Here is a 288,358-nt window from a genome sequence, read left to right as displayed (position 1 = left end):
GGGAAATTACAAAAGACGAGTTCGAACTAGGAAAGAAACGAAAAGCTAGTGAATTAGAAAATCCAAATCCCGAGTTTAATGAGAATGAAGTGGCACCAATTCCACTCAACACTACCACCCCTATTCCCGCTATTCCTATTAGTGCTATCCCCGCATCTAGTTCTTCGGCTCCTCAGCCAAAACGTAGGGAGACAGCTAGGATTCGCGTTGGGGGATTCCCTGGACATAAATGTTTTGGGAAATAGACCAAATGATGCGCTGCCGTATTAAACCATGGAATCACATAATGTTTTGTATAATATTATTAGTGTGGTTTGTTTAAAGTTTGATGTAAGCATATGTAAAATAGCGAAGTATGAAATGCAATAATTTTCCATGGTTAAGTATTATTTAGATTGTAGTAATTGATTCTGTACTAAGCTATTAAGTATGAACATTAACGGGTAGGTACTACCCAAGATATAATTATAAAACGCTAATAAGAAGAAAAGGCTTTTATAATAATACCTGGTTCATATTATTAACAAGCTATAAATGTACTATAAATACACACTACATCTATAATATTCCATGTGAATAATTATTTTCTTTCATTAGGAAATGGCGCGATTGAATCGAATGACGGAATAAGAACTCGAGGAACTCATCAACCAGCGAGTGAACGATAGAATGCTATGGGTTGAGGCTGCAAGAGCTGCTGCAGTTAATCCAAATCCTCGTGTAGGATGTACTTACAAAACTTTCCAAGCTTGCAAACCTTCATCATTCAGTGGAACGGAAGGACCGATCGGTTTAACCCGATGGATAGAAAAGATGGAGACGGTGTTCAAAATCAGTGGTTGTGATGAAAAAGACATGACCAAGTTTGCATCGTGCACTTTACAGGATAGTGCACTCACATGGTGGAAGAATTATGTGAAGGCGGTAGGAGGAGATGTAGCTTATGATACTCCATGGGAAGAATTCAAAGCGATGATAATCACCGAGTATTGTCCAAGGAATGAGGTTATTAAGTTAGAAGATGAGTTACGAAGTTTGAAGGTGGTTGGTACTGAAATCACCAACTACAATCAGCGATTCATGGAATTGGTTTTACTATGTCCTGAATTGGTTCCAACCGAAGCACGGAAGATTGAAATGTACAAAGGTGGTTTGCCCAAAAAGGTCAAGGAAAACGTTACAGCATCGAAACCTAAAACAATTCATGAAGCTATAACCATGGCGAACGAGCTAATGGATCAGGTCATTTTGGACAAGAAAGCATTCAATACTGAGGTGAAGGTATTGGGGAACAAGAAAAAATGGAATGGAGGTTATGATCGAGGTAACCAACAACAACCTTATAAGAAACAAGAAACCACGAAAGGTGCGGGTAGCGGTTCAGGCTTTGGTTACAAAGGACAAAGTCCTTTATGCAACCGTTGTCACAAACATCACTTTGGTTACTGTAGTGTGTTGTGCACCAAATGCAATCGACAGGGACATCTTGCTGAAGATTGTAAGGCTCTCGTTACAAATGCAAATGGTAACAAGACTCCTGCCACCAACGCAAATAGAACTGCTTTGGCTAACATTACTTGTTTTGGGTGTGGAAAACAAGGTCACTATAAGAGCCAGTGCCCGAATCAGAATGGCGGACCTGCACGTGGAAGAGCGTTTGTTATTAATGCTAGAGAGGCACGAGAAGACCCGGAGCTTGTTACGGGTACGTTTACCATTAATAACTTATCAGCATCTATTTTATTTGATACTGGCGCCGATAGAAGTTACGTGTGTATAAATTTTTACACTAAATTGAATTGTTCATCATTACCTCTGGATGCTAAGTACTTGATTGAGTTAGCTAATGGTAAACTAATTAAAGCCGATAAAATTTGTCGTGATTGTGAAATAAATCTAGCCGGAGAAACGTTTAAAATCGACTTAATACCCGTAGAATTAGGAGGTTTTGATGTAATAGTCGGCATGGACTGGATGTCCAAAATAGGAGCGGAAGTTGTTTGTGCCAAGAAGGCAATTCGTATTCCTGGTAAGGATAAAATACCGGTGATGATTTATGGAGAGAAGGGTAATTCAAAGCTAAAACTCATTAGCTGTTTGAAAGCCAAGAAGTGTTTAGAAAAGGGATGTTACGCTATTTTAGCACATGTTAATAAAGTCGAAGAGAAAGAAAAGTGCATCAACGACGTGCCTGTGGCAAGAGATTTTCCTGAAGTTTTTCCGGAAGAATTGCCGGGATTACCTCCATTTAGATCTGTAGAATTTCAAATAGATTTAGTACCAGGAGCTGCACCAGTGGCTCGTGCTCCATATAGACTTGCACCGTCCGAGTTAAAAGAACTTCAAAGTCAGTTAAAAGAATTACTGGACCGTGGATTCATACGACCGAGTACTTCACCGTGGGGAGCTCCAATTTTGTTTGTTAAGAAGAAAGATGGATCTTTTAGGATGTGTATAGACTATCGTGAATTAAATAAGTTAACTATCAAGAATCGATATCCACTACCAAGAATTGATGACTTATTTGATCAATTGCAAGGATCATGTGTTTATTCGAAAATCGACTTAAGATCGGGCTATCATCAACTACGCGTCAAAGAAGAGGATATTCCGAAAACTGCTTTTCGGACACGTTATGGTCATTATGAATTTTTGGTTATGCCGTTTGGATTGACGAATGCGCCAGCTGTATTCATGGACCTCATGAATCGAGTTTGTAGTCCGTATTTAGATAAGTTTGTTATCGTTTTCATTGATGATATTCTTATCTATTCCAAGAGTGAGCAAGAGCATGAAGAGCATTTAAGGTTGATATTGGAGTTGTTAAGAAAAGAACAGCTATATGCTAAATTTTCTAAGTGTGCTTTTTGGTTGAAAGAAGTGCAATTTCTTGGTCACGTTGTTAATAGCGAAGGAATTCAGGTTGATCCAGCAAAAACTGAAGCTATTGAAAAATGGGAGACTCCTAAGACACCAACGCAGATACGCCAATTTTTGGGTTTAGCCGGTTATTATAGAAGGTTTATTCAAGATTTTTCCCGAATAGCTAAGCCGTTGACAGCATTAACGCAAAAAGGGAAGAAATACGAATGGACCTCGGAGCAGGAGAACGCATTTCAATTACTGAAGAAGAAGTTAACTACGGCGCCTATTTTATCGTTACCTGAAGGGAACGATGATTTTGAAATATATTGTGACGCTTCGCGACAAGGTTTTGGTTGTGTTCTTATGCAACGAAAGAAAGTTATTGCATTCGCATCCCGACAATTGAAGATTCACGAGCGAAATTATACGACGCATGATCTAGAATTGGGAGCAGTCGTGTTTGCATTGAAGATGTGGAGACACTACTTGTATGGGGTTAAATTCACTGTGTTTACTGATCATAAAAGCCTTCAACATATTTTTGATCAGAAACAATTGAACATGAGGCAACGTAGGTGGGTCGAGTTAATAAACGACTATGATTGTGAAATTCGTTATCATCCCGGAAAGGCGAACGTGGTGGCCGATGCTTTAAGCAGAAAGGAACGAGAACCAATTCGAGTTCGAGCAATGAATATAAAAATTCGCATGAATCTCAACTCACAAATCAAAGAAGTTCAACGAGAAGCACTTACTAAAGAAAATAAAGGAAATGAAATAATGAAGAAGTATGAGAAGCAACTCGTTATGCGGGAAGATGGAATTCGATATTTTGCAAATCGTATTTGGGTACCGAAGTTGGGTGGATTAAGGAAGTTGATATTGAACGAGGCACATAAGACAAGATATTCGATACATCCTGGAGTTGGAAAGATGTACCAAGATCTTAAGACGCATTATTGGTGGCCTAATTTAAAAACAGACGTTGCAACATATGTTGGGGAGTGTTTAACTTGTTCCAAGGTTAAAGCAGAACACCAGAAGCCGTCAGGGTTACTTCAACAACCAGAAATCCCAGAATGGAAATGGGATGGTATTACCATGGATTTCATCACGAAGTTACCAAAGACTGCCTGGGGATACGACACCATTTGGGTGATTGTTGATCGTCTCACCAAGTCTGCACATTTCTTGCCTATAAAGGAAACGGATAGAATGGAGAAACTATTACGATTGTATATAAAGGAAGTTGTTTCAAGGCATGGGATACCTATTTCCATTATATCCGATCGTGATAGTAGATTTACTTCAAAGTTTTGGCAATCACTACAAGAGGCACTAGGAACTCGTTTGGATATGAGCACCGCATATCATCCGCAAACCGACGGGCAGAGTGAAAGGACAATTCAGACTCTCGAGGACATGCTCAGGGCATGTGTGATTGATTTTGGAAACGGATGGGATAAGTATCTACCGTTAGCAGAATTCTCGTATAATAATAGTTATCATGCGAGCATTGGAGCTGCACCATTCGAAGCATTGTATGGAAGGAAGTGTAGATCTCCTATCTGTTGGAATGAAGTAGGAGATCGACATTTAACTGGTCCCGAGATCATACATGAAACGAATGAGAAGATAGTGCAAATCAAGGAGAGATTAAAAACAGCCCGTAGTCGCCAAAAGAGCTACGCCGATGTCCGAAGGAAACCATTAGAGTTTCAGATCGGTGACATGGTTATGCTAAAGGTGTCACCTTGGAAAGGTGTGATACGTTTCGGCAAAAGGGGTAAACTAAACCCAAGGTACGTAGGTCCGTTCAAGATCATCGAACGCATTGGACCGGTAGCTTATCGACTCGAGTTACCGCAACAACTCGCCGGAGTACATAATACCTTTCACGTCTCAAACCTTAAGAAGTGTCTTGCAAAGGAAGACCTCACCATTCCTCTTGAAGAAATCCATGTCGACAAGAAACTACAATTCGTCGAAGAACCAATTGAAATCATGGACCGTGAAGTTAAACAGCTCAAACAGAGCAATATACCGATTGTTAAGGTTCGTTGGAATGCTAGAAGAGGTCCCGAGTTTACTTGGGAACGAGAGGATCAGATGAAACGAAAGTATCCGCATTTGTTTCTCGATGACGCAAAATAGGTACAATTTTAAAATTTCGGGACGAAATTTATTTAACGGGGAGGTAATGTAACGACCCGCACTTTTTCGATCATACTATACTTATAAGATTAATATTTACATAAATTAAACCTTGCCAACATGATAAGCAATCCAAATTGTCGAGACTTATATTTCCGAAAAGAGTTTTACACAACGTTTGACCGTCTAGTTTGACCGATGATATCACGAACCATACAATATGTGATAATTATACGTTTGTGTATATATATGTATATATACATATTTAACATGATTAAAGAATGTTTTAATACCTCATTTTATATTAATAACAACAAGTTATATGTGTATTTTGAAACTACTAACTTAAGTTTTCAAAACGATAACTATACGTAACGTTATTTGACATAAATACTTAAGACATATAATGTTTATACATATATTGTATAAGTAATGTATTTAATCACTTTTAAAGACTTAAATACATAAAACCATATAAGTGTATTCACAAAAGATAGCTATATTTGAATCCTCATTCCATTTTTCACAAAATTTCTATACGTATACCTAGAGTATTTGTACTCGTATCATACCAAGCTCCTATACGTATTTACTAATAGTAAATACACATCAAAATCACCACCTAACCAGCCATTATTCATGCCATGAGGGCTAGGTAATTGAACTTGGAAGCAATTAGGACTAGATACATAAAATTATCACTTGAAATTTTGTCTTGATACTCCTTGGCCACGTTTTTAAAGGATCATCATGTATCCTCACTTTGATTCATTTTCACTTCAATTCTCTAGCTAAAAACACACACTCTTTCTTCATCTTTGAACTCCATAACAATTCAGTAACTTATCAAGAAGATCTAGCTTCAAAAACCTTACATAAACACCATAAGAAAACCATACAAAAACACTTCAAGAAAACCTTCCAAGAACACCAACTTACTTCCAAACTTTCATCCACTTCTATCACCCTTTTGATTCTAGCTTCTTACTCCTCTTTTACAGCAAACTTATCCAAGGAACTTGAGGTAGAATCTATGTTCATAACCTTATTCGATTCATATATATATAGCTATCTTATTTTGTGGTACAAAAGTTTAACAACAAGAACATAGTTTGAATGTTTTCAAACTTGTTTGCAAACTAAATAGATCCTTCTAACTTAACTTTTAAAATACTTCAAGACATGTAATATAACTTATTTATATGTTAATTTAACAAGGTAAAACTTGGTTTCTCAAAGTATAAGTATTTTTGGAAAAATGGTTATTAAATGATTTTGTTGTAACAAAATGTTTAACTTCATATGTTTCACTAAACTTTCACCCATGCCGTATGATTTTGAATACAAACTAAGGTATTTACAGTTCATAGTCTTAAAGAAGAACTCGATCCAAGAAGATGGCAATTTGAATCAACGAAAACGGACTTGTAACGAAGAAACTATGACCGAAACAAAATTGGCTATCCTAGACATTTTCAACTTCGGGATTCATTGGAAAAATTTACATAAAATCACATACTTCTAAGATAACATGATATTTTATATATATGTACTCATAATTCAATTTCATATGGTTCAGGATCACCCGCAAACAACACGAGAAGATTAATCATAAGATCCCATGATTGTACGCAACATGTCATTTGACAACACCGGTACTTTATGTACGCAACACGTCATTTGACAACACCGGTACCATGGGTCAAGATTAATCTCGACCAATACATACGTTGGGGTTTTATTTATTTCGTTGGGGGTTTTATTTATTGCGGGTATATTAAACATCTAAAAATGAACCATTAAAAATTGAATTGCTAACCTCGGACAGCTAACTTCGGACTAAGGAAATATTCAAAGTATTAAAAGTATAACAAGTATATATATATATGTAACGTTTGTTTAAAATGAAAACATATTGATATATTATATATGGATAGGTCCGTGATATCAACCGGAAGACCGAGTCAAAATATATATATCATCAAGACAAGAGTGAGTATATAGTCCCACTTTTAAACTCTAAATATTTCGGGATGAGAATACATGTATTTTATGTTTTACGATATGGACACAAGTAACTGAAAAATATGTTCTACGTTGAGTTGTACCACTGGCATACTTCCCTGTAGCTTGGTAACTAATATTTACAGCGGTATTGTAAACGCGAATCCTGTTGATAGATCTATCGGGCCTGACAACCCCAACCGGACTGGACGACCAGTATTCAACGGTTGCACAGTACTTCGTTTTGTGACTACACTTGGTACGGTGTAGTAAGATTTCATATTAAAGGGAATATGCGACGTGAAAATGTTAAGTATGGTTACCAAGTGCTCAACCACTTAGAATACTTTTATTAAACTGTTTATATACGAAATCTTGTGGTCTATATATATATTGCTGCCGGCATTAAACCTATATCTCACCAACTTTATGTTGACCTTTTTAAAACATGTCTATTCTCAGGTGATTTCTAAAGCTTCCGCTGCATCATGTTGGATCTAACCAGGATCTTGCGTACGCATGTTTGTGTCAAAAATAAAACTGCATATCCGAGATGTTGTATTGTAAAATATGCTAGAAACCGTGTTGTTGTCATCATTTGTAAAGTTTGTAAGTCGAAGATTATCGCTAAACGTTAATCTTCTTTTTATTGTTTAAAGCTTGTAACAAAAATAATGGTTATGGTTTGTAATGTATAATATATGCAGTTTTCTTTCAAAAATGTCTCATATAGAGGTCAATACCTCGCAATGAAATCATACGTTATCTAACGCGTTCTTATGGTTAAGGACGGGTTATGACACTTTAAAACATGATAAGACAGTCAACTTTGACAATTGTTCAACAAAACAAAACGTGCCTTATATAGAAATTCATTTACTCGATTAGTAATATCCAAAAATCCAATTTATTAATCTTATAAATAAGTTGTTTAAATATTAATTGTAGATTCAAAAGCAATTTCAATTAACGTCAATCATAATTCAGTTGACCATAACTTTTAATTCGTTCATCGAAATCACGCGATTCCTAAATGAAAAGTTATTAATTTTTCGTTAGCTTTTCAATAACATGCATATCATATATCTTATATCAATAGTATATGTATTAAATTTGTGATTCATCATAAAACTATCTAACGACGAAATTAAGAATACAAGCATACATAAACATATATACTCGAGCACTAGACATGGATACACTATTAATATATAAAAGGTAAGATATGAATGCTCACGTATCAATATTGTGATTCAATATTACAGAAAAGTAAGTAGACGCAACATAGATGATAAACACTAGGTTTGACTTGCGAACAATACCCATGAACATTACCCATAACTTCCATAGCTATAACCCATAGTTTCCTTAGCTTCATCCCGCTCAAAAACCAGTTTTGAAATAACTCGCTCATGACCTTGTCATAGTATTTTATGTATAATAATACTAATAATAATACTCCTAACTATAAGATTAATAATAATAATAATAATAATAATAATAATAATAATAATAATAATAATAATAATAATAATAATAATAATAATAATAATAATAATATAGAGAGATCGAGAGATAGAAGGTGGATGGATTCAGCAAAGAAAATTCGGGCTTTTATAGCCATTTCTGATTTTGACTGCTCCGCGATTGTGGAGCTTTTGTGCCTTACAGCTCCGCGATCATGGAGCTCCCTGATCCAGCTCACACGTGATTTGTTTTCTTGTTTGTCGACATATTATTTTATATTTAATATATATAATTTATATTAATTAATTATATATTATATTATATTCTCGTGCATGGTTGTCTTGTAACTTTAACTCCGTTGTTTTGTACGTTGACGCTCGACTTATGTCCCGGTTCCGGTTTCTCGAACGTCCTTTCGTACGCTTAGAAAACTAGCACTTTACGTTTCGCGACGCGTACATTTATCAATAATTAGACTTAATCAATGATAAACTATATTACCTGAAGTATAACTTAATCATTTGAGTGTTTTGGTCATTTGCTTCATTAAATCAACTTCTCGCTATTTATTAATATATATTTAAAATCTAAACGTTTTATAACCAGGTTAATATTATATTTTATCATTTTGTAATATATATGTATATATATATATATATATATATATATATATATATATATATATATATATACATGTGTCCATTAACAAATGGTTGTTTGTGAATTGAAGGTTAAAGTCCAACGAATAAATAAATGTATGAAATTATTTTAATGTGGCACGTCAATTTGCTTATCTTGTCGACATCTATTATCTCAATTATTTACACTCCGCATTTCCACTTGTAGATTACTTTACCAATTATTCTGTATATAGTTAAAAAGGAATGATTTCTCAAATCAACGTGGACCTCACAACAGAGACCTATAACCATATCATAATATTTACGGGATTTATATGTGTTGAAGTATCTACTAAATCAATTATTGGTATTACCTTCTAGTTTCGTAGATAAATATATCAAACATATATTGAGACAAATACATTTATCGTAAAGTATTATACATTTAATACTTTGTTAACATTTTCAAGTTATAATATATATATACATACATACATATTCATATTCATTTATATAATTGTCCGTGAATCATCGAAATTTGGTCGAGGTTAAATGAATACATGAACATAGTTCAAAATTTTGAGATTCAACATTACAGACTTTGCTTATCGTGTCGGAAACATATAAAGATCAAGTTTAAATTTGGTCAGAAATTTCTGGGTTGTCACAGATATATTTAACGTGTTTGATATTGTGTGGTAGATGTCTACCTCTAATACAAATCCCACGGACTCACCTAATAATAATGAAGAGTCGAATATATATTGGGAAGATTCATAAATTTCCGAAGAGGAACCGGAAGAAGAGGAACCGGAAGAAGAGGAACCGAAAGAAGAGGAACCGGAAGAAGAAGAAGAAGTTCCGGAGGAAGAAATATTATAAATACAAAAAAAGGGTTAAATAAAAGAAAATCATTAACAAATGGACCCAAATTAAAAATGGTTTGTGGTGTCTCCGCGGAGGAGGAAAAATATTGGGAAAATTACCAATTTTTCGATGAATCGGATTCCGATGATGTTATAGAAATTACCCCGACCCAATTTGAGAAATCAAAAGAAAATAATAAGGGAAAAGGCATCAAAATAGAGAAACCTGTTTACAACCCCGATGAACTTTATATGTATCGTAAACACCCGTACTTCTTAAATTTTAAGAATAACCCGGAAACCTCTAAGCCACCAGGTTTTTCTAAACCTTATGTGAAAACAACGGCTCATATTAGAGGAACACAATATATTCCTAGAAAATTAGGAAAATGAACCAAGTCCGAAGAAGAAGAAACTAGTGATTCAGATTAGAGGGTTGTAATCATGTTGTGTAATATATGTATTGTAGTATGCTTGTACTTTTATGTTCTATGTAAGAATTGCTTGTATTGTCTGTTAATTAACTTTTACGAATCTAATCCTTATCTATTTTACAGTATAAAAACAAAAAATGGACGTTAAGGATAGACGACCGAATATTTTAGAAGACCTACCAGGGGATATGATTGATGAAATCTTGTCTAGAGTCGGTCAGAATTCATCGACACAACTATTTATGATAAAATTAGTTTGTCAAACATTTGAAAAACGTTCCTGGAATGCCTTAGTTAATAAAAGGCTTTCCTTTGATAGATGGGGTATATCACATTGGGGAGGCCATAAGTTACGCCGTGTTTTCTTTAAAGCATTGAATGCGGGGAACCCATATGCAATTTTACGCTACGGGTTGAGAGCCTATTTTGACTCTACCTATCCCAACATAGGATTTCGTTCTTTAGAAAGAGCTTCTAACATGCAACATAAAGAAGCATGTTAATCTTACGGGTTAGTGAAGTGAGAAAAAGAACATTGGATTACAACTGCTAAATAAAACATTCCCACAAGTGATAGACTCAGTAGTTGGAGTGAGAAACAAGGTTTTTAGATTGTTACGGGGCTGTTGGGCATTACGAAACCCTCGTCCTTTTGACGACATTACAACATGCTGCCTAGCTAACGGTCATAACGGTTATTTTCCACAAGACCAAGGATGGGAAATAGTGAAAGGACCCGTTCATCCCGATTATAAACGATTCATAATAGTTGATTACATCGCGAGGTACTTGACCTCTATATGATATATTTTACAAACATTGCATTCGTTTTTAAAAGACAAACTTTCATTTCATCGAAAGTTGACGATATGCATACCATTTCATAATATATCCAACTATAATTGACTTAATAATAATATTGATAAACTCAACGACTCGAATGCAACGTCTTTTGAAATTTGTCATGAATGACTCCAAGTAATATCTCTAAAATGAGTAAATGCACAGCGGAAGATTTCTTTAATACCTGAGAATAAACATGCTTTAAAGTGTCAACCAAAAGGTTGGTGAGTTCATTAGTTTATCATAAATCATCATTTCATAATTTTAATAGACCACAAGATTTTGTATTCCCATTTCCCATAAACATCATTCATAAAATTCATTCATATGGATTGAACACCTGGTAATCGACCTTAACAAGTTGCATATAGAACATCCCCATCATTCCGGGAAAACTTCGGACATGATAAATTCGCCATCATTCCAGGACAACTTCGGACATGATAAATTAGCCATCATTTCGGGACAACTTCGGACATGATAAATTCGCCATCATTCCGGGACAACTTCGGACATGATAAATTTTCCATCATTCCGGGACAAGTTCGGACATGATAAATTCGCCATCATTCCGGGATAACTTCGGACATGATAAAAAGAGCATATTCGATTTCGATAATTCAACCGTAGAATGTAGTTTCGATTACTTGTGTCTATTTCGTAAAACAGTTATAAAAGTAGCGCATGTATTCTCAGTCCTAAAAATGTAAAGAGTAAAAGGGAATCAAATGAACTCACCCTACAATATTTTGTAGTAAAAATATTCATACGACGATACGGAACAATGCAAGGTTGGCCTCGGATTCACGAACCTTCAAATTCGATTCTCCCAATTCGATCATTTTAGTTATAATTCCAACATGAAAGCTGTTGTAAATCACTTATTGGATACTCGACACCTAAAATCTAAACCTTACACAACCTACAATCTCCCAATTTGATTTAAGAACTTCGGTTTGACTTTTTACTCCAAGGCATTGACTCAGCAATTCGAATTCAATTCATCGAATTAAGACTCGTAAATTTACAGAAAGCTTCACTAGATGATTCCTGATAACTCTACATTAATAGATTTTTGTGATTGATTCGAAATTGGATTATGAATTAAAACAGGCTGCGAACAAGAAATTGGTTTTGTTTATATGAATTTCTTTTTGATTCTGAGAATAGCAGTCGTGGTTTTGCATCTTGCAAGATCGATTTTATGCAGCAACAATTATTTATCAAATTTTGTTTTGTGGTGGAGACTGGATCGACAAGGATCCTCGAGTAGGTAGGAGTATCAGGAAAAAAAAATAGGGATGATGGTGAAATAAATATTAAACGCATTTATATCTTATTTATATGATATATTTAATTTAATATTAATAATTCATAATTACTAATATATAATAATAATACTATTATTATTTATAATAATAATAATAATAATGATAATACTAATATTAATTAATAATAATAATATTAATAATACAGATAATAATAATTATTAATGATAATAATTATTAATTTTATTGTTAATAATTACATTAAATATAATGAATACAATATTACTAGTAATAATAGTAATACTTAATATAACAAATCAATATTAACATACTAATATCTACATAGACTGAAATATTCTAATTTCTTCATATAGTATTTATAAATTATATATATGTATATACTTATAATAATTATGTATAGAATTATGGAAATATGTATAGAAGATAGGTGGTGATGTAATAAAATATAGATATTACCCCGTAAATGGTTTGTGGAAAGCAAGCGAATGTCAACATTAAATAGTAATTCACTCAATTAATTCACAAGATAATTAAGAGGTTGTTATAGGTTGGTTTCGTGTAACAGTAAAAGCAATAAGTGATTGAGATAGATGCATGTTCCATAATGCTTGATTCAAACCAGTAGTATATATATTACAGAGTATTTATAATTATATAATGATCCATTTTGTCTAATGTTTGTTAGAAAAACTATATATATATATATATATATATATATATATATATATATATATATATATATATATATATATATATATATATATATATATATATATATATTAAAATGTGGCTATTTTATTAATCAGTTTAGGTTTAATATAATACTATTATACATATTTAGTTATAACAATTAATCGCATATTATTATTTCAAGTTATTATATATATATATATATATATATATATATATGTATATGTATATATATATATGTATATATGTATATGTATATATATATATGTATATATATATATATATATATATGTATATGTATATATATATATGTATATATATATATATATATGTATATATATATATATATATGTATATATATATATATATATGTATATATATATACATATATATATATATGTATATATATATATGTATATATATATATATATATATATACATATATACATATATGTATATATATATACATATATATATATATATATACATATATATATATATGTATATATATATACATATATATATATATATATACATATATATATATATATATATATATATATATATATATATATATATACACATACATATTTATTTGCAAACAAATTGTTCGTAAATCATCGGGAATGGTTAAAGGTTAACCGAATATATTAGAACAGTTCAAAAATTTAGAAACTCAACATTACAGACTTTGCTATCGTATCGAAATCATATAGAGATTTGGTTTAAATTTGATCGGAAATTTCTGGTCGTCACAGTACCTACCCGTTAAAGAAATTTCGTCCCGAAATTTGATCGAGGTCGTCATGGCTAACAATAAGGATATTTTCCTAATGAATATGAGTTGATAAATAGAGTTTTATTACTATTGAGTAATATGGATAAGAAAATTTGATTACTCGAAGAGTACGAATGAAGCTATTACTAAATAGTGAAATGAGAAAGACAAGTTTCATCATAACTTTTGACTAGTCATGGTTGAATTCCGGAATTCAAGGGATTTCAAAGAAAATCTTCGTTATCTATATAAGATTTGATTCGTCAGTGATTAAGAAAATTAAGATCTCTTTAATTAAATGCGGGCATCTGTCCCGATTTCCCTGTCGAATATTTCACTATAAATCCACCTTCTTTATTTCCTTTATATTTTGGAGTTCCATACTTTTGTTTTCTCTTCTCAACTCTAAATCAAGCGAATAATGGTCCATAATTAGTAGGTATGGAGTTTCGAATGAACATGGCTAATGTTCTAGGAGAGAAATTGTAATAGCACGATCTTGATTGGTTAAATTTGAAGCGACCCGTCCTAATCCATCCGGACAAAGTCCATATCGATTACAAACGATTCACAATAGTTGGTTACATCGCGAGGTACTTGACCTCTATATGATACAATTTTTACAAACATTGCATTCATTTTTTTAAAAGACAAACTTTCATTTCATCGAAAATTGACGGCATGCATAACATTTCATAATATATCCAACTATAATTGACTTAGTAATAATCTTGATGAATTCGACGACTCGAATGCAACGTCTTTTGAAATATTTCATGAATGACTCCAAGTAATATCTCTAAAATGAGCAAATGCACAGCGGAAGATTTCTTTCGTACCTGAGAATAAACATGCTTTAAAGTGTCAACCAAAGGTTGGTGAGTTCATTAGTTTAACATAAATAATCATTTCCATCATTTTAATAGACCACAAGATTTTCATTTTCAGTTCTTATAAATAAACTTCCCATGCATAGAGACAAAAATAGCATTCATATGGATTGAACACCTGGTAATCGACATTAACAAGATGCATATAAGAATATCCCCTATCATTCCGGGAAATCCTTCGGACATGATAAAACAACATCGAAGTACTAAAGCATCCGGTACTTTGGATGGGGTTCGTTAGGCCCAATAGATCTATCTTTAGGATTCGCGTCAATTAGGCGTGCATTAATTCTCAAAATTAGTGATGTTCCCTAATTCTTAGGCTACCAAGCAAAAAGGGGCATATTTGGCTTCGATCATTCAACCATATAATGTAGTTTCGATTACTTGTGTCTATTTCGTAAAATATTTATAAAAATTGCGCATGTATTCTCAGCCCAAAAATATAAAGGGTAAAAAGGCAAATGAAACTCACCATAATGTATTTTGTAGTAAAAATACATATAACGATATTGAACAATGCAGGGTTGGCCTCGGATTCACGAACCTATATCATTTGTATATTCATTAATACATATAATCGTAATCGATTAAATATATATATAATTGTTGATAGAGTTATGTTAAATATATTTTTATATGGGAATTACTTGTTTGTAATTAATAATTATGATAATACTAATATTAGTAATAATATTGATACTTTATAATATTGATAAAAGTGATAATAATAATGTTAATAATGATATTAGTAATAATATTAAATTGTATTAAAGTAACTATAATAATATTTATATCTAAAATTTCCATATTTTTAATCTTAACAATATTATTAGACTTGTATATTCATAGTTATAATAATCATAACTTTCGTGTTTAATTTATAAACTAATGCCTATAGTTTCTTTTAATATTAATTTGTATTCATAATCATAATTTACATGTGTTCATATAATTATAATCAATCTCCTAATCATTATCATAATACTATTTATCATAAATTAACCTATTTAGTGTTCTTGAAATCCCAACGTTATTACTAGCAAAAATAACACAAATAATATTATAAATAATAATATTAGCGATGATAATACTAAATGATGGTACTAATACAGTTAATAAATATAACTAACTTAATAATACTAATGATATAACATGTATTAATGTTACTAATAATAACAATTTACTTATCATAATAAATACATAATAATAATAATAATAATAATAATAATAATAATAATAATAATAATAATAATAATAATTAGTATTAGCAAAAATAATAATAATAATAATAATAATAATAATAATAATAATAATAATAATAATAATAATAATAATAATAATAATAATAATAATAATAATAATAATAATAATAATAATAATAATAATAATGAAAATAAAAGAATTCAACCTTGAAGAAAAACTCAAAAAGAATGTCACCGTCGGGACTCGAACCCATGACCTCCCGCTCCCTGCTAACACTCTTAACCATTGAGCTATTGCCCCTTTATCCAAAATATCCCAGAAACGTTTTATATTTAACCCGTATTACCAGTGTTCATCTTCTTCATTTATATTTCAGGAAAAAAAAAATCGACCAGGGATCAAGATCAGGTAATAATAAATAAAATGTTGTTTTTAAAATATCAAAACGAAACAGAAATCAATTGGTTGTTTTTAGAATTGATTAAAACCGAGAGAAATTAAAAAGAAATATGCTGTAATAATTTTTATGAAGAACACGATGAACAATTAATTCGATTTTAAAATCCAAGTAGTATTGAGTTATGATCTCTACATGAAAATGGTTTATAATCCTTCCTAGAAACTGTTCGAACCATCAATTGATACAAAAACAACATATAACTTACGAATTTGAAAGAAGAAGAATCTGTTTACTTTTAAAACCAAATATTTGACCTCAAAATATGAATTCAATATTAAAAATTGAGTTTTGAAACTTTGCAATAAGTTTAAAAGAAATATATCTAGCATAACTGCATTTCTAGATTTTGAATTTAATTACGAAATCAAACTTTTGGCAAAATAATCAAGAACAGAGGTGTCGTGACCTTTTCTTCAAAGTTTTGATTTAATTCAACTGTTTTTATTCGAAATGTATTAGGATGAGGTTATATAAAGGATATTTGATGTAGTTACAGCTCATTCGACCAAATTGCAGTTTGTTTTATAGCCTAAAGTGATTCGACAGGTTCTATCGGCAGGGAAGAAAAAAAATATAATATATATCAGACAACGACTGTAAATAAACTCTTGTACGATTTATTCGATAATTGAAAGCTAACACTCAGAAAATAACAAAATTTAATTAAAGTTGATGTATATGGGAAACAGATTTGAGTTCCAAATTTCGCGTATGATGCTATATAATTATTATTATTATTAATTAGTAATTATAATTATAATTATATCAATAATAATAAAAATACAAATGATGTCATTAAATAAAAAAATAATAATAATAATAAGACACAATTTTTTAAAAAAAATTAATGAAATTGATAGTAATCATATTCATAGTAATATTAAATAATGATGTTATTAATAATAAAATACTAATACTATTAATAATAATAATAAAATTGTTAATAATAATACTATCAAAATAATACTAGTATTAATTATGATATCAAGATAATAAAGAAAAATAATGATACTGATATGTTAACAATAATGATACTTCTAATATTAATGATAACTGTAACAATACTGATATTAATAATAACTAAAAAAAAAATAACCATTTTAATTACTAAAGATAATAATTTTTGTAGTAGTTCATTAATGATACTTATGTTATTAATAATATTAATAATAATAATAATAACAATAATAATAATAATAACTATAATAATATTAATAAAACTTATAATAATAATAGAAAACTTATTGATAATGATATTATTAATAATCATACTACTTAATATTATTACTTATAATGATATTAATATTAGTAATAACAATAATCATAATAATAATCTTAATTGTAACTAGAGTCATGATAATAATAACTATAATACTAATATTAATAATAATAACAATAATAATCATAACAATAATAATCATAATAATAATAATAATAATAATAATAATAATAATAATAATAATAATAATAATAATAATAATAATAATAATAATAATAATAATAATAATAATAATAATAATAATAATAATAATTAATATTAATAAGTAATAATAATAATAATAATACATCAATATATAAAGACTACCTCAAAATAAGCTCCACAAAAAAATAAGTTGCTGTGCCTAGGTTTGAACCTCGGTCCCCTTACTAACCCGAAACCTACTCAACCATCCAGCTGTGACCATTTTTCGGAATAATAACCCACAGAAATATTTATAACCCATTTTAATTTTTTTTGGTTCCTTCTCCTTCTTTACTAATCAAACCGACCAGGAATATGAATAACTAACTAACGATTTATCAGTTTACTCTAGACTTGGATATTAAAATGATTATTCTGTTATAGATGTTCTTGAATAAATAAATAAAAAAAATGAAACAGAACGAATTTAAACTGCTGTTGCAGTTTCGTGAGAGAAAAAAAATATAAAAATTGATTTTAAAATTTAAGATGTTTTACAACATATTTACAACATGAAAAAGGTTTTTAATTACCTATAGAAACTTTGTGAATCGTCAATTGATCCAAAAACATCATAAAAATCTTGAATTTCTTGATGAACACTTGCTTTGACTTTTTGAGTTTAAAATTTGACTCAACAATTAAGATTCAATATGAAGGATTGGGTCATGAAACTTTGCAGGTAGCTTGAGTAGAAGATTTAAAACACAACAGCATTGATAATTTTTGAAATTCGATTCGAAATTGAGCTGCAAATAAAAGTGATCACGAACAGGGTATATTCAGTGTTCTTCATTTTTTTTAAAATCAATAAATTAAAAACTGTAAATGGGAAATGTAATTGATAAATGATAGTGTAAGTCGACTGGTGTCACATAACACTGAATGTGATCGAATTTTAATAGCATTTAAAGGTCCACAAAAGTCATTCGATCAGGTACAGAGAATAATAAAAAAAAATTTAAAAGATGAATCGATGGCTAACTGAAATTGGATTTATCCATGAGTTTAACTCTGATTTGTACTAGTGTATCAATTTTCTACAGATAGACAACGATGTCAAACAGATTTTGATTCCAAGATCGTACATTTGATTTATATAATTAATATTATTAATTAATAATTATAATTATATTATTAATAATCAAAATACTAATATTAATAATAATAATAATACTAATAATAATAATATTAACAATAATAATAATAAGAGTATTAATAGGTCACAATAAAAATAAAAATAAAATGATAATAATAATATTATTATTGACAATAATAATGATAATACTAATTATATTAGTATTAATAATTATCATAATAATATTAATAATAGTATTTATATATATATATCAAATTTTATATCTTTATATCATATATATATTTAATATAATGATATTAATAATACTAATGTTGATATTAATTTTGAAAATGATAATAATATTACATTAGTAACTATATTTTAATTTATAATTTAATTCAATAACTTAATATTATTTATTATTAATTATCTAATATATTATATAATAACATATACTGAATATTTAATATTTACACGTTTTATATATATATATATTATTATGTAATTGTATTTGCATTTTAGTTACAACATAGATTATTTACATGTAAATATGAACACTTTAATAATGTTTTATATATATCTATTTTTTTATTATGTTGTTTCATAATAAAAATAGATATTACCAATTTCAACACATAATACCTATATCTTTTATATATGTATTACAATATACATAAAAATAATTATACATAGAAATCATATATATATATATATATATATGTATATATATATGTATAGATTCATTTTAAATTTTGTATCATTTAGATTATATTTTATAATTACAAATTGTTATATATATATATATATATATATATATATATATATATATATATATATATATATATATATATATATATATATATATATATATATATATATATATATATATATATATATATATATATATATATATATATACATATTTATTTACAACAATTGTTCGTGAATCGTCAGGAATAGTCAAAGGTCAAATGGTTTTTTTGAAATTCAACATAACAGACTTTGCTTATCGTGTCGGAAACATATAAAGATTAAGTTTAAATTTGGTTGGAAATTTCCGGGTCATCACAAAATTACCAGAATTCAAGAGAAAAGTTAGAACTATCAGGAAGATATGTTCTCGATATGTTTGGAGATTTTATAGAATGTAAAAGTCGTGTAACATGGCACATGACGACGTTAAAATCTGTGAATCATCTCGTTCCATTAGAAACTCAACATGACTTAATGTAATATAATCACGTTGATCAAGTGTCATTATATTTTACTAACTCATGCATCAATTTCCAACACTACTTCAAAATCATTCATAATTCAAACTCAAATTTTAAAGAAATTTAGAAACTAAAGTAGTTTCCTTTATGATGTTATATAGATATCACGAAGAGATAAATAATTTCAGACGAGAATATTTATGAAAATATCTTCAGAAATATCGAAGATATTTATGATGATATTTTTGAATTTCTAAGTTCGATGGTTGATGAAGAAAGATTTTTCCGCAAGATTTTTACATGAGTACGGAGCAAGATATTCGTTGAAGGTTTCATTGGATCCAGAATTACCTGGTTTCTTTGAATATATGGTATGGTCCTTGTATTTGGCCTTGGTCTCCTTCATGGTTTGCTCAATCTGTTTTTCAGTACCAAATTTTCTATCGAGCGTTCCTAACACTCCCTTTTTTATCATCAAACTTTTGGCCGTTTAGACCATTTACAATTTTTCTATTTCCTCTGCATTTAATGCTACGATATCTGAATTCATCGGTTATCAATCCGAGGTAGTTTCAGGAGAATTGTGTTTTTAGATGATTAAACGCTGATGGTAATATGGTGTAATATAAAAGGTTCCCCGGTAACAATAAAAGAGCACGCATATATATCAAGGTTATAATAAGGTTGTTTCGAACGAAAAGTTGAAGTTGATTTGCTGGAGCTGTGACAAAATTGGTTAATTTGAAAAAGGTTTAAAATGTTATTTTCGGTAATAACAACGCCAAAGGAGCTAGCACAGATATGTGTTATACGTTTACTCAGGTTCTGTGGTTTTTAGATACATATCTATATGCATCAATCTTTTCTTCCGTAGATGAAGTGCGGTTGGTTCATCCTCTAGATTGAGGTATTTTCAAGAATCATGAAAGGTTTGAACGCAGATTGTAATCGTCAAGATACAAATGAGGTTTAAGATGAAATCAAGTTGCAAACTTGAAGAAATGTTTAGTTTCATATGTTATAATCAATATTTTAATTCATTTTAATTGTCCAATGTTAGTAGTCAACAGTTCATAGTCCACAATTAGCAGTTCAATAATTCATATATAGTTCAATATATTATATTCGAATTACTTAATACGTGTCGTGACCCGTTATATACATGTCTCAGACTCGATCACAACTCAAAGTATATATATTATTTTGGAATTAACCTCAACCCTGTATAGCTAACTCGATCATTACCGCATATAGAGTGTCTATGGTTATTCCAAATAATATGTATAGATGCGTCGATATGATATGTCAAAACCTTGTATACGTGTCCCAATATTTAAAGTGCGTAAAATAAATAACAGAAATTAAATGACGATAAATAAAATTGCGAGAATTTAATTTGCGATAAATAAATTGCGATAATTAAATTTCGAGAAATAAATTGCTATAAATAAAATGTAATACGGAATTAACAGTTAGCTAGGAACAGTTAGCTAGGAATAGTTAGCGTGGATTCTTAAAAAAATTTCTCATAATTATTTTGTTTGTTTCTAACAAATTTTATTTTGTCCAATGTTTTCTTCATTATGCCATTTGTTGGATTCTGATAGATCAAAATCCAAATATGAAATTGAATGAAAATGGTTATTTTGCAGTGAACGGATACGTATATCGGTGGTTGTAATTAGGATAGTAAATGATTGTTGATTTAGATTTGAAAGAACGTACAGTATAACTTATTAATGTGAAATCTAAATATTTCTCGGGTATTACCTACCCGTTAAAATATTTTCACCATTAACAGTTTGTACAAAAGAATTTTAATTACAACCTTTATGAAAATATATATACGTATATATTTTCTTCAGATGTAATCATAGATTTAATGAGTCAATATAATGTTAAACTCATTTGATTTATCGTTAGAACTAGAATACATAATTTCTAAAACATTAGAGATTACATAATCGTCATGTCGAACGAAGATAAATGATGTAGAACGATTTGTAGAACGATGATTATGCTCGAGGTACATAATGAGATACTGAGGCATGTGGTGTTGAAACTTGGGTTGTTTGTGGTACTGGTGTTGATGTTGGTGGTACTGTCGATGCCGGTGATGTTGCTGAAGCTGGTAAGTTTTGCACCATATTTTCCAAATTGATTACTCGAGCGCGAAGTTCATTGACTTCTTCCATTATTCCGGGATGATTGTCGGTCGGAACGAGTGGATGAATAAGATTTAGAATTGTGGATATAATATAATCGTGTCGAGACTCTAGAAATGAGAGTGAAAATTGTATTACGGATAGGTTCGCCAGTAAGTGTTTTCAGTTCTTCACCAAGAATGCAGGTTGGTGAAAAGGATCGCCTTCTTCGCGTCTCCATTGATTAAGTCGACTACGAACCCATTAGATGAATTGGGGATGGATGATTGGTTGATTTATTCTGGTGACGCTGCTTTCGGAGCTTAGGTGAACATCCATGTCGGAATAACTATCGGGTTCTGAAGAATTTGAACTAGTGACGAGTTCCATTTCGTACGATTGAGTAAAGGATTTTTCGATAGGAAATGATTTCCGGCTATTGGATGGTATTCTAATTACATAGAATATCTATATATATAGAGTAAAAGATTTCGTAGGTTACGGAGGAATTTACGGAATATGCTAGGTAAAGTTTACAGTAACAGGTACGCTAAGATATGAATTAGCAGATACGCTAAGATATGAATTTTTTTGTCTATACACTATTCATGCAATCAATGCAGTAAGATGTGTCTAGACTAAGAGTGATAAGCAAGTGATTCCCCAAGAATGATAAGCAGGTAAATTTTTGACACAAAATGATAAGTAAAACTTTTGACATGCAGACACGGTCGAAGTCCAGACCCACTAATGCATCTAAACAACTATCAGTTAGACACACTAATGCAAGACCTGGTTTGCTAAGACCACTGCTCTGATACCAACTGAAAGGACCCATTCATACCGATTATAAACGATTCACAATAGTTGATTACATCGCGAGGTACTTGACCTCTATATGATAAATTTTACAAACATTGCATTCGTTTTTAAAAGACAAACTTTCATTTCATCAAAAGTTGACGATATGCATACCATTTCATAATATATCCAACTATAATTGACTTAATAATAATCTTGATGAACTCAACGACTCGAATGCAACGTCTTTTGAAATTTGTCATGAATGACTCCAAATAATATCTCTAAAATGAGCAAATGCACAGCGGAAGATTTCTTTAATACCTGAGAATAAACATGCTTTAAAGTGTCAACCAAAAGGTTGGTGAGTTCATTAGTTTATCATAAATCATCATTTCATAATTTTAATAGACCATAAGATTTAGTATTCCCATTTCCCATAAACATCATTCATAAAATTCATTCATATGGATTGAACACCTGGTAATCGACCTTAACAAGTTGCATATAGAACATCCCCATCATTCCGGGACAACTTCGGACATGATAAATTCGCCATCATTCCGGGACAACTTCGGACATGATAAATTCGCCATCATTCCGGGACAACTTCGGACATGATAAATTCGCCATCATTCCGGGACAACTTCGGACATGATAAATTCGCCATCATTCCGGGACAACTTCGGAAATGATAAATTCGCCATCATTCTGGGATAACTTCGGACATGATAAAAAGAGCATATTCGATTTCGATAATTCAACCGTAGAATGTAGTTTCGATTACTTGTGTCTATTTCGTAAAACAGTTATAAAAGTAGCGCATGTATTCTCAGTCCCAAAAATGTAAAGAGTAAAAGGGAATCAAATGAACTCACCCTACAATATTTTGTAGTAAAAATATTCATACGACGATACGGAACAATGCAGGATTGGCCTCGGATTCACGATCCTTCAAATTTGATTCTCCCAATTCGATCGTTTTAGTTATAATTCCAACATGAAAGCTATTGTAAATCACTTATTGGATACTCGACACCCAAAATCTAAACCTTACACAACCTACAATCTCCTAACTTGATTTAAGAACTTCGGTTTGACTTTTTACTCCAAGGCTTTAACTCAGCAATTCGAATTCAATTCATCGAATTAAGACTCGTAAATTTACAGAAAGCTTCACTAGATGATTCCTGATAACTCTACATTAATAGATTTTTGTGATTGATTCAAAATTGGATTATGATTTAAAACAGGCCGCGAACAAGAAATTGGTTTTTTTATATAAATTTCTTTTTGATTCTGAGAATAGCAGCCGTGGTTTTGCATTTTGCAAGATCGATTTTATGTAGCAACAATTATTTATCAAATTTTATTTTGTGGTGGAGACTGGATCGACAAGGATCCTCGAGTAGGTAGGAGTATCAGGAAAAAAAATATGGATGATGGTGAAATAAATATTAAACGCGTTTATATCTGATTTATATGATATATTTAATTTAATATTAATAATTCATAATTACTAATATATAACAATAATACTATTATTATTTATAATAATAATAATAATAATAATAATAATGATAATATTAATATTAATTATTAATAATAATAATATTAATAATACAAATAATAATAATTATTAATGATATTAATTATTAATTTTATTGTTAATAATTACATTAAATATAATGAATACAATATTACTAGTAATAATAGTAATACTTAATATAACAAATCAATATTAACATACTAATATCTACATAGACTGAAATATTCTAATTTCTTCATATAGTATTTATAAATTATATATATGTATATACTTATAATAATTATGTATAGAATTATGTAAATATGTATAGAAGATAGGTGGTGATGTAATAAAATATAGATATTACCCCGTAAATGGTTTGTGGAAAGCAAGCAAATGTCAACATTAAATAGTAATTCACTCAATTAATTCACAAGATAATTAAGAGGTTGTTATAGGTTGGTTTCGTGTAACAGTAAAAGCAATCATTGATTGAGATAGATGCATGTTCCATAATGCTTGATTCAAACCAGTAGTATATATATTACAGAATATTTATAATTATATAATGATCCATTTTGTCTAATGTTTGTTAGAAAAACTATATATATATATATATATATATATATATATATATATATATATATATATATATATATATATATTAAAATGTGGCTATTTTATTAATCTGTTTAGGTTTAATATAATACTATTATACATATTTAGTTATAACAATTAATCGCATATTATTATTTCAAGTTATTATATATATATATATATATATATATATATATATATATATATATATATATATATATATATATATATATATATATATATATATATGTAAATATATATATATATATATACATACATACATACATATTTATTTGCAAATAAATTGTCCGTGAATCGTCGGGAATGGTCAAAGGTTAACCGAATATATTAAAACAGTTCAAAAATTTTGAAACTCAACATTACAGATTTTGCTATCGTATCAAAATCTCATATAGAGATTTGGTTTAAATTTGATCGAAAATTTCCGGGTCGTCACAAATAGTCTTAGTAAAATCAGAATGCATGACTTGTTTCTGGACTTATGAATTACGTGTCTTTATTGCCTTTGCTGAACGACTTGCGTACTAGGTAGAATTTTCTCGTATCAAAGTTATTGTGTGCTATATTTCATGCTATATGTAAAATAACAGTATTGTAAGTTTGTAAAATATTGTATAAAAGTTTGAACATGAAATATTATTATAAACAGTTTTTCATATAGAATTGTAGTAGTTGAATTGTATATTGGCTATTAAGTATGAACTTAACGGGTAGGTACTACCCGAATTAAAACTATAAAACACTAATATGAAGAAAAAGCTTTTATAAATAAGTTCATATTATGCTACGAAATACAATTGACTACTCTTAATATTCTATATGATTAACTTAATTCTGTTGGCTATATTTGAAGGAAATGGCATCGACTACTCGACACACCATGAATATGAGCGATGAAGAATTCCGTACCTTTCTTGCTGCGAACATAGCCGCGGTGCAAGCCGCAATGCAAAATAACAACAATAACTCTGGTTCTAGCAGTGGAACAAATTCCACAAGAACTCGTGTAGGATGCTCCTACAAAGAATTCGGTGCCTGCAAACCTTTGGAATTTGATAGAACCGAGGGACCAATCGGATTGAAACGGTGGACTGAGAAGGTCGAATCGGTGTTTGCCATAAGTAAATGTACCGAAGAAGATAGGGTGAAATACACCACGCATACCTTCACAGGTACTGCATTAACATAGTGGAATACCTATCTCGAGCAGGTGGGACACGATGCTGCTTACGCACTACCGTGATCAGCATTCAAGCACTTGATGAACGAGCAGTACCGTCCCAGAAACGAGGTCAATAAGCTCAAGGTAGAGCTTAGAGGATTACGAACGCAAGGTTTCGACATTACCACGTACAAACGAAGATTCATGGAGTTGTGCCTATTGTGTCCAAAAGTGTTCGAAGATGAAGAAGAGAGGATCGATGCATTTTTGAAAGGGTTACTAGAAAGGATCCAAGAAGATATAAGTTCACACGAGCCCGCCTCCATACAAAAGGCAAGTCGAATGGCTCACAAACTCATAGACCAAATTGAGGAAAGAATTAAAGAGCAGTCGGTCGAAGAGGCCAACATGAAACAAGTTAAGAGAAAGTGGGAAGAAACCAGTGACAAGGGTCACCAATACAATAACAACAACAATCACAACCACAATTGCAACAACTATCATAACAATCACAACAACAATCGCAACAATAACCGCAATCCTAACAATAACTACAACAAATGTCCCAACAACAACAACAACTATAACAACCGTTTCAACAACAATAACAATCCCAATAACAATCTCAATAACAACAATGGCAACAAACACCAAAAACAGCCATGCCAAAGGTGTGAAGAGCATCACCAGGGGTTCTGCACGACATTTTGCACCAGGTGTAAAAGAAATGGTCATAGTGCGACAAAGTGCGAGGTCTACGGACCAATGTATAACAGAACTTGATAATGCTAAAAACGAACATATATTTTATAACATTATTCCTCAAGAAAGACAAGCTTTTAGTTGCAATTGTTCTATTTACAAGTGATATTCGTTTAAATAATAAAAGGTGAAGACAAAAGACAGATTCGACGAATTGAAGATGCAAACGACCAAAAAGCTCAAAAGTACAAAATACAATTAAAGAGGTTCCATTTATTGATAAGAAACGTCTCGAAATTACAAGAGTACAAGATTCAAAATGCAAAGTACAAGATATAAAATAGTACGCAAGGACGTTCGAAAATCCGGAACCGGGACATGAGTCAACTCTCAACGCTCGACGCAACGGACTAAAAATTACAAGTCAACTATGCACATAAATATAATATAATATTTAAATAATTCTTATAATTATTTATATATTATATTTATATTTAAATCCGTCAGCAAGCTAGGAGCCAAGGCTTTGTGAGCTGGATTTGATATCTCCGCGACTCGCGGAGTTTGAGGAACGAGAGGGCCGCGACTCGCGGAGCCACAAAAAATGAAAATGCCTATAAAAGCAAACGCAGTTTGATCGTAAAAAGATGAATATATATCCATCCATCTATCTATACGTAATATTTATATTTATAATTTATATTTTAATTTTAATTTTAATTTTAATTCTAATAATAAGGGTATGTTAGCGAATGTTGTAAGGGTGTAAGTCGAAATTCTGTCCGTGTAACGCTACGCTATTTTTAATCATTGTAAGTTATGTTCAACCATTTTACATTAATGTCTCGTAGCTAAGTTATTATTATGCTTATTTAATCCGAAGTAATCATGATGTTGGGCTAATTACTAAAATTGGGTAATTGGGCTTTGTACCATAATTGAGGTTTGGACAAAAGAACGACACTTGTGGAAATTAGACTATGGGCTATTAATGGGCTTTATATTTGTTTAACTAAATGATAGTTTGTTAATTTTAATATAAAGATTTACAATTGGGCGTCCCTATAAATAACCATATACACTCGATCGGACACGATGGGCGGGGTATTTATATGTACGAATAATCGTTCATTTAACCGGACACGGGAATGAATTAATAGTCTATGGAATTATTAAAATAGGGGTGAAATTATGTACAAGGACACTTGGCATAATTGATAACAAAGTATTAAAACCTTGGGTTACACTCAGTCGAAATCCTGGTGTAATTATTAAACAAAGTATTAAAATCTTGTTAAAGTTTAAGTCCCCAATTAGTTGGAATATTTAACTTCGGGTATAAGGATAATTTGACGAGGATACTCGCACTTTATATTTATGACTGATGGACTGTTATGGACAAAAACCAGACGGACATATTAAATAATCCAGGACAAAGGACAATTAACCCATGGGCATAAAACTAAAATCAACACGTCAAACATCATGATTATGGAAGTTTAAATAAGCATAATTCTTTTATTTCATATTTAATTTCCTTTATTTTGTATTTAATTGCACTTTTAATTATCGTACTTTTTAATTATCGCAAGTTTATTTTATCGCACTTTTATTTATCGCAATTTCATTATCGTTATTTACTTTACGCTTTAAATTAAGTCTGGTATTTATTTTTAATTTTAGTTTTAACTGCGACTAAAGTTTTAAAATCGACAAACCGGTCATTAAACGGTAAAAACCCCCCTTTATAATAATAATATTACATATATATATATTTGTATTTTTATAAAATAAAACTAATATAGCGTTAAGCTTTGTGAAAAAGATTCCCTATGGAACGAACCGGACTTACTAAAAACTACACTACTGTACGATTAGGTACACTGCCTATAAGTGTTGTAGCAAGGTTTAAGTATATCCATTCTATAAATAAATAAATATCTTGTGTAAAATTGTAGCATATTTAATAGTATTTCGTTGTAAAATTTAATAGTATCTTATACCCCTTAGCTTTAACATCAAGTATTTTTGGCGCCGCTGCCGGGGATCGCCGAAGCGAAACGCCACACATAATAAAAAAAATACGTTTTTGTAAAAATACGTTTTAAATATTCTAAAACATAAAAAGAAAACAAAAATATAAATATTTTTAAGAGTTTGTGAAATATTTAAGTTTTATAAAGTCTCTTTATTTTTATTTTATAAAAATATAAGTTTTATTTAAATATTTTGTTTTTATTTAAAACATAAAATCAAAAACAAAAAAAAATTTATATATAAATCTAGTTTTAAGATTTTTATTTATAAAATTGTAACATATTTTTATTTCTATTCTAGTTTTTAAAATATAAGTTTTATTTAAATTATATAAATATTTTAATTAAATTAAAAACAAAAAAATAAAAATTATATATATAAATAAATAAAAAAACCGAAACCTGTCAAACGAAGCTACCTAATCTGAATTTTCGAACCCCGCGACTCGCGGAGTTTTCCAGCTTCGGGCACCGCAACTCACGGAGCCGCCCTGACACACGTGACAAGAAAACCTAATCGCAATTAATACGGGGTAATTATTATTATTATTAACTTTAAACCTAATTAGGTTATTTATATTATATTAATTAGTTTAGTTATTTTATTATTTGTATTATTTAGTTAAATTAGTTTAAATAAAATATAAAATTAATAGTTTTATAAAATAAATAATATAAAAATAATATTTTTATAAAAAATTGTACTTTTTACAACTTTTAGTATATTTTTATATTTTGTCCCTTTTTATTTGTTTTTAGCGTAAGTTTTGTATTTTCCGTTCATATTTAGTTTTAAGACATAGTTTTTGCCATAGTTATTTTTACTTCTAGATTTTTAGGCTTTGCCGTAAAATTCCTTAAGTGCTTTTTCTTTAGACTAAGATTTAGGTGCTTTAGAATTTTGTGACATTTTTTTAAGTTTTAGTACCTTTTTAAGATATTGCCATTTGGGATATAGTTTTACTTGTAAGCTTTAATATATTTAGACGCCTTTTACCTATGTATCAATTATCATTCCAATTAGTAATCTCAATTTGCGATTATAATTTTAAGTTAGTGATAGTAATAAGGTTGGGTTAGTCAAGTATTTTTAAGTTTTATAAGTCACTCTTTTTCTTTCTTATTTTTCGACGCCTTTTATTTTTTCGACCTTTTTCGACGCGCTCTTTTTCTTTCTTATTTCTCGCTATTCTAGTTTTAGGACATAGATTTTTATTCTACTTCTTATCTAAATTTCTTAAAATTACGAAAATTTATTTTAAGTGGTTAAATTGATAGACATCAAAATTTTCTGGTTCGTAGTAATAGTTGGATTTGTACGTGGACCGGGTTATTGGAGCCAAACAGTCCTCAATTATATTGAGACCAAACGAATCCTGCCCCTCTGCTACATCTTTTGGCTATTCGAAACGTGGGCAAAATCAGAAAAGTCTATTAATTGGATAACTTATATAATTTTTCTTTCCTTTTAAAAACTAATAGGATATTCAGTGAATGCACCGAGCAAGATGTTCACCACATTTTGTACGTTCACCACCTGTAACTAGATCAAGACATCTAGCAAATATTACCGCCGTTGATTTTTCTTTAGAATCGTCATCCAGTCGACCAAGTACTCCAATTCAAATTTTCGATAATCCATTTTTTGAAACCGACCTCACAATTGAGAATCCGGAGAATATTCAGGGACGATTCGTAGATCCTGAACCATTAATTTTTCCTCCGGAACCACCAATCATTCAAATAGAGATTGTTGAGGAACGAACCATTAAATCAGAATCCTCTAGTGATTCAGATTCAACAAATTCAATTATGGAGAATCTGGAACCTTTAAGTATGGAAGACCGAATGAGAGCTAAACGCACTGGCCAAGGTCACGCAATTACTCATCCAGACATTAATGCGCCAGATTATGAAATCAAAGGACAAATTCTACATATGGTCACTAATCAATGCCAATTTAGTGGTGCGCCGAAGGAAGATCTAAATGAACATCTTCGTACCTTTAATAGGATCTGCACACTATTTAAAATAAGAGAAGTTGAGGATGAACAGATATATCTCATGTTATTTCCCTGGACTTTAAAGGGAGAAGCCAAAGATTGGTTGGAATCGTTACCTGAAGGGGCGATCGATACATGGGACGTTTTAGTTGAAAAATTTCTTAAATAATTCTTTCCTGCATCTAAAGCCGTAAGACTTCAAGCAAAAATTGTTACGTTCACACAGAAACCAAATGAAACTCTATATGAGGCATGGACAAGATTTGGAAAGTTATTAAGAGGATGTCCACAACATGGTTTAGACACCTGTCAAATAGTACAAATATTCTACCAAGGATGCGACATCACTACAAGGAAAGACATCGATATAGCAGCGGGTGGTTCTATTATGAAGAAAACCGAAACTGATGCTTATAAAATTATTGATAACATTGCTTCCCACTCACATGAGTGGCACCAAGAAAAAGATATCGTTAGATCATCTAAAGCAGCTAGAGCCGATTCTAGCCATGACTTAGATTCCATTTCCGCAAAGATAGATGCTGTCGAGAGACGAATGGAAAAGATGACTAAAGATATACACTCAATACGAATTAGTTTTGAGTAGTGTGGAGGACCACATTTGACAAAAGATTGTCTCAGTATTGAATTAACAATGGAAAAAGAGAGAATGTTTCATATCTAAACCAAAGGCCTGGAAATAATTATCAGAATAATTATCAACCACCAAGACCGATTTACAATCAAAACCAGAATTATAACCGAAATATTCCATACAACAACCAACAAGGTCCTAGTAATCAACAAGTATCCAACAATACTTACAACCAGCAAAGACCTAATTTTCAAAACAAACCACCACAAACTGATGATAAAAAGCCGAATTTAGAAGATATGATGACGAAGCTAGTTGAAACTCAAACGCAGTTTTTCACATCTCAGAAACAAACTAATGAACAAAATGCTCAAGCATTTAGAAATCAACAAGCTTCTATTCAGAACTTGGAACAAGAAGTAAGTAACCTAGCAAGGTTAATAGGTGAAAGAAAACCGGGAAGTTTACCTAGTGATACAAATGTAAACCCCCGGAATGAAACAGCTAAAGCCATTACCACAAGAAGTGGTACAACACTTAAACCACTTGAAATACCTGTAAATTCTGAAGAAGCTATTCCTACTCCACAAGAACCACAACCTGAACAAGATAAGGAAAAAGAACCGGTAGTTGAAAAGATTAATGAAGATAACACAGTTAAGGATAAACCTTATATTAAACCATACCAACCACCACTTCCTTACCCAAGTAAAATGAAAAAAGAGAAACTTGAAGCCGTGCAATCCAAATTCTTGGATATGTTTAAACAAATAAATGTAAATCTTCCTTTCATTGATGTAATTTCAGGAATGCCTAGATATGCTAAATTTCTGAAAGATCTAATCACGAATAGAAAGAAAATGGAAGAACTCTCGGCTGTTACTATGAATGCTAATTGTTCAGCAGTACTGTTGAATAAGATACCAGAAAAATTATCTGATCCAGGAAGTTTCACAATTCCATGTTTTCTGGGTAGTCTTAGTTCAATAGAAGCATTGGCAGACTTAGGTGCTAGTATAAATTTAATGCCGTATTCACTATACGCTAAACTAGACCTTGGAGAATTGAAACCAACAAGAATAAGCATACAACTAGTCGATCGATCAATAAAATATCCTAGAGGGATAATGGAGAACATGCTAGTTAAAGTTGGTACTTTAGTATTTCCAGTAGATTTTGTTGTTCTGGACATGGAAGAAGATTCTCAAGTTCCTCTCATATTAGGAAGACCATTCTTAAACACGACTAAAGCAATGATAGACGTGTTCGGTAAAAAATTGACCCTAAGTATAGAGGACGAGAGTGTTACCTTTTCAGTTGATAGAGCAATGCAACAACCGCAATCTGCAGATGATACATGTTATTATATTCAAACTATAGATTCACATGAAGAATTGTTGGAAGAATTTCCGGAATTACAAGGAACAGGAGAATGTTCTTTAGGAGAAGGTAATGAACCAATTGATGAAGCTGAAATGTTAGCTAAACTTATAGCTAATGGATATGAACCAACAACAGAAGAAATTTAAATGTTAAAAGAAGAAGACAGATATCGATACAAATCATCGATAGAAGAAGCTCCGAAATTAGAGTTAAAGCCACTTCCAAACCATTTAGAATACGCTTATTTACATGGTGAATCTGAATTACCTGTAATAATATCGTCTTCTCTTACTGAAAATGAGAAATCACAACTCATTTCTGTGTTGAAAGCTCATAAACCAGCCATTGCATGGAAGATTCATGATATTAAAGGAATAAGTCCTTCGTATTACACACATAAAATCCTTATGGAAGAAGGTCATAAAACGTATGTGCAATGCCAACGAAGACTAAATACGAATATGCAAGATGTAGTTAAAAAAGAAATTATTAAACTGCTAGATGCAGGTTTAATTTATCCAATTTCTGATAGTCCATGGGTAAGCCCAGTTCAATGCGTGCCTAAGAAGGGTGGCATGACCGTCATCACAAATGAAAAAAATGAGCTTATTCCTACTAGGACTGTAATAGGATGGCGTGTATGTATTGATTATAGAAAATTAAATGACGCCACCAGAAAAGATCACTTTCCCTTACCTTTCATTGATCAAATGTTGGAAAGATTAGCCGGAAATAGTTATTATTGTTTTCTTGATGGATTTTCCGGATATTTTCAAATTCCAATAGCACCCGAAGATCAAGAGAAAACCACGTTCACGTGCCCTTATGGTACTTTTACTTACAAACGCATGCCATTTGGACTTTGCAACGCCCCTTCAACCTTTCAAAGGTGCATGATGGCGATTTTTCACGACATGATAGAAAAATGCATGGAAGTTTTCATGGATGACTTTTCAGTCTTCGGTGATACATTTGAATCATGTTTAGTTAATCTTGAACGAATGCTTATTAGATGCGAACAATCAAATCTAGTACTTAATTGGGAGAAATGCCATTTCATGGTTAAAGAAGGCATCGTTCTTGGTCATAAAATTTCAAAGGAAGGAATTGAAGTGGATAGAGCTAAAGTAGATGTAATTGCTAAACTTCCACATCCCACCAATGTTAGAGGAGTTAGAAGTTTTCTAGGGCATGCCGGTTTTTACCGACGTTTCATAAAATATTTTTCTAAAATTGCCACTCCTATGAATAAACTCCTAGAAAAAGATGCTCCATTCATCTTTTCAGATGAATGCATCAAATCTTTTAATATTCTTAAAGAGAAACTCACTAATGCGCCGATCATGATAACACCGAATTGGAATCTACCATTTGAACTAATGTACGATGCAAGTAATTTTGCAATGGGAGCCGTTTTAGGACAAAGGATTGAAAAACGATTTCAACCTATATATTATGCTGTTAGACGTTACAAGGAGCACAAACGAATTACACAACTACTGAAAAAGAACTCCTTGCTGTTGTCTTTGCTTTTGACAAATTTCGTTCATATCTCGTTCTAGCAAAAACGGTGGTCTATACCGACCATTCTGCTCTTTGATACCTATTTTCGAAACAAGATGCCAAACCAAGATTAATCCGTTGGATCTTACTCTTACAAGAGTTCGATATTGAAATCCGAGATAAAAGAGGAGCAGAAAATCTCGCCGCTGATCATCTTTCTCTTCTTGAAAATCCCGAATTAGAAGTTCTAAATGAATCGGCCATACAAGACAACTTTCCTGATGAATATCTATTGAAGATAGATTATAATGAAATACCATGGTTTGCAGACTATGCAAACTACTTAGTATGTGGATTCCTTGAAAAAGGATTATCGTACCAAAAACGAAAGAAATTCTTTAGTGATATAAAACACTATTTTTGGGAAGATCCACATCTGTTTAAAAGTTGTCCCGATGGAATAATACGCCGATGTGTATTCGAAGATGAAGCTAGTAAAATTTTAAACCATTGTCACACAGGACCAACAGGAGGGCATTATGGGCCTCAACTAACAGCAAGAAAAGTTTATGATGCTGGATTCTATTGGCCTACAATTTACAAAGACGCACACCTTCTTTGCTAATCCTGTGATGCTTGTCAAAGGGCCGGAAAAATAAGTCAACGCGATGAAATGCCACAAAATGTCATTCAAGTATGTGAAGTATTTGACATTTGGGGTATTGACTTTATGGGTCCATTTCCAAAATCTCATAATAATCTCTATATTCTCGTAGCCATTGATTATGTATCTAAATGGGCGGAAGCACAAGCTCTCCCAACTAACGATGCACGAGTTGTAGTCAACTTTTTAAAACGTCTTTTTGCAAGGTTTGGAACACCGAAAGCTTTAATAAGTGATCGGGGAACTCATTTCTGTAATAATCAACTTGAGAAAGTTCTTAAAAGATATGGAGTAACTCATAAAATCTCCACCGCATATCATCCACAAACAAGTGGACAAGTTGAAAATATCAACCGAGCTTTAAAACTTATTCTAGAGAAAACCGTAGGATCAAATCCAAAGGAATGGTCCATAAAATTGGAGGATGCACTTTGGGCTTTTAGAACAGCCTACAAAACTCCAATTGGAACCACACCTTTTAGACTTGTTCATGGAAAAGCATGTCATCTTCCAGTAGAAATTGAACACAAAGCATTTTGGGCTTTGAAGACATGTAATCTTGATTTACATGAAGCTGGACGTCTACGGTTAAGTCAATTAAACGAATTAGAAGAATTAAGACAAGAAACATACAAAAATTCGTTAATCTATAAGGAAAGAACGAAGAAATGGCATGATAAAAGAATCAGAAGTTCAAAAGAATTTAAAGAAAGAGACAGAGTTCTTCTTTTCAATTCACGATTCAAGCTATTTCCTGGAAAATTGAAATCAAGATGGTCTGGACCATTCATAGTCAAAAGAGTTTTCCCATACGGAATAGTAGAATTAATAAATTCAAATGGGATTGAATTTAAAGTTAATGGTCACAGAGTTAAACACTACATAGATAGTCCGATGGAAGTCGATAATGAAGTTAATCACAATTTCGATACCACAGCTAACTAAGTGTGGGGAGAATCAAGTCTTTAAAGGATAATATGTATTTCTGTTAGAGTTAGATTTTCTGTTTTCGTGTAGTTCTCGAAAATGGAACCCGAATGGTCTTTCCCTAGCAGACCCTAAAGAACTAGTCTTCTCCCCCCATTCTGAATTTTTATTTTTTTTTAGGTTTTTATGAAATGAAGACTTCCTGTGAACTAAACCATGGTCTAATGCTACACGCTTTGATCACTAAACGTAATAATGACACACTTCCAAGTGAACTAGTATCAGTAATCAGAGAAAGATTGGACGGAGTAAGAAAATAATCCAAATGCGAAGATAATAAGTTACAATTTGGTAAAGGAAAATCAAAATCCGCAGCGAAAAGAAGAGCACGTCACCTAGAAAGATGTCACAAATGCGGAAAATGGTCACATGGAGGTAAATGTTCAAATAATCAAACCTATTCAAACACCAAATTTGTTACTTTATGCAGAGACGGACCGTTCATATGTTTTGAAGAAAAAACACTGAATGCTCGAGGTTACGCCTATGTAGCTATGGAAAACCAATTAAACCGACTATCTTATGAGTGGGATAGATCATATAACTAAGAATACTATCTCACAAGTAAGTCTGTACAGTTTTTATTTTTTTTATTTTATTTTTATTTTTAACCTTTTGATAATAAACGCTAATTTGTTCGCTATAAAGTATTAAATTGGTATTGAATAAAATTTGGTTTGGCGACCGAAATTATTGATATCATTCAAAAATTTATTACATCACTGCGAAATTTAACGTGTATTCTTAAGGTATAAATATCTTTAATCAATCAAACCAAAATATTTCAAAAATTCGTCATGAGTTAAATTAGGTCATGGAACCGAAATTACTTTACCGAAAAGAGGGGCGCATATTTTTGATAATATTTGATTGATTAAAGTAAGATAAAAGCCAAAAAGATTTTTAATTTTATTTTTACCATGTTTTTAAAATTAATAGATAAATCTTAAATTAATATTGTGAACTCTGTAAAATCAATATATTTAAGTTTGTCAATATTTGAAAAATTAATATTTTTAATATAAGTTTGTATGTATAAAAACAAAAATATAATATAAGTTTGGTGTGAATTTTTAATAATATGATTTTTAATTAAGTTTGGTGTGAATTTTTAATTTTATGCATTTTAAATTTAAGTTTGGTGTGAATTTAAAAACAAAAATTTACTTTATTTTGCTAAGTTAAAAATATGATTTTTAAAAATTCGTCGTAAGTTGAAGACTAGGTCTTTGAACCGAAATTGTTTTACCCGAGGGAGGGACGAGAAGTTTTATTATCATTATTTTTAATCTTATTGAATTAAAGTATGCAAAAACATTAAAAAAAACCCAAAATTCTTAGCTTTTAAAACAATCGCTACAAAAAGACAAATTTTAAAATTTTGTCGAAGGACGGACTAGGACATCGATCCGAAACGACCTCGTCCTAAAACAAAGGAAAACAAAATTTTAAATTTATTTTATATTTGTTTTATAAGTTAAGGTTTATTTAAAAAAAAAAAAAAACACCGCGACTCGCGGTATTTGAAAGAGCCAAATGCCGCGACTCGCGGAGGGTCCAAAATACTGAAAAAAAATAAAAACGCCAGAGCAGATCAGATTGCACACACTCCACAAAATATACTGCGAAAAACACCCGAAAATCACCTCTAAAATCCGAATTTTTTCACCATTAATCATCAAATCTTTCACAAAATTATGTTGCGAAGGATGCTATCAAGGAATTACTCAAGAAAAACGGTAAATTTCTACACCTAAACACCATTTAATCCGAAAATTAGTGTTCTTGAGCAATTTTATAGCCATTTTAATTTTGATGCTTTTTAGTGTAATTATGCTTAAATTGCTTATGTATTATGCTTGTATAACCTAGATTGATGCTATTTAACATGATTAGAAGCCTTAAACTTCAAATTTTGAGTAATCTAGGGTTTGTGTTCTTGAGCAAATTTTGGACTTTTTGATATAAATAGGTTATGGCCGATTTTTGTCATGAATTGTTGCTAAATTAAGTAGTGTAACATGTTTAGGTAGTTAAATGATCCAAACTTTGACCCTAAACATGATTTTGAGAATTAAAGTGGACTTTTTCAAGTCTAAAATTCATGAACTTGATTTTAGAGAGATAATGCCATTTGAAACTTGTTTAATTGCTAGTAATGATTATTTTGACATGTTATTTGAGTTGAATGCTTATGAACTTGGTGATCATTTTCGTATATGCTTATTTGAAAAAGTGTAGATTTGATAAAAAATATGAAAATGAGCATAAGTTTGATATAAATTGGACATGTCATTGTAATTATTTTGATTGATGATTTTGCTGACACTAATGCATATTTGGATGCACAAAAATTGTGTTTGATGTGTTTTGCAGACTGAAAGGAGTGAATCTTCATCCCAAGCTCGCAATGCTCCTGCTGCGAATGCGGAACAACAGGAGGTGGATAACTACTACAAACAAGATATACCTCATCCAGTTATAACATTTTCTGATATGCACTTGGAAGATCTGCACCCGAACTTGAGATTTGACAGACTTTGGATAGATTATCCAAAATACCAAAGGGGCTTGCATACTCTTCATTCTAAAGCTATTGAAGTACCTAGGGTAATAGAATGGGAACCATTAGAAGCCGTAGAATTGGCCGGGCCAATTAGGGAATTACTTACGCAGAGGTATGGCAATTCTACTTTTAACGATTGGGTACATTTATTCAACATGCGTAGACCTGTATATAAAGTATGGTGTGAAGAATTGTTGTGTAGTATAGAAATAAATGATCGGGTAGCTAGTTTAACCGATCGATCTTTTATTAGATTTTTGTTAGGAGGTTCGATGCGCCACATGTCTTTACTAGACATGGCTCAGGCCTTACGTATATATACGCCTGAGGAGTTAGCATCTGCCGATTGTAGAGAGTTGATATTGAACAGTAGGAAAATTGATGAAAATTTTGATACGCATGGTGTATGGAGTCAAATGACTGGCCATCACCGATTTAAAGGGGGAAATTACTCTTATTTGGATATTGATAGAGCTGAATTAAGAGTAATTCATAGGTTTTTAGCCAATTCGATTACACAACGAGGTAAGAATAAGGAAAAGGTAAATGAACATGATTTGTTTTACCACATGTGTATTCGAGACCCACAAAGTGCTGTAAGTATACCGTATTGTGTGGGTTATTATTTATCAGATATGGTTAGGGGGATGAGACCACACAGTATAATAGGAGGTGGTATATTTATTACATTAATTACTGAGTATCTCAATGTGGATATTAGTCGGGGGGGATTATTAGTCGAAGAACCAGAACCCCACGATACAATTGGTTTAAATGTATACCATGGTGCGAAGGTTTTGAAGAGGCGAAATAATGCCGCAGTACAATACCATGGTAGACATCCACAGGTTGAGAGAAACCAACAGCCAGGTAATGTGGGAGGGGGAAATGAAATGACAGAAATGCAAATGTTTATAGCTTCACAAGAGTATGAAAATGCTAGACATCGAGCATTTGAAGATTGGCAAGTTCATCAAAACCAAATCATAGCTCATTGCCAACATGTAGGTAGAAACTATATTCCTACTCCATCGCCCGTATTTCCTCCCTGGTCTATAGAGATCCAACCACCGTATCCTACGTATAACCCAGCCGAAGCATTCTATAACACATACGGTTATGCATGGAACCCCTACTGGTATCAGTATCATCCCTAGTCTACTTAGTTTTATTTATTTTATTATTTGTAATGTTGATACATTTAATACTTATGTTAATATTGTAATAGTTTTTATAATTTTCTAATTTTTTTTTATTAGATTTTAATAATTTTTGAATGTGGGGTAATATACCAAACTTTAAAAATATGTATATATGTTTGCAGTTTATCTTATGTACACAACAGGGTAAAACAACGCATTTTCAAAGACTGACATTAAGTTCAGCAAAAGCAACTAATTTTGACGACAAGATGCAAAATATATGTGAAATAACAACAAGACGGAATGAACAAATGATGTGCACCATTTATCATTCAACACAAACAACAATATGTTTGGAAACTTTGGTAAAATTTAATCATTTCTACGCTAATCACCCTCAATAATTTAAATTGTTACTGATTTCTTGCAAATGAGGGCATTGCAAGATCTTAAGTGTGGGAAGGGGTTAAATTCTTTCGGATTTTTAAAAAGTTTTATCTTAAACACTTGGTTACCATTAAAAATACTAGTAAAACAGTAGTTGTATTAGAATCTAGTGCTCTCTGATAATAAAGAACAGACCTAGTCTTATATACTGACTACCCAAATCTAGTAAAAATTTTCAAAATTTTCAATTAAATGAACTCAAAATCATGTTTATACATATTTATGAATGATAAAACTAGGTTTTAACACCGAAATTATTGTTACCTCGGAAAGGACATAAATTGAGAAACAAACTAAAATGTTAGAATTCATTTAAAATGGAATAGAGGACAATAAAAAGGAAAATAAAAGCCAAGTGTGGGAAAATTTACCAAGTTATTTTAAACATATGTCACATATTTCTGTAACAAATAACTGAAAATACTTTTGCTTTGGACTAAACTAAACTGTTTTACCCGATGAAAGAAAAGAAGAGATGGATCTACACGATGAATCAATTCCATCATTAAAAGGAAGTAAAGTCTTCCAAAAAAGACACGCGCTTCTTGATTTAGGTCATGAAGTTGTCGTCCAGACCAGCTGTATGTTGATGAAAAATCTAGAAGAGTCATCTCTAAAATCAGCAGAAAATCTACGGACCTCAGCATAAAACAGGGTCGCCAAGTGGTCAGATTTATCCTAACCATGAGAAGGATTTATCTCGTACAATGGGGGGGCAATGTGCAAATTAGCTGGATAAGACTAATGAATCAGATCCCCAGAAAGGATAATCTCCTTAAAGATCAAAAATCAGCTTTTAAGACTGATATTACTCAATCCTTGAGATTGACCTTAAAGATTGAGAATTACAAACTCATGGAATTCAATGATATCTAAACTCGAGCTTGAACGAGAAAATATTTTGATCAAAATTACAAACCGATTTGTTTTCTAAAAACCCATTTTAAATGCGTTCATTACCATTGAACGTAAAATCCTAGGAATTCACCTGGAATTCATTAGGTCACCTGAACCAAATCGGGTGTCAACCGTAAGAACGGTGGTTGCATAGCATGGTCAAAGACAGGACCTTGTGCCAGACTGACAAATTATAAGGGTGAGCTTTACTATTGCTCCTACAAAGGATAGTAATTGCGTCCGACACGTTATAGACCATAATCAAAAGCATGTCAGGTGACACTGCCTTAACAGTTGCTTATTCAACGCTTTCCTTTACAACCGGACGGTAGTTTACCGAAAGGTAATATACGGAGCAAGTATACTGGACGTGTTGCTTTCCTAATACAAGGTTAGCAAGTGGGTGACACAAAACCGCAAGTTTTGAGCTAAAATTCTCAAATCTGAAACCCACCAAACCCACAAAAACAATTTGCAAACACCGGTGAAGGGTTATTCCGGAAAACTTATCTAGGGTAAAAGCTAGATTAAATTTTCAAAAAGATCAAATGTTTTCATAAAGATCCAATTTCCTTAATGGATCTAAATTTTATAGTCATGTGGGACTGTAAACCATATCTTTACTACAATGGTTTATACCGCCGTAAAGAAATCACTGATGTACAAAGTGTGAAGAATAAAGAAGTGATTCTAATATTTCAAGACGATATTGCTTGAGGACAAGCAACGCTCAAGTGTGGGAATATTTGATAATGCTAAAAACGAACATATATTTCATAGCATTATTCCTCAAGAAAGACAAGCTTTTAGTTGCAATTGTTCTATTTACAAGTGATATTCGTTTAAATAATAAAAGGTGAAGACAAAAGACAGATTCGACAAATTGAAGACGCAAACGACCAAAAAGCTCAAAAGTACAAAATACAATCAAAGAGGTTCCAATTATTGATAAGAAACGTCTCGAAATTACAAGAGTACAAGATTCAAAACGCAAAGTACAAGATATAAAATAGTACGCAAGGACGTTCGAAAATCCAGAACCGGGACATGAGTCAACTCTCAACGCTCGACGCAACGGACTAAAAATTACAAGTCAACTATGTACATAAATATAATATAATATTTAAATAATTCTTATAATTATTTATATATTATATTTATATTTAAATCCGTCGGCAAGCTAGGAGCCAAGGCTTTGTGAGCTGGATTTGATATCTCCGTGACTCGCGGAGTTTGAGGAACGAGAGGGCCGCGACTCGCGGAGCCCCAAAAAATGAAAATGCCTATAAAAGCAAACGCATTTTGATCGTAAAAAGATGAATATATATCCATTCATCTATCTATACGTAATATTTATATTTATAATTTATATTTTAATTTTAATTTTAATTTTAATTCTAATAATAAGGGTATGTTAGCGAATGTTGTAAGGGTGTAAGTCGAAATTCTGTCCGTGTAACGCTACGCTATTTTTAATCATTGTAAGTTATGTTTAACCTTTTTACATTAATGTCTCGTAGCTAAGTTATTATTATGCTTATCTAATCCGAAGTAATCATGATGTTGGGCTAATTACTAAAATTGGGTAATTGGGCTTTATACCATAATTGGGGTTTGGACAAAAGAACGACACTTGTGGAAATTAGACTATGGGCTATTAATGGGATTTATATTTGTTTAACTAAATGATAGTTTGTTAATTTTAATATAAAGATTTACAATTGGGCTGAAAGGACCCGTTCATATACATTATAAACGATTCACAATAGTTGATTACATCGCGAGGTATTTGACCTCTATATGATACATTTTACAAACATTGCATTCGTTTTTAAAAGACAAACTTTCTTTACAACAAAAGTTGACGGCGTGCACACCATTTCATAATACATCCAACTATAATTGGCTTAATAATGATCTTGATGAACTCAATGACTCGAATGCAACGTCTCTCAAAATATGCCATAAATGACTCCAAGTAATATCCTTAAAATGAGCTAATGCACAGCGGAAGATTTCTTTAATACCTGAGAATAAACATGCTTTAAAGTGTCAACCAAAATGTTGGTGAGTTCATAGGTTTATCATAACAATCATTTCAATATATTAATAGACCACAAGATTTCCGTTTATAAATATATGTACACTCGCAAGTGTATAAAAGTATTCTATAAGTTGTAGGCACCCGGTAACAAGCCTTAACGTTCATATTTTACCCTCTGAAGTACACCAGATCAGGTGTGTTTAATATAACTTCGAAGTACTAAAGCATCCCATAGTCATGATGGGGTTTGTCAGGCCCAATAGATCTATCTTTAGGATTCGCGCCTACCGTACATAGACAAGTAGTTTAATGTTACCAAGCTAAGGGTATATTTCTGGTTTAAACCCACGTAGAATTTGTTTTAGTACTTGTGCCTATTTCGTAAAACATTTATAAAACAGCGCATGTATTCTCAGCCCAAAAATATATATTACAAAAACAATTAAAAAGGGAGCAAATGAAACTCACAAGACTGTATTTCGTAGTAAAAATACATATAACGTCATTTAACAAGTGCAAGGTTGGCCTCGGATTCACGAACGTATCAATATTGAGATTCAATATTGCAGGAAAGTACGTAGACGCAACGGAGATGATAAACACTAGATTTACCTTACGAGCATACCCATGAACCATACCCATCACCTCCATAGCTATAACCCATAATTTCCTTAGCTTCGACTCATTCAAAACAACTATTTTGAAATCACTCGGACAGCACTCCGTCGTAATATTTTATGTATACTAATAATATCTTGAAATAATACAGAGCAAATATATATATATATATATATATATATATATATATATATATATATATATATATATATATATATATATATATGTATAAATCGATTGAGAGAGTTTAGAGAAATATATTTTCAAGTTTCTATGAAATAATGAAACCTATTGAATTCTATTTATAATAGCTTTTTGAATTATTAAAGTGAATTATTAAAGTATGAATTATTAAAGTGAATTATTAAAGTATGAATTATTAAAGTGAATTATTAAAGTATGAATTATTAAAGTGAATTATTAAAGTATGAATTATTAAAGTGAATTATTAAAGTGAATTATTAAAGTATGAATTATTAAAGTGAGTTATTAATGTTAAAGTAAAGTAAAAGTAAAGTAAAGGTAAAGTTAAAGTATAGTAAAAGTATAAAAACTATGTATGTATAATACGCGTATAAATATATATAATATTAATTTAAATCGTTATATATATTTAATGAAATAAAATATAAATATCGTTATATTTATTATACTGGTTAAGTAATGAGTTGTCAAAAGTGATTCTAGATATTTATAAAAGTTATATACGTTTTAATAATAAAGTTCTTTTTAAACTAAAAACGTCTTTGTACGTTTGAAAATTGATTAATAGAATATTATGGAAACCAATTCTCCACTAACTTTTGTCTAACTTTCGTAAATGACACTTTTTGTTTTTATTTATAAATAGCTTTACAAAGTATTCTGAATATCGTTAAGAGGAATAGATTTTCTCAAATCATAGTGGACCTCTCAACAGAGACTTGTAATCATAATTCAATGTTTCTGATAATTCAATCATTTAATATATTTTTTTTAATTTCGTCGAAAATCATATTGAAACAAATACGTTCGTGTAAAGTATTATACGTTTAATACTTTATTAATATTCTCAAGTTATAATATATATATACATATACATATCTATTTATATATAACGGTTCGTGAATCGTCGGAATTTGGTCGAGGTTATAATGAATGTATGAACACAGTTTAAAATTCTTGAGATTTAACTTAACAAACTTTGCTTATCGTGTCGGAATAATATAAAGATTAAAGTTTAAATTTGGTCGGAAATTTCCGGGTCGTCACAGTACCTACCCGTTAAAGAAATTTCGTCCCCGAAATTTGATAGAGGTCGTCATGACTAACAATGAGAATGTTATTATAACGATTATAGAGTTTTATCATGTTCAAGAAGAATGGATAAAATAATTCGATTACTCGAAGCGTGTGAGTGAAGTTATCGTAAATGAATGAAATAAGATAATAGTGATTCGTCGTATCTTTTGACGTCATCACGATTGATCTCCGAAAAGAAAATCTTTGTAATCTATATTGGATTTGATTATTCGGCGATTAAGGAAATTATGATCCTCTTCGAATTAATGCGGTAATCCATTTTGATTTCTCTGTCGGATATTTCACTATAAATCCACCTCATTTGTTTTCTTACAACTCACCCTTTCTCAACTCATATTTTAAAGTATTTGTCAATATGCTTCATCCAGTGCTGATTCTTGATATACTCATCACTTTCATATCTGTCGCTCTTCTTTTTCATCTACCTCCGGAAGAATCTATTTACTTCTACTATACTCTTGGTTTTATAGTGTTTTTAGTTTTCCCGTGTCTTTATATTGCTATATGCATTGATATATACGGTTTGTGATTTTTGGGTTGTTGTTGGGTTTTATATCTTCCCTTATATTTCAAAGTCCTTGCTTCTTCTATAATCATTGTCATCCACAATTAATGCTCTCTTCTATTTGCTATGATTTATACTCCCATTTCTAGTTCGGAGCTTTGTCCTTTCGTTTCTTCTTCTTGCGATTAAGCACCGCTTGTAATGGTCCAGAATTCGCAGATATAAATTTCGGAATGAACATTGTTAATGTTCTAGGAAGAAAATTGTAATGACACGATCTTGACTTCTCAAATTACCAGAATACCTCGGAAAAGGCCGAATCATCAAGAAATATTTTCTTGATATTTAGAGATCAAAGAGAATACAAGAGTCGTGTAACATAGCACATGATGACGTTATGATCTGTGAATCATCATGTTCCATTTAGAAACTCAGCATGAATTACTGTAATATAATCACATTGATCAAGTGTGATTATATTATACTAACTCATGCTTCAGCTCCCAACACTTCTTCAAGAATATTCCTATTTTAAACTCGAATGTTTCAGAATTTAGAAACTAAAATAGTTTCTTTTATGATATAATACAGATAGCGCGAAGAGGTAAATGATTTCAGATAAGAATAATTATAAAAATATCTTCAGAAGTATGGATGATATTTATAATGAAAGATACGATGATATCTTAGAATGTCTAATATCAGAGGACGATGAAGGATATTGTCCGCAGGGGTTTAGAGTCAGGAGCAAGGTATTCGTTAATGACTTCAGCAAGTACTGAATCATTTGGATTCTTTGAAGGCAGGTTCAGCCTTTGTAATTTGTCCACAGCCTCCTCCATACTTTGCTCAATCCGTTTTCCAGTTCCAAAGCTTCTCTTTTTCTGAACTTTGCCAATATACTATCCTTTATCATCCAACTTTTTAATGTTAAGGTCATTTATAGTTTTTGCTGCTTCATCAGCATTTTTCAAAATTTCGAGAACTGGTTCGCAGTTTAGGGTGTTTTTCAGAAATTTCTCATTCAAATAATGTAAGTCTTGGAGGTAGACGTTGTGTGTATATGTAATTGTTGATGTAGACATGCTGTGAGGTTTCAAAATACTGATTGCTGATTCTCAATAATTGGTATGGCAATTCTTGTTATAAGGTACGAATGAGTATATGATAGGGTTTCGATAATTATAATGATTTTTTTTTTTGGAAAGTCAAAGATCAGTGAAGTTGTTGGTAAGTTTATTGCTAATGTGGTGAATATAAACGATTCCCCGGTAACATTGGCGAAAGGGCAATGTATCTATCGAGGTTATAATAAGACTGTTTTGATTGAGAAGTCGAAGTTGACTTGCTGGAGCTGTGACAAAACTATCTATTTTGAAACGGAATTGAAAAGTTATTTTAGCTAGTAAATGCCAAAGGGTCTAACACGGATACGTGTCGAACTATGACTTGGGTTTTGAGAGTTTTTCAGGTGTATAACTGTGGGTAACATGTGGTTGGATCATCATCTCGATTGTTCCTTAGTTGAAGTGTCTTCAGGAATTTCGAAGGGTTTGAGCACATATTGTAATCGTTAATACATATGATGTTCTAACACAGTTTTGAAGTCAAAGTATAGCTTTAAAAGATATAGGAATCTAAGAGTGATGATACTGGTTATATTTCGAATTGAATTATGCGATTTCAAAATCAGAATATGTAATTGAATTTGAATGAGCATGATTGTTTTGATTTATATGAAAGAATGGATATTGTTGTGAAAGTAGGGAGTATAGTTGATGATTGCTGAATCAGTTTCGAAAAATGTAATATATTAATTGTGAATTTATATATCTCTCGGGTATTACCTACCCGTTAAAAAAATTTTCACAATTAATATTTTGTACAAAAGAAGTTTATTACAGTCTTTATGAAAATATATGTGTATATTTTCTTTAGATGTAATATAGATTTAATGAGTTAATATTAAATTAAACTCATTTGTTTTATGGTTGGAACTAGAATTGAGTAATCCCTAAAACTTTATAAATTTCATAAGTATTTCTTCAATAATATTGAAATTATGAATCATTACTTTGTTATTTGTTAGTTTTCGTGAAATTCGTGTGAACTTCGCAAGGTACGAATGATGTTATTTGAAAAAGTTTCGAGTACATCGATGATGAAAGTGTAAAATCAAACATATATTTGAATAATACACTTGATTTATTATGAATTGGAATTTTATTGAATTGAGACAGAGATTGTAATTAACGATGGTTAAGTTGCGGACGAAGGACGTACATCATTGCATATTTGTAATATGAATTAACTGAGTAGTTAAGATTCACACATAATAGCTTAGTACGGGAAGATTTACTACGGTTTAAAAATTTATACATATAAAATATACATATAAATATTTCGATTGGAAATGAGTTAATACTTCATAACTCGTTGATACAATATATTTGTTGTTGATTCGTAATGATGTCCACAATGATTCTTGAACTGACAGAGTTTGTGATGTTAGAGGTGCTGTTAATTCTAACGATACTGACGGCACTGACTGTGTTGATGATGCTATGGTCCTGTTGATGCTGTTGGTAAAACAATTCTAGCTTGTAAATCGTACACCATTTCCGATCAAAGTTTCTACTCTACCATCTCCGTTCACTCATCCGATTTACAGTCAGAATTAAATAATCTCTAAGATTTTGGAGATTACATAACTGCCGCAGAGATATCTCTTCAATGAAGTTTATGAATTAATACTTCATCGTTTGTTGTTGTTGATATTCCTGGATATTTACAGGGCGTATGACGTTGATGTTTGAGATACAGATTGTGATGTTGCGGTGTGGGATGTGGATGTTGCTGTTGGTGGTGGTGATGGTACTGTTGGTGTTACTGATGGTGGTACTGTTTATGCTGCTGGTGTTTGTAACCTTTGCACCATATTCTCCAAAGCCACTACACGAGCGCGAAGCTCATTGACTTCTTCTATTACACCGGGGTGATTGTCGGTTCGGACGAGCGGATAAATAACATCTAGAATTTGGTGTAGTATGTAATCGTGACGAGATACTCTAGAAATAAGAGAGAAAATGGTGTTTCGGATAGGTTCGCCGGTAAGTGCTTCATGTTCTTCGCCAAGAGGGCAATGTGGTGGATGGAAGGGATCACCTTCTTCTTGTCTCCAATGATTAAGGAGGCTATGAACCCATCCCCAATTCATCCAGAATAGATGATGACTAATTGGTTGATCCATTCCGGTCACACTGCTTTCGGAACTTGAGTGGGATTCCATTTCGGAATCCGAGGGACTTGAACTAATGACGAATTCCATTTCGTACGATTGAATAAAGAATTTTTCGATAAGAAATGATTTTCCGGCTATCGGGTGGTATTCTAATTATATAGAGCAAAAGGTTTCTTAGATTACGGAGGAATTTACGGAATATGTCAGGCAAAGTTTACAGTAACAGATACGCTAAGATATGAATTAGTAGATACGCTAAAATATGAATTTTGTCTATACACTATTCATGCAATCAATGCAATAAGATGTGTCTAGACTAAGAATGATAAGCAAGTAATTACCGACAAAAATGATGAGCAAAACTTTTGACATGCAGACACGGTCGAAGCCCAGACTCACTAATGCATCCTAACGACTATCAGTTAGACACACTAATGCAGACCTGGTTCGCTAAGACCATCACTCTGATACCAACTGAAAGGACCCGTTCATATACATTATAAACGATTCACAATAGTTGATTACATCGCGAGGTATTTGACCTCTATATGATACATTTTACAAACATTGCATTCGTTTTTAAAAGAAAAACTTTCTTTACAACAAAAGTTGACGGCGTGCACACCATTTCATAATACATCCAACTATAATTGGCTTAATAATGATCTTCATGAACTCAATGACTAGAATGCAACGTCTTTCAAAATATGCCATGAATGACTCCAAGTAATATCCTTAAAATGAGCTAATGCACAGCGGAAGATTTCTTTAATACCTGAGAATAAACATGCTTTAAAGTGTCAACCAAAAGGTTGGTGAGTTCATAGGTTTATCATAACAATCATTTCAATATATTAATAGACCACAAGATTTCCGTTTATAAATATATGTACACTCGCAAGTGTATAAAAGTATTCTATAAGTTGTAGGCACCTGGTAACAAGCCTTAACGTTCATATTTTACCCTCTGAAGTACACCAGATCAGGTGTGTTTAATATAACTTCGAAGTACTAAAGCATCCCATAGTCAGGATGGGGTTTGTCAGGCCCAATAGATCTATCTTTAGGATTCGCGCCTACCGTACATAGACAAGTAGTTTAATGTTACCAAGCTAAGGGTATATTTCTGGTTTAAACCCACGTAGAATTTGTTTTAGTACTTGTGCCTATTTCGTAAAACATTTATAAAACAGCGCATGTATTCTCAGCCCAAAAATATATATTGCAAAAACAATTAAAAAGAGAGCAAATGAAACTCACAATACTGTATTTCGTAGTAAAAATACATATAACGTCATTTAACAAGTGCAAGGTTGGCCTCGGATTCACGAACGTATCAATATTGAGATTCAATATTGCAGGAAAGTACGTAGACGCAACGGAGATGATAAACACTAGATTGACCTTATGAGCATACCCATGAACCATACCCATCACCTCCATAGCTATAACCCATAATTTCCTTAGATTCGACTCATTCAAAAAAACTATTTTGAAATCACTCGGACAGCACTCCGTCGTAATTTTTATGTATACTAATAATATCTTGAAATAATACAGAGCAAATATATATATGTGTATAAATCGATTGAGAGAGTTTAGAGAAATATATTTTCAAGTTTCTATGAAATAATGAAACCTATTGAATTCTATTTATAATAGCTTTTTGAATTATTAAAGTGAATTATTAAAGTATGAATTATTAAAGTGAATTATTAAAGTATGAATTATTAAAGTAAATTATTAAAGTATGAATTATTAAAGTGAATTATTAAAGTATGAATTATTAAAGTGAATTATTAAAGTATGAATTATTAAAGTGAATTATTAATGTTAAAGTAAAGTAAAAGTAAAGTAAAGGTAAAGTTAAAGTATAGTAAAAGTATAAAAACTATGTATGTATAATACGCGTATAAATATATATAATATTAATTTAAATCGTTATATATATTTAATGAAATAAAATATAAATATCGTTATATTTATTATACTGGTTAAGTAATGAGTTGTCAAAAGTGATTCTAGATATTTATAAAAGTTATATACGTTTTAATAATAAAGTTCTTTTTAAACTAAAAACGTCTTTGTACGTTTGAAAATTTATTAATAGAATATTATGGAAACCAATTCTCCACTAACTTTTGTCTAACTTTCGTAAATGACACTTTTTGTTTTTATTTATAAATAGCTTTACAAATTATTCTGAATATCGTTAAGAGGAATAGATTTTCTCAAATCATAGTGGACCTCTCAACAGAGACTTGTAATCATAATTCAATGTTTCTGATAATTCAATCATTTAATATATTTTTTTTAATTTCGTCGAAAATCATATTGAAACAAATACGTTCGTGTAAAGTATTATACGTTTAATACTTTATTAATATTCTCAAGTTATAATATATATATACATATACATATCTATTTATATATAACGGTTCGTGAATCGTCGGAATTTGGTCGAGGTTATAATGAATGTATGAACACAGTTTAAAATTCTTGAGATTTAACTTAACAAACTTTGCTTATCGTGTCGGAATAATATAAAGATTAAAGTTTAAATTTGGTCGGAAATTTCCGGGTCGTCACATGGGCGTCCCTATAAATAACCATATACACTCGATCGGACACGATGGGCGGGGTATTTATATGTACGAATAATCGTTCATTTAACCGGACACGGGAATGAATTAATAGTCTATGGAATTATTAAAACAGGGATGAAATTATGTACAAGGACACTTGGCATAATTGATAACAAAGTATTAAAACCTTGAGTTACACTCAGTCGACATCCTGGTGTAATTATTAAACAAAGTATTAAAATCTTGTTACAGTTTAAGTCCCCAATTAGTTGGAATATTTAACTTCGGGTATAAGGATAATTTGACGAGGATACTCGCACTTTATATTTATGACTGATGGACTGTTATGGACAAAAACCAGACGGACATATTTAATAATCCAGGACAAAGGACAATTAACCCATGGGCATAAAACTAAAATCAACACGTCAAACATCATGATTACGGAAGTTTAAATAAGCATAATTCTTTTATTTCATATTTAATTTCCTTTATTTTGTATTTAATTGCACTTTTAATTATCGTACCTTTTAATTATCGCAAGTTTATTTTATCGCACTTTTATTTATCGCAATTTCATTATCGTTATTTACTTTACATTTTAAATTAAGTCTTGTATTTATTTTTAATTTTGGTTTTAATTGCGACTAAAGTTTTAAAATCGACAAACCGGTCATTAAACGGTAAAAACCCCCCTTTATAATAATAATATTACTTATATATATATTTGTATTTTTATAAAATAAAACTAATATAGCGTTAAGCTTTGTGAAAAAGATTCCCTGTGGAACGAACCGGACTTACTAAAAACTACACTACTGTACGATTAGGTACACTGCCTATAAGTGTTGTAGCAAGGTTTAAGTATATCCATTCTATAAATAAATAAATATCTTGTGTAAAATTGTAGCATATTTAATAGTATTTTGTTGTAAAATTTAATAGTATTTTATACCCCTTAGCTTTAACATCAGAAATAAAAGAACAAATAATGTCAGAACAAATAACTCCGCCATAGTTTGTTTTGGATGTGGAAAACCAGGCCACTTTAGTAGAAACTGCCCGAATCAGGGGAATACTAATGGGCAGGGCCGCGGAAGAGTTTTCAATATTAATACGGCAGAAGCGCAGGAAGACCCGGAGCTTGTTACGGGTACGTTTCTTATTGACAATAAATTTGCTTATATTTTATTTGATTCGGGTGCGGATAGAAGCTATATGAGTAGAGATTTTTGTGCTAAACTAAGTTGTCCACCGACGCCCTTGGATAATAAATTTTTACTCGAATTAGCAAACGGTAAATTAATTACAGCAGATAATATATGTCAGAATCAAGAAATTAAACTGGTTAACGAAACGTTTAAGATTGATTTGATACCCGTAGAGTTAGGGAGTTTTGATGTGATAATCGGCATGGACTGGTTGAAAAAGGAAAGAGCAGAAATCGTATGTTACAAAAATGCAATTCGCATTGTATGAAAAAAGGAAAACCCTTAATGGTGTACGGAGAAAAGAGCAACGCGAAGCTAAATCTTATTAATAATTTGAAAGCGCAAAAACTAATAAGAAAAGGTTGCTATGCCATTCTAGCACACATCGAGAAGATACAAACTGAAGAAAAGAGCACCAATGATGTTCCCGTCGCAAAAGAATTTCCCGATGTATTTTTGAAAGAATTACCGGGACTACCTCTACACCGATGTGTTGAATTTCAAATAGATCTTGTACCGGGAGCTGCACCAATAGCTCGTGCTCCATACAGACTCGCACCCATCGAAATGAAGGAACTCCAAAGCCAGTTACCTTAACTTTTAGTGCGTAGTTTCATTCGACCAAGCACATCACCATGGGGAGCTCCTGTTTTGTTTGTCAAAAAGAAGGAAGGTACATTCAGGTTGTGTATCGACTACCGAGAGTTGAACAAACTTACCATCAAGAACCGTTATCCACTACCGAGAATTGACGACTTATTTGATCAATTACAAGGCTCGTCGATTTATTCGAAGATCGATTTACGCTCTGGATATCATTAAATGCGGGTGAAGGAGGATGATATTCCGAAAACTGCTTTTAGGACGCATTACGATCATTACGAGTTTATGGTTATGCCATTTGGTTTGACTAACACACCAGCTGTGTTCATGGACCTTATGAACCGAGTGTGTGGACCATATCTTGACAAGTTTGTCATTGTTTTCATCGATGACATACTTATTTACTCAAAGAATGATCAAGAGCACGAAGAACATTTGAGAAAAGTGCTAGAATTATTGAGGAAGGAACAAATGTATGCAAAGTTTTCAAAGTGTGCATTTTGGTTGAAAGAAGTTCAATTCCTCGGACATGTAGTGAACAAAGAAGGCATTCAGGTTGATCCGGCAAAGATTGAAACCGTTGTAAACTGGGAAACCCCGAAAACTCAGAAGCACATACGCTAATTTTTAGGACTGGCTGGTTACTACAGAAGGTTCATCCAAGATTTTTCAAAAATAGCAAAACCCTTGACTGCATTAACGCATAAAGGAAATAAATTTGAATGGAAGGATGAACATGAGGAAGCGTTTCAATTGTTGAAGAAAAAGCTAACTACGGCACCTATACTGTCATTGCCTGAAGGGAATGATGATTTTGTGATTTATTGTGACGCTTCGATGCAAGGTCTTGGTTGTGTATTAATGCAATGAACGTGAAACAACCCAACCCGTATTCCATACGAATTTTTTTTTATATTTAATACACATTTTCGCGCCAATAAAATATGTAAACCATTCCACAAGTTCCATTTAAAACGTACCACAATTTAAATGTTTACAAGGCACGAAGGCCATCAATTAAGTTTAATACAAGTTTGACCCACTACAAATGATAGTTTATAATCCAAACGACACTTCGAGTATGGTTTGGGACTAAACTACCCAAAACGTTAGGCCAACTTCAAAGCTCCAACAAAACATCATCAAGGGACACCTAATGCCCGATAACCCCTTTGCCCTTATCCAAACCTGCATCTAAAAAGATAAACAACGAGAGGGGTAAGCTAATGCTTAGTGAATGCAATAATTATACATGTTCATATATAACCTACTTATTTGCAACCATTTACGCAACACCACATACAAGCTAGCAATACGACGACCATGCAAACATCATGCATAAACTACTATCCACGATTTACAAGAAGCTAGTAACACCAATAGCATATAGTTCAATATTAATTATGCTAATGCCAAATTCACACAACCATGGTTAACCAATAGTAAAAGGAATGGTACTCGAATTTCCCATCGGTGTTCATAACAACCGTTAGTGTACAACACATATATCACCAACCCTTGGACAACACATATCCGTTCATAAGATCGTTAGTGTACAACACATATATCACCAACTTGGACAACACATATTCGTTCATAAAACGTTAGTGTACAACACATATATCACTATCTAGGACAACACATATCCTTACGTACAAATAAACACATCATATACGTACAAGTATACTTATTCCACTCACCTTGACACAAGGATGATGATTATGCACGTCCGAACTTCAAGGCAATGTACCTAATTCATTAAGTACACATTCAATCACACAACTAGTGAAATTAACCACAATACTTACACTTGAGCATTTAATGACCCAATTTGCATTAAATAACTCAACTACACCACAACCGCCCATAAATGGCCAAGACTCATATTAAATCACTAAGGCTAGTGATTTAAAGTCTACTAACATCAACTAACATAACTTAGGGTAATTCATACCCATTTTACCCAATTAGGTCAACTAGTACTCATTTAACCTATTTTAAATACTTAGACTCACAATCGAGTCAAACCTACCCATTAACAATTCTTTAATTTAAAAGTGTATTAATGACTAACAACACCATTTAACACTTACAACCTCAAATCATAAGACCAAACCCTAGGTTATGGCTATTAGGGTTTACTTTCAACAATCTAACCCAAAATCCACCCATTTAACCCTCAAATGGTTTACACAAGTTCCAAATGAACAAACCCTAGCATAAACCAATTAAAACTCAAAACATAGAGTTAAAACTTACCAACACTATCCACTTGTAGCTAAGAATAAGGAGAACAACTTTTATTCTTGCTCCAAAGATCAACTCTCAATCCTTCACTCTCAAATCTCACTTTTAATCCAAATGGGTTTTATGTTTTGGAAGAGAAAATGGAAAGAAAAGAGAAAAGAAAATGAATTAAATGGATAAGTGGTGGAGATTTAATGCTCCCATCAGATCTACACGTCAAATTATCAAATTGCCCCTTAAAATGAGCTAAGTCCGAAATCTGTCCAGCAGGACTGCCGCGGCGCGGCTGTATTTGTCGCAGCGCGACGTATAAAGGGAAATTCGACCCTTCTTAGCAGGCTTCCTGACTTCAGTTTTGCTTGAGATTCCACGGCGCGAGCCCCTTTGCCGCGGCGCGGCGAACAACGTGCACAAGTAATCTATTTAAACCCCTTCCTGACTCTGGTTTGCGTTTATTATCGCGGCGCGACTATGGTCATCGCGGCGCGGCTTAACGCTGCACCTGACCAGCTCAATAACCTTAAACAAATTTCTGATTTAATTAATTTGTACATTCCATTCCCGCTTCCTATATCCACCTAGCCTTCAACAATAGTCTCACAAGACTTAACGCTATCAAAACCCATGTATATACTTGTACATGCACACATTCTCAAATATATATATATATATATATATATATATATATATATATATATATATATATATATATCTACACATACATCTATACATTTACACATAAACTAACGGGTTACAAACGTAGTAATGATTAAGTGTGTACCTTTAGATATGTACGGGAAAAGCGGGATGTTACAACCCTCCCCCACTTGAATCGGAGCGCGTCCTCGCGATCCAAGCCTCATGACATGCCGGAAGATAAACCAAAACAAACTCTTCGAATTCCCACATAAACTCGAAACCCTTTCGATGTCGCCATTGCACTTTGAAAGTTCTAACTTCTTTATTCCGCAACATCTTTACCTTCTCATCAAGGATTGCTATCGGTTCTTCAACATACTATAGCTTGTTGTTCAAGTTAATCTACTCTAACGGCACCCAAGTCGAGTCATCCGCAAGACACTTTACGGAGATGGGAAACATGAAACGTATTATGAATCCCCGCAAGCTCTTCGGGCAACTCTAGTCTATAAGTAACCTCACCAACACGTTCTAAAACCTTGAAAGGACCAATAAATCGAGGAGCTAACTTTCCTCGCTTTCGAAACCGAATAACACCTTTCCATGGAGAAACCTTAAGCATCACCATGTCACCTTCTTGAAATTCAATCGTTCGTCTACCTTTATCGGCATAAGATTTTTGTCTATCTTGTGCCGCCTTAAGTCGAGCCCGAATCATCTCAATTTTACTATTCATCTCTAGGACTAAATCGGTACTCCCGATTTCTCGTTGTCCCACTTCACCCCAAAAAATAGGAGTTCGACACCTACGCCCATAAAGCATCTCATAAGGTGGCATTTCAATACTAGTGTGTTAACTATTATTGTACGAGAATTCCACCAATGGTAAGTGCTCATCCCAACTACCACCAAAATCAATAATACACACCCTTAACATATCCTCCAACATTTGGTTCGTACGCTCGGTTTGACCGTCCGTTTGAGGATGATACGCCGTGCTCATTTTCAATTGAGTACCCATATCTTCATGAAACTTATTCCAAAATCGAGACATGAAACGAGTATCTCGATCTGAAACAATAGATATAGGAACCCTATGTCTCGATATCACCTCCTTGATAAATAACTTAGACAAAATCTCTGATGATATCGTTTCCCGAATGGGAAGAAACAAAGCACTCTTCGTCAATCTATCAACTATCACCCAAAGCGTATCATATTGGGTTCTCGCCGTCTTTGGTAACTTGGTAATGAAGTCCATGGTAATGTGTTCCCATTTCTATTTCGGGACTTCCAATGGTTGTAACTTACCGTACGGCTTTTGGTGTTCGGCTTTAACTTGCAAACACGTGGCGCATTGTTCAACATACTTAACAACATCACGTTTCATGCCCGGCCACCAATACTCCTTCTATAAATCAAGGTACATTTTCGTTACACCCAGATGAATGGAATACTTTGACTTATGTGCTTCATCAAGGAGCACTTGTCGGTAACCACCCATCTTAGGCACCCACACTCTTCCTTGAAAAGATAACAAGCTATGCGGGCCTAACGTAATAGACTCCGTTTGTCCCACAATCCGCTCTTCATGCTTGTTGTGAATGAAAGCTTCAATTTGAATCTCACCAAGCTTTACAAGAAACTCGTTAGTAATAATCAAGCGTAACGATCCTACTAGTATCTCCGGATGTTGACTCTTTCGGCTTAGCGCATCTGCGACCACATTCGCCTTCCCCGGATGATAAAGTATTTCACAATCATAATCCTTTACCACATCCATCTAGCTATGTTGACGATAATTCAAATCTCATTGATTAAAGAGATGTTTCAAACTCTTATGATCCGAATAAATCGTACACTTGACACCATACAAGTAGTGGCGCCAAATTTTCAATGCATGTACCACCGCCGCCAATTCAAGATCATGAGTCGGGTATTTCTTTTCTTGTTCCTTTAATTGTCGAGAGGCGTAAGCGATGACTTTACCCCTTTGCATTCGAACACACCCGAGCCCATTTAAAGAAGCATTACAATAAACCGTCATGTCTTCTACCCCTTTCGGCAACACTAACTCCGGAGCTTGACACAACTTCTCTTTTAATAATTGAAATGCAATTTCTTGCTCGTTTTCCCAATTGAAGCTTACGTTCTTCCTTGTCAACTTCGTCAAAGGAGAAGCAATCTTAGAAAAGTCTTGGATAAACCGACGATAATAACCGGCCAATCCGAGAAAATTTCGGATTTCCGTAGGCATAGTCGGTCGTCCCCAACTCTTCACCGTCTCAATCTTCCCCGGATCTACTTGGATTCCTTCTTTATTCACAATATGGCCAAGGAATTGAACTTCCCTTAACCAAAATTCACATTTGGAGAATTTTGCATGCAACTTCTCCTTCCGTAACGTCTTCAATACTTCGCGCAAATGGTGCTCATGTTCCTTCATACTCTTAGAATAAACAAGTATGTCGTCAATGAACACAATTACCGACTTGTCCAACATAGGTTGGCACACTCGGTTCATAAGATCCATGAATGCCGCCGGTGCATTCGTAAGACCAAAAGGCATAACTACAAACTTAAAATGCCCGTAATGAGTTCGAAAAGCCGTTTTCTCTATGTCTTCTTCACGGACCCGCACTTGATGATAGCCGGACCGTAAGTCAATCTTAGAAAAGTACGTTGCACCTTGGAGTTGGTCAAACAAATCGTCAATCCTAGGTAATGGATAACAATTCTTGATTGTCACTGATGTCGAACGAGGTGTATATAAAATAGCTTATATTTTACGCAGAAAATACTATTAAATACGATACAATTTTACACAAGATATTTATTTATTTATAGAATGGATATACTTAAACCTTGCTACAACACTTATAGGCAGTGTACCTAATCGTACAGTAGTGTAGTTTTTAGTAAGTCCGGTTCGTTCCACAGGGAAATCTTTAAGCAAAGCTCAACGCTATATTAGTTTACTTTTATAAAAATACAAATATATATATAAGTGATATTATTATTATAAAGGGGGGTTTTTACCGTTTAATGACCGGTTTGTCGATTTTAAAACTTTAGTCGCAGTTAAAACCTAATGTAAAATATAAAATAAATACAAGACTTTAAATTAAAGCGTAAAGTAAATAACGATAATGAAATTGCGAATAATAAAAATGCGATAAAAATTAAATTGCGATAATTAAAAAGTACGATAATTAAAAGTGCGATAAAATGAAATAACAATAAATAAAAGTGCGATAATTAGAAGTGCAATTAAATATAAAATAAAGGAAATAAAATATGATATAAAAGAATTATGCTTATTTAAACTTCCGTAATCATGATGTTTGACGTGTTGATTTTAGTTTTATGCCCATGGGTTAATTGTCCTTTGTCCTGGATTATTCAATATGTCCGTCTGGTTTTTGTCCATAACAGTCCATCAGTCATAAATATAAATTGCAAGTGTCCTTGTCAAATTATTATTATACCCGAAGATAAATATTCCAACTAATTGGGGATTCGAATTGTAACAAGGTTTTAATACTTTGTTTAATGAATACACCAGGTTATCAACTGCGTGTAAACCAAGGTTTTACTACTTTGTTAACAATTACACCAATTACCCTTGAATGTAATTTCACCCCTGTTTTAATTATTCTAGTGGCTATTAATCCATTCCCGTGTCCGGTTAAATGAACGATTATTCGTACATATAAATACCCCGCCCATCGTGTCCGATCGAGTGTATATGGTAATTTATAGGGACGCCCAATTGTAAATCTTTATATTAACATTAACAAACTTTCATTTAGTTAAACAAATATAAAGCCCATTAATAGCCCATAGCCTAGTTTCCACAAGTGTCGTTCTTTTGTCCAAACCCCAATTATGGTACAAAGCCCAATTACCCAATTTTAGTAATTAGCCCAACATCATGATTACTTCGTTTTAAACAAGCATAATAATAACTTAGCTACGAGACATTAATATAAAAAGGTAGAACATAACTTACAATGATTAAAAATAGCGTAGCGTTACACGGACAGAATTTCGACTTACACCCTTACAACATTCGCTAACATACCCTTATTATTAGAATTATAATTAAAATTAAAATATAAATTATAAATATAAATATATTACTTCGTATGAAGAGGAGAAAAAAAAGATGTTAAAATTCGATCAGAATTCGGTTGGCTTTATAGCCAGAAATGAATTTTGGGGCTCCGCGACTCGCGGCAAAAAGCCCTTCAAACTCCGCGAGTCGCGGAGAGGTATTTTCATTTCACACCCTTGGAGTTTCTGGCTGCCGACGGTTTTTATTATATATATATAATATATATATAATTAATATAATTAATTATATATTATATTATATTTATATATATAGTTAACTTGTAATTTTTAGTCCGTTGCGTCGAGCGTTAAGAATTGACTCTGGTCCCGGTTCCGGATTTTCGAACGTCCTTGCGTACAATTTAATATCTTGTACTTTGCGTTTTGAATCTTGTACTCTTGTGATTTTGAGACGTTTCTTATCAATAATTGGAACCTTTTTGATTGTCTTTTGTTCTTTTGAGCTTTCTGGTCGTTTGCGTCTTCAATTCGTCGAATCTGTCTTTTGTCTTCACCTTTTATTATTTAAACGAATATCACTTGTAAATGGAACAATTGCAACTAAAAGCTTGTCTTTCTTGAGGAATAATGCTATGAAATATATGTTCGTTTTTAGCATTATCAAATATTCCCACACTTGAGCGTTGCTTGTCCTCAAGCAATATTGTCTTGAAATACTAGAATCACTTCTTTATTCTTCACACTTTGTACATCAGTGAATTCTATACGGCGGTATAAACAATGGTAGTAACGATATGGTTTACAGTCCCACATGACTATAAAAATTTAGATCCATTAAGGAAATTGGATCTTTATGAAAACATTTGATCTTTTGAAAATTAAATCTAGTTTTTACCCTAGATAAATTTTCCGGAATAACCCTTTACCGGTGTTTGCAAAATATTTTTGTGGGTTTGGTGGGTTTCAGAATTGAAAATTTTAGCTCAAAACTTGCGGTTTTGTGTCACCCACTTGCTAACCTTGTATTTGGAAAGCAACACGTCCAGTTTACTTGTTCCGTATATTACCTTTCGGCAAACTACCGTCCGGTTGTAAAGGAAAGCGTTGAACAAGCAACTGTTTAAGGCAATGTCCCGTGACATGCTTTTGATTATGGTCTATAACGTGTCGGATGCTAGAACTATCCTTGGTAGGAGCAATAGTAAAGATCATCCTTTGATTTTTTTTCGGTCTGGCACAAAGTCCTGTCTTTGACCATGTTATGCAACCACCGTTCTTACGGTTGACACCCGATTTAGTTCAGGTGACCTAATGAATTCCAGGTGAATTCCTAGGATTTTACGTTCAATGGTAATGAACGCATTGAAAATAGGGTTTTCAGAAAACAAATCGGTTTATAATTTTGATCAAAATATTTTCTCGTTTAAGCTCGAGTTTAGATATCATTGAATTCCATGAGTTTGTAATTCTCAATCTTTAAGGTCAATCTCTAGGATTGAGTAATATCAGTCTTAAAAGCTGATTTTTAATCTTTAAGGAGATTATCCTTTCTGGGGATCTGATTCATTAGTCTTATCCAGCTAATTTGCACGGTGCCTCCCCATTGTACGAGATAAATCCTTCTCATGGTTAGGATAAATCTGACCACTTGGCGACCCTGTTTTATGCTGAGGTCCGTGGATTTCCTGCTGATTTTAGTGATGACTTTTCTAGATTTTTCGTCAACCTACAGCTGGTCTGGACGACAACTTCATGACATAAATCAAAAAGCGCGTGTCTTTTTCGGAAGACTTTACTTCCTTTTAGTGATGGAATTGATTCATCGTGTAGATCCATCTCTTCTTTTCTTTCATCGGGTAAAACAGTTTAGTTTAGTCCAAAGCAAAAGTATTTTCAGTTATTTGTTACAAATATATGTGACATATGTTTAAAATAACTTGGTAAATTTTCCCACACTTGGCTTTTTATTTTTCTTTTTATCGTCCTCTATTCCATTTTAAATGAATTTTAACATTTTAGTTTGTTTCTCAATTTATGTCCTTTCCGAGGTAACAATAATTTCGGTGTTAAAACCTAGTTTTATCGTTCATAAATATGTATAAACATGATTTTAATTCATTTATTTGAAAATTTCGAAAAATTTTACTAGAATTGGGTAGTCAGTATATAAGACTAGGGCTGTTCTTTTTATCAGAGAGCACTAGATTCTAATACAACTACTGCTTTACTAGTATTTTTAATGGTAACCAAGTGTTTAATATAAAAATTTTAAAATCCGAAAGAATTTAATCCCTTCCCACACTTAAGATCTTGCAATGCCCTCATTTGCAAGAAATCAGTAACAATTTAAATTATTGAGGGTGATTTGTGTGAAAATGATTAAATTTTTACCAAAGTTTCCAAATATATTGGCGTTTGTTTGCTGAATGATAAATGGTGCACGTCATTTGTTCATTCCGTCTTGTTGTTATTTCACATGTATTTTGCATCATTGTCGTCAAAATTACTTTCTTTTGCTGAACTTAATGCCAGTCTTTGAAAATGCGTTGTTTTACCCTGTTGTGTACATAAGATAAACTGCAAACATATATACATATTTTTGAAGTTTGGTTTATTACCCCACATTCAAAAATTATTAAAATCTAAGAATAAAAGTTAGAAATTATAAAAATGATTACAATATTAACAAAAATATTAAATATATCAATAATTACAAATTACAAAATAAAAATAAAAATAAAAAAAAACTAAGGATGATATTGGTACCAATAGGGGTTCCACGCATAACCATAAGTGCTATAGAATGCCTCGGCAGGGTCATACGTAGGATATGGTGGCTGCATCTCTATCGACCAAGGAGGGAAGACGGGTTTCGGTGTAGGAATATAGTTTCTACCTATGTGTTGGCAATGCGCTATGATCTGGTTCTGATGAACTTGCCAATCTTCAAATGCTCTCTGTCTAGCATTTTCGTATTCCTGAGAAGCTATAAACCTATGTATTTCTTGCCCCCCTCCTACATTACCTTGTTCCTGGTTTCTCTCTACCTGTGGATGTCTACCATTGTATCGTACTGCGGCGTTGTTTCGCCGCTTCAAAACTTTCGCACCATGGTACACATTTAAACCTATAGTGTCGCGGGGTTCCGGCTCTTCTACTAATAATCCCCCCCGACTTATATCCACACCGAGATATTCACCAATCAAAGTAATAAAAATACCACCTCCTATTATGCTATGTGGACGCATCCCTCGAACCATAGCTGATAAATAATAACCCACACAATATGGTATACTTACAGCGCTGTGTGGGTCTCGAATACACATATGGTAAAACAAATCTTGTTCATTTACCTTTTCTTTGTTTTTACCCCTTTGTGTAATCGAGTTAGCTAAAAACCTATGTATTACTCTTAATTCGGCTCTATCTATATCCAAATAAGAGTAGTTTCCCCCTTTAAAACGGTGATGGCTTGTCATTTGACTCCACACACCGTGTGTATCAAAATTCTCATCTATTTTCCTACCGTTTAGTATCAATCCTCTACAATCGGCAGACGCTAATTCCTCAGGCGTATATATACGTAAAGCCTGAGCCATGTCTAGTAAAGACATGTGGCGCATCGAACCGCCTAACAAAAATCTAATAAAAGAACGATCGGTTAAACTAGCTACCCGATCATTCAACTCTATACTACATAACAACTCTTCACACCATACTTTATATACAGGTCTGCGTATGGTGAATAAACATATCCAGTCATTAAAAGAAGAATTACCATACCTCTGTACCAGTAATTCCCTAATTGGCCCGGCCAATTCTACAGCTTCCAAGGGTCCCCATTCTATGACCCTTGGTACCTCAACAACCTTGGAATGAAGAGTATGCAAACCCCGTTGATATTTTGGATAATCTATCCAAAGTCTGTCAAATCTCAGGTTCGGGTGCAACTGTTCCAAGTGCATATCTGAAAAGGTCATGACTGGATGAGGTACATCCTGCTTGTAGTAGTTATCTACCTCCTGTTGTTCCAAGTTCTCAGCAGGAGCATGGCGGGCTTGGGATGAAGATTCACCCCTTTCAGTCTGCAAAACACATCAAACACAAATTTTGTGCATCCAAATATGCATTAGTGTCAGCAAAATCATCAATCAAAATAATTACAATGACATTATCAATTTATATCAAACTTAAGCTTATTTTCACATTTTTATCAAATCTACACTTTTTCAAATAAGCATATACGAAAATTTTCGCCAAGTTCATAAGCATTCAACTCAAATAACATGTCAAAATAATCATTACTAGCAAATAAACAAGTCTCAAATGGCATTATCTTTCAAAAATCAAGTTCATGAATTTTGGACTTGAAAAAGTCCACTTTAATTCTCAAAATCATGTTTAGGCTCAAAGTTTGGATCATTTAACTACCTAGACATGTTACACTACTCAATTTAGCAATAATTCATGACAAAAATCGGCCATAACCTGTTTATATCAAAAAGCCCCAAATTGCTCAAGAACACAAACCCTAGATTCTAAAGATTTTGAAGTTTTTGGCTTCAAATCATGTTAACAAGCATCAATCTAGGTTATACATGCATAATATACTAACAATTTAACACTAATTACACTAAAAATTAACAAAATTCAAATTATGAAAATATGCTCAAGAACACACTAAAATTCGGATTTAAAGGTGATTTGGGGTGTAATTGTACCTGTTTTCTTGAGTAGTTCCTAGATATCATCCTTCTCAACATGATTGTAGCAAAAAATTTGGTGATTAACGGTTAAAAATTGAGATTTTTGGAGTGTTTTTGGGTGTATTTTCGGGTTCTTTTTCGCAGTTTGTTCGGGTTGTTTTTGTGTGGGGGAGATAAACTGATCGAGCAGCTGGTTATATTTTTTTTTCTGTAATTTTGTCCCTCCGCGAGTCGCGGAGGTTTTCACTGAAAACTCCGCGAGTCGCGGAGTTATTTTTTTTTTTTTTTTTTTTTTTTTTTTTTTTTTTTTTTTAATCTTTAACTTATAAAACAATTAAGAAATTAATTTTAAAATTTTGTTTCCCTTGTTATTTAGGACGAGGTCGTTTCGGATTGATGTCCTAGTCCGTCCCTCGACAAAATTTTAAAATTTGTCTTTTTGTAGCGATTGTTTTAAAAGCTAAGATTGTTGGGTTTTTTCAATGTTTTTGGCATACTTTAAATCAATAAGATTAAAAATAATGATAATAAAAGTTCTCGTCCCTTCCTCGGGTAAAGCAATTTCGGTTCAAAGACCTAGTCTTCAACTTACGACGAATTTTAAAAATCATATTCTTAACTTAATGAGATAAAGTAAATTTTTGTTTTTAAATTCACACAACATAAATATAAAATTCAGAATTAATATTAAAAATTCAAAATTCACACCAAACTTAAAATTTGAAATGCATAAAATTAAAATTTCATATTTTAAAACTTAAAAATTCACACCAAACTTAATTTAAAAATTCATAAATTCATACCAAACTTATATTAATTTTTCAAATATTTACAATTTTAAAAATATTGTTTTTACAAAGTTTACAATATTAATTTAAGATTTAAATATTAATTTTAAAAACATGGCAAAAATAAAATTAAAAATCTTTTTGTCTTTTTATCCCACTTTAATCAATCAAATATTATCAAAAATATGCGCCCCTCTTTTCGGTAAAGTAATTTCGGTTCCAAGACCTAATTTAACTCATGACGAATTTTTGAAATATTTTGGGTTGATTGATTAAAGATATTTATACCTTAAGAATAAACGTTAAATTTCGCAGTGATGTAATAAATTTTTGAAGGATATCAATAATTTCGGTCGCCAAACCTAATTTTATTTAATACCAATTTAATACTTTTTAGCGAACAAATTAGCGTTTATTATCAAAAGGTTAAAAATAAAAATAAAAACTGTACAGACATACCTGTGAAATAGATTTCTTAGTTATATGATCTATTATATTCATAAGATAGTCGGTTTAATTGGTCTTCCATGGCTGCATAGGCGTAACCTCGAGCATTCATTGTCTTTTCTTCTAAACATATGAACGGTCCGTCTCTGCATAAAGTAACAAATTCGGTATTTGAATAGGTTTGATTATTTGAACATTTACCTCCATGTGACCATTTTCCGCATTTGTGACATTTTTCTAGGTGTCGTGCTCTTCTTTTCGCTGCGGATTTTGATTTTCCTTTACCAAATTGTAACTTATTATCTTCGCATCTGGATCCTTTTCTAACTCCGTCCATTCTTTCTCTGATTACTGATACTAATTCACTCGGTAGTATGTCATTATTACGTTTAGTGATCAAAGCGTGTAGCATTAGACCATGGTTTAGTTCACAGGCAGTCTTCATTTCGTAAAAACCTAAAAAAAATAAAAATTCAGAATGGGGGGAGAAGACTAGTTCTTTAGGGTCTGCTAGGGAAAGACCATACGTGTTCCATTTTCGAGAACTACACGAAAACAGACAATCTAACTCTAACAGAAATACATATTATCCTTTAAAGACTTGATTCTCCCCACACTTAGTTAGCTGTGGTGTCGAAATTGTGATTAACTTCGTTGTCGACTTCCATCGGACCATGTATGTAATGTTTAACTCTGTGACCATTAACTTTAAATTCAATCCCATTTGAATTCATCAATTCTATCGTTCCGTATGGGAAAACTCTTTTGACTATAAATGGTCCAGACCATCTTGATTTCAATTTTCCAGGAAATAGCTTGAATCGTGAATTGAAAAGAAGAACTCTGTCTCCTTCTTTAAATTCTTTTGAACTTCTGATTCTTTTATCATGCCATTTCTTCGTTCTTTCTTTATAGATTAACGAATTTTCGTATGCTTCATGCCTTAATTCTTCTAATTCGTTTAGTTGACTTAATCGTAGACGTCCGGCTTCATGTAAATCAAGATTACATGTCTTCAAAGCCCAAAATGCTTTGTGTTCAATTTCTACTGGAAGATGACATGCTTTTCCATAAACAAGTCTAAAAGGTGTGGTTCCAATTGGAGTTTTGTAGGCTGTTCTAAAAGCCCAGAGTGCATCCTCCAATTTAATGGACCATTCCTTCGGATTTGATCCTACGGTTTTCTCTAGAATACGTTTTAAAGCTCGGTTTGTATTTTCAACTTGTCCACTTGTTTGGGGATGATATGCGGTGGAGATTTTATGAGTTACTCCATATCTTTTAAGAACTTTCTCAAGTTGATTATTACAGAAATGAGTACCCCGATCACTTATTAAAGCTTTCGGTGTTCCAAACCTTGCAAAAAGACGTTTTAAAAAGTTTACTACAACTCGTGCATCGTTAGTTGGGAGAGCTTGTGCTTCCGCCCATTTAGATACATAGTCAATGGCTACGAGTATATATAAATTATTATGAGATTTTGGAAATGGACCCATAAAGTCAATACCCCAAATGTCAAATACTTCGCAAACTTGGATGACATTTTGTGGCATTTCATCACGTTGACTTATTTTTCCGGCCCTTTGACATGCATCACAGGATTTGCAAAGAAGGTGTGCGTCTTTGTAAATTGTAGGCCAATAGAATCCAGCTTCATAAACTTTTCTTGCTGTTAGTTGAGGCCCATAATGCCCTCCTGTTGGTCCTGTGTGACAATGGTTTAAAATTTTACTAGCTTCATTTCCAAATACACATCGGCGTATTATTCCATCGGGACAACTTTTAAACAGATGTGGATCTTCCCAGAAATAGTGTTTTATATCACTGAAGAATTTCTTTCGTCTTTGGTATGATAATCCTTTTTCAAGGAATCCACAAACTAAGTAGTTTGCATAGTCTGCAAACCATGGGATTTCTTTATAATCTATCTTCAATAGATATTCATCAGGAAAGTTGTCTTGTATGGCTGATTCATTCAAAACTTCTAATTCGGGATTTTCAAGACGAGAAAGATGATCAGCGGCGAGATTTTCTGCTCCTTTTTTATCTCGGATTTCAATATCAAACTCTTGTAAGAGTAAGATCCAACGGATTAATCTTGGTTTAGCATCTTGTTTTGAAAATAGGTATTTAAGAGCAGAATGGTCGGTATAGACCACCGTTTTTGCTAGAACGAGATATGATCGAAATTTGTCAAAAGCAAAGACAATAGCAAGGAGTTCTTTTTCAGTAGTTGTATAGTTCGTTTGTGCTCCTTGTAACGTCTTACTAGCATAATATATAGGTTGAAATCGTTTTTCAATCCTTTGTCCTAAAACGGCTCCCATTGCAAAATCACTTGCATCGCACATTAGTTCAAATGGTAGATTCCAATTTGGTGTTATCATGATCGGTGCATTAGTGAGTTTTTCTTTAAGAATATTAAAAGATTTGATACATTCATCTGAAAAGATGAATGGCGCATCCTTTTCTAGGAGTTTATTCATAGGAGTGGCAATTTTAGAAAAATCTTTTATGAAACGTCGGTAAAAACCGGCATGCCCTAGAAAACTCCTAACTCCTCTAACATTGGTGGGATGTGGAAGTTTAGCAATTACATCTACTTTAGCTCTATCCACTTCAATTCCTTCTTTTGAAATTTTATGTCCAAGAACGATGCCTTCTTTAACCATGAAATGGCATTTCTCCCAATTAAGTACTAGATTTGATTTTTCGCATCTAATTAGCATTCGTTCCAGATTAACTAGACATGATTTAAATGTATCACCGAAGACTGAAAAGTCATCCATGAATACTTCCATGCATTCTTCTATCATGTCGTGAAAAATCGCCATCATACACCTTTGAAAGGTTGCAGGGGCGTTGCAAAGTCCAAATGGCATGCGTTTGTAAGCAAAAGTACCATAAGGGCACGTGAATGTGGTTTTCTCTTGGTCTTCGGGTGCTATTGGAATTTGAAAATATCCGGAAAATCCATCTAGAAAACAATAGTAACTATTTCCGGCTAATCTTTCCAACATTTGATCTATGAAAGGTAAGGGAAAGTGATCTTTTCTGGTGGCGTCATTTAATTTTCTATAATCAATACATACACGCCATCCTGTTACAGTCCTAGTAGGAATAAGCTCATTTTTCTCATTTGTAATGACAGTCATGCCACCCTTCTTAGGCACGCATTGAACTGGGCTTACCCATGGACTATCAGAAATTGGATATATCAAACCTGCATCTAGCAGTTTAATAATCTCTTTCTTAACTACATCTTGCATATTAGGATTTAGTCTTCGTTGGCGTTGCACATACGTTTTATGACCTTCTTCCATAAGGATTTTATGTGTGCAATACGAAGGACTTATTCCTTTAATATCATGAATTTTCCATGCAATGGCTGGTTTATGAGCTTTCAACACAGAAATGAGTTGTGATTTCTCATTTTCAGTAAGAGAAGACGATATTATTACAGGTAATTCAGATTCACCATGTAAATAAGCGTATTCCAAATGGTTTGGAAGTGGCTTTAACTCTAATTTCGGAGGTTCTTCTATCGATGATTTATATCGATATCTGTCTTCTTCTTTTAGCATTTGAATTTCTTCTGTTGTTGGTTCATATCCATTAGCTATTAGTGTAGCTAACATTTCAGCTTCATCAATTGGTTCATTTCCTTCTCCTAAGGAACATTCTCCTGTTCCTTGTAATTCTGGAAATTCTTCTAATAATTCTGCATGTGCATCTATAGTTTGAATATAATAACATGTATCATCTGCAGATTGTGGTTGTTGCATGGCTCTATCCACTGAAAAGGTAACACTCTCATCCTCTATACTTAGGGTCAGTTTCTTACCGAACACGTCTATCATTGCTTTAGCCGTGTTTAAGAATGGTCTTCCTAATATGAGAGGAACTTGAGAATCTTCTTCCATGTCCAAAACAACAAAATCTACTGGAAATACTAAAGTACCAACTTTAACTAGCATGTTCTCCATTATCCCTCTAGGATATTTTATTGATCTATCGGCTAGTTGTATGCTTATTCTGGTTGGTTTCAATTCTCCAAGGTCTAGTTTAGCGTATAGTGAATACGGCATTAGATTTATACTAGCACCTAAGTCTGCCAATGCTTCTATTGAACTAAGACTACCCAGAAAACATGGAATTGTGAAACTTCCTGGATCAGATAGTTTTTCTGGTATCTTATTCAACAGCACTGCTGAACAATTTGCATTCATAGTAACAGCCGAGAGTTCTTCCATTTTCTTTCTATTCGTGATTAGATCTTTCAAGAATTTAGCATACCTTGGCATTCCTGAAATCACATCAATGAAAGGAAGATTTACATTTATCTGTTTAAACATATCCAAGAATTTGGATTGCTCGGCTTCAAGTTTTTCCTTCTTCATTTTACTCGGGTAAGGAAGTGGTGGTTGGTATGGTTTAACATAAGGTTTATCCTTAACTGTGTTATCTTCATTAACCTTTTCAACTACCGGTTCTTTTTCCTTATCTTGATCAGGTTGTGGTTCTTGTGTAGTAGGAATAGTTTCATCAGAAGTTACAGGTATTTCAGGTGATTTAATTGTTGTACCACTTCTTGTGGTAATAGCTTTAGCTGTTTCATTCCGGGGGTTAGCATTTGTATCGCTTGGTAGACTTCCCGGTTTTCTTTCACCTATTAACCTTGCTAGGTTACTTACTTCTTGTTCCAGATTTTGAATAGAAGCTTGTTGATTTCTAAATGCTTGAGCATTTTGTTCATTGGTTTGTTTTTGAGATGTGAAAAACTGCGTTTGAGTTTCAACTAGCTTCGTCATCATATCTTCTAAATTCGGCTTTTTATCATCGGTTTGTTGTGGTGGTTTGTTTTGAAAATTCGGTCTTTGCTGATTGTAAGTATTATTGGATACTTGTTGATTGCTAGGACCTTGTTGGTTGTTGTATGGAATATTTCGGTTATAATTCTGGTTTTGGTTGTAAATCGGTCTTGGCGGTTGATAATTATTCTGATAATTATTTCCAGGCCTTTGGTTTATGTATGAAATATTCTCTCTTTGTTCCATTGTTAATTCAATACTGAGACAATCTTTTGTCAAATGTGGTCCTCCACACTGCTCACAACTAATTCGTATTGAGTGAATATCCTTAGTCATCTTTTCCATTCGTCTCTCGAAAGCATCTATCTTTGCTGAAATGGAATCTAAGTCATGGCTAGAATCGGCTCTAGCTGCTTTAGATGATCTAATGATGTCTTTTTCTTGGTGCCACTCATGTGAGTGGGAAGCAGTATTATCAATAATTTTGTAAGCATCAGTTTCGGTTTTCTTCATAATCGAACCACCAGCTGCTATATCTATGTCTTTCCTTGTAGTGATGTCGCATCCTCGGTAGAATATTTGTACTATTTGACAAGTGTCTAAACCATGTTGCGGACATCCTCTTAACAACTTTCCATATCTTGTCCACGCCTCATATAGAGTTTCATTTGGCTTTTGTGTGAACGTAACAATTTCTGCTTGAAGTCTTACGGCTTTAGATGCAGGAAAGAATTGTTTAAGAAATTTGTCAATTAAAACATCCCATGTATCAATCGCCCCTTCAGGTAACGATTCCAACCAATCTTTGGCTTCTCCCTTTAAAGTCCAGGGAAATAACATGAGATATATCTGTTCATCCTCCACTTCTCGTATTTTAAATAGTGTGCAGATCCTATTAAAGGTACGTAAATGTTCATTTGGATCTTCCTTCGGTGCACCACTAAATTGGCATTGATTAGTCACCATGTGTAGAATTTGTCCTTTGATTTCATAGTCTGGCGCATTAATGTCTGGATGGGTAATTGCGTGACCTTGGCCAGTGCGTTTAGCTCTCATTCGGTCTTCCATACTTAAAGGTTCCAGATTCTCCATAATTGAATTTGTTGAATCGGTATCACTAGATGCTTCAGATTTAATGGTTCGTTCCTCAACAATCTCTGTTTGAATGATTGGTGGTTCCGGAGGAAAGTTTAATGGTTCAGGATCTATGAACCGTTCCTGAATATTTTCTGGATTCTCAATTGTGAGGTTTGTTTCAAAAAATGGATTATCGGAAATTTGAACTGAAGTACTTGGTCGACTGGATGACGATTCTAAAGAAAAATCAACGGCGGTTATATTTGTTAAACGATGTCTTGATCGAGTTACAGGTGGTGAACGTACAAAAGGTGGTGAACGTCTTGCTCGGTGCATTCACAGAATATCCTATTAGTTTTTTAAAAAGGAAAGAAAAATTATAATAAGTTATCCAATCAATAGACTTTTCTGATTTTGCCCACGTTTCGAATAGCCAAAAGATGCAGCAGAGGGGCAGGATTCGTTTGGTCTCAATATAATTGAGGACTGTTTGGCTCCAATAACCCGGTCCACGTACAAATCCAACTATTACTACGAACCAGAAAATTTTGATGTCTATTAATTTAACCACTCAAAATAAATTTTCGTAATTTTAAGAAATTTAGATAAGAAGTAGAATAAAATTCTAAGTCCTAAAACTAGAATGGCGAGAAATAAGAAAGAAGAAGATTGCGCGTCGAAAAATGTCGAAAAAGAAAAATAAATGGTTGAAAAATAAAAGGTGACGGAAAAATAAAAGAAACTTATAAAAACTTAAAAATACTTAACTAATTTAACCTTATTACTATAACTAACTTAAAATTATAATCGCAAATTGAAATTACTAATTGGAATGATAATTGATACATAGTAAAAGGTCTAAAAATATTAAAGCTTACAGGAAAAACTAAATCCCAAATGGAAATAACTTAAAAAGAAACTAAAACTTAAAAAGGCGTCGCAAAATTCTAAAGCACCTAAATCTTAGTCTAAAGAAAAAGCACTTAAGGAATTCTACGGCAAAGCCTAAAAATCTAGGAGTAAAAATAACTATAGCAAAAACTAAGTTTAAAATTAATTATGAGCTAAAAATACAAATATTACGCTACAACGATTAAAAAGGTACAAAATATAAAAATATACAAAAAGTTGTAAAAAGTACAATTTTTATAAAAAATATTATTTTTATATTATTTATTTAATAAAAACTACTAATTTTACAATTTAATTAAACTTATTTAAACTAAATACATAAATTAAATAAAAATAAAACTTAAAACTAATAATAATAATAATAATAATAATGTTTAAATAATAATAATAAATAATAACCCGTGATTAATGCGGTTTTAGGGTTTTTGTCCGTGTGTCAGAAGACCTCCGCGAGTTGCGGTGAATAAAGAGAAAAACCCCGCGAGTCGCGGGGTTCAGAAAAACAGTTGACAGGTTTCACTTTTACGCGTTTTTCTTTATTTTTTTTTTTTTATTTTCTTTTTTTTTTTTGTTTTTAGTTTAAATAAACGATTTTTAATAAAATTTATATTTTTATAAACTAAAATAAAAACAAAGAAACTTATAAAACTTAAATATTTAACAAAATCCTAAAAATACTAATATTTTTGTTTTTCTTTTTATATTTTTCAATAATTAAAACGTATTTTTACAAAAACGAATTTTAATAAAATTAAACTAAAAAAAAAAATCTTTTTTTTTTTTATATTAGCGTTGCGCTTCCGGCTTTTAAGATGTTCCCCGGCAGCGGCGCCAAAAATACTTGATGTCGAACGAGGTGTATATAAAATAGCTTATATTTTACGCAGAAAATACTATTAAATACGATACAATTTTACACAAGATATTTATTTATTTATAGAATGGATATACTTAAACCTTGCTACAACACTTATAGGCAGTGTACCTAATCGTACAGTAGTGTAGTTTTTAGTAAGTCCGGTTCGTTCCACAGGGAAATCTTTAAGCAAAGCTCAACGCTATATTAGTTTACTTTTATAAAAATACAAATATATATATAAGTGATATTATTATTATAAAGGGGGGTTTTTACCGTTTAATGACCGGTTTGTCGATTTTAAAACTTTAGTCGCAGTTAAAACCTAATGTAAAATATAAAATAAATACAAGACTTTAAATTAAAGCGTAAAGTAAATAACGATAATGAAATTGCGAATAATAAAAATGCGATAAAAATTAAATTGCGATAATTAAAAAGTACGATAATTAAAAGTGCGATAAAATGAAATAACAATAAATAAAAGTGCGATAATTAGAAGTGCAATTAAATATAAAATAAAGGAAATAAAATATGATATAAAAGAATTATGCTTATTTAAACTTCCGTAATCATGATGTTTGACGTGTTGATTTTAGTTTTATGCCCATGGGTTAATTGTCCTTTGTCCTGGATTATTCAATATGTCCGTCTGGTTTTTGTCCATAACAGTCCATCAGTCATAAATATAAATTGCAAGTGTCCTTGTCAAATTATTATTATACCCGAAGATAAATATTCCAACTAATTGGGGATTCGAATTGTAACAAGGTTTTAATACTTTGTTTAATGAATACACCAGGTTATCAACTGCGTGTAAACCAAGGTTTTACTACTTTGTTAACAATTACACCAATTACCCTTGAATGTAATTTCACCCCTGTTTTAATTATTCTAGTGGCTATTAATCCATTCCCGTGTCCGGTTAAATGAACGATTATTCGTACATATAAATACCCCGCCCATCGTGTCCGATCGAGTGTATATGGTAATTTATAGGGACGCCCAATTGTAAATCTTTATATTAACATTAACAAACTTTCATTTAGTTAAACAAATATAAAGCCCATTAATAGCCCATAGCCTAGTTTCCACAAGTGTCGTTCTTTTGTCCAAACCCCAATTATGGTACAAAGCCCAATTACCCAATTTTAGTAATTAGCCCAACATCATGATTACTTCGTTTTAAACAAGCATAATAATAACTTAGCTACGAGACATTAATATAAAAAGGTAGAACATAACTTACAATGATTAAAAATAGCGTAGCGTTACACGGACAGAATTTCGACTTACACCCTTACAACATTCGCTAACATACCCTTATTATTAGAATTATAATTAAAATTAAAATATAAATTATAAATATAAATATATTACTTCGTATGAAGAGGAGAAAAAAAAGATGTTAAAATTCGATCAGAATTCGGTTGGCTTTATAGCCAGAAATGAATTTTGGGGCTCCGCGACTCGCGGCAAAAAGCCCTTCAAACTCCGCGAGTCGCGGAGAGGTATTTTCATTTCACACCCTTGGAGTTTCTGGCTGCCGACGGTTTTTATTATATATATATAATATATATATAATTAATATAATTAATTATATATTATATTATATTTATATATATAGTTAACTTGTAATTTTTAGTCCGTTGCGTCGAGCGTTAAGAATTGACTCTGGTCCCGGTTCCGGATTTTCGAACGTCCTTGCGTACAATTTAATATCTTGTACTTTGCGTTTTGAATCTTGTACTCTTGTGATTTTGAGACGTTTCTTATCAATAATTGGAACCTTTTTGATTGTCTTTTGTTCTTTTGAGCTTTCTGGTCGTTTGCGTCTTCAATTCGTCGAATCTGTCTTTTGTCTTCACCTTTTATTATTTAAACGAATATCACTTGTAAATGGAACAATTGCAACTAAAAGCTTGTCTTTCTTGAGGAATAATGCTATGAAATATATGTTCGTTTTTAGCATTATCAGTCACTTTGTTCAACTCCCGATAATCGATGCACATCCGCATACTACCGTCTTTCTTCTTCACAAATAAAATCGGAGCACCCCATGGCGAGGAACTCGATCGAATAAAAACCTTCTCCAGCAATTCTTGGGTTTGATTTAACAACTCTTGCATTTCCGTCGGCGCTAAACGATAAGGAGTTTTAGCAATGGGGGTAGCCCCCGGAACCAACTCAATGCGAAATTCAACTTGTCTTTCCGCCGGAACACCCGGTAACTCATCCGGAAAAACGTCTTCAAATTCATTAACCACCGAAATTTTATGAATGGGTGGTGGCTCATCACGAGTATCAAACTACATGGGCGAGAAAAGCCATGCCACCATTAACAAGGAAACGACATGCTCATGCAAAAGTGCATATCGGCACAAGTCTTCTTCGCTTATCGCCATGAATAATCAACTCTCCCCCACTTGAGGCATTTACACGAATGAATTTATCATGGCATGCAATATCTGCTCTATTACGATCGAGCCAATCCATACCAACAACAATATCAAAATCACCCAAAGTCATCGGAATGAGATCGATTTCAAAAGTTTTGGTACCAAACACAACATTACAATTTTTACAAACATCAACCCCTAGCACCGTTTTACCATCTGCTATTTCGACCTCTACCAGATGACTTAACTTAGCTAGCGGTTTATTCAACTTCGGCACAAATCTTGGAGACACAAACGACAAGTTAGCACCGCTATCAAATAATATCTTTGCCGGATTAGAGTTAACCATGAAAGTACCTGAGACAACTTCGTTCGATAGCTTGGCTTCATCATTGGTCATCAAATAATTTCTACCCCTAGCCGTACCCGCAGCCTTCTCTAGCCGCTTAACATTATCATTGCACAACTCGGGACACTCGCGCCTCTTATGCCCTTCTTTGCCACAATTGTAACATGTAACCTTGTTTGGCGCATTTGGACAATCACGAGCCATGTGTCCTTTTTGCCCACAAGTATAGCAAGTGACCACATGACCACCGGAACCACTCTTCTTTACGCTATTAACACCTTCAGAGCCCTTCTTGTTCTTTTTGTTGGAAAAATTCGATTGACTCGAATTCTCGAACTTCCTCTTACCAAAAGTAAAACCACCCTTTCTTAACACGAGTGCCTCAAAACATTTGGCCATATTGAACAACTCATCAAAGCTCTTCACCACATTCACGCTAATCTTCTCTTGATAATTATCATTCAAGATTCGATAGAAATCTTCCTTCAACATCTTATCATTCCCGACATACTCCGGGAAAAAAGGGTCTTGGACAAAAACACGGATTTGAGAGTGTTCAAATCCATCGACCCTTGCCTCAAGGAACGTAACTCGTCCTTAAGCCTAGTAAGATCGGTCGGAGTTCGGTATTCATCGAAAAACTCTTTCTTAAATTCATCCCAAGTGAATTCCATGCATTGTTCTTCTCCATAAAGTCGGATCTTCGCGTCCCACCACAATTTAGCATCGCCCCTCAATATACTACACCCGTACCTTGTCTTCTTATCGAGAGGACATTCACAAGTACGGAAAGCCCCCTCCATATCGAAGATCCATCGGGCACTCTTAAGAGGGTCCCTTTCACCTTCAAAGGTGGGAGGTTGAGAATCCTTGAAGTTCTTATAGAAAAAGTCCCGTCTTCCCACATTATCTTCGTGAAGAACGGCCTTAACTTGATCCTTTACTACATTGACTAGTTGCTCGTCAATCGTATCAAGAAACATTTTCTTAACGTCTTCGAGGAATTCCGCTTTTTGACGTTTAAAGATGGCCTCAACCTTGGCCGTGAACTCGGGGTCCTCGCTCGTGCCCCCATTATCGGTGTCGTGTCCATTTCTCATCTTCATTCTATAAAACGAGAGAGGTTAAACAACGAATGAAAAGACATGACATGCACATATACACATATTCATCATACCGCTCTACCTTGCTCAACAATCATCGTACACCGCTCGTTTGACACGATTTGCACCCGTAACAATGGTAGCTAGTCATTGCTATGCGAGTATCTCGCATTAACTTGTTAGTACAACGTCTATCTCGCTTGATGGATTTCAAATACATCATAAAACAAATAGCGCAAGGTTAGCTCTCATAAACCTATGCACTAACAATTCCCCGATCCGAGCCGAATTCCTATAAGTCCCGCATAAAGCGCATACACAATAAAGTCTAAGTCTAGGCACCTATCTCAAGTCGCCTAAATCCCTTAGACCATGCTCTGATACCACTCGAAACAACCCAACCCGTATTCCATACGAATTTTTTTTATATTTAATACACATTTACGCGCCAATAAAATATGTAAACCATTCCACAAGTTCCATTTAAAACGTACCACAATTTAAATATTTACAAGGCACGAAGGCCATCAATGAAGTTTAATACAAGTTTGACCCACTACAAATGATAGTTTATAATCCAAATGACACTTTGAGTATGGTTTGGGACTAAACTACCCAAAACGTTAGGCCAACTTTAAAGCTCCAATAAAACATCATCAAGGGACACCTAATGCCCGATAACCCCTTTGCCCTTATCCACACCTGCATCTAAAAAGATAAACAACGAGAGGGGTAAGCTAATGCTTAGTGAATGCAATAATTATACATGTTCATATATAACCTACTTATTTGCAACCACTTACGCAACACCGCATATAAGCTAGCAATACGACGACCATGCAAACATCATGCATAAATTACTATCCACGATTTACAAAAAGCTAGCAACACCAATAGCATATAGTTCAATATTAATTATGCTAATGCCAAATTCACACAACCATGGTTAACCAATAGTAAAAGGAATGGTACTCGAATTTCCCATCGGTGTTCATAACAAACGTTAGTGTACAACACATATATCACCAACCCTTGGATAACACATATCCGTTCATAAGATCGTTAGTGTACAACACATATATCACAAACTTGGACAACACATATCCGTTCATAAATCGTTAGTGTACAACACATATATCACTATCTAGGACAACACATATCCTTACGTACAAATAAATACTTCATATACGTACAAGTATACTTATTCCACTCATCTTGACACAAGGATGATGATTATGCACGTCCGAACTTCAAGGCAATGTACCTAATTCATTAAGTACACATTCAATCACACAACTAGTGGAATTAACCACAATACTTACACTTGAGCATTTAATGACCCAATTTGTATTAAATGACTCAACTACACCACAACCGCTCATAAATGGCCAACACTCATATTAAATCACTAAGGCTAGTGATTTAAAGTCTACTAACATCAACTAACATAACTTAGGGTAATTCATACCCATTTTACCTAATTAGGTCAACTAGTACTCATTTGACCCATTTTAAATACTTAGACTCACAATCGAGTCAAACTTACCCATTAACAATTATTTCATCAATTTAAAAGTGTATTAATGACTAACAACACCATTTAACACTTACAACCTCAAATCATAAGACCAAACCCTAGGTTATGGCTATTAGGGTTTACTTTCAACAATATAACCCAAAATCCACCCATTTAACCCTAAAATGGGTTACACAAGTTCCAAATGAACAAACCCTAGCATAAACCAATTAAAACTCAAAACATAGAGTTAAAACTTACCAACACTATCCACTTATAGCTAAGAACAAGGAGAACAACTTTAATTCTTGCTCCAAAGATCAACTCTCAATCCTTCACTCTCAAATCTCACTTTTAATCCAAATGGGTTTTATGTTTTGAAAGAGAAAATGGAAAGAAAAGAGAAAAGAAAATGAATTAAATGGATAAGTGGTGGAGATTTAATGCTCCCATCAGATCTACACGTCAAATTACCAAATTGCCCCTTAAAATCCTTTAAAATGAGCTAAATCCGAAATCTGTCCAGCAGGACTGCCGCGGCGCGGCTCTATTTGTCGCGGCGCGATGTATAAAGGGAAATCCGACCCTTCTTAGCAGGCCTCCTGACTTCAGTTTTGCTTGAGATTGCGCGGCACGAACCCCTTTGCCGTGGTGCGGCGAACAACATGCACAAGTGATCTATTTAAACCCCTTCCTGACTCTGGTTTGCGTTTAATGTCACGGCGCGACTATGGTCATCGCGGCGCGGCTTAAGGCTGCACCTGACCAGCTCGACAACCTTAAACAAATTTCCGATTTAATTAATTTGTACATTCCATTCCCGCTTCCTATATCCACCTAGCCTTCAACAATAGTCTCATAAGACTTAACGCTATCAAAACCCATGTATATACTTGTACATGCACACATTCTCAAATATATATATATATATATATATATATATATATATATATATATATATATATATATATATATATACACATACATCTATACATTTACACATAAACTAACGGGTTACAAACATACTAATGATTAAGTGTGTACCTTTAGATATGTACGGGAAAAACGGGATGTTACAGAACGAAGGTAATTGCTTATGCGTCCAGACAATTGAAGATTCACGAGCAAAATTATACGACTCACGATTTGGAATTGGACGCTGTTGTTTTTGTATTAAAGACTTGGAGGCACTACCTATATGGGGTCAAAAGTATCGTATATACCGACCAAAAAAGTCTCCAACATATATTTGATCAAAAACAACTAAACATGAGGCAGCGTAGGTGGATTGAATTGTTGAATGATTACGACTTTGAGATTCGTTATCACCCGGGGAAGGCGAATGTGGTAGCCGACGCCTTGAGTAGAAAGGACAGAGAACCTATACGTGTAAAAGATATGAATATAATTATTCGTACTAACCTTACTACTCAAATAAAGGAGGCGCAACAAGGAGTTGTAAGAGAAGGACAATTAAAGAATGAAATACCCAAAGGATCAGAGAAACATCTTAATATTCAGGAAGACGGAACCCGGTATAGGGCTGAAAGAATTTGGGTACCAAAGTTTGGAGATGTGAGAGAAAAGGTACTTAAGGAAGCACATAAAACCAGATATTCAATACATCCCGGAGCGGGGAATATGTACAAAGATCTCAAGAAACACTTTTGGTGGCCGGGCATGAAAGCCGACATTGCTACATACGTAGGAGAATGTTTGACGTGTTCTAAGGTCAAAGCTGAACATCAGAAACCATCAGGTCTACTTCAACAACCCGAAATCCCTGAATGGAAATGGGAAAACATTACCATGGATTTCATTACTAAATTGCCAAGGACTGCAAGTGGTTATGATACTATTTGGGTAATAGTCGATCGTCTCACCAAGTCAGCACACTTCCTGCCAATGAGAGAAGATGATAAAAGGAAAAATTGGCGCGTTTATACTTGAAGGAAGTTGTCTCCAGACATGGGATACCAGTCTCTATTATCTCTGATAGGGATGGCAGATTTGTTTCAAGATTCTGGCAGACGTTACAACAAGCATTGGGGACTCGTTTAGACGTGAGTACTGCCTATCATCCACAAACTGATGGGCAGAGTGAAAGGACGATACAGACGCTTGAAGACATGCTACGAGCATGTGTTATTGATTTTGGAAATAGTTGGGATCGACATGTACCATTAGCAGAGTTTTCCTACAACAACAGTTACCACTCGAGTATTGAGATGGCACCGTTTGAGGCACTTTATGGTAGAAAGTGAAGGTCTCTGATTTGTTGGAGTGAAGTGGGGGATAGACAGATTACGGGTCCAGAAATCATCCAAGAAACCACAGAGAAAATCATCCAAATTCAACAACGGTTGAAAACCGCCCAAAGTCGACAAAAGAGCTACGCAGACATTAAAAGAAAAGATATAGAATTTGAAATTGGAGAGATGGTCATGCTTAAGGTTTCACCTTGGAAAGGTGTTGTTCTATTTGGTAAACGGGGGAAACTAAATCCAAGGTACATTGGACCATTCAAGATAATAGATCGTGTCGGACCAGTAGCTTACCGACTTGACTTGCCCCGACAACTCGCCGGGGTACATAATACTTTTCATGTTTCGAATCTAAAGAAATGTTTTGCTAAAGAAGATCTCACTATTCCATTAGATGAAATTCAAATCAATGAAAAACTTCAATTCATTGAAGAACCTGTCGAAATAATGGATCGTGAGGTTAAAAGGCTTAAGCAAAATAGAATACCAATTGTTAAGGTTCGATGGAATGCCTGTAGAGGACCCGAGTTCACTAGGGAGAATGAAGATCAGATGAAGAAGAAATACCCGCACCTATTTCCATAAGATTCGTCAACACCTTCAACAGCTTAAAATTTCGGGACGAAATTTATTTAACGGGTAGGTACTGTAGTGACCCGAACTTTTCCATGTTCATATATATATTAAATGAAATTGATATTTACATGATTAAATGTTTCCAACATGTTAAGCAATCAAACTTGTTAAGACTTGATTAATTAAAATGTGTTTCGTGTAGACAATTGACCACCCAAGTTGATCGGCGATTCACGAACTTTAAAACTTGTAAAAACGACATTAACATGATATTATGATAAGTAAGTATCTCACTAGATAGATTAACAATGAGTTACATACATAAAAATAAGAATATTGAATTAAGAAACTCGAAACGATATATATAACGATTATCGTTATAACAACGTCTTACTAAATACATATGTATCATATTAAGATATTGTTACACTATATTTAACATGATAAAATGATAATAATATATATCATTAAGTATGTTAACAAAGAACTACATATGTAAAGAAAGACTATTAACTTAAGAATTTTGAAACGAGACATATATGTAACGATTATCGTTGTAACGACATTTTAATGTATATATATATATATATATATCATATTAAGATATATTCATACATCATAATATCATGATAATGCAATAATTTAACATCTCATTAGATATAATAAAAAATGGATTAACAACATTAAATATCGTTAACTTAAAGGCTTCAAAACAACACTTACATGTAACGACTAACGATGACTTAACGACTCCGTTAAAATGTATATACATGTAGTGTTTTAATATGTATTCATAAACTTTTGAAAGACTTCAAGACATATATCAAAGTGCTTCTACTTATCAAAAATGCTTACAATTACGTTCTCGTTCAATTCCATCAACAATTCTACTCATATGCACCCGTATTCGTACCCGTACAATACACAGCTTTTAGATGTATTTACTATTGGTATATACACTCTATGATCAGCTCTTAGCAGCCCTTGTGAGTCACCTAACACATGTGGGAACCATCATTTGGTAACTAGCATGAAATTTCTAACAAAACAACAAACTAATGGAACCTTATATGCTAGCTAAACATCACGTTTTTCACCATCATCATAAACACATTCACTTTTCAATTTTTATGCATCAAACTCATCTCTCTCAAGTTCTCTCTTGGTGTTCTAAGTGTTCTTCATAATTTTCTTCATAATCTAACTCAATCTAGCTCAATCTAGTTAACCTAGATCAACATACAAAACAATAACTCAAGAACACATCAAGAACACTTTCAAGTTTACTAGCTTACTTCCAATCTTGCAAATCAATTTCAAGTGATCATCCAATCTTAAGAAATCTTTCTTATTTACAGTAAGATATCTTTCTAATTCAAGGTAATGCTCATACTCAAACTTTGATTCAATTTCTATAACTATAACAATCTTATTTCGAGTGGAAATCTTACATGAACTTGTTTTCGTGTCATGATTCTACTTCAAGAACTTTCAAGCCATCCAAGAATCTTTTGAAGCTAGATCAAATTTTGTCACTTCCAGTAGGTTTAACTACTACACTTGAGGTAGTAATGATGTTCATAACATCATTCGATTCATACATATAAAACTATCTTATTCGAAAATTTAAACTTGTAATCACTAGAACATAGTTTAGTTAATTCTAAACTTGTTCGCAAATAAAGTTAATCCTTCTAACTTGACTTTTAAAATCAACTAAACACATGTTATATATCTATATGATTTTCTAACTTAATGATTTAAAACCTGGAAACACGAAAAATACCGTAAAACCGGACATACGCCGTTGTAGTAACACCACGGGCTGTTTTGGGTTTGATAATTAAAAACTATGATAAACTTTGATTTAAAATTTGTTCTTCTGGAAAAATAATTTTTCTTATGAACATGAAACTATATCCATAAATCATGGTTAAACTCAAAGTGGAAGTATGTTTTTCAAAATGGTCATCAAGATGTCGTTCTTTCGACGGAAATGACTACCTCTTTAAAAAATGACTTGTAACTGATCTTTCTGACTATAAACTTATACTTTTTCTGTTTAGTTTCATAAATTTCAGTTCATTATGAAACCATAGCAACTTGAATCACTCAAAACGGATTTGAAACGAAGAAATGACGGGTAAAACAAAATTGGATAAATTTGCTAGTTTTAGCTACAAAAATTTTGTAACAAATCTAGAATAAACATATCCTAACTAATTTATATTGTATTATACATATCATGTAATCTTGGGATACCATAGACACGTATACAATATTTTGACATATCATATCGACCCATCTATATATATTATTTGGAACAACCATAGACACTCTATATACAGTAATGCTTGAGTTAGCTATACAGGGTTGAGGTTGATTCCAAAATAATATATATACTTTGAGTTGTGATCTAGCCTGAGACTTGTATACATAGGGTCGTGGATTGATTCGAGATAATATTGATTTATTTCTGTATATCTAACAGTGGACAACTAGTTATAGATTACTAACGTTGGACTGCTAACTTAACTGTGACGACCCGAAAATTTCCAACCAAATTTAAACTTAACCTTTATATGTTTCCGACACGATAAGCAGAATTTGTAATGTTGAATCTCAAAAAGTTAGGAACTACATTCATGTAATCAATTACCCTTTGACCGTGTTCGACGATTCACGAACAATTATGAGTATATAGATATGTATATATAATATATAATATTAACTAAAAACATTAATAAAGTATTAGATATATGATACTTTACATGAACGTATTTGTTTCGATATATTTATCGACAGAATTAAGAGATAATATCAAATGATTGAATTATCAGATACATTATGATATGATTACGGGCCTATGTTATGAGGTCCACTGTGATTTAAGAAATCTATTCTTTTTGACAACATTCGAAAAACGGTAAAGTAATTTATAAATAAGAACAAATGTGTCAATTAACGGGAACTAGACAAGGGTTAGTGGAAATTCCTGTTTAATTTCCAAGGCATGTTTTATAATATTTTTCTCGTGACCTTGATAAGATAACTATGTTAACTTTCATTTTATTTAATATAAAAATAAGAACGTGGAGTGTAAATAACTTAGATGTTGGATATCGACAAGTTAAGTAACTCGACATTTTTCATTAAGATGATTTCATACGTTTATTTAACCTTTGGACTTTATCCCATGCTTCACCAATAGACTGTAATTTAAAAACTTGAAACCTATTATGAATATATATAATTCTACTTTTCTAAAATGTTTTATGATATAACGATTTCCATTATTTTAACTTTTTAACAAAATGATTCTTAAATATATTTAGTTTTGGAAAACAAAATTATCATATTTATTTGATTTAGTTTCAAAAGTACAAAAAACGTTTTCAGTTTAAAAAGAACTTTGTTATTAAAGCGTATATATCTTTTATAAATATCGAGAACCACTTTTGACAACTCATTACTTAACAAGTATGATAAAGATAACGATATTTATATTTTATTTTATTAAATATATATAACGATTTAAATTAATATTATATATATTTATACGCGTATTATACGTATATAGTTTTATACTTTTACTATACTTTAACTTTACCTTTACTTTACTTTTACTTTACTTTAACTTTAATAATTCATACTTTAATAATTCACTTTAATAATTCATACTTTAATAAATCACTTTAATAATTCATACTTTAATAATTCATACTTTAATGTTTCACTTTAATAATTCACTTTAATAATTCATACTTTAATAATTCACTTTAATAATTCATACTTTAATAATTCACTTTAATAATTCAAAAATCTATTATAAATAGAATTGAATAGGTTTCATTATTTCATAGAAACTTGAAAATATATTTCTCTAAACTCTCTCAATCGAATTACATATATATATTTTCTTTGTATTATTTCAAGATATTATTAGTATACATAAAATACTACGACGGAGTTATACTCAGACGATTTAAAAATAAGTTTTCAAACGGGATAGAGCTAAGGAAATTATGGGTTATAGCTATGGAGGTTATGGGTATTGATCGAGGGTATTGCTCGTGAGGTCAACCTAACGTTTATCATTTTCGTTGCGTCTACATACTTTCCTGCAATATTGAATCACAATATTGATACGTTCGTGAATCCGAGACAAACCCTGCACTTGTTCAGTGCCGTCATATACATAATCGCTACGAAATACAGTATTGTGAGTTTCATTTGCTCCCTTTTTATATATATTTTTGGGCTGAGAATACATGCGCTGATTTATAAATGTTTTATGAAATAGGCACAAGTACTAAAACTAATTCTATGTGGGTTTAAACCAGAAATATACCCTTAGCTTGGTAACATTAAACTACTTGTCTATGTACGGTAGGCGCGAATCCTAAAGATAGATCTATTGGGTCTGACAAACCCCATCCTGACTATGGGATGCTTTAGTACTTCGAGGTTATTTTAAACACACCTGATCTGGTGTACTTCAGAGGGTAAAACATAAACGTTAAGGCTTGTTACCGGGTACCTACAACTTATAGAATACTTTTAAACACTTGCGAGTGTACGGATATTTATGGAAACTGAAATCTTGTGGTCTATTACTATTACAGAAATGATTGATTATGATAAACTAATGAACTCACCAACCTTTTGGTTGACACTTTAAAGCATGTTTATTCTCAGGTATTAAAGAAATCTTCCGCTGTGTATTAGCTCATTTTAAGGATATTACCTGGAGTCATTCATGACATACTTTGAAAGACGTTGCATTCGAGTCGTTGAGTTCATCAAGATTAATATTAAGTCAATTATAGTTGGATGTAATATGAAATGGTATTCATGCCGTCAAATTTCGTTGTAAAGAAAGTTTGTCTTTTAAAAACGAATGCAATGTTTGTAAAATGTATCATATAGAGGTCAAATACCTCACGATGTAATCAACTATTGTGAATCGTTTATAATGTATATGAATGGGTCCTTTCAGTTGGTATCAGAGCGGTGGTCTTAGCGAACCAGGTCTTGCATTAGTGTGTCTAACTGATAGTTGTTAAGATACATTAGTGAGTCTGGACTTCGACCGTGTCTGCATGTCAAAAGTTTTGTTTATCATTTTTAGTCGGAAATCATCTACTTACCATCCTTAGGAAATTACCTGCTTATCATTCTTAGTCTAGACACGTCATGCTGCATTGATTGCATGAATAGTGTATAGACAAAATTCATATCTTAGCGTATCTGCTAAATCATATCTTATCGTATCTATTACCGTAAACTTTGCCTGACATATTCCGTAAATTCCTCCGTAATCTATGAAATCTTTTGATCTATATATATAGATATTCTATGTAGTTAGAATACCACCCGATAGCCGGAAAATCATTTCTTATCAAAAAATCCTTTATCAAATCGTACGAAATGGAATTCGTCATCAGTTCAAGTTCCTCGGATTCTGAAATGGAATCCCACTCAAGCTCCGAAAGCAGTATGACTGGAATGGATCAACCAATCAGCCATCATCTATTCTGGATGAATTGGGGATGGGTTCGTAGCCTCCTTAATCATTGGAGACAAGAAGAAGGCGATCCTTTCCATCCACCACATTGCCCTCTTGGCAATGAACCTGAAGCACTTACCGGCGAACATGTCCGAAACACCATTTTCTCTCTCATTTCCAGAGTATCTCGTCATGATTATATACTACACCAAATTCTAGATCTTATTTATCCGCTCGTTCGAACCGACAATCACCCCGGTGTAATAGAAGAAGTCAACGAGCTTCACGCTCGGGTAGTGGCTTTGGAGAATATGGTGCAAAGGTTACAAACACCAGCAGCAGCACCAGCAACATAACCAGTACCACCATCAACAACATCAACAGTACCATTACCACCACCAACAACAACCGCATCGCAAACCTCAACTTCACAATCTGTCCCATGAACATCGACGTCATACGCCCTGTAGATACTAAGGAATACCACAACGATGAAGTATTGATTCATAATTTCATTGGGAAAACATTCTACGACGATTATGTAATTTCTAAAGTTTAGAAATTATCTATCCTAGCCTTAACCATAAATCAAGTGAGTTTAATTTAATATTAACTCATTAAATCTATATTACATCTGAAGAAATATACACATATATTTCCATAAAGACTGTAATAAAATTCTTTTGTACAAAATATTAATTGTGACATTTTTTTAACGGGTAGGTAATACCCGAGAGATATATAAATTCACAATTAATATGTTACATTCTTCGAATCTGATTCAGCAAATCATCCATTATACTCCCTACTTTCACAACAATATACATTCTTTTATAGAAATCAAAACAACCATACTCATTCAAAAATCTAATTACATATTCTGATTTTGAAATCGCCGAATTCAATTCAAGTTATAACCGGTATCATCACTCTTAGATTCTTACATCTTTCAAAGCTATACTTTAACTTCAAAACTGTGTTAGAACATCGTATGTATATTAACGATTATAATCTGTGTTCAAGCCCTTCGAAATACCTGAAGACACTTCAAAAAAATGAACAATCGAGATGATGATCCAACAACATGTTATCCACAGTTACGTACCTGAAAAACTCTTGAAACCAAAGTCATAATTTAACATGTATCCATGTTAGACCTTTTGGCATTTACTAGATAAAATAACTTTTCAATCCCTTCTAAAAATAGACAGTTTTGTCACAGCTCCAGCAAACCAACTTCAATTGTTCATTCGAATAAGCCTTATTATAATGATTACCCCTTCATCATTATTACCGGGGAACCTTTCATATCTCGCCACATTAGCAGTAAACTTATTAACAACTTCATTGATCTTTGACTTTCCAAAAAATCTTTATATTTATCAAAACCCCATCATTTACTCATCTGCATCTTGTAACGAGAATTGCCATACGAATCATCAGAAATTAGCAATCAGTATTTTGAAATCTCGCAGCATGTCTACGCCAACAATTATATGTGTATATCTTCTGGACTTATATACTTTGAATGTGAAGTTTCTGAAAAACACCCTAAACTGCGAACTAGTTCTCGAAATACTGATGAAGCAGCAAAAACTATAAACGACCTTAACAGTAAAAAGTTTGATAATAAAGAGTAGTGTGTTGGCAAAGCTCAGAAAAAGAGAAGATTTGGTACTGAAAAATACGGATTGAGCAAACCATGAAGAAGGATGTGGATAAATCACAAGGACGAAATCTACCTTCAAAGAATCCAAATGATTCCGTGTCTGCTGAAGTCATTATCAAATACCTTGCTCCTGACTCTAAACCCTTACGGACAATATTCTTCATCATCCTCTGATATTAGAAATTTTAAGATATCATCGTATCTTTCATTATAAATATTCTCCATATTTCTGAAGATATTTCCATAATTATTCTTATCTGAAATCATTTACCTCTTCGTGCTGTCTGTATTACATCATAAAAGAAACTATTTTAGTTTCTAAATTCTAAAACTTTCGAATTTAAAATAGGAATATTTTTGAAGTAGTGTTGGGAACTGAAGCATGAACTAGTATAATATAATGACACTTGATCAACGTGATTATATTACAGTAAGTCATGCTGAGTTTCTAAATGGAACGTGATAATTCACAGATCATAACGTCATCATGTGCTATGTTACACGACTCTTGTATTCTCTTTAACCTCTAAAATATCAAGAAAATATTTCTTGATGATTCGGCCTTTTCCGAGGTATTCTAGTAATTTGACAAGTCAAGATCGTGCCATTACAATTTTCTTCTTAGAACATTAACAATGTTCATTCCGAAATTCATATATGCGAATTCTGGACCATTTCAAGCGGTGCTTAATCGCAAGAAGAAGAAACGAAAGGACAAAACTCCGAAATAGAAATTGGGGTATAAATCGCAACAAATAAAAGAGAGCATTAATTGCAGATGACAATGATTATAGAAGACAGAAGCAGGGACATCGAAATATAAGGGAAGATATAAAACCCAACAACAACCCAGAAACTATAAACCATATATATCGATGCATATAGCAATATAAAGACATGGGAGAACTAAAAACACTATAAAACCAAGAGTATAGTAGAAGTAAATAGATTCTTCTGGAGGTAGATGAAAAAGAAGAACGACAGATATGAAAGTGAGGAGTATATTGAGAATCAGCACTGGATGAAGCATATTGACGAATAATTTTAAAGTAAGAATTGAGGGAGAAAGAATAGAAGGTGCGAATTAAAAGGAAACGAAGGAGGTGGATTTATAGTGAAATATCCGACAGAAAAATCGAGATGAATCATCGCATTAAATCGAAGAGGATCATAATTTCCTTAATCACCGAATAATCAAATCCTATATAGATTACAAAGATTTTCTTTAATCCGGAGATCAACCGTGATGACGTCAAAAGATAAGATGAATCCCTATTTTCTCATTTCACTCTTTTACGATAGCTTCACTCATACGTTTCGAGTAATCGAATTATTTTATCCATATTTCTCAATCATGATAAAACCCTATGAATCAACTTATATTCGTCATAATAACATTCTTATTGTTATCCATGACGACCTCGATCAAATTTCGGGACAAAATTTCTTTAACGTGTAGGTACTGTGACGACCCAGAAATTTCCAACCAAATTTAAACTTAACCTTTATATGTTTCCGACACGATAAGCAGAATTTGTAATGTTGAATCTCAAAAAGTTAGGAACTACATTCATGTAATCAATTACCCTTTGACCGTGTTCGACGATTCACGAACAATTATGAGTATATAGATATGTATATATATAATATATAATATTAACTGAAAACATTAACAAAGTATTAGATATATGATACTTTACATGAACGTATTTGTTTCGATATATTTATCGACAGAATTAAGAGATAATATCAAATGATTGAATTATCAGATACATTATGATATGATTATGGGCCTATGTTATGAGGTCCACTGTGATTTAAGAAATCTATTCTTTTTGACAACATTCAAAAAATGGTAAAGTGATTTATAAATAAGAACAAATGTGTCAATTAACGGGAACTAAACAAGGGTTAGTGGAAATTCCTGTTTAATTTCCAAGGCATGTTTTATAATATTTTTCTCGTGACCTTGATAAGATAACTATGTTAACTTTCATTTTATTTAATATAAAAATAAGAACGTGGAGTGTAAATAACTTAGATGTTGGATATCGACAAGTTAAGTAACTCGACATTTTTCATTAAGATGATTTCATACGTTTATTTAACCTTTGGACTTTATCACATGCTTCACCAATAGACTGTAATTTAAAAACTTGAAACCTATTATGAATATATATAATTCTACTTTTTTAAAATGTTTTATGATATAACGATTTCCATTATTTTAACTTTTTAACAAAATGATTCTTAAATATATTTAGTTTTGGAAAACAAAATTATCATATTTATTTGATTTAGTTTCAAAAGTACAAAAAACGTTTTCAGTTTAAAAAGAACTTTGTTATTAAAGCGTATATATCTTTTATAAATATCGAGAACCACTTTTGACAACTCATTACTTAACCAGTATGATAAAGATAACGATATTTATATTTTATTTTATTAAATATATATAACGATTTAAATTAATATTATATATATTTATACGCGTATTATACGTATATAGTTTTATACTTTTACTATACTTTAACTTTACCTTTACTTTACTTTTACTTTACTTTAACTTTAATAATTCATACTTTAATAATTCACTTTAATAATTCATACTTTAATAAATCACTTTAATAATTCATACTTTAATAATTCACTTTAATAATTCATACTTTAATAATTCACTTTAATAATTCACTTTAATAATTCATACTTTAATAATTCACTTTAATAATTCATACTTTAATAATTCACTTTAATAATTCAAAAATCTATTATAAATAGAATTGAATAAGTTTCATTATTTCATAAAAACTTGAAAATATATTTCTCTAAACTCTCTCAATCGAATTACATATATATATTTTCTTTGTATTATTTCAAGATATTATTAGTATACATAAAATACTACGACGGAGTTATACTCAGACGATTTCAAAATAAGTTTTCAAACGGGATAGAGCTAAGGAAATTATGGGTTATAGCTATGGAGGTTATGGGTATTGATCGAGGGTATTGCTCGTGAGGTCAACCTAACGTTTATCATTTTCGTTGCGTCTACATACTTTCCTGCAATATTGAATCACAATATTGATACGTTCGTGAATCCGAGACAAACCCTGCACTTGTTCAGTGCCGTCATATACATAATCGCTACGAAATACAGTATTGTGAGTTTCATTTGCTCCCTTTTTATATATATTTTTGGGCTGAGAATACATGCGCTGATTTATAAATGTTTTACGAAATAGGCACAAGTACTAAAACTAATTCTATGTGGGTTTAAACCAGAAATATACCCTTAGCTTGGTAACATTAAACTACTTGTCTATGTACGGTAGGCGCGAATCCTAAAGATAGATCTATTGGGTCTGACAAACCCCATCCTGACTATGGGATGCTTTAGTACTTCGAGGTTATTTTAAACACACCTGATCTGGTGTACTTCAGAGGGTAAAACATGAACGTTAAGGCTTGTTACCGGGTGCCTACAACTTATAGAATACTTTTAAACACTTGCGAGTGTACGGATATTTATGGAAACTGAAATCTTGTGGTCTATTACTATTACAGAAATGATTGATTATGATAAACTAATGAACTCACCAACCTTTTGGTTGACACTTTAAAGCATGTTTATTCTCAGGTATTAAAGAAATCTTCCACTGTGTATTAGCTCATTTTAAGGATATTACTTGGAGTCATTCATGACATACTTTAAAAGACGTTGCATTCGAGTCGTTGAGTTCATCAAGATTAATATTAAGTCAATTATAGTTGGATGTAATATGAAATGGTATGCATGCCGTCAACTTTCGTTGTAAAGAAAGTTTGTCTTTTAAAAACGAATGCAATGTTTATAAAATGTATCATATAGAGGTCAAATACCTCGCGATGTAATCAACTATTGTGAATCGTTTATAATGTATATGAACGGGTCCTTTCATTAACAAACTTAAATCATTAAAACATAATAAAAAATGTTTAGAATATATTTCGATCATAATTTGATATATATGTACATATTTGTTATAGGTTCGTGAATCGACCAGTGGCTAAGTCTTATTTTCCGACGTAGTGAAAATACGTGAAAGTGAGTTATAGTCCCATTTTTAAAATCTAATATTTTTGGGATGAGAATACATGCAGTTTTATAAATGTATTACAAAATAGACACAAGTACGTGAAGCTACTTTCTATGGTTGAATGATCGAAGCCGAATATGCCCCTTTTTGCTTGGTAACTGATCGAGCATGGAATAATCGGGTCGGGTTCGATCCATGCTTGACATCAATAAAGGGGGGATTTGATAATGCTAAAAACGAACATATATTTCATAGCATTATTCCTCAAGAAAGACAAGATTTTAGTTGCAATTGTTCTATTTACAAGTGATATTCGTTTAAATAATAAAAGGTGAAGACAAAAGACAGATTCGAGGAATTGAAGACGCAAACGACCAAAAAGCTCAGAAGTACAAAAGACAATCAAAGAGGTTCCAATTATTGATAAGAAACGTCTCGAAATTACAAGAGTACAAGATTCAAAACGCAAAGTACAAGATATTAAATTGTACGCAAGGACGTTCGAAAATCCGGAACTGGGACATGAGTCAACTCTCAACGCTCGACGCAACGGACTAAAAATTACAAGTCAACTATGCACATAAATATAATATAATATTTAAATAATTCTTATAATTATTTATATATTATATAAATAAATAAAAACCGTCGGAAAGAAAGACTCCAAATTGTGTGAGCTGTATTTACAAACTCCGTGACTCGCGGAGTTTGAAGGCAAAAAATGCCGCGAGTCGCGGAGGCCCAAAGTTTGAAACTCCCTATAAAGCCAACCGAATTCTGATCATTTTTCATCATCCTTTTTCTTCTTCTCTCAAAAACGTATTATATATATATAATTTATATTTTAATTTTAATTTTAATTTTATATTCTAATAATAAGGGTATGTTAGCGAATATTGTAAGGGTGTAAGTCGAAATTCTGTCCGTGTAACGCTACGCTATTTTTAATCATTGTAAGTTATGTTCAACCTTTTTAATTTAATGTCTCGTAGCTAAGTTATTATTATTCTTATTTAATCCGAAGTAATCATGATGTTGGGCTAATTACTAAAATTGGGTAGTTGGGCTTTGTACCATAATTGGGGTTTGGACAAAAGAACGACACTTGTGGAAATTAGACTATGGGCTATTAATGGGCTTTATATTTGTTTAACTAAATGATAGTTTGTTAATGTTAATATAAAGATTTACAATTGGGCGTCCCTATAAATTACCATATACACTCGATCAGACACGATGGGCGGGGTATTTATATGTACGAATAATTGTTCATTTAACCGGACACGGGAATGGATTAATAGCCACTAGAATAATTAAAACAGGGGTGAAATTATGTACAAGGACACTTGGTATAATTGATAACAAAATATTAAAACCTTGGATTACACTCAGTCGACATCCTGGTGTAATTATTAAACAAAGTATTAAAATCTTGTTACAGTTTAAGTCCCCAATTAGTTGGAATATTTAACTTCGGGTATAAGGATAATTTGACGAGGACACTCGCACTTTATATTTATGACTGATGGACTGTTATGGACAAAAACCAGACGGACATATTGAATAATCCAGGACAAAGGACAATTAACCCATGGGCATAAAACTAAAATCAACACATCAAACATCATGATTACGGAAGTTTAAATAAGCATAATTCTTTTATTTCATATTTTATTTCCTTTATTTTATATTTAATTGCACTTCTAATTATCGCATTTTTATTGTTATTGTATTTAATTGCATTTTTAATTATCGTACTTTTTAATTATCGCAAGTTTATTTTATCGCACTTTTATTATTCGCAATTTCATTATCGTTATTTACTTTACGCTTTAAAATAAGTCTTGTATTTATTATTTTACATTTGGTTTTAACTGCGACTAAAGTTTTAAAATCGACAAACCGGTCATTAAACGGTAAAAACCCCCCCTTTATAATAATAATATTACTTATATATATATATATATTTGTATTTTTATAAAAGTAAACTAATATAGCATTAAGCTTTGTTTAAAGATTTTCCCTGTGGAACAAACCGGACTTACTAAAAACTACACTACTGTACGATTAGGTACACTGCCTATAAGTGTTGTAGCAAGGTTTAAGTATATCCATTCTCTAAATAAATAAATATCTTGTGTAAAATTGTATAGTACTTAATAGTATTTTCTTGTAACATTTAATAGTATTTCCTAGTAAATATATAACTATTTTGTACCCCTTTGCTAAAACATCAGGATTTAAGGGTAAATTGAGTTTAACTCTCCGGTCCGTGAGTACCGTGAATAACCCCTTGGGATATAGTTTTTATTGTAAGCTTTAATATTTTTAGACGACTTTTACCTATGTATCAATTATCATTCTAATTAGTAATCTCAATTTGCGATTATAATTTTAAGTTAGTTGTAGTAATAAGGTTAGGTTAATCAAGTGTTTTTAAGTTTTATAAGTTTCTTTTATTTTTCCGTCACCTTTTATCTTTCTTTCTTATTTTTCTTTTTCGATTTTTTTTCGACGAACTCTTTTTCTTTCTTATTTCTCGCTATTCTAGTTTTAGGACATAGATTTTTATTCTACTTCTTATCTAAATTTCTTAAAATTACGAAAATTTATTTTAAGTGGTTAAATTAATAGACATCAAAATTTTCTGGTTCGCAGTAATAGTTGAATTTGTACGTGGACCGGGTTATTGGAGCCAAACAGTCCTCAATTATATTGAGACCAAACGAATCCTGCCCCTCTGCTGCATCTTTTGGCTATTCGAAACGTGGGCAAAATCAGAAAAGTCTATTGATTGGATAACTTATTATAATTTTTCTTTCCTTTTAAAAACTAATAGGATATTCAGTGAATGCACCGAGCAAGACGTTCACCACCTTTTGTACATTCACCACCTGTAACTAGATCAAGACATTTAGCAAATATTACTGCCGTTGATTTTTCTTTAGAATCGTCATCCAGTCGACCAAGTACTCCAGTTCAAATTTCCGATAATCCATTTTTTGAACCCGACCTCACAATTGAGAATCCGGAGAATATTCAGGAACGATTCGTAGATCCTGAACCACTAAACTTTCCTCCGGAATCAGCAATCATTCAAACAGAGATTGTTGAGGAACGAACCATTAAATCAGAATCCTCTAGTGATTCCGATTCAACAAATTCAATTATGGAGAATCTGGAACCTTTAAGTATGGAAGACCGAATGAGAGCTAAACGCACTGGCCAAGGTCACGCAATTACTCATCCAGACATTAATGCGCCAGATTATGAAATCAAAGGACAAATTCTACACATGGTGACTAATCAATGCCAATTTAGTGGTGCGCCGAAGGAAGATCCAAATGAACATCTACGTACCTTTAATAGGATCTGCACACTATTTAAAATCCGAGAAGTGGAGGATGAACAGATATATCTCATGTTATTTCCCTGGACTTTAAAGGGAGAAGCCAAAGATTGGTTGGAATCGTTACCTGAAGGGGCGATTGATACATGGGATGTTTTAGTTGAAAAATTTCTTAAACAATTCTTTCCTGCATCTAAAGCCGTAAGACTTCAAGTAGAAATTGTTACGTTTACACAGAAGCCGAATGAAACTCTATATGAGGCATGGACTAGATATGGAAAGTTATTAAGAGGATGTCCGCAACATGGTTTAGACACCTGTCAAATAGTACAAATATTCTACCAAGGATGCGACATCACTACAAGAAAAGACATAGATATAGCAGCTGGTGGTTCTATTATGAAGAAAACCGAAACTGATGCTTACAAAATTATTGATAACACTGCTTCCCACTCACATGAGTGGCACCAAGAAAAAGATATCGTTAGATCATCTAAAGCAGCTAGAGCCGATTCTAGCCATAACTTAGATTCCATTTCCGCAAAGATAGATGTTGTCGAGAGACGAATGGAAAAGATGACTAAAGATATTCACTCAATACGAATTAGTTGTGAGCAGTGTGGAGGACCACATTTGACAAAAGATTGTCTCAGTATTGAATTAACAATGGAACAAAGAGAGAATATTTCATACATAAACCAAAGGCCTGGAAATAATTATCAGAATAATTATCAACCGCCAAGACCGATTTACAATCAAAACCAGAATTATAACCGAAATATTCCATACAACAACCAACAAGGTCCTAGCAATCAACAAGTATCCAATAATACTTACAATCAGCAAAGACCTAATTTTCAAAACAAACCACCACAACAAACCGATGATAAAAAGCCGAATTTAGAAGATATGATGACGAAGCTAGTTGAAACTCAAACGCAATTTTTCACATCTCAGTAACAAACTAATGAACAAAATGCTCAAGCATTTAGAAATCAACAAGCTTCTATTCAAAATCTGAAACAAGAAGTAAGTAACCTAGCAAGGTTAATAGGTGAACGAAAACCGAGAAGTCTACCTAGTGATACAAATGCTAACCCCCGGAATGAAACAGCTAAAGCCATTACCACAAGAAGTGGTACAACACTTAAACCACCTGAAATACCTGCAACTTCTGATGAAGCTATTCCTACTCCACAAGAACCACAACCTGATCAAGATAAGGAAAAAGAACCGGTAGTTGAAAAGGTTAATGAAGATAACAAAGTTAAGGATAAACCTTATGTTAAACCATACCAACCACCACTTCCTTACCCGAGTAAAATGAAGAAAGAGAAACTTGAAGCCGAGCAATCCAAATTCTTGGATATGTTTAAACAGATAAATGTAAATCTTCCTTTCATTGATGTAAATTCAGGAATGCCTAGATATGCTAAATTCTTGAAAGATCTAATCTCAAATAGAAAGAAAATGGAAGAACTCTCGGCTGTTACTATGAATGCTAATTGTTCAGCAGTGCTGTTGAATAAGATACCAGAAAAACTATCTGATCCAGGAAGTTTCACAATTCCATGTTTTCTGGGTAGTCTTAGTTCAATAGAAGCATTGGCAGACTTAGGTGCTAGTATAAATCTAATGCCGTATTCACTATACGCTAAACTAGACCTTGGTGAATTGAAACCAACCAGAATAAGCATACAACTAGCCGATAGATCAATAAAATATCCTAGAGGGATAATGGAGAACATGCTAGTTAAAGTTGGTACTTTAGCATTTCCAGTAGATTTTGTTGTTCTGGACATGGAAGAAGACTCTCAAGTTCCTCTCATATTAGGAAGACCATTCTTAAACACGGCTAAAGCAATGATAGACGTGTTCGGTAAGAAATTGATCCTAAGTATAGAGGATGAGAGTGTTACCTTTTCAGTTGATAGAGCAATGCAACAACCACAATCTGCAGATGATACATGTTATTATATTCAAACTATAGATGCACATGCAGAATTATTAGAAGAATTTCCAGAATTACAAGGAACAGGAGAATGTTCTTTAGGAGAAGGTAATGAACCAATTGATGAAGCTGAAGTGTTAGCTACACTTATAGCTAATGGATATGAACCAACAACAGAAGAAATTCAAATGCTAAAAGAAGAAGACAGATATCGATACAAATCATCGATAGAAGAACCTCCGAAATTAGAGTTAAAGCCACTTCCAAACCATTTGGAATACGCTTATTTACATGGTGAATCTGAATTACCTGTAATAATATCGTCTTCTCTTACTGAAAATGAGAAATCACAACTCATTTCTGTGTTGAAAGCTCATAAACCAGCCATTGCATGGAAGATTCATGATATTAAATGAATAAGTCCTTCGTATTGCACACATAAAATCCTTATGGAAGAAGGTCATAAAACGTATGTGCAACACCAACGAAGACTAAATCCTAATATGCAAGATGTAGTTAAGAAAGAGATTATTAAACTGCTAGACGCAGGTCTAATTTATCCAATCTCTGATAGTCCATGGGTAAGCCCAGTTCAATGCGTGCCTAAGAAGGGTGGCATGACTGTCATTACAAATGAGAAAAATGAGCTTATTCCTACTAGGACTGTAACAGGATGGCGTATGTGTATTGATTATAGAAAATTAAATGACGCCACCAGAAAAGATCACTTTCCCTTACCTTTCATTGATCAAATGTTGGAAAGATTAGCCGGAAATAGTTACTATTGTTTTCTAGATGGATTTTCCGGATATTTTCAAATTCCAATAGCACCCGAAGACCAAGAGAAAACCACATTCACGTGCCCTTATGGTACTTTTGCTTACAAACGCATGCCATTTGGACTTTGCAACGCCCCTGCAACCTTTCAAAGGTGTATGATGGCAATTTTTCATGACATGATAGAAGAATGCATGGAAGTTTTCATGGATGACTTTTAAGTCTTCGGTGATACATTTGAATCATGTCTAGTTAATCTGGAACGATTGCTTATTAGATGCGAACGATCAAATCTAGTACTTAATTGGGAGAAATGCCATTTCATGGTTAAAGAAGGCATCGTTCTTGGACATAAAATTTCAAAAGAAGGAATTGAAGTGGATAGAGCTAAAGTAGATGTAATTTCTAAACTTCCACATCCCACAAATGTTAGAGGAGTTAGGAGTTTTCTAGGGCATGCCGGTTTTTACCGACGTTTCATAAAAGATTTTTCTAAAATTGCCACTCCTATGAATAAACTCCTAGAAAAGGATGCTCCATTCATCTTTTCAGATGAATGTATCAAATCTTTTAATATTCTTAAAGAAAAACTCACTAATGCGCCGATCATGATAACACCAAATTGGAATCTACCATTTGAACTAATGTGCGATGCAAGTGATTTTGCAATGGGAGCCGTTTTAGGACAAAGGATTGAAAAACGAGTTCAACCTATATATTATGCTAGTAAGATGTTACAAGGAGCACAAACGAACTATACAACTACTGAAAAAGAACTCCTTGCTATTGTCTTTGCTTTTGACAAATTTCGATCATATCTCGTTCTAGCAAAAACGGTGGTCTATACCGACCATTCTGCTCTTAGATACCTATTTTCAAAACAAGATGCTAAACCAAGATTAATCCGTTGGATCTTACTCTTACAAGAGTTTGATATTGAAATCCGAGATAAAAGAGGAGCAGAAAATCTCGCCGCTGATCATCTTTCTCGTCTTGAAAATCCCGAATTAGAAGTTCTAAATGAATCGGCCATACAAGACAACTTTCCTGATGAATATCTATTGAAGATAGATTATAAAGAAATTCCATGGTTTGCAGACTATGCAAACTACTTAGTTTGTGGATTCCTTGAAAAAGGATTATCGTACCAAAGACGAAAGAAATTCTTCAGTGATATAAAACACTATTTTTGGGAAGATCCACATTTGTTTAAAAGTTGTCCCGATGGAATAATACGCCGATGTGTATTTGGAGATGAAGCTAGTAAAATATTAAACCATTGTCACACAGGACCAACAGGAGGGCATTATGGGCCTCAACTAACAGCAAGAAAAGTTTATGATGCTGGATTCTATTGGCCTATAATTTACAAAGACGCACACCTTCTTTGCAAATCCTGTGATGCTTGTCAAAGGGCCGGAAAAATAAGTCAACGTGATGAAATGCCACAAAATGTCATCCAAGTATGTGAAGTATTTGACATTTGGGGTATTGACTTTATGGGTCCATTTCAAAAATCTCATAATAATCTATATATACTCGTAGCCATTGATTATGTATCTAAATGGGCGAAAGCACAAGCTCTCCCAACTAACGATGCACGAGTTGTAGTCAACTTTTTAAAACGTCTTTTTGCAAGGTTTGGAACACCGAAAGCTTTAATAAGTGATCGGGGAACTCATTTCTGTAATAATCAACTTGAGAAAGTTCTTAAAAGATATGGAGTAACTCATAAAATCTCCACCGCATATCATCCACAAACAAGTGGACAAGTTGAAAATACAAACCGAGCTTTAAAACGTATTCTAGAGAAAACCGTAGGATCAAATCCGAAGGAATGGTCCATTAAATTGGAGGATGCACTCTGGGCTTTTAGAACAGCCTACAAAACTCCAATTGGAACCACACCTTTTAGACTTGTTTATGGAAAAGCATGTCGTCTTCCAGTAGAAATTGAACACAAAGCATTTTGGCCTTTGAAGACATGTAATCTTGATATACATGAAGCTGGACGTCTACGATTAAGTCAACTAAACAAATTAGAAGAATTAAGACATGAAGCATACGAAAATTCGTTAATCTATAAAGAAAGAACGAAGAAATGGCATGATAAAAGAATCAGAAGTTCAAAAGAATTTAAGGAAGGAGACAGAGTTCTTCTTTTCAATTCACGATTCAAGCTATTTCCTGGAAAATTGAAATCAAGATGGTCTGGACCATTCATAGTCAAAAGAGTTTTCCCATACGGAACGATAGAATTAATAACTTCAAATGGGATTGAATTTAAAGTTAATGGTCACAGAGTTAAACACTACATACATGGTCCGATGGAAGTTGACAATGAAGTTAATCACAATTTCGATACCACAGCTAACTAAGTGTGGGGAGAATCAAGTCTTTAAAGGATAATATGTATTTCTGTTAGAGTTAGATTGTCTGTTTTCATGTAGTTCTCAAAAATGGAACCCGAATGGTCTTTCCCTAGTAGACCCTAAAGAACTAGTCTTCTCCCCCCATTCTGAATTTTTATTTTTTTTAGGTTTTTACAAAATGAAGACTGCCTGTGAACTAAACCATGGTCTAATGCTACACGCTTTGATCACTAAATGTAATAATGACACCCTACCGAGTGAAATAGTATCAGTAATCAGAGAAAGAATGGACGGAGTTAGAAAAGAATCCAGATGCGAAGATAATAAGTTACAATTTGGTAAAGGAAAATCAAAATCCGCAGCGAAAAGAAGAGCACGACACCTAGAAAGATGTCACAAATGCGGAAAATGGTCACATGGAGGTAAATGTTCAAATAATCAAACCTATTCAAACACCGAATTTGTTACTTTATGCAGAGATGGACCGTTCATATGTTTAGAAGAAAAGACGCTGAATGCTCGAGGTTACGCCTATGTAGCCATGGAAAACCAATTAAACCGACTATCTTATGAATGGGATAGATCGTATAACTAAGAAATCTAATTCACAGGTAAGTCTGTACAGTCTTTATTTTTATTTTTTATTTTTAACCTTTTGATAATAAACGCTAATTTTTTCGCTATAAAGTATTAAATTGGTATTGAATAACATTAGGTTTGGCGACCGAAATTATTGATATCATTCAAAAAACAATTTATTACATCACTGCGAAATTTAACGTTTATTCTTAAGGTATAAATATCTTTAATCAATCAACCCAAAATATTTCAAAAATTCGTCATGAGTTAAATTAGGTCTTGGAACTGAAATTACTTTACCGAAAAGAGGGGCGCATATTTTTGATAATATTTGATTGATTAAAGTGGGATAAAAAGCCAAAAAGATTTTTAATTTTATTTTTACCATGTTTTTAAAATTAATATATAAATCTTAAATTAATATTGTAAACTTTGTAAAATCAATATATTTAAAATTGTAAATATTTGAAAAATTAATATAAGTTTGGTGTGAATTTTTAATATTAATTTTGAATTTTATATTTAAGTTGTGTGAATTTTAAAAAAAACAAAAATTTACTTTATCTCATTAAGTTAAAAATATGATTTTTAAAATTCGTCGTAAGTTGAAGACTAGGTCTTTAAACTGAAATTGCTTTACCCAAGGGAGGAACGAGAACTTTTATTATCATTATTTTTAACCTTATTGAATTAAAGTATGCCAAAAACATTAAAAAAACCCAAAAATCTTAGCTTTTAAAACAATCGCTACAAAAAGACAAATTCTAAAATTTTGTCGAAGGACGGACTAGGACATCGATCCGAAACGACCTCGTCCTAAATAAAAAGGGAAACAAAATTTTAAAATTAATTACTTAATTGTTTTAATTAGTATAAGATATATATAAAAAAAAAAAAAAAAAACCAAACTCCACGACTCGCGAAGTTTGAAGGGTAATTCACCGCGACTCGCGGAGGTTACGAATTACAGAAAAAAAATATAAGAGCTGGAACAGCTCAGTCCCAACCCAAAAACAGAAAAATACTGCAAAAAAAACCTGCGCAAAAACACGAAAAAAACCCCCAAAAACACAATTTTTAACCGTTAATCATCAAATCTTTTACTAAAATCATGTTGAGAAGGATGCTATCAAGGAATTACTCAAGAAAAACGGTAAATTTCTACACCTAAACACCATTTAATTCGAAAATTAGTGTTCTTGAGCAATTTTTTCCCCAATTCGATTTTGATGCTTTTTAGTGTAATTATGCTTAAATTGTTTATGTATTATGCTTGTATAACCTAGATTGATGCTATTTAACATGATTAGAAGCCTTAAACTTCAAATTTTGAGTAATCTAGGGTTTGTGTTCTTGAGCAAATTTGGGGCTTTTTGATATAAACAGGTTATGGCCGATTTTTGTCATGAATTGTTGCTAAATTAAGTAGTGTAACATGTTTAGGTAGTTAAATGATCCAAACTTTGAGCCTAAACATGATTTTGAGAATTAAAGTGGACTTTTTCAAGTCTAAAATTCATGAACTTGATTTTTGAGAGATAATGCCATTTGAAACTTTTTTAATTGCTAGTAATGATTATTTTGACATGTTATTTGAGTTGAATGCTTATGAACTTGGCGAACATTTTCGTATATGCTTATTTGAAAAAGTGTAGATTTGATAAAAATGTGAAAATAAGCTTAAGTTTGATATAAATTGATCATGTCATTGTAATTATTTTGATTGATGATTTTGCTGACACTAATGCATATTTGGATGCACAAAAATTGTGTTTGATGTGTTTTGCAGACTGAAAGGGGTGAATCTTCATCCCAAGCTCGCAATGCTCCTGCTGAGAATGCGGAACAACAGGAGGTGGATAACTACTACAAGCAAGATATACCTCATCCAGTCATGACCTTTTCTGATATGCACTTGGAAGATTTGCACCCGAACCTGAGATTTGACAGACTTTGGATAGATTATCCAAAATACCAAAGGGGTTTGCATACTCTTCATTCTAAGGTTGTTGAGGTACCAAGGGTCATAGAATGGGGACCATTAGAAGCTGTAGAATTGGTCGGGCCAATTAGGGAATTACTTGTACAGAGGTATGGTAATTCTACTTTTAATGACTGGGTACGTTTATTCACCATGCGTAGACCTGTATATAAAGTATGGTGTGAAGAATTGTTGTGTAGTATAGAATTAAATGATCTGGTAGCTAGTTTAACCGATCGATCTTTTATTAGATTTTTGTTAGGAGGTTCGATGCGCCACATGTCTTTACTAGACATGGCTCAGGCTTTACGTATATATACGCCTGAGGAGTTAGCATCTGCCGATTGTAGAGGGTTGATACTAAATGGTAGAAAGATAGATGAAAATTTTGATACACACGGTGTGTGGAGTCAAATGACAAGCCATCACCGATTCAAAGGGGGAAATTACTCTTATTTGGATATAGATAGAGCTGAATTAAGAGTGATTCATAGGTTTTTAGCTAATTCGATTACACAAAGAGGTAAGAACAAGGAAAAGGTAAATGAACAGGATTTGTTTTACCATATGTGTATTCGAGACCCACAAAGCGCTGTAAGTATACCTTATTGTGTGGGTTATTATTTATCAGCTATGGTTAGGGGGATGAGACCGCATAGCATAATAGGAGGTGGTATTTTTATTACTTTGATTGCTGAATATCTCGGTGTGGATATAAGTCGGGGGGGATTATTAGTAGAAGAACCAGAACCCCGCGATACTATAGGTTTAAATGTATACCATGGTGCGAAAGTTTTGAAGAGGCGAAATAACGCCGCAGTACAATACCATGGTAGACATCCACAGGTTGAGAGAAACCAACAGCAAGGTAATGTAGGAGGGGGAAATGAGATGCAAGAAATGCAAAGGTTTATAGCTTCACAGGAGTACGAAAATGCTAGACAGAGAGCATTTGAAGATTGGCAAGTTCATCAGAACCAAATCATAGCTCATTGCCAACATATAGGTAGAAACTATATTCCTACACCAAAACCCATATTCCCTCCCTGGTCTATAGAGATGCAACCACCGTATCCTACGTATAACCCTGCCGAAGCATTTTATAGCACCTATGATTATGCTTGGAACCCCTATTGGTACCAGTATCATCCCTAGTCTACTTAGTTTTATTTATTTTGTAATTTGTAATATTGATACGTTTAATACTTATGTTAATATTGTAATAGTTTTTATAATTTTCTAACTTTTATTCTTAGATTTTAATAATTTTTGAATGTGGGGTAATATACCAAACTTCAAAAATATGTATATATGTTTGCAGTTTATCTTATGTACAAAACAGGGTAAAACAACGCATTTTCAAAGACTGGCATTAAGTTTAGCAAAAGCAACTAATTTTGAAGACAAGATGCAAAATATATGTGAAATAACAACAAGACGGAATGAACAAATGATGTGCACCATTTATCATTCAGCAAACAAACGCCAATATATTTGGAAACTTTGGTAAAAATTTAATCATTTTCACACAAATCACCCTCAATAATTTAAATTGTTACTGATTTCTTGCAAATGAGCGCATTGCAAGATCATCAAGTGTGAGAAGGGGTTAAATTCTTTTGGATTTTAAAATTTTTATCTTAAACACTGGGTTACCATTAAAAATACTAGTAAAGAAGTAGTTGTATTAGAATCTAGTGCTCTCTGATAATAAAGAACAGCCCTAGTCTTATATACTGACTACCCAATTCTAGTAAAATTTTTAAAAATTTTCAATTAAATGAACTCAAAATCATGTTTATACATATTTATGAACGATAAAACTAGGTTTTAACACCGAAATTATTGTAACCTCGGAAAGGACATAAATTGAGAATCAAACCAAAATGTTAAAATTCATTTAAAATGGAATAGAGGACGATAAAAAGGAAAATAAAAGCCAAGTGTGGGAAAATTTACTAAGTTATCTTAAACATATGTCACATATATCTGTAACAAATAACTGAAAATACTTTTGCTTTGGACTAAACTAAACTGTTTTACCCGATGAAAGAAAAGAAGAGATGGATCTACACGATGAATCAATTCCATCATTAAAAGGAAGTAAAGTCTTCCGAAAAAGAAACGCGCTTCTTGATTTAAGTCAGGAAGTTGTCGTCCAGACCAGCTGTAGGTTGACGAAAAATCCAGAAAAGTCATCACTAAAATCAGCAGGAAATCCACGGACCTCAGCATTAAACAGGGTCGCCAAGTGGTCAGATTTATCCTAACCATGAGAAGGATTTATCTCGTAAAATGGGGGGGCACCATGCAAATTAGCTGGATAAGACTAATGAATCAGATCTCCAGAAAGGATAATCTCCTTAAAGATTAAAAATCAGTTTTTAAGCCTGATATTACTCAATCCTTGAGATTGACCTTAAAGATTGAGAATTACAAACTCATGGAATTCAATGATATCTAAACTCGAGCTTGAACGAGAAAATATTTTGATAAAAATTACAAACCGATTTGTTTTCTGAAAACCCTATTTTCAATGCGTTCATTACCATTGAACGTAAAATCCTAGGAATTCACCTGGAATTTATTAGGTCACCTGAACCAAATCGGGTGTCAACCGTAAGAACGGTGGTTGCATAGTGGTCAAAGACAGGACCTTGGCCCAGACCGAAAAATTATAAGGGTGAGCTTTACTATTGCTCCTACAAAGGATAGTAATTGCGTCCGACACGTTATAGACCATAATTAAAAGCATGTCAGGGGACATTGCCTTAACAGTTGCTTGTTCAACGCTTTCCTTTACAACCGGACGGTAGTTTACCGAAAGGTAATATACGGGACAAGTAAACTGGACGTGTTGCTTTCCAAATACAAGGTTAGCAAGTGGGTGACACAAAACCGCAAGTTTTGAGCTAAAATTTTCAAATCTGAAACCCACCAAACCCACAAAAATATTTTGCAAACACCGGTAAAGGGTTATTCCGGAAAACTTATCTAGGGTAAAAACTAGATTTAATTTTCAAAAGATTAAATGTTTTCATAAAGATCCAATTTCCTTAATGGATCTAAATTTTTATAGTCATGTGGGACTGTAAACCATATCGTTACTACCATTGTTTATACCGCCGTATAGAAATCACTGATGTACAAAGTGTGAAGAATAAAGAAGTGATTCTAGTATTTCAAGACGATATTGCTTGAGGACAAGCAACGCTTAAGTGTGAGAATATTTGATAATGCTAAAAACGAACATATATTTCATAGCATTATTCCTCAAGAAAGACAAGCTTTTAGTTGCAATTGTTCTATTTACAAGTGATATTCGTTTAAATAATAAAAGGTGAAGACAAAAGACAGATTCGACGAATTGAAGACGCAAACGACCAAAAAGCTCAAAAGTACAAAAGACAATCAAAGAGGTTCCAATTATTGATAAGAAACGTCTCGAAATTACAAGAGTACAAGATTCAAAACGCAAAGTACAAGATATTAAATTGTACGCAAGGACGTTCGAAAATCCGAAACCGGGACATGAGTCAACTCTCAACGCTCGACGCAACGGACTAAAAATTACAAGTTAACTATGCACATAAATATAATATAATATTTAAATAATTCTTATAATTATTTATATATTATATAAATAAATAAAAACCGTCGGCAAGAAAGACTCCAAATTGTGTGAGCTGTATTTACAAACTCCGCGACTTGCGGAGTTTGAAGGCAAAAAATGCCGCGAGTCGCGGAGGCCCAAAGTTTGAAACTCCCTATAAAGCCAATCGAATTCTGATCATTTTTCATCATCCTTTTTCTTCTTCTCTCAAAAACGTATTATATATATAATTTATATTTTAATTTTAATTTTAATTTTAAATTCTAATAATAAGGGTATGTTAGCGAATATTGTAAGGGTGTAAGTCGAAATTCTGTCCGTGTAACGCTACGCTATTTTTAATCATTGTAAGTTATGTTCAACCTTTTTAATTTAATGTCTCGTAGCTAAGTTATTATTATGCTTATTTAATCCGAAGTAATCATGATGTTGGGCTAATTACTAAAATTGGGTAGTTGGGCTTTGTACCATAATTGGGGTTTGGACAAAAGAACGACACTTGTGGAAATTAGACTATGGGCTATTAATGGGCTTTATATTTGTTTAACTAAATGATAGTTTGTTAATGTTAATATAAAGATTTACAATTGGGCGTCCCTATAAATTACCATATACACTCGATCGGACACGATGGGCGGGGTATTTATATGTACGAATAATCGTTCATTTAACCGGACACGGGAATGGATTAATAGCCACTAGAATAATTAAAACAGGGGTGAAATTATGTACAAGGACACTTGGTATAATTGATAACAAAATATTAAAACCTTGGATTACACTCAGTCGACATCCTGGTGTAATTATTAAACAAAGTATTAAAATCTTGTTACAGTTTAAGTCCCCAATTAGTTGGAATATTTAACTTCGGGTATAAGGATAATTTGACGAGGACACTCGCACTTTATATTTATGACTGATGGACTGTTATGGACAAAAACCAGACGGACATACTAAATAATCCAGGACAAAGGACAATTAACCCATGGGCATAAAACTAAAATCAACACGTCAAACATCATGATTACGGAAGTTTAAATAAGCATAATTCTTTTATTTCATATTTTATTTCCTTTATTTTATATTTAATTGCACTTCTAATTATCGCATTTTTATTGTTATTGTATTTAATTGCATTTTTAATTATCGTACTTTTTAATTATCGCAAGTTTATTTTATCGCACTTTTATTATTCGCAATTTCATTATCGTTATTTACTTTACGCTTTAAAATAAGTCTTGTATTTATTATTTTACATTTGGTTTTAACTGCGACTAAAGTTTTAAAATCGACAAACCGGTTATTAAACGGTAAAAACCCCCCTTTATAATAATAATATTACTTATATATATATATTTGTATTTTTATAAAAGTAAACTAATATAGCGTTAAGCTTTGTTTAAAGATTTTCCCTGTGGAACGAACCGGACTTACTAAAAACTACACTACTGTACGATTAGGTACACTGCCTATAAGTGTTGTAGCAAGGTTTAAGTATATCCATTCTCTAAATAAATAAATATCTTGTGTAAAATTGTATAGTACTTAATAGTATTTTCTTGTAACATTTAATAGTATTTCCTAGTAAATATATAACTATTTTGTACCCCTTTGCTAAAACATCAGGATTTAAGGGTAAATTGAGTTTAACTCTCCGGTCCGGAGTACCGTGAATAACCCCTTGCGAGATGATGATCTCAACAGGGGTGGTTTAACATGAGACCCACCATCAGCGGGTGGTCCGGTCATTGATGGCTCGCACTATGTGGTAGGATTTATGTTCGAGGAACATTACCTATATATCAAGAATGTCTAGTGTAATGCTATCAGTCCGGTAGCGCGGTATATTTGCGCTATTGCGCTGCTGTTCATAAAACGTGTGTGTGAAGGTGGAAAAATCCAGATCCTTCGTTCTGTGGATGAAGTCTTGTATTTATAGGATAACCTTTCTTGTCTTCTATTGTCACGTAATGAGACTAAACAGATCGTGGCCTGCAAATAGTACGTCCTCAGGCGAGCTGGTGCGACAAAAGTAAAAAGTGTTCTTGTCGGCTCTGATTCTTGTCTGCCAGGTGTCCTCTGCCAGAAACAACATCGCCCGTCATGTGGCCGCTACCTATGCGCGCTTATAGGACTAGCGCGATGGTAATAAGTATAGCGCTCCAGGCCTTGGCGCGCTCTAGTAATTCCTAGTGGCGATGCTGTTTGATACGATACACGAGCTGATCGGGTATGCGTATCATTAAGTCCCCCCAGTTCAATGGTATGCGCAGTCGCGACGCATGCCGTTGAACTCAACTTGTAGCTATCGTTCAATGGTGTGCGTACGTGCGGCGCGTGGCGTTGAACTCAACTCGTAACTGTCGTTCAATGGTGCGCGTAGGTGCGGCGCGTGGCGTTGAACTCAACTCGTAACTATCATTCAATGGTGCACGTAGGTGTGGTGTGTGGTGTTGAACTCAACTCGTAACTGTCGTTCAATGGTGCGCGTAGGTGCGGCGCGTGGCATTGAACTCAACTCGTAACTGTCGTTCAATGGTGCGCGTAGGTGCGGCGCGTGGCGTTGAACTCAACTCGTAACTGTCGTTCAACGGTGCGTGTAGGTGCGGCGCGTGGCGTTGAACTCAACTCGTAACTGTCGTTCAATGGTGCATGTAGGTGCAGAGCGTGGCGTTGAACTCAACTCGTAACTGTCGTTCAATGGTGCATGTAGGTGCAGAGCGTGGCGTTGAACTCAACTCGTAACTGTTGTTTAACTACTTTTTACTGCGCGCCGCCATCTTATTCTTTTTTTATATTTAAAAAGTATTTTGTCCTGTTGCATTAAATGCAGGAAAACCGAAGCGAAGGTTTGTCAGATGCTACAGTTGTATTCCCGCCGATTTCGCCGCCTTTTGTTTCCTCGTACTCTTCCCTTTCCATCTTTCGATACGTGGCTCAATCTCCGCCCTTGATATTTTAACCGCCCATTTTCAACTTCCCTTAGGGCCTCTTCCATGTTTTTACTCTCCTATAAATACTTCATAATCATCTCTCTCAATTTTTTACTTCATCTCAGCTCTTCATTCTCGTGCAAATCTTATCGGCTTTCTACTTCGACCTCGTCTATTAGCTTTTTCAGGTTAGCACCCACTTAGTCTCTCTTCTTATGATTCTTTGATTTATTTGTTAATAGATGGCCTCGTCTTCCTCTACTGCTGAGCCTCCGAATTGTGAGGTGATCAAGTCGGTTATGACTCGGCGCAAAGTCGGGCAGTTAGTGGAGTGGTATCCACCTTTGGCTGATTTGAATCCTGTAGCGCCCCTGGCTGGTCAGCGCGCTAGTGATGTTATCGACGGTAAGGTTACCGTATATAGGCAGGTCATGTTGGATGGGAATGTGCGCTATCCTCCCACTTCTTTCTTTATGGAGGTTCTTAGTCACTTCAATGTTGGCATCGGGCAGCTGCACCCTTATAGCGCATGTCACGTTATTCTTTTTGAGATGATTTTCCAGCACTATCAATTTCCTCCATCGCTAAACTTGTTTAAGAACGTCTTTTCATGTCGTAAGAATCAACAGAGCTGGTATTCTTTCAATGACAGGATTTTGTTTGTACAGCGCACGAAAGCTGGGGTGCGCAGGAGGTGGAAGAATTCGTTCTTTTTTATCGACGATTCATTTATCCCGCTTGCATATAGAAATATCTGCGCGTGGCATACTGGTGCTATCAGCGCGGAGTTAAATGTTAGGCCTCCCCTTTCCCCTGATGAGCAGCAGAGACTTGTTCATTTTTATAACCGCGAACTCCTTATCCGTCCATATAGCTCCAATATTTTAAGGGTTGCTAATATGTGTCCCTATCCGCCTGCCATGCCAGTTATCTTAGACGTCGATGATAATGGTGAAATGTCCCATTCATATTGATTATAAACGTTCCATATTAATTGATTTCGTTGCGAGGTTTTGACCTCTATATGAGACGTTTTTCAAAGACTGCATTCATTTTTTAAAATAACCATAACCTTTATTTTATCAATAAAGGTTTCAAAAGCATTACGTAGATTATCAAATAATGATAATCTAAAATATACTGTTTACACACGACCATTACATAATGGTTTACAATAGAAATATATTACATCGACATATGTTTCTTGAATGCAGTTTTTACATAATATCATACAAACATGGACTCCAAATCTTGTCCTTATTTTAGTATGCAACAGCGAAAGCTCTTAATATTCACCTGAGAATAAACATGCTTTAAACGTCAACAAAAATGTTGGTGAGTTATAGGTTTAACCTATATATATCAAATCGTAACAATAGACCACAAGATTTCATATTTCAATATACATCCCATACATAGAGATAAAAATCATTCATATGGTGAATACCTGGTAACCGACATTAACAAGATGCATATATAAGAATATCCCCATCATTCCGGGACACCCTTCGAATATGATATAAATTTCGAAGTACTAAAGCATCCGGTACTTTGGATGGGGTTTGTTAGGCCCAATAGATCTATCTTTAGGATTCGCGTCAATTAGGGTGTCTGTTCCCTAATTCTTAGATTACCAGACTTAATAAAAAGGGGCATATTCGATTTTGATCATTCACCCATATAATGTAGTTTCACGTACTTGTGTCTATTTTGTAAATCATTTATAAAACCTGCATGTATTCTCATCCTAAAAATATTAGATTTTAAAAGTGGGACTATAACTCACTTTCACAGATTTTTACTTCGTCGGGAAGTAAGACTTGGCCACTGGTCGATTCACGAACCTATAACAAATATGTACATATATATCAAAGTATATTCAAAATATATTTACAACACTTTTAATACATTTTGATGTTTTAAGTTTATTAAGTCAGCTGTCCTCGTTAGTAACCTACAACTACTTGTTCAACGTTAGATGTACAGAAAAAATTGATATATATTATCTTGAATCAATCAACGACCCAGTGTATACACGTCTCAGGCTAGATCACAACTCAAAGTATATATATTTTTAGAATCAACCTCAACCCTGTATAGCTAACTCTCACATTACTGCATATAGAGTGTCTATGGTTGTTCCAAATAATATATACACATGGGTAGATATGATATGTCAAAGCATTTGCATACGTGTCTATGGTATCCCAAGATTAAATAATATATTAGAATACATGTATAATACAATATAAGTTAGCTAGGATATGATTAATATAGATTTGTTACCAATTTTCACGTTGCTACAAGAAGAAAAATTATCCAATCTTGTTTTACCCATAACTTCTTCATTTTAAATCGGTTTTAAGTGAATCAAATTGCTATGGTTTCATATTGAACTCAATTTTATGAATCTAAACATAAAAAGTATAGGTTTATATTCGGAAATATAAGTTACAAGTCATTTTTGTAAAGGTAGTCATTTCAGTCGAAAGAACGACGTCTAGATGACCATTTTAGAAAACATACTTCCACTTTGAGTTTAACCATAATTTTTGGATATAGTTTCATGTTCATAAGAAAAATCATTTTCCCAGAAGAACAACTTTTAAATCAAAGTTTATCATAGTTTTTAATTAACTAACCCAAAACAGCTCGCGGTGTTACTACGACGGCGTATGTCCGGTTTTACAGTGTTCTTCGTGTTTCCAGGTTTTAAATCATTAAGTTAGCATATCATATAGATATAGAACATGTGTTTAGTTTATTTTAAAAGTCAAGTTAGAAGGATTAACTTTTGTTTGCGAACAAGTTTAGAATTAACTAAACTATGTTCTAGTGATTACAAGTTTAAACCTTAGAATAAGATAGCTTTATATGTATGAATCAAATGATGTTATGAACATCATCACTACCTCAAGTTTTCTGGATAAAGCTACTAGAAATGAGAAAAATGGATCTAGCTTCAAAGGATCCTTGGATGGCTTGAAAGTTCTTGAAGCAGAATCATGACACGAAAACAAGTTCAAGTAAGATTTCCACTCGAAATAAGATTGTTATAGTTATAGAAATTGAATCAAAGTTTGAATATGAGTATTACCTTGTATTAGAAAGATATATTACTGTAAATAATAAATATTTCTTGAGATTGGATGATCAATCTACAAGATTGGAAGTAAGCTAGCAAAGTTGGAAGTATTCTTGATTTTGATGAAACTAGAACTTGTAGAATTTATGAAGAACACTTAGAACTTGAAGATAGAACTTGAGAGAGATTAATTAGATGAAGAAAATTGAAGAATTAAAGTGTTTGTAGGTGTTTTTGGTCGTTGGTATATGGATTAGATATAAAGGATGTGTAATTTTGTTTACATGTAAATAAGTCATGAATGATTACTCATATTTTTGTAATTTTATGAGATATTTCATGCTAGTTGCCAAATGATGGTTCCCACATGTGTTAGGTGACTCACATGGGCTACTAAGATCTGATCATTGGAGTGTATATACCAATAGTACATACATCTAAAAGCTGTGTATTGTACGAGTACGAATACGGGTGCATACGAGTAGAATTGTTGATGAAACTGAACGAGGATGTAATTGTAAGCATTTTTGTTAAGTAGAAGTATTTTGATAAGTTTCTTGAAGTCTTTCAAAAGTGTATGAATACATATTAAAACACTACATGTATATACATTTTAACTGAGTCGTTAAGTCATCGTTAGTCGTTACATGTAAGTGTTGTTTTGAAACCTTTAGGTTAACGATCTTGTTAAATGTTGTTAACCCATTGTTTATTAAATCAAATGAGATGTTAAATTATTACATTATCATGATATCATGATGTATTAATATATCTTAATATGATATATATACATTAAATGTCATTACAACGATAATCGTTACATATATGTCTCGTTTCAAAATCATTAAGTTAGTAGTCTTGTTTTTACATATGAAGTTCATTGATAATATACTTAATGATATGTTTACTTATCATAATATCATGTTAACTATATATATATATATATCCATATATATGTCATCATATAGTTTTTACAAGTTTTAACGTTCGTGAATCGCCGGTCAACTTGGGTGGTCAATTGTCTATATGAAACCTATTTCAATTAATCAAGTCTTAACAAGTTTGATTGCTTAACATGTTGCAAACATTTAATCATGTAAATATCAATTTCATTTTATATATAAAAACATGGAAAAGTTCGGGTCACTACAGTACCTACCAGTTAAATAAATTTAGTCCCGAAATTTTAAGCTGTTGAAAGTGTTGACGAATCTTCAGGAAATAGATGCGGGTATTTCTTCTTCATCTGATCTTCATGCTCCCAGGTGAACTCGGGTCCTCTACGAGTATTCCATCGAACCTTAACAATCGGTATCTTGTTTTGTTTAAGTCTCTTAACCTCACGATCCATTATTTCGACGGGTTCTTCAATGAATTGAAGTTTTTCATTGATTTGGATTTCGTCCAACGGAATAGTGAGATCTTCTTTAGCAAAACATTTCTTCAAATTCGAGACGTGGAAAGTGTTATGTACATTCACAAGTTGTTGAGGTAACTCAAGTCGGTAAGCTACTGGTCCGACACGATCAATAATCTTGAATGGTCCAATATACCTTGGATTTAATTTCCCCCATTTACCAAATCGAACAACACCTTTCCAAGGTGCAACCTTAAGCATGACCATTTCTCCAATTTCAAATTCTATGTCTTTTCTTTTAATGTCGGCGTAGCTTTTTTGTCGACTTTGGACGGTTTTCAACCGTTGTTGAATTTGGATGATCTTCTCGGTAGTTTCTTGTATTATCTCCGAACTCGTAATCTGTCTATCCCCCACTTTACTCCAACAAATCGGAGACATGCACTTTCTACCATAAAGTGCTTCAAACGGCGCCATCTCAATGCTTGAATGATAGCTGTTGTTGTAGGAAAATTCTGCTAACGGTAGATGTCGATCCCAACTGTTTCTGAAATCAATAACACATGCTCATAGCATGTCTTCAAGCGTTTGTATCGTCCTTTCGCTCTGCCCATCAGTTTGTGGATGATAGGCAGTACTCATGTCTAGACGAGTTCCTAATGCTTGCTGTAATGTCTGCCAGAATCTTGAAATAAATATGCCATCCCTATCAGAGATAATAGAGATTGGTATTCCATGTCTGAAGACGACTTCCTTCAAATACAGTTGTGCTAACTTCTCCATCTTGTCATCTTCTCTTATTAGCATAAAGTGTGCTGACTTGGTGAGACGATCAACTATTACCCAAATAGTATCATAACCACTTGCAGTCCTTGGCAATTTAGTAATGAAATCCATGGTAATGTTTTCCCATTTCCATTTTGGGATTTCAGGTTGTTGTAGTAGACCTGATGGTTTCTGATGTTCAGCTTTGACCTTAGAACACGTTGATATGTCGCGAGGTGTATATAAAATAGCTATTAATTTTAGCAGGAAATACTATTAAATACGATACAATTTTACACAAGATATTTATTTATTTATAGAATGGATATACTTAAACCTTGCTACAACACTTATAGGCAGTGTACCTAATCGTACAGTAGTGTAGTTTTTAGTAAGTCCGGTTCGTTCCACAGGGAAAATCTTTAAACAAAGCTTAACGCTATATTAGTTTACTTTTATAAAAATACAAATATATATATATAAGTAATATTATTATTATAAAGGGGGGTTTTTACCGTTTAATGACCGGTTTGTCGATTTTAAAACTTTAGTCGCAGTTAAAACCAAAAATAATAAATAAAACAAGACTTAATTTAAAGCGTAAAGTAAATAACGATAATGAAATTGCGAATAATAAAAGTTCGATAAAATAAACTTGCGATAATTAAAAAGTACGATAATTAAAAGTGCAATTAAATACAATAACAATAAAAATGCGATAATTAGAAGTGCAATTAAATATAAAATAAAGGAAATTAAATATGAAATAAAAGAATTATGCTTATTTAAACTTCCGTAACCATGATGTTTGACGTGTTGATTTTTAGTTTATTCCCATGGGTTAATTGTCCTTTGTCCTGGATTATTTAATATGTCCGTCTGGTTTTTGTCCATAACAGTCCATCAATCATAAATATAAAGTGCGAGTGTCCTCGTCAAATTATCCTTATACCCGAAGTTAAATATTCCAACTAATTGGGGACTTAAACTGTAACAAGATTTTAATACTTTGTTTAATAATTACACTAGGATATCGACTGAGTGTAACCCAAGGTTTTAATATTTTGTAATCAATTATGCCAAGTGTCCTTTTACATAATTTCACCCCTGTTTTAATTATTCTAGTGGCTATTAATCCATTCCCGTGTCCGGTTAAATGAACGATTATTCGTACATATAAATACCCCGCCCATCGTGTCCGATCGAGTGTATATGGTAATTTATAGGGACCCCCAATTGTAAATCTTTATATAAACATTAACAAACTATCATTTAGTTAAACAAATATAAAGCCCATTAATAGCCCATAGTCTAATTTCCACAAGTGTCGTTCTTTTGTCCAAACCCCAATTATGGTACAAAGCCCAATTAACCAATTTTAGTAATTAGCCCAACATCATGATTACTTCGGATTAAATAAGCATAATAATAACTTAGCTACGAGACATTAAATTAAAAAGGTTGAACATAACTTACAATGATTAAAAATAGCGTAGCGTTACACGGACAGAATTTCGACTTACACCCTTACAACATTTGCTAACATACCCTTATTATTAGGATTAAAATTAAAATTAAAATTAAAATATAAATTATAAATATAAATATTACGATATAGATAGAGAGATGGATATATGATTGATGAAAAATGATCAGAATTCGGTTGGCTTTATAGGGAATTGCAGAATTTGGGGCTCCGCGACTCGAGGCCCTTTTTGCCTTCAAACTCCGCGAGTCGCGGAGTTTGTAAATACAGCTCACACAATTTGGAGTCTTTCTTGCCGACGGTTTTTATTTATTTATATAATATATAAATAATTATAAGAATTATTTAAATATTATATTATATTTATGTGCATAGTTAACTTGTAATTTTTAGTCCGTTGCGTCGAGCGTTGAGAGTTGACTCATGTCCCGGTTCCGGATTTTCGAACGTCCTTGCGTACAATTTAATATCTTGTACTTTTGCGTTTTGAATCTTGTACTCTTGTAATTTCGAGACGTTTCTTATCAATAATTGGAACCTCTTTGATTGTCTTTTGTACTTTTGAGCTTTTTGGTCGTTTGCGTCTTCAATTCGTCGAATCTGTCTTTTGTCTTCACCTTTTATTATTTAAACGAATATCACTTTTAAATAGAACAATTGCAACTAAAAGCTTGTCTTTCTTGAGGAATAATGCTATGAAATATATGTTCGTTTTTAGCATTATCAAATATTCCCACACTTGAGCGTTGCTTGTCCTCAAGCAATATCATCTTGAAATACTAGAATCACTTCTTTATTCTTCACACTTTGTACATCAGTGATTTCTATACGTCGGTATAAACAATGGTAGTAACGATATGGTTTACATTCCCACATGACTATAAAAATTTAGATCCATTAAGGAAATTGGATCTTTATGAAAACATTTGATCTTTTGAAAATTAAATCTAATTTTTACCCTAGATCAATTTTCCGGAATAACCCTTTACCGGTGTTTTCAAAATATTTTTGTAGGTTTCAGATTTGAAAATTTTAGCTCAAAACTTGCGATTTTGTGTCACCCACTTGCTAACCTTGTATTTGGAAAGCAACACGTCCAGTTTACTTGTCCCGTATATTACCTTTCGGTAAACTACCGTCCGGTTGTAAAGGAAAGCGTTGAACAAGCAACTGTTAAGGCAATGTCCCCTGACATGCTTTTAATTATGGTCTATAACATGTCGGACGCAATTACTATCCTTGGTAGGAGCATTAGTAAAGCTCACCCTTATAATTTTTCGGTCTGGCACAAGGTCCTGTCTTTGACTACTATGCAACCACCGTTCTTACGGTTGACACCCGATTTAGTTCAGGTGACCTAATGAATTCCAGGTGAATTCCTAGGATTTTACGTTCAATGGTAATGAACGCATTGAAAATAGGGTTTTCAGAAAACAAATCGGTTTGTAGTTTTGATCAAAATATTTTCTCGTTCAAGCTCGAGTTTAGATATCATTGAATTCCATGAGTTTGTAATTCTCAATCTTTAAGGTCAATCTCAAGGATTGAGTAATATCAGGCTTAAAAGCTGATTTTTGATCTTTTAAGGAGATTATCCTTTCTGGGGATCTGATTCATTAGACTTATCCATCTAATTTGCATGGTGCCCCCCCATTTTACGAGATAAATCCTTCTCATGGTTAGGATAAATCTGACCACTTGGCGACCCTGTTTGATGCTGAGGTCCGTGGATTTCCTGCTGATTTTAGAGATGACTTTTCTAGATTTTTCGTCAACCTACAACTGGTCTGGACGACAACTTCTTGACCTAAATCAAGACGCGCGTTTCTTTTTCGGAAGACTTTACTTTCTTTTAATGATGGAATTGATTCATCGTGTAGATCCATCTTTCTTAAAGTAAATCGGGTAAAACTTTTTAGTTTAGTCCAAAGCAAAAGTATTTTCAGTTATTTGTACAAAAATATGTGATATATGTTTTGAATAACTTGGAGAATTTTCCCACACTTGGCTTTTATTTTCCTTTTTATTGTCCTCTATTCCATTTTAAATGAATTTTAACATTTTGGTTTGTTTCTCAATTTATGTTCTTTCCGAGGTTACAATAATTTCGGTGTTAAAACCTAGTTTTATCGTTCATAAATATGTATAAACATGATTTTGAGTTCATTTAATTGAAAATTTTGAAAATTTTTACTAGAATTGGGTAGTCAGTATATAAGACTAGGGCCGTTCTTTATTATCAGAGAGCACTAGATTCTAATACAACTACTGCTTTACTAGTATTTTTAATGGTAACCTAGTGTTTAAGATAAAAATTTTAAAATCCGAAAGAATTTAACCCCTTCCCACACTTAAGATCTTGCAATGCCCTCATTTGCAAGAAATCAGTAACAATTTAAATTATTAAGGGTGATTTGTGTGAAAATGATTAAATTTTTACTAAAGTTTCCAAATATATTGGCGTTTGTTTGCTGAATGATAAATGGTGCACATCATTTGTTCATTCCGTCTTGTTGTTATTTCACATATATTTTGCATCTTGTCGTCAAAATTAGTTGCTTTTGCTGAACTTAATGCCAGTCTTTGAAAATGCATTGTTTTACCCTGTTGTGTACATAAGATAAACTGCAAACATATATACATATTTTTGAAGTTTGGTATTTTACCCCACATTCAAAAATTATTAAAATCTAAGAATAAAAGTTAGAAAATTATAAAAACTATTACAATATTAACATAAGTATTAAACGTATCAACATTACAAATTACAAAATAAATAAAACTAAGTAGACTAGGGATGATACTGATACCAATAGGGGTTCCAAGCATAACCATAGGTGCTATAGAATGCTTCGGCAGGGTTATACGTAGGATACGGTGGTTGCATCTCTATAGACCAGGGAGGGAATATGGGTTTTGGTGTAGGAATATAGTTTCTACCTATATGTTGGCAATGAGCTATGATTTGGTTTTGATGAACTTGCCAATCTTCAAATGCTCTCTGTCTAGCATTTTCGTACTCCTGTAAAGCTATAAACCTTTGCATTTCTTGCATTTCATTTCCCCCTCCTACATTACCTTGCTGTTGGTTTCTCTCAACCTGTGGATGTCTACCATGGTATTGTACTGCGGCGTTATTTCGCCCCTTCAAAACTTTCGCACCATGGTATACATTTAAACCTATTGTATCGCGGGGTTCTGGTTCTTCGACTAATAATCCCCCCCGACTTATATCCACACCGAGATATTCAGCAATCAAAGTAATAAAAATACCACCTCCTATTATGATATGCGGTCTCATCTCCCTAACCATAGCTGATAAATAATAACCCACACAATAAGGTATACTTACAGCGCTTTGTGGGTCTCGAATACACATATGGTAAAACAAATCCTGTTCATTTACCTTTTCCTTGTTCTTACCTCTTTGTGTAATCGAATTAGCTAAAAACCTATGAATTACTCTTAATTCAGCTCTATCTATATCCAAATAAGAGTAATTTCCCCCTTTAAATCGGTGATGGCTTGTCATTTGACTCCATACACCGTGTGTATCAAAATTTTCATCTATCTTTCTACCATTTAGTATCAACCCTCTATAATCGGCAGATGCTAACTCCTCAGGTGTATATATACGTAAAGCCTGAGCCATGTCTAGTAAAGACATGTGGCGCATCGAACCTCCTAACAAAAATCTAATAAAAGATCGATCGGTTAAACTAGCTACCCGATCATTTAATTCTATACTGCACAACAATTCTTCACACCATACTTTATATACAGGTCTACGCATGGTGAATAAACGTACCCAGTCGTTAAAAGTGGAATTACCATACCTCTGTACAAGTAATTCCCTAATTGGCCCGGCCAATTCTACAGCTTCTAAGGGTCCCCATTCTATGACCCTAGGTACCTCAACAACTTTGGAATGAAGAGTATGCAAACCCCTTTGATATTTTGGATAATCTATCCAAAGTCTGTCAAATCTCAGGTTCGGGTGCAAATCTTCCAAGTGCATATCAGAAAATGTCATGACTGGATGAGGTATATCTTGCTTATAGTAGTTATCCACCTCCTGTTGTTCCGCATTATCAGCAGGAGCATTGCGAGCTTGGGATGAAGATTCACCCCTTTCAGTCTGCAAAACACATCAAACACAATTTTTGTGCATCCAAATATGCATTAGTGTCAGCAAAATCATCAATCAAAATAATTACAATGACATGATCAATTTATATCAAACTTAAGCTCATTTTCACATTTTTTCAAATCTACACTTTTTCAAATAAGCATATACGAAAATGTTCGCCAAGTTCATAAGCATTCAACTCAAATAACATGTCAAAATAATCATTACTAGCAATTAAACAAGTTTCAAATGGCATTATCTCTCAAAAATCAAGTTCATAAATTTTAGACTTGAAAAAGTCCACTTTAATTCTCAAAATCATGTTTAGGCTTAAAGTTTAGATCATTTAACTACCTAGACATGTTACACTACTTAATTTAGCAACAATTCATGACAAAAATCGGCCATAACCTGTTTATATCAAAAAGCCCCAAATTTGCTCAAGAACACAAACCCTAGATTACTCAAAATTTGAAGTTTAAGGCTTCTAATCATGTTAAATAGCATCAATCTAGGTTATACAAGCATAATACATAAACAATTTAAGTATAATTACACTAAAAAGCATCAAAATCAAATTGGGGAAAAAATTGCTCAAGAACACTAATTTTCGGATTAAATGGTGTTTAGGTGTAGAAATTTACCGTTTTTCTTGAGTAATTCCTTGATAGCATCCTTCTTAACATGATTTTAGTAAAAGATTTGATGATTAACGGTTAAAAATTGTGATTTTGGGGGGTTTTTTTTCGTGTATTTTCGGGTTTTTTCGGCTGTTCTTCGCTGTGTTTTCCTTGTGGTGTGTGGACTGAGCTGTTTAGCTCGATTTTAATTTTTCTGTATTTTGGTCCTCCCGCGAGTCGTGGGGTTTAAGCCTTCAAACTCCGCGAGTCGCGGAGTTTAGTTTTTTTTTTTTTTTTTTTTTTTTTTTAACATCTTATACTAATTAAAACAATTAAGTAATTAATTTTAAAATTTTGTTTCCCTTGTTATTTTGGACGAGGTCGTTTCAGATCGATGTCCTAGTCCGTCCTTCGACAAAATTTTAAAATTTGTCTTTTTATAGCGATTGTTTTAAAAGCTAAGATTTTTTTGGGTTTTTTTTTAATGTTTTTGGCATACTTTAATTCAATAAGATTAAAAATAATGATAATAAAAGTTCTCGTCCCTCCCTTGGGTAAAGCAATTTCGGTTCAACGACCTAGTCTTCAACTTACGACGAATTTTAAAAATCATATTTTTAACTTAATGAGATAAAGTAAATTTTTGTTTTTAAATTCACACAATTTAAATATAAAATTCAAAATTAATATTAAAAATTCACACCAAACTTACAATTTAAAATGCATAAAATTAAAATTCATTTTTCAAAAATTAAAAATTCACACCAAACTTAATTTAAAAATTCATATTATAAATTCACACCAAACTTATATTAATTTTTTTAAATATTTACAATTTTAAATATATTGTTTTTACAAAGTTTACAATATTAATTTAAGATTTATATATTAATTTTAAAAACATGGTAAAAATAAAATTAAAATTTTTTTTGGCTTTTTATCCCACTTTAATCAATCAAATATTATCAAAAATATGCGCCCCTCTTTTCGGTAAAGTAATTTCGGTTCCAAGACCTAATTTAACTCATGACGAATTTTTGAAATATTTTGGGTTGATTGATTAAAGATATTTATACCTTAAGAATAAACGTTAAATTTCGCAGTGATGTAATAAATTTTTTTAATGATATCAATAATTTCGGTCGCCAAACCTAATTTTATTCAATACCAATTTAATACTTTATAGCGAACAAATTAGCGTTTATTATCAAAAGGTTAAAAATAAAAATAAAAAAAAATAAAAACTGTACAAACATACCTGTGAGATAGTATTCTTAGTTATATGATCTATCCCATTCATAAGATAGTCGGTTTAATTGGTTTTCCATGGCTACATAGGCGTAACCTCGAGCATTCAGTGTCTTTTCTTCTAAACATATGAACGGTCCGTCTCTGCATAAAGTAACAAATTCGGTATTTGAATAGGTTTGATTATTTGAACATTTACCTCCATGTGACCATTTTCCGCATTTATGACATCTTTCTAGGTGTCGTGCTCTTCTTTTTGCTGCGGATTTTGATTTTCCTTTACCAAATTGTAACTTATTATCTTCGCATCTGGATTCTTTTCTAACTCCGTCCATTCTTTCTCTGATTACTGATACTATTTTACTCGGTAGTGTGTCATTATTACGTTTAGTAATCAAAGCGTATAGCATTAGACCATGGTTTAGTTCACAGGCAGTCTTCATTTTATAAAAACCTAAAAAAAATAAAAATTCAGAATGGGGGGAGAAGACTAGTTCTTTAGGGTCTGCTAGGGAAAGACCATTCAGGTTCCATTTTCGAGAACTACACGAAAACAGACAATCTAACTCTAACAGAAATACATATTATCCTTTAAAGACTTGATTCTCCCCACACTTAGTTAGCTGTGGTGTCGAAATTGTGATTAACTTCGTTGTCGACTTCCATCGGACCATGTATGTAATGTTTAACTCTGTGACCATTAACTTTAAATTCAATCCCATTTGAATTTATTAATTCTATCGTTCCGTATGGGAAAACTCTTTTGACTATGAATGGTCCAGACCATCTTGATTTCAATTTTCCAGGAAATAGCTTGAATCGTGAATTGAAAAGAAGAACTCTGTCTCCTTCCTTAAATTCTTTTGAACTTCTGATTCTTTTATCATGTCATTTCTTCGTTCTTTCTTTATAGATTAACGAATATTCGTATGCTTCATGTCTTAATTCTTCTAATTCGTTTAGTTGACTTAACCGTAGACGTCCGGCTTCATGTAAATCAAGATTACATGTCTTCAAAGCCCAAAATGCTTTGTGTTCAATTTCTACTGGAAGATGACATGCTTTTCCATAAACAAGTCTAAAAGGTGTGGTTCCAATTGGAGTTTTGTAGGCTGTTCTAAAAGCCCAGAGTGCATCCTCCAATTTAATGGACCATTCCTTCGGATTTGATCCTACGGTTTTCTCTAGAATACGTTTTAAAGCTCGGTTGGTATTTTCAACTTGTCCACTTGTTTGTGGATGATATGCGGTGGAGATTTTATGAGTTACTCCATATCTTTTAAAAACTTTCTCAAGTTGATTATTACAGAAATGAGTACCCCGATCACTTATTAAAGCTTTCGGTGTTCCAAACCTTGCAAAAAGACGTTTTAAAAAGTTGACTACAACTCGTGCATCGTTAGTTGGGAGAGCTTGTGCTTCTGCCCATTTAGATACATAATCAATGGCTACGAGTATATATAGATTATTATGAGATTTTGGAAATGGACCCATAAAGTCAATACCCCAAATGTCAAATACTTCACATACTTGGATGACATTTTGTGGCATTTCATCACGTTGACTTATTTTTTCGGCCCTTTGACAAGTATCACAGGATTTGCAAAGAAGGTGTGCGTCTTTGTAAATTGTAGGCCAATAGAATCCAGCATCATAAACTTTTCTTGCCGTTAGTTGAGGCCCATAATGCCCTCCTGTTGGTCTTGTGTGACAATGGTTTAATATTTTACTAGCTTCATCTCCAAATACACATCGGCGTATTATTCCATCGGGACAACTTTTAAACAGATGTGGATCTTCCCAAAAATAGTATTTTATATCACTGAAGAATTTCTTTCGTTTTTGGTACGATAATCCTTTTTCAAGGAATCCACAAACTAAATAGTTTGCATAGTCTGCAAACCATGGAATTTCTTTATAATCTATCTTCAATAGATATCCATCAGGAAAGTTGTCTTGTATGGCCGATTCATTTAGAACTTCTAACTTAGGATTTCCAAGACGAGAAAGATGATCAGCGGCGAGATTTTATGCTCCTCTTTTATCTCGGATTTCAATATCAAACTCTCGTAAGAGTAAGATCCAACGGATTAATCTTGGTTTAGCATCTTGTTTCGAAAATAGGTATCTAAGAGCAGAATGGTCGGTATAGACCACCGTTTTTGCTAGAACGAGATATGATCGAAATTTGTCAAAAGCAAAGACAATAGCAAGGAGTTCTTTTTCAGTAGTTGTATAGTTCGTTTGTGCTCCTTGTAACGTCTTACTAGCATAATATATAGGTTGAAATCGTTTTTCAATCCTTTGTCCTAAAACGGCTCCCATTGCAAAATCACTTGCATCGCACATTAGTTCAAATGGTAGATTCCAATTTGGTGTTATCATGATCGGCGCATTAGTGAGTTTCTCTTTAAGAATATTAAAAGATTTGATACATTCATCTGAAAAGATGAATGGAGCATCCTTTTCTAGGAGTTTATTCATAGGAGTGGCAATTTTAGAAAAATCTTTTATGAAACGTCGGTAAAAACCGGCATGCCCTAGAAAACTCCTAATTCCTCTAACATTTGTGGGATGTGGAAGTTTAGCAATTACATCTACTTTAGCTCTATCCACTTCAATTCCTTCTTTTGAAATTTATGACCAAGAACGATGCCTTCTTTAACCATGAAATGGCATTTCTCCCAATTAAGTACTAGATTTGATTGTTCGCATCTAATAAGCATTCGTTCCAGATTAACTAGACATGATTCAAATGTATCACCAAAGACTGAAAAGTCATCCATGAAAACTTCCATGCATTCTTCTATCATGTCGTGAAAAATCGCCATCATACACCTTTGAAAGGTTGCAGGGGCGTTGCAAAGTCCAAATGGCATGCGTTTGTAAGCAAAAGTACCATAAGGGCACGTGAATGTGGTTTTCTCTTGGTCCTCGGGTGCTATTGGAATTTGAAACTATCCGGAAAATCCATCTAGAAAACAATAGTAACTATTTCCGGCTAATCTTTCCAACATTTGATCTATGAAAGGTAAGGGAAAGTGATCTTTTCTGGTGGCGTCATTTAATTTTCTATAATCAATACATACACGCCATCCTGTTACAGTTCTAGTAGGAATAAGCTCATTTTTCTCATTTGTAATGACAGTCATGCCACCCTTCTTAGGCACGTATTGAACTGGGCTTACCCATGGACTATCAGAAATTGGATAAATTAAACCTGCATCTAGCAGTTTAATAATCTCTTTCTTAACTACATCTTGCATATTAGGATTTAGTCTTCGTTGGCGTTGCACATACGTTTTATGACCTTCTTCCATAAGGATTTTATGTGTGCAATACGAAGGACTTATTCCTTTAATATCATGAATCTTCCATGCAATGGCTGGTTTATGAGCTTTCAACACAGAATTGAGTTGTGATTTCTCATTTTCAGTAAGAGAAGACGATATTATTACAGGTAATTCAGATTCACCATGTAAATAAGCCTATTCCAAATGGTTTGGAAGTGGCTTTAACTCTAATTTTGGAGGTTCTTCTATCGATGATTTGTATCGATATCTGTCTTCTTCTTTTAGCATTTGAATTTCTTCTGTTGTTGGTTCATATCCATTAGCTATAAGTGTAGCTAACATTTCAGCTTCATCAATTGGTTCATTACCTTCTCCTAAAGAACATTCTCCTGTTCCTTGTAATTCTTGAAATTCTTTTAATAATTCTGCATGTGCATCTATAGTTTGAATATAATAACATGTATCATCTGCAGATTGTGGTTGTTGCATTGCTCTATCAACTGAAAAGGTAACACTCTCATCCTCTATACTTAGGGTCAATTTCTTACCGAACACGTCTATCATTGCTTTAGCCGTGTTTAAGAATGGTCTTCCTAATATGAGAGGAACTTGAGAATCTTCTTCCATGTCCAGAACAACAAAATCTACTGGAAATACTAAAGTACCAACTTTAACTAGCATGTTCTCCATTATCCCTCTAGGATATTTTATTGATCTATCGGCTAGTTGTATGCTTATTCTGGTTGGTTTCAATTCTCCAAGGTCTAGTTTAGCGTATAGTGAATACGGCATTAGATTTATACTAGCACCTAAATCTGCTAATGCTTCTATTGAACTAAGACTACCCAGAAAACATGGAATTGTGAAACTTCCTGGATCAGATAGTTTTTCTGGTATCTTATTCAACAGCACTGCTGAACAATTAGCATTCATGGTAACAGCCGAGAGTTCTTCCATTTTCTTTCTATTTGAGATTAGATCTTTCAAGAATTTAGCATATCTAGGCATTCCTGAAATCACATCAATGAAAGGAAGATTTACATTTATCTGTTTAAACATATCCAAGAATTTGGATTGCTCGGCTTCAAGTTTCTCTTTCTTCATTTTACTCGGGTAAGGAAGTGGTGGTTGGTATGGTTTAACATAAGGTTTATCCTTAACTTTGTTATCTTCATTAACCTTTTCAACTACCGGTTCTTTTTCCTTATCTTGATCAGGTTGGGGTTCTTGTGGAGTAGGAATAGCTTCATCAGAAGTTACAGGTATTTCAGGTGGTTTAAGTGTTGTACCACTTCTTGTGGTAATGGCTTTAGCTGTTTCATTCCGGGGGTTAGCATTTGTATCACTAGGTAGACTTCCCATTTTTCTTTCACCTATTAACCTTGCTAGGTTACTTACTTCTTGTTCTAGATTTTGAATAGAAGCTTGTTGATTTCTAAATGCTTGAGCATTTTGTTCATTAGTTTGTTTCTGAGATTTGAAAAACTGCGTTTGAGTTTCAACTAGCTTCGTCATCATATCTTCTAAATTCGGCTTTTTATCATCGGTTTGTTGTGGTGGTTTGTTTTGAAAATTAGGTCTTTGCTGATTGTAATTATTATTATTGGATACTTGTTGATTGCTAGGACCTTGTTGGTTGTTGTATGGAATATTTCGGTTATAGTTCTGGTTTTTATTGTAAATCGGTCTTGGCGGTTGATAATTATTCTGATAATTATTTCCAGGCCTTTGGTTTATGTATGAAATATTCTCTCTTTGTTCCATTGTTAATTCAATACTGAGACAATCTTTTGTCAAATGTGGTCCTCCACACTGCTCACAACTAATTCGTATTGAGTGAATATCTTTAGTCATCTTTTCCATTCGTCTCTCCACAGCATCTATCTTTGCGGAAATGGAATCTAAGTCATAGCTAGAATCGGCTCTAGCTGCTTTAGATGATCTAACGATATCTTTTTCTTGGTGCCACTCATGTGAGTGGGAAGCAGTGTTATCAATAATTTTGTAAGCATCAGTTTCGGTTTTCTTCATAATAGAACCACCAGCTGCTATATCTATGTCTTTCCTTGTAGTGATGTCGCATCCTTGGTAGAATATTTGTACTATTTGACAGGTGTCTAAACCATGTTGCGGACATCCTCTTAACAACTTTCCAAATCTAGTCCACGCCTCATATAGAGTTTCATTTGGCTTCTGTGTAAACGTAACAATTTCTGCTTGAAGTCTTACGGCTTTAGATGCCGGAAAGAATTGTTTAAGAAAATTTTCAACTAAAACATCCCATGTATCAATTGCCCCTTCAGGTAACGATTCCAACCAATCTTTGGCTTCTCCCTTTAAAGTCCAGGGAAATAACATGAGATATATCTGTTCATCCTCTACTTCTCGGATTTTAAATAGTGTGCATATCCTATTAAAGGTACGTAGATGTTCATTTGGATCTTCCTTCGGCGCACCACTAAATTGGCATTGATTAGTCACCATGTGTAGAATTTGTCCTTTGATTTCATAATCTGGCGCATTAATGTCTGGATGAGTAATTGCGTGACCTTGGCCAGTGCGTTTAGCTCTCATTCGGTATTCCATACTTAAAGGTTCCAGATTCTCCATAATTGAATTTGTTGAATCGGAATCACTAGAGAATTCTGATTTAATGGTTCGTTCCTCAACAATCTCTGTTTGAATAATTGGTGGTTCCAGAGGAAAGTTTAGTGGTTCAGGATCTACGAATCGTTCCTGAATATTCTCCGGATTCTCAATTGTGAGGTCGGGTTCAAAAAATGGATTATCGGAAATTTGAACTGGAGTACTTGGTCGACTGGATGACGATTCTAAAGAAAAATCAACGGTGGTAATATTTGCTAAATGTCTTGATCTAGTTACAGGTGGTGAACGTACAAAAGGTGGTGAACGTCTTGCTCGGTGCATTCACTGAATATCCTATTAGTTTTTAAAAGGAAAGAAAAATTATAATAAGTTATCCAATCAATAGACTTTTCTGATTTTGCTCACGTTTCGAATAGCCAAAAGATGCAGTAGAGGGGCAGGATTCGTTTGGTCTCAATATAATTGAGGACTGTTTGGCTCCAATAACCCGGTCCACGTACAAATCCAACTATTACTACAAACCAGAAAATTTTGATGTCTATCAATTTAACCACTTAAAATAAATTTTCGTAATTTTAAGAAAATTAGATAAGAAGTAGAATAAAAATCTATGTCCTAAAACTAGAATAGCGAGAAATAAGAAAGAAAAAGAGTTCGTCGGAAAAAGATCGAAAAAGAAAAATAAGAAAGAAAGATAAAAGGTGACGGAAAAATAAAAGAAATTTATAAAACATAAAAACACTTGACTAACCTAACCTTATTACTATAACTAACTTAAAATTATAATCGCAAATTGAGATTACTAATTGGAATGATAATTGATACATAGGTAAAAGTCGTCTAAAAATATTAAAGCTTACAGGAAAAACTAAATTCCAAATGGAAATAACTTAAAAAGAAACTAAAACTTAAAAAGGCGTCGCAAAATTCTAAAGTACCTAAATCATAGTCTAAAGAAAAAGCACTTAAGGAATTTTACGGCAAAGCCTAAAAATCTAGAAGTAAAAATAACTATGGCAAAAACTATGAGTTAAAAATAAATACGAGCGAAAAATACAAAAATTACGCTAAAACTATTAAAAAGGGACAAAATATAAAAATATACAAAAAGTTGTAAAAAGTACAATTTTTATAAAAATATTATTTTTATATTATTTATTTATTAAAACTATTAATTTTACAATTTAATAAAACTAATTTAACTAAATAAAACAAATTAAATAAAAAGAAACTTTAAAATAAAACTTAATTATAATAATAATAGATAATTAGGGTTTATAATAATAATAATTAATAAATACCCCGTAATTAACGATGTTTAGGGTTTCTGTCGGTGTCAGAGTTACTCCGCGAGTCGCGGTATTCCAAGCAGCAAACCTCCGCGAGTCGCGGGGTTCCAAAAATCAACTCAGGTACGTTTTTTTTTTATTCGACGTTTTTTTTTATTTTTTTTTATTTTCTGTTTTATATTTTTCTGTTTTAAAATCTAAATATTTATATAATAAAAACTTATATTTAAAAACTAAAATAAAAATAGAACAACTTTATAATTTTATAAATATCTTAAAAATAGATTTATATATATTAATTTTTTTTTTATGTTTTATGTATGTTTTAAATAAAAACAAAATACTTAAATAAAACTTATATAAAAGTAAAGAAACTTTATAAAACTTAAATATTTAACAAAATCTTAAAAATACTTATATTTTTGTTTTTCTTTTTATATTTTCGAATATTTAAAACGTATTTTTATAAAAATGAATTTTAATAAAATTAAACTAAAAATCTTTTTTTTTATATATATATTAGCGTTGCGCTTCCGGCTTTTAAGAGATTCCCCGGCAGCGGCGCCAAAAATGACTTGATGTGTCGCGAGGTGTATATAAAATAGCTATTAATTTTAGCAGGAAATACTATTAAATACGATACAATTTTACACAAGATATTTATTTATTTATAGAATGGATATACTTAAACCTTGCTACAACACTTATAGGCAGTGTACCTAATCGTACAGTAGTGTAGTTTTTAGTAAGTCTGGTTCGTTCCACAGGGAAAATCTTTAAACAAAGCTTAACGCTATATTAGTTTACTTTTATAAAAATACAAATATATATATATATATATATATAAGTAATATTATTATTATAAAGGGGGGTTTTTACCGTTTAATGACCGGTTTGTCGATTTTAAAACTTTAGTCGCAGTTAAAACCAAAAATAATAAATAAAAACAAGACTTAATTTAAAGCGTAAAGTAAATAACGATAATGAAATTGCGAATAATAAAAGTTCGATAAAATAAACTTGCGATAATTAAAAAGTACGATAATTAAAAGTGCAATTAAATACAATAACAATAAAAATACGATAATTAGAAGTGCAATTAAATATAAAATAAAGGAAGTTAAATATGAAATAAAAGAATTATGCTTATTTAAACTTCCGTAACCATGATGTTTGACGTGTTGATTTTTAGTTTATTCCCATGGGTTAATTGTCCTTTGTCCTGGATTATTTAATATGTCCGTCTGGTTTTTGTCCATAACAGTCCATCAGTCATAAATATAAAGTGCGAGTGTCCTCGTCAAATTATCCTTATACCCGAAGTTAAATATTCCAACTAATTGGGGACTTAAACTGTAACAAGATTTTAATACTTTGTTTAATAATTACACCAGGATGTCGACTGAGTGTAACCCAAGGTTTTAATATTTTGTAATCAATTATGCCAAGTGTCCTTTTACATAATTTCACCCCTGTTTTAATTATTCTAGTGGCTATTAATCCATTCCCGTATCCGGTTAAATGAACGATTATTCGTACATATAAATACCCCGCCCATCGTGTCCGATCGAGTGTATATGGTAATTTATAGGGACGCCCAATTGTAAATCTTTATATTAACATTAACAAACTATCATTTAGTTAAACAAATATAAAGCCCATTAATAGCCCATAGTCTAATTTCCACAAGTGTCGTTCTTTTGTCCAAACCCCAATTATGGTACAAAGCCCAATTACCCAATTTTAGTAATTAGCCCAACATCATGATTACTTCGGATTAAATAAGCATAATAATAACTTAGCTACGAGACATTAAATTAAAAAGGTTGAACATAACTTACAATGATTAAAAATAGCGTAGCGTTACACGGACAGAATTTCGAGTTACACCCTTACAACATTTGCTAACATACCCTTATTATTAGGATTAAAATTAAAATTAAAATTAAAATATAAATTATAAATATAAATATTACGATATAGATAGAGAGATGGATATATGATTGATGAAAAATGATCAGAATTCGGTTGGCTTTATAGGGAATTGCAGAATTTGGGGCTCCGTGACTCGCGGCCCTTTTTGCCTTCAAACTCCGCGAGTCGCGGAGTTTGTAAATACAGCTCACACAATTTGGAGTCTTTCTTGCCGACGGTTTTTATTTATTTATATAATATATAAATAATTATAAGAATTATTTAAATATTATATTATATTTATGTGCATAGTTGACTTGTAATTTTTAGTCCGTTGCGTCGAGCGTTGAGAGTTGACTCACGTCCCGGTTCCGGATTTTCGAACGTCCTTGCGTACAATTTAATATCTTGTACTTTTGCGTTTTGAATCTTGTACTCTTGTAATTTCGAGACGTTTCTTATCAATAATTGGAACCTCTTTGATTGTCTTTTGTACTTTTGAGCTTTTTGGTCATTTGCGTCTTCAATTCGTCGAATCTGTCTTTTGTCTACACCTTTTATTATTTAAACGAATATCACTTTTAAATAGAACAATTGCAACTAAAAGCTTGTCTTTCTTGAAGAATAATGCTATGAAATATATGTTCATTTTTAGCATTATCACACGTCAAACATTCTCCTACATATTTAGCAATATCGGCTTTCATACTTGGCCACCAAAAATGTTTCTTAAGATCCTTGTACATCTTCCCCTGATAATGCTAAAAACGAACATATATTTCATAGCATTATTCCTCAAGAAAGACAAGCTTTTAGTTGCAATTGTTCTATTTACAAGTAATATTCGTTTAAATAATAAAAGGTGAAGACAAAAGACAGATTCGACGAATTGAAGACGCAAACGACCAAAAAGCTCAAAAGTACAAAAGACAATCAAAAAGGTTCCAATTATTGATAAGAAACGTTTCGAAATTACAAGAGTACAAGATTCAAAACGCAAAGTACAAAATATAAAATTGTACGCAAGGACGTTCGAAAATCCGGAACCGGGACCAGAGTCAACTCTCAACGCTCGACGCAACGGACTAAAAATTACAAGTTAACTATGTATATAAATATAATATAATATATAATTAATTATATTAATTATATATATATTATATATATATATTATAAACCGTTGGCAGAGAAAGACTCCAAGGGTGTGAGCTGTAAATACATTCTCCGCGACTCGCGGAGTTTGAAGAGGATTTTGCCGCGAGTCGCGGAGCCCCAAAAATCAACTCTGCCTATAAAGCAAACCGAATTCTGATCAAAAATTCATATCTTTTTCTTCTCTTATCATACGTAAAATTTATATATATATATAATTTATATTTTAATTTTAATTTTAATTCTAATAATAAGGGTATGTTAGCGAATGTTGTAAGGGTGTAAGTCGAAATTCTGTCCGTGTAACGCTACGCTATTTTTAATCATTGTAAGTTATGTTCAACCTTTTTATATTAATGTCTCGTAGCTAAGTTATTATTATGCTTATTTAAAACGAAGTAATCATGATGTTGGGCTAATTACTAAAATTGGGTAATTGGGCTTTGTACCATAATTGGGGTTTAGACAAAAGAACGACACTTGTGGAAATTATACTATGGGCTATTAATGGGCTTTATATTTGTTTAACTAAATGAAAGTTTGTTAATGTTAATATAAAGATTTACAATTGGGCGTCCCTATAAATTACCATATACACTCGATCGGACACGATGGGCGGGGTATTTATATGTACGAATAATCGTTCATTTAACCGGACACGGGAATGGATTAATAGCCACTAGAATAATTAAAACAGGGGTGAAATTACATTCAAGGGTAATTGGTGTAATTGTTAACAAAGTAGTAAAACCTTAGTTTACACGCAGTCGATAACCTGGTGTATTCATTAAACAAAGTATTAAAACCTTGTTACAATTCGAATCTCCAATTAGTTGGAATATTTAACTTCGGGTATAATAATAATTTGAAGAGGACACTCGCACTTTATATTTATGACTGATGGACTGTTATGGACAAAAACCAGACGGACATATTAAATAATCCAGGACAAAGGACAATTAACCCATGGGCATAAAACTAAAATCAACACGTCGAACATCATGATTACGGAAGTTTAAATAAGCATAATTCTTTTATTTCATATTAAATTTCCTTCATTTTATATTTAATTGCACTTCTAATTATCGCACTTTTATTTATCGCAATTTTATTTTATCGCACTTTTATTATTCGCAATTTCATTATCGTTATTTACTTTACGCTTTAAATTAAGTCTTTTACATTAGGTTTTAACTGCGACTAAAGTTTTAAAATCGACAAACCGGTCATTAAACGGTAAAAAAAAACCCCTTTATAATAATAATATTACTTATATATATATTTGTATTTTTATAAAAGTAAACTAATATAGCGTTGAGCTTTGTTTAAAGATTTCCCTGTGGAACGAACCGGACTTACTAAAAACTACACTACTATACGATTAGGTACACTGCCTATAAGTGTTGTAGCAAGGTTTAAGTATATCCATTCTATAAATAAATAAATATCTTGTGTAAAATTGTATCGTATTTAATAGTTTTTCCTAGTAAAATATAAACTATTTCGTATACACCTCGCATAACATCAAGTATTTTTGGCGCCGCTGCCGGGGACACTCTTAAACGCCGGAAGCGCAACGCTAATATAAAAAAAAAAAAAAATTTAGTTAACTTTTATTAAAATTCATTTTTGTAAAAATACGTTTTAATTATTCAAAAATATAAAAAAAACAAAAATATAAGTATTTTTAAGATTTTGTTAAATATTTAAGTTTTATAAGTTTCTTTATTTTTAGTTTAGTTTATAAAAATATAAGTTTTATTTTAATATCTTTTATTTATTTAAAAACAGAAAACAGAAAATAAAAAAAATAAAAAAAAAATAAATAAAGAAAAAACGCGTCGAATATTTAAACCTGTCAGCTGAATTCTGGAACCCCGCGACTCGCGGGGTTTGATACTTTAATTGCCGCGACTCGCGGAGACTTTCTGACAGGCGACAAAAAAACCCTAATCGAGCATTAATTACGGTAATTATTAATTAATTATTATTAAACCCTAATAATTATTATTATTATTATTAGTTTTATTTTAAGATTTACTTTTTATTTAATTTGTTTTATTTAGTTAAATTAGTTTAATTAAATTGTAAAATTAATAGTTTTATTAAATAAATAATATAAAAATAATATTTTTATAAAAATTGTACTTTTTACAACTTTTTATATATTTTTATATTTTGTCCCTTTTTAATCATTGTAGCGTAATATTTGTATTTTTAGCTCATATTTAATTTTAAACTTAGTTTTTGCTATAGTTATTTTTACTCCTAGATTTTTAGGCTTTGCCGTAGAATTCCTTAAGTGCTTTTTCTTTAGACTAAGAATTAGGTGCTTTAGAATTTTGCTACGCCTTTTTAAGTTTTAGTTTCTTTTTAAGTTATTTCCATTTGGAATTTAGTTTTTCCTGTAAGCTTTAATATTTTTAGACACCTTTTACTATGTATCAATTATCATTCCAATTAGTAATTTCAATTTGCGATTATAATTTTAAGTTAGTTGTAGTAATAAGGTTAGGTTAGTTAAGTATTTTTAAGTTTTGATAAGTTTCTTTTATTTTTTTCGTCACCTTTTATTTTTCAACCATTTTTCTTTTTCTACCTTTTGCGACGAACTCTTTTCCTCTCTTATTTCTCGCCATTCTAGTTTTTAGGACTTAGAATTTTTTCTACTTCTTATCTAAATTTCTTAAAATTACGAAAATTTATTTTAAGTGGTTAAATTAATAGACATCAAAATTTTCAGGTTCGTAGTAATAGTTGGATTTGTACGTGGACCGAGTTATTGGAGCCAAACAGTCCTCAATTATATTGAGACCAAACGAATCCTGCCCCTCTGCTGCATCTTTTGGCTATTCGAAACGTGGGCAAAATCAGAAAAGTCTATTGATTGGATAACTTATTATAATTTTTCTTTCCTTTTAAAAAAAACTAATAGGATATTCAGTGAATGCACCGAGCAAGACGTTCATCACCTTTTGTACGTTCACCACCTGTAACTAGATCAAGACATTTAGCAAATATTACCGCCGTTGATTTTTCTTTAGAATCGTCATCCAGTCGACCAAGTACTTCAGTTCAAATTTCCGATAATCCATTTTTTGAACCCGACCTCACAATTGAGAATCCAGAGAATATTCAGGAACGGTTCGTAGATCCTGAACCATTAAACTTTCCTCCGGAGCCACCAAGTATTCAAACAGAGGTTGTTGAGGAACGAACCATTAAATCAGAATCATCTAGTGATAGCGATTCAACAAATTCAATTATGGAGAATCTGGAACCTTTAAGTATGGAAGACCGAATGAGAGCTAAACGCACTGGCCAAGGTCACGCAATTACTCATCCAGACATTAATGCGCCAGATTATGAGATCAAAGGACAAATTCTACACATGGTGACTAATCAATGCCAATTTAGTGGTGCGCCGAAGGAAGATCCAAATGAACATCTACGTACCTTTAATAGGATCTGCACACTATTTAAAATCCGAGAAGTGGAGGATGAACAGATATATCTCATGTTATTTCCCTGGACTTTAAAGGGAGAAGCCAAAGATTGGTTGGAATCGTTACCTGAAGGGGCGATTGATACATGGGATGTTTTAGTTGACAAATTTCTTAAACAATTCTTTCCTGCATCTAAAGCCGTAAGACTTCAAGCAGAAATTGTTACGTTCACACAGAAACCAAATGAAACTCTATATGAGGCGTGGACAAGATATGGAAAGTTGTTAAGAGGATGTCCGCAACATGGTTTAGACACCTGTCAAATAGTACAAATATTCTACCGAGGATGCGACATCACTACAAGGAAAGACATAGATATAGCAGCTGGTGGTTCTATTATGAAGAAAACCGAAACTGATGCTTACAAAATTATTGATAATACTGCTTCCCACTCACATGAGTGGCACCAAGAAAAAGATATCATTAGATCATCTAAAGCAGCTAGAGCCGATTCTAGCCATGACTTAGATTCCATTTCCGCAAAGATAGATGCTGTGGAGAGACGAATGTAAAAGATGACTAAAGATATTCACTCAATACGAATTAGTTGTGAGCAGTGTGGAGGACCACATTTGACAAAAGATTGTCTCAGTATTGAATTAACAATGGAACAAAGAGAGAATATTTCATATATAAACCAAAGGCCTGGAAATAACTATCAGAATAATTATCAACCGCCAAGACCGATTTACAATCAAAACCAAAATTATAACCGAAATATTCCATACAACAACCAACAAGGTCCTAGCAATCAACAAGTATCCAATAATACTTACAATCAGCAAAGACCTAATTTTCAAAACAAACCACCACAACAAACCGATGATAAAAAGCCGAATTTAGAAGATATGATGACGAAGCTAGTTGAAACTCAAACGCAGTTTTTCACATCTCAAAAACAAACTAATGAACAAAATGCTCAAGCATTTAGAAATCAACAAGCTTCTATTCAAAATCTGGAACAAGAAGTAAGTAACCTAGCAAGATTAATAGGTGAAAGAAAACCGGGAAGTTTACCAAGCGATACAAATGCTAACCCCCGGAATGAAACAGCTAAAGCTATTACCACAAGAAGTGGTACAACACTTAAACCACCTGAAATACCTGTAACTTCTGATGAAACTATTCCTACTCCACAAGAACCACAACCTGATCAAGATAAGGAAAAAGAACCGGTAGTTGAAAAAGTTAATGAAGATAACACAGTTAAGGATAAACCTTATGTTAAACCATACCAACCACCACTTCCTTACCCGAGTAAAATGAAGAAAGAAAAACTTGAAGCCGAGCAATCCAAATTCTTGGATATGTTTAAACTGATAAATGTAAATCTTCCTTTCATTGATGTGATTTCAGGAATGCCAAGAAATGCTAAATTCTTGAAAGATCTAATCTCAAATAGAAAGAAAATGGAAGAACTGTCGGCTGTTACTATGAATGCTAATTGTTCAGCAGTGCTGTTGAATAAGATACCAGAAAAACTATCTGATCCAGGAAGTTTCACAATTCCATGTTTTCTGGGTAGTCTTAGTTCAATAGAAGCATTGGCAGACTTAGGTGCTAGTATAAATCTAATGCCGTATTCACTATACACTAAACTAGACCTTGGAGAATTGAAACCAACCAGAATAAGCATACAACTAGCCGATAGATCAATAAAATATCCTAGAGGGATAATGGAGAACATGCTAGTTAAAGTTGGTACTTTAGTATTTCCAGTAGATTTTGTTGTTTTGGACATGGAAGAAGATTCTCAAGTTCCTCTCATATTAGGAAGACCATTCTTAAACACGGCTAAAGCAATGATAGACGTGTTCGGTAAGAAACTGACCCTAAGTATAGAGGATGAGAGTGTTACCTTTTCAGTTGATAGAGCAATGCAACAACCACAATCTGCAGATGATACATGTTATTATATTCAAACTATAGATGCACATGCAGAATTTTTAGAAGAATTTCCAGAATTACAAGGAACAGGAGAATGTTCTTTAGGAGAAGGTAATGAACCAATTGATGAAGCTGAAGTGTTAGCTACACTTATAGCTAATGGATATGAACCAACAACAGAAGAAATTCAAATGCTAAAAGAAGAAGACAGATATCGATATAAATCATCGATAGAAGAACCTCCGAAATTAGAGTTAAAGCCACTTCCAAACTATTTGGAATACGCTTATTTACATGGTGAATCTGAATTACCTGTAATAATATCGTCTTCTCTTACTAAAAATGAGAAATCACAACTCATTTCTGTGTTGAAAGCTCATAAACCAGCCATTGCATGGAAGATTCATGATATTAAAGGAATAAGTCCTTCGTATTGCACACATAAAATCCTTATGGAAGAAGGTCATAAAACGTATGTGCAACGCCAACGAAGACTAAATCCTAATATGCAAGATGTAGTTAAGAAAGAGATTATTAAACTGCTAGATGCAGGTTTGATATATCCAATTTCTGATAGTCCATGGGTAAGCCCAGTTCAATGCGTACCTAAGAAGGGTGGCATGACTGTCATTACAAATGAGAAAAATGAGCTTATTCCTACTAGGACTGTAACAGGATGGCGTGTATGTATTGATTATAGAAAATTAAATGACGCCACCAGAAAAGATCACTTTCCCTTACCTTTCATAGATCAAATGTTGGAAAGATTAGCCGGAAATAGTTACTATTGTTTTCTAGATGGATTTCCGGATATTTTCAAATTCCAATAACACCCGAAGATCAAGAGAAAACCACATTCACGTGCCCTTATGGTACTTTTGCTTACAAACGCATGCCATTTGGACTTTGCAACGCCCCTGCAACCTTTCAAAGGTGTATGATGGCGATTTTTCACGACATGATAGAAGAATGCATGGAAGTATTCATGGATGACTTTTCAGTCTTCGGTGATACATTTAAATCATGTCTAGTTAATCTGGAACGAATGCTAATTAGATGCGAAAAATCAAATCTAGTACTTAATTGGGAGAAATGCCATTTCATGGTTAAAGAAGGCATCGTTCTTGGACATAAAATTTCAAAAGAAGGAATTGAAGTGGATAGAGCTAAAGTAGATGTAATTGCTAAACTTCCACATCCCACCAATGTTAGAGGAGTTAGGAGTTTTCTAGGGCATGCCGGTTTTTACCGACGTTTCATAAAAGATTTTTCAAAAATTGTCACTCCTATGAATAAACTCCTAGAAAAGGATGCGCCATTCATCTTTTTAGATGAGTGTATCAAATCTTTTAATATTCTTAAAGAGAAACTCACTAATGCACCGATCATGATAACACCAAATTGGAATCTACCATTTGAACTAATGTGCGATGCAAGTGATTTTGCAATGGGAGCCGTTTTAGGACAAAGGATTGAAAAACGATTTCAACCTATATATTATGCTAGTAAGACGTTACAAGGAGCACAAACAAACTATACAACTACTGAAAAAGAACTCCTTGCTATTGTCTTTGCTTTTGACAAATTTCGATCATATCTCGTTCTAGCAAAAACGGTGGTCTATACCGACCATTCTGCTCTTAGATACTTATTTTCAAAACAAGATGCTAAACCAAGATTAATCCGTTGGATCTTACTCTTACAAGAGTTTGATATTGAAATCCGAGCTAAAAGAGGAGCAGAAAATCTCACCGCTGATCATCTTTCTCGTCTTGAAAATCCCGAATTAGAAGTTCTGAATGAATCAGCCATACAAGACAACTTTCCTGATGAATATCTATTGAAGATAGATTATAAAGAAATCCCATGGTTTGCAGACTATGCAAACTACTTAGTTTGTGGATTCCTTGAAAAAGGATTATCGTACCAAAGACGAAAGAAATTCTTCAGTGATATAAAACACTATTTCTGGGAAGATCCACATCTGTTTAAAAGTTGTCCCGATGGAATAATACGCCGATGTGTATTTGGAGATGAAGCTAGTAAAATATTAAACCATTGTCACACAGGACCAACAGGAGGGAATTATGGGCCTCAACTAACAGCAAGAAAAGTTTATGAAGCTGGATTCTATTGGCCTACAATTTACAAAGACGCACACCTTCTTTGCAAATCCTGTGATGCATGTCAAAGGGCCGGAAAAATAAGTCAACGTGATGAAATGCCACAAAATGTCATCCAAGTATGTGAAGTATTTGACATTTGGGGTATTGACTTTATGGGTCCATTTCCAAAATCTAATAATAATCTATATATACTCGTAGCCATTGATTATGTATCTAAATGGGCGGAAGCACAAGCTCTCCTAACTAACGATGCACGAGTTGTAGTCAACTTTTTAAAACGTCTTTTTGCAAGGTTTGGAACACCGAAAGCTTTAATAAGTGATCGGGGTACTCATTTCTGTAATAATCAACTTGAGAAAGTTCTTAAAAGATATGGAGTAACTCATAAAATCTCCACCGCATATCATCCACAAACAAGTGGACAAGTTGAAAATACCAACCGAGCTTTAAAACGTATTCTAGAGAAAACCGTAGGATCAAATCCGAAGGAATGGTCCATTAAATTGGAGGATGCACTCTGGGCTTTTAGAACAGCCTACAAAACTCCAATTGGAACCACACCTTTTAGACTTGTTTATGGAAAAGCATGTCATCTTCCAGTAGAAATTGAACACAAAGCATTTTGGGCTTTGAAAACATGTAATCTTGATTTACATGAAGCTGGACGTCTACGATTAAGTCAACTAAACGAATTAGAAGAATTAAGACATGAAGCATACGAAAATTCGTTAATCTATAAAGAAAGAACGAAGAAATGGCATGATAAAAGAATCAGAAGTTTAAAAGAATTTAAAGAAGGAGACAGAGTTCTTCTTTTCAATTCACGATTCAAGCTATTTCCTGGAAAATTGAAATCAAGATGGTCTGGACCATTCATAGTCAAAAGAGTTTTCCCATACGGAACGATAGAATTGATAAATTCAAATGGGATTGAATTTAAAGTTAATGGTCACAGAGTTAAACATTACATACATGGTCCGATGGAAGTCGACAACGAAGTTAATCACAATTTCGACACCACAGCTAACTAAGTGTGGGGAGAACCAAGTCTTTAAAGGATAATATGTATTTCTGTTAGAGTTAGATTGTCTGTTTTCGTGTAGTTCTCGAAAATGGAACCCGAATGGTCTTTCCCTAGCAGACCCTAAAGAACTAGTCTTCTCCCCCCATTCTGAATTTTTATTTTTTTAGGTTTTTACAAAATGAAGACTGCCTGTGAACTAAACCATGGTCTAATGCTACACGCTTTGATCACTAAAAGAAATAATGACATACTACCGAGTGAATTAGTATCAGTAATCAGAGAAAGAATGGACGGAGTTAGAAAAGAATCCAGATGCGAAGATAATAAGTTACAATTTGGTAAAGGAAAATCAAAATCCGCAGCGAAAAGAAGAGCACGACACCTAGAAAGATGTCACAAATGCGGAAAATGGTCACATGGAGGTAAATGTTCAAATAATCAAACCTATTCAAATACCGAATTTGTTACTTTATGCAGAAACGGACCGTTCATATGTTTAGAAGAAAAGACACTGAATGCTCGAGGTTACGCCTATGTAGCCATGGAAAATCAATTAAACCGACTATCTTATGAATGGGATAGATCATATAACTAAGAAATCTATTTCACAGGTATGTCTGTACAGTTTTTATTTTTATTTTTTTTTATTTTTAAACTTTTGATAATAAACGCTAATTTGTTCGCTAAAAAGTATTAAATTGGTATTAAATAAAATTAGGTTTGGCGACCGAAATTATTGATATCATTCAAAAATTTATTACATCACTGCGAAATTTAACGTTTATTCTTAAGGTATAAATATCTTTAAACAATCAACCCAAAATATTTCAAAAATTCGTCATGAGTTAAATTAGGTCTTGGAACCGAAATTACTTTACCGAAAAGAGGGGCGCATATTTTTGATAATATTTGATTGATTAAAGTGGGATAAAAAGACAAAAAGATTTTTAAATTTATTTTTTTACCATGTTTTTAAAATTAATATTTAAATCTTAAATTAATATTGTAAATTTTGTAAAAACAATATATTTAAAATTGTAAATATTTGAAAAATTAATATAAGTTTGATATTTATAATATGAATTTTTAAATTAAGTTTGGTGTGAATTTTTAATTTTTAAAATATAAATTTTTAATTTTATGCATTTCAAATTTTAAGCTTGGTGTGAATTTTTAATATTAATTTTGAATTTCATATTTAAGTTGTGTGAATTTAAAAACAAAAATTTACTTTATCTCATTAAGTTAAGAATATGATTTTTAAAATTCGTCGTAAGTTGAAGACTAGGTCTTTGAACCGAAATTGCTTTACCCGAGGGAGGGACGAGAACTTTTATTATCATTATTTTTAATCTTATTGATTTAAAGTATGCCAAAAATATTAAAAAACCCAAAAATCTTAGCTTTTAAAACAATCGCTACAAAAAGACAAATTTTAAAATTTTGTCGAAGGACGGACTAGGACATCGATCCGAAACGACCTCATCCTAAATAACAAGGGAAACAAAATTTTAAAATTAATTACTTAATTGTTTTAATAAGTTAATGATTATAAAAAAAATATATATATATACCAAACTCCGCGAGTCGCGGAGTTTGGAGGGTAAATCCCCGCGACTCGCGGGAGGACCGGATTACAGAAAAAAAATAAGAGCTGCAACAGCTCAGTTTCACACTCCACACCCAAAAATACTGCGAACATAACCCCGAAAATACACGAAAAACACCCCCAAAAATCCCAATTTTTAACCGTTAATCACCAAATTTTTTGCTAAAATCATGTTGAGAAGGATGCTATCTAAGAATTACTCAAGAAAAACGGTAAATTTCTACACCTAAACACCATTTAATCCGAATTTTGGTGTTCTTGAGCTATTTTTTCCCCAATTTGATTTTGATGCTTTTTAGTGTAATTAGGCTTAAATTGTTTATGTATTATGCTTGTATAACCTAGATTGATGCTGTTTAACATGATTAGAAGCCTTAAACTTCAAATTTTGAATAATCTAGGGTTTGTGTTCTTGAGTAAATTTGGGGCTTTTTGATATAAACAGGTTATGGCCGATTTTTGTCATGAATTGTTGCTAAATTGAGTAGTGTAACATGTCTAGGTAGTTAAATGATCCAAACTTTGAGCCTAAACATGATTTTGAGAATTAAAGTGGATTTTTTCAAGTCTAAAATTCATGAACTTGATTTTTGAAAGATAATGCCATTTGAGACTTGTTTGATTGCTAGTAATGATTATTTTGACATGTTATTTGAGTTGAATGCTTATGAACTTGGCGAAAATTTTCGTATATGCTTATTTGAAAAAGTGTAGATTTGATAAAAATGTGAAAATGAGCTTAAGTTTGATATAAATTGATAATGTCATTGTAATTATTTTGATTAATGATTTTGCTGACACTAATGCATATTTGGAAACTTTGGTAAAATTTAATCATTTTCACACAAATCACCCTCAATAATTTAAATTGTTACTGATTTCTTGCAAATGAGGGCATTGCAAGATCTTAAGTGTGGGAAGGGGTTAAATTCTTTCGGATTTTAAAATTTTTATCTTAAACACTTGGTTACCATTAAAAATACTAGTAAAGCAGTAGTTGTATTAGAATCTAGTGCTCTCTGATAATAAAGAACAGCCCTAGTCTTATATACTGACTACCCAATTCTAGTAAAATTTTTCAATTAAATGAATTCAAATCATGTTTATACATATTTATGAACGATAAAACTAGGTTTTAACACCGAAATTATTGTTACCTCGGAAAGGACATAAATTGAGAAACAAACTAAAATGTCAAAATTCATTTAAAATGGAATAGAGGACGATAAAAAGAAAAATAAAAAAGCCAAGTGTGGGAAAATTTACCAAGTTATTTTAAACATATGTCACATATATCTGTAACAAATAACTGAAAATACTTTTGCTTTGGACTAAACTAAACTGTTTTACCCGATGAAAGAAAAGAAGAGATGGATCTACACGATGAATCAATTCCATCATTAAAAGGAAGTAAAGTCTTCCGAAAAAGAAACGCGCTTCTTGATTTAGGTCATGAAGTTGTCGTCCAGACCAGCTGTAGGTTGACGAAAAATCTAGAAAAGTCATCACTAAAATCAGCAGGAAATCTACGGACCTCAGCATTAAACAGGGTCGTCAAGTGGTCAGATTTATCCTAACCATGAGAAGGATTTATCTCGTACAAAGGGGGGGCACCGTGCAAATTAGCTTGATAAGACTAATGAATCAGATCCCCAGAAAGGATAATCTCCTTAAAGATTAAAAATCAGCTTTTAAGACTGATATTACTCAATCCTAGAGATTGACCTTAAAGATTGAGAATTACAAACTCATGGAATTCAATGATATCTAAACTCGAGCTTAAACGAGAAAATATTTTGATCAAAATTATAAACCGATTTGTTTTCTGAAAACCCTATTTTCAATGCGTTCATTACCATTGAACGTAAAATCCTAGGAATTCACCTGGAATTCATTAGGTCACCTGAACTAAATCGGGTGTCAACCGTAAGAACGGTGGTTGCATAGTGGTCAAAGACAGGACCTTGTGCCAGACCAAAAAAATTATAAGGGTGAGCTTTACTATTGCTCCTACCAAGGATAGTAATTGCGTCCGACACGTTATAGACCATAATTAAAAGCATGTCAGGGGACATTGCCTTAACAGTTGCTTGTTCAACGCTTTCCTTTACAACCGGACGGTAGTTTACCAAAAGGTAATATACGGGACAAGTAAACTGGACGTGTTGCTTTCCTAATACAAGGTTAGCAAGTGGGTGACACAAAACCATAAGTTTTGAGCTAAAATTTTCAAATCTGAAACCCACCAAACCCACAAAAATATTTTGCAAACACCGGTAAAGGGTTATCCCGGAAAACTTATCTAGGGTAAAAACTAGATTTAATTTTCAAAAGATCAAATGTTTTCATAAAGATCCAATTTCCTTAATGGATCTAAATTTTTATAGTCATGTGGGACTGTAAACCATATCGTTACTACCATTGTTTATACCGCCGTATAGAAATCACTGATGTACAAAGTGTGAAGAATAAAGAAGTGATTCTAGTATTTCAAGACGATATTGCTTGAGGACAAGCAACGCTCAAGTGTGGGAATATTTGATAATGCTAAAAACGAACATATATTTCATAACATTATTCCTCAAGAAAGACAAGCTTTTAGTTGCAATTGTTCTATTTACAAGTGATATTCGTTTAAATAATAAAAGGTGAAGACAACAGACAGATTCGACGAATTGAAGACGCAAACGACCAAAAAGCTCAAAAGTACAAAAGACAATAAAAAAGGTTCCAATTATTGATAAGAAACGTTTCGAAATTACAAGAGTACAAGATTCAAAACGCAAAGTACAAAATATAAAATTGTACGCAAGGACGTTCGAAAATCCGGAACCGGGACCAGAGTCAACTCTCAACGCTCGACGCAACGGACTAAAAATTACAAGTTAACTATGTATATAAATATAATATAATATATAATTAATTATATTAATTATATATATATTATATATATATATATTATAAACCGTCGGCAGAGAAAGACTTCAAGGGTGTGAGCTGTAAATACATTCTTCGCGACTCGCGGAGTTTGAAGAGGATTTTGCCGCGAGTCGCGGAGCCCCAAAAATCAACTCTGCCTATAAAGCAAACAGAATTCTGATCAAAAATTCATATCTTTTTCTTCTCTTATCATACGTAGAATTTATATATATATATAATTTATATTTTAATTTTAATTTTAATTCTAATAATAAGGGTATGTTAGCGAATGTTGTAAGGGTGTAAGTCGAAATTCTGTCCGTGTAACGCTACGCTATTTTTAATCATTGTAAGTTATGTTCAACCTTTTTATATTAATGTCTCGTAGCTAAGTTATTATTATGCTTATTTAAAATGAAGTAATCATGATGTTGGGCTAATTACTAAAATTGGGTAATTGGGCTTTGTACCATAATTGGGGTTTGGACAAAAGAACGACACTTGTGGAAATTAGACTATGGGCTATTAATGGGCTTTATATTTGTTTAACTAAATGAAAGTTTGTTAATGTTAATATAAAGATTTACAATTGGGCGTCCCTATAAATTACCATATACACTCGATCGGACACGATGGGCGGGGTATTTATATGTACGAATAATCGTTCATTTAACCGGACACGGGAATGGATTAATAGCCACTAGAATAATTAAAACAGGGGTGAAATTACATTCAAGGGTAATTGGTGTAATTGTTAACAAAGTAGTAAAATCTTGGTTTACACGCAGTCGATAACCTGGTGTATTCATTAAACAAAGTATTAAAACCTTGTTACAATTCGAATCCCCAATTAGTTGGAATATTTAACTTCGGGTATAATAATAATTTGACGAGGACACTCGCACTTTATATTTATGACTGATGGACTATTATGGACAAAAACCAGACGGACATATTAAATAATCCAGGACAAAGGACAATTAACCCATGGGCATAAAACTAAAATCAACACGTCGAACATCATGATTACGGAAGTTTAAATAAGCATAATTCTTTTATTTCATATTTAATTTCCTTCATTTTATATTTAATTTCACTTCTAATTATCGCACTTTTATTTATCGCAATTTTATTTTATCGCACTTTTATTATTCGCAATTTCATTATCGTTATTTACTTTACGCTTTAAATTAAGTCTTTTACATTAGGTTTTAACTGCGACTAAAGTTTTAAAATCGACAAACCGGTCATTAAACGGTAAAAAAAACCCCTTTATAATAATAATATTACTTATATATATATTTGTATTTTTATAAAAGTAAACTAATATAGCGTTGAGCTTTGTTTAAAGATTTCCATGTGGAACGAACCGGACTTACTAAAAACTACACTACTATACGATTAGGTACACTGCCTATAAGTGTTGTAGCAAGGTTTAAGTATATCCATTCTATAAATAAATAAATATCTTGTGTAAAATTGTATCGTTTTTAATAGTTTTTCCTAGTAAAATATAAACTATTTCGTATACACCTCGCATAACATCATCCCCGTTCCAGGATGTATTGAGTATCTGGTTTTATGAGCTTCTCTAAGTACCATTTCTCTCATATCTCCAAATTTTGGTACCCAAATTCTTTCAGCCCTATACCGGGTTCCGTCTTCTCGAATATTAAGATGCTTCTCCGATCCTTTGGGTATTTCATCCTTTAAATTTCTCACTTTTAAAACTCCTTGTTGCGCCTCCTTTATTTGAGTAGTAAGGTTAGTGTGAATCATTATATTCATAGATTTTACTCGATTGGGTTCTCTGTCCTTTCTGCTCAAGGCGTCGGCTACCACATTTTCCTTCCCCGGGTGGTAACGAATCTCAAAGTCGTAATCATTCAACAATTCAATCCACCTACGCTGCCTCATATTCAGTTGTTTCTGATTAAATATATGTTGAAGACTTTTGTGGTCGGTATATATAATACTTTTGACCCCATATAAGTAGTGCCTCCAAGTCTTTAATGCAAAAACAACCTCGCCTAATTCCAAATCATGCGTCGTATAATTTTGCTCGTGAATCTTCAATTGTCTAGACGCATAAGCAATCATCTTCGTTCGTTGCATTAATACACAACCGAGACCTTGCTTTGATGCATCACAATAAATCACAAAATCATCATTCCCTTCAGGCAATGACAATATAGGTGCCGTAGTTAGCTTTTTCTTCAATAATTGAAACGCCTTCTCTTGTTCATCCTTCCATTCAAATTTCTTCCCTTTATGCGTTAATGCAGTCAAGGGTTTTGCTATTTTGGAGAAATCTTGGATGAATCTTCTGTAGTAACCAGCCAATCCTAAAAATTGATGTATATGATTCGGAGTTTTTGGGGTTTCCCACTTTTCAACGGTTTCGATCTTTGCCGGGTCCACCTGGATACCTTCTTCATTCACTATGTGACCGAGGAATTGAACTTCTTCCAACCAAAATGCACTCTTTGAAAATTTAGCGTACAGTTTTTCTTTCCTCAATACTTCTAGCACTTTTCTCAAATGTTCTTCGTGCTCTTGATCATTCTTTGAGTAAATAAGTATGTCATCGATGAAAACAATGACAAACTTGTCAAGATATGGCCCACACACTCGGTTCATAAGGTCCATGAACACAGCTGGTGCGTTAGTTAATCCAAATGGCATAATCATAAACTCGTAATGACCATAACGCATCCTAAAAGCAGTTTTTGGAATATCATCCTCCTTTACTCGAATTTGATGATATCCAGAATGTAAATCGATCTTCGAATAAACCGACGAGCCTTGTAGTTGATCAAATAAGTCGTCAATTATAGGCAGTGGATAACGGTTTTTGATGGTAAGTTTGTTCAACTCTCTGTGGTCAATACACAACCTAAATGTACCATCCTTCTTCTTGACAAACAAAACAGGAGCTCCCCATGGTGATGTGCTTGGTCGAATGAAACCACGTTCTAATAGTTCTTGCAGTTGGCTTTGCAGTTCTTTCATCTCGCTGGGTGCGAGTCTATAAGGAGCACGAGCTATTGGTGCAGCTCCTGGTACAAGATCTATTTGAAATTCAACAGATCGATGTGGAGGTAGTCCCGGTAATTCTTTCGGAAATACATCGGGAAATTCTTTTGCGATGGGAACATCATTGATGCTCTTTTCTCCAGTTTGTACTTTCTCGACGTGTGCTAGAACATCATAGCAACCTTTTCTTATTAGTTTTTGTGCCTTCAAATTACTAATAAGATGTAGCTTTGTGTTGCCCTTTTCTCCGTACACCATTAAGGGTTCTCCTTCTTCTCGTACAATGCGAATTACATTTTTATAACATACGATCTCTGCTTTCACCTTCTTCAGCCAGTCCATGCCAACTATTACATCAAAACTCCCTAACTCTACGGGTATCAAATCAATATTAAATATTTCGCTACCCAGTTTAATTTCTCGATTCCGGCATATATAATCTGGTGAAATTGATTTACCGTTTGCTAATTCGAGTAAAAATTTACTATCCAACGGCGTCAATGGACAACTTAATTTAGCACAAAAATCTCTACTCATATAGCTTCTATCCGCACCCGAATCAAATAAAACGTAAGCAGATTTATTGTCAATAAGAAACGTACCCGTAATAAGCTCCGGGTCTTCCTGTGCCTCTGCCGCATTAATATTGAAAACTCTTCCACGGCCTTGTCCATTCGTGTTCTCCTGGTTCGGGCAATTTCTAATAATGTGGCCCGGTTTTCCACATTTATAACAAACTACATTGTCATAACTTGCTCCGACACTACTTGCTCCGCCATTACTCGTTCCGACACCATTTGTTCCTTTCGTTCTGTTAACCCCTGGTCCGTAGACCTCACACTTCACCGCGCTATGACCATTTCTTTTACACTTGTTGCAAAATTTGGTGCAGAACCCCGAGTGATACTTTTCACACCTTTGGCATAGCTGCTTCTGATTGTTGTTGTTGTTGTTGTTGTTGTTGTTGCGGTTGCTATTGTTGTTGGGATGATTGTTGTAGTTGCTGTTGTTGTTGTTGTTGTTGTTGTTGTTGTTGGGCCGTTTGTTGTAGTTGCGATTGATGTTGCGATTGTTGGGATAGTTGTTGCGATTATTGTTGTAATTGCTGTTGTTGTTGTATTGGTGATTCTTATCACCGTTTTCCTCTCACTTTCTTTTGACTTGCTTCACATTGGCCTCTTCAGCCGCCTGTTCTTTAATTCTTTCCTCAATCTGGTTCACTAGTTTGTGAGCCATTCTACATGCCTGTTGTATGGAGGCGGGCTCGTGTGAACTTATATCTTCTTGGATTCTTTTCGGCAATCCTTTCACAAACGAGTCGACCTTCTCTTCCTCATCCTCGAACGCTCTCGGACATAATAGGCACAATTCTGTGAATCGTCTTTCGTACGTGGTAATATCAAATCCTTGGGTTCATAACCCTCTAAGTTCTGTCTTGAGCTTATTGACCTCGGTTCTGGGACGGTACTTCTCGTTCATCAAGTGCTTGAATGCTGACCACGGTAGTGCGTAAGCATCATCTTGTCCCACTTGCTCTAGATAGGTATTCCACCATGTTAAAGCAGTACCTGTGAAGGTATGCGTAGCGTACTTCACTTTGTCCTCTTCAGTACACTTACTTATGGCAAACACTGATTCGACCTTCTCGGTCCACCGTTTCAATCCGATCGGTCCTTCGGTTCCATCAAATTCCAAAGGTTTGCAGGCAGTGAATTCTTTGTAGGTGCATCCTACACGATTTCTTGTGCCGTTAGCTGCATTGCTGGATTCGGAGTTATTATTGGTATGTAGCGCAGCCTGTACTGCGGCTATGTTTGAAGCAAGAAAGGCACGAAATTCCTCTTCGCTCATATTCAAGGTGTGTCGAGTAGTCGGTGCCATTTCCTTCAAAATAGTCAAATGAAACGAGTTAATCATATAGAATATCAAGAGTAGTCAATAGTATTTCGTAGCGTAATATGAACTTATTTATAAAAGCTCTTTCTTCATATTAGCGTTTTATACTCTTTAATTCGGGTAGTACCTACCCGTTAAGTTCATACTTAGTAGCTAACATACCATTTCAACTACTACAATTCTATATGAAAAACTAATCTGATGTGGTAGCGTTGGGGTACGTGATAGTACTATATTTTACTACGAAATACGTTACAAATTACACAAGTTTTAATTATTAAATTACAAATGGGATATACCTAAACCTTGCTACAACACTATAGGAAGTATACCTAATCGTAGAGTAGTATAGTTTTTAGTAAGTCCGGTTCGTTCCACAGGAAGCGGGCTTATTGCACACTATATTTTTAAACAACTATATTTGTACAAAATATATATAATTATATATAATAATATATAAAAGGGGGTTTACCGTTTAATGGCCGGTTTGTCGATTTATATTTTAAGCGAAGCGTATAGTAAATGACGATATTTAAATAACAATATAAAATAAATAACAATAATTAAAATGACAATAAATAAAAGTACGAGGAAATATGAAATAAAATATATTATGCTTATTTAAACTTCCGTAACCATGATGTTTGACGTTTTGATTTTAATCTATTGTCCTGGGTTAATTGTCCTTTGTCCTGGATGTATTTGAAACCTATCTAGTTTTTGTCCATAATAGTTCATCTGTCATAATTATAAACTGCTCGGCAAATTTAACCTTATACCCGAAGTCAAATATTCCAACTAACTGGGGATTTGAACTGTAACAAGGTCTTAATACTTTGCTTAATGAATACACCAGATTATCGACTATGTGTAAACCAAGATTTTAATACTTTGTTAACAATTACACCAATTACCCTTGAATGTAATCCACCCCTGTTTTAATGAGTCCATTGACTATTAATCCATCCCCGTGTCCGGTCAAATGAACAATAATTCGTACTTATAAATATCCCGCCCATCGTGTCCGATTAAGCGTATGTGGTTATATATAGATACGTCAAATCATAACCTTTATATTAAATTAACGAGGTATCGTTAATTTAATATAAAGCCCATTAATAGCCCATAGTCTAATTTCCACAAGTGTCGTTCTTTTGTCCAAACCCCAATTATGGTACAAAACCCAATTACCCCGTCTTTAATATTTAGTTCAACATCAAGATTACTTCGGCTCAAATAAGCATAATAATAACTTAAGTACGAGACATTAATTTAAAAAGGAGAACATAGCTTACATTGATTATTTATCGCGTAGTAGTACACGGACAGAGCTCCGACTTTAAAACCCGTAAAAATAACTTTTACATAACCCAAACTAATCTAATATAATACTAATCTATATATATATATATATATATATATATATATATATATATATATATATATATATATATATATATATATATATATATATATATATATATATATATATATATATATATATATATATATATATATTATATTTATTTATATTATACTACAGAGTATTATTATTATTATATTTTATATTTTTACTCGCAGAATTCGTGACCTTTTATAGGCATTTTGGAATTTGGCAGCTCCGCGAGTCGTGGAGTTTGAAAATCCAGCTCAGGATCCTTTGTCTCATAGCTTGTCGACATGATTATATATATATTTATAATATATAAATAATTTATATAATTATTTATAAATTATATTTTATTCTTGTGCATAGTTGACTCATAATTTTTGGTCCATTGCGTCGGGCGTTGATAGTTGGCTCAGGTCCCGGTTCTAGATTTTCGAACGTCCTTGCGTACAATTTAATATCTTGTACTTTGCGTTTTGTAACTTGTACTCTTGTCATTTTTAGACGTTTTTCATCATAAATTGAACCTTTTGAATTGTATCTTGTACATTTGAGCTTTTTGGACGTTTGTGTCTTCAAATCTTCGTTTTCACCTTTTGTTTTCGCACTTATTTATTTAAACAATTACAATGAAAATATAATACAATTACATATGAAAACCTATTATTTAGGAGGGATATTGCTATGAAATATATGTTCCTTTTTAGGCTTATCAAATATCCCCACACTTGAGCGTTGCTTGTCCTCAAGCAATACAGAACTTGAAATAAAAACATACATGAATCACTTTTTTATTCATCACACTTTGTACATCAGTGATTTTGATATGGTGGTATAAACAATGATAGTAATGATAGAACCATGGTTAAAGGTGGGTGTGTCATCCACAGTTGCCTCGGGTTTAGGTCAACGACACTTGCAATCAAATAGCCGATTTACTTTCGGTTTCTAAAGCAAAATGCACATTTGAAAGGCGGTTTATAGTCCCACATGACTATGAAAATGTAGATCCTTAAGGAAATTGGATCTTTATGAAAATATTTGATCTTTGAAAATTCAATCTAGCTTTTACCCTAGATAAGTTTTCCGGAATAACCCTTCACCGGTGTTGCAAAATATTTTTGTGGGTTTTGTGGGTTTCAGATTTGAAAATTTTGGCTCAAAACTTATGGTTTTGTGTCACTCACTTGCTAACCTTGTATTAGGAAAGCAACACGTCCAGTATACTTGCTCCGTATATTACCTTTTGGTAAACTACCATCCGGTTGTAAAGGAAAGCGTTGAACAAGCAACTGTTAAGGCAATGTCCCCTGACATGCTTTTAATTATGGTCTATAACGTGTCGGACCCAATTACTATCCTTTGTAGGAGCAATAGTAAAGCTCACCCTTATAATTTTTCGGTCTGGCACAAGGTCTTGTCTTCGACCATGCTATGCAACCACCGTTCTTACGGTTGACACCCGATTTGGTTCAGGTGACCTAATGAATTCCAGGTGAATTCCTAGGATTTTACGTTCAATGGTAATGAACGCATTGAAAATAGGTTTTCAAAAAACAAATCGGTTTGTAATTTTGATCAAAATATTTTCTCGTTCAAGCTCGAGTTTAGATATCATCGAATTCCATGAGTTTGTAATTCTCAATCTTTAAGGTCGATCTCAAGGATTGAGTAATATCAGGCTTAAAAGCTGATTTTTGATCTTTTAAGGAGATTATCCTTTCTGGAGATCTGATTTATTAGTATTATCAAGGTAATTTGCACGGTGCCCTCCCCATTTTACGAGATAAATCCTTCTCATGGTTAGGATAAATCTGACCACCTGGCGACCCTGTTTGATGCTGAGGTCCGTGGATTTCCTGCTGATTTTAGAGATGACTTTTCTAGATTTTTCGTCAACCTACAGCTGATCTGGACGACAACTTCTTGACCTAAATCAAGAAGCGCGTGTCTTTTTCGGAAGACTTTACTTCCTTTTAATGATGGAATTGATTCATCGTGTAGATCCATCTCTCTTTACAGTAAATCGGGTAAGACAGTTAATTTAGTCCAAAAAGCACCTGCAATAACTTTACAGAAACATGTGATAGATAATTTTTTATTGAATAACTTGGTACATTCTCCCCACACTTGACTTTTTTTTCCATGCGTCTTTTTATATCTTAATAAATAAATTCAATCGTTTTAGTTGTTTCTCAATTTATGTCCTTTCCGAGGTAACGATAATTTCGGTATTAACACCTAGTTTTTATCGTTCATAAATATATATAAACATGATTTTAAATTCATTTAGTTGAAAATTTTTCAAATTTTCATAAAATTTGGCAAATAAACCAAGTATAAACCCGAGAGAATTTATAACCCTTCCCCACACTTGAGATCATGCAATGCCCTCATTTGCATGAAATCAGACTCTAATTATAAATTCATGAGGGTGATTAGTGTAGAAAAGTGATTGAAAATACCCAGTTTGTAATTACAAAGCTCGTTGAATGATAGATGGCGCGCCTCATCGTTCATTCCTTCTTGTTTTATCACACATATTTTTCTTCAAAAACGGTTGCTTTTCTGAACTGTTTGCTAATCTTTAAAAATGCGTCTTTTACCCTAATTTATTATGCATGTTTATTAACGAGTTATGCACTAACCCGAACCCCTAATTTAACGTTAAGTGGGGTTAAACTTCCCCACACTTAGCTGACGACATGTGAAGTCGGTAGAATAAGTTCCACGAATTAAAATAGTGAGCCAGTTATTTACATCTCGGGTGGTATAAAATATATAAATGGGTTTAAAGTTTAGAACCACCCGATCGTCACTACTTAATTCTTTTTTAAGTGTAGCTTTTAGTAAATGGATATGTCTCTTTTCTGATTCTTGGTCAAATGGATCGATATAAACCGACATATATATTATAGGATGGACAATTCCTAACATTTCCTTCCTTTTATTCTCGGGATTAAAGGTTTCACCTCTATTACCCAATTGGGTAAAATCCGAGGTGTCATTATCTATTACAGCTCGTAGTTCATCTATGGTAGATGACTCGTCTATTGAGAATATTGGGTTGGCAAGTTGTGGAATAGTGAATTTCGGGATCGAAGTAGATTCTTCTTCATTAACGGTACTTATCGGTCCCACTATTTTGGTCTCGGGGGTAAAATTTTCAACGTTATCATTTTTCCAAGAGTACCAATTTGTCACCCTTACTTTTTCTTCATTCATTGATTGGTCGATGATTTCGTCGGTAGAGGCTAATGTGTCGATATGTTGTGAAATTGGTAAAGCTGAATAAAAAGTATCATCGGGATAGTTGGTGATTTCGGAGCTCTCGAATTCATCAAAATTCGATGATATGAGATTTTCTTGCACACGACTCCTCAGATCAACAGGTGTGTAATCTGATAGAGTTTCAGCTTGCCGATTTACAAACTCTCTCATTTGTTCATTTTGAGCATCAAGTTCTTCGAGTTTGATTTTCATATAATCTAAAGAATTTTCAGGCACATAATTTTCCTCGTCTACTTGTTGTTGAGTTTGGAAATATTCTTGGGAGTAATCCCAATTTGAATTATATTCTTCATAATCATTCCATTCAGGTTCCGTGGGTGCGTAATTTTCCATAGGAACGTAATAATAACATTCCCATGTTGAGTGATAATCTCCACAGATTTCACAACCAGTTATTGATTCGTCATTCGTGATCCAAGATTGACCGAACGAATTGTCATCAACACCCGTTTGAGAGTATTGATTTAATTGATTTTGGATATCAAAAAGAGTTTCCATAGCCTTGTTTTCAAAATTTTCCATTTTATTGCGATGGCCAAATTTTAGCTACAATGTGGTGCATTTACTAATTATCCTATTATTTATAAAAATAGAAAAACTTATATAAGTTGTCCAATTAATAGACTTTTCTGCTTTTGCTCACGTTTCGAATAGCCAAAAGATGCAGCAGGGAGCCAGAACCCTTTAAATCGGAAGCTCACAACTCAGCCACTAACAAATCCAACTATTACTGCGAAGCAGAAAATTGTCAACGTCTATTAATTTAACCACTTAAATAATTTTTCTTTCCGTTTAAGATATTAGATAAGAAATAGAGAAAATTTCTAAGTCCTAAAAACTAAAGCGTCGAGAAATAAGAAAGAAAAAGAATGCGCGTCGAAAAACGTCGAAAAATAAAAATAAGAAAGTAGCGAGTCGTGACTTAAAAGGCACTAAAATTTTAAAATCGTCGCAAAATTCTAAAGCACCTAAATCTTAGTCTAAAGAAATAGCACTTAAGGGATTTAACGGCAAAGCCTAAAAATCTAAAAATAAAAATAAGCTATGGCAAAAACTATGTCTTAAAACTAAATACGAGCGAAAAATACAAATATTACGCTAAAAACAAATATAAATAAAAATGAACTTAAAGTTGTAAAAAGTACAATTTTTATAAAAATATTATTTTTATATTATTTATTTTATAAAACTATTAATTTTACAATTTAAATAAAACTAATTAAAATTAATTATTACAAATTAATTAAAACTTAAACTAAATAATAAATTAATTAACCCTAAATACTAAATAATTAATAATAATAATTAAAACTCCGTAATAAATGCATATTGAGGGTTTTTGCAGGCGCGTCAGGGTAGCTCCGCGAGTCGTGGAGTTTTAAGCCTGCAAACTCTGCGAGTCGTGGAGTTTGAAAAACGTGTTTTTTTAATTTTATATTGTTTTTCTAAAAATATATATAAATATATTTATACAAAAATAAATTAAAAATATAGCGTTTCGCCGAGTCCCCGGCAGCGGCGCCAAAAACTTGATGTGGTAGCGTGAGGGTACGTGATAGTACTATATTTTACTACGAAATACGTTACAAATTACACAAGTTTTAATTATTAATTTACAAATGGGATATACCTAAACCTTGCTACAACACTATAGGCAGTGTACCTAATCGTAGAGTAGTATAGTTTTTAGTAAGTCCGGTTCGTTCCACAGGGAGCGGGCTTATTGCACACTATATTTTTAAACAACTATATTTGTACAAAATATATATAATTATATATAATAATATATAAAAGGGGGTTTACCGTTTAATAATCGGTTTGTCGATTTATATTTTAAGCGAAACGTATAGTAAATGACGATATTTAAATAACAATATAAAATAAATAACAATAATTAAAATGACAATAAATAAAAGTACGAGGAAATATGAAATAAAATATATTATGCTTATTTAAACTTCCGTAACCATGATGTTTGACGTTTTGATTTTAATCTATTGTCCTGGGTTAATTGTCCTTTGTCCTGGATGTATTTGAAACCTATCTGGTTTTTGTCCATAATAGTTCATCGGTCATAATTATAAACTGCTTGGCAAATTTAACCTTATACCCGAAGTCAAATATTCCAACTAACTGGGGATTCGAACTGTAACAAGGTCTTAATACTTTGCTTAATGAATACACCAGGTTATCGACTGTGTGTAAACCAAGGTTTTAATACTTTGTTAACAATTACACCAATTACCCTTGAATGTAATCCACCCCTGTTTTAATGAGTCCATTGACTATTAATCCATCCCCGTGTCCGGTCAAATGAACAATAATTCGTACTTATAAATATCCCGCCCATCGTGTCCGATTAAGCGTATGTGGTTATATATAGATACGTCAAATCATAACCTTTATATTAAATTAACGAGGTATCGTTAATTTAATATAAAGCCCATTAATAGCCCATAGTCTAATTTCCACAAGTGTCGTTCTTTTGTCCAAACCCCAATTATGGTACAAAACCCAATTACCCCGTCTTTAATATTTAGCTCAACATCATGATTACTTCGGCTCAAATAAGCATAATAATAACTTAAGTACGAGACATTAATTTAAAAAGGAGAACATAGCTTACATTGATTATTTATCGCGTAGTAGTACACGGACAGAGCTCCGACTTTAAAACCCGTAAAAATAACTTTTACATAACCCAAACTAATCTAATATAACAATAATATATATATATATATATATATATATATATATATATATTTATATTATACTACGGAATATTATTATTATTATATTTTATATTTTTACTCGCAGAATTCGTGACCTTTTATAGGCATTTTGGAATATGGCAGCTCCGCGAGTCGTGGAGTTTTTGGCCTTCAAACTCCGCGAGTCGTGGAGTTTGAAAATCCAGCTCAGGATCCTTTGTCTCATAGCTTGTCGACATGATTATATATATATTTATAATATATAAATAATTTATATAATTATTTATATATTATATTTTATTCTTGTGCATAGTTGACTCATAATTTTTGGTCCATTGCGTCGGGCGTTGATAGTTGGCTCAGGTCCCGGTTCCGGAGTTTCGAACGTCCTTGCGTACAATTTAATATCTTGTACTTTGCGTTTTGTAACTTGTACTCTTGTCATTTTTAGACGTTTTTCATAAATAAATTGAACCTTTTGAATTGTATCTTGTACATTTGAGCTTCTTGGACGTTTGTGTCTTCAAATCTTTGTTTTCGCCTTTTCTCTTCGCACTTATTTATTTAAACAATTACAATGAAAATATAATACAATTACATATGAAAACCTATTATTTAGGAGGGATATTGCTATGAAATATATGTTCCTTTTGAGGCTTATCATAATCACAAAAAAAAAATATATATCATATTCAAACCTTTATACAATAACTTGCAAACTTACAATACCGCCTTTTTTTACATATAGCATGAAATATAGCGCATAAAACTTTGATACAAAGTAGTTGCGAAGATAATTCTAGTTAATAAATAAGGCGTTCAGCAAAGGCAATAAAGACACGTAATTCATACGTCCAGAAACAAGTCATGCATTCTGGTTTTACTAATACCACTTCCCATCCTTGGTTTTGTGGAACATAACTATTGTGACCGATAGTAAGACAACGTGTTGTAACGTCGTCAAAAGGATGAAGGTTACGTAATGACCAACAGTCTCGTAATAACCTAAAAACCTCATTTCTTACCGCAATTACCGACTCCGTCACTTGTGGGAACGTTTTGTTTAATAGTTGTAGCCCGATGTTCTTGTTCTCACTTTGGTGAGAAGCGAACATTACTAACCCGTAAGCATAACATGCTTCTTTATGTTGCATGTTAGCCGCTTTTTCTAAATCATGAAGTCCTATATTCGGATATATTGAGTCAAAATAATTTCTTATCCCGTTGCATAAAATAGCATTTGGGTTCCCCGCAATATATGCGTCAAAGTAAACACATCGTAACTTATGGATTTCCCAATGTGATATCCCCCATCTTTCGAACGAAAGCCTTTTATAAATCAAGGCATTCTTGGAACGTTCTTCGAATGTCTTACAAACTGATCTCGCCTTAAATAGTTGTGCCGAGGAATTCTGACCGACTCTAGACAAGATTTCATCAATCATGTCTCCGGGTAGGTCTCTTAAAATATTGGGTTGTCTATCCATTTTGTGTTTTTATACTGTAAAATAGACAAGAGTTAGATTCATAAAAAAATACTTATTAATACAAGCAATTTTTACATATATCATAAAGCATAAGCACACTATATTACATATATTACGCCACACGAATACAACTATCTTATTCCGACTCGCTCATTTCTTCTTCTTCGGTTTTGGTTCGTTTTTTCAAGTTTCTAGGGATATATGATGTTCCCCTAATACGAGCCGTCGTTTTCCACATTGGTTTAGAAAAACCTGGTGGTTTAGAGGTTCCCGGGTTATTGTCACAACTTAAGAAATACGGGTGTTGACGATACATATAAAGTTCATCGTGTTTGGAATCAAATTTCTCTATTTTTATGCCCTTTCCCTTATTGTTCTCTTTTGCCTTATTAAATTGTGTTGGGGTAATTTCTATAACATCATCGGAATCCTTGTCGGGATCCGATTCATCGGAGAATTGGTAATCCTCCCAATACTTTGCTTCCTTGGCGGAAACACCATTAACCATAATTAACTTTGATCGGTTGGTTGAGGATTTTCTTCTACTTAACCGTTTTATTATTTTCCCCACTGGTTCTATTTCCTCTTCCGATTCCAATTCTTCTTCCGGTTCCGATTCTTCTTCCGGTTCTGACTCTTCTTCCGGTTCCTCTTCGGGAACTTGTGAATCAGTCCACGAATCATTCCAATTTACATTTGACTCTTCATTATTATTAGGTGAGTCAATGGGACTTGTTCTAGAGGTAGACATCTATCACATAATATCAAACACGTTAAGAGATTAATATATCACATAATATTCACATGTTAAAAATATATAGTTTCCAACAAAAATGTTAAGCAATCATTTTTAAAGAAAACACGGTCGAAGTCCAGACTCACTAATGCATCCTAACAAACTCGATAAGACACACTAATGCAAATTTTCTGGTTCTCTAAGACCAACGCTCGGATATCAACTGAAATGTCCCGTTCATATTGATTATAAACGTTCCATATTAATTGATTTCGTTGCGAGGTTTTGACCTCTGTATAAGACGTTTTTTAAAGACTGCATTCATTTTTTAAAACAACGATAACCTTTATTTTATCAATAAAGGTTTCAAAAGCATTACGTAGATTATCAAATAATGATAATCTAAAATATACTGTTTACACACGACCATTACATAATGGTTTACAATAGAAATATATTACATCGACATATGTTTTTTGAATGCAATTTTTACATAATATCATACAAACATGGACTCCAAATCTTGTCCTTATTTTAGTATGCAACAGCGGAAGCTCTTAATATTCACCTGAGAATAAACATGCTTTAAACGTCAACAAAAATGTTGGTGAGTTATAGGTTTAACCTATATATATCAAATCGTAACAATATACCACAAGATTTCATATTTCAATATACATCCCATACATAGAGATAAAAATCATTCATATGGTGAACACCTGGTAACCGACATTAACAAGATGCATATATAAGAATATCCCCATCATTCCGGGACACCCTTCGGATATGATATAAATTTCGAAGTACTAAAGCATCTGGTACTTTGGATAGGGTTTGTTAGGCCCAATAGATCTATCTTTAGGATTCGCGTCAATTAGGGTGTCCGTTCCCTAATTCTTAGATTACCAGACTTAATAAAAAGGGGCATATTCGATTTCGATCATTCACCCATATAATGTAGTTTCACGTACTTGTGTCTATTTTGTAAATCATTTTTAAAACCTGCATGTATTCTCATCCCAAAAATATTAGATTTTAAAAGTGGGACTATAACTCACTTTCACAGATTTTTACTTCATCGGGAAGTAAGACTTGGCCGCTGGTCGATTCACGAACCTATAACAAATATGTACATATATATCAACATATATTCAAAATATATTTACAACACTTTTAATACATTTTGATGTTTTAAGTTTATTAAGTCAGCTGTCCTCGTTAGTAACCTACAACTAGTTGTCCAACGTTAGATGTACAAAAAAAAATTGATATATATTATCTTGAATCAATCCACGGCCCAGTGTATACACGTCTCAGGCTAGATCACAACTCAAAGTATATATATTTTTGGAATCAACCTCAACCCTGTATAGCTAACTCCCACATTACTGCATATAGAGTATCTATGGTTGTTCCAAATAATATATACACATGGGTCGATATGATATGTCAAAACATTTGCATACGTGTCTATGGTATCCCAAGATTACATAATATATTAGAATACATGTATAATACAATATAAGTTAGCTAGGATATGATTAATATAGATTTGTTACCAATTTTCACGTTGCTACAACAAGAAAAATTATCCAATCTTGTTTTACCCATAACTTCTTCATTTTAAATCCGTTTTGAGTGAATCAAATTTCTATGGTTTCATATTGAACTCTATTTTATGAATCTAAATAGAAAAAGTATAGGTTTATAGTCAGAAATATAAGTTACAAGTCATTTTTGTAAAGGTGGTCATTTCAGTCGAAAAAACGACGTCTAGATGACCATTTTTGAAAACATACTTCCACTTTGAGTTTAACCATGATTTTTGGATATAGTTTCATGTTCATAAGAAAAATCATTTTCCCAGAAGAACAACTTTTAAATCAAAGTTTATCATAGTTTTTAATTAACTAACCCAAAACAGCCCACGGTGTTACTACGACGGCGTATGTCCGGTTTTACAGTGTTCTTCGTGTTTCCAGGTTTTAAATCATTAAATTAGCATATCATATAGATATAGAACATGTGTTTAGTTGATTTTAAAAGTCAAGTTAGAAGGATTAACTTTTGTTTGCGAACAAGTTTAGAATTAACTAAACTATGTTCTAGTGATTACAAGTTTAAACCTTCGAATAAGATAGCTTTATATGTATGAATCAAATGATGTTATGAAGATCATCACTACCTCATGTTTTCTCGATAAAGCTATTAGAAATGAGAAAAATGGATCTAGCTTCAAAGGATCCTTGGATGGCTTGAAAGTTCTTGAAGCAGAATCATGACACGAAAACAAGTTCAAGTAAGATTTCTAATCGAAATAAGATTGTTATAGTTATAGAAATTGAATCAAAGTTTGAATATGAGTATTACCTTGTATTAGAAAGATATACTACTGTAAATAATAAAGATTTCTTGAGGTTGGATGATCACTCTACAAGATTGGAAGTAAGCTAGCAAACTTGGAAGTATTCTTGATTTTATGAAACTAGAACTTGTAGAATTTATGAAGAACACTTAGAACTTGAAGATAGAACTTGAGATAGATTAATTAGATGAAGAAAATTGAAGAATGAAAGTGTTTTTAGGTTTTTTTGGTCGTTGGTATATGGATTAGATATAAAGGATGTGTAATTTTGTTTACATGTAAATAAGTCATGAATGATTACTCATATTTTTGTAATTTTATGAAATATTTCATGCTAGTTTCCAAATGATGGTTCCCACATATGTTAGGTGACTCACATGGGCTACTAAGATCTGATCATTGGAGTGTATATACAAATAGTACATACATCTAAAAGCTGTGTATTGTACGAGTACGAATACGGGTGCATACGAGTAGAATTGTTGATGAAACTGAACGAGGATGTAATTGTAAGTATTTTTTGTTAAGTAGAAGTATTTTGATAAGTGTTTTGAAGTCTTTCAAAAGTGTATGAATACATATTAAAACACTACATGTATATACATTTTAACTGAGTCGTTAAGTCATCGTTAGTCGTTACATGTAAGTGTTGTTAACCCATTGTTTATTAAATCAAATGAGATGTTAAATTATTACATTATCATGATATCATGATGTATTAATATATCTTAATATGATATATATACATTAAATGTCGTTACAACGATAATCGTTACATATATGTCTCGTTTCAAAATCATTAAGTTAGTAGTCTTGTTTTTACATATGTAGTTCATTGTTAATATACTTAATGATATGTTTACTTATCATAATATCATGTTAACTATATATATATATATATATATATATATATATATATATATATATATATATATATATATATATATATATATATATATATATATCCATATATATTTCATCATATAGTTTTTACAAGTTTTAACGTTCGTGAATCGCTGGTCAACTTGGGTGGTCAATTGTCTATATGAAACCTATTTCAATTAATCAAGTCTTAACAAGTTTGATTGCTTAACATGTTAGAAACATTTAATCATGTAAATATCAATTTCATTTAATATATAAAAACATGGAAAAGTTCGGGTCACTACAAATGGTAGGCGGAAGATGGGCGTTATTTTTGCACTTGTTTTCTCTTTATCACTTGTGTCTAACTTAGCATGTTTTATTTGCAGAGATGCATCTAGACAGGCTTCTGGCTTCATGCGGCATTGAGGGCATTCATACTGGACACCCGATGTGTAGAATCAGGGTGACCAGGACATGGACATCAATGGTCAAGCCCAAGGTGATGCCGCTATTGGTTCCAGTGGGTCTGGTAGCGCCAACCAGCGCGAGAGTCATGTAGACGAGGACTCTCGTCAGGCGGATGTTGAAGGGGGCAAGGCTAGTGAGCCCTCAACTAAGGGTGGGAGTAAGCGCAAGCGCACTAAAAAGGGAAAAGGTAATAACCAGTTGTGTTCAAGTGCCGGGGCATTGCGCTACCTTTTTTGTTACTAACCAGTTGTCTTCTTATTTATAGAAGCTCTCCTGCAGTTCTATGGCATGAACAATCAGTTGTCTATTCCGGAGGCTATGGCGGCTTATCAGTTCGACTATTTGGAAGACATCAAGCTTCCCAACTACTTTACGCATCTCTCGCCCGTGGCAGCATGGCGTTTTGACGTTCAGTTGGCCATGCTGAACTTGATGCATGCTAAAAGCTGTCTTAAGGAGGCGAAGGCGCGCCTAGACGGTGCCGACTCTTCCATGCCGGGTGCGCTGACTACTGAGCAGATGCATGACCGTATCGTGCATCTAACTTCTGATCTCGAGCATTCAGAGAAGGCTCGTAATGAGGTGGTCAGCTCCTCATTGGTCCTAGCAGAGGAGAAGGCGTCCTTGGCGTCTAAGGTTGAGGAGTTGGCTAAAAAGGTCAAGTCCCTTGAATCTGAGAAGAGCGCTTGGGAAAAAGAGCGCGAGGACTTGACTGATCGCTTAGCTTCTTGTCAGGTCGATCGCGACACGGCCAAGTGCCAATTTGAGACATTGAAGAGGGGTCTCCCCGAGCTCCTCAGTCTTGCCATTGACTCAAAATATGTAAGCGATCTTTTTGTCGACGCTGTTATTGCTTTCAAGGCGGAGGAGAGACTAGTTTTTTGGAGAAAGATTCAGCCTCTCGTCTAACCCTCTGAGGCCTTGGATGCTGTTATTTCCAAGGATGTGGATCCTCTTTCCGCGCAGAAGAGCAGGGCTATGGAGCCGACGCTGACAAACGTCAAGGTCCCTTCATTGGTGGCCTTATCCGAAGACCCCACTGCTGATGCTAATCATTTATTAAAATACCTGTTGTAAACTTGTAATTATCTTTTAACAATGTAATTACTCTTTTGATGATAATGAAAGTTTATCTTGTTTACTTTTCTATGTTGCGCGTAATTTCCATGTTGTAACGCATTAATAGGTTACACGTGCACTAGCAATTTATAACTGTTTAAATCAGTGTGGCCAAATATATGGGCTATGTTCACGATTTTCGTATGATCATGCACGTTAGATCGTTCGTTAAAATGTTTGGCTAAGTGTTTCTCGATTTTCATCGTAATTATACTCGAGGCATGTCAACACTTAACCTATCACATATATTTTTGTGCACACAATATATGCTTAAGTTAAGCATCTGTATGTGCGCATCGGGATTCTTCTAAGTACGCCAACACTTAGGATTGAGGTCAGATGCGACCACCGCCATTGTTTATAGTCATGACTTGCAGATCTCGAGTTCTGCGCGAGTTGGTTAGGTCAATCCAATGACGCTTAACCGTCCGGTTATAATAGACTAGCTTGTTGCCAAACAAGCTTCTGTCGCACGGGTGCCGGAGAAAGCAACCCTTCAAAGCCAGGAGTGCGCTGCCTAAGAGATTGTGAGCACCATTTTCAAATTACAGAGCTACTTTACATATAATGGTACAAAGATTATGGCAGACGATAACTTGGAGACAATTAATTAAACATGCATAGATAGTGCGCATAACGCGCTTAAGGATTGTCATCATTACAAATTTAAAATGCGCTAAATAGGGTGCGCTTAAAAACTTCCAAACTTCTTAACTCCAGTAATAGCTATTGCCACATGCTCTGTCCTCTCTCAATTTTTCATCCTTGTATTCTTCGAACTCGTAGCCCACGCCGGCAATTACGTCTCCCTCGTCATTTCCAGCTCCAGAAGAACTGGCCCCATCTTTCGTCGCCTTTCCCGCGGCTTGAATACTTCAGATCTGTGGAAACCAGTCAAATAGTGTTACAAATCAACGAAAGAGCAAGTATGTGTGCAGGTGCACTCTAATATGCGTCTTATGCTTCAGATTATGTAAGATTGTGGTCATTTTAATGCGGTAAGCGCGCATACTGGTTGCGCGTTTATTGCATTCTATCCAGCGAAGTATACAAGCGCTAACTTTGCTGTTAGCTACCATGTGCAACCTGAGCGTAGCTTCTCCGAGCGGGGTAGGCAGCGTGATGATCCCTCGGTAGATACATGCGCTGATGGCGAAATGTGAGAGCGCCGGTTGCCCAAAGATAGCATCGTATTCCGATTCGGCGCGTATCACTCTGAAGTCCACCACCATCGTATGCGCTCTGTCCTTGTGCTCATCGTCGCGCAAGGTTAGTGCCTCCCCTAGTATCCCTTTAGACCATGTGGGGTCCCCACTTATCCCCCTAAACTGCTGTTTCACCTTCCTCAAGTTGCGCTTCACGGTGTAGTTTAGGTTCTCAAAGCAATGATGGAACAAAACATTAACACAGCTGCCAGTATCGATAAGAATTTTGCCAATGTGCTGCGTGCATTCAGGCATATAACCTTCAACCACTAGAGGAGCGCATTTTCTTTCGAAAATGGGCTCGCGTGGGAGATGCACTTTTAAGTTCTCGTATGGCAGCAGTGGCTCCTTCTCAACCTCCTTCTTTTCCCATAAAAGGACGTAAATGACCTTATCCTTCTCCACTCCTTCGGCCTCCTTCTTGTACCCTCCTGACTCGTCTTTACCCGGCTTCAAATGCTTCAGTTCTCCACACTTGAGGCATGCAACCACCTTGTCAACCAATGCTTTGTAGCGATTGGTTTCGTGCCCGAAGTCATCGTGAAAGTCATAGAACTTTGACTTTTCCCGTCGCGCATACTCAGACATGTGCGCAGGCTTCTCAAACGTCTTGGAGATTGGCTCAGTCACGTAAATCTCTTTCAGGCTTTTAGTGAGGCTCCTGATCAAAGCTTGTTTGTTATCCCTGGTGTCATTGTCTCTGTTCCGATGGTGTTGTTTGTTGTTGTTGTTCCCTTGGTGATTCCGCTGGTATTTCCTATCATTGTGGTGATTGTTGCTGTGGTGGCGGTAGGGGCTAGAATCGTGTTGGCTTTTCCCGAAACCACCTGACAGGCGTCCACCCTTGGGCAAATCATAGCCGTCGCGCCGACCGTTGCCTGAGCCCCTGTAACTCAAGTATCTTGTGGTGTCTTCCTCGGCGCGCATGTGTTCGTGTGCTTCCCTTAACGCTTCCGCCAATGTTTCTGGAGGGCGCTTCCTCAACCTTTACCAAAATGTTAGGTGACGTTCCCGACAGATCCCATGTATGAAACCGGACACCTTTAGTGATTCTGCACAGTTGGGAATTCTAGATACCTCTTGACAATACCTGTCGATAAACTGCCCTAAAGACTCCCCTCTCTCATGCTTGATGTCATGACATTCAACATGCGTCCTTCGAGTCGCGCGCATGTTGTGAAAGTTAAGCAAGAAACACGTTCGCAGATCATCATAACAGCTTATAACTGGCGCTGGTAGGTTGTTGAACCATTGTCGAGCCACGCCCTCTAGTAACGGCGGGAACTCCATGCATTTGGTCTCGTCAGCCTAGCGCTGATTTCGCGCTATACCTTCATACTTTTGCAAGAAGTCATCAGGGTCTGAGAATCCATCATAGTATCCCAAGGTTAGCGGTATCACAGGCAGCACTGTAGAAACATAGTTTAGTATGTGCGCCAAGAATTTTTCTCCAGTAGGCGCTGTTTCAAATGATGGTTTAACAGGCACTCCCTTCATCCCCGCGTATAGGTTTCTAATCATGAGCTCAGCCTTTCCCGGATGCTCAAACTCATGCGCCATATCATCCGGTGCAGCATTCATCAAAGCATGAATCAAATTGGCTTGGCTTTAGGCACGTTGCTCGCGAGTCCTGGCCGATGATTCTGCGGGTATCCCCCTTCCTACAGACAAAGTACCCTACGCGAAGGTGGCTATGCTAGACCCGGGTGTAGTCGAGGAGGCATCCCTTCTAGGTGACAGTGATGGTCGCGAGCCCTGTGAGCCAGCAGGGCTGTTGGTATGGCTAGGGCTGTTTCGCGCAGATTCGGTAGTTGGATAGATGGGCACAAATCCCTTGCTCGCAGTGTTTGAGGCCCATGTTATCGGCCGAATTGCTTCTGGAGTTTTGAAGGATGACGCCGGTGCGCCAGGGGGAGACATCTGTGCACCCCTTGGCGGCGCGTTGTCAGAAGTTCCTACCGACCCCTTGGTGGCGGGTTTAGGTCCTGTTGGTGATGTAGCTCGTGCTTGAGCGGGCTTTGGTACTTCCTGCTTGCTGGCCATCTCAATACCTGTCACTGTATATCAAAGGGAAACAAGCGGGTTGTTAGTGGACATACAGAAAAAAGATCAAATCAAAATCTTTTAACTTGATTGTCCCACGAATTGCGCCAAATGATTAAGCATGGAATAATCGGGTCGGGTTCGGTCCATGCTTGACATCAATAAGGGGGTATTTAAGGGTCAATTGAGTTTAACTCTCCGGTCTGGAGTACCGTGAATAACCCCTTGCGAGATGATGATCTCAACAGGGGTGGTTAAACATTAGACCCACCATCAGCGGGTGGTCCGGTCATTGATGGCTCGCGCTATGTGGTACGATTTATGTTCGAGGAACGTTACCTATATATCAAGAATGTCTAGTGTAATGCTATGAGTCCGGTAGCGCGGGTATATTTGCGCTATGTGCTGCTAGTCTTAGAACGTGTGTGTGAAGGTGAAAAAATCCAGATCCTTCGTTCTGTGGACGAAGTCTTGTATTTATAGGATAAGCTTTCTTGTCTTCTATTGCCACGTAATTGTGACAACCCGGAAATTTCCAACCAAATTTAAACTTTATCTTTATATTATTCTGACACGATAAGCAAAGTTTATTAAGTTAAATCTCAAGAATTTTAAACTGTCTTCATACATTCATTATAACCTCGACCAAATTCTGACGATTCACGAACCATTATATATAAATAGATATGTATATATATGTATATATATATATTATAACTTGAGAATATTAATAAAGTATTAAACGTATAATAATTTACACGAACGTATTTGTTTCAATATGTTTATCGATGGAATTAGAAGATAATATCAAATGATTGATTTATCAGATACATTGTGATATGATTACAGGTCCACTGTGATTTAAGAAATCTATTCTTTTTGACAACATTCGGAAAATGGTAAAGTGATTTATAAATAAGAAGGTGGATTGTAAATAACTTAGATGTGGATATCGACAAGTTAAATAACTCGACATTTTTTATTAAGATGATTTCATATATTTATTTAACCTTTGGACTTTATCTCATGCTTCACCAACGGACTGTAATTTAAAAACTTGAAACCTATTATGAATATATATGATTCTACTTTTCTAAAATGTTTTATGATATAACGATTTCCATTATTTTAACCTTTAAACAAAATGATTCTTAAATATATTTCGTTTTGGAAAACAAAATTATCATATTTATTTGATTTAGTTTCAAACGTACACAAACGTTTTCAGTTTAAAAAAAACTTTATTATTAAAACGTATATAACTTTTATAAATATCTAGAACCACTTTTGATAACTCATTACTTAACCAGTGTGATAAAGATAACGATATTTATATTTTATTTTATTAAATATATATAACGATTAAAATTAATATATATATATATATACATATATATATATACGCGTATTATACGTACATAGTTTTATACTTTTACTATACTTAAACTTTACCTTAACTTTATTTTTACTTTACTTTAACTTTAATAATTTACTTTAATAATTCATACTTTAATAATTCACTTTAATAATTCATACTTTAATAATTCACTTTAATAATTCACTTTTAATAATTCACACTTTAATAATTCACTTTAATAATTCATACTTTAATAATTCACTTTAATAATTCACTTTAATAATTCATACTTTAATAATTCAAAAATCTATTATAAATAGAATTCAATAGATTTCATTATTTCATAGAAACTTGATAAGATATTATTTTAAGATATTATTTTAAGATATTATTAGTATACATAAAATATTACGACGGATTGCTATCCGAGTGATTTCGAAATTGTTTTTTGAGCGGGATAGTGCTAAGGAAATTATGGGTTATAGCTATGGAGGTTATGGATATGGTTCGGGAGTATTGCTCGTGAGTCAAACTAGTGTTTATCATCCCCGTCGCGTCTACGTACTTTTCCTGCAATATTGAATCTCAATATTGATACGTGAGCCCTCATAACTTAACTTTTATATATTATTAGTGTATCCCTGACTAGTGCTCGAGTATATAGGATTACGCATGCTTATACGTTCGTTATTGTCGTTAGATAGGTTATGTTGAATCTTAAATTAAATACATATGCTATTAAGATAAGGTATATGATATGAATGTCGTTGGAAAGCTAACAAAAAATTGAGAACTTTTCATTTAGATATCGAATGGTTTTGATGAACGGTTTAGAAGGTATAGTCAATTGAATTTTTGTAAAAATGATTATTATTATTGTTGTTATTATCGTCGTTATAATCTAATTATTATTATTATTATTATTATTATTATTATTATTATTATTATTATTATTATTATTATTATTATTATTATTATTATTATTATTATTATTATTATTATCATCATCATCATTGGCGTTATTAATAAAAGATATTATTATTATTTTTATTATTTTTATTATCATTAAGATTATTATTATTATCATTCAAATAGTTATTAGTATTATCATTAATATTATTATTATTAGTATTATTATTATAATTACAACTGATATTAGTAACATCTAATTATTATGATTACTATTATTATTATTAAGATGAACGCGATATAAAAGACGACTAAAATATATTAAACGAAGCGATTAGGAAATAATGAGTATGAGTATCATGATGAAATTAAGATATTGTAAGATATCGATTTAAAGGAAAAATATCGTTTTCATTATTTTACTATTATTATTTTTAAAAGTATTATTAATATTAAAACTATCATTTTTACTAAAATTATTATTTCTAATAAAAATATCATTGTTAATATGAAACATCATTATTATTATCATTTTAATACTATTATTAATAAAAATTATCATTTTATCATTTTTAGAAAATATAATTATTGTTATTTTTATTAGTAGAATAATAATAATTAGTACAAAATAATATAACTTTTACTTATTATTATTATTATCAATATTATTTTATCAAATAAATATGTGATACAAAGATATTTTACTACGTATAATATAATTACATGAATAATACCTATCATATTATTTTTATGATATTAAATGAACTTTATAAATTTTATTACTTAAGATATATAAAAGTATATTTTTATTATATAAATTTTAATATAAAATTTTATTTATTAATAAAAGAACTATATTATTTACTTTAATAAAATCTGTTAAAATATTTAAATATATAAAATGACTATATTTAAACTATATAATAATCATGTATAAATTTTGGAAGGCATTTTGGTCAATATGACTTTTGTTGACTTTTGCATATTTAGTCTCGAGCATTAGGATTATGATACACTACGACTTGACCTAAATTGTTAGACAGATATTGATTAAACATATAAATATATATAATTAATATAGGTTCGTGAATCCAAGGCCAACCTTGCACTTGTTCAATGACGTCATATGTATTTTTGATAATGCTAAAAACGAACATATATTTCATAGCATTATTCCTCAAGAAAGACAAGCTTTTAGTTGCAATTGTTCTATTTACAAGTGATATTCGTTTAAATAATAAAAGGTGAAGACAAAAGACAGATTCGACGAATTGAAGACGCAAACGACCAAAAAGCTCAAAAGTACAAAAGACAATCAAAGAGGTTCCAATTATTGATAAGAAACGTCTCGAAATTACAAGAGTACAAAATTCAAAAAGCAAAGTACAAGATATTAAATTGTACGCAAGGACGTTCGAAAATCCGGAACCGGGACCAGAGTCAACTCTCAACGCTCGACGCAACGGACTAAAAATTACAAGTTAACTATGTATATAAATATAATATAATATATAATTAATTATATAAATTATATATATATTATATTTATATAATAAACCGTCGGTAAACAAAGAGCCAAAATGGAGTGAGCTGTAATTACAAACTCCGCGACTCGCGGAGTTTGAAGAAGGAATGGGCCGCGAGTCGCGGATCCCCAAAAACTGAAACTCCCTATAAAGCCCAATGAATTCTGATCATTTTTTCATCCATAATTAAATATCTCTCTATATATGTATACGTAAATATATTTATATTTATATTTATATTTATATTTTAATTTTAATTTTAATCCTAATAATAAGAGTATGTTAGCGAATGTTGTAAGGGTGTAAGTCGAAATTCTGTCCATGTAACGCTACGCTATTTTTAATCATTGTAAGTTATGTTCAACCTTTGTAATTTAATGTCTCGTAGCTAAGTTATTATTATGCTTATTTAATCTGAAGTAATCATGATGTTGGGCTAATTACTAAAATTGGGTAATTGGGCTTTGTACCATAATTGGGGTTTGGATAAAAGAAAGACACTTGTGGAAATTAGACTATGGGCTATTAATGGGTTTTATATTAACTAAACAATACCTTGTTAATTTAATATACAAACTTATAATTCGACGTATTTATATATAACCACATACGCTTGACTGGGTACGGTGGGCGGGATATCTATAAATACTAATAATTATTCATTTTACCGGACACGGAACTGGATTAATAGTTAATAGACTTGTTGAAACAGGGGTGAATTACATTTAAGGGTAATTGGTGTAATTGTTAACAAAGTAGTAAAACCTTGGTTTACACGCAGTCGATAACCTGGTGTATTCATTAAACAAAGTATTAAAACCTTGTTACAATTCGAATCCCCAATTAGTTGGAATATTTGACTTCGGGAATAAGAATAATTTGACGAAGGCTTTCGCTCTTTATATTTATGACTGATGGACTATTATGGACAAATCCGTATGGACATATTAAATAATCCAGGACAAAGGACAATTAACCCATGGGCATAAAACTAAAATCAACACGTCAAACATCATGATTACGGAAGTTTAAATAAGCATAATTATTTTATTTCATATTTTATTTCCTTTATTTTATATTTAATTGCACTTCTAATTATCGCATTTTATTTATTGTTATTGTATTTAATTGCACTTTAATTTTCGTACTTTTTAATTATCGCAAGTTTATTTTATCGCACTTTTATTTATCGCAATTTCATTATCGTTATTTACTTTACGCTTTAATTTAAGTCTTGTATTTATTTTTAATATTTTACATTTGGTTTTAACTGCGACTAAAGTTTTAAAATCGACAAACCGGTCATTAAACGGTAAAAACCCCCCCTTTATAATAATAATATTACTTATATATACATTTGTATTTTTATAAAAGTAAACTAATATAGCGTTAAGCTTTGTTTAAAGATTTTTCCTGTGGAACGAACCGGACTTACTAAAACTACACTACTGTACGATTAGGTACACTGCCTACAAGTGTTGTAGCAAGGTTTAAGTATATCCATTCTATAAATAAATAAATATCTTGTGTAAAATTGTATCGTATTTAATAGTATTTTCTGCTAAAATTTAATAGTATTTTATACCCCTTAGCTTTAACATCAAGTATTTTTGGCGCCGCTGCCGGGGAACAATCTAGCTTAAAAGCCGGAAGCGCAACGCTACATAAAAAAAAAGATTTTTTTAGTTTACTTTTATTAAAATTCACTTTTGTAAAAATACGTTTTTAATTATTCGAAAATATAAAAAGAAAAACAAAAATTTATATATTTTTAAGATTTTATTAAATATTTAAGTTTTATAAAGTTTCTTTATTTTTATTTTATAAAAATATAAGTTTTTATTATATAAATATTTTAGATTTTAAAACAGAAAACAGAAAAAAATATAAAAAAAAAACGCGTCAAATTTTAAACTGTAGCTGAGTTGAAAATTGGAACCCCGCGACTCGCGGAGTTTGCTGCTTGGGATACCGCAACTCGCGGAGTTCTCTCTGACGCGCCTGACAGAACCCTAATCAGCATTTATTACGGAGTAATTATTATTATTAATTTTTAATTAAAACCCTAATTAGGTTTATAGTTTTTAATTAGTTTTTAGTTTTTATTATTATTTTGTATATTTAGTTAATTAAATTGTAAAATTAATAGTTTTATAAAATAAATAATATAAAAATAATATTTTTATAAAATTTGTACTTTTTACAACTTTTGGTATATTTTTATATTTTGTCCCTTTTTAATCGTTTTAGCGTAATATTTGTATTTTTAGCTCATATTTAGTTTTAAACTTAGTTTTTGCCATAGTTATTTTTATTTCTAGATTTTTAGGCTTTGCCGTAAAATCCCTTAAGTGCCTTTTCTTTAGACTAAGATTTAGGTACTTTAGAATTTTGCGACGCCTTTTTAAGTTTTAGTTTCTTTTTAAGTTATTTCCATTTGGGATATAGTTTTTCTTGTAAGCTTTAATATTTTTAGACGACTTTTACCTATGTATCAATTATCATTCCAATTAGTAATCTCAATTTGCGATTATAATTTTAAGTTAGTTGTAGTAATAAGGTTAGGTTAATCAAGGGTTTTTAAGTGTTATAAGTTTCTTTTATTTTTCCGTCACCTTTTATTTTTCAACCATTTTTCTTTTTCGACCTTTTTCGACGAACTCTTTTTCTTTCTTATTTCTCGCTATTCTAGTTTTAGGACATAGATTTTTATTCTACTTCTTATCTAAATTTCTTAAAATTACGAAAATTTATTTTAAGTGGTTAAATTGATAGACATCAAAATTTTCTGGTTCGTAGTAATAGTTGGATTTGTATGTGGACCGGGTTATTGGAGCCAAACAGTCCTCAATTATATTGAGACCAAACGAATCCTGCCCCTCTGCTGCATCTTTTGGCTATTCGAAACGTGGGCAAAATCAGAAAAGTCTATTGATTGGATAACTTATTATAATTTTTCTTTCCTTTTAAAAACTAATAGGATATTCAGTGAATGCACCGAGCAAGACGTTCACCACCTTTTGTACGTTCACCATCTGTAACTAGATCAAGACATTTAGCAAATATTACCGCCGTTGATTTTTCTTTAGAATCGTCATCCAGTCGACCAAGTATTCCAGTTCAAATTTCCGATAATCCATTTTTTGAACCCGACCTCACAATTGAGAATCCGGAGAATATTCAGGGACGATTCATAGATCCTGAACCATTAAATTTTCATCCGGAACCACCAATTATTCAAACAGAGATTGTTGAGGAACGAACCATTAAATCAGAATCCTCTAGTGATTCCGATTCAACAAATTCAATTATGGAGAATCTGGAACCTTTAAGTATGGAAGACCGAATGAGAGCTAAACGCACTGGCCAAGGTCACGCAATTACTCATCCAGACATTAATGCACCAGATTATAAAATCAAAGGACAAATTCTACACTTGGTGACTAATCAATGCCAATTTAGTGGTGCGCCGAAGGAAGATCCAAATGAACATCTTCGTACCTTTAATAGGATCTGCACTCTATTTAAAATAAGAGAAGTTGAGGATGAACAGATATATCTCATGTTATTTCCCTGGACTTTAAAGGGAGAAGCCAAAGATTGGTTGGAATCGTTACCTGAAGGGGCGATTGATACATGGGATGTTTTAGTTGAAAAATTTCTTAAACAATTCTTTCCTGCATCTAAAGCCGTAAGACTTCAAGCAGAAATTGTTACATTTACACAGAAACCTAATGAAACTCTATATGAGGCGTGGACAAGATTTGGAAAGTTATTAAGAGGATGTCCGCAACATGGTTTAGACACCTGTCAAATAGTACAAATATTCTACCAAGGATGCGACATCACTACAAGAAAAGACATAGATATAGCAGCAGGAGGTTCCATTATGAAGAAAACCAAAACTGATGCTTACAAAATTTTTGATAACACTGCTTCCCACTCACATGAGTGGCACCAAGAAAAAGATATCGTTAGATTATCTAAAGCAGCTAGAGCCGATTCTAGCCATGACTTAGATTCCATTTCCGCAAAGATAGATGTTGTCGAGAGACGAATGGAAAAAATGACTAAGGATATTCACTCAATACGAATTAGTTGTGAGCAGTGTGGAGGACCACATTTGACAAAAGATTGTCTCAGTATTGAATTAACAATGGAACAAAGAGAGAATATTTCATACATAAACCAAAGGCCTGGAAATAATTATCAAAATAATTATCAACCGCCAAGATCGATTTACAATCAAAACCAGAATTATAACCGAAATATTCCATACAACAACCAACAAGGTCCTAGCAATCAACAAGTATCTAACAATACTTACAATCAGCAAAGACCTAATTTTCAAAACAAACCACCACAACAAACCGATGATAAAAAGCCGAATTTAGAAGATATGATGACGAAGCTAGTTGAAACTCAAACGCAGTTTTTCACATCTCAAAAACAAACTAATGAACAAAATGCTCAAGCATTTAGAAATCAACAAGCTTCTATTCAAAATCTGAAACAAGAAGTAAGTAACCTAGCAAGGTTAATAGGTGAAAGAAAACTGGGAAGTCTACCTAGTGATACAAATGCTAACCCCCGGAATGAAACAGCTAAAGCCATTACTGTAGTGACCCGAACTTTTCCATGTTTATATATATATTAATTGAGATTGATATTTACATGATTAAATGTTTCCAACATGTTAAGCAATCAAACTTGTTAAGACTTGATTAATTGAAATATGTTTCATATAGACAATTGACCACCCAAGTTGACCGGTGATTCACGAACGTTAAAACTTGTAAAAACTATATGATGACATATATATGGATATATATATAGTTAACATGATACTATGATAAGTAAACATATCATTAAGTATATTAACAATGAACTACATATGTAAAAACAAGACTACTAACTTAATGATTTTTAAACGAGACATATATGTAACGATTATCGTTGTAAAGACATTTAATGTATATATATCATATTAAGAGATATTCATACATGATAATATCATGATAATATAATAATTTAAAATCTCATTTGATATTATAAACATTGGGTTAACAACATTTAACAAGATCGTTAACCTAAAAGTTTCAAAACAACACTTACATGTAACGACTAACGATGACTTAACGACTCAGTTAAAATGTATATACATGTAGTGTTTTAATATGTATTTATACACTTTTGAAAGACTTCAATACACTTATCAAAATACTTCTACTTAACAAAAATGCTTACAATTACATCCTCGTTCAGTTTCATCAACAATTCTACTCGTATGCACCCGTATTCGTACTCGTACAATATACAGCTTTTAGATATATGTACTATTGGTATATACACTCCAATGATCAGCTCTTAGCAGCCCATGTGAGTCACCTAACACATGTGGGAACCATCATTTGGCAACTAGCATGAAATATCTCATAAAATTACAAAAATATGAGTAATCATTCATGACTTATTTACATGAAAACAAAATAACATATCCTTTATATCTAATCCATACACCAACGACCAAAAACACCTACAAACACTTTCATTCTTCAATTTTCTTCATCTAATTGATCTCTCTCAAGTTCTATCTTCAAGTTCTAAGTGTTCTTCATAAATTCCAAAAGTTCTAGTTTCATAAAATCAAGAATACTTTCAAGTTTGCTAGCTCACTTCCAATCTTGTAAGGTGATCATCCATCCTCAAGAAATCTTTGTTTCTTACAGTAGGTTATCATTCTAATATAAGGTAATAATCATATTCAAACTTTGGTTCAATTTCTATAACTATAACAATCTTATTTTAAGTGATGATCTTACTTGAACTTGTTTTCGTGTCATGATTCTGCTTCAAGAACTTCGAGCCATCCAAGGATCCATTGAAGCTAGATCCATTTTTCTCTTTTCCAGTAGGTTTATCCAAGGAACTTAAGGTAGTAATGATGTTCATAACATCATTCAATTCATACATATAAAGCTATCTTATTCGAAGGTTTAAACTTGTAATCACTAGAACATAGTTTAGTTAATTCTAAACTTGTTCGCAAACAAAAGTTAATCCTTCTAACTTGACTTTTAAAATCAACTAAACACATGTTCTATATCTATATGATATGCTAACTTAATGATTTAAAACCTGGAAACACGAAAAACACCGTAAAACCGGATTGACGCCGTCGTAGTAACACCGCGGGCTGTTTTGGGTTAGTTAATTAAAAACTATGATAAACTTTGATTTAAAAGTTGTTATTCTGAGAAAATTATTTTTATTATGAACATGAAGCTATATCCAAAAATTATGGTTAAACTCAAAGTGGAAGTATGTTTTCTAAAATGGTCATCTAGACGTCGTTCTTTCGACTGAAATGACTACCTTTACAAAAACGACTTGTAACTTATTTTTCCGACTATAAACCTATACTTTTTCTGTTTAGATTCATAAAATAGAGTTCAATATGAAACCATAGCAATTTGATTCACTCAAAACGAATTTAAAATGAAGAAGTTATGGGTAAAACAAGATTGGATAATTTTTCTCATTTTAGCTACGTGAAAATTGGTAACAAATATATTCCAACCATAACTTAATCAACTTGTATTGTATATTATGTAATCTTGAGATACCATAGACACGTATACAATGTTTCGACCTATCATGTCGACACATCTATATATATTTCGGAACAACCATAGACACTCTATATGTGAATGTTGGAGTTAGCTATACAGGGTTGAGGTTGATTCCAAAATATGTATAGTTTGAGTTGTGATCAATACTGAGATACATATACACTGGGTCGTGGATTGATTCAAGATAATATTTATCGATTTATTTCTGTACATCTAACTGTGGACAACTAGTTGTAGGTTACTAACGAGGACAGCTGACTTAATAAACTTAAAACATCAAAATATATTAAAAGTGTTGTAAATATATTTTGAACATACTTTGATATATATGTATATATTGTTATAGGTTCGTGAATCAACCAGTGGCCAAGTCTTACTTCCCGACGAAGTAAAAATCTGTGAAAGTGAGTTATAGTCCCACTTTTAAAATCTAATATTTTTGGGATGAGAATACATGCAGGTTTTATAAATGATTTACAAAATAGACACAAGTACGTGAAACTACATTCTATGGTTGAATTATCGAAATCGAATATGCCCCTTTTTATTAAGTCTGGTAATCTAAGAATTAGGGAACAGACACCCTAATTGACGCGAATCCTAAAGATAGATCTATTGGGCCTAACAAACCCCATCCAAAGTACCGGATGCTTTAGTACTTCGAAATTTATATCATATCCGAAGGGTGTCCCGGAATGATGGGGATATTCTTATATATGCATCTTGTTAATGTCGGTTACCAGGTGTTCACCATATGAATGATTTTTATCTCTATGTATGGGATGTGTATTGAAATATGAAATCTTGTGGTCTATTATTATGATTTGATATATATAGGTTAAACCTATAACTCACCAACATTTTTGTTGACGTTTTAAGCATGTTTATTCTCAGGTGATTATTAAGAGCTTCCGCTGTCGCATACTTAAATAAGGACAAGATTTGGAGTCCATGCTTGTATGATATTGTGTAAAAACTGCATTCAAGAAACTTATTTTGTTGTAACATATTTGTATTGTAAACCATTATGTAATGGTCGTGTGTAAACAGGATATTTTAGATTATCATTATTTGATAATCTACGTAAAGCTTTTTAAACCTTTATTGATGAAATAAAGGTTATGGTTTGTTTAAAAATGAATGCAGTCTTTGAAAAACGTCTCATATAGAGGTCAAAACCTCGCAACGAAATCAATTAATATGGAACGTTTTTAATCAATAAGAACGGGACATTTCAGTTGGTATCAGAGCGATGGTCTTAGAGAACCAGAATTTTGCATTAGTGTGTCTTATCTAGTTTGTTAGGATGCATTAGTGAGTCTGGACTTCGACCGTGTTTACTTGAAAAATGATTGCTTAACAAATTTTGTTGGAAACTATATATTTTTAACATGTGAATATTATGTGATATATTAATCTCTTAACGCGTTTGATATTATGTGATAGATGTCTACCTCTAGAACAAGTCCCATTGACTCACCTAATAATAATGAAGAGTCAAATGTAAATTGGAATGATTCGTGGACTGATTCAAAAGTTCCCGAAGAGGAACCGGAAGAAGAGTCGGAACCGGAAGAAGAATCGGAACCGGAAGAAGAATCGGAACCGGATGAAGAAATAGAACCGGTGGGGGAAATAATAAAACGGTTAAGTAAAAGAAAATCCTCAACCAACCGACCAAGGTTAATTATGGTCAATGGTGTTTCCGCCAAGGAAGCAAAATATTGGGAGGATTACCAATTCTCCGATGAATCAGATTCCGACGAGAATTCCGATGATGTTATAGAAATTACCCCAACTGAATTTAAAAAGGCAAAAGAAAATAATAAGGGAAAGGGCATAAAAATAGAGAAATCTAATTCCAACCCCGATGAACTGTATATGTATCGTCAACCCCCGAAGTCCTTAAGTTGTAACAATGACCCGGGAACCTCTAAACCACCAGGTTTTTCTAAACCAATGTGGATAACGACGGCTCGTATTAGGGGAACATCATATATCCCTAGAAACTTGGCAAAACGAACAAAAATCGAAGAAGAAGAAACGAACGAGTCGGAATAAGATAGTTGTATTCGTGTGGTGTAATATATGTAATATAGTGTTCTTATGCTTTATGATATATGTAAAAATTGCTTGTATTAATAAGTATTTTTTTTATGAATCTAACTCTTGTCTATTTTACAGTTTAAAAACACAAAATGGATAGACAACCCAATATTTTAAGAGACCTACCCGGAGACATGATTGATGAAATCTTGTCTAGAGTCGGCCAGAATTCCTCGGCACAACTATTTAAGGCGAGATCAGTTTGTAAGACATTCGAAGAACGTTCCAAGAATGTCTTGGTTTATAAGAGACTTTCGTTTGAAAGATGGGGGATATCACATTGGGAAACCCATAAGTTACGATGTGTTTACTTTGACGCATATATTGCGGGGAACCCAAATGCTATTTTACGCAACGGGTTAAGAAATTATTTTGACTCAATATATCCGAATATTGGACTTCGTGATTTAGAAAAAGCGGCTAACATGCAACATAAAGAAGCATGTTATGCTTACGGATTAGTAATGTTCGCTTCTCACCAAAGTGAGAACAAGAACATCGGGCTACAACTATTAAACAAAACATTTCCACAAGTGACGGAGTCGGTAATTGGGGTAAGAAATGAGGTTTTTAGATTGTTACGGGACTGTTGGACATTACGTAACCCTCGTCCCTTTGACGACGTTACAACACGCTGTCTTATCAACGGCCATAACGGTTATGTTGCACAAGACCAAGGATGGGAAGTAGTCCTAGTAAAACCAGAATGCATGACTTGTTTCTGGACGTATGAATTACGTGTCTTTATTGCCTTTGCTGAACGACTTGTGTATTAGCTAGAATTATCTTCACAACTATCTTGTATCAAAGTTATTGTGTGCTATATTTCATGCTTTATGTAAAATAAGCGGTATTGTAAGTTTGTAAAATATTGTATAAAAGTTTGAACGCGAAATATTATTATAATCAGTTTTTCATATAGAATTGTAGTAGTTGAATTGTATATAAGCTACTAAGTATGAACTTAACGGGTAGGTACTACCCGAATTTAAACTTATAAAACGCTAATATGAAGAAAAAGCTTTTATAAATGAGTTCATATTATGCTACGAAATACTATTAACTACTCTTAATATTCTGTATGATTAACTTGTTCCATTTAACTATTTTGAAGGAAATGGCACCGACTACTCGACACACCGTGAATATGAATGAACAGGAATTCCGTACTTTTCTAGCTTCAAACATAGCCGCAGTACAGGCTGCGCTACATACCAACAATAACCTTGGATCTAGCAGTACAGGAAATCGTGTAGGATGCACCTACAAAGAATTCACTGCCTGCAAACCTTTGGAATTTGATGGAACCGAAGGACCGATCGGATTGAAACGGTGGACCGAGAAGGTCGAATCGGTGTTTGCCATAAGTAAGTGTACTGAAGAGGACAAAGTGAAGTACACTACGCATACCTTCACAGGTTCTGCGTTAACATGGTGGAATACCTATCTAGAGCAAGTGGGACAAGACGATGCGTACGCACTACCGTGGTCAGCATTCAAGCACTTGATGAACGAGAAGTACCGTCCCAGAACCGAGGTCAATAAGCTCAAGACAGAACTTAGAGGGTTACGAACCCAAGGATTTGATATTACCACGTACGAAAGACGATTCACAGAATTGTGCCTATTGTGTCCGGGAGCATTCGAAGATGAGGAAGAGAAGATCGACGCGTTTGTGAAAGGATTACCGGAAAGAATCCAAGAAGATATAAGTTCACACGAGCCCGCCTCCATACAACAGGCATGTAGAATGGCTCACAAACTAGTGAACCAGATTGAAGAAAGAATTAAAGAACAGACTGCTGAAGAGGCCAATGTGAAGCAAGTCAAAAGAAAGTGGGAGGAAAATGGTGATAAGAATCACCAATACAACAACAACAACAATCGCAACATCAATCGCAACTACAACAAACGGCTCAACAACAACAACAACAACAACAACAACAACAGCAACAACAACAATCATCCCAACAACAATAATAACCGCAACAACAACAACAATCAGAAACAGCTATGCCAAAGGTGTGAAAAGTATCACTCGGGGTTCTGCACCAAATTTTGCAACAAGTGTAAAAGAAATGGTCATAGCGCGGCGAAGTGTGAGGTCTACGGACCAGGGGTTAATAGAACAAAAGGAACAAATGGTGTCGGAACGAGTAATGGCGGAGCAAGTAGTGTCGGAGCAAGCTATGCCAATGTAGTTTGTTATAAATGTGGAAAACCGGGCCACATTATTAGAAATTGCCCGAACCAGGAGAACACGAATGGACAAGGCCGCGGAAGAGTTTTCAATATTAATGCGGCAGAGGCACAGGAAGACCCGGAGCTTGTTACGGGTACGTTTCTTATTGACAATAAATCTTCTTACGTTTTATTTGATTCGGGTGTGGATAGAAGCTATATGAGTAGAGATTTTTGTGCTAAATTAAGTTGTCCATTGACGCCTTTGGATAGTAAATTTTTACTCGAATTAGCAAATGGTAAATTAATTTCAGCAGATAATATATGTCGGAATCGAGAAATTAAACTGGTTAGCGAAACATTTAAGATTGATTTGATACCAGTAGAGTTAGGGAGTTTTGATGTGATAATCGGTATGGACTGGTTGAAAGAAGTGAAAGCAGAGATCGTTTGTTACAAAAATGCAATTCGCATTATACGAGAAAAAGGAAAACCCTTAATGGTGTACGGAGAAAAGGGCAACACGAAGCTACATCTTATTAGTAATTTGAAAGCACAAAAACTAATAAGAAAAGGTTGCTATGCTGTTCTAGCACACGTCGAGAAAGTACAAACTGAAGAAAAGAGCATCAATGATGTTCCCGTCGCAAAAGAATTTCCCGATGTATTTCCGAAAGAATTACCGGGATTACCCCCACATCGATCCGTTGAATTTCAAATAGATCTTGTACCAGGAGCTGCACCAATAGCTCGTGCTCCTTACAGACTCGCACCCAGTGAGATGAAAGAACTGCAAAGCCAATTACAAGAACTTTTAGAGCGTGGTTTCATTCGACCAAGCACATCACCTTGGGGAGCTCCTGTTTTGTTTGTCAAGAAGAAAGATGGTACATTCAGGTTGTGTATCGACTACCGAGAGTTGAACAAACTTACCATCAAGAATCGCTACCCACTACCGAGAATCGACGACTTATTTGATCAACTACAAGGCTCGTCTGTTTATTCAAAGATTGACTTACGTTCCGGGTATCATCAAATGCGGGTGAAAGAAGATGATATTCCAAAGACTGCTTTCAGAACACGTTACGGTCATTACGAGTTTATGGTCATGCCGTTTGGTTTAACTAATGCACCAGCTGTGTTCATGGACCTTATGAACCGAGTGTGTGGACCATACCTTGACAAGTTTGTCATTGTTTTCATTGATGACATACTTATTTACTCAAAGAATGACCAAGAACACGGTGAACATTTGAGAAAGGTGTTAGAAGTATTGAGGAAGGAAGAATTGTACGCTAAGTTTTCAAAGTGTGCATTTTGGTTGGAAGAAGTTCAATTCCTCGGTCACATAGTGAACAAAGAAGGTATTAAGGTGGATCCGGTAAAGATAGAAACTGTTGAAAAGTGGGAAACCCCGAAAACTCCGAAACACATACGCCAGTTTTTAGGACTAGCTGGTTACTACAGAAGGTTCATCCAAGACTTTTCCAGAATAGCAAAACCCTTGACTGCATTAACGCATAAAGGGAAGAAATTTGAATGGAATGATGAACAAGAGAAAGCGTTTCAGTTATTGAAGAAAAAGCTAACTACAGCACCTATATTGTCATTGCCTGAAGGGAATGATGATTTTGTGATTTATTGTGATGCATCAAAGCAAGGTCTCGGTTGTGTATTAATGCAACGAACGAAGGTGATTGCTTATGCGTCTAGACAATTGAAGATTCACGAACAAAATTATACGACGCATGATTTGGAATTAGGCGCGGTTGTTTTTGCATTAAAGACTTGGAGGCACTACTTATATGGGGTCAAAAGTATTATATATACCGACCACAAAAGTCTTCAACACATATTTAATCAGAAACAACTGAATATGAGGCAGCGTAGGTGGATTGAATTGTTGAATGATTACGACTTTAAGATTCGTTACCACCCGGGGAAGGCAAATGTGGTAGCCGATGCCTTGAGCAGGAAGGACAGAGAACCCATTCGAGTAAAATCTATGAATATAATGATTCATAATAACATTACTACTCAAATAAAGGAGGCGCAACAAGGAGTTTTAAAAGAGGGAAATTTAAAGGATGAAATACCCAAAGGATCGGAGAAGCATCTTAATATTCGGGAAGACGGAACCCGGTATAGGGCTGAAAGGATTTGGGTACCAAAATTTGGAGATATGAGAGAAATGGTACTTAGAGAATCTCATAAAACCAGATACTCAATACATCCTGGAACGGGGAAGATGTACAAGGATCTCAAGAAACATTTTTGGTGGCCGGGTATGAAAGCCGATATTGCTAAATACGTAGGAGAATGTTTGACGTGTTCTAAGGTCAAAGCTGAGCATCAGAAACCATCAGGTCTACTTCAACAACCCGAAATCCCGGAATGGAAATGGGAAAACATTACCATGGATTTCATCACTAAATTGCCAAGGACTGCAAGTGGTTTTGATACTATTTGGGTAATAGTTGATCGTCTCACCAAATCAGCACACTTCCTACCAATAAGAGAAGATGACAAGATGGAGAAGTTAGCACGACTGTATTTGAAGGAAGTCATCTCCAGACATGGAATACCAATCTCTATTATCTCTGATAGGGATGGCAGATTTATTTCAAGATTCTGGCAGACATTACAGCAAGCATTAGGAACTCGTCTAGACATGAGTACTGCCTATCATCCACAAACTGATGGGCAGAGCGAAAGGACGATACAAACGCTTGAAGACATGCTACGAGCATGTGTTATTGATTTCGGAAACAGTTGGAATCGACATCTACCGTTAGCAGAATTTTCCTACAACAACAGCTACCATTCAAGCATTGAGATGGCGCCGTTTGAAGCACTTTATGGTAGAAAGTGCAGGTCTCCGATTTGTTGGAGTGAGGTGGGGGATAGACAGATTACGGGTCCGGAGATTATACAAGAAACTACCGAGAAGATCATCCAAATTCAACAACGGTTGAAAACTGCCCAAAGTCGACAAAAGAGCTACGCTGACATTAAAAGAAAAGATATAGAATTTGAAATTGGAGAGATGGTCATGCTTAAAGTTGCACCTTGGAAAGGCGTTGTTCGATTTGGTAAACGAGGGAAATTAAATCCAAGGTATATTGGACCATTCAAGATTATTGATCGTGTCGGACCAGTAGCTTACCGACTTGAGTTACCTCAACAACTCGTGGCTGTACATAACACTTTCCACGTCTCGAATTTGAAGAAATGTTTTGCTAAAGAAGATCTCACTATTCCGTTAGATGAAATCCAAATCAACGAAAAACTTCAATTCATCGAAGAACCCGTCGAAATAATGGATCGTGAGGTTAAAAGACTTAAGCAAAACAAGATACCAATTGTTAAGGTTCGATGGAATGCTCGTAGAGGACCCGAGTTCACCTAGGAGCGTGAAGATCAGATGAAGAAGAAATACCCGCATCTATTTCCAGAAGATTCATCAACACCTTCAACAGCTTAAAATTTCGGGACGAAATTTATTTAACGGGTAGGTACTGTAGTGACCCGAACTTTTCCATGTTTATATATATTAATTGAGATTGATATTTACATGATTAAATGTTTCCAACATGTTAAGCAATCAAACTTGTTAAGACTTGATTAATTGAAATATGTTTCATATAGACAATTGACCACCCAAGTTGACCGGTGATTCACGAACGTTAAAACTTGTAAAAACTATATGATGACATATATATGGATATATATATAGTTAACATGATACTATGATAAGTAAACATATCATTAAGTATATTAACAATGAACTACATATGTAAAAACAAGACTACTAACTTAATGATTTTTAAACGAGACATATATGTAACGATTATCGTTGTAAAGACATTTAATGTATATATATCATATTAAGAGATATTCATACATGATAATATCATGATAATATAATAATTTAAAATCTCATTTGATATTATAAACATTGGGTTAACAACATTTAACAAGATCGTTAACCTAAAAGTTTCAAAACAACACTTACATGTAACGACTAACGATGACTTAACGACTCAGTTAAAATGTATATACATGTAGTGTTTTAATATGTATTTATACACTTTTTAAAGACTTCAATACACTTATCAAAATACTTCTACTTAACAAAAATGCTTACAATTACATCCTCGTTCAGTTTCATCAACAATTCTACTCGTATGCACCCGTATTCGTACTCGTACAATATACAGCTTTTAGATGTATGTACTATTGGTATATACACTCCAATGATCAGCTCTTAGCAGCCCATGTGAGTCACCTAACACATGTGGGAACCATCATTTGGCAACTAGCATGAAATATCTCATAAAATTACAAAAATATGAGTAATCATTCATGACTTATTTACATGAAAACAAAATAACATATCCTTTATATCTAATCCATACACCAACGACCAAAAACACCTACAAACACTTTCATTCTTCAATTTTCTTCATCTAATTGATCTCTCTCAAGTTCTATCTTCAAGTTCTAAGTGTTCTTCATAAATTCCAAAAGTTCTAGTTTCATAAAATCAAGAATACTTTCAAGTTTGCTAGCTCACTTCCAATCTTGTAAGGTGATCATCCAACCTCAAGAAATCTTTGTTTCTTACAGTAGGTTATCATTCTAATATAAGGTAATAATCATATTCAAACTTTGGTTCAATTTCTATAACTATAACAATCTTATTTTAAGTGATGATCTTACTTGAACTTGTTTTCGTGTCATGATTCTGCTTCAAGAACTTCGAGCCATCCAAGGATCCATTGAAGCTAGATCCATTTTTCTCTTTTCCAGTAGGTTTATCCAAGGAACTTAAGGTAGTAATGATGTTCATAACATCATTCAATTCATACATATAAAGCTATCTTATTCGAAGGTTTAAACTTGTAATCACTAGAACATAGTTTAGTTAATTCTAAACTTGTTCGCAAACAAAAGTTAATCCTTCTAACTTGACTTTTAAAATCAACTAAACACATGTTCTATATCTATATGATATGCTAACTTAATGATTTAAAACCTGGAAACACGAAAAACACCGTAAAACCGGATTGACGCCGTCGTAGTAACACCGCGGGCTGTTTTGGGTTAGTTAATTAAAAACTATGATAAACTTTGATTTAAAAGTTGTTATTCTGAGAAAATTATTTTTATTATGAACATGAAACTATATCCAAAAATTATGGTTAAACTCAAAGTGGAAGTATGTTTTCTAAAATGGTCATCTAGACGTCGTTCTTTCGACTGAAATGACTACCTTTACAAAAACGACTTGTAACTTATTTTTCCGACTATAAACCTATACTTTTTCTGTTTAGATTCATAAAATAGAGTTCAATATGAAACCATAGCAATTTGATTCACTCAAAACGAATTTAAAATGAAGAAGTTATGGGTAAAACAAGATTGGATAATTTTTCTCATTTTAGCTACGTGAAAATTGGTAACAAATATATTCCAACCATAACTTAATCAACTTGTATTGTATATTATGTAATCTTGAGATACCATAGACACGTATTCAATGTTTCGACCTATCATGTCGACACATCTATATATATTTCGGAACAACCATAGACACTCTATATGTGAATGTTGGAGTTAGCTATACAGGGTTGAGGTTGATTCCAAAATATGTATAGTTTGAGTTGTGATCAATACTGAGATACGTATACACTGGGTCGTGGATTGATTCAAGATAATATTTATCGATTTATTTCTGTACATCTAACTGTGGACAACTAGTTGTAGGTTACTAACGAGGACAGCTGACTTAATAAACTTAAAACATCAAAATATATTAAAAGTGTTGTAAATATATTTTGAACATACTTTGATATATATGTATATATTGTTATAGGTTCGTGAATCAACCAGTGGCCAAGTCTTACTTCCCGACGAAGTAAAAATCTGTGAAAGTGAGTTATAGTCCCACTTTTAAAATCTAATATTTTTGGGATGAGAATACATGCAGGTTTTATAAATGATTTACAAAATAGACACAAGTACGTGAAACTACATTCTATGGTTGAATTATCGAAATCGAATATGCCCCTTTTTATTAAGTCTGGTAATCTAAGAATTAGGGAACAGACACCCTAATTGACGCGAATCCTAAAGATAGATCTATTGGGCCTAACAAACCCCATCCAAAGTACCGGATGCTTTAGTACTTCGAAATTTATATCATATCCGAAGGGTGTCCCGGAATGATGGGGATATTCTTATATATGCATCTTGTTAATGTCGGTTACCAGGTGTTCACCATATGAATGATTTTTATCTCTATGTATGGGATGTGTATTGAAATATGAAATCTTGTGGTCTATTATTATGATTTGATATATATAGGTTAAACCTATAACTCACCAACATTTTTGTTGACGTTTTAAGCATGTTTATTCTCAGGTGATTATTAAGAGCTTCCGCTGTCGCATACTTAAATAAGGACAAGATTTGGAGTCCATGCTTGTATGATATTGTGTAAAAACTGCATTCAAGAAACTTATTTTGTTGTAACATATTTGTATTGTAAACCATTATGTAATGGTCGTGTGTAAACAGGATATTTTAGATTATCATTATTTGATAATCTACGTAAAGCTTTTTAAACCTTTATTGATGAAATAAAGGTTATGGTTTGTTTAAAAATGAATGCAGTCTTTGAAAAACGTCTCATATAGAGGTCAAAACCTCGCAACGAAATCAATTAATATGGAACGTTTTTAATCAATAAGAACGGGACATTTCAATTACCACAAGAAGTGGTACAACACTTAAACCACCTGAAATACCTGTAACTTCTGATGACATTATTCCTACTCCACAAGAACCACAACCTGAACAAGATAAGGAAAAAGAACCGGTAGTTGAAAATATTAATGAAGATAACACAGCTAAGGCTAAACCTTACATTAAACCATACCAACCACCACTTCCTTACCCGAGTAAAATGAAGAAAGAGAAACTTGAAGCCGAGCAATCCAAATTCTTGGATATGTTTAAACAGATAAATGTAAATCTTCCTTTCATTGATGTGATTTCAGGAATGCCTAGATATGCTAAATTCTTGAAAGATCTAATCTCAAATAGAAAGAAAATGGAAGAACTCTCGGCTGTTACCATGAATGCTAATTGTTCAGCAGTGCTGTTGAATAAGATACCAGAAAAATTATCTGATCCAGGAAGTTTCACAATTCCATGTTTTCTGGGTAGTCTTAGTTCAATAGAAGCATTGGCAGACTTAGGTGCTAGTATAAATTTAATGCCGTTTTCACTATACGCTAAACTAGACCTTGGAGAATTGAAACCAACCAGAATAAGTATACAACTAGCCGATCGATCAATAAAATATCCTAGAGGGATAATGGAGAACATGCTAGTTAAAGTTGGTACTTTAGTATTTCCAGTAGATTTTGTTGTTCTGGACATGGAAGAAGATTCTCAAGTTCCTCTCATATTAGGAAGACCATTCTTAAACACAGCTAAAGCAATGATAGACGTGTTTGGTAAGAAATTGACCCTAAGTATAGAGGATGAGAGTGTTACCTTTTCAGTTGATAGAGCAATGCAACAACCGCAATCTGCAGATGATACATGTTATTATATTCAAACTATAGATGCACATGCAGAATTGTTAGAAGAATTTCCAGAATTACAAGGAACAGGAGAATGTTCTTTAGGAGAAGGAACTGAACCAATTGATGAAGTTGAAATGTAAGCTACACTTATAGCTAATGGATATGAACCAACAACAGAAGAAATTCAAATGCTAAAAGAAGAAGACAGATATCGATACATATCATCGATAAAAGAACCTCCTAAATTAGAGTTAAAACCACTTCCAAACCATTTGGAATACGCTTATTTACATGGTGAATCTGAATTACCTGTAATAATATCGTCTTCTCTTACTGAAAATGAGAAATCACAACTCATTTCTGTGTTGAAAGCTCATAAACCAGCCATTGCATGGAAGATTCATGATATTAAAGGAATAAGTCCTTCGTATTGCACACATAAAATCCTTATGGAAGAAGGTCATAAAACGTATGTGCAACTCCAACGAAGACTAAATCCTAATATGCAAGATGTAGTTAAAAAAGAAATTATTAAACTGCTAGACGCAGGTCTAATTTATCCAATTTCTGATAGTCTATGGGTAAGCCCAGTTCAATGCGTGCCTAAGAAGGGTGGCATGACTGTCATTACAAATGAGAAAAATGAGCTTATTCCTACTAGGACTGTAACAGGATGGCGTGTATGTATTGATTATAGAAAATTAAATGACGCCACCAGAAAAGATCACTTTCCCTTACCTTTCATTGATCAAATGTTGGAAAGATTAGCCGGAAATAGTTACTATTGTTTTCTAGATGGATTTTCCGGATATTTTCAAATTCCAATAGCACCCGAAGATCAAGAGAAAACCACATTCACGTGCCCTTATGGTACTTTTGCTTACAAAGGCATGCCATTTAGACTTTGCAACGCCCCTGCAACCTTTCAAAGGTGTATGATGGCGATTTTTCACGACATGATAGAAGAATGCATGGAAGTTTTCATGGATGACTTTTCAGTCTTCGGTGATACATTTGAATCATGTCTAGTTAATCTGGAACGAATGTTTATTAGATGCGAACAATCAAATCTAGTTCTTAATTGGGAGAAATGCCATTTTATGGTTAAAGAAGGCATTGTTCTTGGTCATAAAATTTCAAAAGAAGGAATTGAAGTCGATAGAGCTAAAGTAGATGTAATTGCTAAACTTCCACATCCCACCAATGTTAGAGGAGTTAGGAGTTTTCTAGGGCATGCCGGTTTTTACTGACATTTCATAAAAGATTTTTCTAAAATTGCCACTCCTATGAATAAACTCCTAGAAAAGGATGCTCCATTCATCTTTTCAGATGAATGCATCAAATCTTTTAATATTCTTAAAGAGAAACTCACTAATGCGCTGATCATGATAACACCAAATTGGAATCTACCATTCGAATTAATGTGCGATGCAAGTGATTTTGCAATGGGAGCCGTTTTTGGACAAAGGATTGAAAAACGATTTCAACCTATATATTATGCTAGTAAGACGTTACAAGGAGCACAAACGAACTATACAACTACTGAAAAAGAACTCCTTGCTATTGTCTTTGCTTTTGACAAATTTCGATCATATCTCGTTCTAGCAAAAACGGTGGTCTATACCGACCATTCTGCTCTTAGATACCTATTTTCAAAACAAGATGCCAAACCAAGATTAATCCGTTGGATCTTACTCTTACAAGAGTTCGATATTGAAATCCGAGATAAAAGAGGAGCAGAAAATCTCGCCGCTGATCATCTTTCTCGTCTTGAAAATCCCGAATTAGAAGTTCTAAATGAATCGGCCATACAAGACAACTTTCCTGATGAATATCTATTGAAGATAGATTATAATGAAATCCCATGGTTTGCAGACTATGCAAACTACTTAGTATGTGGATTCCTTGAAAAAGGATTATCGTACCAAAAACGAAAGAAATTCTTTAGTGATATAAAACACTATTTCTGGGAAGATCCACATCTGTTTAAAAGTTGTCCAGATGGAATAATACGCTGATGTGTATTCGGAGATGAAGCTAGTAAAATTTTAAACCATTGTCACACAGGACCAACAGGAGGGCATTATGGGCCTCAACTAATAGCAAGAAAAGTGTATGAAGCTGGATTATATTGGCCTACAATTTACAAAGACGCACACCTTCTTTGCAAATCCTGTGATGCTTGTCAAAGGGCCGGAAAAATAAGTCAACGTGATGAAATGCCACAAAATGGCATTCAAGTATGTGAAGTATTTGACATTTGGGGTATTGACTTTATGGGTCCATTTCCAAAATCTCATAATAATCTCTATATTCTCGTAGCCATTGATTATGTATCTAAATGGGCGGAAGCACAAGCTCTCCCAACTAACGATGCACGAGTTGTAGTCAACTTTTTAAAACGTCTTTTTGCAAGGTTTGGAACACCGAAAACTTTAATAAGTGATCGGGGTACTCATTTCTGTAATAATCAACTTGAGAAAGTTCTTAAAAGATATGGAGTAACTCATAAAATCTCCACCTCATATCATCCACAAACAAGTGGACAAGTTGAAAATACCAACCGAGCTTTAAAACGTATTCTAGAGAAAACCGTAGGATCAAATCCGAAGGAATGGTCCATTAAATTGGAGGATGCACTCTGAGCTTTTAGAACAGCCTACAAAACTCCAATTGGAACCACACCTTTTAGACTTGTTTATGGAAAAGCATGTCATCTTCCAGAAGAAATTGAACACAAAGCATTTTGGGCTTTGAAGACATGTAATCTTGATTTACATGAAGCTGGACGTCTACGATTAAGTCAACTAAACGAATTAGAAGAATTAAGACATGAAGCATACGAAAATTCGTTAATCTATAAAGAAAGAACGAAGAAATGGCATGATAAAAGAATCAGAAGTTCAAAAGAATTTAAAGAAGGAGACAGAGTTCTTCTTTTCAATTCACGATTCAAGCTATTTCCTGGAAAATTGAAATCAAGATGGTCTGGACCATTCATAGTCAAAAGAGTTTTCCCATACGGAACAATAGAATTAATAAATTCAAATGGAATTGAATTTAAAGTTAATGGTCACAGAGTTAAACATTACATACATGGTCCGATGGAAGTTGACAATGAAGTTAATCACAATTTCGATACCACAGCTAACTAAGTGTGGGGAGAATCAAGTCTTTAAAGGATAATATGTATTTCTGTTAGAGTTAGATTGTCTGTTTTCGTGTAGTTCTCGAAAATGGAACCCGAATGGTCTTTCCCTAGCAGACCCTAAAGAACTAGTCTTCTCCCCCATTCTGAATTTTTATTTTTTTTAGGTTTTTACGAAATGAAGACTACCTGTGAACTAAACCATGGTCTAATGCTACACGCTTTGATCACTAAACGTAATAATGACACACTTCCGAGTGAAATAGTATCAGTAATCAGAGAAAGATTGGACGGAGTAAGAAAAGAATCCAGATGCGAAGATAATAAGTTACAATTTGGTAAAGGAAAATCAAAATCCGCAGCGAAAAGAAGAGCACGACACCTAGAAAGATGTCACAAATGCGGAAAATGGTCACATGGAGGTAAATGTTCAAATAATCAAACCTATTCAAACATCGAATTTGTTACTTTATGCAGAGACGGACCGTTCATATGTTTAGAAGAAAAAGCACTGAATGCTCGAGGTTACGCCTATGTAGCTATGGAAAACCAATTAAACCGACTATCTTATGAATGGGATAGATCATATAACTAAGAATACTATCTCACAGGTAAGTCTGTACAGTTTTTATTTTTTATTTTTATTTTTAACCTTTTGATAATAAACGCTAATTTGTTCGCTATAAAGTATTAAATTGGTATTGAATAAAATTAGGTTTGGCGACCGAAATTATTGATATCATTCAAAAATTTATTACATCACTGCGAAATTTAACGTTTATTCTTAAGGTATAAATATCTTTAATCAATCAACCCAAAATATTTCAAAAATTCGTCATGAGTTAAATTAGGTCTTAGAACCGAAATTACTTTACCGAAAAGAGGGGCGCATATTTTTGATAATATTTGATTGATTAAAGTAGGATAAAAAGTCAAAAAGATTTTTAATTTTATTTTTACCATGTTTTTAAAATTAATATATAAATCTTAAATTAATATTGTAAACTTTGTAAAATCAATATATTTAAAATTGTAAATATTTGAAAAATTAATATAAGTTTGGTGTGATTTTATTATATGAATTTTTAAATATAAGTTTGGTGTGAATTTATAATATGAATTTTTAAATTAAGTTTGGTGTGAATTTTTAATTTTTAAAATATGAATTTTTAATTTTATGCATTTCAAATTTTAAGTTTAATATTAATTTTGAATTTTATGTATTTTTAATTTAAGTTGGTGTGAATTTAAAAACAAAAATTTACTTTATCTCATTAAGTTAAAAATATGATTTTTAAAATTCGTCGTAAGTTGAAGACTAGGTCGTTGAACCGAAATTGCTTTACCCAAGGGAGGGACGAGAACTTTTATTATCATTATTTTTAATCTTATTGAATTAAAGTATGCCAAAAACATTAAAAAAACCCAAAAATCTTAGCTTTTAAAACAATCGCTACAAAAAGAAAAATTTTAAAATTTTGTCGAAGGACGGACTAGGACATCGATCCGAAACGACCTCGTCCTAAAACAAAGGAAAACAAAATTTTAAATTTATTTTATGTATGTTTTATAAGTTAAGGCTTATTAAAAAAAAAAACCACCGCGACTCGCGGAGTTTGTAAGCATAATACACCGCGACTCGCGGAGTTCCAAAAATACCGAAAAAAAATAAAAGGGGCAGAACTGATCAGTCCCCAACCCACACCACAAATACTGTGATATAAACCCGAAAAAAAAAACCTGAAAAAGACCTCCCAAATTCACAATTTTTGACCGTTAATCATCAAATCTTTTACTAAAATCATGTTAAGAAGGATTCTATCAAGGAATTACTCAAGAAAAAACGGTAAATTTCTACACCTAAACACCATTTAATCCGAAAATTAGTGTTCTTGAGCAATTTTATACCCAATTCGATTTTGATGCTTTTTAGTGTAATTATGCTTAAATTGCTTATGTATTATGCTTGTATAACCTAGATTGATGCTATTTAACATGATTAGAAGCCTTAAACTTCAAATTTTGAATAATCTAGGGTTTGTGTTCTTGAGCAATTTGGGGCTTTTTGATATAAACAGGTTATGGCCGATTTTTGTCATGAATTGTTGCTAAATTAAGAAGTGTAACATGTTTAGGTAGTTAAATGATCCAAACTTTGAGCCTAAGCATGATTTTGAGAATTAAAGTGGACTTTTTCAAGTCTAAAATTCATGAACTTGATATTTTGATAGATAATGCCATTTGAAACTTGTTTAATTACTAGTAATGATTATTTTGATATGTTATTTGAATTGAATGCTTATGAACTTGGCGAACATTTTCGTATATGCTTATTTGAAAAAGTGTAGATTTGATAAAAATATGAAAATGAGCTTAAGTTTGATATAAATTGATCATGTCATTGTAATTATTTTGATTGATGATTTTGCTGACACTAATGCATATTTGGATGCACAAAAATTGTGTTTGATGTGTTTTGCAGACTGAAAGGGGTGAATCTTCATCCCAAGCTCGCAATGCTCCTGCTGATAATGCGGAACAACAGGAGGTGGATAACTACTACAAGCAAGATATACCTCATCCAGTCATGACATTTTCTGATATGCACTTGGAAGATTTGCACCCAAACTTGAGATTTGACAGACGTTGGATAGATTATCCAAAATACCAAGGGGGATTGCATACTCTTCATTCTAAAGCTGTTGAGGTACCTAGGGTCATAGAATGGGGACCATTAGAAGCTGTAGAATTGGCCGGGCCAATTAGGGAATTACTTGCACAGAGGTATGGTAATTCTACTTTTAACGACTGGGTACGTTTATTCACCATGCGTAGACCTGTATATAAAGTATGGTGCGAAGAATTGTTGTGTAGTATAGAATTAAATGATCGGGTAGCTAGTTTAACCGATCGATCTTTTATTAGATTTTTGTTAGGAGGTTCGATGCGCCACATGTCTTTACTAGACATGGCTCAGGCTTTACGTATATATACGCCTGAGGAGTTAGCATCTGCCGATTGTAGAGGGTTGATACTAAATGGTAGAAAGATAGACAAAAATTTTGATACGCATGGTGTATGGAGTCAGATGACTAGCCATCACCGATTTAAAGGGGGGAATTACTCTTATTTGGATATAGATAGAGCAGAGTTAAGAGTAATTCATAGGTTTTTAGCGAACTCGATTACACAAAGAGGTAAGAATAAGGAAAAGGTAAATGAACAGGATTTGTTTTACCATATGTGTATTCAAGACCCACAAAGCGCTGTAAGTATACCTTATTGTGTGGGTTATTATTTATCAGCTATGGTTAGGGGGATGAGACCGCATAGCATAATAGGAGGTGGTGTATTTATTACTTTGATTGCTGAGTATCTCAATGTGGATATAAGTCGGGGGGATTATTAGTCGAAGAACCAGAACCCCAAGATACAATAGGTTTAAATTTATACCATGGTGCTAAAGTTTTGAAGAGGCGAAATAACGCCGCAGTACGATATAATGGTAGACATCCACAGGTTGAGAGAAACCAACAGCAAGGTAATGTAGGAGGGGGAAATGAAATGCAAGAAATGCAAAGGTTTATAGCTTCACAGGAGTACGAAAATGCTAGACATAGAGCATTTGAAGATTGGCAAGTTTATCAAAACCAAATCATAGCTTATTGCCAATATATAGGTAGAAACTATATTCCTACTCCAACGCCCATATTCCCTCCCTGGTCTATAGAGTTGCAACCACCGTATCCTACGTATAACCCTGCCAAAGCAATCTATAGCACATACGGTTTTGCATGGAACCCCTACTGGTATCAGTATCATCCCTAGTCTACTTAGTTTTATTTATTTTATAATTTGTAATGTTGATACATTTAATACTTATGTTAATATTGTAATAGTTTTTATAATTTTCTAACTTTTATTATTAGATTTTAATAATTGTTGAATGTCGGGTAATATACCAAACTTCAAAAATATGTATATATGTTTGCAGTTTATCTTATGTAAACAACAGGGTAAAACAACGCATTTTCAAAGACTGGCATTAAGTTCAGCAAAAGCAACTAATTTTTGACGACAAGATGCAAAATATATGTGAAATAACAACAAGACGGAATGAACAAATGATATGCACCATTTATCATTCAGCAAGCAAACACAAATATGTTTGGAAACTTTGGTAAAATTTAATCATTTTCACACAAATCACCCTCAATAATTTAAATTGTTATTGATTTCTTGCAAATGAGGGCATTGCAAGATCTTAAGTGTGGGAAGGGGTTAAATTCTTTCGGATTTTAAAATTTTTACTTTATACACTTGGTTACCATTAGAAATACTAGTAAAGTAGTAGTTGTATTAGAATCTAGTGCTCTCTGATAATAAAGAACAGCCCTAGTCTTATATACTGACTACCCAATTCTAGTAAAATTTTTCAAAATTTTCAACTAAATGAACTCAAAATCATGTTTATACATATTTATGAATGATAAAACTAGGTTTTAACACCGAAATTATTGTTACCTCGGAAAGGACATAAATTGAGAAACAAACAAAAATGTTAAAATTCATTTAAAATGGAATAGAGGACAATAAAAAGGAAAATAAAAGCCAAGTGTGGGAAAATTTACCAATATATTTTAAACATATGTCACATATTTCTGTACAAATAACTGAAAATACTTTTGCTTTGGACTAAACTAAAAAGTTTTACCTGATTTACTGTAAGAAAGATGGATCTACACGATGAATCAATTCCATCATTAAAAGGAAGTAAAGTCTTCCGAAAAAGAAACGCGCTTCTTGATTTAGGTCAGGAAGTTGTCGTCCAGACTAGCTGTAGGTTGACGAAAAACCTAGAAAAGTCATCACTAAAATCAGCAGGAAATCCACGGACCTCAGCATTAAACAGGGTCGCCAAGTGGTCAGATTTATCCTAACCATGAGAAGGATTTATCTCGTACAATGGGGAGGCACCGTGCAAATTAGCTGAATAAGACTAATGAATCAGATCCCCAGAAAGGATAATCTCCTTAAAAGATTAAAAATCAGCTTTTAAGCCTGATATTACTCAATCCTAGAGATTGACCTTAAAGATTGAGAATTCAAACTCATAGAATTCGATGATATCTAAACTCGAGCTTGAACGAGAAAATATTTTGATCAAAATTATAAACCGATTTGTTTTCTGAAAAACCATTTTCAATGCGTTCATTACCATTGAACGTAAAATCCTAGGAATTCACCTGGAATTCATTAGGTCACCTGAACCAAATCGGGTGTCAACCGTAAGAACGGTGGTTGCATAGCATGGTCAAAGACAGGACCTTGTTCCAGACCGGAAAATTATAAGGGTGAGGTTTACTATTGCTCCTACCAAGGATAGTAATTGCGTCTAACACGTTATAGACCATAATTAAAAGCATGTCAGGGGACATTGCCTTAACAGTTGCTTGTTCAACGCTTTCCTTTACAACCAGACGGTAGTTTACCGAAAGGTAATATACGGGACAAGTAAACTGGACGTGTTGCTTTCCAAATACAAGGTTAGCAAGTGGGTGACACAAAACCATAAGTTTTGAGTTAAAATTTTCAAATATGAAACCCACCAAACCCACAAAAAGAATTTGCAAACACCAGTGAAGGGTTATTCCAGAAAACTTATCTAGGGTAAAAACTAGATTTAATTTTCAAAAGATCAAATGTTTTCATAAAGATCCAATTTCCTTAATGGATCTAAATTTTTATAGTCATGTGGGACTGTAAACCACAACGTTACTACTATTGTTTATAGCGCCGTAAAGAAATCACTGATGTACAAAGTGTGAAGAATAAAGAAGTGATTCTAGTATTTCAAGATGATATTGCTTGAGGACAAGCAACGCTCAAGTGTGGGAATATTTGATAATGCTAAAAACGAACATATATTTCATAGCATTATTCCTCAAGAAAGACAAACTTTTAGTTGCAATTGTTCTATTTACAAGTGATATTCGTTTAAATAATAAAAGGTGAAGACAGAAGACAGATTTGATGATTTGAAGACGCAAACGACCAAAAAGCTCAAAAGTACAAAAGACAATCAAAGAGGTTCCAATTATTGATAAGAAACGTCTCGAAATTACAAGAGTACAAAATTCAAAACGCAAAGTACAAGATATTAAATTGTACGCAAGGACGTTCGAAAATCCGGAACCGGGACCAGAGTCAACTCTCAACGCTCGACGCAACGGACTAAAAATTACAAGTTAACTATGTATATAAATATAATATAATATATAATTAATTATATAAATTATATATATATTATATTTATATAATAAACCGTCGGTAAACAAAGAGCCAAAATGGAGTGAGCTGTAATTACAAACTCCGCGACTCGCGGAGTTTGAAGAAGGAATGGGCCGCGAGTCGCGGAGCCCCAAAAACTGAAACTCCCTATAAAGCCCAACGAATTCTGATAATTTTTTCATCCATAATTAAATCTCTCTCTATATATGTATACGTAAATATATTTATATTTATATTTTAATTTTAATTTTAATTTTAATCCTAATAATAAGAGTATGTTAGCGAATGTTGTAAGTGTGTAAGTCGAAATTCTATCCGTGTAACGCTACGCTATTTTTAATCATTGTAAGTTATGTTCAACCTTTGTAATTTAATGTCTCGTAGCTAAGTTATTATTATGCTTATTTAATCTGATGTAATCATGATGTTGGGCTAATTACTAAAATTGGGTAATTGGGCTTTGTACCATAATTGGGGTTTGGATAAAAGAACGACACTTGTGGAAATTAGACTATGGGCTATTAATGGGTTTTATATTAACTAAACAATACCTTGTTAATTTAATATACAAACTTATAATTCGACGTATTTATATATAACCACATACGCTTGACTGGGTACGGTGGGCGGGATATCTATAAATACCAATAATTATTCATTTAACCGGACACGGAACTGGATTAATAGTTAATAGACTTGTTGAAACAGGGGTGAATTACATTCAAGGGTAATTGGTGTAATTGTTAACAAAGTAGTAAAACCTTGGTTTACACGCAGTCGATAACCTGGTGTATTCATTAAAAAAAGTATTAAAACCTTGTTACAATTCGAATCCCCAATTAGTTGAAATATTTGACTTCGGGAATAAGAATAATTTGACAAAGGCTTTTGCTCTTTATATTTATGACTGATGGACTATTATGGACAAATCCGTATGGACATATTAAATAATACAGGACAAAGGACAATTAACCCATGGGCATAAAACTAAAATCAACACGTCAAACATCATGATTACGGAAGTTTAAATAAGCATAATTATTTTATTTCATATTTTATTTCCTTTATTTTATATTTAATTGCACTTCTAATTATCGCATTTTATTTATTGTTATTGTATTTAATTGCACTTTAATTTTCGTACTTTTTAATTATCGCAAGTTTATTTTATCGCACTTTTATTTATCACAATTTCATTATCGTTATTTACTTTACGCTTTAATTTAAGTCTTGTATTTATTTTTAATATTTTACATTTGGTTTTAACTGCGACTAAAGTTTTAAAATCGACAAACCGGTCATTAAACGGTAAAAACCCCCCTTTATAATAATAATATTACTTATATATACATTTGTATTTTTATAAAAGTAAACTAATATAGCGTTAAGCTTTGTTTAAAGATTTTCCCTGTGGAACGAACCGGACTTACTAAAAACTACACTACTGTACGATTAGGTACACTGCCTATAAGTGTTGTAGCAAGGTTTAAGTATATCCATTCTATAAATAAATAAATATCTTGTGTAAAATTGTATCGTATTTAATAGTATTTTCTGCTAAAATTTAATAGTATTTTATACCCCTTAGCTTTAACATCAATTTTTACTACAAAATACAGTATAGTGAGTTTCATTTGCTCCCTTTTTAAATGTTTTTGCAATATATATTTTTGAGACTGAGAATACATGAACTGTTTTTATAAATATTTGACGAAATACACACAAGTACTTGAAACTACATTGTATGGTTGTTTTATTATACCGAATATCGCCCCTTCAAGTCTGGTAACCTAAGAATTAGGGAAATGACCCCTAATTGACGCGAATCCTGAAGATAGATCTATGGGCCTAACAAACCCCATTCTGGAATTTGGAATGCTTTAGTACTTCGATTTAAATGGTGATTGCGATTGCCAATATTTATGGCATACTTGCGAGTATGCGGGGGGATATTCTATATGCATTATGTTAATGTCGATTACCAGGTGTTCATCATACGAATGATTTTTATACACTTGCGAGTGTAAGGTTGTTTATGAAAAATGAAATCTTGTGGTCTATTAAAATTATGGAATTGATGGATTATGATAAACTAATGAACTCACCAACCTTTTGGTTGACACTTTAAAGCATGTTTATTCTCAGGTATTAAAGAAATCTTTCGTTGTGCATTAACTCATTTTAAAGATATTACTTGGAGTCACTCATGGCATATTTCGAAAGACGTTGCATTCGAGTCATTGAGTTTATCAAGATTATTATTAAGTCAATTATAGTTAGATGTATTATGAAATGGTATGCATGCCGTCAACTTTAGATGTAAACAAAGTTTGTCTTTTAAAAACGAATGCAATGTTTGTAAAATGTATCATATAGAGGTCAAATACCTCGCGATGTAATCAACTATTGTGAATCATTTATAATGTATATGAACGAGTCCTTTCAGTTGGTATCAGAGCGGTGGTCTTAGCGAACCAGGTCTGCATTAGTGTGTCTAACTGATAAGTCGTTAGGATGCATTAGTGAGTCTGGACTTCGACCGTGTCTGCATGTCAAAAGTTTTGCTTATCATTTTTGTCGGAAATTACCTACTTATCATTCTTAGTCTAGACACATCTTATTGCATTGATTGCATGAATAGTGTATAGAGAAAATTCATATCTTAGAGTATCTGCTAATTCATATCTTAGCGTATCTGTTACTGTAAACTTTGTCTGACATATTCCGTAAATTCCTCCGTAATCTACGAAATCTTTTACTCTATATATATAGATATTCTGTGTAATTAGAATATCATCCGATAGCCGAAAATCATTTTGTATCGAAAAAAAATCCTTTATTCAATTGTACAAAATGGAATTCGTCATTAGTTCAAGTCCCTCGAATTCCGATATGGAATCCCACTCAAGCTCCGAAAGCAGTGTGACTGGAATGGATCAACCAATCAGCCATCATCTATTTTGGATGAATTGGGGATGGATTCATAGCCTCCCCTATCATTGGAGACAAGAAGAAGGAGATCCTTTTCATCCACCACATTTCCCTCTTGGCGAAGAACCTGAAGCACTTACCGGCAAACCTGTCCGAAACACCATTTTCTCTCTCATTTCCAGAGTATCTCGTCACGATTATATACTACATCAAATTCTAGATTTTATTTATCCGCTCGTCCGAACTGACAATTACCCCGGTGTAATAGAAGAAGTCAACGAGCTTTGCGCTCGGGTAGTGGCTTTGAAGAATATGGTGCAAAGGTTACAAACACCAGCAGCATAACCAGTACTACCATCATCAACGCCAACAGTACCATTACCACCCCCTACCACAACCGCGTCGTAAACCTCAACTTTACAATCTGTCCCACGAGCACCAATGTCATACACCCTGTAGATACCAAGGAATACCAACAACAACAAACGATGAAGTGTTGATTCATAACTTCATTGGAGAAACACTCCGCGGCGATTATGTAATCTCTAAAGTCTTAGAGATTATCTATTCTAACCCTAACCATAAATCAGACGAGTGAATCGAAATGATAGAAGGAAGAGTAGAAACCCTGACAAGAATGATGTGTGATTTATAAGCTAGACTTGTTTTACCAACAACATCAACAGTACCGTAGCATCACCATCACAGTCAGTGTCGTCAGTATCATCAGAATCAGCAGCACCTATAACATCACAAACTCCATCAGTTCAAGAATCACTGTGGACATCATTATGAATCAATAACGCGTATATTATATCAACGAGTTATGAAGTATTAACTCACTCCCTCTGAAGAAATTATATGTATATTTTATATATATATATATATATATATATATATATATATATATATATATATATATATATATATATATATATATATATATATATATATATATATATATATATATATATATATATATATATATATATATATATATAAATTTTGAGATCAAAATAAATCTTTCCATACTAAGCTATTATGTGTGATTCTTAACTACTCGGTTAATTCATATTACTAATATGCAATGAGGTATTTCCTTCGTCCGCAACTTAACCATCGTTAGCTACAATTTCTGTCTCAATTCAATAAATTCCAACTCATAATAAACCAAGTGTATTATTTAAATATATGTTTGATTTTACACTTTCATCATCGATGTACTCGAAACTTTCCAAATAACATCATTCGTACCTGGCGAAGTTCACAAGGATTTCACAAAAACCAGCATCATGTATCAACAAATAACGAAGTATTGACTCATAATATTATTGAAGAAATACTTATGTAATTTCTAAAGTTTTAGGGATTACTCAATTCTAGTTTCAACCATAAATCAGATGAGTTTAATTTAATATTAACTCATTAAATCTTTGTTACATCTAAAGAAAATATACACATATATTTTCGTAAAGATTGTAATAAAATTCTTTTGTACAAAATATTAATTGTGAATTTTTTTTTAACGGGTAGGTAATACCCGAGAGATATATAAATTCACAATTAATATGGTACATTCTTCGAATCTGATTCAACAATCAACAACTATACACACTATTTTCTCAATAATACACATTCTTTTATAAAAATCAAAACAACCATACTCATTCAAATTCAATTACATATGCTGATCTTGAAATCGCAGAATTCAATTCGAAATATAACCAGTATCATCACTCTTAGATTCCTATATCTTTCCAAGTTATACTTTGACTTCAAAACTGTGCTAGAACATCATATGTATATTAACGATTACAATATGTGTTCAAACCCTTCGAAATTTTTGAAGACACATGTTACCACATGTTACCCACAGTTACCTACAGTTATGTACCTGAAAAACTTATAAAACCAAAGTCATAGTTTAACACGTATCCATGTCAGACCCTTTGGCATTTATTAGCTAAAATGACTTTTCAATTCCTTTCCAAAGTAGTCAGTTTTGTCACAGCTCCAGCAAGTCAACTTCGACTTTTCAGTCGAAACAACCTTATTATAACCTTGATATATACGTTGCCCTTTCACCATCGTTACCGGAGAACCATTTATGTTCCATCACATTAGCAATAAACTTACCAACAACTTCACCGATTTTTGATTTTCTGAAAAATCATTATAATTATCAAAACCCCATCATTTACCTATCTGCATCTTGTAACGAGAATTGCCATACGAATCATTGGGAAATAGCAATCAGTATTTTAAAATCTCGCTGCATGTCGACGCCAACAGTTATACATATAACGTCTATCTCCCGGACTTACATACTGCGAATGTGAAGTTTCTAAAAAACACCCTGAACTGCGAACTAGTTCTTGAAATGCTGATGAAGCAGCAAAAACTATAAACGACCTTAACAGTAAAAAGTTGATGATAAAGAGTAGTGTGTTGGCAAAAGCTCAGAAAAAGAGAAGGTTTGAAACTGAAAAACGGATTGAGCAAACTATGAAGGAGGCTGTGGACAAATCACAAAGACTAAACCTGCCTTCAAAGAATCCAAATGATTAAGTGTCTACTGAAGTCTTTAGTGAATATCTTACTCCTTACTTTAAAACTCTTACGGACAATATTCTTCATCATCCTCTGATCTTAGATATTCTAATCTTTCATTATAAATATCCTCCAGATTTCTGAAGATATTTCCATAACTATTCTTATCTGAAATCATTTATCTCTTTGCGCTATCTGTATTACATCAAAAAGGAAACTGTTTAGTTTCTATATTCTGTAAACCTTCGAGTTTAAATTATGAATGTTTTTGAATTAGTGTTGGGAACTGAAGCATGAGTTAGTATAATATAATGACACTTGATCAACGTGATTATATTACAGTAAGTCATGCTGAGTTTCTAAATGAAACGTGATGATTCACATATCATAACTTCATCATGTGCCATTTTACACGACTCTTGTATTCTACTTAAACTTTAAATATATCAAAAAAATATTTTCCTTGATGATTCGGCCTTTTCCGAGGTATTCTGGTAATTTGACAAATGAAGATCGTGCCATTACAATTCCCTTCTTAGAACATTAACTATGTTCATTTCAAAATCCATACCTACAAATTCTGGACCATTATTCGCTTGACTTGAAGTCGGGAAGAGGAGACAAAAGTATAGAACTCTTGAATATAAAAGAAACTATAAAGCTCGACAACAACACATAGATTACAAACCGTGCATATCAATACGTATCGGCACGTAAAGACACGGGAGAATTAAAATTACTATAACCCCAAGGTAATAGTAAAAATAAATAAAATCCTCCGGTGGTAGATGAAAGAGAAGAATGACAGATATGAAAATTAGGAGTATATCAAGGATCAGAACGGGATGGAGCATATTAACGAATGTTTTAAAATATGAATTAAGGAAGGAAGAATAGAAGGTGTGAGCTGTGAGAATAAAGAAACGAAGAGGGTGAATTTATAGTAAAATATCCGATAGAGCAATCAAAACAGATGATCGCATTTAAAGCGGATCCTAAATTTCCTTAATTACCGAAGAATCAAATCTTATTACGAAGATTTTCTCCAAATCTCTTGAACTCCGAAAATCAACCCATCTACGTCAAAAGATATGACGAATCTACGCTTACTCGTTTCACTCTTTTGTGATAACTTCACACGTACTCTTCACAAAAATCAAATTGCTTTATCTATATTACTTGATGATAATAAAACTCTAATTTCCAACTCGTACACGTCATACTTATTGTCAGCCATGACCATCCCATTCAAATTTCAGGACGAAATTTGTTTAACGGGTAGGTACTGTGACAACCCAGAAATTTCCAACCAAATTTAAACTTTATCTTTATATTATTCCGACACGATAAGCAAAGTTTGTTAAGTTAAATCTCAAGAATTTTAAACTGTGTTCATACATTCATTATAACTCGACCAAATTCCGACGATTCACGAACCATTATATATATATATATATATATATATATATATATATATATATATATATATATATATATATATATATATATATATATATATATATATATATATATATATATATATATATTTTAACTTGAGAATATTAATAAAGTATTAAACGTATAATACTTTACATGAACGTATTTGTTTCAATATGTTTATCGATGGAATTAGAAGATAATATCAAATGATTGATTTATCAGATACATTGTGATATGATTACGGGTCCACTGTGATTTAAGAAATCTATTCTTTTTGACAACATTCAGAAAATGGTAAAGTGATTTATAAATAAGAACGTGGAGTGTAAATAACTTAGAAGTTGGATATCGACAAGTTAAATAACTCGACATTTTTCATTAAGATGATTTCATACGTTTATTTAACCTTTGGACTTTATCTCATGCTTCACCAACAGACTGTAATTTAAAAACTTGAAAGATATTATGAATATATATGATTCTACTTTTCTAAAACGTTTTATGATATAACGATTTCCATTATTTTAACCTTTAAACAAAATGATTCTTAAATATATTTAGTTGTGGAAAACAAAATTATCATATTTATTTGATTTAGTTTCAAACGTACAAAAACGTTTTCAGTTTAAAAAGAACTTTATTATTAAAACGTATATAACTTTTATAAATATCTAGAACCACTTTTTGACAACTCATTACATAACCAGTATGATAAAGATAACGATATTTATATTTTATTTTATTAAATATATATAACGATTAAAATTAATATTATATATATTTATACGCGTATTATACGTACATAGTTTTATACTTTTACTATACTTAAACTTTACATTTACTTTATTTTTACTTTACTTTAACTTTAATAATTCACTTTAATAATTCATACTTTAATAATTCATACTTTAATAATTCACTTTAATAATTCATACTTTAATAATTCACTTTCATAATTCATACTTTAATAATTCACTTTAATAATTCATACTTTAATAATTCACTTTAATAATTCAAAAATCTATTATAAATAGAATTCAATAGGTTTCATTATTTCATAGAAACTTGAAAATATTTTTTCTCTAAACTCTCTCAATCGATTTACATATACATATATATATATATATATATATATATATATATATATATATATATATATATATATATATATATATATATATATATATATATACTCCGTATTATTTCAAGATATTATTAGTATACATAAAATATTACGACGGAGTGCTGTCCGAGTGATTTTGAAATTGTTTTTCGAGCGGGATAGAGCTAAGGAAATTATGGGTTATAGCTATGGAGGTTATGGGTATGGTTCGTGAGTATTGCTCGTGAGTTAAACTAGTGTTTATCATCCCCGTTGTGTCTACATACTTTTCCTGCAATATTGAATCTCAATATTGATACGTGAGCCCTCATAACTTAACTTTTATACATTATTAGTGTATCCCTGACTAGTGCTCGAGTATATAGGATTATGCATGCTTATACGTTCGTTATTGTCTTTAGATAGGTTATGTCGAATCTTGAATTAAATACATATGCTATTAAGATAAGGTATATGATATGCATGTCGTTGAAAAGCTAACGAAAAATTGAGAACTTTTTATTTAGATATCGAATGGTTTCGATGAACGGTTTAGAAGTTATAGTCAATTGAATTTTTGTAAAAATGATTATTATTATCGTCGTTATAATCTAATTATTATTATTATTATTATTATTATTATTATTATTATTATTATTATTATTATTATTATTATTATTATTATTATTATTATTATTATTATTATTATTATTATTATTATTATTATTATTATTATTATTATTATTATTATCATTGCCGTTATTAATAAAAGATATTATTGTTATTTTTATTATTATTATTATCGTTATTATTGTTAAGATTATTATTATTATTATTATTATTATTATTATTATTATTATTATTATTATTATTATTATTATCATTCAAATAGTTATTAGTATTATCATTAATATTATTAATATTAGTATTATTATAATTAAAACTAATATTAGTAACATCTAATTATTATGATTACTATTATTATTATTATTAATATGAACTCGATATAAAAGACGACTAAAAGCTATTAAACGAAGCGATTAGGAAATAATGAGTATGAGTATCATGATGAAATTAAGATATTTTAAGATATCGATTTAAAGGAAAAATATCGTTTTCATTATTTTGCTATTATTATTATTAAAAGTATTATTATTATTAAAACTATAATTTTTACTAAAATTATTATTTTTAATAAAAATATCATTGTTAATATGAAACATCATTATTATTATCATTTTAGTACTATTATTAATAAAAATTATTATTTTATTATTTTTAGAAAATATAATTATTGTTATTTTTATTAGTAGAATAATAATAATTATTACAAAATAATACAACTTTTACTTATTATTATTATTATCAATATTATTTTATTAAATAAATATGTAATGGAAAGATATTTTACTACGGATAATATAATTACATTAATAATACCTATCATATTATTTTTATGATATTAAATGAACTTTATAAATTTTATTACTTAAGATATATAAAAGTATATTTTTATTATATAAATTTTAATATAAAATTTTATTTATTAATAAAAGAACTATATTATTTACTTTAATAAAATATGTTAAAAATATTTAAATATATAAAACGACTATATTTAAACTATATAATAATCATGTATAAATTTTGGAAGACAGTTTGGTCAACATGACTTTTGTTGACTTTTGCATATTTAGTCTCGAGCATTAGGATTATGATACACTACGACTTGACCTAAATTGTTAGATAGATATTGATCAAACAAATAAATATATATAATTAATATAGGTTTGTGAATCCAAGGCCAACCTTGCACTTGTTCAATGACGTCATCTGTATTTTTACTACAAAATACAGTATAGTGAGTTTCATTTGCTCCCCTTTTAAATGCTTTTACAATATATATTTTCGGAACTGAGAATACATGCACTGTTTTTATAAATGTTTGACGAAATAGACACAAGTACTTGAAACTACATTGTATGGTTGGATTATTATACCGAATATCGCCCTTCAAGTCTGGTAACCTAAGAATTAGGAAAATGGCCCCTAATTGACGCGAATCCTAAAGATAGATCTATGGGCCTAACAAACCTCATTCTGGAATTTGGAATGCTTTAGTACTTCGATTTAAATGGTGATTGGGATTGCCAATATTTATGGAATACTTGCGAGTATGCGGGGGGATATTCTATATGCATTATGTTAATGTCGGTTACCAGGTGTTCATCATACGAATGATTTTTATACACTTGCGAGTGGAAGGTTGTTTATGAAAAATAAAATCTTGTAGTCTATTAAAATTATGGAATTGATGAATTATGATAAACTAATGAACACACCAACCTTTTGGTTGACACTTTAAAGCATGTTTATTCTCAGGTATTAAAGAAATCTTCCGATGTGCATTAGCTCATTTTAAAGATATTACTTGGAGTCATTCATGGCATATTTCGAAAGACGTTGCATTCGAGTCATTGAGTTCATCAAGATTATTATTAAGTCAATTATAGTTGGATTTATTATGAAATGGTATGCATGCCGTCAACTTTAGATGTAAACAAAGTTTGTCTTTTAAAAACGAATGCAATGTTTGTAAAATGTATCATATAGAGGTCAAATACCTTGCGATGTATAGATCGTGGCCTGCAAATAGTACGTCCTCAGACGAGCTGGTCCGACAAAAGTAAAAAGTGTTCTTGTTGGCTCTGATTCTTGTCTGCCAGGTATCCTCTGCCAGAAACAGCATCGCCTGTCATGTGGCCGCTACCTATGCGCGCTTATAGGACTAGCGCGATGGTAATAAGTATAGCGCTTCAGGCCTTGGCGCGCTCGGGTAATTCCTAGTGGCGATGCTGTTTGATACGCTACACGAGCTGATCGGGTATGCCTATCATTAGTAACCTAAGAATTAGTAAAACAGTCTACTAATTGACGCGAATCCTAAAGATAGATCTATTGGGCCCAACAAACCCCATCCATTGTAGCGGATGCTTTAGTACTTCGAAATTTATATCATGTCCGATGGATGTCCCGGAATGATGGGGATATTCTTATATGCATCTTGGTAATGTCGGTTACCAGGTGTTCACCATATGAATGATTTTTATCTCTATGTATGGGATGATGGTTACGAAAAATGAAAATATGAAATCTTGTGGTCTATTATTATGATTGATAAATATATAGGTTAAACCTATAACTCACCAACATTTTTGTTGAAGTTTTAAGCATGTTTATTCTCAGGTAATTGTTAAGAGCTTCCACTGTTGCATACTAAATTAAGGACAAGATTTGGAGTCCATGCTTGTATTATATTGTTTGAAAACTGCATTCGAAGACATATATTGTTGTGTAATATTATTGTAAACCATTATGTAATGGTCGTGTGAAAACGCTATATTTTTTATTATCATTATTTTATAATCGTCGTAATATTTTAAACCTTTATCGATAAAATAAAGGTTATGGTTTGTTTTAAAATCAAATGCAGTCTTTGAAAAACGTCTCATATAGAGGTCAAAACCTCGCAATGAAATCAATTAATATGGAACGTTTATAATCAATATGAATAGAAATTTCAGTATAATCATACCCTTTATGGGTATTTTCTTGGTAAACGTGTTGCTTATCTCGTGGTGAAAAATTATGTTTCGAATGTGTGGAATAAGTACGGGTTAGACAAAATCATGATGAATGATAAGGGATTCTTTTTCTTTATGTGTAATACTGAAAAAGGATTGCAAGATGTGTTGGAGAATGGTCCTTGGATCATTAGAACTATGCCGATCATTCTAAATAAATGGTCACCGGACATATCTTTAACACAAGAGAATCTTTCAAGTATTCCAGTTTGGGTCAAATTATATGACATTCCTCTTGCGGGGTACACGGCAGATGGATTAAGTGCTATTGCAACTAAACTAGGTAGGCCGATGATGATAGACTCATATACGAGCACTATGTGTAGGGAATCTTGGGGTCGACCTAATTATGCTCGTGCCATAGTGGAAATCAAATCGGAGAATGAATTGAAAGAGGTGTTAAAAGTGGCCACTCCGCGTCTTTATGGGATGGGGCGAACTGTGGAAAATGTTAGGGTGGTTTACGAATGGAAACCTCCGAGATGTTCAGGTTGTAGACTTTTTGGTCGTAGTCACGCGCAATGTCACGTTGAATATTTCGGTTGTAGTGGACCATAAGCAGATTGATACTGAGGGTTTTCGGGCTGTGGGAAACCATGTGGCTAAAAAAGTCGTGACTAATGGAGGAAAAGGGCATGAGGGTTTTGTTGTTGGAAAACCCAAATAGAAACTTGTGTATTGGCCAGTTTTTAAAAGTAAAGTGGGGGATAAAGTGAGCACTTCAAAGCAGCCTATCATTGAAAATAATAAAGATGAACATAACTTGAAAGCGAATAATCCCTTTTCTGTTTTGAAGGACTTGGATGGCAATGAAGAAATTGGTGTTAATAATAATCATACAGGTAATATTCATATTTTGAAAAATGAGGACAGTGATGTTGAGGCATCTTATAATGAAACTTGTAATTATATGGCAAGTAAACTTCCTGGGGGGTACGCACTCCCGGTCTAGATAGTTTAAATGATTAGCCTTGCTCCATGGAATATTAGGGGTCTGAATCGTGTCCCCAAACAAAACGAGGTTATTGATGTAGTTGCGGCTAACAATATGAGTGTATGTGCGATTCTTGAATCACATGTTATGGCTTCCAATTTGTCGCGTATCTGTAACATTGTTTTTCCTAGATGGAAATGGATTTCTAATTCAAGCAAATGTAATGGAGGAACACGTATCATCTTAGGATGGAATCCTGATGTGGTAGACGTTATGGTGCTGAATTCTACAGACCAAGTGATTCACTGTTTTTTGAGGTTTGTTCATAATAATAAGCAACTCTACGCTTCTTTTGTGTATGCTAATAATCCATATGCTCTTCGTCGCCCCCTTTAGAGAGATTTGAGTATGCATAAATGTTTTGTCAATAATCGTCCATGGGTCATCTTGGGTGATTTTAATACCTCGTGTAGAGTGGATGAATCATCCTCGGGTACATCTAATATGACGATAGCTATGAGAGAATTTAATGAGTGTATTAATGAAGCTCGTTTGGATGATATAAATTACTCGGGTCTTCATTTTACTTGGAATCAACAGCCACATGCATCGACGGGTGTTTTGAGGAAGATTGGTCGTATTTTAGCTAATGAAGCATTTATGGAGGTTTTTGTGGATTCGTATGTTATTTTCGAGCCGTATCGCATTTTCAATGATAGCCCAGCTATTTTAAAAATGCCTTCACAAACTGTAAACTGAGTTAAACCATTTAAATTTTACAATTTTGTTGCTAATAATCCTGAGTTTATTGGTACAGTGCGTAAGGAGTGGGATGTGGATATTTATGGATGTAAGATGTAGAAGTTGGTGAAGAAGCTGCGTGCACTTAAAAAAACCTCTCAGGAAACTTGCTTGGTCTAAAGGTAACTTGCACCAAAGAGTCCAATCTTTGAGAGATAAATTGGATATTACACAGAAAAATTTGGATCGAAATCCAGATGATGTTGAGCTTCAACTAGCTAAAAACGACACTCTTCATGAATATAATGATGCATTACTAGAGGAAGAAATGTTTCTAAAGCGAAAATCTAAGATTGATTGGTTGCGTCTTGGTGATAGTAATTCTAGATATTTTCCCAGCATTGTTAAAGGCCTGGTTCATCGAAGTAGAATTCAAATGGTGGTAGGTTCTGAAGGCTTAAATAAAGAAGGTAGAGATGTGCCTGGTGAATTCGTGAAGCACTATGAACATTTTCTAGGGAATTCACAACCTACTGTTGCTAATAATAGACCATGTTTAGTTTTTTCTGATGTGGTTTCTGAGGCTAAAGCTACTGATATGATGTGTCCCGTTTCAGCTATTGAGGTTAAAGAGGCCCTTTTTGATATCGGGTCGGACAAATCTTCCGGTCCGGATGGGTATAATTCTCAGTTTTTTAAACGAGCTTGGGATGTTATCGGTACCGATTTTATAGAAGCAATTTTAGATTCTTTAATACAGGGAAACTTCTTTCGGAGATCAATTATACTGTCATCGCGTTGTTATCGAAAGTTAGTGTGCCATCAAAAGTTTCTGATTATCGTCCCATTTCGTGTTGTAATGTGGTGTATCAGTGCATTAGTAAGATCATTACTAATCGCATTAAGGGGAGTTTGGATGATGTTGTTAGCATTAATCAATCGGCGTTTATTCCTAGAAGGCGCATATCTGATAACATTTTACTTACTCAATAATTGATGAAGAACTACCATATTGCAAGGGGTCCTTCGAGCTGTGCTTTTAAAGTGGACATTCAAAAAGTGTACGACACTGTTGATTGGGGTTTTCTTGAGTCAATTCTCTGACACTTTGGATACCCTACGACTATGATTAGTTGGATCATGCGATGTGTTTCTTCTACGTCTTATTATATCTCCATTAATGGCCAACTTCATGGTTTCTTTAAGGGAAAAGGGGGTTTGCGACAAGGCAATCCCGAAGTCGCCCTATTTATTTGCCCTTGTAATGGAAGTTCTTACCTTGTTTATTCAAAGAAGGGTGCGACAAGCTCATAATTTCAGGTTCCATCCTAAATGTGAAAAGATGAAAATAGTAAATGTTTGTTTTGCGGACGACTTGTTTCTTTTCTCTTATGCATGTTCTGATTCAGTGCGTATAATTGCTGAAGCTCTAGAGGAATTTAAGCAATGTTCGGGTCTAGTGCCAAGTATTTCAAAAAGCACAACTTTTTTTCGCAAATGTATCGAATCGTCTAAAGGATGTTATTCTTCAGATTCTTCCTTTTGATGAAGATAATCTACCGGTCAATGTAGTGACCCGAACTTTTCCATGTTTATATATATATTAAATGAAATTATTATTTACATGATTAAGTGTTTCCAACATGTTAAGCAATCAAACTTGTTAAGACTTGATTAATTGAAATAGGTTTCATATAGACAATTGACCACCCAAGTTGACCGGTGATTCACGAACGTTAAAACTTGTAAAAACTATATGATGACATATATATGGTTATATATATAGTTAACATGATATTATGATAAGTAAACATATCATTAATTATATTAACAATGAACTTCATTTGTAAAAACAAGACTACTAACTTAATGATTTTGAAACGAGACATATATGTAACGATTATCGTTGTAACGATATTTAATGTATATATATCATATTAAGAGATATTCGTACATCATAATATCATGATAATATAATAATTTAAAATCTCATTTGATATTATAAACATTGGGTTAACAACATTTAACAAGATTGTTAACCTAAAGGTTTCAAAACAACACTTACATGTAACGACTAACGATGACTTAACGACTCAGTAAAAATGTATATACATGTAGTGTTTTAATATGTATTCATACACTTTTTAAAGACTTCAAGACACTTATCAAAATACTTTTACTTAACAAAAATACTTACAATTACATCCTCGTTCAGTTTCATCAACAATTCTACTCGTATGCACCCGTATTCATACTCGTACAATACACAGCTTTTAGATGTATGTACTATTGGTATATTGATGTTATGCGAGGTGTATATGAAATAGTTTATATTTTACTAGGAAAAACTATTAAATACGATACAATTTTACACAAGATATTTATTTATTTATAGAATGGATATACTTAAACCTTGCTACAACACTTATAGGCAGTGTACCTAATCGTAAAGTAGTGTAGTTTTTAGTAAGTCCAGTTCATTCCACAGGGAAATCTTTAAACAAAGCTCAACGCTATATTAGTTTACTTTTATAAAAATACAAATATATATATAAGTAATATTATTATTATAAAGGGGGGTTTTTACCGTTTAATGACCGGTTTGTCGATTTTAAAACTTTAGTCGCAGTTAAAACCTAATGTAAAATATTAAATAAATAAAAGACTTAATTTAAAGCGTAAAGTAAATAACGATAATGAAATTGTGAATAATAAAAGTGCGATAAAATAAACTTGCGATAATTAAAAAGTACGATAATTAAAAGTGCGATTAAATAACAATAAATAAAAGTGCGATAATTAGAAGTGCAATTAAATATAAAATAAAGGAAATTAAATATGAAATAAAAGAATTATGCTTATTTAAACTTCCGTAATCATGATGTTCGACGTGTTGATTTTAGTTTTATGCCCATGGGTTAATTGTCCTTTGTCCTGGATTATTCAATATGTCCGTCTGGTTTTTGTCTATAACAGTCCATCAGTCATAAATATAAAGTGCGAGTGTCCTCGTCAAATTATTATTATACCCGAAGTTAAATATTCCAACTAATTGGGGATTCGAATTGTAACAAGGTTTTAATACTTTGTTTAATGAATACACCAGGTTATCGACTGCGTGTAAACCAAGGTTTTACTACTTTGTTAACAATTACACCAATTACACTTGAATGTAATTTCACCCTGTTTTAATTATTCTAGTGGCTATTAATCCATTCCCGTGTCCGGTTAAATGAACGATTATTCGTACATATAAATACCCTGCCCATCGTGTCCGATCGAGTGTATATGGTAATTTATAGGGACGCCCAATTGTAAATCTTTATATTAACATTAACAAACTATCATTTAGTTAAACAAATATAAAGCCCATTAATAGCCCATAGTCTAATTTCCACAAGTGTCGTTCTTTTGTCCAAACCCCAATTATGGTACAAAGCGCAATTACCCAATTTTAGTAATTAGCCCAACATCATGATTACTTCGTTTTAAATAAGCATAATAATAACTTAGCTACGAGACATTAATATAAAAAGGTTGAACATAACTTACAATGATTAAAAATAGCGTAGCGTTACACGGACAGAATTTCGACTTACACCCTTACAACATTCGCTAACATACACTTATTATTAGAATTAAAATTAAAATTAAAATATAAATTATATATATATATAAATTTTACGTATGATAAGAGAAGAAAAAGATGATGGTTTTTGATCAGAATTCGGTTGGCTTTATAGGCAGTTTTCAAATTTAGGGCTCCGCGACTCGCGGCAAAAGCCTCTTCAAACTCCGCGAGTCGCGGAGAATGAATTTACAGCTCAGTCCTTGGAGTCTTTCTCTGCCGACGGTTTTTTATTTATAAATATAATATATATATAATTAATATAATTAATTATATATTATATTATATTTATATACATAGTTAACTTGTAATTTTTAGTCTGTTGCGTCGAGCGTTAAGAGTTGACTCTGGTCCCGGTTCCGGATTTTCGAACGTCCTTGCGTACAATTTTATATTTTGTACTTTGCGTTTTGAATCTTGTACTCTTGTAATTTCGAGACGTTTCTTATCAATAATTGGAACCTTTTTTATTGTCTTTTGTACTTTTGAGCTTTTTGGTCGTTTGCGTCTTCAATTCGTCGAATCTGTCTTTTGTCTTCACTTTTTATTATTTAAACGAATATCACTTGTAAATAGAACAATTGCAACTAAAAGCTTGTCTTTCTTGAGGAATAATGCTATGAAATATATGTTCGTTTTTAGCATTATCAAATATTCCCACACTTGAGCGTTGCTTGTCCTCAAGCAATATTGTCTTGAAATACTAGAATCACTTCTTTATTCTTCACTCTTTGTACATCAGTGATTTCTATACGACGGTATAAACAATGGTAGTAACGATATGGTTTACAGTCCCACATGACTATAAAAATTTAGATCCATTAAGGAAATTGGATCTTTATGAAAACATTTGATCTTTTGAAAATTAAATCTAGTTTTTACCCTAGATAAGTTTTTCGGGATAACCCTTTACCGGTGTTTGCAAAATATTTTTGTGGGTTTGGTGGGGTTCAGAATTGAAAATTTTAGCTCAAAACTTGCTGTTTTGTGTCACCCACTTGCTAACCTTGTATTTGGAAAGCAACACGTCCAGTTTACTTGTTCCGTATATTACCTTTCGGCAAACTACCGTCCGGTTGTAAAGGAAAGCGTTGAACAAGCAACTGTTAAGGCAATGTCCCGTGACATGCTTTTGATTATGGTCTATAACGTGTCGGACGCAATTACTATCCTTGGTAGGAGCTATAGTAAAGCTCACCCTTATAATTTTTCGGTATGGCACAAGGTCCTGTCTTTGACCACTATGCAACCACCGTTCTTACGGTTGATACCCGATTTAGTTCAGGTGACCTAATGAATTCCAGGTGAATTCCTAGGATTTTACGTTCAATGGTAATGAACGCATTGAAAATAGGGTTTTCAGAAAACAAATCGGTTTGTAATTTTGATCAAAATATTTTCTCGTTTAAGCTCGAGTTTAGATATCATCGAATTCCATGAGTTTGTAATTCTCAATCTTTAAGGTCAATCTCTAGGATTGAGTAATATCAGTCTTAAAAGCTGATTTTTAATCTTTAAGGAGATTATCCTTTCTGGGGATCTGATTCATTAGTCTTATCCAGCTAATTTGCATGGTGCCCCCCCCATTGTACGAGATAAATCCTTCTCATGGTTAGGATAAATCTGACCACTTGGCGACCCTGTTTAATGCTGAGGTCCGTGGATTTCCTGCTGATTTTAGTGATGACTTTTCTAGATTTTTCGTCAACCTACAGCTGGTCTGGACGACAACTTCATGACCTAAATCAAGAAGCGCGTGTCTTTTTCGGAAGACTTTACTTCCTTTTAATGATGGAATTGATTCATCGTGTAGATCCATCTTTTCTTTTCTTTCATCGGGTAAAACAGTTTAGTTTAGTCCAAAGCAAAAGTATTTTCAGTTATTTGTTACAGATATATGTGACATATGTTTAAGATAACTTGGTAAATTTTCCCACACTTGGCTTTTATTTTCCTTTTTATCGTCCTCTATTCCATTTTAAATGAATTTTAACATTTTGGTTTGTTTCTCAATTTATGTCCTTTCCGAGGTAACAATAATTTCGGTGTTAAAACCTAGTTTAATCGTTCATAAATATGTATAAACATGATTTTGAGTTCATTTAATTGAAAATTTTGAAAAATTTTACTAGAATTGGGTAGTCAGTATATAAGACTAGGGCTGTTCTTTTTTATCAGAGAGCACTAGATTCTAATACAACTACTGCTTTACTAGTATTTTTAATGGTAACCAAGTGTTTAAGATAAAAATTTTAAAATCCGAAAAATTTAACCCCTTCCCACACTTAAGATCTTGCAATGCCCTCATTTGCAAGAAATCAGTAACAATTTAAATTATTGAGGGTGATTTGTGTGAAAATGATTAAATTTTTACCAAAGTTTCCAAATATATTGGCGTTTGTTTGCTGAATGATAAATGGTGCACATCATTTGTTCATTCCGTCTTGTTGTTATTTCGCATATATTTTGCATCTTGTCGTCAAAATTAGTTGCTTTTGCTGAACTTAATGCCAGTCTTTGAAAATGCGTTGTTTTACCCTGTTGTGTACATAAGATAAACTGCAAACATATATACATATTTTTTTTGAAGTTTGGTATATTACCCCACATTCAAAAAATTATTAAAATCTAAGAATAAAAGTTAGATAATTATAAAAACGATTACAATATTAACAAAAATATTAAATGCATCAATAATTACAAATTACAAAATAAAAAAAATAATAAGTAAACTAAGGATGATATTGGTACCAATAGGGGTTCCAGGCATAACCATAAGTGCTATAGAATGCTTCGGCAGGGTCATACGTAGGATATGGTGGCTGCATCTCTATAGACCAAGGAGGGAAGATGGGTTTCGGTGTAGGAATATAGTTTCTACCTATATGTTGGCAATGAGCTATGATCTGGTTCTGATGAACTTTCCAATCTTCAAATGCTCTCTGTCTAGCATTTTCGTATTCCTGAGAAGCTATAAACCTATGCATTTCTTGCATCTCATTCCCCCCTCCTACATTACTTTGTTGCTGGTTTCTCTCCACCTGTGGATGTCTACCATGGTATCGTACTGCGGCGTTATTTCGCCTCTTCAAAACTTTTGCACCATGGTATACATTTAAACCTATAGTATCGCGGGGTTCCGGCTCTTCTAGTAATAATCCCCCCCGACTTATATCCACACCGAGATATTCACCAATCAAAGTAATAAAAATACCACCTCCTATTATGCTATGTGGTCGCATCCCCCGAACCATAGCTGATAAATAATAACCCACACAATATGGTATACTTACAGCGCTTTGTGGGTCTCGAATACACATATGGTAAAACAAATCCTGTTCATTTACTTTTTCCTTGTTTTTACCCCTTTGTGTAATCGAATTAGCTAAAAACCTATGTATCACTCTTAATTCGGCTCTATCTATATCCAAATAAGAGTAATTTCCCCCTTTGAAACGGTGATGGCTTGTCATTTGACTCCACACACCGTGTGTATCAAAATTCTCATCTATCTTTCTACCGTTTAGTATCAATCCTCTACAATCGGCAGACGCTAACTCTTCAGGCGTATATATACGTAAAGCCTGAGCCATGTCCAGTAAAGACATGTGGCGCATCGAACCGCCTAACAAAAATCTAATAAAAGAACGATCGGTTAAACTAGCTACCCGATCATTCAACTCTATACTACATAACAATTCTTCACACCATACTTTATATACAGGTCTACGTATGGTGAATAAACATATCTAGTCATTAAAAGAAGAATTACCATACCTCTGTACAAGTAATTCCCTAATTGGCCCGGCCAATTCTACAGCTTCTAAGGGTCCCCATTCTATGACCCTTGGTACCTCAACAACCTTAGAATGAAGAGTATGCAAACCCCTTTGATATTTTGGATAATCTATCCAAAGTCTGTCAAATCTCAGGTTCGGGTGCAACTCTTCCAAATGCATATCGGAAAAGGTCATGACTGGATGAGGTACATCCTGCTTGTAGTAGTTATCCACCTCCTGTTGTTCCACAAACTTGATGCACTAATTACCCCGGCAGCGATATGCATTTGGAAGAGCACTACTTTACTAGCACCCGGCAGTTAAACCTTACACTATAATATACCCCGGCATTAGCGAACATAAACGTTAAAATGTGATTATTTTTAATCTGTGTTAAAATGTGTTCATAAGTATTGATTATTAATTTAATTCATAGCATTATTCCTCAAGAAAGACAAGCTTTTAGTTGCAATTGTTCTATTTACAAGTAATATTCGTTTAAATAATAAAAGGTGAAGACAAAAGACAGATTCGACGAATTGAAGACGCAAACGACCAAAAAGCTCAAAAGTACAAAAGACAATCAAAAAGGTTCCAATTATTGATAAGAAACGTCTCGAAATTACAAGAGTACAAGATTCAAAACGCAAAGTACAAAATATAAAATTGTACACAAGGACGTTCGAAAATCCGGAACCGGGACCAGAGTCAACTCTTAACGCTCGACGCAACGGACTAAAAATTACAAGTTAACTATGTATATAAATATAATATAATATATAATTAATTATATTAATTATATATATATAATATATATAATAAAAACCGTCGGCAGAGAAAGACTCCAAGATGTGAGCTGGAATTTCAAACTCCGCGACTCGCGGAGTTTGAAGGCAAAATTCACCGCGAGTCGCGGAGCCCCAAAAATCAAAAATCCCTATAAAGCAAACCGAATTCTGATCAAAATTTCATAATCTATAATCTCTCTTCTCTCATATATACGAAAAATATATATATATAATTTATATTTTAATTTTAATTTTAATTATAATTCTAATAATAAGGGTATGTTAGCGAATGTTGTAAGGGTGTAAGTCGAAATTCTGTCCGTGTAACGCTACGCTATTTTTAATCATTGTAAGTTATGTTCAACCTTTTTATATTAATGTCTCGTAGCTAAGTTATTATTATGCTTATTTAAAACGAAGTAATCATGATGTTGGGCTAATTACTAAAATTGGGTAATTGGGCTTTGTACCATAATTGGGGTTTGGACAAAAGAACGACACTTGTGGAAATTAGACTATGGGCTATTAATGGGCTTTATATTTGTTTAACTAAATGATAGTTTGTTAATGTTAATATAAAGATTTACAATTGGGCGTCCCTATAAATTACCATATACACTCGATCGGACACGATGGGCAGGGTATTTATATGTACGAATAATCGTACATTTAACCGGACACGGGAATGGATTAATAGCCACTAGAATAATTAAAACAGGGGTGAAATTACATTCAATGGTAATTGGTGTAATTGTTAACAAAGTAGTAAAACCTTGGTTTACACGCAGTCGATAACCTGGTGTATTCATTAAACAAAGTATTAAAACCTTGTTACAATTCGAATCCCCAATTAGTTGGAATATTTAACTTCGGGTATAATAATAATTTGACGAGGACACTCGCACTTTATATTTATGACTGATGGACTGTTATGGACAAAAACTAGACGAACATATTAAATAATCCAGGACAAAGGACAATTAACCCATGGGCATAAAACTAAAATCAACACGTCAAACATCATGATTACGGAAGTTTAAATAAGCATAATTCTTTTATTTCATATTTAATTTCCTTTATTTTATATTTAATTGCACTTCTAATTATCGCACTTTTATTTATTGTTATTTAATCGCACTTTTAATTATCGTACTTTTTAATTATCGCAAGTTTATTTTATCGCACTTTTATTATTCGCAATTTCATTATCGTTATTTACTTTAAGTTTTAATTTAAGTCTTTTATTTATTTAATATTTTACATTAGGTTTTAACTGCGACTAAAGTCTTAAAATCGATAAACCGGTCATTAAACGGTAAAAACCCCCCTTTATAATAATAATATTACATATATATATGTTTGTATTTTTATAAAAGTAAATTAATATAGCGTTACGCTTTGTTTAAAGATTTCCCTGTGGAACGAACCGGACTTACTAAAAACTACACTACTGTACGATTAGGTACACTGCCTATAAGTGTTGTAGCAAGGATTAAGTATATCTATTCTATAAATAAATAAATATCTTGTGTAAAATTGTATCGTATTTAATAGTTTTTCCTAGTAAAATATAAAGCTATTTTATATACACCTCGCATAACATCAAGTATTTTTGGCGCCGCTGCCGGGGAATTATCTTAAAAGCCGGAAGCGCAACGCTAATAATAATAAAAAAAAAATATATTTTTAGTTAACTTTTATTAAAATTCGTTTTTGTAAAAATACGTTTTAATTATTCAAAAATATAAAAAGAAAAACAAAAATATAAGCATTTTTAAGATTTTGTTAAATATTTAAGTTTTATAAGTTTCTTTATCTTTATTTTAGTTTATAATAATATAAATTTTATTAAATATCTTTTATTTATATAAAAATAGAAAACAGAAAATATAAATAAATAAATAAAGAAAAAACGCGTCGAAGATTAAATCTGTCAACTGAATTTCTGAACCCCGCGACTCGCGGGGTTTTCTTCATTAATTACCGCGACTCGCGGAGGGAACCTGACACACGGACAGAAGCCCTAATTCAGCATTAATTACGGGTTTTAATTAATTATTAATATTATTTAACCCTAATTATTATTATTATTATTATTAATTTTATTTTTACTTTTACTTTTTATTTAATTTATGTATTTAGTATTAATTAGTTTTATTAAATTGTAAAATTAGTAGTTTTATTAAATAAATAATATAAAAATAATATTTTTATAAAAATTGTACTTTTTACAACTTTTTGTATATTTTTATATTTTGTCCCTTTTTAATCATTGTAGCGTAATATTTGTATTTTTAGCTCATATTTAATTTTAAACTTAGTTTTTGCTATAGTTATTTTTACTCCTAGATTTTTAGGCTTTGCCGTAGAATTCCTTAAGTGCTTTTTCTTTAGACTAAGATTTAGGTACTTTAAAATTTTGCGACGCCTTTTTAAGTTTTAGTTTCTTTTTAAGTTATTTCCATTTGGGATTTAGTTTTTCTTGTAAGCTTTAATATTTTTAGACCTTTTACTATGTATCAATTATCATTCCAATTAGTAATCTCAATTTGCGATTATATTTTTAAGTTAGTTGTAGTAATAAGGTTAGGTTAGTCAAGTATTTTTAAGTTTTTATAAGTTTCTTTTATTTTTCCGTCACCTTTTATTTTTCAACCATTTTTTTCTTTTTCGACCTTTTTCGACGAACTCTTTTTCTTTCTCATTTCTCGCCATTCTAGTTTTTAGGACTTAGAATTTTTTCTACTTCTTATCTAAATTTCTTAAAATTACGAAAATTTATTTTAAGTGGTTAAATTGATAGACATCAAAATTTTCTGGTTCGTAGTAATAGTTGGATTTGTACGTGGACCGGGTTATTGGAGCCAAACAGTCCTCAATTATATTGAGACCAAACGAATCCTGCCCCTCTGCTGCATCTTTTGGCTATTCGAAACGTGGGCAAAATCAGAAAAGTCTATTGATTGGATAACTTATTATAATTTTTCTTTCCTTTTTAAAAACTAATAGGATATTCAGTGAATGCACCGAGCAAGACGTTCATCACCTTTTGTACGTTCACCACCTGTAACTAGATCAAGACATTTAGCAAATATAACCGCCGTTGATTTTTCTTTAGAATCGTCATCCAGTAGACCAAGTACTTCAGTTCAAATTTCCGATAATCCATTTTTTGAACCCGACCTCACAATTGAGAATCCGGAAAATATTCAGGAACGGTTCGTAGATCCTGAACCACTAAACTTTCCTCCGGAGCCACCAATCATTCAAACAGAGATTGTTGAGGAACGAACCATTAAATCAGAATCATCTAGTGATACCGATTCAACAAATTCAATTATGGAGAATCTGGAACCTTTAAGTATGGAAGACCGAATGAGAGCTAAATGCACTGGCCAAGGTCACGCAATTACTCATCCAGACATTAATGCGCCAGATTATGAAATCAAAGGACAAATTCTACAGATGGTGACTAATCAATGCCAATTTAGTGGTGCGCCGAAGGAAGATCCAAATGAACATTTACGTACCTTTAATAGGATCTGCACACTATTTAAAATCCGAGAAGTGGAGGATGAACAGATATATCTCATGTTATTTCCCTGGACTTTAAAGGGAGAAGCCAAAGATTGGTTGGAATCGTTACCTGAAGGGGCGATTGATACATGGGACGTTTTAGTTGACAAATTTCTTAAACAATTCTTTCCTGCATCTAAAGCCGTAAGACTTCAAGCAGAAATTGTTACGTTCACACAGAAGCCAAATGAAACTCTATATGAGGTGTGGACTAGATATGGAAAGTTGTTAAGAGGATGTCCGCAACATGGTTTAGACACCTGTCAAATAGTACAAATATTCTACCAAGGATGCGACATCGTTACAAGAAAAGACATAGATATAGCAGCTGGTGGTTCTATTATGAAGAAAACCGAAACTGATGCTTACAAAATTATTGATAATACTGCTTCCCACTCACATGAGTGGCACCAAGAAAAAGATATCATTAGATCATCTAAAGCAGCTAGAGCCGATTCTAGCCATGACTTAGATTCCATTTCCGCAAAGATAGATGCTGTGGAGAGACGAATGGAAAAGATGACTAAAGATATTCACTCAATACGAATTAGTTGTGAGTAGTGTGGAGGACCACATTTGACAAAAGATTGTCTCAGTATTGAATTAACAATGGAACAAAGAGAGAATATTTCATACATAAACCAAAGGCCTGGAAATAATTATCAGAATAATTATCAACCGCCAAGACCGATTTACAATCAAAACCAGAATTATAACCGAAATATTCCATACAACAACCAACAAGGTCCTAGCAATCAACAAGTATCCAATAATACTTACAATCAGCAAAGACCTAATTTTCAAAACAAACCACCACAACAAACCGATGATAAAAAGCAGAATTTAGAAGATATGATGACGAAGCTAGTTGAAACTCAAACGCAGTTTTTCACATCTCAAAAACAAACCAATGAACAAAATGCTCAAGCATTTAGAAATCAACAAGCTTCTATTCAAAATCTGGAACAAGAAGTAAGTAACCTAGCAAGGTTAATAGGTGAAAGAAAACCGGGAAGTCTACCTAGTGATACAAATGCTAACCCCCGGAATGAAACAGCTAAAGCCATTACCACAAGAAGTGGTACAACACTTAAACCACCTGAAATACCTGTAACTTCTGATGAAACTATTCCTACTCCACAAGAACCACAACCTGATCAAGATAAGGAAAAAGAACCGGTAGTTGAAAAGGTTAATGAAAATAACACAGTTAAGGATAAACCTTATGTTAAACCATACCAACCACCACTTCCTTACCCGAGTAAAATGAAAAAAGAAAAACTTGAAGCAAAGCAATCCAAATTTTTGGATATGTTTAAACAGATAAATGTAAATCTTCCTTTCATTGATGTGATTTCAGGAATGCCAAGATATGCTAAATTCTTGAAAGATCTAATCTCAAATAGAAAGAAAATGGAAGAACTCTCGGCTGTTACTATGAATGCTAATTGTTCAGCAGCGCTGTTGAATAAGATACCAGAAAAATTATCTGATCCAGGAAGTTTCACAATTCCATGTTTTCTGGGTAGTCTTAGTTCAATAGAAGCATTGGCAGACTTAGGTGCTAGTATAAATCTAATGCCGTATTCACTATACGCTAAACTAGACCTTGGAGAATTGAAACCAACAAGAATAAGCATACAACTAGCCGATAGATCAATAAAATATCCTAGAGGGATAATGGAGAACATGCTAGTTAAAGTTGGTACTTTAGTATTTCCAGTAGATTTTGTTGTTTTGGACATGGAAGAAGATTCTCAAGTTCCTCTCATATTAGGAAGACCATTCTTAAACACGGCTAAAGCAATGATAGACGTGTTCGGTAAGAAACTGACCCTAAGTATAGAGGATGAGAGTGTTACCTTTTCAGTTGATAGAGCAATGCAACAACCACAATCTGCAGATGATACATGTTATTATATTCAAACTATAGATGCACATGCAGAATTATTAGAAGAATTTCCAGAATTACAAGGAACAGGAGAATGTTCTTTAGGAGAAGGTAATGAACCAATTGATGAAGCTGAAATGTTAGCTACACTTATAGCTAATGGATATGAACCAACAACAGAAGAAATTCAAATGCTAAAAGAAGAAGACAGATATCGATATAAATCATCGATAGAAGAACCTCCGAAATTAGAGTTAAAGCCACTTCCAAACCATTTGGAATACGCTTATTTACATGGTGAATCTGAATTACCTGTAATAATATCGTCTTCTCTTACTGAAAATGAGAAATCACAACTCATTTCTGTGTTGAAAGCTCATAAACCAGCCATTGCATGGAAGATTCATGATATAAAAGGAATAAGTCCTTCGTATTGCACACATAAAATCCTTATGGAAGAAGGTCATAAAACGTATGTGCAACGCCAACGAAGACTAAATCCTAATATGCAAGATGTAGTTAAGAAAGAGATTATTAAACTGCTAGATGCAGGTTTGATATATCCAATTTCTGATAGTCCATGGGTAAGCCCAGTTCAATGCGTACCTAAGAAGGGTGGCATGACTGTCATTACAAATGAGAAAAATGAGCTTATTCCTACTAGGACTGTAACAGGATGGCGTGTATGTATTGATTATAGAAAATTAAATGACGCCACCAGAAAAGATCACTTTCCCTTACCTTTCATAGATCAAATGTTGGAAAGATTAGCAGGAAATAGTTACTATTGTTTTCTAGATGGATTTTCCGGATATTTTCAAATTCCAATAGCACCCGAAGACCAAGAGAAAACCACATTCACGTGCCCTTATGGTACTTTTGCTTACAAACGCATGCCATTTGGACTTTGTAACGCCCCTGCAACCTTTCAAAGGTGTATGATGGCGATTTTTCACGACATGATAGAAGAATGCATGGAAGTATTCATGGATGACTTTTCAGTCTTCGGTGATACATTTAAATCATGTCTAATTAATCTGGAACGAATGCTAATTAGATGCGAAAAATCAAATCTAGTACTTAATTGGGAGAAATGCCATTTCATGGTTAAAGAAGGCATCGTTCTTGGACATAAAATTTCAAAAGAAGGAATTGAAGTGGATAGAGCTAAAGTAGATGTAATTGCTAAACTTCCACATCCCACCAATGTTAGAGGAGTTAGGAGTTTTCTAGGGCATGCCGGTTTTTACCGACGTTTCATAAAAGATTTTTCTAAAATTGCCACTCCTATGAATAAACTCCTAGAAAAGGATGCACCATTCATCTTTTCAGATGAGTGTATCAAATCTTTTAATATTCTTAAAGAAAAACTCACTAATGCGCCGATCATGATAACACCAAATTGGAATCTACCATTTGAACTAATGTGCGATGCAAGTGATTTTGCAATGGGAGCCGTTTTAGGACAAAGGATTGAAAAACGATTTCAACCTATATATTATGCTAGTAAGACGTTACAAGGAGCACAAACAAACTATACAACTACTGAAAAAGAACTCCTTGCTATTGTCTTTGCTTTTGACAAATTTCGATCATATCTCGTTCTAGCAAAAACAGTGGTCTATACCGACCATTCTGCTCTTAGATACCTATTTTCAAAACAAGATGCTAAACCAAGATTAATCCGTTGGATCTTACTCTTACAAGAGTTTGATATTGAAATCCGAGATAAAAGAGGAGCAGAAAATCTCGCCGCTGATCATCTTTCTCGTCTTGAAAATCCCGAATTAGAAGTTCTGAATGAATCAGCCATACAAGACAACTTTCCTGATGAATATCTATTGAAGATAGATTATAAAGAAATCCCATGGTTTGCAGACTATGCAAACTACTTAGTTTGTGGATTCCTTGAAAAAGGATTATCGTACCAAAGACGAAAGAGATTCTTCAGTGATATAAAACACTATTTCTGGGAAGATCCACATCTGTTTAAAAGTTGTCCCGATGGAATAATACGCCGATGTGTATTTGGAGATGAAGCTAGTAAAATATTAAACCATTGTCACACAGGACCAACAGGAGGGCATTATGGGCCTCAACTAACAGCAAGAAAAGTTTATGAAGCTGGATTCTATTGGCCTACAATTTACAAAGACGCACACCTTCTTTGCAAATCCTGTGATGCATGTCAAAGGGCCGGAAAAATAAGTCAACGTGATGAAATGCCACAAAATGTCATCCAAGTATGTGAAGTATTTGACATTTGGGGTATTGACTTTATGGGTCCATTTCCAAAATCTCATAATAATCTATATATACTCGTAGCCATTGATTATATATCTAAATGGGCGGAATCACAAGCTCTCCCAACTAACGATGCACGAGTTGTAGTCAACTTTTTAAAACGTCTTTTTGCAAGGTTTGGAACACCGAAAGCTTTAATAAGTGATCGGGGTACTCATTTCTGTAATAATCAACTTGAGAAATTTCTTAAAAGATATGGAGTAACTCATAAAATCTCCACCGCATATCATCCACAAACAAGTGGACAAGTTGAAAATACCAACCGAGCTTTAAAACGTATTCTAGAGAAAACCGTAGGATCAAATCCGAAGGAATGGTCCATTAAATTGGAGGATGCACTCTGGGCTTTTAGAACAGCCTACAAAACTCCAATTGGAACCACACCTTTTAGACTTGTTTATGGAAAAGCATGTCATCTTCCAGTAGAAATTGAACACAAAGCATTTTGGGCTTTGAAGACATGTAATCTTGATTTATATGAAGCCGGACGTCTACGATTAAGTCAACTAAATGAATTAGAAGAATTAAGACATGAAGCATACGAAAATTCGTTAATCTATAAAGAAAGAACGAAGAAATGGCATGATAAAAGAATCAGAAGTTCAAAAGAATTTAAAGAAGGAGACAAAGTTCTTCTTTTCAATTCACGATTCAAGATATTTCCTGGAAAATTGAAATCAAGATGGTCTGGACCATTCATAGTCAAAAGAATTTTCCCATACGGAACGATAGAATTAATAAATTCAAATGGGATTGAATTTAAAGTTAATGGTCACAGAGTTAAACATTACATACATGGTCCGATGGAAGTCGACAACGAAGTTAATCACAATTTCGACACCACAGCTAACTAAGAGTGGGGAGAATCAAGTCTTTAAAGGATAATATGTATTTCTGTTAGAGTTAGATTGTCTGTTTTCGTGTAGTTCTCGAAAATGGAACACGTATGGTCTTTCCCTAGCAGACCCTAAAGAACTAGTCTTCTCCCCCCATTCTGAATTTTTATTTTTTTTAGGTTTTTACGAAATGAAGACTGCCTGTGAACTAAACCATGGTCTAATGCTACACGCTTTGATCACTAAACGTAATAATGACATACTACCGAGTGAAATAGTATCAGTAATCAGAGAAAGAATGGACGGAGTTAGAAAAGAATCCAGATGCGAAGATAATAAGTTACAATTTGGTAAAGGAAAATCAAAATCCGCAGCGAAAAGAAGAGCACGACACCTACAACGATGTCACAAATGCGGAAAATGGTCACATGGAGGTAAATGTTCAAATAATCAAACCTATTCAAATACCGAATTTGTTACTTTATGCAGAGACGGACCGTTCATATGTTTAGAAGAAAAGACACTGAATGCTCGAGGTTACGCCTATGTAGCCATGGAAAACCAATTAAACCGACTATCTTATGAATGGGATAGATCATATAACTAAGAAATCTATTTCACAGGTATGTCTGTACAGTTTTTATTTTTTTTTATTTTTAACCTTTTGATAATAAACGCTAATTTGTTCGCTAAAAAGTATTAAATTGGTATTGAATAAAATTAGGTTTGGCGACCGAAATTATTGATATCATTCAAAAATTTATTACATCACTGCGAAATTTAACGTTTATTCTTAAGGTATAAATATCTTTAATCAATCAACCCAAAATATTTCAAAAATTCGTCATGAGTTAAATTAGGTCTTGGAACCGAAATTACTTTACCGAAAAGAGGGGCGCATATTTTTGATAATATTTGATTGATTAAAGTGGGATAAAAAGACAAAAAGATTTTTAATTTTATTTTTACCATATTTTTAATCTTAATATTTAAATCTTAAATTAATATTGTAAACTCTGTAAAAACAATATATTTAAAATTGTAAATATTTGAAAAATTAAAATAAGTTTGGTGTGAATTTATAATATGAATTTTTAAATTAAGTTTGGTGTGAACTTTTAATTTTTAAAATATAAATTTTTAATTTTATGCATTTCAAATTTTAAGTTTGGTGTGAATTTTTAATATTAATTTTGAATTTCATATTTAAGTTGTGTGAATTTAAAAACAAAAATTTACTTTATCTCATTAAGTTAAGAATATGATTTTTAAAATTCGTCGTAAGTTGAAGACTAGGTCTTTGAACCGAAATTGCTTTACCCGAGGGAGGGACGAGAACTTTTATTATCATTATTTTTAATCTTATTGAATTAAAGTATGCCAAAAACATTAAAAAACCCAAAAATCTTAGCTTTTAAAACAATCGCTACAAAAAGACAAATTTTAAAATTTTGTCGAAGGACGGACTAGGACATCGATCCGAAACGACCTCGTCCTAAATAACAAGGGAAACAAAATTTTAAAATTAATTACTTAATTGTTTTAATAAGTTAATGATTATAAAAAAAAAAAAAATATACCAAACTCCGCGAGTCGCGGAGTTTGGAGGGTAAATCCCCGCGACTCGCGGAGGTACCGAAAATCAGAAAAAAAATAAAAAGAGCTGAACGATCAGTACACTCCACAACTCAAAAACACAGCGAATTTCACAGCGAAAAAAAAACCCCGAAAAACCACCCAAAAACACCCCAAAAATCACGATTTTTAACCGTTAATCATCAAATCTTTTGCTAAAATCATGTTGAGAAGGATGCTATCTAAGAATTACTCAAGAAAAACAGTAAATTTCTACACCTAAACACCATTTAATTCGAAATTTGATGTTCTTGAGCAAATTTTTCCCCAATTCGATTTTGATGCTTTTTAGTGTAATTAGGCTTAAATTGTTTATGTATTATGCTTGTATAACCTAGATTGATGCTGTTTAACATGATTAGAAGCCTTAAACTTCAGATTTTGAGTAATCTAGGGTTTGTGTTCTTGAGCAAATTTGGGGCTTTTTGATATAAACAGGTTATGGCCGATTTTTGTCATGAATTGTTGCTAAATTGAGTAGTGTAACATGTCTAGGTAGTTAAATGATCCAAACTTTGAGCCTAAACATGATTTTGAGAATTAAAGTGGACTTTTTCAAGTCTAAAATTCATGAACTTGATTTTTGAAAGATAATGCCATTTGAGACTTGTTTAATTGCTAGTAATGATTATTTTGACATGTTATTTGAGTTGAATACTTATGAACTTGGCGAACATTTTCGTATATGCTTATTTGAAAAAGTGTAGATTTGATGAAAATATGAAAATGAGCTTAAGTTTGATATAAATTGATAATGTCATTGTAATTATTTTGATTGATGATTTTGCTGACACTAATGCATATTTGGATGCACAAAAATTTGTGTTTGATGTGTTTTGCAGAATGAAAGGGGTGAATCTTCATCCCAAGCCCGCAATGCTCCTGCTGAGAATTTGGAACAACAGGAGGTGGATAACTACTACAAGCAGGATGTACCTCATCCAGTCATGACCTTTTCCGATATGCACTTGGAAGAGTTGCACCCGAACCTGAGATTTGACAGACTTTGGATAGATTATCCAAAATATCAACGGGGTTTGCATACTCTTCATTCTAAGGTTGTTGAGGTACCAAGGGTCATAGAATGGGGACCCTTAGAAGCTGTAGAATTGGCCGGGCCAATTAGGGAATTACTTGTACAGAGGTATGGTAATTATTCTTTTAATGACTGGATATGTTTATTCACCATACGTAGACCTGTATATAAAGTATGGTGTGAAGAATTGTTATGTAGTATAGAGTTGAATGATCGGGTAGCTAGTTTAACCGATCGTTCTTTTATTAGATTTTTGTTAGGCAGTTCGATGCGCCACATGTCTTTACTAGACATGGCTCAGGTTTTACGTATATATACGCCTGAGGAGTTAGCGTCTGCCGATTGTAGAGGATTGATACTAAACGGTAGAAAGATAGATGAAAATTTTGATACACACGGTGTGTGGAGTCAAATGACAAGCCATCACCGTTTCAAAGGGGGAAATTACTCTTATTTGGATATAGATAGAGCCGAATTAAGAGTGATACATAGGTTTTTAGCTAATTCGATTACACAAAGGGGTAAGAACAAAGAAAAAGTAAATGAACAGGATTTGTTTTACCATATGTGTATTCGAGACCCACAAAGCGCTGTAAGTATACCATATTGTGTGGGTTATTATTTATCAGCTATGGTTCGGGGGATGCGACCACATAGCATAATAGGAGGTGGTATTTTTATTACTTTGATTGGTGAATATCTCGATGTGGATATAAGTCGGGGGGGATTATTACTAGAAGAGCCGGAACCCCGCGATACTATAGGTTTAAATGTATACCATGGTGCGAAAGTTTTGAAGAGGCGAAATAACGCCGCAGTACGATACCATGGTAGACATCCACAGGTGGAGAGAAACCAACAACAAGGTAATGTAGGAGGGGGGAATGAGATGCAAGAAATGCATAGGTTTATAGCTTCTCAGGAATACGAAAATGCTAGACAGAGAGCATTTGAAGATTGGCAAGTTCATCAGAACCAGATCATAGCTCATTGCCAACATATAGGTAGAAACTATATTCCTACACCGAAACCCATCTTCCCTCCTTGGTCTATAGAGATGCAGCCACCATATCCTACGTATGACCCTGCCGAAGCATTCTATAGCACTTATGGTTATGCCTGGAACCCCTATTGGTACCAATATCATCCTTAGTTTACTTATTTTTTTTTTTTTTATTTTGTAATTTGTAATTATTGATACGTTTAATACTTTTGTTAATATTGTAATCATTTTTATAATTATCTAACTTTTATTCTTAGATTTTAATAATTTTTGAATGTGGGGTAATATACCAAACTTCAAAAATATGTATATATGTTTGCAGTTTATCTTATGTACACAACAGGGTAAAACAACGCATTTTCAAAGACTGGCATTAAGTTCAGCAAAAGCAACTAATTTTGACGACAAGATGCAAAATATATGTGAAATAACAACAAGACGGAATGAACAAATGATGTGCACCATTTATCATTCAGCAAACAAACGCCAATATATTTGGAAACTTTGGTAAAAATTTAATCATTTTCACACAAATCACCCTCAATAATTTAAATTGTTACTGATTTCTTGCAAATGAGGGCATTGCAAGATCTTAAGTGTGGGAAGGGGTTAAATTCTTTCGGATTTTAAAATTTTTATCTTAAACACTTGGTTACCATTAAAAATACTAGTAAAGCAGTAGTTGTATTAGAATCTAGTGCTCTCTGATAAAAAAGAACAGCCCTAGTCTTATATACTGACTACCCAATTCTAGTAAAATTTTTCAAAATTTTCAATTAAATGAACTCAAAATCATGTTTATACATATTTATGAACGATAAAACTAGGTTTTAACACCGAAATTATTGTTACCTCTGAAAGGACATAAATTGAGAAACAAACCAAAATGTTAAAATTCATTTAAAATGGAATAGAGGACGATAAAAAGGAAAATAAAAGCCAAGTGTGGGAAAATTTACTAAGTTATCTTAAACATATGTCACATATATCTGTAACAAATAACTGAAAATACTTTTGCTTTGGACTAAACTAAACTGTTTTACCCGATGAAAGAAAAGAAAAGATGGATCTACACGATGAATCAATTCCATCATTAAAAGGAAGTAAAGTCTTCCGAAAAAGAAACGCGCTTCTTGATTTAGGTCATGAAGTTGTCGTTCAGACCAGCTGTAGGTTGACGAAAAATCTAGAAAAGTCATCACTAAAATCAGCAGGAAATCCAAGGACCTCAGCATTAAACAGGGTCGCCAAGTGGTCAGATTTATCCTAACCATGAGAAGGATTTATCTCGTACAATGGGGGGGAGCACCATGCAAATTAGCTTGATAAGACTAATGAATCAGATCCCCAGAAAGGATAATCTCCTTAAAGATTAAAAATCAGCTTTTAAGACTGATATTACTCAATCCTAGAGATTGACCTTAAAGATTGAGAATTACAAACTCATGGAATTCGATGATATCTAAACTCGAGCTTAAACGAGAAAATATTTTGATCAAAATTACAAATCGATTTGTTTTCTGAAAACCCTATTTTCAATGCGTTCATTACCATTGAACGTAAAATCCTAGGAATTCACCTGGAATTCATTAGGTCACCTGAACCAAATCGGGTGTCAACCGTAAGAACGGTGGTTGCATAGTGGTCAAAGACAGGACCTTGTGCCAGACCGAAAAATTATAAGGGTGAGCTTTACTATTGCTCCTACCAAGGATAGTAATTGCGTCCGACACGTTATAGACCATTATCAAAAGCATGTCACGGGACATTGCCTTAACAGTTGCTTGTTCAACGCTTTCCTTTACAACCGGACGGTAGTTTGCCGAAAGGTAATATACGGAACAAGTAAACTGGACGTGTTGCTTTCCTAATAAAAGGTTAGCAAGTGGGTGACACAAAACCATAAGTTTTGAGCTAAAATTTTCAATTCTGAAACCCACCAAACCCACAAAAATATTTTGCAAACACCGGTAAAGGGTTATTCCGGAAAACTTATCTAGGGTAAAAACTAGATTTAATTTTCAAAAGATCAAATGTTTTCATAAAGATCCAATTTCCTTAATGGATCTAAATTTTTATAGTCATGTGGGACTGTAAACCATATCGTTACTACCATTGTTTATACCGCCGTATAGAAATCACTGATGTACAAAGTGTGAAGAATAAAGAAGTGATTCTAGTATTTCAAGACGATATTGCTTGAGGACAAGCAACGCTCAAGTGTGGGAATATTTGATAATGCTAAAAACGAACATATATTTCATAGCATTATTCCTCAAGAAAGACAAGCTTTTAGTTGCAATTGTTCTATTTACAAGTGATATTCGTTTAAATAATAAAAGGTGAAGACAAAAGACAGATTCGACGAATTGAAGACGCAAACGACCAAAAAGCTCAAAAGTACAAAAGACAATCAAAAAGGTTCCAATTATTGATAAGAAACGTCTCGAAATTACAAGAGTACAAGATTCAAAACGCAAAGTACAAAATATAAAATTGTACACAAGGACGTTCGAAAATCCGGAACCGGGACCAGAGTCAACTCTTAACGCTCGACGCAACGGACTAAAAATTACAAGTTAACTATGTATATAAATATAATATAATATATAATTAATTATATTAATTATATATATATTATATATATAATAAAAACCGTCGGCAGAGAAAGACTCCAAGATGTGAGCTGGAATTTCAAACTCCGCGACTCGCGGAGTTTGAAGGCAAAATTCACCGCTAGTCGCGGAGCCCCAAAAATCAAAAATCCCTATAAAGCAAACCGAATTCTGATCAAAATTTCATAATCTATAATCTCTCTTCTCTCATATATACGAAAAATATATATATATAATTTATATTTTAATTTTAATTTTAATTATAATTCTAATAATAAGGGTATGTTAGCGAATGTTGTAAGGGTGTAAGTCGAAATTCTGTCCGTGTAACGCTACGCTATTTTTAATCATTGTAAGTTATGTTCAACCTTTTTATATTAATGTCTCGTAGCTAAGTTATTATTATGCTTATTTAAAACGAAGTAATCATGATGTTGGGCTAATTACTAAAATTGGGTAATTGGGCTTTGTACCATAATTGGGGTTTGGACAAAAGAACGACACTTGTGGAAATTAGACTATGGGCTATTAATGGGCTTTATATTTGTTTAACTAAATGATAGTTTGTTAATGTTAATATAAAGATTTACAATTGGGCGTCCCTATAAATTACCATATACACTCGATCGGACACGATGGGCAGGGTATTTATATGTACGAATAATCGTTCATTTAACCGGACACGGGAATGGATTAATAGCCACTAGAATAATTAAAACAGGGGTGAAATTACATTCAAGGGTAATTGGTGTAATTGTTAACAAAGTAGTAAAACCTTGGTTTACACGCAGTCGATAACCTGGTGTATTCATTAAACAAAGTATTAAAACCTTGTTACAATTCGAATCCCCAATTAGTTGGAATATTTAACTTCGGGTATAATAATAATTTGACGAGGACACTCGCACTTTATATTTATGACTGATGGACTGTTATGGACAAAAACCAGACGGGCATATTAAATAATCCAGGACAAAGGACAATTAACCCATGGGCATAAAACTAAAATCAACACGTCAAACATCATGATTACGGAAGTTTAAATAAGCATAATTCTTTTATTTCATATTTAATTTCCTTTATTTTATATTTAATTGCACTTCTAATTATCGCACTTTTATTTATTGTTATTTAATCGCACTTTTAATTATCGTACTTTTTAATTATCGCAAGTTTATTTTATCGCACTTTTATTATTCGCAATTTCATTATCGTTATTTACTTTAAGTTTTAATTTAAGTCTTTTATTTATTTAATATTTTACATTAGGTTTTAACTGCGACTAAAGTCTTAAAATCGACAAACCGGTCATTAAACGGTAAAAACCCCCCTTTATAATAATAATATTACATATATATATATGTTTGTATTTTTATAAAAGTAAATTAATATAGCGTTACGCTATATTAATTTACTTTTATAAAAATACAAACATATATATATGTAATATTATTATTATAAAGAGGGGTTTTTACCGTTTAATGACCGGTTTGTCGATTTTAAGACTTTAGTCGCAGTTAAAACCTAATGTAAAATATTAAATAAATAAAAGACTTAAATTAAAACTTAAAGTAAATAACGATAATGAAATTGCGAATAATAAAAGTGCGATAAAATAAACTTGCGATAATTAAAAAGTACGATAATTAAAAGTGCGATTAAATAACAATAAATAAAAGTGCGATAATTAGAAGTGCAATTAAATATAAAATAAAGGAAATTAAATATGAAATAAAAGAATTATGCTTATTTAAACTTCCGTAATCATGATGTTTGACGTGTTGATTTTAGTTTTATGCCCATGGGTTAATTGTCCTTTGTCCTGGATTATTTAATATGTCCGTCTGGTTTTTGTCCATAACAGTCCATCAGTCATAAATATAAAGTGCGAGTGTCCTCGTCAAATTATTATTATACCCGAAGTTAAATATTCCAACTAATTGGGGATTCGAATTGTAACAAGGTTTTAATACTTTGTTTAATGAATACACCAGGTTATCGACTGCGTGTAAACCAAGGTTTTACTACTTTGTTAACAATTACACCAATTACCCTTGAATGTAATTTCACCCCTGTTTTAATTATTCTAGTGGCTATTAATCCATTCCCGTGTCCGGTTAAATGAACGATTATTCGTACATATAAATACCCTGCCCATCGTGTCCGATCGAGTGTATATGGTAATTTATAGGGACGCCCAATTGTAAATCTTTATATTAACATTAACAAACTATCATTTAGTTAAACAAATATAAATCCCATTAATAGCCCATAGTCTAATTTCCACAAGTTTCGTTCTTTTGTCCAAACCCCAATTATGGTACAAAGCCCAATTACTCAATTTTAGTAATTAGCCCAACATCATGATTACTTCGTTTTAAATAAGCATAATAATAACTTAGCTACGAGACATTAATATAAAAAGGTTGAACATAACTTACAATGATTAAAAATAGCGTAGCGTTACACGGACAGAATTTCGACTTACACCCTTACAACATTCGCTAACATACCCTTATTACTAGAATTATAATTAAAATTAAAATTAAAATATAAATTATATATATATATATATATATATATATATCGTATATATGAGAGAAGAGAGAAATAGAATATGAAATTTTGATCAGAATTCGGTTTGCTTTATAGGGATTTTTGATTTTTGGGGCTCCGCGACTCGCGGTGAATTTTGCCTTCAAACTCCGCGAGTCGCGGAGTTTGAAATTCCAGCTCACATCTTGGAGTCTTTCTCTGCCGACGGTTTTTATTATATATATAATATACATATAATTAATATAATTAATTATATATTATATTATATTTATATACATAGTTAACTTGTAATTTTTAGTCCGTTGCGTCGAGCGTTAAGAGTTGACTCTGGTCCCGGTTCCGGATTTTCGAACGTCCTTGTGTACAATTTTATATTTTGTACTTTGCGTTTTGAATGTTGTACTCTTGTAATTTCGAGACGTTTCTTGTCAATAATTGGAACCTTTTTGATTGTCTTTTGTACTTTTGAGCTTTTTGGTCGTTTGCGTCTTCAATTCGTCGAATCTGTCTTTTGTCTTCACCTTTTATTATTTAAACGAATATCACTTGTAAATAGAACAATTGCAACTAAAAGCTTGTCTTTCTTGAGGAATAATGCTATGAAATATATGTTCGTTTTTAGCATTATCAAATATTCCCACACTTGAGCGTTGCTTGTCCTCAAGCAATATCGTCTTGAAATACTAGAATCACTTCTTTATTCTTCACACTTTGTACATCAGTGATTTCTATACGGCGGTATAAACAATGGTAGTAACGATATGGTTTACAGTCCCACATGACTATAAAAATTTAGATCCATTAAGGAAATTGGATCTTTATGAAAACATTTGATCTTTTGAAAATTAAATCTAGTTTTTACCCTAGATAAGTTTTCCGGAATAACCCTTTACCGGTGTTTGCAAAATATTTTTGTGGGTTTGGTGGGTTTCAGAATTGAAAATTTTAGCTCAAAACTTATGGTTTTGTGTCACCCACTTGCTAACCTTGTATTAGGAAAGCAACACGTCCAGTTTACTTGTTCCGTATATTACCTTTCGGCAAACTTCCGTCCGGTTGTAAAGGAAAGCGTTGAACAAGCAACTGTTAAGGCAATGTCCCGTGACATGCTTTTGATTATGGTCTATAACGTGTCGGACGCAATTACTATCCTTGGTAGGAGCAATAGTAAAGCTCACCCTTATAATTTTTCGGTCTGGCACAAGGTCCTGTCTTTGACCACTATGCAACCACCGTTCTTACGGTTGACACCCGATTTGGTTCAGGTGACCTAATGAATTCCAGGTGAATTCCTAGGATTTTACGTTCAATGGTAATGAACGCATTGAAAATAGGGTTTTCAGAAAACAAATCGGTTTGTAATTTTGAACAAAATATTTTCTCGTTTAAGCTCGAGTTTAGATATCATCGAATTCCATGAGTTTGTAATTCTCAATCTTTAAGGTCAATCTCCAGGATTGAGTAATATCAGTCTTAAAAGCTGATTTTTAATCTTTAAGGAGATTATCCTTTCTGGGGATCTGATTCATTAGTCTTATCAAGCTAATTTGCATGGTGCCCCCCCCATTGTACGAGATAAATCCTTCTCATGGTTAGGATAAATCTGACCAATTGGCGACCCTGTTTAATGCTGAGGTCCTTGGATTTCCTGCTGATTTTAGTGATGACTTTTCTAGATTTTTCGTCAACCTACAGCTGGTCTGAACGACAACTTCATGACCTAAATCAAGAAGCGCGTTTCTTTTTCGGAAGACTTTACTTCCTTTTAATGATGGAATTGATTCATCGTGTAGATCCATCTTTTCTTTTCTTTCATCGGGTAAAACAGTTTAGTTTAGTCCAAAGCAAAAGTATTTTCAGTTATTTGTTACAGATATATGTGACATATGTTTAAGATATCTTGGTAAATTTTCCCACACTTGGCTTTTATTTTCCTTTTTATCGTCCTCTATTCCATTTTAAATGAATTTTAACATTTTGGTTTGTTTCTCAATTTATGTCCTTTCCGAGGTAACAATAATTTCGGTGTTAAAACCTAGTTTTATCGTTCATAAATATGTATAAACATGATTTTGAGTTCATTTAATTGAAAATTTTGAAAAATTTTACTAGAATTGGGTAGTCAGTATATAAGACTAGGGCTGTTCTTTTTTATCAGAGAGCACTAGATTCTAATACAACTACTGCTTTACTAGTATTTTTAATGGTAACCAAGTGTTTAAGATAAAAATTTTAAAATCCGAAAGAATTTAATAGTGCATCAAGTAGTAACCAAATTCTAGTAAAGTATGGGCTAATTAGTGCATATCGCTAATACCCTAATCAAGTTATGTTTGTGATAATATTATAAAGTTATGTTTGATTTTCTGCGTGAAAAATTATAAGGGTTAGCTTTACTATTGCTCCTACCAAGGATAGTAATTGCGTCCGACACGTTATAGACCATAATCAAAAGCATGTCACGGGACATTGCCTTAACAGTTGCTTGTTCAACGCTTTCCTTTACAACCGGACGGTAGTTTGCCGAAAGGTAATATACGGAACAAGTAAACTGGACGTGTTGCTTTCCTAATACAAGGTTAGCAAGTGGGTGACACAAAACCATAAGTTTTGAGCTAAAATTTTCAATTCTGAAACCCACCAAACCCACAAAAATATTTTGCAAACACCGGTAAAGGGTTATTCCGGAAAACTTATCTAGGGTAAAAACTAGATTTAATTTTCAAAAGATCAAATGTTTTCATAAAGATCCAATTTCCTTAATGGATCTAAATTTTTATAGTCATGTGGGACTGTAAACCATATCGTTACTACCATTGTTTATACCGCCGTATAGAAATCACTGATGTACAAAGTGTGAAGAATAAAGAAGTGATTCTAGTATTTCAAGACGATATTGCTTGAGGACAAGCAACGCTCAAGTGTGGGAATATTTGATAATGCTAAAAACGAACATATATTTCATAGCATTATTCCTCAAGAAAGACAAGCTTTTAGTTGCAATTGTTCTATTTACAAGTGATATTCGTTTAAATAATAAAAGGTGAAGACAAAAGACAGATTCGACGAATTGAAGACGCAAATGACCAAAAAGCTCAAAAGTACAAAAGACAATCAAAAAGGTTCCAATTATTGATAAGAAACGTCTCGAAATTACAAGAGTACAAGATTCAAAACGCAAAGTACAAAATATAAAATTGTACACAAGGACGTTCGAAAATCCGGAACCGGGACCAGAGTCAACTCTTAACGCTCGACGCAACGGACTAAAAATTACAAGTTAACTATGTATATAAATATAATATAATATATAATTAATTATATTAATTATATATATATTATATATATAATAAAAACCGTCGGCAGAGAAAGACTCCAAGATGTGAGCTGGAATTTCAAACTCCGCGACTCGCGGAGTTTGAAGGCAAAATTCACCGCGAGTCGCGGAGCCCCAAAAATCAAAAATCCCTATAAAGCAAACCGAATTCTGATCAAAATTTCATAATCTATAATCTCTCTTCTCTCATATATACGAAAAATATATATATATAATTTATATTTTAATTTTAATTTTAATTTTAATTATAATTCTAATAATAAGGGTATGTTAGCGAATGTTGTAAGGGTATAAGTCGAAATTCTGTCCGTGTAACGCTACGCTATTTTTAATCATTGTAAGTTATGTTCAACCTTTTTATATTAATGTCTCGTAGCTAAGTTATTATTATGCTTATTTAAAACGAAGTAATCATGATGTTGGGCTAATTACTAAAATTGGGTAATTGGGCTTTGTACCATAATTGGGGTTTGGACAAAAGAACGACACTTGTGGAAATTAGACTATGGGCTATTAATGGGCTTTATATTTGTTTAACTAAATGATAGTTTGTTAATGTTAATATAAAGATTTACAATTGGGCGTCCCTATAAATTACCATATACACTCGATCGGACACGATGGGCAGGGTATTTATATGTACGAATAATCGTTCATTTAACCGGACACGGGAATGGATTAATAGCCACTAGAATAATTAAAACAGGGGTGAAATTACATTCAAGGGTAATTGGTGTAATTGTTAACAAAGTAGTAAAACCTTGGTTTACACGCAGTCGATAACCTGGTGTATTCATTAAACAAAGTATTAAAACCTTGTTACAATTCGAATCCCCAATTAGTTGGAATATTTAACTTCGGGTATAATAATAATTTGACGAGGACACTCGCACTTTATATTTATGACTGATGGACTGTTATGGACAAAAACCAGACGGACATATTAAATAATCCAGGACAAAGGACAATTAACCCATGGGCATAAAACTAAAATCAACACGTCAAACATCATGATTACGGAAGTTTAAATAAGCATAATTCTTTTATTTCATATTTAATTTCCTTTATTTTATATTTAATTGCACTTCTAATTATCGCACTTTTATTTATTATTATTTAATCGCACTTTTAATTATCGTACTTTTTAATTATCGCAAGTTTATTTTATCGCACTTTTATTATTCGCAATTTCATTATCGTTATTTACTTTAAGTTTTAATTTAAGTCTTTTATTTATTTAATATTTTACATTAGGTTTTAACTGCGACTAAAGTCTTAAAATCGACAAACCGGTCATTAAACGGTAAAAACCCCCATTTATAATAATAATATTACATATATATATGTTTGTATTTTTATAAAAGTAAATTAATATAGCGTTACGCTTTGTTTAAAGATTTCCCTGTGGAACGAACCGGACTTACTAAAAACTACACTACTGTACAATTAGGTACACTGCCTATAAGTGTTGTAGCAAGGTTTAAGTATATCCATTCTATAAATAAATAAATATCTTGTGTAAAATTGTATCGTATTTAATAGTTTTTCCTAGTAAAATATAAAGCTATTTTATATACACCTCGCATAACATCAAGTATTTTTGGCGCCGCTGTCGGGGAATTATCTTAAAAGCCGGAAGCGCAACGCTAATAATAATAAATAAAAAAAAAGATTTTTAGTTAACTTTTATTAAAATTCGTTTTTGTAAAAATACGTTTTAATTATTCAAAAATATAAAAAGAAAAACAAAAATATAAGCATTTTTAAGATTTTGTTAAATATTTAAGTTTTATAAGTTTCTTTATCTTTATTTTAGTTTATAATAATATAAATTTTATTAAATATCTTTTATTTATATAAAAATAGAAAACAGAAAATAAAAATAAATAAATAAAGAAAAAACGCGTCGAAGATTAAATCTGTCAACTGAATTTCTGAACCCCGCGACTCGCGGGGTTTTCTTCATTAATTACCGCGACTCGCGGAGGGAACCTGACACACGGACAGAAGCCCTAATTCAGCATTAATTACGGGTTTTAATTAATTATTAATATTATTTAACCCTAATTATTATTATTATTATTATTAGTTTTATTTTTACTTTTACTTTTTATTTAATTTATGTATTTAGTATTAATTAGTTTTATTAAATTGTAAAATTTGTAGTTTTATTAAATAAATAATATAAAAATAATATTTTTATAAAAATTGTACTTTTTACAACTTTTTGTATATTTTTATATTTTGTCCCTTTTTAATCATTGTAGCGTAATATTTGTATTTTTAGCTCATATTTAATTTTAAACTTAGTTTTTGCTATAGTTATTTTTACTCCTAGATTTTTAGGCTTTGCCGTAGAATTCCTTAAGTGCTTTTTCTTTAGACTAAGATTTAGGTGCTTTAAAATTTTGCGACGCCTTTTTAAGTTTTAGTTTCTTTTTAAGTTATTTCCATTTGGGATTTAGTTTTTCCTGTAAGCTTTAATATTTTTTGACCTTTTACTATGTATCAATTATCATTCCAATTAGTAATTTCAATTTGCGATTATAATTTTAAGTTAGTTGTAGTAATAAGGTTAGGTTAGTCAAGTATTTTTAAGTTTTTATAAGTTTCTTTTATTTTTCCGTCACCTTTTATTTTTCAACCATTTTTTTCTTTTTCGACCTTTTTCGACGAACTCTTTTTCTTTCTCATTTCTCGCCATTCTAGTTTTTAGGACTTAGAATTTTTTCTACTTCTTATCTAAATTTCTTAAAATTACGAAAATTTATTTTAAGTGGTTAAATTGATAGACATCAAAATTTTCTGGTTCGTAGTAATAGTTGGATTTGTACGTGGACCGGGTTATTGGAGCCAAACAGTCCTCAATTATATTGAGACCAAACGAATCCTGCCCCTCTGCTGCATCTTTTGGCTATTCGAAACGTGGGCAAAATCAGAAAAGTCTATTGATTGGATAACTTATTATAATTTTTCTTTCCTTTTTAAAAACTAATAGGATATTCAGTGAATGCACCGAGCAAGACGTTCATCACCTTTTGTACGTTCACCACCTGTAACTAGATCAAGACATTTAGCAAATATAACCGCCGTTGATTTTTCTTTAGAATCGTCATCCAGTCGACCAAGTACTTCAGTTCAAATTTCCGATAATCCATTTTTTGAACCCGACCTCACAATTGAGAATCCGGAGAATATTCAGGAACGGTTCGTTGATCCTGAACCACTAAACTTTCCTCCGGAGCCACCAATCATTCAAACAGAGATTTTTGAGGAACGAACCATTAAATCAGAATCATCTAGTGATACCGATTCAACAAATTCAATTATGGAGAATCTGGAACCTTTAAGTATGGAAGACCGAATGAGAGCTAAACGCACTGGCCAAGGTCACGCAATTACTCATCCAGACATTAATGCGCCAGATTATGAAATCAAAGGACAAATTCTACACATGGTGACTAATCAATGCCAATTTAGTGGTGCGCCGAAGGAAGATCCAAATGAACATTTACGTACCTTTAATAGGATCTGCACACTATTTAAAATTCGAGAAGTGGAGGATGAACAGATATATCTCATGTTATTTCCCTGGACTTTAAAGGGAGAAGCCAAAGATTGGTTGGAATCGTTACCTGAAGGGGCGATTGATACATGGGACGTTTTAGTTGACATATTTCTTAAACAATTCTTTCCTGCATCTAAAGCCGTAAGACTTCAAGCAGAAATTGTTACATTCACACAGAAACCAAATGAAACTCTATATGAGGCGTGGACTAGATATGGAAAGTTGTTAAGAGGATGTCCGCAACATGGTTTAGACACCTGTCAAATAGTACAAATATTCTACCAAGGATGCGACATCATTACAAGAAAAGACAAAGATATAGCAGCTGGTGGTTCTATTATGAAGAAAATCGAAACTGATGCTTACAAAATTATTGATAATACTGCTTCCCACTCACATGAGTGGCACCAAGAAAAAGATATCATTAGATCATCTAAAGCAGCTAGAGCCGATTCTAGCCATGACTTAGATTCCATTTCCGCAAAGATAGATGCTGTGGAGAGACGAATGGAAAAGATGACTAAAGATATTCACTCAATACGAATTAGTTGAGAGCAGTGTGGAGGACCACATTTGACAAAAGATTGTCTCAGTATTGAATTAACAATGGAACAAAGAGAGAATATTTCATACATAAACCAAAGGCCTGGAAATAATTATCAGAATAATTATCAACCGCCAAGACCGATTTACAATCAAAACCAGAATTATAACCGAAATATTCCATACAACAACCAACAAGGTCCTAGCAATCAACAAGTATCCAATAATACTTACAATCAGCAAAGACCTAATTTTCAAAACAAACCACCACAACAAACCGATGATAAAAAGCCGAATTTAGAAGATATGATGACGAAGCTAGTTGAAACTCAAACGCAGTTTTTCACATCTCAAAAACAAACCAATGAACAAAATGCTCAAGCATTTAGAAATCAACAAGCTTCTATTCAAAATCTGAAACAAGAAGTAAGTAACCTAGCAAGGTTAATAGGTGAAAGAAAACCGGGAAGTCTACCTAGTGATACAAATGCTAACCCCCGGAATGAAACAGCTAAAGCCATTACCACAAGAAGTGGTACAACACTTAAACCACCTGAAATACCTGTAACTTCTGATGAAACTATTCCTACTCCACAAGAACCACAACCTGATCAAGATAAGGAAAAAGAACCGGTAGTTGAAAAGGTTAATGAAAATAACACAGTTAAGGATAAACCTTATGTTAAACCATACCAACCACCACTTCCTTACCCGAGTAAAATGAAGAAAGAAAAACTTGAAGCCGAGCAATCCAAATTTTTGGATATGTTTAAACAGATAAATGTAAATCTTCCGTTCATTGATGTGATTTCAGGAATGCCAAGATATGCTAAATTCTTGAAAGATCTAATCTCAAATAGAAAGAAAATGGAAGAACTCTCGGCTGTTACTATGAATGCTAATTGTTCAGCAGTGCTGTTGAATAAGATACCAGAAAAATTATCTGATCCAGGAAGTTTCACAATTCCATGTTTTCTGGGTAGTCTTAGTTCAATAGAAGCATTGGCAGACTTAGGTGCTAGTATAAATCTAATGCCGTATTCACTATACGCTAAACTAGACCTTGGAGAATTGAAACCAACAAGAATAAGCATACAACTAGCCGATAGATCAATAAAATATCCTAGAGGGATAATGGAGAACATGCTAGTTAAAGTTGGTACTTTAGTATTTCCAGTAGATTTTGTTGTTTTGGACATGGAAGAAGATTCTCAAGTTCCTCTCATATTAGGAAGACCATTCTTAAACACGGCTAAAGCAATGATAGACGTGTTCGGTAAGAAACTGACCCTAAGTATAGAGGATGAGAGTGTTACCTTTTCAGTTGATAGAGCAATGCAACAACCACAATCTGCAGATGATACATGTTATTATATTCAAACTATAGATGCACATGCAGAATTATTAGAAGAATTTCCAGAATTACAAGGAACAGGAGAATGTTCTTTAGGAGAAGGTAATGAACCAATTGATGAAGCTGAAATGTTAGCTACACTTATAGCTAATGGATATGAACCAACAACAGAAGAAATTCAAATGCTAAAAGAAGAAGACAGATATCGATATAAATCATCGATAGAAGAACCTCCGAAATTAGAGTTAAAGCCACTTCCAAACCATTTGGAATACGCTTATTTACATGGTGAATCTGAATTACCTGTAATAATATCGTCTTCTCTTACTGAAAATGAGAAATCACAACTCATTTCTGTGTTGAAAGCTCATAAACCAGCCATTGCATGGAAGATTCATGATATAAAAGGAATAAGTCCTTCGTATTGCACACATAAAATCCTTATGGAAGAAGGTCATAAAACGTATGTGCAACGCCAACGAAGACTAAATCCTAATATGCAAGATGTAGTTAAGAAAGAGATTATTAAACTGCTAGATGCAGGTTTGATATATCCAATTTCTGATAGTCCATGGGTAAGCCCAGTTCAATGCGTACCTAAGAAGGGTGGCATGACTGTCATTACAAATGAGAAAAATGAGCTTATTCCTACTAGGACTGTAACAGGATGGCGTGTATGTATTGATTATAGAAAATTAAATGACGCCACCAGAAAAGATCACTTTCCCTTACCTTTCATAGATCAAATGTTGGAAAGATTAGCCGGAAATAGTTACTATTGTTTTCTAGATGGATTTTCCGGATATTTTCAAATTCCAATAGCACCCGAAGACCAAGAGAAAACCACATTCACGTGCCCTTATGGTACTTTTGCTTACAAACGCATGCCATTTGGACTTTGTAACGCCCCTGCAACCTTTCAAAGATGTATGATGGCGATTTTTCACGACATGATAGAAGAATGCATGGAAGTATTCATGGATGACTTTTCAGTCTTCGGTGATACATTTAAATCATGTCTAATTAATCTGGAACGAATGCTAATTAGATGCGAAAAATCAAATCTAGTACTTAATTGGGAGAAATGCCATTTCATGGTTAAAGAAGGCATCGTTCTTGGACATAAAATTTCAAAAGAAGGAATTGAAGTGGATAGAGCTAAAGTAGATGTAATTGCTAAACTTCCACATCCCACCAATGTTAGAGGAGTTAGGAGTTTTCTAGGGCATGCCGGTTTTTACCGACGTTTTATAAAAGATTTTTCTAAAATTGCCACTCCTATGAATAAACTCCTAGAAAAGGATGCTCCATTCATCTTTTCAGATGAGTGTATCAAATCTTTTAATATTCTTAAAGAGAAACTCACTAATGCGCCGATCATGATAACACCAAATTGGAATCTACCATTTGAACTAATGTGCGATGCAAGTGATTTTGCAATGGGAGCCGTTTTAGGACAAAGGATTGAAAAACGATTTCAACCTATATATTATGCTAGTAAGACGTTACAAGGAGCACAAACAAACTATACAACTACTGAAAAAGAACTCCTTGCTATTGTCTTTGCTTTTGACAAATTTCGATCATATCTCGTTCTAGCAAAAAAGGTGGTCTATACCGACCATTTTGCTCTTAGATACCTATTTTCAAAACAAGATGCTAAACCAAGATTAATCCGTTGGATCTTACTCTTACAAGAGTTTGATATTGAAATCCGAGATAAAAGAGGAGCAGAAAATCTCGCCGCTGATCATCTTTCTCGTCTTGAAAATCCTGAATTAGAAGTTCTGAATGAATCAGCCATACAAGACAACTTTCCTGATGAATATCTATTGAAGATAGATTATAAAGAAATCCCATGGTTTGCAGACTATGCAAACTACTTAGTTTGTGGATTCCTTGAAAAAGGATTATCGTACCAAAGACGAAAGAGATTCTTCAGTGATATAAAACACTATTTCTGGGAAGATCCACATCTGTTTAAAAGTTGTCCCAATGGAATAATACGCCGATGTGTATTTGGAGATGAAGCTAGTAAAATATTAAACCATTGTCACACAGGACCAACAGGAGGGCATTATGGGCCTCAACTAACAGCAAGAAAAGTTTATGAAGCTGGATTCTATTGGCCTACAATTTACAAAGACGCACACCTTCTTTGCAAATCCTGTGATGCATGTCAAAGGGCCGGAAAAATAAGTCAACGTGATGAAATGCCACAAAATGTCATCCAAGTATGTGAAGTATTTGACATTTGGGGTATTGACTTTATGGGTCCATTTCCAAAATCTCATAATAATCTATATATACTCGTAGCCATTGATTATGTATCTAAATGGGCGGAAGCACAAGCTCTCCCAACTAACGATGCACGAGTTGTAGTCAACTTTTTAAAACGTCTTTTTGCAAGGTTTGGAACACCGAAAGCTTTAATAAGTGATCGGGGTACTCATTTCTGTAATAATCAACTTGAGAAAGTTCTTAAAAGATATGGAGTAACTCATAAAATCTCCACCGCATATCATCCACAAACAAGTGGACAAGTTGAAAATACCAACCGAGCTTTAAAACGTATTCTAGAGAAAACCGTAGGATCAAATCCGAAGGAATGGTCCATTAAATTGGAGGATGCACTCTGGGCTTTTAGAACAGCCTACAAAACTCCAATTGGAACCACACCTTTTAGACTTGTTTATGGAAAAGCATGTCATCTTCCAGTAGAAATTGAACACAAAGCATTTTGGGCTTTGAAGACATGTAATCTTGATTCATATGAAGCCGGACGTCTACGATTAAGTCAACTAAATGAATTAGAAGAATTAAGACATGAAGCATACGAAAATTCGTTAATCTATAAAGAAAGAACGAAGAAATGGCATGATAAAAGAATCAGAAGTTCAAAAGAATTTAAAGAAGTAGACAGAGTTCTTCTTTTCAATTCACGATTCAAGATATTTCCTGGAAAATTGAAATCAAGATGGTCTGGACCATTCATAGTCAAAAGAATTTTCCCATACGGAACGATAGAATTAATAAATTCAAATGGGATTGAATTTAAAGTTAATGGTCACAGAGTTAAACATTACATACATGGTCCGATGGAAGTCGACAACGAAGTTAATCACAATTTCGACACCACAGCTAACTAAGTGTGGGGAGAATCAAGTCTTTAAAGGATAATATGTATTTCTGTTAGAGTTAGATTGTCTGTTTTCGTGTAGTTCTCGAAAATGGAACACGTATGGTCTTTCCCTAGCAGACCCTAAAGAACTAGTCTTCTCCCCCCATTCTGAATTTTTATTTTTTTTAGGTTTTTACGAAATGAAGACTGCCTGTGAACTAAACCATGGTCTAATGCTACACGCTTTAATCACTAAACGTAATAATGACATACTACCGAGTGAAATAGTATCAGTAATCAGAGAAAGAATGGACGGAGTTAGAAAAGAATCCAGATGCGAAGATAATAAGTTACAATTTGGTAAAGGAAAATCAAAATCCGCAGCGAAAAGAAGAGCACGACACCTAGAACGATGTCACAAATGCGGAAAATGGTCACATGGAGGTAAATGTTCAAATAATCAAACCTATTCAAATACCGAATTTGTTACTTTATGCAGAGACGGACCGTTCATATGTTTAGAAGAAAAGACACTGAATGCTCGAGGTTACGCCTATGTAGCCATGGAAAACCAATTAAACCGACTATCTTATGAATGGGATAGATCATATAACTAAGAAATCTATTTCACAGGTATGTCTGTACAGTTTTTATTTTTTTTTATTTTTAACCTTTTGATAATAAACGGTAATTTGTTCGCTAAAAAGTATTAAATTGGTATTGAATAAAATTAGGTTTGGCGACCGAAATTATTGATATCATTCAAAAATTTATTACATCACTGCGAAATTTAACGTTTATTCTTAAGGTATAAATATCTTTAATCAATCAACCCAAAATATTTCAAAAATTCGTCATGAGTTAAATTAGGTCTTGGAACCGAAATTACTTTACCGAAAAGAGGGGCGCATATTTTTGATAATATTTGATTGATTAAAGTGGGATAAAAAGACAAAAAGATTTTTAATTTTATTTTTACCATGTTTTTAATCTTAATATTTAAATCTTAAATTAATATTGTAAACTCTGTAAAAACAATATATTTAAAATTGTAAATATTTGAAAAATTAAAATAAGTTTGGTGTGAATTTATAATATGAATTTTTAAATTAAGTTTGGTGTGAACTTTTAGTTTTTAAAATATAAATTTTTAATTTTATGCATTTCAAATTTTAAGTTTGGTGTGAATTTTTAATATTAATTTTGAATTTCATATTTAAGTTGTGTGAATTTAAAAACAAAAATTTACTTTATCTCATTAAGTTAAGAATATGATTTTTAAAATTCGTCGTAAGTTGAAGACTAGGTCTTTGAACCGAAATTGCTTTACCCGAGGGAGGGACGAGAACTTTTATTATCATTATTTTTAATCTTATTGAATTAAAGTATGCCAAAAACATTAAAAAATACCCAAAAATCTTAGCTTTTAAAACAATCGCTACAAAAAGACAAATTTTAAAATTTTGTCGAAGGACGGACTAGGACATCGATCCGAAACGACCTCGTCCTAAATAACAAGGGAAACAAAATTTTAAAATTAATTACTTAATTGTTTTAATAAGTTAATGATTATAAAAAAAAAAAAATATATACCAAACTCCGCGAGTCGCGGAGTTTGGAGGGTAAATCCCCGCGACTCGCGGAGGTACCGAAAATCAAAAAAAAAATAAAAAGAGCTGAACGATCAGTACACTCCACAACTCAAAAACACAGCGAATTTCACAGCGAAAAAAAAACCCCGAAAAACCACCCAAAAACACCCCAAAAATCACGATTTTTAACCGTTAATCATCAAATCTTTTGCTAAAATCATGTTGAGAAGGATGCTATCTAAGAATTACTCAAGAAAAACGGTAAATTTCTACACCTAAACACCATTTAATTCGAAATTTGATGTTCTTGAGCAAATTTTTCCCCAATTTGATTTTGATGCTTTTTAGTGTAATTAGGCTTAAATTGTTTATGTATTATGCTTGTATAACCTAGATTGATGCTGTTTAACATGATTAGAAGCCTTAAACTTCAAATTTTGAGTAATCTAGGGTTTGTGTTCTTGAGCAAATTTGGGGCTTTTGATATAAACAGGTTATGGCCGATTTTTGTCATGAATTGTTGCTAAATTGAGTAGTGTAACATGTCTAGGTAGTTAAATGATCCAAACTTTGAGCCTAAACATGATTTTGAGAATTAAAGTGGACTTTTTCAAGTCTAAAATTCATGAACTTGATTTTTGAAAGATAATGCCATTTGAGACTTGTTTGATTGTTAGTAATGATTATTTTGACATGTTATTTGAGTTGAATGCTTATGAACTTGGCGAAAATTTTCGTATATGCTTATTTGAAAAAGTGTAGATTTGATGAAAATATGAAAATGAGCTTAAGTTTGATATAAATTGATAATGTCATTGTAATTATTTTGATTGATGATTTTGCTGACACTAATGCATATTTGGATGCACAAAAATTGTGTTTGATGTGTTTTGCAGAATGAAAGGGGTGAATCTTCATCCCAAGCCCGCAATGCTCCTGCTGAGAATTTGGAACAACAGGAGGTGGATAACTACTACAAGCAGGATGTACCTCATCCAGTCATGACCTTTTCCGATATGCATTTGGAAGAGTTGCACCCGAACCTGAGATTTGACAGACTTTGGATAGATTATCCAAAATATCAAAGGGGTTTGCATACTCTTCATTCTAAGGTTGTTGAGGTACCAAGGGTCATAGAATGGGGACCCTTAGAAGCTGTAGAATTGGCCGGGGCAATTAGGGAATTACTTGTACAGAGGTATGGTAATTCTTCTTTTAATGACTGGGTATGTTTATTCACCATACGTAGACCTGTATATAAAGTATGGTGTGAAGAATTGTTATGTAGTATAGAGTTGAATGATCGGGTAGCTAGTTTAACCGATCGTTCTTTTATTAGATTTTTGTTAGGCGGTTCGATGCGCCACATGTCTTTACTGGACATGGCTCAGGCTTTACGTATATATACGCCTGAGGAGTTAGCGTCTGCCAATTGTAGAGGATTGATACTAAACGGTAGAAAGATAGATGAAAATTTTGATACACACGGTGTGTGGAGTCAAATGACAAGCCATCACCGTTTCAAAGGGGGAAATTACTCTTATTTGGATATAGATAGAGCCGAATTAAGAGTGATACATAGGTTTTTAGCTAATTCGATTACACAAAGGGGTAAGAACAAAGAAAAAGTAAATGAACAGGATTTGTTTTACCATATGTGTATTCGAGACCCACAAAGCGCTGTAAGTATACCATATTGTGTGGGTTATTATTTATCAGCTATGGTTCGGGGGATGCGACCACATAGCATAATAGGAGGTGGTATTTTTATTACTTTGATTGGTGAATATCTCGGTGTGGATATAAGTCGGGGGGGATTATTACTAGAAGAGCCGGAACCCCGCGATACTATAGGTTTAAATGTATACCATGGTGCGAAAGTTTTGAAGAGGCGAAATAACGCCGCAGTACGATACCATGGTAGACATCCACAGGTGGAGAGAAACCAGCAGCAAGGTAATGTAGGAGGGAGGAATGAGATGCAAGAAATGCATAGGTTTATAGCTTCTCAGGAATACAAAAATGCTAGACAGAGAGCATTTGAAGATTGGCAAGTTCATCAGAACCAGATCATAGCTCATTGCCAACATATAGGTAGAAACTATATTCCTACACCGAAACCCATCTTCCCTCCTTGGTCTATAGAGATGCAGCCACCATATCCTACGTATGACCCTGCCGAAGCATTCTATAGCACTTATGGTTATGCCTGGAACCCCTATTGGTACCAATATCATCCTTAGTTTACTTATTATTTTTTTTTATTTTGTAATTTGTAATTATTGATACGTTTAATACTTTTGTTAATATTGTAATCATTTTTATAATTATCTAACTTTTATTCTTAGATTTTAATAATTTTTGAATGTGGGGTAATATACCAAACTTCAAAAATATGTATAATGTTTGCAGTTTATCTTATGTACACAACAGGGTAAAACAACGCATTTTCAAAGACTGGCATTAAGTTCAGCAAAAGCAACTAATTTTGACGACAAGATGCAAAATATATGTGAAATAACAACAAGACGGAATGAACAAATGATGTGCACCATTTATCATTCAGCAAACAAACGCCGATATATTTGGAAACTTTGGTAAAAATTTAATCATTTTCACACAAATCACCCTCAATAATTTAAATTGTTACTGATTTCTTGCAAATGAGGGCATTGCAAGATCTTAAGTGTGGGAAGGGGTTAAATTCTTTCGGATTTTAAAATTTTTATCTTAAACACTTGGTTACCATTAAAAATACTAGTAAAGCAGTAGTTGTATTAGAATCTAGTGCTCTCTGATAAAAAACAACAGCCCTAGTCTTATATACTGACTACCCAATTCTAGTAAAATTTTTCAAAATTTTCAATTAAATGAACTCAAAATCATGTTTATACATATTTATGAACGATAAAACTAGGTTTTAACACCGAAATTATTGTTACCTCGGAAAGGACATAAATTGAGAAACAAACCAAAATGTTAAAATTCATTTAAAATGGAATAGAGGACGATAAAAAGGAAAATAAAAGCCAAGTGTGGGAAAATTTACCAAGTTATCTTAAACATATGTCACATATATCTGTAACAAATAACTGAAAATACTTTTGCTTTGGACTAAACTAAACTGTTTTACCCGATGAAAGAAAAGAAAAGATGGATCTACACGATGAATCAATTCCATCATTAAAAGGAAGTAAAGTCTTCCGAAAAAGAAACGCGCTTCTTGATTTAGGTCATGAAGTTGTCGTTCAGACCAGCTGTAGGTTGACGAAAAATCTAGAAAAGTCATCACTAAAATCAGCAGGAAATCCAAGGACCTCAGCATTAAACAGGGTCGCCAAGTGGTCAGATTTATCCTAACCATGAGAAGGATTTATCTCGTACAATGGGGGGGGGGGCACCATGCAAATTAGCTTGATAAGACTAATGAATCAGATCCCCAGAAAGGATAATCTCCTTAAAGATTAAAAATCAGCTTTTAAGACTGATATTACTCAATCCTGGAGATTGACCTTAAAGATTGAGAATTACAAACTCATGGAATTCGATGATATCTAAACTCGAGCTTAAACGAGAAAATATTTTGATCAAAATTACAAACCGATTTGTTTTCTGAAAACCCTATTTTCAATGCATTCATTACCATTGAACGTAAAATCCTAGGAATTCACCTGGAATTCATTAGGTCACCTGAACCAAATCGGGTGTCAACCGTAAGAACGGTGGTTGCATAGTGGTCAAAGACAGGACCTTGTGCCAGACCGAAAAATTATAAGGGTGAGCTTTACTATTGCTCCTACCAAGGATAGTAATTGCGTCCGACACGTTATAGACCATAATCAAAAGCATGTCACGGGACATTGCCTTAACAGTTGCTTGTTCAACGCTTTCCTTTACAACCGGACGGTAGTTTGCCGAAAGGTAATATACGGAACAAGTAAACTGGACGTGTTGCTTTCCTAATACAAGGTTAGCAAGTAGGTGACACAAAACCATAAGTTTTGAGCTAAAATTTTCAATTTTGAAACCCACCAAACCCACAAAAATATTTTGCAAACACCGGTAAAGGGTTATTCCGGAAAACTTATCTAGGGTAAAAACTAGATTTAATTTTCAAAAGATCAAATGTTTTCATAAAGATCCAATTTCCTTAATGGATCTAAATTTTTATAGTCATGTGGGACTATAAACCATATCGTTACTACCATTGTTTATACCGCCGTATAGAAATCACTGATGTACAAAGTGTGAAGAATAAAGAAGTGATTCTAGTATTTCAAGACGATATTGCTTGAGGACAAGCAACGCTCAAGTGTGGGAATATTTGATAATGCTAAAAACGAACATATATTTCATAGCATTATTCCTCAAGAAAGACAAGCTTTTAGTTGCAATTGTTCTATTTACAAGTGATATTCGTTTAAATAATAAAAGGTGAAGACAAAAGACAGATTCGACGAATTGAAGACGCAAACGACCAAAAAGCTCAAAAGTACAAAAGACAATCAAAAAGGTTCCAATTATTGATAAGAAACGTCTCGAAATTACAAGAGTACAAGATTCAAAACGCAAAGTACAAAATATAAAATTGTACACAAGGACGTTCGAAAATCCGGAACCAGGACCAGAGTCAACTCTTAACGCTCGACGCAACGGACTAAAAATTACAAGTTAACTATGTATATAAATATAATATAATATATAATTAATTATATTAATTATATATATATTATATATATAATAAAAACCGTCGGCAGAGAAAGACTCCAAGATGTGAGCTGGAATTTCAAACTCCGCGACTCGCGGAGTTTGAAGGCAAAATTCACCGCGAGTCGCGGAGCCCCAAAAATCAAAAATCCCTATAAAGCAAACCGAATTCTGATCAAAATTTCATAATCTATAATCTCTCTTCTCTCATATATACGAAAAATATATATATATAATTTATATTTTAATTTTAATTTTAATTATAATTCTAATAATAAGGGTATGTTAGCGAATGTTGTAAGGGTGTAAGTCGAAATTCTGTCCGTGTAACGCTACGCTATTTTTAATCATTGTAAGTTATGTTCAACCTTTTTATATTAATGTCTCGTAGCTAAGTTATTATTATGCTTATTTAAAACGAAGTAATCATGATGTTGGGCTAATTACTAAAATTGAGTAATTGGGCTTTGTACCATAATTGGGGTTTGGACAAAAGAACGACACTTGTGGAAATTAGACTATGGGCTATTAATGGGCTTTATATTTGTTTAACTAAATGATAGTTTGTTAATGTTAATATAAAGATTTACAATTGGGCGTCCCTATAAATTACCATATACACTCGATCGGACACGATGGGCAGGGTATTTATATGTACGAATAATCGTTCATTTAACCGGACACGGGAATGGATTAATAACCACTAGAATAATTAAAACAGGGATGAAATTACATTCAAGGGTAATTGGTGTAATTGTTAACAAAGTAGTAAAACCTTGGTTTAAACGCAGTCGATAACCTGGTGTATTCATTAAACAAAGTATTAAAACCTTGTTACAATTCGAATCCCCAATTAGTTGGAATATTTAACTTCGGGTATAATAATAATTTGACAAGGACACTCGCACTTTATATTTATGACTGATGGACTGTTATGGACAAAAACCAGACGGACATATTAAATAATCCAGGACAAAGGACAATTAACCCATGGGCATAAAACTAAAATCAACACGTCAAACATCATGATTACGGAAGTTTAAATAAGCATAATTCTTTTATTTCATATTTAATTTCCTTTATTTTATATTTAATTGTACTTCTAATTATCGCACTTTTATTTATTGTTATTTAATCGCACTTTTAATTATCGTACTTTTTAATTATCGCAAGTTTATTTTATCGCACTTTTATTATTCGCAATTTCATTATCGTTATTTACTTTAAGTTTTAATTTAAGTCTTTTATTTATTTAATATTTTACATTAGGTTTTAACTGCGACTAAAGTCTTAAAATCGACAAACCGGTCATTAAACGGTAAAAACCCCCCTTTATAATAATAATATTACATATATATATGTTTGTATTTTTATAAAAGTAAATTAATATAGCGTTACGCTTTGTTTAAAGATTTCCCTGTGGAACGAACCGGACTTACTAAAAACTACACTACTGTACGATTAGGTACACTGCCTATAAGTGTTGTAGCAAGGTTTAAGTATATCCATTCTATAAATAAATAAATATCTTGTGTAAAATTGTATCGTATTTAATAGTTTTTCCTAGTAAAATATAAAGCTATTTTATATACACCTCGCATAACATCAAGTATTTTTGGCGCCGCTGCCGGGGAATTATCTTAAAAGCCGGAAGCGCAACGCTAATAATAATAAAAAAAAACCAAAATTTTAAAGACTCGCAGATATTTAAAACTACACTACTGTACTTATGTTCGATAACCCCGGCAGCGGCGCCAAAAATACTTGATGTCAAAGCAGAGGGGTATAAAATACTATTAATTTACTAGGAAATACTATTAAATACGATACAATTTTACACAAGATATTTATTTATTTATAGAATGGATATACTTAAACCTTGCTACAACACTTATAGGCAGTGTACCTAATCGTACAGTAGTGTAGTTTTTAGTAAGTCCGGTTCGTTCCACAGGGAAATCTTTAAACAAAGCGTAACGCTATATTAATTTACTTTTATAAAAATACAAACATATATATATATGTAATATTATTATTATAAAGGGGGGTTTTTACCGTTTAATGACCGGTTTGTCGATTTTAAGACTTTAGTCGCAGTTAAAACCTAATGTAAAATATTAAATAAATAAAAGACTTAAATTAAAACTTAAAGTAAATAACGATAATGAAATTGCGAATAATAAAAGTGCGATAAAATAAACTTGCGATAATTAAAAAGTACGATAATTAAAAGTACGATTAAATAACAATAAATAAAAGTGCGATAATTAGAAGTGCAATTAAATATGAAATAAAAGAATTATGCTTATTTAAACTTCCGTAATCATGATGTTTGACGTGTTGATTTTAGTTTTATGCCCATGGGTTAATTGTCCTTTGTCCTGGATTATTTAATATGTCCGTCTGGTTTTTGTCCATAACAGTCCATCAGTCATAAATATAAAGTGCGAGTGTCCTCATCAAATTATTCTTATACCCGAAGTTAAATATTCCAACTAATTGGGGATTCGAATTGTAACAAGGTTTTAATACTTTGTTTAATGAATACACCAGGTTATCGACTGCGTGTAAACCAAGGTTTTACTACTTTGTTAACAATTACACCAATTACCCTTGAATGTAATTTCACCCCTGTTTTAATTATTCTAGTGGCTATTAATCCATTCCCGTGTCCGGTTAAATGAACGATTATTCGTACATATAAATACCCCGCCCATCGTGTCCGATTGAGTGTATATGGTAATTTATAGGGACGCCCAATTGTAAATCTTTATATTAACATTAACAAACCATCATTTAGTTAAACAAATATAAAGCCCATTAATAGCCCATAGTCTAATTTCCACAAGTGTCGTTCTTTTGTCCAAACCCCAATTATGGTACAAAGCCCAATTACCCAATTTTAGTAATTAGCCCAACATCATGATTACTTCGTTTTAAATAAGCATAATAATAACTTAGCTACGAGACATTAATATAAAAAGGTTGAACATAACTTACAATGATTAAAAATAGCGTAGCGTTACACGGACAGAATTTCGACTTACACCCTTACAACATTCGCTAACATACCCTTATTATTAGAATTATAATTAAAATTAAAATTAAAATATAAATTATATATATATATTTTTCGTATATATGAGAGAAGAGAGATTATAGATTATGAAATTTTGATCAGAATTCGGTTTGCTTTATAGGGATTTTTGATTTTTGGGGCTCCGCGACTCGCGGTGAATTTTGCCTTCAAACTCCGCGAGTCGCGGAGTTTGAAATTCCAGCTCACATCTTGGAGTCTTTCTCTGCCGACGGTTTTTATTATATATATAATATATATATAATTAATATAATTAATTATATATTATATTATATTTATATACATAGTTAACTTGTAATTTTTAGTCCGTTGCGTCGAGCGTTAAGAGTTGACTCTGGTCCCGGTTCCGGATTTTCGAACGTCCTTGTGTACAATTTTATATTTTGTACTTTGCGTTTTGAATCTTGTACTCTTGTAATTTCGAGACGTTTCTTATCAATAATTGGAACCTTTTTGATTGTCTTTTGTACTTTTGAGCTTTTTGGTCGTTTGCGTCTTCAATTCGTCGAATCTGTCTTTTGTCTTCACCTTTTATTATTTAAACGAATATCACTTGTAAATAGAACAATTGCAACTAAAAGCTTGTCTTTCTTGAGGAATAACGCTATGAAATATATGTTCGTTTTTAGCATTATCAAATATTCCCACACTTGAGCGTTGCTTGTCCTCAAGCAATATCGTCTTGAAATACTAGAATCACTTCTTTATTCTTCACACTTTGTACATCAGTGATTTCTATACGGCGGTATAAACAATGGTAGTAACGATATGGTTTACAGTCCCACATGACTATAAAAATTTAGATCCATTAAGGAAATTGGATCTTTATGAAAACATTTGATCTTTTGAAAATTAAATCTAGTTTTTACCCTAGATAAGTTTTCCGGAATAACCCTTTACCGGTGTTTGCAAAATATTTTTGTGGGTTTGGTGGGTTTCAGAATTGAAAATTTTAGCTCAAAACTTATGGTTTTGTGTCACCCACTTGCTAACCTTGTATTAGGAAAGCAACACGTCCAGTTTACTTGTTCCGTATATTACCTTTCGGCAAACTACCGTCCGGTTGTAAAGGAAAGCGTTGAACAAGCAACTGTTAAGGCAATGTCCCGTGACATGCTTTTGATTATGGTCTATAACGTGTCGGACGCAATTACTATCCTTGGTAGGAGCAATAGTAAAGCTCACCCTTATAATTTTTCGGTCTGGCACAAGGTCCTGTCTTTGACCACTATGCAACCACCGTTCTTACGGTTGACACCCGATTTGGTTCAGGTGACCTAATGAATTCCAGGTGAATTCCTAGGATTTTACGTTCAATGGTAATGAACGCATTGAAAATAGGGTTTTCAGAAAACAAATCGGTTTGTAATTTTGATCAAAATATTTTCTCGTTTAAGCTCGAGTTTAGATATCATCGAATTCCATGAGTTTGTAATTCTCAATCTTTAAGGTCAATCTCTAGGATTGAGTAATATCAGTCTTAAAAGCTGATTTTTAATCTTTAAGGAGATTATCCTTTCTGGGGATCTGATTCATTAGTCTTATCAAGCTAATTTGCATGGTGCCCCCCCCATTGTACGAGATAAATTCTTCTCATGGTTAGGATAAATCTGACTACTTGGCGACCCTGTTTAATGCTGAGGTCCTTGGATTTCCTGCTGATCTTAGTGATGACTTTTCTAGATTTTTCGTCAACCTATAGCTGGTCTGAACGACAACTTCATGACCTAAATCAAGAAGCGCGTTTCTTTTTCGGAAGACTTTACTTCCTTTTAATGATGGAATTGATTCATCGTGTAGATCCATCTTTTCTTTTCTTTCATCGGGTAAAACAGTTTAGTTTAGTCCAAAGCAAAAGTATTTTCAGTTATTTGTTACAGATATATGTGACATATGTTTAAGATAACTTGGTAAATTTTCCCACACTTGGCTTTTATTTTCCTTTTTATCGTCCTCTATTCCATTTTAAATGAATTTTAACATTTTGGTTTGTTTCTCAATTTATGTCCTTTCCGAGGTAACAATAATTTCGGTGTTAAAACCTAGTTTTATCGTTCATAAATTAAGTAGTGCTAATTAGTGCATAAGACTTTAAATTAAGTTCTTTTGTCTAGTAATGGGCTTTATATATCGTGTCCGAAAGAATTTACAGAGATATTAAATTATTAATCGTAAAGTAGTGTAGTTTTCAGTAAGTCCGGTTCATTCCACAGGGAAATCTTTAAACAAAGCTCAACGCTATATTAGTTTACTTTTATAAAAATACAAATATATATATAAGTAATATTATTATTATAAAGGGGGGTTTTTACCGTTTAATGACCGGTTTGTCGATTTTAAAACTTTAGTCGCAGTTAAAACCTAATGTAAAATATTAAATAAATAAAAGACTTAATTTAAAGCGTAAAGTAAATAACGATAATGAAATTGTGAATAATAAAAGTGCGATAAAATAAACTTGCGATAATTAAAAAGTACGATAATTAAAAGTGCGATTAAATAACAATAAATAAAAGTGCGATAATTAGAAGTGCAATTAAATATAAAATAAAGGAAATTAAATATGAAATAAAAGAATTATGCTTATTTAAACTTCCGTAATCATGATGTTCGACGTGTTGATTTTAGTTTTATGCCCATGGGTTAATTGTCCTTTGTCCTGGATTATTCAATATGTCCGTCTGGTTTTTGTCCATAACAGTCCATCAGTCATAAATATAAAGTGCGAGTGTCCTCGTCAAATTATTATTATACCCGAAGTTAAATATTCCAACTAATTGGGGATTCGAATTGTAACAAGGTTTTAATACTTTGTTTAATGAATACACCAGGTTATCGACTGCGTGTAAACCAAGGTTTTACTACTTTGTTAACAATTACACCAATTACCCTTGAATGTAATTTCACCCCTGTTTTAATTATTCTAGTGGCTATTAATCCATTCCCGTATCCGGTTAAATGAACGATTATGCGTACATATAAATACCCCGCCCATCGTGTCCGATCGAGTGTATATGGTAATTTATAGGGACGCCCAATTGTAAATCTTTATATTAACATTAACAAACTTTCATTTAGTTAAACAAATATAAAGCCCATTAATAGCCTATAGTCTAATTTCCACAAGTGTCGTTCTTTTGTCCAAACCCCAATTATGGTACAAAGCCCAATTACCCAATTTTAGTAATTAGCCCAACATCATGATTACTTCGTTTTAAATAAGCATAATAATAACTTAGCTACGAGAAATTAATATAAAAAGGTTGAACATAACTTACAATGATTAAAAATAGCGTAGCGTTACACGGACAGAATTTCGATTTACACCCTTACAACATTCGCTAACATACCCTTATTATTAGAATTAAAATTAAAATTAAAATATAAATTATATATATATATATATAAATTTTACGTATGATAAGAGAAGAAAAAGATGATGGTTTTTGATCAGAATTCGGTTGGCTTTATAGGCAGTTTTCAAATTTAGGGCTCCGCGACTCGCGGCAAAAGCCTCTTCAAACTCCGCGAGTCGCGGAGAATGAATTTACAGCTCAGTCCTTGGAGTCTTTCTCTGCCGACGGTTTTTTATTTATAAATATAATATATATATATATAATTAATATAATTAATTATATATTATATTATATTTATATACATAGTTAACTTGTAATTTTTAGTCCGTTGCGTCGAGCGTTAAGAGTTGACTCTGGTCCGGTTCCGGATTTTCGAACGTCCTTGCGTACAATTTTATATTTTGTACTTTGCGTTTTGAATCTTGTACTCTTGTAATTTCGAGACGTTTCTTATCAATAATTGGAACCTTTTTGATTGTCTTTTGTACTTTTGAGCTTTTTGGTCGTTTGCGTCTTCAATTCGTCGAATCTGTCTTTTGTCTTCACTTTTTATTATTTAAACGAATATCACTTGTAAATAGAACAATTGCAACTAAAAGCTTGTCTTTCTTGAGGAATAATGCTATGAAATATATGTTCGTTTTTAGCATTATCACAGGGTATTTATATGTACGAATAATCGTTCATTTAACCGGACACGGAAATGGATTAATAGCCACTAGAATAATTAAAACAGGGGTGAAATTACATTCAAGGGTAATTGGTGTAATTGTTAACAAAGTAGTAAAACCTTGGTTTACACGCAGTCGATAACCTGGTGTATTCATTAAACAAAGTATTAAAACCTTGTTACAATTCGAATCCCCAATTAGTTGGAATATTTAACTTCGGGTATAATAATAATTTGACGAGGACACTCGCACTTTATATTTATGACTGATGGACTGTTATGGACAAAAACCAGACGGACATATTAAATAATCCAGGACAAAGGACAATTAACCCATGGGCATAAAACTAAAATCAACACGTCAAACATCATGATTACGGAAGTTTAAATAAGCATAATTCTTTTATTTCATATTTAATTTCCTTTATTTTATATTTAATTGCACTTCTAATTATCGCACTTTTATTTATTGTTATTTAATCGCACTTTTAATTATCGTACTTTTTAATTATCGCAAGTTTATTTTATCGCACTTTTATTATTCGCAATTTCATTATCGTTATTTACTTTAAGTTTTAATTTAAGTCTTTTATTTATTTAATATTTTACATTAGGTTTTAACTGCGACTAAAGTCTTAAAATCGACAAACCGGTCATTAAACGGTAAAAACCCCCCTTTATAATAATAATATTACATATATATATGTTTGTATTTTTATAAAAGTAAATTAATATAGCGTTACGCTTTGTTTAAAGATTTCCCTGTGGAACGAACCGGACTTACTAAAAACTACACTACTGTACGATTAGGTACACTGCCTATAAGTGTTGTAGCAAGGTTTAAGTATATCCATTCTATAAATAAATAAATATCTTGTGTAAAATTGTATCGTATTTAATAGTTTTTCCTAGTAAAATATAAAGCTATTTTATATACACCTCGCATAACATCACCCTGCCCATCGTGTCCGATCGAGTGTATATGGTAATTTATAGGGACGCCCAATTGTAAATCTTTATATTAACATTAACAAACTATTATTTAGTTAAACAAATATAAAGCCCATTAATAGCCCATAGTCTAATTTCCACAAGTGTCGTTCTTTTGTCCAAACCCCAATTATGGTACAAAGCCCAATTACCCAATTTTAGTAATTAGCCCAACATCATGATTACTTCGTTTTAAATAAGCATAATAATAACTTAGCTACGAGACATTAATATAAAAAGGTTGAACATAACTTACAATGATTAAAAATAGCGTAGCGTTACACGGACAGAATTTCGACTTACACCCTTACAACATTCGCTAACATACCCTTTGATCAGAATTCGGTTTGCTTTATAGGGATTTTTGATTTTTGGGGCTCCGCGACTCGCGGTGAATTTTGCCTTCAAACTCCGCGAGTCGCGGAGTTTGAAATTCCAGCTCACATCTTGGAGTCTTTCTCTGCCGACGGTTTTTATTATATATATAATATATATATAATTAATATAATTAATTATATATTATATTATATTTATATACATAGTTAACTTGTAATTTTTAATCCATTGCGTCGAGCGTTAAGAGTTGACTCTGGTCCCGGTTCCGGATTTTCGAACGTCCTTGTGTACAATTTTATATTTTGTACTTTGCGTTTTGAATGTTGTACTCTTGTAATTTCGAGACGTTTCTTGTCAATAATTGGAACCTTTTTGATTGTCTTTTGTACTTTTGAGCTTTTTGGTCGTTTGCGTCTTCAATTCGTCGAATCTGTCTTTTGTCTTCACCTTTTATTATTTAAACGAATATCACTTGTAAATAGAACAATTGCAACTAAAAGCTTGTCTTTCTTGAGGAATAATGCTATGAAATATATGTTCGTTTTTAGCATTATCAAATATTCCCACACTTGAGCGTTGCTTGTCCTCAAGCAATATCGTCTTGAAATACTAGAATCACTTCTTTATTCTTCACACTTTGTACATCAGTGATTTCTATACGGCGGTATAAACAATGGTAGTAACGATATGGTTTACAGTCCCACATGACTATAAAAATTTAGATCCATTAAGGAAATTGGATCTTTATGAAAACATTTGATCTTTTGAAAATTAAATCTAGTTTTTACCCTAGATAAGTTTTCCGGAATAACCCTTTACCGGTGTTTGCAAAATATTTTTGTGGGTTTGGTGGGTTTCAGAATTGAAAATTTTAGCTCAAAACTTATGGTTTTGTGTCACCCACTTGCTAACCTTGTATTAGGAAAGCAACACGTCCAGTTTACTTGTTCCGTATATTACCTTTCGGCAAACTACCGTCCGGTTGTAAAGGAAAGCGTTGAACAAGCAACTGTTAAGGCAATGTCCCGTGACATGCTTTTGATTATGGTCTATAACGTGTCGGACGCAATTACTATCCTTGGTAGGAGCAATAGTAAAGCTCACCCTTATAATTTTTCGGTCTGGCACAAGGTCCTGTCTTTGACCACTATGCAACCACCGTTCTTACGGTTGACACCCGATTTGGTTCAGGTGACCTAATGAATTCCAGGTGAATTCCTAGGATTTTACGTTCAATGGTAATGAACGCATTGAAAATAGGGTTTTCAGAAAATAAATCGGTTTGTAATTTTGATCAAAATATTTTCTCGTTTAAGCTCGAGTTTAGATATCATCGAATTCCATGAGTTTGTAATTCTCAATCTTTAAGGTCAATCTCCAGGATTGAGTAATATCAGTCTTAAAAGCTGATTTTTAATCTTTAAGGAGATTATCCTTTCTGGGGATCTGATTCATTAGTCTTATCAAGCTAATTTGCATGGTGCCCCCCCCATTGTACGAGATAAATCCTTCTCATGGTTAGGATAAATCTGACTACTTGGCGACCCTGTTTAATGCTGAGGTCCTTGGATTTTCTGCTGATTTTAGTGATGACTTTTCTAGATTTTTCGTCAACCTACAGCTGGTCTGAACGACAACTTCATGACCTAAATCAAGAAGCGCGTTTCTTTTTCGGAAGACTTTACTTCCTTTTAATGATGGAATTGATTCATCGTGTAGATCCATCTTTTCTTTTCTTTCATCGGGTAAAACAGTTTAGTTTAGTCCAAAGCAAAAGTATTTTCAGTTATTTGTTACAGATATATGTGACATATGTTTAAGATAACTTGGTAAATTTTCCCACACTTGGCTTTTATTTTCCTTTTTATCGTCCTCTATTCCATTTTAAATGAATTTTAACATTTTGGTTTGTTTCTCAATTTATGTCCTTTCCGAGGTAACAATAATTTCGGTGTTAAAACCTAGTTTTATCGTTCATAAATATGTATAAACATGATTTTGAGTTCATTTAATTGAAAATTTTGAAAAATTTTACTAGAATTGGGTAGTCAGTATATAAGACTAGGGCTGTTCTTTTTTATCAGAGAGCACTAGATTCTAATACAACTACTGCTTTACTAGTATTTTTAATGGTAACCAAGTGTTTAAGATAAAAATTTTAAAATCCGAAAGAATTTAACCCCTTCCCACACTTAAGATCTTGCAATGCCCTCATTTGCAAGAAATCAGTAACAATTTAAATTATTGAGGGTGATTTGTGTGAAAATGATTAAATTTTTACCAAAGTTTCCAAATATATTGGCGTTTGTTTGCTGAATGATAAATGGTGCACATCATTTGTTCATTCCGTCTTGTTGTTATTTCACATATATTTTGCATCTTGTCGTCAAAATTAGTTGCTTTTGCTGAACTTAATGCCAGTCTTTGAAAATGCGTTGTTTTACCCTGTTGTGTACATAAGATAAACTGCAAACATATATACATATTTTTGAAGTTTGGTATATTACCCCACATTCAAAAATTATTAAAATCTAAGAATAAAAGTTAGATAATTATAAAAATGATTACAATATTAACAAAAGTATTAAACGTATCAATAATTACAAATTACAAAATAAAAAAAAATAATAAGTAAACTAAGGATGATATTGGTACCAATAGGGGTTCCAGGCATAACCATAAGTGCTATAGAATGCTTCGGCAGGGTCATACGTAGGATATGGTGGCTGCATCTCTATAGACCAAGGAGGGAAGATGGGTTTAGGTGTAGGAATATAGTTTCTACCTATATGTTGGCAATGAGCTATGATCTGGTTCTGATGAACTTGCCAATCTTCAAATGCTCTCTGTCTAGCATTTTCGTATTCCTGAGAAGCTATAAACCTATGCATTTCTTGCATCTCATTCCCCCCTCCTACATTACCTTGTTGTTGGTTTCTCTCCACCTGTGGATGTCTACCATGGTATCGTACTGCGGCGTTATTTCGCCTCTTCAAAACTTTCGCACCATGGTATACATTTAAACCTATAGTATCGCGGGGTTCCGGCTCTTCTAGTAATAATCCCCCCCGACTTATATCCACACCGAGATATTCACCAATCAAAGTAATAAAAATACCACCTCCTATTATGCTATGTGGTCGCATCCCCCGAACCATAGCTGATAAATAATAACCCACACAATATGGTATACTTACAGCGCTTTGTGGGTCTCGAATACACATATGGTAAAACAAATCCTGTTCATTTACTTTTTCTTTGTTCTTACCCCTTTGTGTAATCGAATTAGCTAAAAACCTATGTATCACTCTTAATTCGGCTCTATCTATATCCAAATAAGAGTAGTTTCCCCCTTTGAAACGGTGATGGCTTGTCATTTGACTCCACACACCGTGTGTATCAAAATTCTCATCTATCTTTCTACCGTTTAGTATCAATCCTCTACAATCGGCAGACGCTAACTCCTCAGGCGTATATATACGTAAAGCCTGAGCCATGTCCAGTAAAGACATGTGGCGCATCGAACCGCCTAACAAAAATCTAATAAAAGAACGATCGGTTAAACTAGCTACCCGATCATTCAACTCTATACTACATAACAATTCTTCACACCATACTTTATATACAGGTCTACGTATGGTGAATAAACATATCCAGTCATTAAAAGAAGAATTACCATACCTCTGTACAAGTAATTCCCTAATTGCCCCGGCCAATTCTACAGCTTCTAAGGGTCCCCATTCTATGACCCTCGGTACCTCAACAACCTTAGAATGAAGAGTATGCAAACCCCGTTGATATTTTGGATAATCTATCCAAAGTCTATCAAATCTCAGGTTCGGGTGCAACTCTTCCAAGTGCATATCGGAAAAGGTCATGACTGGATGAGGTACATCCTGCTTGTAGTAGTTATCCACCTCCTGTTGTTCCAAATTCTCAGCAGGAGCATTGCGGGCTTGGGATGAAGATTCACCCCTTTCATTCTGCAAAACACATCAAACACAAATTTTGTGCATCCAAATATGCATTAGTGTCAGCAAAATCATCAATCAAAATAATTACAATGACATTATCAATTTATATCAAACTTAAGCTCATTTTCATATTTTCATCAAATCTACACTTTTTCAAATAAGCATATACGAAAATGTTCGCCAAGTTCATAAGCATTCAACTCAAATAACATGTCAAAATAATCATTACTAGCAATTAAACAAGTCTCAAATGGCATTATCTTTCAAAAATCAAGTTCATGAATTTTAGACTTGAAAAAGTCCACTTTAATTCTCAAAATCATGTTTAGGCTCAAAGTTTGGATCATTTAACTACCTAGACATGTTACACTACTCAATTTAGCAACAATTCATGACAAAAATCGGCCATAACCTGTTTATATCAAAAAGCCCCAAATTTGCTCAAGAACACAAACCCTAGATTACTCAAAATTTGAAGTTTAAGGCTTCTAATCATGTTAAACAGCATCAATCTAGGTTATACAAGCATAATACATAAACAATTTAAGCCTAATTACACTAAAAAGCATCAAAATCAAATTGGGGAAAAATTTGCTCAAGAACATCAAATTTCGAATTAAATGGTGTTTAGGTGTAGAAATTTACCGTTTTTCTTGAGTAATTCTTAGATAGCATCCTTCTCAACATGATTTTAGCAAAAGATTTGATGATTAACGGTTAAAAATCGTGAATTTTGGGGTGTTTTTGGGTGGTTTTTCGGGGTTTTTTTTTCGCTGTGAAATTCGCTGTGTTTTTGAGTTGTGGAGTGTACTGATCGTTCAGCTCTTTTTATTTTTTTTCTGATTTTCGGTACCTCCGCGAGTCGCGGGGATTTACCCTCCAAACTCCGCGACTCGCGGAGTTTGGTATATATATATATATTTTTTTTATAATCATTAACTTATTAAAACAATTAAGTAATTAATTTTAAAATTTTGTTTCCCTTGTTATTTAGGACGAGGTCGTTTCGGATCGATGTCCTAGTCCGTCCTTCGACAAAATTTTAAAATTTGTCTTTTTGTAGCGATTGTTTTAAAAGCTAAGATTTTTGGGTTTTTTAATGTTTTTGGCATACTTTAATTCAATAAGATTAAAAATAATGATAATAAAAGTTCTCGTCCCTCCCTCGGGTAAAGCAATTTCGGTTCAAAGACCTAGTCTTCAACTTACGACGAATTTTAAAAATCATATTCTTAACTTAATGAGATAAAGTAAATTTTTGTTTTTAAATTCACACAACTTAAATATGAAATTCAAAATTAATATTAAAAATTCACACCAAACTTAAAATTTGAAATGCATAAAATTAAAAATTTATATTTTAAAAATTAAAAGTTCACACCAAACTTAATTTAAAAATTCATATTATAAATTCACACCAAACTTATATTAATTTTTCAAATATTTACAATTTTAAATATATTGTTTTTACAGAGTTTACAATATTAATTTAAGATTTAAATATTAAGATTAAAAATATGGTAAAAATAAAATTAAAAATCTTTTTGTCTTTTTATCCCACTTTAATCAATCAAATATTATCAAAAAGACAAAATTGCTGAAATAGTTCCTGTGGTTTGTACCAAAATGGTGGTTTAGTCCCTGTGCTTTTTTTTTGATGGATTTGGTCCCGGTGGTTTATAAAAGTTGCTGATTTAGTCCCTCTGACCGACGGCCGTAAAAAAAGGCCGTTAACTCCAGTCATGTGCCAGACATGTGAGGGTATTTTCGTCAGTTTCTTTCATTTATTTACAATATTGCTGAATTGGTCCCTGTGGTTTGTAATAAAGTTGCTGAATTGGTCCCTGTGGTTTGTAACAAAATTGCTGAAATCTTTATCCCCAAAATTTTTATCTTCCTCACCTTCATCTTTATCCGCAAAAAATATGAACAAACCCTAAGTTTTTATTTTCTTCAAACACTTTAATTAATATGTAAAATCAAACACACCAAAATTAAAATTAAATCCACTATATGCTTAACAAGTAAACACATCTATTTGATTTGATTAAAACTATATATCGATTAAATAGATATAAATCTGAATTGAAAACCTAACAACAGAAGGAAACCCAGATATACCTTGTTCTTGAGTTCAAAATTCCAAAATCTCGAATTCGAAAATAAATTCAAAATGTATTAATGTGGTAGTGTTAGGAATTGTCCATTTAAACTATCTGCAAGTTTTCAAAACCTAATTCTTTCTATCGCGTTCCAATTTAAGAGTCAAAGTTATATTTTCAAAAGTCAACTAATTTGTTCTTGAGGAAATTCGAACACGTCTTGATGTTTTAAGTTAAATTGATGATGGAGAAAGTTTCCAGTAACGATTTTATACTTATTTCATGTTGAAGTCGTGGTCTAAAACAATCTCAATTTCAAAACCAAAAATTATGTTCTTCGTGTTCATAAAGTGTCTGCTGCAGTTTTATTTTATTTTCTTTCTTTCTGTTATTTAACCAAATCCAAACACATCATGATCGTTTATGTTTCAATTCCAAAACGTAAACCAAACTGAATTAGCTGTAATGATTTTGGTTGGTTCTCTGATCAATTGATTTCTGAGTTGGAGAAGAAAGGGGAAGCATGAAGGAACGTGATAAATAAATATAGGTGGGATGTTAATCAGGAAAAATAGAAATGGTTACATGGTTTAGGGTGTTGACGGGTATTCGAGAGGTCGCGGGTTTGAGCCTTGTTCGTGGCATTTTTTTTAGGAAAGCCTTTAAGGTAGTTTCCATTATTATTTCTTGGTACAAACCACAGGGACCAATTCAGCAACATTGTTATAAACCACAGGGACCATTTCAGCAATATTGTAAATAAATAAAGGAAACTGACGAAAATACCCTCACATGTCTGGCACATGACTGGAGTTAACGGCCTTTTTTGACGGCCGTCGGTCAGAGGGACTAAATCAGCAACTTTTATAAACCACCGGGACCAAATCCATCAAAAAAAAAGCACAGGGACTAAACCAGCGTTTTGGTACAAACCACAGGGACTATTTCAGCAATTTTGTCTATCAAAAATATGCGCCCCTCTTTTCGGTAAAGTAATTTCGGTTTCAAGACCTAATTTAACTCATGACGAATTTTTGAAATATTTTGGGTTGATTGATTAAAGATATTTATACCTTAAGAATAAACGTTAAATTTCGCAGTGATGTAATAAATTTTTGAATGATATCAATAATTTCGGTCGCCAAACCTAATTTTATTCAATACCAATTTAATACTTTTTAGCGAACAAATTAGCGTTTATTATCAAAAGGTTAAAAATAAAAAAAAATAAAAACTGTACAGACATACCTGTGAAATAGATTTCTTAGTTATATGATCTATCCCATTCATAAGATAGTCGGTTTAATTGGTTTTCCATGGCTACATAGGCGTAACCTCGAGCATTCAGTGTCTTTTCTTCTAAACATATGAACGGTCCGTCTCTGCATAAAGTAACAAATTCGGTATTTGAATAGGTTTGATTATTTGAACATTTACCTCCATGTGACCATTTTCCGCATTTGTGACATCGTTCTAGGTGTCGTGCTCTTCTTTTCGCTGCGGATTTTAATTTTCCTTTACCAAATTGTAACTTATTATCTTCGCATCTGGATTCTTTTCTAACTCCGTCCATTCTTTCTCTGATTACTGATACTATTTCACTCGGTAGTATGTCATTATTACGTTTAGTGATCAAAGCGTGTAGCATTAGACCATGGTTTAGTTCACAGGCAGTCTTCATTTCGTAAAAACCTAAAAAAAATAAAAATTCAGAATGGGGGGAGAAGACTAGTTCTTTAGGGTCTGCTAGGGAAAGACCATACGTGTTCCATTTTCGAGAACTACACGAAAACAGACAATCTAACTCTAACAGAAATACATATTATCCTTTAAAGACTTGATTCTCCCCACACTTAGTTAGCTGTGGTGTCGAAATTGTGATTAACTTCGTTGTCGACTTCCATCGGACCATGTATGTAATGTTTAACTCTATGACCATTAACTTTAAATTCAATCCCATTTGAATTTATTAATTCTATCGTTCCGTATGGGAAAATTCTTTTGACTATGAATGGTCCAGACCATCTTGATTTCAATTTTCCAGGAAATATCTTGAATCGTGAATTGAAAAGAAGAACTCTGTCTCCTTCTTTAAATTCTTTTGAACTTCTGATTCTTTTATCATGCCATTTCTTCGTTCTTTCTTTATAGATTAACGAATTTTCGTATGCTTCATGTCTTAATTCTTCTAATTCATTTAGTTGACTTAATCGTAGACGTCCGGCTTCATATAAATCAAGATTACATGTCTTCAAAGCCCAAAATGCTTTGTGTTCAATTTCTACTGGAAGATGACATGCTTTTCCATAAACAAGTCTAAAAGGTGTGGTTCCAATTGGAGTTTTGTAGGCTGTTCTAAAAGCCCAGAGTGCATCCTCCAATTTAATGGACCATTCCTTTCGGATTTGATCCTACGGTTTTCTCTAGAATACGTTTTAAAGCTCGGTTGGTATTTTCAACTTGTCCACTTGTTTGTGGATGATATGCGGTGGAGATTTTATGAGTTACTCCATATCTTTTAAGAACTTTCTCAAGTTGATTATTACAGAAATGAGTACCCCGATCACTTATTAAAGCTTTCGGTGTTCCAAACCTTGCAAAAAGACGTTTTAAAAAGTTGACTACAACTCGTGCATCGTTAGTTGGGAGAGCTTGTGCTTCCGCCCATTTAGATACATAATCAATGGCTACGAGTATATATAGATTATTATTAGATTTTGGAAATGGACCCATAAAGTCAATACCCCAAATGTCAAATACTTCACATACTTGGATGACATTTTGTGGCATTTCATCACGTTGACTTATTTTTCCGGCCCTTTGACATGCATCACAGGATTTGCAAAGAAGGTGTGCGTCTTTGTAAATTGTAGGCCAATAGAATCCAGCTTCATAAACTTTTCTTGCTGTTAGTTGAGGCCCATAATGCCCTCCTGTTGGTCCTGTGTGACAATGGTTTAATATTTTACTAGCTTCATCTCCAAATACACATCGGCGTATTATTCCATCGGGACAACTTTTAAACAGATGTGGATCTTCCCAGAAATAGTGTTTTATATCACTGAAGAATCTCTTTCGTCTTTGGTACGATAATCCTTTTTCAAGGAATCCACAAACTAAGTAGTTTGCATAGTCTGCAAACCATGGGATTTCTTTATAATCTATCTTCAATAGATATTCATCAGGAAAGTTGTCTTGTATGGCTGATTCATTCAGAACTTCTAATTCGGGATTTTCAAGACGAGAAAGATGATCAGCGGCGAGATTTTCTGCTCCTCTTTTATCTCGGATTTCAATATCAAACTCTTGTAAGAGTAAGATCCAACGGATTAATCTTGGTTTAGCATCTTGTTTTGAAAATAGGTATCTAAGAGCAGAATGGTCGGTATAGACCACTGTTTTTGCTAGAACGAGATATGATCAAAATTTGTCAAAAGCAAAGACAATAGCAAGGAGTTCTTTTTCAGTAGTTGTATAGTTCGTTTGTGCTCCTTGTAATGTCTTACTAGCATAATATATAGGTTGAAATCGTTTTTCAATCCTTTGTCCTAAAACGGCTCCCATTGCAAAATCACTTGCATCGCACATTAGTTCAAATGGTAGATTCCAATTTGGTGTTATCATGATCGGCGCATTAGTGAGTTTTTCTTTAAGAATATTAAAAGATTTGATACACTCATCTGAAAAGATGAATGGCGCATCCTTTTCTAGGAGTTTATTCATAGGAGTGGCAATTTTAGAAAAATCTTTTATGAAACGTCGGTAAAAACCGGCATGCCCTAGAAAACTCCTAAGTCCTCTAACATTGGTGGGATGTGGAAGTTTAGCAATTACATCTACTTTAGCTCTATCCACTTCAATTCCTTCTTTTGAAATTTTATGTCCAAGAACGATGCCTTCTTTAACCATGAAATGGCATTTCTCCCAATTAAGTACTAGATTTGATTGTTCGCATCTAATTAGAATTCGTTCCAGATTAACTAGACATGATTTAAATGTATCACCGAAGACTGAAAAGTCATCCATGAATACTTCCATGCATTCTTCTATCATGTCGTGAAAAATCGCCATCATACACCTTTGAAAGGTTGCAGGGGCGTTGCAAAGTCCAAATGGCATGCGTTTGTAAGCAAAAGTACCATAAGGGCACGTGAATGTGGTTTTCTCTTGGTCTTCGGGTGCTATTGGAATTTGAAAATATCCGGAAAATCCATCTAGAAAACAATAGTAACTATTTCCGGCTAATCTTTCCAACATTTGATCTATGAAAGGTAAGGGAAAGTGATCTTTTCTGGTGGCGTCATTTAATTTTCTATAATCAATACATACACGCCATCCTGTTACAGTCCTAGTAGGAATAAGCTCATTTTTCTCATTTGTAATGACAGTCATGCCACCCTTCTTAGGTACGCATTGAACTGGGCTTACCCATGGACTATCAGAAATTGGATATATCAAACCTGCATCTAGCAGTTTAATAATCTCTTTCTTAACTACATCTTGCATATTAGGATTTAGTCTTCGTTGGTGTTGCACATACGTTTTATGACCTTCTTCCATAAGGATTTTATGTGTGCAATACGAAGGACTTATTCCTTTTATATCATGAATCTTCCATGCAATGGCTGGTTTATGAGCTTTCAACACAGAAATGAGTTGTGATTTCTCATTTTCAGTAAGAGAAGACGATATTATTACAGGTAATTCAGATTCACCATGTAAATAAGCGTATTCCAAATGGTTTGGAAGTGGCTTTAACTCTAATTTCGGAGGTTCTTCTATCGATGATTTATATCGATATCTGTCTTCTTCTTTTAGCATTTGAATTTCTTCTGTTGTTGGTTCATATCCATTAGCTATAAGTGTAGCTAACATTTCAGCTTCATCAATTGGTTCATTACCTTCTCCTAAAGAACATTCTCCTGTTCCTTGTAATTCTGGAAATTCTTCTAATAATTCTGCATGTGCATCTATAGTTTGAATATAATAACATGTATCATCTGCAGATTGTGGTTGTTGCATTGCTCTATCAACTGAAAAGGTAACACTCTCATCCTCTATACTTAGGGTCAGTTTCTTACCGAACACGTCTATCATTGCTTTAGCCGTGTTTAAGAATGGTCTTCCTAATATGAGAGGAACTTGAGAATCTTCTTCCATGTCTAAAACAACAAAATCTACTGGAAATACTAAAGTACCAACTTTAACTAGCATGTTCTCCATTATCCCTCTAGGATATTTTATTGATCTATCGGCTAGTTGTATGCTTATTCTGGTTGGTTTCAATTCTCCAAGGTCTAGTTTAGCGTATAGTGAATACGGCATTAGATTTATACTAGCACCTAAGTCTGCCAATGCTTCTATTGAACTAAGACTACCCAGAAAACATGGAATTGTGAAACTTCCCGGATCAGATAATTTTTCTGGTATCTTATTCAACAGCACTGCTGAACAATTAGCATTCATAGTAACAGCCGAGAGTTCTTCCATTTTCTTTCTATTTGAGATTAGATCTTTCAAGAATTTAGCATATCTTGGCATTCCTGAAATCACATCAATGAAAGGAAGATTTACATTTATCTGTTTAAACATATCCAAAAATTTGGATTGCTCGGCTTCAAGTTTTTCTTTCTTCATTTTACTCGGGTAAGGAAGTGGTGGTTGGTATGGTTTAACATAAGGTTTATCCTTAACTGTGTTATTTTCATTAACCTTTTCAACTACCGGTTCTTTTTCCTTATCTTGATCAGGTTGTGGTTCTTGTGGAGTAGGAATAGTTTCATCAGAAGTTACAGGTATTTCAGGTGGTTTAAGTGTTGTACCACTTCTTGTGGTAATGGCTTTAGCTGTTTCATTCCGGGGGTTAGCATTTGTATCACTAGGTAGACTTCCCAGTTTTCTTTCACCTATTAACCTTGCTAGGTTACTTACTTCTTGTTCCAGATTTTGAATAGAAGCTTGTTGATTTCTAAATGCTTGAGCATTTTGTTCATTGGTTTGTTTTTGAGATGTGAAAAACTGCGTTTGAGTTTCAACTAACTTCGTCATCATATCTTCTAAATTCGGCTTTTTATCATCGGTTTGTTGTGGTGGTTTGTTTTGAAAATTAGGTCTTTGCTGATTGTAAGTATTATTGGATACTTGTTGATTGCTAGGACCTTGTTGGTTGTTGTATGGAATATTTCGGTTATAATTCTGGTTTTGATTGTAAATCGGTCTTGGCGGTTGATAATTATTCTGATAATTATTTCCGGGCCTTTGGTTTATGTATGAAATATTCTCTCTTTGTTCCATTGTTAATTCAATACTGAGACAATCTTTTGTCAAATGTGGTCCTCCACACTGCTCACAACTAATTCGTATTGAGTGAATATCTTTAGTCATCTTTTCCATTCGTCTCTCCACAGCATCTATCTTTGCGGAAATGGAATCTAAGTCATGGCTAGAATCGGCTCTAGCTGCTTTAGATGATCTAATGATATCTTTTTCTTGGTGCCACTCATGTGAGTGGGAAGCAGTATTATCAATAATTTTTTAAGCATCAGTTTCGGTTTTCTTGATAATAGAACCACCAACTGCTATATCTATGTCTTTTCTTGTAATGATGTCGCATCCTTGGTAGAATATTTGTACTATTTGACAGGTGTCTAAACCATGTTGCGGACATCCTCTTAACAACTTTCCATATCTAGTCCACACCTCATATAGAGTTTCATTTGGTTTCTGTGTGAACGTAACAATTTCTGCTTGAAGTCTTACGGCTTTAGATGCAGGAAAGAATTGTTTAAGAAATTTGTCAATTAAAACGTCCCATGTATCTATCGCCCCTTCAGGTAACGATTCCAACCAATCTTTGGCTTCTCCCTTTAAAGTCCAGGGAAATAACATGAGATATATCTGTTCATCCTCCACTTCTCGGATTTTAAATAGTGTGCAGATCCTATTAAAGGTACGTAGATGTTCATTTGGATCTTCCTTCGGCGCACCACTAAATTGGCATTGATTAGTCACCATGTGTAGAATTTGTCCTTTGATTTCATAATCTGGCGCATTAATGTCTGGATGAGTAATTGCGTGACCTTGCCCAGTGCGTTTGGCTCTCATTCGGTCTTCCATACTTAAAGGTTCCAGATTCTCCATAATTGAATTTGTTGAATCGGTATCACTAGATGATTCTGTTTTAATGGTTCGTTCCTCAACAATCTCTGTTCGAATGATTGGTGGCTCCGGAGGAAAGTTTAGTGGTTCAGGATCTACGAACCGTTCCTGAATATTCTCCGGATTCTCAATTGTGAGGTCGGGTTCAAAAAATGGATTATCGGAAATTTGAACTGAAGTACTTGGTCGACTGGATGACGATTCTAAAGAAAAATCAACGGCGGTTATATTTGCTAAATGTCTTGATCTAGTTACAGGTGGTGAACGTACAAAAGGTGATGAACGTCTTGCTCGGTGCATTCACTGAATATCCTATTAGTTTTTAAAAAGGAAAGAAAAATTATAATAAGTTATCCAATCAATAGACTTTTCTGATTTTGCCCACGTTTCGAATAGCCAAAAGATGCAGCAGAGGGGCAGGATTCGTTTGGTCTCAATATAATTGAGGACTGTTTGGCTCCAATAATCCGGTCCACGTACAAATCCAACTATTACTACGAACCAGAAAATTTTGATGTCTATCAATTTAACCACTTAAAATAAATTTTCGTAATTTTAAGAAATTTAGATAAGAAGTAGAAAAAATTCTAAGTCCTAAAAACTAGAATGGCGAGAAATGAGAAAGAAAAAGAGTTCGTCGAAAAAGGTCAAAAAAGAAAAAAATGGTTGAAAAATAAAAGGTGACGGAAAAATAAAAGAAACTTATAAAAACTTAAAAATACTTGACTAACCTAACCTTATTACTACAACTAACTTAAAATTATAATCGCAAATTGAAATTACTAATTGGAATGATAATTGATACATAGTAAAAGGTCTAAAAATATTAAAGCTTACAGGAAAAACTAAATCCCAAATGGAAATAACTTAAAAAGAAACTAAAACTTAAAAAGGCGTCGCAAAATTTTAAAGTACCTAAATCTTAGTCTAAAGAAAAATCACTTAAGGAATTCTACGGCAAAGCCTAAAAATCTAGGAGTAAAAATAACTATAGCAAAAACTAAGTTTAAAATTAAATATGAGCTAAAAATACAAATATTACGCTACAATGATTAAAAAGGGACAAAATATAAAAATATACAAAAAGTTGTAAAAAGTACAATTTTTATAAAAATATTATTTTTATATTATTTATTTAATAAAACTACTAATTTTACAATTTAATAAAACTAATTAATACTAAATACATAAATTAAATAAAAAGTAAAAGTAAAAATAAAACTAATAATAATAATAATAATAATTAGGGTTAAATAATATTAATAACTAATTAAAACCCGTAATTAATGCTGAATTAGGGCTTCTGTCCGTGTGTCAGGTTCCCTCCGCGAGTCGCGGTAATTAATGAAGAAAACCCCGCGAGTCGCGGGGTTCAGAAATTCAGTTGACAGATTTAATCTTCGACGCGTTTTTTCTTTATTTATTTATTTATATTTTCTGTTTTCTATTTTTATATAAATAAAAGATATTAAAATATAACTTATATTTTTATAAACTAAACTAAAAATAAAGAAACTTATAAAACTTAAATATTTAACAAAATCTAAAAAAAAAAATACTTATATTTTTGTTTTTCTTTTTATATTTTTGAATAATTAAAACGTATTTTTACAAAAACGAATTTTTAATAAAAGTAAACAAAAAATCTTTTTTTTTTTTTTTATATTAGCGTTCCTCTTCCGGCTTTTAAGAGATTTCCCCGGCAGCGGCGCCAAAAATACTTGATGTTATGCGAGGTGTATATAAAATAGCTTTATATTTTACTAGGAAAAACTATTAAATACGATACAATTTTACACAAGATATTTATTTATTTATAGAATGGATATACTTAAACCTTGCTACAACACTTATAGGCAGTGTACCTAATCGTACAGTAGTGTAGTTTTTAGTAAGTCCGGTTCGTTCCACAGGGAAATCTTTAAACAAAGCGTAACGCTATATTAATTTACTTTTATAAAAATACAAACATATATATATGTAATATTATTATTATAAAGGGGGGTTTTTACCGTTTAATGACCGGTTTGTCGATTTTAAGACTTTAGTCGCAGTTAAAACCTAATGTAAAATATTAAATAAATAAAAGACTTAAATTAAAACTTAAAGTAAATAACGATAATGAAATTGCGAATAATAAAAGTGCGATAAAATAAACTTGCGATAATTAAAAAGTACGATAATTAAAAGTGCGATTAAATAACAATAAATAAAAGTGCGATAATTAGAAGTGCAATTAAATATAAAATAAAGGAAATTAAATATGAAATAAAAGAATTATGCTTATTTAAACTTCCGTAATCATGATGTTTGACGTGTTGATTTTAGTTTTATGCCCATGGGTTAATTGTCCTTTGTCCTGGATTATTTAATATGTCCGTCTGGTTTTTGTCCATAACAGTCCATCAGTCATAAATATAAAGTGCGAGTGTCCTCGTCAAATTATTATTATACCCGAAGTTAAATATTCCAACTAATTGGGGATTCGAATTGTAACAAGGTTTTAATACTTTGTTTAATGAATACACCAGGTTATCGACTGCGTGTAAACCAAGGTTTTACTACTTTGTTAACAATTACACCAATTACCCTTGAATGTAATTTCACCCCTGTTTTAATTATTCTAGTGGCTATTAATCCATTCCCGTGTCCGGTTAAATGAACGATTATTCGTACATATAAATACCCTGCCCATCGTGTCCGATCGAGTGTATATGGTAATTTATAGGGACGCCCAATTGTAAATCTTTATATTAACATTAACAAACTATCATTTAGTTAAACAAATATAAAGCCCATTAATAGCCCATAGTCTAATTTCCACAAGTGTCGTTCTTTTGTCCAAACCCCAATTATGGTACAAAGCCCAATTACCCAATTTTAGTAATTAGCCCAACATCATGATTACTTCGTTTTAAATAAGCATAATAATAACTTAGCTACGAGACATTAATATAAAAAGGTTGAACATAACTTACAATGATTAAAAATAGCGTAGCGTTACACGGACAGAATTTCGACTTACACCCTTACAACATTCGCTAACATACCCTTATTATTAGAATTATAATTAAAATTAAAATTAAAATATAAATTATATATATATATATATATATATCGTATATATGAGAGAAGAGAGAAATAGAATATGAAATTTTGATCAGAATTCGGTTTGCTTTATAGGGATTTTTGATTTTTGGGGCTCCGTGACTCGCGGTGAATTTTGCCTTCAAACTCCGCGAGTCGCGGAGTTTGAAATTCCAGCTCACATCTTGGAGTCTTTCTCTGCCGACGGTTTTTATTATATATATAATATATATATAATTAATATAATTAATTATATATTATATTATATTTATATACATAGTTAACTTGTAATTTTTAGTCCGTTGCGTCGAGCGTTAAGAGTTGACTCTGGTCCCGGTTCCGGATTTTCGAACGTCCTTGTGTACAATTTTATATTTTGTACTTTGCGTTTTGAATCTTGTACTCTTGTAATTTCGAGACGTTTCTTATCAATAATTGGAACCTTTTTGATTGTCTTTTGTACTTTTGATCTTTTTGGTCGTTTGCGTCTTCAATTCGTCGAATCTGTCTTTTGTCTTCACCTTTTATTATTTAAACGAATATCACTTGTAAATAGAACAATTGCAACTAAAAGCTTGTCTTTCTTGAGGAATAATGCTATGAAATATATGTTCGTTTTTAGCATTATCATATATACACTCCAATGATCAGCTCTTAGCAGCCCATGTGAGTCACCTAACACATGTGGGAACCATCATTTGGCAACTAGCATGAAATATCTCATAAAATTACAAAAATATGAGTAATCATTCATGACTTATTTACATGAAAACAAAATTACATATCCTTTATATCTAATCCATACACCAACGACCAAAAACACCTACAAACACTTTCATTCTTTAATTTTCTTCATCTAATTGATCTCTCTCAAGTTCTAACTTCAAGTTCTAAGTGTTCTTCATAAATTCTACAAGTTCTAGTTACATAAAATCAAGAATACTTTCAAGTTTGCTAGCTCACGTCCAATCTTGTAAGGTGATCATCCAACCTCAAGAAATCTTTGTTTCTTACAGTAGGTTATCATTCTAATACAAGGTAATAATCATATTCAAACTTTGGTTCAATTTCTATAACTATAACAATCTTATTTCAAGTGATGATCTTACTTGAACTTGTTTTCGTGTCATGATTCTGCTTCAAGAACTTCGAGCCATCCAAGAATCCGTTGAAGCTAGATCCATTTTTCTCTTTTCCAGTAGGTTTATCCAAGGAACTTAAGGTAGTAATTATGTTCATAACATCATTCGATTCATACATAAAAAGCTATCATATTCGAAGTGGTAAACTAGTAATCACTAGAACATAGTTTAGTTAATTCTAAACTTGTTCGCAAATAAAGTTAATCCTTCTAAATACACTTTTAAAATCAACTATACACATGATCTATATCTATATGATATGCTAACTTAATGATTTAAAACCCAGAAACACGATAAACACCATAAAACCGGATTTACGCCGTCGTAGTTACAACCGGGGGCTGTTTTGGTTTGGATAATTAAAAACTATGAAAAATTTTGATTTAAAATCTATACTTCTGGGAAAATGATTTTTCTTATGAACATGAAACCATATCCAAAAATCATGGTTAAACTCAAAGTGAAAGTATGTTTTTCAAAACAGTCATCAAGATGTCGTTCTTTCGACGGAAATGACTACCTCTTTCAAAAATGACTTGTAACTTGTATTTCTGACTACAAACCTATACATTTTCTGTTTAGTTTCATAAATTCAAGTTCAATACGAAACCGTGGCCGCTTAAATCACTCAAAACGGATTAGAAACGAAGAAATGGCGAGCAAAACAAAATTGGTAAAAACTACTCATTTTAGCTACGTAAAAATTAGTAACAAATCTATTCCAACCATAACTTAATCAACTTGTATTGTATATTATGTAATCTTGAGATACCATAGACACGTATACAATGTTTCGACCTATCATGTTGACACATCTATATATATTGCGGAACAACCATAGACACTCTATATGTGAATGTTGGAGTTAGCTATACAGGGTTAAGGTTGATTCTAAAATATATATATAGTTTGAGTTGTGATCAATACTAAGATACGTATACACTGGGTCGTGGATTGATTTAAGATAATATTTATTGATTTATTTCTGTACATCTAACTGTGGACAACTAGTTGTAGGTTACTAACGAGGAAAGCTGACTTAATAAACTTAAAACATCAAAATGTATTAAAAGTGTTGTAAATATATTTTGAACATACTTTGATATATATGTACATATTTGTTATAGGTTCGTGAATCGACAAGTGGCCAAGTCTTACTTCCTGACGAAGTAAAAATCTGTGAATGTGAGTTATAGTCCCACTTTTAAAATCTAATATTTTTGGGATGAGAATACATGCAGGTTTTATAAATGATTTACAAAATAGACACAAGTACGTGAAACTACATTCTATGGTTGAATTATCGAAATCGAATATGCCCCTTTTTATTAAGTCTAGTAATCTAAGAATTAGGGAACAGACACCCTAATTAACGCGAATCCTAAAGATAGATCTATTGAGCCTAACAAACCCCATCCAAAGTACCGGATGCTTTAGTACTTCGAAATTTATATCATATCCGAAGGGTGTCCCGAAATGATGGGGATATTCTTATATATGCATCTTGTTAATGTCGGTTAACAGGTGTTCACCATATGAATGATTTTTATCTCTATGTATGGGATGTGTATTGAAATATGAAATCTTGTGGTCTATTGTTACGATTTGATATATATAGGTTAAACCTATAACTCACCAACATTTTTGTTGACGTTTAAAGCATGTTTATTCTCAGGTGAATACTAAGAACTTCCGCTGTCACATACTTAAATAAGGACGAGATTTGGAGTCCATGCTTGTATGATATTGTATAAAAACTGCATTCAAGAAACTTATTTCGTTGTAACAAATTTGTATTGTAAACCATTATGTAATGGTCGCGTGTAAACAGGATATTTTAGATTATCATTATTTGATAATCTACGTAAAGCTTTTTAAACCTTTATTGATGAAATAAAGGTTATGGTTTGTTTTAAAATGAATGCAGTCTTTGAAAAACGTCTCATATAGAGGTCAAAACCTCGCAACGAAATCAATTAATATGGAACGTTTTTAATCAATAAGAACGGAACATTTCAGTTGGTATCCGAGTGTTGGCCTTAGAGAACCAGAATTTTGCATTAGTGTATCTTATCGAGTTTGTTAGGATGCATTAGTGAGTCTGGACTTCGACCGTGTTTACTTGAAAAATGATTGTTTAACAAATTTTGTTGAAAACTATATATTTTTAACATGTGAATATTATGTGATATATTAATCTCTTAATGCGTTTGATATTATGTGATAGATGTCTACCTCTAGAACAAGTCCCATTGACTCACCTAATAATAATGAAGAGTCAAATGTAAATTGGAATGATTCGTGGACTAATTCACAAGTTCCCGAAGAGGAACCGGAAGAAGAGTCGGAACCGGAAGAAGAATCGGAACCTGAAGAAGAATTGGAACTGGAAGAAGAAATAGAACCAGTGGGGGAAATAATAAAATGGTTAAGTAGAAGAAAATCCTCAACCAACCGACCAAAGTTAATTATGGTCAATGGTGTTTCTGCCAAGGAAGCAAAGTATTGGGAGGATTACCAATTCTCTGATGAATCGGATCCCGACAAGGATTCCGATGATGTTATAGAAATTATCCCAACACAATTTAATAAGGCAAAAGAGAACAATAAGGGAAAGGGCATAAAAATAGAGAAATTTGATTCCAAACCCGATGAACTTTATATGTATCGTCAACACCCGTATTTCTTAAGTTGTGACAATAACCCGGGAACCTCTAAACCACCAGGTTTTTCTAAACCAATGTGGAAAACGACGGCTCGTATTAGGGGAACATCATATTGAAGGTATTTCATATGCCCGAGAGACATATTAAACTAATGTGGCTAACATTTTATGATCCAAGTCGGGTCATACCCAATAACAAGCTTACTGACACCTTTATCGTATTTAATCTTAATGAATGGATCATTAAATGAATACGCGACACTTGGATTTAGAAAATCGGTTTTCTAAAATATTATAACTTGAGATAAATTGTTTGGATAATTTATATGATGAGGATTTAATTATTTATAGGTTTTAAATAATTAAGTTGTGTTATATTTTATAAAATGGTTTATAAAAGGAAATTAACTTAACAAGTAACATGGGTTTTTATTACATGTATATAAATAACATGTTTTATAAAAAAATTTAAAAACCCTCTTGACCACCCATGGGTGGACGGTTTTTTTGTGTCCCAAGACACTAAACCCATGCTTTGTTTTGTTGATTTTAAGATGGCACAAGTCCTTAAGAGAGCATGCTTGTATCTTGAACAAAGGTGAGACTTCTACATGCATTAAAAAGGACAAAGTAATAAGAAAAACTCGGCTCTTATTTTCTTGCTGCTGCTGGCCGGTTTTTACAAGCAAAAGAGAGGGAGTTTTGAGTTGAATAAAAGCTCATTTCCTAGTGTAATAAAATCCTAACAAAACTTCAAGGTGTTGGTGATAAGTTTGGGGTATTTCTCCTTGAGGTTTCATCATTTTGAGACTTAATTCGTCATCATCATTTGGGCAGCTGCTGTCCGGATTTTAGTAGAAGATACAAGTGAGTTTCAAGCTTGGTTTACTAGCTCATTAAGGTTCTAAAGCCTAACTACATTAAGGGTAGCGTTGGTGCATCAAAAGCTTGGGCTTTTACATAAATTGTTCATCACTTTGTTCTTCATACACACCCTCAATTAACT

The 288,358-nt window shown here is 32.9% G+C and overlaps 1 protein-coding gene and 1 non-coding gene across 2 annotated transcripts; one reads left to right on the top strand and one right to left on the bottom strand.

Annotated features, from left to right (window-relative positions):
* Positions 1 to 177,302: 177,302 nt before the first annotated feature.
* Positions 177,303 to 177,409, bottom strand: LOC139903604 (small nucleolar RNA R71). The gene has a single exon (XR_011778414.1). It is a non-coding gene; the product is annotated as a small nucleolar RNA R71 (small nucleolar RNA).
* A 35,867-nt stretch (positions 177,410 to 213,276) lies between these two features.
* LOC139902087 (uncharacterized) lies at positions 213,277 to 213,789 on the top strand. The gene has a single exon (XM_071884744.1). It carries the CDS (start codon positions 213,277 to 213,279, stop codon positions 213,787 to 213,789), a length of 513 nt encoding a protein of 170 aa, XP_071740845.1.
* Positions 213,790 to 288,358: the final 74,569 nt, after the last annotated feature.

The sequence above is a fragment of the Rutidosis leptorrhynchoides genome, chromosome 3, assembly GCF_046630445.1.
Source record: "Rutidosis leptorrhynchoides isolate AG116_Rl617_1_P2 chromosome 3, CSIRO_AGI_Rlap_v1, whole genome shotgun sequence".
Classification (NCBI taxonomy): Eukaryota; Viridiplantae; Streptophyta; class Magnoliopsida; order Asterales; family Asteraceae; genus Rutidosis; species Rutidosis leptorrhynchoides.
Note: the sequence above shows the minus strand (reverse complement) of the source record. Positions and strands in the feature narration are given on the sequence as shown.

What these genes read in the sequence shown, in the direction of transcription:
- LOC139902087 (XM_071884744.1), top strand. Translation starts at nt 213,277, where the DNA reads ATGATGAATGATAAGGGATTCTTTTTCTTTATGTGTAATACTGAAAAA.